A 258,045-nucleotide genomic window follows, 5' to 3' on the forward strand; every position below is an offset into this window, starting at 1 on the left:
GAAACTGAAGGGTTTATATACCAGGTGTGTGACGGTGCCTATTTACGAGAGGTGTTCAGCTTTAAGGCAAATCCTGTTCATTAACTCCTGTTTTACGCTACATTAGGTTATCCGAACACCCTGTCGACCCCTTGACATATCATCTGCTTAAACATTCTTTCCCCCTGGTATGTGAGCAGCTCGGATCACTATGTTCCTGGGTCCAATGAAATATCTCCAAAGCTAGGCAACATTGTCAAAAGGACTTCGTCACCTTTCTCTGATAAAATGACACCACTGTCGAGTTGTCGCATAGCAACAGAACTCTCTGCGCTAACTGAATAGCCCTATTTCCAACCAGTTTATTTGATAACTGCTCTCCTGGAAACTCTAGCTGCCTGAAATCTGAAAATCGTTCAGATTGGCTCTCCAGTCATGTGAAGAAGCATCTGTCCAAAAGGTCACAATGCGTGACTGGTTCTCGAGTAAGGACATACCCCGAAAATCGTTTCCGGTCGTTTCCATCATTCCAAGTGTTGAAGTAATGTTTTTCTCACCAATAAAGATTCCGTTAAACTCTCTTTGTGTTTGCGCCACAATGACAACAGGTAAAACTGTATTGGGCGCATATGTAATCTGGCCAAAAGGGTCAAATCGACTGAAGCCATCAACCCAAGAGTAGTAAACTTTTCTGAGCTACATACTACTTGTTTCTGATATTATAGAAGTCTCTTCTACATTTTCTTGTCCCTCTCCTCTGAAAGAAAATCATGGCATCTTCCCGAGTTGAACACTAACCCCAAATAAAGTACTATTAGTTTTGAGTTCATGTTCGACTTCTAAACGTTGACAATTGGACCTGAATTCTTAAACATTTGATGAACTTCGTCCAACTGTCTCATCTGTTATGTCCTATCTTAACTCTTGATCATCCAAATACATGAATACTTGAATCTCCTTCTTTTTGAGGCAACGTCCGATAATTGCCATCAGTTAGATAAAAATTCTTGACTAACCCAAATTGCATTTCTTTGAATTGGAAATGCTGACCCTGCCAGAGAAATCTCAGTAACCTTTGGCGTGCAGAACACATAGCGTAGTGAATGTAATTATCCTTTAGATGTAGAGACACTGACTAGTCTCTAGAATATATGGATTGCATTATACTTAATGTCTCTTTTGTGAAATGTGGCACATCAAGGTAAGTATTCAGTACTCTGAGGTTCATTTTAAAATTTATTCGAAATCCTTTATCGTTCTTGTGAACTAGAAAGAAAGTGCCGTAAATTCCCTGACCTATTTTGGTCTGACGGGACTGGCTCTACAACGTAAGCTATAAAATAATAAGCTTTGAAACTTTTATGATATAAATGGTTCTTCATCGAAACCACTATAGTTGTAGTTCTTGTTCCGCTGTCTGCCGGCAAGCTTTTGAACTCCTTCCTGGATTATCTTGAGAGCCCAATTGTCGTTGGTAATTATTTTACAACTGTCTAAAAACTTCACTAATCTTACCCCTACCTGTGGAGATGCTGATGCCTTAACAAACCTGTCTTGTCTGCAAGGCGTTTGTGCCAAAGGTTCTACCACTAGCACTTGGGGGACGGAAACCATTACTGATTACTATCAGATTTCTCTAAAGACGCAGCGGTTTTTGCTGATAATTTTCTTCTCGAAGCTCCTGTTATCAGTTCCTTTAATTTACTATGAGGAACTCTAGATGCACTCGGTTCACTTCCTCTTCCATCACTTTGAGTAGACTGATAATACGTCCGTATCTTAGATCACTATCCTTATCCCTTAAATGTTAGGTATCTTTTGCATCTGTTATGTTTCTGCACTTGTGTACATTATAATTACCCTAAAGTACTTCCTGAGACACATATCGGAACTGTTTGTTGACAAAGTTTGTAACCTAGACTTAGTAGCCTTATTTTTAAAGACTAAGTCTTGCAAATGCAAACTTCGTCTTTCTGCTATAGCCGTTGCAATGACCCTAGACATTAGCAATTGAACAAAACAACTGCACAAGAGCTTGTAAAGCTTTAATTTTATCATCGTCCAAATGAACTGTATTCAAATAAGACGTGATCATAGACACATAGGAGTCTTGCACTTATATATATCTTATGAAATTCTGAGTTTCAAGCAGTATAGTTTTTGTAACTAATTCCAAAACAACCTTCTGTATTTCCAGCCGACCCTTTACTAGATGGACACTTGCAATTTGTAATGCTCTCTTCGATATTAAAGTCCAGACTATGCACTTTGAAAGCACGGAATTTGTCTCTTGATTGCCATTCTTTGTAAAGATTCATGAAGGTTTTAATGGACGATCACTCCAAAAATGCTTTAATCTTATTCGAGACTTTGTTACATTGAAAATGTTTAGAGAAAAACGAGGCATACTTTTGTTCTGGCTTATCAGCCTCTATGGAAATTTTCAATTCTAAAGCCAAATTAGTTATGAGATTCCTCCAAGAGCCTGTGCCTTCAGTAGATGCAGTAATAAACATTTCTCATTGTCCTATGAAGTAGAATCATCTATGGACTGATCATCATCCTCAACAAATTCATTGTCTCTGTTGCCTGTTTATTTGCACCTGCATAAACAGGCTCACCTGGGATCTTAGAGCTGAAATAGGTAACTGTGCTTGAACTATTTGGTTGAGCCATGAGCCTTAATCTTTTGTTAATGAAAGCATTGAAGGCTTGTTCCGATGAATTCATAACATTCGGTTGTCCACTCGGAGGTGCGTCCGAAAAAGGTGCATCTGCGTTTGAGCGCTCAGAGATGGCATTTGTGCAGAATTAATGGACACTTAAGCTGTTTGTTAGTTCCATTGTCCGCTTGGAGGTTAGTACTGGTCTTGTGATGCACATACTTAACCACTCGGAGGCTGTGAAGGACGAGTTTTGTCCCCTTTGCCGTTTTGAGACTGCGAGTACATCAAGGTTTAGATATAACTTATCTAATCTCGTATAAATTTTATCTTTAGTGTTGGTTGGCGATGAAGCTTCCACGGGCTTGGTAGTTTTTGTGTAGGGCTTGTCAACCATTATATTATGTGCGAACCATGTGGGCGATCCAGTCCAAGCTATACAGATATTGCTAGAAAAATCCTCAGCGCACAATCTATGACGAACAAAATCTGAAAACTAAACGTTCATACCCATCGTGTACATTTCTTATAGGTATCCATTTACACGATCGTAGGTCTACGTCAGAAAAAAACCTTAATTATAATCACCACGCTGCAAAAAAAAACCCCCAAAAACCAAAACGCCAAATATAGCGGTGCTCGAACAAAAAAGTGACCTTGGTATTGAGCGAAAGTATTGAAGAGTTACAAGTAGGGGAAGTTAACTCTTTTTTTAATGTTCGAGCATGATCGAAGGGCCCGGGAACATTGCAATTAGTTGATGCAGGTAGGTATAGGTAATGAAATAAACTGGATTTGTAGTTTTCGAGAAGGAATTAAGAATGTAAAATAGTAAACTCACGATGGCGCAAGGCGGCGGACTAAGGTGACATAAGATTTCTTATTAGGCAAATAATTAAGCACTTTCGAACGCCAATTTACGCCCCAGTTATACGACAGGAAAGAAAAAATAGCCAGGGACAAGTGCAATAAAGTTATTTCAGTTTGAAATATTGGAATCATGTCATCTGTTTGAAACCTTAGAATTGCGAGCTTGTGGATAACCTAAATATACGTCAGTTGTCAGATTTGAAATAGGTTGTTGAATGATTAATCTATGAAAACTATTTTTAATCATCTTGCATTGACGGAAGCAGCTGCTCTTCTTGAAAGATGAAATAAATGTTGTTTTTAAAAAAAAAAAATTACCAATGGAACAAGGTGGTCGGAAAGCTAATAAGAATTTCATTCATTTAGAGTCCTTTGAGCTCAAATAGCCTTTATAAATGAGAACGTTGAAATTCGTACGTTACGCAGAACTTTTTTCAATTTTTATGCAATATATGATTTTAAACTCCTTCTTTGGAATTATTACTACATTTTGTATTATGCCGTACGGTGATTGCGTTTGATTAACCATGTATCTTTCGTGATATGAGTTGTTACACGTATTTGCAAGTGCCACAACAATTCATATTATTTTGGCACTATTCCACGTTAGTTTGTTAGTTAACAAGTTATCTATTCTGCTTTTTAAATGAGTTAACAAATATCTGTTGTTGTTTTATTTGCATATATTCTACACAATATGCAAATACTATACATTATTAACACATTTTTTTTTTTTATCAAACAACCGATTTACAAGTATATTTTCATTACTTTTACAAATGCAGGTGTCCCTACAGATATCTAGTACCATTTTTGTGTGTATGTTAATTAATTAATGCTTGGCCAAAACTTGTAAATTGTAACTCAAATAAGAAGTAAATTGATGTGACTTAACTTCGAATTGGTTTTTTAGGAAACTTCCCCGAGTTGAGACGTTTCAACTTCATGCTCTGTTTGCAAGTGGTTATCTTTCAAATGAAAAAATACAACGCTTGACCCAATCTGGAACAAGCACACCTTGCTGTATGAAAATGTCTTCACATGGTGAACGTGGAATGATATGCAAACCATTGGACTCTTTGAAGCAAATACTGCACGTAGTTTTCCAACAGACATAACGGGAAGAGCGGTATTTGCATATGTAGAGGGATTTTACGTGAGGTTTCAAAATTATCATCATTCACCGAACGTTCAACTAAACACCTTTCAGTATTAACAGCTACATCTGTTGTATAAGGGTACGTACTTGATGCCGGGATGGCAAGGGGACGGAAACCCCGAACCCAATTTTTTCTATTCTTTTAAATTCTGTCGTGCATTTTTGACATATAATGTCGCCAATGTACATGTTCCTTTCGAAGAATTCACATCTATATTGCAATACTTCCGCACAATAGTAACATTGCTCATAGTTGTTTATAGAATGGCAAACGCAGCAGTTTTTGCCCGGCATTATTTTATTTTTCTACGTTACACCTGTCATGAGTTTCGCAAAGTGAATGACGAATGACTCTTGTCCTCAAACAAGAAGTTCTTACTTAGTTTCGCCGGTTAATTGCTCTTACATTTAATTAAGTATATACTTTTTACATTAATACCTTTAATCCAAAATGGAAATGTGCATATAAGGAAGAATATCGAAGTTAAATATACAAAATGTACAATTCGGCAAAAAAACCTCAACGGTATTTTTAAATTCCTTTTTAAAAAAAAAGAAAAAAGGATTAGTATGCCCACAGATTGAATCAAACCTGGAGCCGGTTGTATCAACGGTTCATTAAATTTAATGTGTTATTAAGCCTAATGAATCATTAAATTCTAAACAAATCATTACTTAATAAACACATTAAAGGTTGTTGTACAAAACCGTTATTAAAGGTTTGTTAGTTAATGCAGCAATAAAGTATTAATGAGTCATTAAAGCTTTCTTATTCTTTAAACATTACCCATAATGCTATGTTTGTCAACTTCCGGGGCGTCTGCTTTGTTTGTAAACATTCTGGCAAGATGACAGACGCCGACGTCCAAACAAAGGCATGTAGAAACAGGGGGGGGGGGGGGGTTGATACAAGTGAAATTCAACTACTTGCTGACTTGGTGGAATAAAATATCGGCATAATTAAAAGCATTTGTGTGTTTTTTTTTAATTGTTAAAAATATTTATTGCAGTTTGCATTCAATTATTTCATGTTTGGAATAAATATAGCCGTACATATATGTAGCATCTCGTTTCACGGTCCACTTACGATGTTGCTATTTATAAGTCTGGTATCCTTATGTTTAATTATTCTATCTTTTTTAATTTAAAAGATGAAAATTAATTAAATGGAAATCTTTCTAAATTCTAGGTACGATATCACTCAATAAATATATATCTATATAACAGTTATTTATAAAATTTTGGTTAACTATTAGAACTGCCTTACTGTAGTATTGTTATATTAAAACGGGGGAAAATTGACCAAAATCGTGACCTTACCCCTTCAATAAATTTCTATAAGTAGTAAAAGTAGTATTTAAAAAAAAAACGTAAAACTACATGCATTCAGAAATGACTATAAATAACAACAATATTGCATAAGTTAAAATTCTTATTATACCTAAGAAGCGGGAAAATATATCGCGATACAACACACGAAACAAGGATCAGTTTAATGTTCCTAAGTGCAGGTTAGATTTACTTAAAAAATCATTTGTACCCAATGCTGTCAATCAATGGAATTTACTAAATATAGAAGCCAGAACAGCCACCTCGATCAATTTGTTTTGCAAATATATGCCTAAAGTAACGAAACCCCTTATTTATTTTTCTTTTGGCAAACGCTGTATCAACATTATTCATACAAAGCTGAGACATAACTGTGTATTCAACTATGATCTTTGTAAACGTAATATTATAAATAATCCGTTGTGTTTATGTGGTAAAACAAAAGATATGTATCATTTCTTTTTTTCTTGTAAAAAATACTATAGAGCGAGAAACAACATGTTTGATCAATGGTTTATGTAAGATTTAGTCAATATTGAAACTAGTTACTTTTATATGGCAACAAAAACCTACCTTTACATATAAACAAAAGTATTTTTGCTTCTGTACAAAAGTTTATAGACGAATCTTTGAGATTTAAATAATATTTCTTTGTGTATATCTATATCATATTCTCTATTGTTCTATATTCATATGCATGACAACTATTGTTATATTTAAGGGGAGGAATTTGTAAGTTGTTAGAACTTGTTTCTCATCCTTTTGCAATAAAATATGTTCAAAACAAAACAAAATTCTTTCAAGTCTTCGGGCTTTATTGGATTTGATCGATCACGCTTCGACCAAAATTATCACCTCATAATACTCAAAGAATGCTTCCTTATTCCTTAATGAATTATATAACTGATAGGCTTAGTAAAAAACCGGCAAATCTTCGTTCTTAGCATCTGTCATTGTGATCATTTATACAAAGGTGGATAACTTTAAAAATTCGGCATCACTTTTTTTTTGTAAACAATATCAAAGTGTAAACAAAATCAAAGTGTAAATTGATAAAGACAAGTAGGAATATTTGAAAAAAGGCAGAGTTCCATTTTTTGTGTGATAAGTTAAACCAATATTCTTCAGTATCAGCAGTAGAAATTTCTATAGGATCCGCCACCAAAATGACGACAAATGTGACGTAATCAAGTTAAACAAAGGGTAGCTAGCCCTTGTTGTTGCTTGACAGAGGCTATTACAGTATACTTGTATGCAGAGGCTTAAGGCAAAGTTGAAGTAAGTTTATTTGTCAGTGATGTACCTGTAACTCTGTAGAGAGAGATTGGGATCTCTTGGTTTTGGGGCCGATGATTGGATCAATCATATCCACAATTTGCTTATGGATTCTTTACTGAACCGATATCTCCTCCGAATTCCCTCTTCACACATATTGTCGAGGGAAAAACGTTCCCGAAAAACTCTGTCGGCTCTTTTTCGTCCTAATTGATGAAACATCACGTTGACCGCCATTGTTACTTAGTGTCATTAAGCGTAATGAAGCCCCATTGGCATCATTAAAATGTGCGAATTTAATGAAGTTTTAAAATGAACCGATTCGTTCATTAAAACTTTGATACAACGGAAATTAATGACTCATTAAATATATGGAGTTTAATAATGCTTTAATAACCTATTAAATATTGATACAACCGGATCCAGGGCACTAAAGACATCCTGTGTGACACAGTCAGCTATTTAACCTGCTGATCTTTCCAGAACGTACACTTTTCGATATAAATATAGACCATTATGATAGAAATCATTTTCCAAAATGTTTGTAAGTTTTATGCAACATTCGAACCCAACAAAACCTATCAAAATATCTAGGATATTTGTAAGGGTAGGCTGGTCCTGAAGGATATCTAGGCCAAAACTCATGCAGAAATATACCACTTTACTGAGAAAATGCTGTTTAGCCAACTCTGAAAATTAATCGGAAAATGGCAAGAGCACTATGATAGGTTCAAAATCCAACCATGAAAGTAAGAAATATGTACGATAGAAAATAACACAAAAAAACTTTGATTTTCTAAAGTGATTTTTTCCGATAAAATTCATCTCCCCTAAGGGTCAATTCTTTTGCTATTCGTAATAGGTCCTTTAATCAAAAGTTAAGTTAGTGGTATCATATATTCTAGGACACTCTGTACCGGTGCCATATTTTGGGGATTATTTTTATAGTTCATTAAAACACATGTACATTATCCAAAGATATTGCTCTTTAGTCATAAGTCTGAATTTTAAAGCCTGTTTCAAATTTAATTCTAGGTCTAATTATTAAATAAAATTTTAAATATTCTTGCATCATTTTCAATCGCTTAAAAGTAGAAAACTACATGATGCCTCAAAAATTGAGGCTCATTTAGTCATTATACGTTTCTGAGAAGAAAAGCGGTTTTTGTTTAAAAAGCTTTAAGATAAGTTATTAAGGTAGCTGAACACAGTTTCGTATAAAATCCATGGGTTTTTCTCTGGGGAAAAGCATGATGGGTAAGGATTTTCCTGCTATTTTTATGCGGTATACATGAAAATTATTTCTTTAAATTCTCAGTTGCATAATATATAATATAGTGGATTATCTTTCGAATACATGAAAAAAGTATGTAGAAAATTTTTAAAAATTAATTTTGTGAGACTCTAAAATAAAGGGAGGTATCTCCAAAAACATCCGGATTTTACACATGCAGAATTTCATGATTTTGTTAGCGGGTAACGTAGCTCTTTAAAAAGCTGGCGAATGTACCCTGAAAATACTATGAAATGATGCCTAAGGACTTGTTCTTGAAAATGTACAGAAATTAAAATGGCTGATTTGGTTGTATTCTGCTTTTAGGGGGAGCCTAAATGCATGGGTGCACTGCATTTAGAGGCATCCTTTAGTCTATTTTCCGCATGTTTTGAGTGCCAAATAAATTCTAGCATTAAGTTACATGTGCATTATTTTTAAATACTTTAAAAATTCACGATTTTATCTTTCTATTGATATATAAATATATATGTAACATGTTTTTACAATTTATTTTTCAGGGGTCAGTTTTGCTTGCCCCTCATCTGAAAACGTCCTTATAACGTTACATATTTAAGAAATAAACAACGTTATTTAGTGAACATGACGTTATGAATAGCAATTGCTCTGTTGGCATATTTCATGATGCGCGCTTACCTTTATGACGTCATAGTATACCGACAGAGCAATTACGATTATAGAAAAATATTTGCAGTTCCTCCGTATGGACTAACAGTGGGAAAGCGCAATGGATATGCAAATATAAAACTGTGTTTTGCACCCTAAGGTGTAATACTTTCCTTTTTTAAATCTCACTGCAGTCTGAGGTACTCATCTTGATATCATTTTGGTTAAAGGCTGAACATTTTAATCATTAACGACCGGTTAAAATAAGGATCAGTGAAGGGAACAATATCATATTTGAGTGTCTAGTAAGTCAATAACTATATTCTACGATTTCAAAAATAATCAAGGTATCTGAAACACATACCATGAATGTGCTAGATTTTATATTTCATATTAAAACAACTTTTCATTCTTTCATACATTTACTGCTATCCTTGGTACTTCTAGCTCATCATGTTTCTAGATAATACAATTTTTTAAGTGAACCCGGAAGTTATTTTCACATCATAAATCAATCACTTTGATTTCACTTTTTTTTGACATTTTTTTCCAGGGACATTCAAAGTTTTTTTTAAAAAATGATTTACAAAGCCATACCTTGTCTTTTGTTTGTGTTTGATCTCGAAGTCCAACGAAAGGTTTAAAAAGACCACTAACTTTGTTTTTTATTAAGCATCCCCAATACATATTGCAGACATAGGACAAAGTTTTATGTAACGACTAGTCCACCTCCTCAAAACACACCTTATCTGTCAAAGGCTTTGGTTACATAATAAAGATCAGTCAAACTGGGTGAAAATTTATATGTTCTTGTGCCATCAGATCAACTCTCAGATCAACCTACTGATTAAATTTTTTTTTTAAATTATTGTTTATATGTATACAGGAAGTGCGACGATTTGATGATAATGGTCAAACCTATAATAGGAACAAGTATTCCTTTTTAAAGGGTACCTGCAGAGCCGGTCAATTTTTGATATAATGGAGATCTATGTGTAAAAACATTATCCTCAGAATTTTACAGCGATCGCATAAGTAGTTTTCGAGATATTTGGGGAAAACCCGATTTCACACCTGAACGAGTTTTGAATCAAGCCGATTTGGCGCGAGATGAACGTCACGGGGTCAACGCTGCTGTATAAGAAACAGGAATATCGTATAAAAACTGTTCGTTTTCTTGCATTGTTTTATCGATTTATAAACATTTTTTTCTGTTGTTTTATTTCCTTATCAACCCTGGATGACTGATTATTTTGTTGTTTGAGTTTGACCCGTATTTTATCGAACAAAAATGCCGAATTGTTTTGCTTCATGAATTTCGTCAAATGTGTAACACATTTTATATATAAATGCACACCATATGTAGCAAAATGACAATTAATCAAAGCATTATTGATATAAGAAACATATTTTGTTAATATTGTCATTCTTTCGAATGATTTCTTAGTGACATTATTAACTGATTAATGATATTGATAATACATAATGATATTTCGTAAAAGGTAACTCGGGGTCTATTCCTCGTATAAGGCATAAAATTACAAATGATGTCGCCCGATTATTCAATAATATTGATATCGGACCAATAACAATCAAAATAGTATGCATTTTTTAACAAACACGGGATTATAAACGGATCAAGGCGAAAGTCCAAGATGGGTGCATGATTAAGTCTGTCTCGTATTCTTTTAAAAATACGGTAATTGAATTTAATTTTACATTTACTTACATTCTTTGTCAAAATGTTCCAGTTTATTCAGATTTCATAATGATTCGTTGTAAGTATTACAATTTAAGCTATACGGAGTTATAATGCGTTCAATTGCTGGCCATATCGCTCGAAAGAAAGTTGCACTTTATTCAATAAGAAATTATAAAGAACAACGTAACTAATTCCGAAATAATTACTTGATCACATAAAAAGGTTTCAATTTCTGAATTGTAGCTAATTATACACAATTTAATTTACCCGTCTAGAGGTGTGAAACCCTCTCTTCGTTCACAAGACTCGTGTACCTTGTGTATACATACCCCAGATACACGTGTGTCTGGAGCAGTGGCTTCGTTAATTTACCTGTGTCATTGTTTCGGATCACTTGTGTGTGAAAAGATATTATGTAATCAAAAAATGAATAATGAACATAAATTTGCCCATGTAAGCGTTTTAAGATATCGTATTCATCGGTAAAAAGGCGACGAGAATAACAAATTTTAAAATCCTTTAAAAAGAAATCTGATTGTAATAAAATAATAACGGATACAAATTTCTAGATCTACAATACTTTAAATAACAAAATAAGTCAAAACATCAGACCTATATTAATCATTTTGGCTGAAAAATCGAATTTAATTTGTATAGCTTTGTAAGGAAATTTCCCTCCTGTTGACCTCGTGACGTCACTTCCGCTGAAACCTCGTTATCGCCTAATTCTGTTTTTCTCTTGATTAGATTTCCCAAAGCAGGTATAAATAGCCACTTTGAAGAGGCGTAACTCCGTTATTGTTGCACCGATTTCGATGCGGTTTTTTGCATTAAATTTTGGTAAATAAACTCTTTAACATGTTTCACATCGGGTGGGCTGCAGGTACCCTATAAGGAATGTTCGGCATGTAATATCATTGGTCAGCTCTGTTAATGTAACAGAAAAATATTACCCTATGTAAACATGCAATAAACTATATATATAACACCGTTTTGTTGATTTACGAAATTATGATACATGAAAAACATGATATGAATTATCATTTATTTTACTGCATAAACGTTTTATTCCCGAAGCAAATGGATAAGAGTAACGTTTTTAGTAATCTACATGTAATTTTTTATTCAAATGAGTTTGTCATTGGATGGTAAAAAAGTATTAGAAGGCGCAGTGCGTGCGCAAATAATATAAAATTGTCCGATTGCCTCATATGGACATAACTGTGATCGGCCGAAAGAAGAAACTGCATATTGCAAAATAAACAAAGTTTACCGTGCATGAACTGAATAATCATTTCCATCTTTATCTGTGAAGTTCTGTAATCACAAAATTTTGACTTTGTGAAGACCACTCAACTCCAAATGACCTTGTATTGCATTTTGAAATATAAGCACTTTGAAATTCTCATCTGGTTAGCAGTTTATCGATGAAAAATATTTTTCATGTAGTTAACAATTGGCACACGAACAACAGATGAAAAATTAAGTTTGTTTTTTGTAAAATATTAGAACTGGACATATACAACATTGCTTATCCAAGATTTTTTACTATACTTTTTGAAATATATTTTTCCTTTATGACCTTTACAATATTTCTAGTAGTATTAAGTTTGTGTTTTTTCTAATGCTTATAACATTTAAAATGGCCTTCGTTAATTAGGAGCTCCTCAAAATTATCAGTCTTTTCGACCGTCCGACATCACTTATCAGGAGCATATTTTAATTTTATCTCCCCCTTATTCTAGTTTTGCCCATACCCAGGGAGTGTCGTTAAGTAAAGGCTGTGCAGTTACTTTTAACCCAGTTTCTTAGTTGAAGATTTATTCTATATTAGATCTGTGTGTAATATTTTTGTAAGGACCATTTATTTTCTCCACTTGGTGCAATATGTTTCATACTCCCAAATGAGGAGCCAATGGATGTAGGGTGCACAGTAATCTAAAATCAGTTTCACAGCCAAAGGTCAAATCAACTGGATTATATCATTTCTGTTGCAGACTCTTTTTATACCCCCGCTCCGAAGGAGAGGGGGTATACTGTTTTACCCTTGTGTGTCTGTCTGTCTGTCCGTCCGTAACAAAAATTTCTGTCGCATTTATCTCAGCAACTATTTATTGCAGAAGCTTGAAATTTTAACACAGTGTTTGTTAAGGCATGCCATATCGTGGGATCTATTTTTGTACCAATCGAAAGTCAACTTCCTGTTAAATGACGACTTTGTTTATTTTTAGCAAACATTTTCAAACAAATTTTTGTCAAAGAATTCTCAGCATCTGTTTATCGCAGATGCTTGAAATTTTTACACAGTATTTGTATAGGCATGCTATATCGTGGGATGTATTTTTGTATCAATCGGACGTCAATTTCTTGTTAAATAATGACTTTGTTTATTTTTAGCCAAAATTTTCAAACAAATTTTCGTCAAAGATTTCTCAGCAGCTATTTATCGCAGGTGCTTGAAATTTTAAGACACTATTTGTTTAGGCATGCCATATTGTTGGATATATTTCTGTACCAATCGAATGCCAGCTTTCTGTTAAATGTCGACTTTGCTTATTTTGCATATTCACATCAGAGCGGGGGTATCACTAGTGAGCATTGGCTCACAGATATCTTGTTTAATGAGGCTGGATCGCCAAACTATTACCCATCGGATATACTTTAATTCTAGATAAAATATAATGATATGACCCACCCCATTTAAGCATTTGTCTGTCAAGAACATTATTTAGTAACTCGTTAGGCATTTGAACCTAAACTGTGTAATAGTATTATGTTAATTACTTGAACAGTTATTGTTATAAAATCATTAGATATGAATAACGGAGAATAAAATTTTGCTATCTTTCTAAATTGGAGGGAGTTCCATTCATAGATAAACTTGAGTGTGCGACAGATGCTTTGTTATCTACATTTTCTGTTTTATTTTAATGGCTTATGGCGTATGATAGGGTGTGCAACGGTTGTTGCCCATGCTATCGCTTCATCAGTAAAACAAATAAGATGACGCCATAACGAACCCTTCATTAACAATACATGCACAGCTATTTGCATAAAATGCTAATACCTCTTGGTTTCTATTACATAATCTTTAGAGCCCAAGTTAATATTGTAATCACGTGATAATGACGTCCGTAATTTTTTAAATATTTTTAGAAATGACATGTTCTTCTGGTGCACAATTACGACTGACAGGAACAGACAGACAGATATACTTTTTTACTCAAATAATTTATTTTAGGGACAACTGAATCACTCAGGCGACCTACTGCAATTGGGATTCATGTGTCGTCCGTTTTGAGTTACCAATTTTATATTTTTAACTTTAAGTTGAAAGTTAGAAGACCAATGATTACCATTTTTTGTATGGAGTATCTCCACGTAATGTTAGAAGAAGTAATCTAAGTTGTGAAATTTATGGCTCTACCTACCCGGGGGCGACATATGCGGGACTAAATATGCAAACAGCCCAATTCTAAAAATCTTCTTCAACTAAAGGCATGGTTATAATGTCCATGAAGCCCTCGACAAAAATTGCGAAAGAAAGTGGGCGCTCAAGATAGTAAGTTTGCTGGATTCATTGACACGAATCAACTGGGATTTAAATGTCTATAATCTCAAAGCCTACAGGCTTGTACAAAAATTGATTACTAAAATATTGGAAGGTATTACTTTCCTGGAATCACAAATATTTTAAAATATTGAAACTATTTTTGATAATTAGGGGTTAATCGATAAATAGTAAGTTATTAGTGTATATTACATTAATATACTAGTATAGGAACAGAATATAATATGTATTAAGCAGAAATCAAAACGACATGTTGAAATAACAATTTTATATCAACATAATATTTAAAACTCGTAAACATCAACATTTTACTGAGATTCCTCTCCAGAATCAGTCTCCAATACAATTTCGACCGCGTCGCATAGAGATGGCGTGTACATGTCAGTGGTTGCCGTGTAGTTTTGGTGTCGAGCAAAGGAAAGGTACCATATGACAGACCAGATATGGGCACAACAACCGACTGTTCTAGATCCTCCTTTACACTCACAGAACCATCCCGTCACATTCTCCCTGCTGAACTCAACCAATATATTATAACTTTTCTAGAAGTATGTCTAGACTGTTTTCTGACATGCAATAAACCAGCGTCCTCACAGCATACATCAATTTTATAGTCCCCGTCTCCAAGATGTTCGTCAGTATACTTTTACGCTTGTTTGAGCTGATAGACCCCAAATGGTAGAAGACGCAATCGGTCTTCAGTATAAATAGGAAAATCTGGTAAAGCATTTTTGGATTCAATAATTAGCTATTTTTTTATTTTTCTCAGAATTTTAACTTTGGATTTTTATTTATCCTATCCTGAAGGGAATTTATTTTGGGCAAAGCTCCGACTATCATTTATCGTGCAATGTCATCATCATCCTGATTATCTTTTTTTAAAGGAGGTCTATATTTGTTAATTATTGCACAAATAATTCGAACAAAGTCTCTGATATGTGGAATTTGACTGTTGCAAACAACATTGTCTAAAAACTTCCACTTTTTGATACGGCCATTGACAACCTCAACCACCCAACGCACTTTGGTGACAAAACGTGTCATATTTGCCTCGTTGGTACTATGCTGTTTAACAGACTTTTGAAGAAATGCAGGCATGTGTGTTTAAAAACCCAGTTCATTTAAGAAGGGAATAGCATCTCTGAAACCGCGATCTACTATCTAAACATCGTCATCTTTGAGGAATTCCATGAAGTTACCAGAAACTTTCGAAAACGGTATACCATAGCGAAAAAAGCCAATGAAGTATTTTCAAAAACCTAATTGTAAATTTAATTTAAATATAGAAGAAAAAATATTGGTAAAAGAAAATACCAGCAGGATTCGAACCCAAAACACCAATAGGCCGAGTTTCATAAAGCCGACACGAATCCAATGTGCCATGTGAGACTTCATAAATAAATGATATAAAGAATTATTTAACACGAAATTTTCATATCTCGTAACTTAGTTTATTTTCATCCTAAAAATATATAAAAAGTTCATATTTGGTCATTTCTGGGTCATCTCTCCATCTATTTTTAACAAGCAACACATTCTATGTTGAAATATATAATCTTTACACGTTTTAAATTTGTGGAGAGAATACCCAGAAACAATAAAATCATTTAAAAACAGCTGTAAAGAAGTAGGATTTTGCGTAAATCGCCTCGTGTTGCTATATTCAGACCCATGTTTTGATATAACTAACTGCATGTCAAACATTCTTTTTTATCAATTTCCTTACCGTAAAGGAACCAAATAACGATTATAGTTTAATAAATATGCACAAATAATCAATGAAATTTTACTCTTTCTATGTGCCCAGGTTCCTGCCGAATTTACATCTTATGCGGCCACTTTCTTTATGGTAAGGCCAATATGGCTATATTGTAACAAGAGGCCCATGGGCCACATCGCTCACCTGAGGAACAACAGGTATGATAAAGTCAGCTTAATGGAGTCATAATACAATCTGGACAATGTACATTAATACATGTAGATCCTGTATAAATAAAATCCATTTTTCCCCCTTGGAACTCGGATAGCCCTGATTGCTGCCAATATTTACAAGAGCAGACTTTAATCACCGCTCCTGCACATATATAGGGACTCAACGTTACGCAGGCAGGGATGACCGCACACCTACGCAACTCAACAGGTACCAACGTTAACGCAAGCAGAACAACAGCGCCAACAGCTCAACCTAACGCAGGCGCCGCAATCACCACCAATACAAGCAGGTATGACCGCACACTTGTATTAATGCGATACAGGGCAGAAATGACCACACATTCTGTATCGTTGGTTAGAAAAACACGAAGATTAGATAGACCAGGGATGTTAACACCCTCAATCTCTCCGTACCTGTTCAAGTTTACCCCAAACAGTCGCTCGGTACAAAGCAATAGACACTGTCCATATATATGTGCCACCTAAAATAATTCATAGTATCTAAAAATTGGAAATCAAAAATAAACAAACTAATCCAGCCTAACCCAAAACTACTTATGCAAAACAACTTATATACATTGAATATTTATTATTGTATAAAAATAATCATCACAATAATTGGTTAACAGTGGATGCATTAATTAAAATAATCAAGAATCAATAAATCAAGGGCAATAACCCAAAACAGTAATACAAAAAGATTCTAATGAAAAAATAGCTGCCTGCTTCAATTTTATAGTCATATCACATGTTGAGTATTGCAGTTCTCAAAAAGATCCTTTACAATTGTTTATATATGGGATATTTTGCTACATCAAACTCTGAACCTTCTTGTGAGGCCGAAGAATTGTCCTGGAGCCAAAGTCTTAACAATTATAAAGAATCATCTTGCTGATTAGTTTCTGAGAAGATTTTTAAAGATTTACTCTTTATTCCTATGTAAAACTTTAACACCCCCCCCCCCTATGTGGCCTCACCCTACCCCCAGGGGTCATGATTTTCACAACTTTGAATCTACACTACCTGAAGATACTTCCCACAAGTTTCAGCTTTCCTGGCTGATTAGTTTCTGAGAAGAAGATTTTTAAAGATTTACTCTATATATTCCTATGTAAAATTTTAACACCCCCCCCCCCCCCCCCCCCAATGTGGCCTCACCCTACCCCTAGGGATCATGATTTTCACAACTTTGAATCTACACTACCTGAAGATACTTCCCACAAGTTTCAGCTTTCCTGGCTGATTAGTTTCTGAGAAGAAGATTTTTAAAGATTTACTCTATATATTCCTATGTAAAATTTTAACACCCCCCCCCCAATGTGGCCTCACCCTACCCCTAGGGATCATGATTTTCACAACTTTGAATCTACACTACCTGAGGATGCTTCCACACAAGTTTCAGCTTTCCTGGCTGATTAGTTTCTGAGAAGAAGATTTTTAAAGATTTACTCTATATATTCCTATGTAAAACTTCAACACTCCATTGTGGCCCCAACCTAATCCCAGGGGTCATGATTTTCACAACTTTGAATCTACACTACCTGAGGATGCTTCCACACAAGTTTCAGCTTTCCTGGCTGTTTAGTTTCTGAGAAGAAGATTTTTAAAGATTTACTCTATATATTCCTATGTAACACTTCAACCCCCCATTGTGGCCCCAACCCTACCCCCGGGGGTCATGAATTTCACAACTTTGAATCTACACTACCTGAGGATGCTTCCACACAAGTTTCAGCTTTCCTGGCTTTCTGGTTCTTGAGAAGAAGATATTTGAAAATTTCTCGAAATTTTTCATTAATTTCTAATTATCTCCCCTTGAAAACGGGTGTGACCCTTAATGTTCACAACTTTGAATCCCCTTTGCCTAAGGATGATTTGTGCCAAGTTTGGTTGAAATTGGCCTAGTAGTTCTTGAGAAGATGTTGAAAATGTGAAAAGTTTACGGACAGACGGACGGACGGACAGACGGACGGACAGACGGACAGACGGACGACAGACAAAATGTGATCAGAATAGCTCACTTGAGCTTTCAGCTCAGGTGAGCTAAAAATGTATGAAATCTTGAAAAATCGTCTTCTCTACTCCCATATATATTTGAGAAAAAATTAAATGCATGGTAATAATGTCTAGGAAGCCCTCTACCTCAATTATGATATTCATGGTTCCTGGGTTAGAGGTTCAAGCCCTAGGGTTGGACCAATATGACCATATTGGGAACATGTACTGATTTAATATTGTATTGTACTATCACAGTCGTGGGATATAAAGTCATGCGTTGTGTTCTTATTGTCCTAGTGTTAAATTGTGAATTCTCTGTCCAGTCCATGGGACAGACGTTGAGCCATTTTATCGGGTGATATGGGAAGGGGGTAAACATAGTTGATCGTGATTATGATCAATAAAGAAGATGGGTGAATAAGGCGTGCAAACTGCCCATATGAGGATAGATAAGATAACTATAAAATCAAAATATGAACAAATCTCATAATTTCTTTCTCAATTATTAAAAACAATGTATATTTACCATAACATCAATTTATAACCTTTAAATATGTTAAATATTTAGAGTAGATTGATTTAAATTGGCGTATGCGTGTCAAAACCTACAAATAGTGTCATTTTGTAGAACTTCAATGCCTTTTCTTTTATACAGTGGGTCTGGGCTCCATATTTTTGTCATAGTCTATATGAGGTTTAAAGGATATCAAACCGATTTCAATCAACAAAAACGTGGAGATATGACCCACTATACTTTAAAAATGCCATTGTGTATCCCAACAATTGAACGTTTTAGAGAAATACTACAAGTCCGTAAATTCGTGTTTGAAGTTGCATTTTAGCATTTAACAATGAAGATTATTGTGACTGAAATGGCTCAGTGGTTAGAGCACCAGACATTAGGTAAGATTATAGACCTAGGGATTTTAGGTTGTGGGTTCGATACCACCTAAATTTTAGAATTCATTTTTTTCTTATCGTTTGTTCAAATGTTCAAAACTGAATATAGTTAGAAATCGTGCTTTTGTAAACTTGCAATATAACATAATAAAGTATATTTGGTTGGAAAAAAATTAATTTGAAATTGTTTTTTTTCGACAAAACCAAATGGGCATTTGCGCTATCTTGTTCCCCCATCTTCTTTATTGAAAACGTAAATTTTCTTAGGGTAATGATGTTAGACATCCACAACCATTAAAACTTCATCTTAAAAACAACAGGGCAAATTGTCACTCAGAAACATTGAATTAAATATTCATTTTATTTTAGGAATATACTTTAATATCATTGTATACTTAAAAAATAAAGCTGCATGTACGTTGAAAAGTGATGTAAATTTATACTCTAGTGGTTTATGTTTACGCTAATATATTAGTTTAACATTTCTCAAGTGTTTATTTACTTTATTTCCTTTTCACTTAAAGTGTATCTTCTTTCCGTATTTACTGCATAAATATAAATTTTTATGGGTAGTATGCAAGGGAAATAGACCCAGGGTAAATACTTGAATTTGAATGCGATAGCAAATCATGGTGCAAATTTGCCTACATTAATTGATGTCCATTTGTTCTCTTATCAGTTGCAACGAACAATTTAGCAAAACAGACATCAAATGAATGCACAATAAAACGACGCAGATCCACATTCATATTACAGAGCTTCTAATCAGTGTATGTGATCATCTTTCTGTGAACATTGGAATAGCAGAAAAGTGGTGTTAATCGACTAATTTGCTAATTTGCAATTATACTATGTCCATGGATTATGAGTGCACTAAAAGGTTTTGTGATAAACAGCGAGATAAAATCATTATTAATGAACGTTATTGCAATGAGTTTTTAAAAATTGGAATTTAGGGTCTTTCATTTATATGATAGGTCACTCTATTTTATTATTATTTAAAATCAAATCATTTACGTTTTCCATTCATCGGAACATCAAATCGTGATTATCTCAATAAATAATGGTCACTAATTCCAACGAAAAAACACCTTTAGGCTATTGATTTCCTTTTAAGGACCCCTTTTATCGAAAATCATTGATACCCACCCCTCCCCCCCCTCCCTCCCCCACATGCATGTACGATTTATTATAGGTATGTCATGAAAATTTGAATGATGAAAAATGGCTGACAAAAGGGTTTTAAAATTGAAGGATATATTCTTTTGCATGAACGTATATAATTAAATAAATATAGCACATTAGCAAATATATTACTCAATACCGACTAAGCTTTTACTTTTCGCTGTATTAAATAAATAGACATAAATAAAACCATATTAGAAGATATAAATTCTTCCCGAAAACAATAAAGCGTTGAGAACCATACAATAATCATTAACCTTCATAATCTGATGATCGATAAGGTAAGGGCACGTTACATTAATTAACTTATTTGTGTATTTGTGAATCTCTTTCAAAAATCTTAATAAGTCTTTCAACTACTTTCTTCACTTTTTTATTCTTTTGATGTATAATTGTCTTTGATTTTCCAAATCATTGTAATGGTTATAAATCCATTACTGATAATTCTGTCTTGGTAATTTCTAATGGGGGATTCTCACGAACGAAGCCGATATTTTCAAAATTTACTCTTTTTTAATTATCGAGACCTCTTATGATATATTTATTATTCCGCCAAAATATAAATTTCATTTATAAAGTAAGGGCGAGCTTTATTATGCAAAGAACTTTTTATACGTATTCAGTGTGTGAAGTTCACGCAAGTATCAAAATTGTTCCTCATAGGTTTACACACATCGACAAACTACATCTTACTTACTGACTTTATAACTTTGGAAAATATAATTCATGCCTTACCTTGAACTCAACGTGCTCGGGCAGTTCGAGGAATATTTTCAGTAACTCAGAAAGAGATTATTCATAAGTGTTCTGGGAATTCCCATATAATTATATACCAACATGTAGCACAGAAGAAATGATGTGAACGATTATCAGAGTTCATTAAGACCCACTTGTCAAGAGTCTGCCGGGTAATCGCTCCAATGCACAACCAAAGTTTACAAAAAAGCAAAACAGATCCAGTTCCGGTTGTGCAATAGAAACGTCACTTTAAGGTGCTTCACTACACCTTGAAATAGTTTCTCAAATCAGCAGAAAATTACTTAATTATGATAAAAAGCCTGATGGATAAGAAGTATAGATGTCAAATAGACGAAAAATGTGCAATTTTAGATAAAAAAAATGATATTTTTAAAATTTCATTCAGTAAACATGAATAAAAGCCCCAGGTGGATTCGCATTGTGACGTAGTGTCTTAGAAAGTATAAGTCTCGGTGTTGTGAAGTACCTTAAGAGAAAGAAATCAAAATAAAATAAATCAGATGTACAAACATTTCTCACAAAGTGTCATTTTTTTCATTTTATCAAAAAGGAATTCTTTGGGAAAACCTAACGAGATTTTTTTGCCTTATATTTTAGCCTTTAGCAATTTAAAACATAAAAAGGCACAACAAAATGGAGAATTATCTAGCGACATGAAATACTGTAGGGGGAAATACATTATTTTGAAATAAGCATGTAAATGAGGATAGTTCACAGTTAATATGACCTATTATACTGCAACTGTTTATATATATTTATATATATATATATATGGATTTTGTGGTGGTGATAGCGAAAACAGTAAAATAAACAAAACAAAATGATTTGAATTAACAAAACCAGAAATTAAGTTAATAGACTATGAAGGTACTCACACCAACAAACACACACCGTCATTCTCTCACTAAGAAAGAAAATATAACTCTAAATTATAAATCAATTATCACTGACAACAAAACAACATTGAATTAAATTTTAACGCATTCAATTGTCAGTATCTATGTGAAACGAATAAATGCTTTAAACCCTAGCTAAATATAACTATAACAGCATGTAAAGGAATAAACCAACAAATCAAAATTACCAATACTGTTATATGTAATTTCACAGGAGAGGTAAATTGAAATGTTATATGTAATTGAACAGTCGACTTTTACCACTACGTTATCTGATATATCATTTAATCCTCAAATAGAATTGAAAGTCACCATAAAATTGTCCATAGTACACAAAACACGTAAACAAAATGTCCCGTCTCCAGTCCCGAACTCGAAGGTCTCTCATTGGAAGACTATCCAGCCAGGGCCTCCTGACCATAGCGTTCATCAAACACGACCTCCCGTGCGTCCTACTTGCGTCACGCGCTGCTCCAATAATGCTTCTCAGTCCCAGTTCTGCCCCACATATGCTACGCTAAGCCTTGAACTTACGTTTCACCATTGACACAACTGGTTTAAGGATAAAAATAGCCCTAAAACCGAACACTCTCGATTGGAAATATGGAACACAACTTAGTCCAAAATTACAACTATTTACACAAACAAATAAAACAAACAGAAATTAACTGAATTCAACATTATATATATATATATATATATATATATATATATATATATATATATATATATATATATATATATATATATATATCTTCGTCGATTAACTTCGCGGGCGCACAGTCTAATTAAAATCAAACCTTCACAAGCTCCTCTTATTTTGATTGTTGCGTTAAGACAATTACAGCTTCTAGAATTTACCTAAATCTAAGATTTATCCTAAGACAAACTTATGCACACACCTTTAAAAGCTTCGTGAACATGCCTTCAGGTCATTAAGTATACGTCATATGTATATTATTTATTTTTACTCAGATTTTATGTTTTTCAACAGTTAATGATATCCTACAGTACTTATCTTTTTAGACTCTAATGTTGTAATAAACAAACCAAAATGTCATCTGCGCGATGGTTAATAATTAAAATTTTATTTTAAATCCTGTTCTAAGGATTTTCGTCCCTAGGAGAAGGTAATTGACTTTGAGGTAGGGCATATAATAGGGTTATTGCCTTTTGGTTAAGGCACTTGCTCATAATTATTTAAGGATAACTAAGGTCATTTTATGTTATGTTGTTGGGCTCTAGAAGAATGAAGCACTGTACGAATGAATATGTCATTTTGATGCAATGTTTATAAATATGATATTCATTTGGGATTGTTTGTTTATTACAGTTTTTATGTTCGTGTTAAATTATATATTCAAATTGCCAATCGGGACAGGACAATTTTTGTATGTAAAATAAACACAGGCAAATGTAGGCATATATTAGATACATGTAATAACATTAATCATAATAAAAATGTGCTTAAAATATTAATAAACATATAGGTCTGACAATTCTTTTCAATTTGTTCACAAAGAAATTACCGCTATATGATCTTTTCAGAATGTTACATGAGAGATAAGTTTATAATATACATGTAGGTCACGTAAAATTAAAAGTACTCTTTTGGTATTTCTTCACATTTATTAGACGTAAGCGTCGTAACAACAAAAACTACCGGTATTTCTACAAAGTATGGTTGAAATAAAATGTTTGAAAGTTAGATATTAAATGCGAATTTTTCTTACAAACAATCCTAGATTTGATTTGTAGAATTGAAGAGAATTAATGGAAATCTTGAACTGAGGTTTTGGTCAAATCACGACGAGTTAAAATTTGAATGACCTTAAAGTACAGAGACCAAATATCAAAAATTAGGTGGTTTTCTGTTCCGTTCATAGACACTTATATTTGATGGACCAAAATAAACTATAGTAGTTTTCCGTGTACATCGTGATATTTTATAAAAACAGATGTTATTTCTGAGGGAGCAACTAATAAACAAGTATAAGCCATTATATTGAACATGACTTTGGCTTAATGTTCTTCTCTCGTGTGTTTTTGCCGTAAGCAGTCTATTAGTAATATATTGTTGTCTCTCCTTGCACATTGGCTCTCTGAGTGACTCTTCAGTGCCGTTTTAATTTTCTTATCGCGCACTTGGATATTGATATCTGACCGTAAGATCGACACTGGGGATTTCTAGAAGCCTTGCTACTCTTTGCCTTGTGTCTTGACGTTTGCTATTAGTTTGATGAGAGAAATTTGATTAACCTCCCATGTTCGATTAGTCTGGATATACATGTAGTATGACAAAAAATTCACATCAATTGAAATTCTCTACAACGATAAGCATTATGTTTTTTCTAGTTCGGATGAGTAATTTTAATTTCAAGCTGTTTCGTGCAAGAGTTTCCTTCGATGGATTTATTCGAACACTGCTGCTTTTAGAGGTCAATTTCTGTGCCGTTATTTGTATGTTAATGCACACTCATCTCCAAGATGCAATACAACATATATCTACCACACTGTTAACAAAGATTTCACCTACATTTTAGCTTTTAGCGTTATCAAATAAAACATAATTAATCTCGCAATTGTATGATTTTACTTTATCGTGCGGATATCAATGTTTACGTCACAGATTTAATTTTTTTCGACGAATGCAAATATTGGATCTCTCGAATGTTCTGTGCAAAGGTAAAGACTTTAATTTCTCTTGCATTTACAGATGCTTCTATTACATGTACATGTCACATTTTTTTTAAGACATCCGTGGGCTGGCCAAACATATACTACATGATATATTTTAAGTTCATAAAGAATAAAACACATTTGTTCAATTAATGTTTCCTCTAGATGGCCAGCAAAAATTCGATTGCTGAAAGTCGTATTGACATTAAAACATACTGGAAAAATTTAGATTGAATCCTTTCAAAGTCGACTTAGCTAACTGACAACAAATTAAACTAACTGAAAAATGTTCAAAATGTTGAATATGTTTTATTCACACAAATTAGCACCGTCATATTTTTTTCTTTAATGGTATATACATTGTATGACTATGTACATATACAGATTCAGTAAATATATGCGTTCGATCAACGATAAATCTGTGGCGTTATATATGACAAGTTCACATACAATACATAGGCGTCGGGACCGGGGGGGGGGGGGGAGGCTTACTCCCCCCTCCCCCCCCCCCCCACACTTTTTTTTGCAAAGTTAGACAAACCATTAGGAATATTGCATCTGGGAGTGTTCAACCCCCCACTTTTTCTCGCAGGAAACAACTAATTTACCTTAAAAAGATTAAAATATAAATAGTGATATTGAAAATTTGAGTCATAGTTATCCCCAACGGATTAGGTTTTTCATGATTTTGAGAATAAGTTTTTTTTTCTTGTCAAGATTTTCTGATGATTAGTCTATTCCCCCTTTTCAATTTGCTTCCGATGCCACTGCAATATATCTTTTTACGGCCCTTTGATTTACTCCAAAATATTAAAAAAATCATTATCCATCTTTTACGTTTGCATTACCCAGTTGATTTGTTCGGATATATTCGAAAGTTTAATATAGCATATATCTATGCTACTACATGTATATTAAAAAAATAAAGACTCGAAATACCGATTAATTAGGAAGAGTACTGTCTTTTGTTTTACGTAAAAATTATTGGTACATGAAGATTACCAATTTGTTTTTATTTTTTCTCAATCAAGCTCCGCTTATTAATAATCAACGAAAATCCCTCAAAAAATTCCGGAAATCATCTGGATATTTTGGATTACATTGATTTCACCTTAATAACGGGATGCTATTTAGTTTATGTTTCCACAATATCACATTTGGATAAATACGATAAAACAAATTCGTGTAAATTTTCATTGAAAATCTGCTATATATTCTGCTCATCAAAGAAAATACGGGAGATAACGCTGAACAGTGCGTTTACTAGGAAAAATCTCAAGAGTTCCTAATGTCAACATGGTGTGTAAACTTGAAACGAGTAAAATACATTGGTGAAAAAGTGTTGAAACTCTTCAACAATATGAATTAAATTTTTAGATGAAAAGTATTAACAGCCTCAAAATGGTTTGTTTTAAGTCATGATATAACTGTTTTTTTTCAATGAAACTTCATTAATTTTCTCCAAAATCGTTTCGGAGCAGTTCTGCAATTTTTTGCTACATTACCTGTGTACATGAATGGGAGGCATTTTAACTGTGGTGAAGGCCTGTCCCGAAACACAGATTATTCTAAGCAGAGTTCAGTGAAATACTGTAGCATTATTGAATGCTTAAAGATTGGTTATGTAAATGTCGACAATACGGAGTGTCGATGTATCTATTTCGTAAATGTCCGATATCATATGCAATGTGAACCCGTGCACGCGCGGGTCAAAGTCTCGGCTGTAATGAATACTCTCATCTATAATACTCACGCACTTTACGTAATGTTTGAAAAGAAAAATATCTTCGATTGACTGTGCTGCTTCTCTTTTTTGTACCTTGTTTTTGATAACTTTCACTCACGATTGTGTAACAGCATGGATTGATCATTCATAGATATTGCAATCGAGATCCATGAAAAGAATTTCCTTGTAAAAATGTCATGCACAGTACTAGTGGTGTTACTCATCACTAAATTTTCATAATTATAATGCGTATTTTTTCCTAAAAGCGAACACAGGTTACACACATTTAAAGAACTCAGAGATCCTAAGTTTATATCAATTTCATAAATATTTCTAAACAGTAGAAGGTTTGAGGGGTTCATTCTACTCACTGCAGGTCCCGAAATGAAACTACACTTGTCGTCTTGCTGGCAATAAATTTAAAAAATGAAGTCTGAGTCTTGACAATACATTTTTCAATAGACATACAATTGATCATTAACAATCTTTTTTACTTCAGAGTTTTCAGGATAACAAAAGCAAGACTTATTCATGTCTTAATCAAATATTAATAACAACTGAACCAAAATGCCTGATATTGGAGTTTGATCCGGATTGTCCTTGAAATCTTCTTCCTTTCCTACTCCGTCACTTGAAGGAGTATCGCGTTATTAGGTTCATTTGTTTGATGGTTTTGATTAAGTAACTCGAAAATCATCCTTTTTTGTTTTTCATTGGACACTGTCATTAATTTCCACTCTTTATCGGGATTAAAAATATTTCATCAGTAATGTAGTGTCAATAATGATGCCCCATCTCTTTCACAAAAAATCGTGAAGTTTACGACTCTATTAACAGATGCTGAAACTTTTGGTACTCTTCAGTGTTGTCCTTGTGGCCTGCAGCGCCCAGGGGTGTAGAAAATGACAAATTAATGAAATGGCATACCAATGGAAACAGTGATTTCCATTTTGATAGAGGATGCTATATTTGTTTTCCCTGTCGTTGCAATTACGATGGATCTTTGAGCTGTACTACCATGAAGAGCACAAGACTTTGCTAACTTTTAATACTAAATAGTGAAAAACTATCTAAACAGAAATTTGAACAATAAATGGACATTTAGAATCAATACTATTTGTTATATATTAATTTAGCAACATCAGATATTTTAGATGTGTGAACGGATTGTAGAAATTGAAAATCTATTGATGATGAGAATCCTTCTATAGTTCAGGTTCTGCTGCAGCCCGACCCCAACCGCTGATATAGGACTTTATGTTAAAAATCTATCCGTCTGTCTCTTCGATTGTCCTCTATCTCACTGATAATTTTTTTGAATTTGCTTTATCTTCCTATTTCAAGAACTTAAGTTGTACACGAAGATTTTGTGTATTAGCATACTATTAAGTTTCACTAATGTCTTGATTTCTGTATAATCATTGATCGTGGTGACTCAATCAATGTTGTTGGATTTCCAAAAAAGATATTGCCCCAAGAATTTACTAATACATTGTACTGACTTTATATAGAAAAGTTTCTTTCTTAACAATGATGGCATTCACAAAATTTTGTCCCTAAAAACAAATAATACGCATGTACGAAGTTTTCCTACCAACGGGCACAGGACCCTAGTAGTAAAAAAAATCTGGATATCAGAAGATCTATCTTCATTGAAAATTTTAAAATCATTTAATTTTAAGACAAAGGTTGATAAAAATAAGAGGGGTATATATGTACAATACACTACTCACTGCCTATGCTTATCTTGCTGGAAATTGTGAGAATGAATTACTTGTAAAGTGATGAGGCTCGCTTGCGTTTTTGCTAACCTAATACAGCTGTAACAGGTTGCCCAAGAACTAAATGTGCTTTTATGACGTTATGATAAAATGAAGCTTTGTAGGAATACGTTATAGGACATAAGATAAAAGAAACAGTTACACAAAAGAATGTTATTTTCAACTTCAGGGGTATTTTTTAATTTTTCATTGAATTCATTGGATTTATAATAATTCCTAATACATAAGCAAAATGGTGTATTTTTGATATTTTGAGATGAACCCCAATCCCCACTAAAAATCAGACGGTAGAATTACGTACTCACTTAACACCCACTTTCCTCTTTCTTTCTGCTCGCTCTCACCCACATTCATTATCTCTCCTCTCTTTCATCGTATTTACTTTCATTGCACCCATCTCTCTCCTTTTTCTTTTTCTCACCATTCTCTTTTTTACTACATTCAAACTCTAATACTACTCTCTTCTTATACTGTAGCCTCACCTCTTACAGTATTCATGCTCTGAACTAACGCTTTCACAACAGTAACCCCTTCTCCCCTAACACTCTCACCCGACAATCCAACCCAGTCTATTCCCCCTCTTTCTTTATCTCATCCTCCATTTATACACCACTCTCTCTCTCCCTCTTTCTATCTCTCTCTCTCTCAGCCAAACCCAACCACTATATCAGCTTATTATCATACACTCATAGCCTTCTATTTCTCCCCGTCCTTCTCTCTAACACCCACTCTCTCTCTCTCCAAACCTCTCCTCCTCTGTCTCTCTCAACCCACTCTTTTTACCCCACTCTTCTACACTCATATCCCTCACGTCCACATTATCTCTCATCCTCACTCTAGCCCATCTCCCTCTCTCAACCGACTCACCTTTTTCGCATCCCACATTCTGACCTCACAGCCATTCTCTGCTCTCTTTCACCCACTTTTGTACCCCACTCACCCATCCCTCTACCCTCCCCTACTCACCTCTCTCTATCTCACCCCATTCTCTCCCTCTTATTACCCACACAGAACCCCTTCTTACCCCATTTTTTCACCCCTCTCTACCACTTTCATCTCACACACTATATATCCGCATTTTCTTTCGTTTTCTCACTAACTCTCTTTTAACACCCATCTCCCGTTTTCTTCTCTTAAATCTTTTTTCACCTTACTCTCCCACACTCACTTTTCTCACCACTTTTTCATCCCAGCTCTCACCTCCATCTCTTCCCAAACTCATCTTCTCTCACCGACTTTCTCGTAACTTAATCACCCCTTTCTCATCTCGAACTTTCATCCTGCTCTCTATGTCTCTCTCTAATTCAACTCTCTAGCCCCACTCACCCGCGCTCTTACCCCTCCCTCCCCACATCCCGAAAGCCCGTTCTTCTCTCATTCAACGCTCTATCCCACTTATTTTCATCCTTCTCTCTTATCCCAATTACCCATCTATCTCACCCCTCACTCCCAACACCCATCCTCCTCTCTCATCCACACACAGTCTCTCTCTTTCTCTCTCTTTTTCTCTAACCCCTCTATTCCCCACACCAATTCTTCTCTCATTCAACATTCTCACCCCGCTTTCTCTCTCTAACTCAATTCTCTCACCCTATATCCGTCCCCATCTCTCCCTCTCTCATCCACACTCTCTTTCACACACCTTTCTTCTTCAAACCCATTTTTCTCTCTTCCCACTCTCATCCTATACTCTCTCTTCCAACTTCTTCACTCCACTTCTTTCCCATACCCATCCCTTTCACATACCCTTACTTTCTCTCCGTACCCAACCTTCTCTACCCTCTCTAATCTACACCCCACAAAACTTCCACCCCCCTCTCTCTCACACCATTCTCTCTCTCCTAGACCCAATCCTCTCTCACCCCACACTCACCCCCTCTGTCCACTCTTCCCAACCTTGCTCTCTAACCCCACTGTGAAAGTGTGGTAAGAGAGTGAGTGAAAGAGGGAGAGTAGTAGTGGGGCAAAAAAAAAAGAAAGAGAGGTGAGAAAAGTGAGGATGAATGTTTCTAACGCACTATTTAATTCCCCTCCCTTTTCTTAACCCATTCCTCTCTCATAAAATAGCAACAAAACAGAGCACTTTATTTAAATAAATTCAGACGTGTTTTAAAAGATGTACTCACATGACTAGAGTACAGTCTTTTGAGTCAACCAAAGATTATTTTTAATCTTAATTGTCAGTCGTACAATAGAGCAAGATCGCCTATGCGCACATTTGGACCATGAAATTTTTTTAAGTTGCGCAAATTTAACTTATTGTCTCGAAGAATTTAAATACAAGCAGTTGCATTTTGAATGTCATGAACTATTTTCTAAATTAAGAATTCTTTGTACTGGTTATTTATAGGTAATGTTGTCCAGCATAGATTGTGATGCCCGTTTCAATTCTCTTTGATGGCTACGTTATGAATATAAATAATTAAATATTTATAATTTCTTTGTTGAATACTAATTCATTTAGGAAATCAAATTTAGTGGTCACTTTTGCAAATTAAAGTGTACTTGGCTGTTTTTTAATATGACTCAAGGAATTTACCTTTCGATAACACAGCGGGCAAGTAACTGGTAAATAAAATCGTCCGATTTGACAACACTATTATATAGATACCGAAATAAATATCACCATTAACTAATTGTGAAAAATATAAATTCAACTCATTATATAATTGTATTGCCATTGGTCTGTAAAATATTTAAAAAACCGGATTTATAAATTCAAAAGGATTAGATGGCCGTAGCGATTTCAAGACTATATTTATTTCATTGAAAAGAAGAGCTCAATCTGCCCGTGTATAAATATTTTGGCAACAATTCAATTTTCAAAATTAGAATCATTTTAAGACATTAATAAAGATATATTTCCCATATAAACCATCTTAAGTAGGGTGCATATTATCTTTTTATGAGTAAAAATATATATAACTCAGGTGCTTCAGACCCAGAAGATGACGATGTTCTTGAGGTCACAATATGATGTTTTCCGCTGACAGGGCTATACAAGATATGTAAGGAGAGGTACACCAAAATCGCTGGTCATTACATGGATCTAGTTCCAGAAAGACGACCACCAATAAATCTGAGCAATGAGATCTTAATGGGTATGTTAAAGGTCGCGGATCGAGTAAATACCGGCATGACCACACAATTTGACCAAGGTTATGGCTTGTTTGAAACCTTTCTCACTGAACTGCAGTTGAATATTATGTTGAAATGTTTATCTTACATGTATATGATTGACACGCCATTCTGATATGTGACATCATTTTCTTACAAGAAATTCATTTTTTTAAAAATCATTTTGTTAAAGAAGACTGTACAAAACCTTTGTGGATAAAACTATAAAAGGTGAGTATATTATTAAAAATTTAAACAAATAGCATTATTCTAACACAATGTAGGGTATATAGAAGCTGTAAATGTTTGCGATCCCTCCTCCCTCAATTGCGCGGATCCAAACTGTACCAATAAAATGTGGAAAAGGGGGGTAATTGTGGAACCCCACAAGTTCGTGTCATGTCACAAGTTTTTAGTAATCGAATTTAGATCAACATCCATTTATACTTTAGATAATGAAAAAGAAGGAAAAAAGTCTTGATTAAAAGTTTATGGATTTGATATAGACATTGAAATTTTGATTTCATAGTTGAATCACCGTTGCGTTAAGATTGACGCCATGTAAATGGTTTAGATATTTGTGCAAGGATTACAATAATGCAAATGAATTGAAATTCTACAAAATTAATGATATTGCATGCACAAATCCAGATTAGGGACTCCGAGGACTAATTTTGTTTGCCGGAAGAGATGATTCAGGGGCTATTTTTGATAATTTTACTATAATGCTGATTTTATAGACCGAGGGGAGTGGAGGAGGGGGCATCTAGATCCATAAATGCATTTTCTTGCTCTACAAAAAGATAACACTGAATGTTAATGTGTGCGCGGATCCAGAATTTTTTTTGGGGGGGGGGGGATTTTTTTTTTATCCAAGATTTCTAATCCTTCTTGGCTCTTCCCTGTGGATCCACACACGTAACGGATACATTGTTACTCTTGTGTAAATAATGGGGGCGTCCTGTACATTTCGAGACTTTACACGTCTGTTTTTGAAGAAAAACAAAAATATTTTCATACCCCTCTACTTGCATAAACGAACAATTCATCCATTGTTAGCAGAAATAGAATTCAACAATAGGTTGACAATTTTATGGATGTTTCCGTTTTAAATATACTTGGAGTCAAGTATCAGCTTCGTATATAAGTACAATTTATACATGTGTACAATATACCCAACTGTAACAACATATCCATTTCCACGTCTACAGTATTTTGTAGGGTCATCAGGCAGTAGCATCGTCTTTTAAGTGGAGGAACTATCCAAATTTGTGCAAACAAACAAAACCTAACTTCGCAAATCATCAAAATCCAATTGGGGGGGGGGGGGGTCTAATTCATTTTTCTACATAAACATTTAAGTGATGATTATAACTTCTCAGCTATGTTAAGGAAGGTCTAAGAATTCTACCACGTGTGAATTAGAAAAATTTGCATAAGCCCGCCCCTTATTCATGAGATTTTACGAGATATGGGTATTTCGGTATTTAACAAACATCTACCAAAATGAATATGATTAATTATTGGGTTTGAATGGTTCAAGAAAGGTGTACTGAAATAAAATCATAAACTATTCTTTACATCTCGCGAAATCATGAAATTCCCAAGTCGTCTGATGACGTGTCGAGGCTGACTACGTCACATCGGCGCTTGCAGCTGTGATCAGAATAAACAAGTGGAATTCAGTGATATATCTCGGAATTTAACTCGTTTACAACAGAAAAGAAATTGACATAGGATTCAACTGAATAAGGTAGGATTTATCTGTACTTCCCCTAGATATTGTTTTATATTATCTAATATTGTTGAATGGAACGGAAACGAAGTGAAATTCCTCGGCTTCGATTTTGTTTACTTGTTTACATTTGTTTTTCATGTAATATTGTGTTTAAACATCAGTTTGGTGACTCAGTCAGGCAAAGTAATTGTTCTGCGTTTCGCTAGTTTTGATCATAAAGAGCATTGAGGTTCATTGTAGCTTTTTACTGGTCTCATATCGCGATAATATTAGATCGCATTTCCTCCATGTTCAAAGTACACAATAAAAAGTCCATGGCCAAACACTGTATGTGCTAGCACTACAAAGATTAATGTGAGGATCTGGAATGATAATATGATTATAGACAAGATTGTAATGTTGTTTAAGTAAATCGAAATGTTTTATTTTATTCAGCCTTCTTTTATGAAGATGTATTTAATTTTGCTTATTAAATAGGACAAAATTAAAATGTGTTCAAACTGAATTCCCTTACCAAAATGAATTGTTTGCGGCAAATTTGCAGCAAACTTGCCAGAAATTTTCGGCAAACTGATTAGTTTACCAGAAAACTTTAGAACTTGTTTGCCGATCTTTGCCAGTAGTAGCAAACTTCTGGTAAACCTCTTTTATTATGCCAGAAGTTTACCAAACACCCAATTATGTTTGCAGCTTCTTCGCCAGTAGTGGCAAATTTTTGGCAAACTCCTCAAAATTTGCCAGAATCTTACCACAAACATTTCTTGTTTTTTCTCTGTTTTATTTTCTTCCTGAGCTTGCCAAAGCTTTACCAGAAATAATACTTATACAATTTTATATACACATTCAGCACAACTTTAAGACTATCAATTATAATGAATTGCTTTTATAATTTTGTATATTTGTAAAGAGAAAAAATAAATCTAATAAATATTTTCGGATTTAAGTTTTATTCTAAGATAGTCTCAATTAAAATTTCTATTATAACGAAAATAAGATCAACTTTAATCGCATGATGTTTCATTACATAAAAGGCAAAATGACCCCCCCCCCCCCCACTCCACTCATTCAGACCAGACCCCACGTATTACGTAAACACCAACCTGTCTGTTCTTTTGTTATCCTATATTCTTTTTTCTTACGTTCAAATATCAGTTAACTTAGATTTGAGTATCTAAACCGCTTGCTGTTGAATCATGAAGATTGAAGAATTTTCCGTATGCTGTTCAGTGTTTGTTTCTACTTTTACTTTTGTTTCAATAATAAGCTACGCGCGCGCTGATTGGTCGATCAATCGCTAGCCGCCAATTTTCACATTCGATGCTGCCATGTTGTATGCCTTCACCGAGATGGTAAAATGAATGAAAATAAGGGAATATGGCTGTGCACAAGGTGAAAGAAACATTGTCAATGGAGTGCTTACTTTTGGAAAATCCACGGCTAAACAGAGGACGAATTTAAGTGAATGAATCGAGTCTAAACACCCAAGGCAATGCCACTGCATGCACCATCCTGAGCACGTTTTTGAAAAAGTAAGTGAAGTAATGAAAATATATTCGTTGAATGGCAGTTTTAACAGTTATTGGAATATAAAACGAAAGACTGTGATCTTTTATAGTAAGTTAAACAGTTTAAGGCCGTCCCTATGACAATGCCGGGTGTCGAATCAAGCAAAACGCTCGTTATTGACATCGTTGTGATGCGCCATGAACAAATAATTTCAATTTAAAATTTATTTTAAAAATTATCATTACATAGTGTATAATTACATTTTATATGATTAACATTTTTATTACTTAAATAAAAGAATTCATGTTCTACTCACATAGTCAGAGTTAGTAGTGCAAATTTGTAGCTTTATATAGATTAATAGATTGAGTAAGTATATGATAGGTTAACTTGTTTTTCTTAGAAACTGCTTTAAATTTGAAAACAGTTGTGCTTATATGAAATCCATTTATCTTCCCAATAGGTGTCTGCCCTGGTGAACGGGTTACACAGACCTAAAGAAAACGATGCATGAACAACTATCTCACTGATTTTATGATCAAATGATGCAACCAAAAAAGAGTGAAGACAGAATTTGTGTAAGAATACGTAGAAAAGCATATAAACAACAGTGCTGAAGTCTGGCCATTCCATTGTGGACATTATTGTGATATTCGGCTATTTGTGTGATATTGTTTATGTGTGAAATTAAATCGGAGAGCACGTACAGGAGACTGTCATAAAAAAGACATCAAGAATGCCTTAAAGATTGCCGTGATTAATTGTAATATGACCAGTGACTGTGCAGGGCTTAATTGTGAACTATATGGTTTGAACTTCGCTCATCGTGAACTTTTGTCCGAGTTCATCTGTGCATGCATGTTGTGATCAAACTGCATTCAAGTTTATCGATCTGCAGCAACAAATCATCAGTCATCACCGAACGGTTGAGTACTATTTGTCAAATTTCATTATGGTTTGTTCATCATTTTTGTGGGGGTTTTTTAAAATTATAAAATGTGTAAAATTTAAAGTTAATAATTTTAAACTTGTGTCCTTTCTCTCTAATTTTTCTGCAACTGTTTAAGTTAAACATCTTTGTTAATCATCAGTAGAAGTTATTTGTAAATTGATTGAAAAGCATAGTACATGTATTAGTAACTCATTATTAAATGATTATAAGCGTTTATTAATTGTTTTTCTTATGTTGTAATATTTAAAAGTTGCTATGTTTATCTGTAAGCTTGCGGCAAATTTTCCGCAAACAGTTTGCCGGAAGCTTATTTGCATACGAATTCTGAACTTGCTGCAAATTCGCCGCAAACAGTTTGCCAGAAGATAATTTGCATACGAATTCTGTACTTGCGGGAAATTTGCGGCAAACAGTTTTCCAGAAGCTAATTTGCATACGAATTCTGAACTTGCCGCAACTTTGCTGCAAACAGTTTGCCAGAAGCTAATTTGCATACGAATTCTGAACTTGCCGCAAATTTGCAGCAACTGTTTGTCGCAAATTTGCAGCAAACTCTCCGCAAATCTGCAGCAACTGTTCGCCAGAGGCCTTATATTTTGGTAAGGGTTTCCACACATTTTTAAGAATAAACATTTGATTATGCCTGTTGTTATATCACTGAAATTGAAACCGCCATTAATATGCCCAATGATAAAGTAATGTTTCATTTTCATGTTATCTTTAACACAATAGCTTGCTAATTATGACACATTATTCATTTTCAGGGTTACTTAGGCAGTAGATGGTCCGCTGAAAACACTTGTTGGGATGTTGAGAAAAAGTAGGTACTATATAAATATTTCTTATACTCACTAACTTCAACTTCATGTAAAGTTTGTTGTTTTTTTTAACATCATATTGATAATGATACTAATGTAACCTATTATAATAATTTGCATTGATATCTATTGAAATGAAATTTGAAATTGATATATATTCATCATTTCAGGTATTGGTTTTCTTATCAACTGGTCTACCTCCTAATATCAAAAAGACAGAAGAGAAGAACATGTAGTGTGCAAGAAGAATTGTCAATTTCAATAAATTCCACATTATGACTGAAAATACTAAAAATCAGAAAACACTAGTCTTGTTGAACAGTTTGTAACAGAAAAGCAATCTTTATAGTATTTGTAAAGTTGATTATTAAAATAAATTCTTGATAATATTGATATATTGTTTCTTCTTGCTTTCTTTAATTAGTACTAAAATTTCAATTATAATTACAAGTTAACCTGATTATACATTAAAAGAATTTATTCACCAGCATAGTAACATAACATAGATTATTATGAAACATAAAAGTGTAAATTACAAACTCAACACTTACACCCCCCCCCCAATTTAAAGACAACTGATGAAATTATTTTTTTCCAATTTCAACAATTTTGTAATGATGATTGGTGTCAACAGAAACAACATTTGAACATTATTTTAGTGAAATTCACAGCGTTTATTTATTTTAAGAATGAAAATTAAAATCATGATCTTAGTCAGTGTTGCGTTTGAATTTCACGCAAATGACACTGAAAGTGACATGAGTCAGATAAAATGCAGTAGTGCAAGGGCATACACTTGATCAAATATTTTGAAAATTTCCATGTCTTACCATTGTATCCCCACTATATCAAAAAGTGCTGGGAGCTGTATGAAATCGCTACGCATTTCATATAAATAAGCGTTAATTGCGGGAAATCCCTGTAAATTGCTGTTCATACACTGTTTACATTGAATTTAATAATTGTTCTTACTTGAATATTTTAAGCTCCCAGCTCTTTTCGAAATTTTAAAGGTTCATTTTACAAGTTAGAAACAGAAATAACTATATTTGTTTATGTTATGCCCTTGCACTTTGCATTTTTTCGTATTATTCCTGGTTCATCTATTTTTAGCAGTATCACGTGACAAGGTATTCCTAAGAGATTCAAAAATTGCTCATGCGATAACAAATTATTTAATTTGTATAATCGATAAAAGATCACTTTGTTTAACAATTTTTTGGAGTAGAATACCAAGATTGTTCAAAGGCTAACATTTTATGTGATAAATATCGCTATTTTTTTTATGGACGCCCTTAACATAGCTGAGTTATGCTATGTTACTTACCACTGAAAACCTGACTTGCGTTGATAATGTCTTCCGTCGATGGACCATTCGTTTAATTGCTCAGATTTCCCAGCAATGATCCGTTTATTACGATGCATTTTAAAAAAATTACGCACTTTGAAAAAAAAATCAAAGTGCGTTAATTTTGAAAAAAAAAAATGTTTCTTAAAATCTCAAAGGATTATTTAGTTAGATAAATTACATATAAAGAACAACTCGGGATATTGGAATTATCAAAATATGACATAAACTTTATCGCTTAGCAACTGCCTTTTCCTATTGTTGTGTATTCAACAAAGGACTATGTGCGGTATGGTCAACTATCTGCCCCCGATTTCAACCAATTTTTAAATAGTATCGTATAAAAATAAAATCTTCACAAATCATTGTATAGAGGATGCCTATAACTTTAATAATGATTTCAGTCATCCTTGCTCATTCGCTGTGTATCTATGACGTCACCTAAATGGCCCAATTCCCGCAAATTTGCAAGCAAATGAAAATATTCTCATTTTTGCTCTATATTTTGCATTCGGAAGTATAGAGCGCAGGTCTGCTCAAGTGCGATTTTAACATATACTTTTCTTCAGATAGTTATACACATTATACTAAAATATGGTACTTGAGCAAGCCTGCGCTCGATGTTTCCCAGTCGAAAAACCATCGGAAAACACCCATATTTTGCTACAAAACATCAATTTATCAAAATAATGCAATATTCATGACGTCATTTCTACATTATGACGTCACTGTGGAGATAACCTTTTACACCTTTATTTCCAATATGATTTTAACTATCTTTCACCTTATTTTAAAGCTCTTTCTAAAACTTCGATTTTGGGGGGCAAAAATTGCATAAAACCGCACTTAGTCCTTTACTTCTTATCTGGTACATTGGGTTATGCAAGAAACAAAAATAATTTAAATATATTGATAATGGAGACAAATGTATGGCATATTTTAACCGACTTTAATTGTATGTGCTTATAAACAATCCTGATGTGAGAAAAGAATACGTTGGTTATGTTTATCAAAAAACAGGTTGCTGTCCTTTAAAAAAGGACTACAATACGTGGACCATTTGCATGTGTTTCCAACGAAAACGTGAAAGCCTTAAGATTATCAGAGATTCCACCGACTCTAGCCCTGCTTTTAACCACTAAATTTGTACTTTGTATTTCGTATACATGTATGTATAGCCCTGACTTTTTATCTCAGAATTTAAAGGATTCATACTTCTGAAATAATTATGATTTATCTATAAAATAATAGAATACAAATGGAAAATTATACAATACAAATAAAAAACTAGTGGGTATTGTTTTTTTAACAAAAAAACACATGTCTCCCCTTCTCCCCAAGGATTGTAATATGGGGCAAATTAAACAATTGAAAATGAATGATGTCAGCTATATGTTACCCAGACCCAGACAACATTTTATTATTTTTTTCTTAATTTGACCTTGAGTAAAACAAGGTCAAGGTCAAATATTATTCAATAGTACACCTTAGTGTATTATTATTGTTCTTTGTTTAAAGTTTGAAGTTCTTCTGTCAAAGTATATTCAGGAGTTGAACAATGAAGTTTTTTTCTAATTTGGCCTTGAAATACAATTCTAGGTCAAGGTCAAAAATTTTGGTAAGGTTCAACTAGGTTATATACCATCTATCCATGATACAAGTTAAAAGTCTGTATGTTAAAGGAGTCTTGTGTTATGGTCCGGACATTATTTTTTATGAAAAGCTTGACCTTGAAGAACAAAATAGGTCAAGGTCAAAACTTTTGGTGGCGAGCACTCCTTCTCAATACCATCTACCTATGTTCCAAGTTTGAAGTCTTAATGTCAAAGGGTATTAAAGTTATGACCCAGACAAAATTTTATTATTTTTTTCTTAATTTGACCTTGAGTAAAACAAGGTCAAGGTCAAATATTATTCAATAGTACACCTTAGTGTATTATTATTGTTCTTTGTTCAAAGTTTGAAGTTCTTCTGTCAAAGTATATTCAGGAGTTGAACAATGAAGTTTTTTCTAATTTGGCCTTGAAATACAATTTTAGGTCAAGGTCAAAAATTTTGGTAAGGTTCAACTAGGTTATATACCATCTATCCATGATACAAGTTAAAAGTCTGTATGTTAAAGGAGTCTTGTGTTATGGTCCGGACATTATTTTTTATGAAAAGCTTGACCTTGAAGAACAAAATAGGTCAAGGTCAAAACTTTTGGTGGCGAGCACTCCTTCTCAATACCATCTACCTATGTTCCAAGTTTGAAGTCTTAATGTCAAAGGGTATTAAAGTTATGACCCAGACAAAATTTTATTATTTTTTTCTTAATTTGACCTTGAGTAAAACAAGGTCAAGGTCAAATATTATTCAATAGTACACCTTAGTGTATTATTATTGTTCTTTGTTCAAAGTTTGAAGTCCTTCTGTCAAAGTATATTCAGGAGTTGAACAATGAAGTTTTTTCTAATATGACCTTGAAATAAAAATTCTAGGTCAAGGTCAAAAATTTTGGTAAGGTTCAACTAGGTTATATACCATCTATCCATGATACAAGTTAAAAGTCTGTATGTTAAAGGAGTCTTGTGTTATGGTCCGGACATTATTTTTTATGAAAAGCTTGACCTTGAAGAACAAAATAGGTCAAGGTCAAAACTTTTGGTGGCGAGCACTCCTTCTCAATACCATCTACCTATGTTCCAAGTTTGAAGTCTTAATGTCAAAGGGTATTTAAGTTACGGCCTCGACAAATTTGGATGAAGAAGAATAAGAAGAACTAGAGCAAAGCTCGTTGTAAAGCAACGAGTGGGTCTTCCGTTAATGTAGGAAGCAAAGCTTGAAGTTCCTGTAAGAAGCAGAGCACTTAAACCAATAACAAGAGTAAATTAAATAAAAAGATGAAAAAAATCGAATTATTCCTGGTACGACTTAACAAAACCCGAATTATTTTAAGTACGAATTAACAAAAACCTTTTCGATTTCAAGAACGACTTAACAAAAAAATCCGAATGTGTTCAAGTACGACTTAACAATTATTTTTGGTACGAGTTAATTTAACTTTTAACTTTATGCTATTTTTTAAACCAATAACGTGGAATCAAAATTTCCGGAAAAATCAATTTTTAAACCCCAATATCTCTGTAATGAATCATCCGATTTAAAAACGGTTTTCAGTGTTAGATTCAACCTAATAAGCTCTACAAAATACATATACGTTTTTTATTCGATCAAAAAATTCAAATTTTCGAAAAATTTGATTTACTTCCGGTTTCGACCGGAAGTTACGGATTTTCATTTCCAGCCTTATTACAGAGGCAAAACGATCAATATATTAGCTCAAAAAAATTCAACTTTCTATCTTGAATCGTTTTTGAAAAAAGCCGCGGACAAAATGACTTTTTGAAATTTTTAAAAATGACGTCACGTAAAAACAGAAGTGACGTTGCTATAGAAACTTTAATATCTTTGAGCCATTATAATTTCACATTATCTCTGAAAGTTTCATAAAAATCGGTCAAAAACTTTTTGAGTTATGAAGCCGAAAAGAAGTCAGAAAAAAAAAGAAAAAGTATAATAACTACAGCAAAGCTCGTTGCAAAGCAACGAGTGGGTCTTCCGTTATGTCAAGAGTAAAGCTTGATGTTCCTGCAAAAAGCAGAGTGTTTTAATCAATAACGAGCAACTTAAAGTAAACGATAAAAATAAATACGAATGATACTATGTACGAATTAACAAAAACCTTAACGATTCTAAGAACGACTTAACAAAAAAATAATTCCGAAGGTGTCAAAGTACTTAACAAAATTCGAATTATTTTTGGTACGAGTTTGAACTTCACGCTATTTTTGAAACCAAAAACGCAATAGTTTATATATGAGATATAAACCTACATCAAACTCTGAACCTTCTTGTGAGGCCAAAGAACTATCCTGGGGCCAAAATCTTAACAATTATAAAGAATCATCTGTCTGATTAGTTTCTGAGAAGAAGATTTTTAAATATTTACTCTATGTTAAACTTTGACCCCCCCCCAACCCATTGTGGCCCGAACCTATCCCCGGGGTCATGATTTTCACAACTTTGTATCTACACTACCTGAGAATGCTTCCACATAAGTTTTAGCTTTCCTGGCTTATTAGTTTCTGAGAAAAAGATTTTTAAAGATTTTCTCTATATATTCCTATGTAAAAATCCATTCCCCCATTGTGACCCCACCATACCACCTGGGACTATGATTTGAACAAACTTGAATCTACCCTACCTGAGGATGCTTCCACTTTAATTTGTGCTTTTCTGGCCTAATAATTTTTGAGAAGATTTTCAAAGATTTTCTCTATATATTCCTATGTAAAACTTGATCCCCCTCTTGTGGCCCCTCCCTACTCCCGGGGACCATGATTTGAACAAACTTGAATCTACACTACCTGAGGATGCCTCCACACAAGTTTAAGCTTTTCAGGCCGAATAGTTTTTGAGAAGAAGATTTCTGAAAAAATACCAACAAATTTTCAATAATTCTCAATTATCTCCCCTTTAAAGAGGGCGTGGCCCTTCATTTGAACAAACTTGAATCCCCTTCACCTAGTGGTGGTGCTTAGTGCCAAATTTGGTTGAAATCTGCCCAGTGGTTCTTGAGAAGAAGATGAAAATATGAAAAGTTTACAACAAAGACAAATTGTGATCAGAAAAGCTCACTTGAGCCTTTAGCTCAGGTGAGCTAAAAACAAAATAAAGGAAACATAATTGCATACTTTTATTGAAAAACAAATTTTCACAGCTAACAATTGTAAATTAATCTAAACAGCCATAATTTTGTTTGTTATAATTTCTTATCAAACACAAACCACAACAATTAAGGCATGATGCTTTCTTTAAGTTCCATTACAGTAACTGTTCATGAATTATCCGATTTAATTTTTACTGGTAAATAGTCTGTAGAACACATTAAGGAATATGCATGTGGGTAGAGGTGACAGGTTAACCTCAAGAGCTGAAAAGAATCAACGGGTAAATACCATGTGGCCACCAATAGCTGAAATTAAAAAAATCAATAAGCTGTGTTAATACATGTACCGGTATAAAGTTTACATTAACATATGCATAGTATTTCTGAAAAAAATACACTGACCATGCAGTGTAATTAGTATGACATATCCCAATACGTGACATTAGATGGCACAGGACATTTTTTTTGATAAATTTCATTGTAGCCTGGGGACGTGTGTCTCCGGAACCCTGTAACTAGAATTTCCTCAGTTCCCATTCAGCACAAATACCTTTAATTCACTCTTTATAAGGCCAATCACCAATTTCTCAAGAAAATTTCTAGTCAAAACCTGAAAAATTTTCTACATACTGGTTTTTATGAGATTTTGAACCTTCCATATTTTGCTAATTTTGCATGATTTTTCAGCTTTTTAGACCTCCCCCAGCCAATTCCCTGCAAAAGGTTGACCTTCTGTACCATGTGCATGTTGCACCATCATATGTCAGAAACTTACCGGTGTATAGTTTATAATGCCCCATCCACCTACTTTTCGTGTTATTTAATACCTTCCCGTCTGTAACTTGCATTTTCACTGTCTAAAGTCAACACAACAGTCAGAGCCGCAGGTTTCACATTTTACTTCTGAATCTCATGTACCTAACATATGGGGCCTACATATTGAATATCAATTTCAACAAAAGACATCCCTCTAAGTAATGATAATCATTAAAAATCGTTTCATGAATTTTAGCAACACTCATAAGCCTTTAAGTACAGCAACTCTCAATTTTACAAAAATATTGACGGGTACTTTATCCGAAACTGTCCCTTGCTACCTTTAACTTACACTAACATTCTCTGAAAATCATCTTGTCTTAAACTTACAAATCTTATGCTATTCTGAGAAAAAGTATACCTCATTTTGCCAATTCCATTAAGGATTAAGAAAAATATGGCCATTTCAGTGAACCCAGCATTTCCACTTTCCTCGATTTAACACAGATTCATAGGGCTCTCCATAAATAAAGCATCTTTACCTAATCTTATAGAGGTCAACTGTTGTTCAACCTCCCTAAATAAGAAACCTTTTTTAAAACTACATACATATACATTATATTATCACGACAAAAGCATCACATCACTTAGAAATACCCTTACATGTATACCCTCCCCCTAATTTTTGATTTTCCTAAGAAGCATGAGTTTGAACACTTTAACCTAATATTATGAAACTTGTGGCAATTCCCTTAAGTCATTTCTCACACATATTTAAAAACAACCATCACTGATATTGAAAATTGATATTTTCTTGGTAAATGGATGAAATGTAACATTTTTTTTCACAAAAAGACATGCCGCCATACATGTGATTTCTTGTTTTCATGAAACAGTAAGCTTATAATCATATTTAGTGAATATCTTATTTATTATGGTTTCTAGTCTCCTTTTAACTTTGCTAAAATAGTAAGACCTACCAGTGTGATGTCTGCTCTTAATTAAAATGAAATTCAAACACAACCGGGTACCAGGGACGGATGAGAATTCCATGATAAATGATCAAATTGTACATGTTTTTCCCACATTTTTTATGCATATATACAATAAAAGGGTAAACATTTGTTGTTTCTTGATCATTTTGAGAGTAATTATTATAGCAGATGTTATTTCAAGGTCAAATGTACATTTACATATCCAACATGTAATGGTAATGGAGACAATTGGAAAGAGGGGGTGGCTTTTTGAATTCTGTAAATATATCTAAAATATCACTTTTGGATAGGAAGGAGCAAAAACTTGCGTTTTTTGACATATTGTATACTTTAATAACTGCATTTAAAATTCAAATAATTCAATTGATCAAAACTCTTTTACTGTGCAGTATTAATTCTTATCTCGGTAATTAACTTAAGCCTATTAATTGTCATCAGGATAGGAAATACCTTTCTCAGCCAATTTACTCTAGTGGTGGTCATTCTACACATTTAAAAGGGATTTACTTCCCTTGTATATTATAGCTAATAAATCATGTAATGACATATATAACCGACAAAATCATCCATTTTCCCAAAATAGACTATACTTTTGGTACAAAATCCACTCAAAATTACAGTTAATGAAAATCTGAAAATACCATGTAGTCTTTAAACTTACACTAACATTCTCTGAAAAGTCATCTTGTCTTAAACTTACAAATCTTATGCTATTCTGAGAAAAAGTATACCTCATTTTGCTAATTGCATTAAGGATTAAGAAAAATATGGCCATTTAAGTGAACCCAGCATTTCCACTTTCTTCTATTTAACACAGATTTATAGGGCTCTCCATAAATAAAGCATCTTTACCTAATCTTTTAGAGGTCAACTGTTGTTCAACCTCCCTAAATAAGAAACCTTATTCAAAACTACATACATATACCTGATATTATCATGACAAAAGCATCACATCACTTAGAAATACCCTTACATGTATACCATCCCCCTATTTTTTGATTTTCCTAAGAAGCATTAGGTTGAACACTTTAACCTAATATTATGAAATTTAAATGCTTCTATTCTGATCAATTGAATTTTTAAGCAGCGTGAAATTAAAACCATCGCAATTGATTCATTAGTAAAAATCATGAAATTTTAACACTGTGGAATTAAAACGACTTACAGTATTTCATCCGAACAGCCTCAAAGTATAATTTTCTGCTATACCATTTTTTTAAAATGAATTCTACTGGGTTTTTTTTTGCAAATAAATTTAGCGAGGATTTTTTTCTCTTTTCTTATTAATGACAGGTTTAAAAAACAATATTATGTTTAGTATGTATAAAATTCCATAAACAATTTTACAAAGCTTTGGATTTTAGTTGCACAATGAAAAAATGAGGGATTGCACGATAATACATGCTCATTTGAAAATTTAAAGCATTGTTGATTTCTTTTCCTAGATAGAGATATGCACAAAATGATGTTGCTCTGTGATGCTTTGCCAAGATTAAAAGCATGAGAGAGAGAGAGAGAGAGAGAGAGAGAGAGAGAGAGAGAGAGACCTGAGGCACATGTAGTAAAAATTATTACATACATTTGTCTTACTGTAAAAATTGTTTACAATGTAGATGTGTTCTGCATGTAAAGTTTACCTAAAATAAATCAATAAAATTCAATATATATAAAAGATAAACTAATCTCAAAGAATTTACAATGTTCTGTGAAATAATCAAATCTTGAGAAGAATGTTTTATAGATATCAGGGAACATTAACCTAAAATCTGAACTTAAAGTTCTTTTCATCTTGCACTCTGTTTTACATGCTCTTTCACAGGCGATAATCATATATAACGGCGAGCCAGAAAAAAGTTCTAATTTTATTTAGACTGAATATTTAGCATGTCAAATATATTTATTTAATTAAGCACAAGCCTGTCTGAGTTCTTTAATTCATTAATTAAGTGGAGGTGATATGGTAAAGATCTGCTATTTTCAAATATTGAGGGTATAGTTATCATCATGCAAACATGCACTCTAATTACAACATTCTACTCTTGTGTGCCTTTGGACCCCCACCCCTTTTAATTGCACTGTTTTACAGTGTGTGGTGTGTTGTTCAATACAAAATAAGACATACATATACATAATAATAAATAGAAATTCAAAAGAGTAGTGTGCAAAACATACACGTGAAAATACATTGGACAGATAATATCCCGAGATTTCTCTGACTCAAATGCCCGCTTTTATATTGTTACGCACGTCAAAAGCGGACGTTAGAGTAAGAGGAATGTCGGATTAGATTGAAAAGAAAAAGTCAATACGACATATCCTGTATTGAAACATACCTTTATAATCTGTCATACGTTAGTTGAGCTGAAATTTCCACTATCGCCGTCTTGCAGGCCATTCTTCTGACACACCGCTATCAGCTGTTGTTCGCAGTCAAAACATGGCGAGTTGACATGGTGAATCGTACGATAATTATTTCGATTAAAACTAATAAGACTAATAAAAACTAACAACGTAATTATCGACCGAATTAACGAAATTGTTTCAATAAACACTCTGATTAACTATATAAAAAAGGAGTTCGGTTTTATGACCTGTACGAAATCTTTTCAGCAGGAGTTACTTTAAGTGTGAATTTTGCACTATTTTTTAAACCAATAACGAGGAATCAACATTTCCGGAAAAATCAATATTTAAACCCCGATATCTCTGCAATGCAGTATCCGATTTTAAAACGAATTGAAGTTTTGTATTTAGCTTTGCAAACTATACAATATGCATATAATTTTATGTTTTTTATAAAGTTTTATGATCAGTACGAATTGTTACAGTAGAAGTTACTTTCAGTGTGATTTTTGCACTATTTTTGAAACCAAGAACGCGGCATCAAAATTTCCGGGAAAATCAGTTTTTAAACCCCGATATCTCTGTAATTCATCCTCCGAATTTTAAACGGTTTTCAGCATTAGATTCAGCTTAAAAAGCTCTACAAAATACGTATACGTTTTTTGTTGGATCAAAAAATTCATTTTTTCAAAAAATTTGATTCGCTTCCAGTTTCGACCGGAAGTGACAGATTTTTATTATATAGCTTCATTACAGAGGTAAATTGACCAAATCATAAGCATTGAAAATTTCAAGCCTCTATCTTAAAGCATTTTTGTGAAAAGTCCCGGACAAAATGACTTTTTTAAAATTTTAAAAATGACGTCACGTCAAAACGGAAATGACGTTGTCTTTAAAACTTTAAAATCTGTGAGGGACGATAACTTGCTAATATATCTGCAAGTTTCATTGAAATCGATCGAAAACTTTTTGAGTTATGAAGCAAAAAAGGAGTCAGAAAAAAAAGAAAAAGTATAATAATAATAAAAAGAAACCGAAGAAAAACAAAAGGGTCTTCCGTTGGAAAACGGAAGACCCTAATAATAATAAAAAGAAACAATAGAATAACAAGAGGGTCTTCCGTTGGAAACGGAAGACCCTAATAATAACTACAGCAAAGCTCGTTGCAAAGCAACGAGTGGGTCTTCCGTTAATGTCAGAAGTAAAGCTGGAAGTTCCTGTAAGAAGCAGAGCTCTTAAACCAATAACAAGAGTAATAAAAAGAAAAAGATGAAAAAAATCGAATTATTGCTGGTACGACTTAACAAAATCCAAATGATTTTAAGTACGAATTAACAAAAACCTTTTTGATTTTAAGAACGACTTAACAAAAAAAATCCGAATGTGTTTAAGTACGACTTAACAATTATTTTAGGTACGAGTTAACTTTACGATTAACATTATGCTATTTTTTAAACCAAGGACGCGGAATCAAAATTTCCGGAAAAATCAATTTTTAAACCCCGATATCTCTGTAATGCATCGTCCGATTTTAAAACGGCTTTCAGTGTTAGATTCAGCTTAATAAGCTCTACAAAATACATATTCATTTTTGATTTGATCAGAAAATTCATTTTTTCGAAAAATTTGTTTCACTTCCGGTTTCGACCGGAAGTGACAGATTTTCATTTCGAGCCTTATTACAGAGGTAAATCGACCAAATCATAACCATTGAAAATTTCAAGCCTCTATCTTAAAGCGTTTTTGAGAAAAGTACGGGACAAAATGACTTTTTGAAATTTTTAAAAATGACGTCACGTCAAAACGGAGGTGACGTTCTCTTTAAAACTTTTACATTTTTGAGGGACGCCAACTTGCGAACATCTCTGAAAATTTCATCAAAATCGGTTAAAAACTTTTTGAGTTATGAAGCAAAAAAGGAGTCAGAAGAAAAGAAAAAGAATAATAACTAGAGCAAAGCTCGTTGCAAAGCAACGAGTGGGTCTTCCGTTAATGTCGGAAGTAAAGCTGGAAGTTCCTGTAAGAAGCAGAGCTCTTAAACCAATAACAAAAGTAACTAAAATAAAAAGATGAAAAAATCGAATTATTCCTGGTATGACTTAACAAAATACGAATGATTTTAAGTACGACTTAACAAAAACCTTTCCGATTTCAAGAACGACTTAACAAAAAAATCCGAATTTGTTCAAGTACGACTTAACAACTATTTTTGGTACGAGTTAATTTAACTTTTAACTTTATGCTATTTTTTAAACCAATAGCGTGGAATCAAAATTTCCGGAAAAATCAATTTTTAAACCCCAATATCTCTGTAATGAATCATCCGATTTAAAAACGGTTTTCAGTGTTAGATTCAGCTTATTTAGCTCTACAAAATACATATACGTTTTTTATTTGATCAAAAAATTCCAATTTTCGAAAAATTTGATTTACTTCCGGTTTCGACCGGAAGTGACGGATTTTCATTTCCAGTCTTATTACAGAGGTAAAACGATCAATATATAAGCTCTAAAAATTTCAACTTTCTATCTTGAATCGTTTTTGAAAAAAGCCGCGGACAAAATGACTTTTTGAAAATTTTAAAACTGACGTAACGTAAAAACGGAAGTGACGTTGCTATAGAAACCTTAACATCTTTGAGCCATTATAATTTCACATTATCTCTGAAAGTTTCAGAAAAATCGGTTAAAAACTTTTTGAGTTATGAAGCCAAAAAGGAGTCAGAAAAAAAAAGAAAAAGTATAATAATAGAAAGAAACCGAAGAATAACAAGAGGGTCTTCCGTTGAAAACGGAAGACCCTAATAATAATAAAAAGAAACAATAGAATAACAAGAGGGTCTTCCGTTGGAAACGGAAGACCCTAATAAGAAAGTCGACAAAAACAATATGTCTCCCCTTTGAAAGGGGAGACATAACTAGAGCAAAGCTCGTTGCAAAGCAACGAGTGGGTCTTCCGTCAATGTCGGAAGTAAAGCTGGAAGTTCCTGTAAGAAGCAGAGCTCTAAAACCAACAACAAGAGTAACTAAAAGAAAAAAATGAAAAAAAATCGAATTATTCCTGGTACGACTTAACAAAATACGAATGATTTTAAGTACGACTTAACAAAAACTTTTCCGATTTCAAGTACGACTTAACAAAAAATTCCGAATGTGTTACAGTGCGACTTAACAAATATTTTTGGTACGAGTTAATTTTACTTTGAACATTACGCTATTTTTTAAACCAAGGACGTGGAATAAAAATTTCCGGAAAAATCAATTTTTAAACCCCGATATCTCTGTAATGCATCGTCCGATTTTAAAACGACTTTCAGTGTTAGATTCAGCTTAATGAGCTCTACAAAACACATATTCATTTTTGATTTGATCAGGAAATTCATTTTTTCGAAAAATTTGTTTCACTTCCGGTTTTGACCGGAAGTGACAGATTTTCATTTCGAGCCTTATTACAGAGATAAATCGACCAAATCATAACCATTGAAAATTTCAAGCCTCTATCTTAAAGCGTTTTTGAGAAACGCCGCGGACAAAATGACTTTTTGAAAAATTTAAAAATGACGTAACATTAAAACGGAAGTGACGTTTTCAAAGAAACTTCATTAACTTCGAGGTTTTATAATTGCACATAATCTCTGAAAGTTTCATTAAAATCGGTTGTTAACTTTTTGAGTTATAAAGCCGAAAAGGAGTCAGAAAAAAAATTAAAAAGAATAATAATAATAATAGAAAGAAACTAGAGCAAAGCTCGTTGCAAAGCAACGAGTGGGTCTTCCGTTAATGTCGGAAGTAAAGCTGGAAGTTCCTGTAAGAAGCAGAGCTCTAAAACCAATAACAAGAGTAACTAAAATAAAAAGATGAAAAAATCGAATTATTCCTGGTACGACTTAACAAAATCCGAATGATTTTGAGTACGAATTAACAAAACCTTTCCGATTTCAAGAACGACTTAATTAAAAAAAATCCGAATGTTTTCAAGTACGACTTAACAATTATTTTTGGTACGAGTTAATTTTACTTTGAACATTACACTATTTCTTAAACCAAGGACGCGGAATCAAAATTTCCGGAAAAATCAATTTTTAAACCCCGATATCTCTGTAATGCGTCGTTCGATTTTCAAACGGATTTCAGATTTGAATTCACCATGGCAAGTTCTATAAGACTGTAGTATTGTCTTATTTTGTTCAAAAAAATGAAAATTTCCAAAAATTGGAACTGCTTCCGGTTTTGAGCAAAATTGATGAAGAAATTTTTAAACCCCCCAGTACATTATAGAATTGATACATCTATCATCAGTAAAAATTTCAAAGCGATATCTTTAAAGTTAACGGAGATTTCTTCCGGACAAAATCACTTTTTTTAAATTTAAAAATGGCCGCCAAATTTGAACGGAAGTGACGTAAATGCTGAAACTTTACCATCTTTGAGGCATGGTAACTTTACATAAGCTCTGAAAATTTCATTGAAATCGGATGAAAACTTTTTGAGATATAAAGCCGAGAAGGAGTCAGAAAAAAAATAAAAAATAAAATAATAATAAAAAGAAACCGAAGAAAAACAAGAGGGTCTTCCGTTGGAAACGGAAGACCCTAACAATAGAATAACAAGAGGGTCTTCCGTTGGAAACGGAAGACCCTAATTATACAATACAAATGACTATTTATATACTACAAATGGAAAAGATCGAATATTGCAACGTTTGACATGCCATAATCTATGAATAATTTAATATTTATTCGTTAGATGAGATATCGGAGCTTCTGATTGGTCGAAAAATTTCTTTGATACCTGCATCAATAAAAAAATTTCCGGATCTACTTTTCTCAACTGTTCTGATCTAACACTATTTATAGAATGGGAATTTCCAAAATAAACACTGTCAACAAAATGTAAAGTTGTGTCTGTTTTATTGTCAGCAAACAAAATACAACTTTATAAACATAAAAACTTGAAAGTCTAACCTTCAAAAATAAACAAAACACATTATTTGATTCACGAAATAGAAAATTAAGCGTCTTCTCACGATTTCGTCTGCTTGAGATCAATCAACATTACTGCAAGGCTGGCTGTTCCTTTTCAAGAACAATTATAACGAACATATAGGCCCATACACTTTCACGGTAACACTGCTGTTCAAATTTGGTAACGATGATTTTTTAATTTACACAGTACCCTACATGATCGGTCTTCAGAAATTCAGAATGAGCATAGTTATGAGTACAATGCATCAACTCCTTCGGCGCATTCCGAGCGGCAGATACTAGTATACCATTTAAATACATCACTGGCTATATAGTTACCACAACGTTTATAAAAGTCGCTTATACATACTATTCTTTGTCGACATATCAAATATTTTCGTCCACGATCGCCTCTCCTTGGATGGTTATGTCCAGTTGCATTTTCCACCGATCTCACATGAAAACTAGTTTTATTACGAATTTTTCTGCACAGTGAATAATATCACAAGCTATCGCATGTATTTTCCTTTCGTTTTCAATTCAACCGGTTCAGATTTAAACTCACTATTTGTGTTTAATCCATTAAGTTCAGTTCAATAGCTCTGCATCAGCTGAAGGCGCATCCATTTTGAATATTGTTGCTGTTGTTGTTTTGTATTCATACGCGCCGCTTCATTTACATTATTTACATTTTTGATCAATGACACTTCACATTTTTTGATTTGAAAATGTTGTATTAAATGATAAGAAATGAAGATAATAATTTTTCTATTCAAAGAAAAAATTGACCGGAAAACTTTTTCATCAATGCGCTACGCGCATTGATGAAGTTATAACCGTGCAAAATTCACTGTTCAATTATAACTTTATTTTGGACTTTAGTTTTAAAATTCAACATCTGTTTCGTAATATTTTTTCACAGTTTATTTCTTACAAAGTTACTTATTTATTTAGTAAATTGACACTTTTCGGACTCTAAATGTGATTTCAAAGAGACAGGGTGCCACGTCTCAAGGACTGTTAATCTCTTAAAACAACAATGTGCAATTATCAGTTTTACATGTCTTGGACATCAAAGACTCATTGAGTTTATTTAATTATTTTATATCTGTGAACCTTTCGCTCAGCTTACTTATGTCATCACCTGTCAATTTATACTTATTGTTCAGATTCTTATAAATAATTATGTACAATTGTTAATCGGCAGTCTGGAATACGGCGGCCAGCCTCGGCCACGTCCGACTCACCCAGAGTCTTGAGTCCGGAGGCCACTGCTGGCCATATCCGACTTGTTTGTAATATGTCTGCTTGTTAAATTGTTAAACTTTTGATATCGTTGATTCGCGTCCAATAAATTCGGAATCCTGCATCAATTGCCTGTTTATTTCTCTGGAACTGTATACTGGTGGACCTTCGGGAATACGGCAAAACTACCCTTCGTTTTTACCTTATGGCCCACAGCGCGCCTCAACCTTATACCTTATACCCTTTACGCCAACATTTCCTCACCCTGTCCGTACTGCACACGGCGGATATACAGCTCCAGACGAATTCCCTAGCACCGTAAACCCTACGCGGTCACAAAGTTTTCCGGTCAATTTTTTCTTTGATACGTCGATCAATAGAAAAAATATTATCTTCATTTCTTAAATGATATTTGCATGTATAGTATCAGGTATTCGGTGAATTCTACTATTTGCGCACACATTACGATTCGCACTACTTTGTTAACTATATGCAGGGATAGCTTTGTGTAAATTAAAAATTTCATATTTTGATGCATTTTTCTTGAGATTTAAACTTTATAGTGACACAATTATTCAATCATACTTAAATGCTTAAAAAATTTATTCGGGAAGTTTTCTAGCCTCGCCTACTATAAATGTAAAGTTAAGTTACATGTGTTTTCGGAAAACAAAAAAACATTGCAAATTATGCTATTTGATGCAGGTTGTAGTTTCGGCATTACATTATTTCAAAATGCTTATAGTTCATATCACATGCCATTTCTTTAAAAGGAATACTTTGTTTCTGTACTGTTTATCGACAACTTTACAATTACACAGCGCCTTTGAACTTGTGTGTGCATATGGCACGGAATCCTGATCCCGATTCAGATAAACGTGTGCTAGCCTGGTTCCCTGAGCTACCCATTACGAACAGGAACCAGGCTAGCTCATGCGCAGGCTGAATTTCCCCCATAGCATCCGGTTTAACCTCGCTTATATATTTTCTGCGTGGACCTCGGGGTCCACGCAACAATATGTTTTTTTAGAACATCAGTGCGCGAAAAAAAAAACCAAGCCAATTAATGCTTATTTTGAAGTTTATGATAATCTAATGTTTGTCAATGCACCTTCTTTTATAATGAAGTTAGTTATTTAATTCGAATTTGAAAAAAAAGGTTTATGTTGAAACACTGACAGATTCTTTAACATATCATTGTTTGGCCAGCTCGTTTTTACGATATCACTGTACTTAATTAACAGCAAAGTTTCTGAATATCATATGGCTTCGAAGGATAGATGACGGACAGGAGACCTTCTTTCAATAATCAGTTAAATGACCTGTATCATTATGGTGTGTTCTCGTTGGTTAATTCCCACTTAGCCAACATTCTGAAATTCTCAATTCCAACCAGGCCAACATTTTGATTTTCATATTTGTGTCTATTTTCCCATGTTAATGTAATTGTTATCGATTACCTGAGAATAATTTGTTGAGAACAAAAAATAGCGTTTAATTTTGCCTATATCATGATAAACAGAATAATTTAATAAAAATAACCAATAAGTATTTTTCTGCAAGCCAAATATATAAATCATTTTATATGTATAAACCAATACGGGTATTTGCATGATTAAAACGTGTATGTAAATAATTTTAAACTGTTTGAATTGGATGCATATAATTTATATACATAAATGAGTTCATAATTGTCTCATGGACTGTTAGTTAAAAGACATAAAAAATCAAAATGCCAAATCTTCAGGTGCATGTCAACTTTACAGAAAACGACAACGGAGGATTTTGTCTTCGTAACTAATGAAGTATCTATCATCATACAATGAATCTTTTTAAATGTGAAGAATACACCATTGAAAATATAAGCACTTTACTCTAGCGTTTTTGTGTTTTGCTAATTTCATATTCTGTAGATTGGAATTAATCAATATAATAATAGAAACCAAAGAAAATTGATTTTTTCTAAATATGACCCATATGATATATAGTTAAAATTTCAAACCTGATTCTTATAATTACAATATTTTTCCATGCCAAGTTTAAGTTAAGTCAGATTATAATAAATATCTCAGGTTATGATGAAATTAGACAAACCATGATATTTGTATCCTAATTAAGGGCATGAATTATAGGGGAATATGTACATGTAACAGTTCATTTTAAAAAATTACATTTTCATCCCAATTAATCATCAAATAAACTTATGGGACAGAAGTTCATATACTATGTATTATTCTGTAGGCTAACAAATATATATTATTTTTCTTACTTTCATCTGAAAACAGACTATAAATCTACCTGTATTTTACGTGTGTTTTTTCAAAATGTTGGCAAAGTGGGAAGACACCGTTGGGTGAAAAATGGGTATAGAACAATAGGTGTGACTTGTGTTGTGATAGCAATTATAGTCTGCTTTCAGTAAATTTATCAGCGCCTTAACGATGAAACAATAGAATATAGATTTTTTGGGGTTTTTTTTAGGTCTAATAACAGATAAATAATATATTTTTTTTTTCATTAGATAAAAAAAAGATGATAATATTTTAACTAATTTTATGATTTTTTTATCTTTTTAACAAATAAATATTACAATTTTTTCATTTGATAAAATAAAGATAGTGATATTTTAAGTCTTAAATGTCCACTCATTTATACGAAAAATAATGATTAGATGATTTGACTTTTACATTTTTGTCGATCTACCTTTAATCAAAACTAAATGAATAGATGAAAAATTGCTGTTCCCAAGCCAATCGGAAGCTGATTCAATGGATAATTATATGATGTAGGGGAAAACTACATGTCACATCAGGTACCAAATGTCTCTTTTTTGTAACTTGGTTGCAAAATATGTAAAACGCATGTTTATAATTTTTTTGGTATCAACAGAGAGAAAATTATGAAAGAAAACAGATCTTTATCATAAAGTATTTCTACTTTGAAGTAGTGACTTTGAAAAAGGTTCTTATTACATCACTGCTTTAGTATTTTACGGGTCACTTCCTGGTTTTCTAAAGAAGTAACAAAATACATGAAGCACAAAAATCCGATAAAAAATACTAATTTTAATATTGATTGATATACTTCAAACTGAGAAAGGTTTTGTGAAAATATCTTCACAGTTTTTGAAGCATATAAAATTGCCGATTAATCATCATACAGTTTGTGTGTTTTTTCTTCGATTTTTTAAGCCACAGCATAAATGAATGGTATCAAGCAGCGTTTTCACCAGACTCATTTCCTCCATTTATGTCAGCAAAAGCAATAATTGAATATTAAAATTTATTATGAAAATGTATTTTCTCTTCAAACGTGTAATATATGCATGTACTTTCTACATACATCAAGTTAAACACTACATATGCAATATTTATGCAATAATCTTTAGTTACTTCTTTAAATAAATTAATGAAATTGTTCATGAGCAAATTGATGTTTGAAATTAAATTCAAGAACATGGATGTCAATTATTATGTAAAGGTGCTTTTATGCAAGTTATATTGTAACATAAAATAAATGTAAATATCAATTGCGAGTAGATATATTTTATTTATTCTATTTTCAATTGCCCTCACAGGAACTGTGATATAGACTATAGCAATTAATCAATTATTTCACCCGGTTAAATTCCCGTTTTGCTGACATTTTTTCGATACTAATTTTCAAATGTGTGCAGAACGGGAACGAACAATCTTTAGTTGATCCAAACCCCCGTTTTTCAAAGACGATAACTTGGAATCACTAGTGTTAACAAATCATCATACTATCAACAAATAAAGAATTCAATTCCAATACTAAAATGTTGATGTACCTTTATAACCAACTTTAAAAAGATTTTCGTTGCCAAATCCTTCATTTTTTATCTAAGCAGAGGCGAGAGAAGAGAATAAGGTATTGCTTCTACATGTAATATAAAAAAGGCAATGTGAATAAGATATTTTTTTTATTAATAACGTTCAATTAATTTTGCAATTTATTTTAATCAAGAGAAAATTTGCTTTGAAAACATTTGAGAGGATTGACCTCTGCCCCCTCTACCCCTCCCTACCTGATGTTACGTGTCTCATTATAACTTCCCTCACAGATCATTGGTTGAATTAATCAGATTCCCCTACTACGTTTCGTTCTTTTTAGTTTCAGAACAGGCGGGGTAAGTTAGTTCTTCTTTTTCTTAAAAAAGAAAGAAAGATGTGATGAAATATTAAAGAAATAGAACGTCCATGGGCATTCGTTGCATTGATACCGTAAACTCCCATCTTCAATTATTTTGAAAACAATGAAACTCTGAGCTGAAACACACCTTGCTTGAGTTTCAATCATCCCAATATGCATACTATTTAAAATTAATCAATAATTTAGTATATGCGTCTTTACGACCGATTTATAAAAACAGCGTTTTTCTACTGACAATTATTCTAAAACAATTAAAGAAAGGGGAGGGGGTGTCCATGCCCCGAGTATCCGAGGCAGTGTGAATAAAAAAATGTTTTTATGAAAATATTGAAAAGCCCATTCATGTTCATTATACTATCTAGAAGCTGTATGCTCAAATCTTGAGGAGGGTGTCAGCAGGATCCGCCCCCGAGAAAAACACATTTTATTTACATAGTTAAGTAACTGAAAAGGCATTTGATCGTCCGTTCCCCGTCAAACACAATAATCTTTCGGACCCCCCCCCCCTTTTGCCACTGCTAGTAATTATGGAAATTTGAAAAAAAAGATTCGAAAATGGAAAAGATCACAGGATGAATCTCTGCCATTCAGTTAACTGAAATGTGACCAATCGGTAGCTAAAAGGTGACTGAATGGATATTTGTGCCATTCAGTCACTTTTCCAGATCTTTCAGTTAACATTCAGTTGACTAAATGGCAGAGGTTCATCCTGTGGATTTGATCAGCTCATGAGCTATTACATGTAAAATTTTGATGCATCATTTACTAATCTGTTTTATACATTCCAAGAAAAATACCAATTCCAAGAATATCTTTTTGAAAATTATTTGTAAATATGATTAATAAACATCTGCTGCCTCAAAGAATGCTCAGAACAATGCATGGTCCTTGATCTTGGTAATGCGGCTAGTGATGTCGAGCATGCAGTGAGCGATCATCATGGACACACTTTTTGGGCAGTTAACAATTGACCATAGAGTCGACAGAACATAAATTGTTAATGATAATTGAAATACAGTTGTTACTGATCTTCTATACAGCATGTTTATTATTTAAGTTAGATTATAAGAAATATACACGCCGTGTACATATTTCTGATTATCTAACGAAACAAATGGGTGTTGGGTGGGGGAGGGGGTTAGTGCGTAATGACAATTGAAATTTAAAACAAAAACGACAATTTTGCTCATTCGTGGACGCTGGAGATTGGGGATTTAAGTGTAGTAAAAAAAATTTCATAGTATTTTTATTTTCACAAGCCTTTTCTTTCATTTTCTTGTTTTAAAACGTTTATGTATTAGAGCATTAAGTGTGGAGTTGAAATTTCGTGACGTCAGCTGATGGCTATCGAGCTTTGTGACGAAATTCAAAGTGTGCATGAATTTTAGTTGATAACATTATCAATGCGTTGGATTTAAACTTTAGGACGAAATGTTTGGTGAGAAATATCACATTTGAACTCAATGTTACACGCAAACCGGTAGGCATATCAGATTTATGTGGCAAATTGAAGGCTGAATCGACGAGGGGGTCAAAATGGCGTTGCACACATACCTTATTTATATATAGTAAAGGTAGAATTTTTCGATATATGACTTATTAAGCGACTGATTGATAAAAATTCAGGTGCCTGTGGTCTATTAGATAAGGCAACCAGGAGCAAGGTATACACTCTCCGATTTTGTGACTTGTAACCATTCCATCCACCCACCTATACACTTTTGTATTGATTTTCTTATACGTTATCCAGATGTCCTTACGGGTAAATTAATCTTTTATGTAATCTTATTAATAAGTGAAAATATATCTTATTTCGAGTCAATTTTAATTTCAATTAATTTTAAGTCATTTAAAGTCTAGTAATATCCCGTCAATTCCTTAACAACAAGCCTTGCAGTACGGTGACCAGAGCTGTAGAAACTGCCAAATGATCATAAATTTAATGACATACAAGTACATGTATAGGAAACACAACAGCACGGAATTCCATTGTGATAAATGATGCCATCGTTTTTCCTACAATGCAACGGCCAATGACATTGTTTTGCCAAAAAGACCGTAATACGCGTTTAATAAACAATAGATACTGGAAAATAAGTTTGATCAGGGACCCATAAATCACTTATTTTATTTCAATCTTTAAATCAAATGTTTAACGTTTCCTCACTAATTTGAATTTTATGTAGTAGATAACGATTTTTTAAAGATCTAATGAATGTTGTGCTGAAAAAAAAATATATTTGCCAAATGTCAGGCCAACTTATTACTCACAATATACACTGATAGACATCTTATAATTATTTCCAGTAGCAGAATTACTCCTCAATTTGAGTAAAATTTCCATTTCATGAAAGATTTGTACGTTTGAGAAATGCTTAACGGTAGATCAGCATCAGACTGAGATCAAATAAAACACAAACTAGAATTTAATCATTAAAAATCGAATTGACATCAAACAAACTGAAAATAAACCTCAAGTTAAATAATGTTGTATAAGGCCGACTTTGAATTATATCAAAGGACTTTGACACATGTAACGGATGTTGAGATAGCAATAATTTATACTGATATGCCCTACCACAAAAAACTTCATTATACATATACATTCCATATTTTTATAATAAATTGAATACCAGACACTTTCCTAATTTACGGGGCACTTTACTACTTTAATAACCACACGAAATAAATACATGTAATTTAACTCAAAAATAGGTTTCCATCAATTTATTTTCATAAATAGACAGGCTTAAACACAAGCTATACAAATTAAAAGAAAAACGTACGCGGATATCAGTTGTTACATGTAGGCTGATGGTTGTACAGCCTATATTCATACTCTCCCTTACACAATTATATACTTATCCAATATACGGTAGTATATTTCAACACTTATAGTCAATGATAGATATACCGATCTTATACGTTTCTCTCATTGTATGTGAAAAAATAAAAAGTTAATCAAAAAATATATAATATGTTTCCTTTAAGACCACTTTGCTTATCTAAAACAATTAAACAGACACTTCAGGGGTATCAAAACGTCCATTTTTAACATCAGGTGTGCTTCGATATCCTGAATTGCATACTCGTATTTAATACCTCAGTTCACCAAATCATATATATATATATATATATATATATATATATATATATATATATATATATATATATATATATATATATATATATATATATATATATATATATATATATATATACATCCACAGGCCAGGCTAGAGTCTGCAGCGTTATTGCTTAAAATATTAACAGTTTCGTAATGTATATTCACAAAAGCATAAATATGAGGACTAATTCTGTCTTTCGTACATAGATTAATTTTTGCTCCATTACGCAGTAACAGTTGTACAGTGCAATCACGTCAATTAAAATAAGCTATTAAGAGGGAACCGGCTCCATTTTCCTCACATAAATTAATGTATGCTTCATTACTGAGTAAAAGTTGTACAGTGCTATCATGTCCGTTTTGACAAGCTTTATGGAGAGGATTGGCTCCGTCCTCGTCACATAAATTAATGTCTGCTCCATTACTCAGTAATAGTTGTACAGTGCTATCATGTCCGTTATGACAAGCTATAAAGAGAGGACTTGCTGCATTCTCCTTACATAAATTGATGTCTGCTCCATTACTCAGTAATAGTTGTACAGTTCTATCAAGTCCGTTTTGACAAGCTATATAAAGAGGACTGGTTCCATCCTCTATACATAAATTAATGTCTGCTCCATTACTCAGTAATAGTTGTACAGTGCTATCATGTCCGTTTTGACAAGCTATATAGAGAGGACTTGCTGCATTCTCCTTACATAAATTAATGTCTGCTCCATTACTCAGTAATAGTTGTACAGTGCTATCATGTCCGTTTTGACAAGCTATATAGAGAGGACTGGTTCCTTCCTCATCACATAACTTAATGTCTGCTCCATTACTCAGTAAAAGTTGTACAGTGCTATCATGTCCGTTTTGACAAGCTATATAGAGAGGACTGGCTCCGTCCTTTGTACTTAAATTAATGTCTGCTCCATTACTCAGTAAAAGTTGTACAGTGCTATCATGTCCGTTTTGACAAGCTATATAGAGAGGACTGGTTCTGTCCTTTGTACGTAAATTAATGTCTGCTCCATTACTCAGTAAAAGTTGTAGTGCTATCATGTCTGTTTCGACAAGCTATATAGAAAGGACTGGTTCCATCCTCTATACATATATTAATGTCTGCTCTATTACTCAGTAAAAGTTGTACAGTGCTATCACGTCCATTAAAACAAGCTATTAGGAGGGAACCGGCTCCATTTTCCTCACATAAATTAATGTCTGCTCCATTACTCATGGTGCTATCGTGTCCGTTTTGACAAGCCATATAAAGAGAACTGGCTCCGTTTTTGTTGCATAAATTAATGTCTGCTCCATTACTCAGTAATAGTTGTACAGTGCTATCATGTCCGTTTTGACAAGCTATATAGAGAGGACTGGTTCCTTCCTCATCACATAACTTAATGTCTGCTCCATTACTCAGTAAAAGTTGTACAGTGCTATCATGTCCGTTTTGACAAGCTATATAGAGAGGACTGGCTCCGTCCTTTGTACTTAAATTAATGTCTGCTCCATTACTCAGTAAAAGTTGTACAGTGCTATCATGTCCGTTTTGACAAGCTATATAGAGAGGACTGGTTCTGTCCTTTGTACGTAAATTAATGTCTGCTCCATTACTCAGTAAAAGTTGTAGTGCTATCATGTCTGTTTCGACAAGCTATATAGAAAGGACTGGTTCCATCCTCTATACATAAATTAATGTCTGCTCTATTACTCAGTAAAAGTTGTACAGTGCTATCACGTCCATTAAAACAAGCTATTAGGAGGGAACCGGCTCCATTTTCCTCACATAAATTAATGTCTGCTCCATTACTCATGGTGCTATCGTGTCCGTTTTGACAAGCCATATAAAGAGAACTGGCTCCGTTTTTGTTGCATAAATTAATGTCTGCTCCATTACTCAGTAAAAGTTATACAGTGCTATCATGTCCCTTTTGACAAGCTATAAAGAGAAGACCGGCTCCATTTTCCTCACATAAATAAATGTCTGCTTCATTACTGAGTAAAAGTTGTAAAGTGCTATCATGACCGTTTTGACAAGCTATATAGAGAGGATTGGTTCCGTCCTCCATACATCAATTAATGTCTGCTCAATTACTCAGTAAAAGTTGTACAGTGCTATCGTGTCCGTTTTCACAAGCTATATAGAGAGGATTGGTTCCGTCCTCCATACATAAATTAATGTCTGCTCCATTACTCAGTAAAAGTTGTACAGTGCTATCATGTCCGTTTTGACAAGCTATATAGAGAGGACTGGTTCCGTCCTGTATACATAAATTAATGTCTGCTCCATTACTCAGTAAAAGTTGTACAATGCTATAATGTCCGTTAAAACAAGCTATAAAAAGAGGACTGGCTCTGTTTTTGTTGCATAAATTAATGTCTGCTCCATTACTCAGTAAAAGTTGTACGGTGCTATCATGTCCGTTTTGACAAGCTATAGAGAAAGGACTGGTTCCGTCGTCGTCATATAAATTAATGTCTGCTCCATTACTCAGTAAAAGTTGTACAGTGCTTACATGTCCATCTAAACAAGCTATATGGAGAGGACTGGCTCCGTCCTTTGTTCTTAAATTAATGTCTGCTCCATTACTCAGTAAAAGTTGTACAGTGCTATCATGTCCGTTTTGACAAGCTATATAGAGAGGACTGGTTCTGTCCTTTGTACGTAAATTAATGTCTGCTCCATTACTCAGTAAAAGTTGTAGTGCTATCATGTCTGTTTCGACAAGCTATATAGAAAGGACTGGTTCCATCCTCTATACATAAATTAATGTCTGCTCTATTACTCAGTAAAAGTTGTACAGTGCTATCACGTCCATTAAAACAAGCTATTAGGAGGGAACCGGCTCCATTTTCCTCACATAAATTAATGTCTGCTCCATTACTCATGGTGCTATCGTGTCCGTTTTGACAAGCCATATAAAGAGAACTGGCTCCGTTTTTGTTGCATAAATTAATGTCTGCTCCATTACTCAGTAATAGTTGTACAGTGCTATCATGTCCGTTTTGACAAGCTATATAGAGAGGACTGGTTCCTTCCTCATCACATAACTTAATGTCTGCTCCATTACTCAGTAAAAGTTGTACAGTGCTATCATGTCCGTTTTGACAAGCTATATAGAGAGGACTGGCTCCGTCCTTTGTACTTAAATTAATGTCTGCTCCATTACTCAGTAAAAGTTGTACAGTGCTATCATGTCCGTTTTGACAAGCTATATAGAGAGGACTGGTTCTGTCCTTTGTACGTAAATTAATGTCTGCTCCATTACTCAGTAAAAGTTGTAGTGCTATCATGTCTGTTTCGACAAGCTATATAGAAAGGACTGGTTCCATTCTCTATACATAAATTAATGTCTGCTCTATTACTCAGTAAAAGTTGTACAGTGCTATCACGTCCATTAAAACAAGCTATTAGGAGGGAACCGGCTCCATTTTCCTCACATAAATTAATGTCTGCTCCATTACTCATGGTGCTATCGTGTCCGTTTTGACAAGCCATAAAAAGAGAACTGGCTCCGTTTTTGTTGCATAAATTAATGTCTGCTCCATTACTCAGTAAAAGTTATACAGTGCTATCATGTCCCTTTTGACAAGCTATAAAGAGAAGACCGGCTCCATTTTCCTCACATAAATAAATGTCTGCTTCATTACTGAGTAAAAGTTGTAAAGTGCTATCATGACCGTTTTGACAAGCTATATAGAGAGGATTGGTTCCGTCCTCCATACGTCAATTAATGTCTGCTCAATTACTCAGTAAAAGTTGTACAGTGCTATCGTGTCCGTTTTCACAAGCTATATAGAGAGGATTGGTTCCGTCCTCCATACATAAATTAATGTCTGCTCCATTACTCAGTAAAAGTTGTACAGTGCTATCATGTCCGTTTTGACAAGCTATATAGAGAGGACTGGTTCCGTCCTGTATACATAAATTAATGTCTGCTCCATTACTCAGTAAAAGATGTACAATGCTATAATGTCCGTTAAAACAAGCTATAAAAAGAGGACTGGCTCTGTTTTTGTTGCATAAATTAATGTCTGCTCCATTACTCAGTAAAAGTTGTACGGTGCTATCATGTCCGTTTTGACAAGCTATAGAGAAAGGACTGGTTCCGTCGTCGTCATATAAATTAATGTCTGCTCCATTACTCAGTAAAAGTTGTACAGTGCTTACATGTCCATCTAAACAAGCTATATGGAGAGGATTGGTTCCGTCCTCCATACATAAATTAATGTCTGCTCCATTACTTAGCAATAGTTGTACAGTGCTATCATGTCCGTTTTGACAAGCTATATAGAGAGGACTGGCTCCGTCCTTTGTACATAAATTAATGTCTGCTCCATTACTCAGTAAAAGTTGAACAGTGCTATCATGTCCGTTTTGACAAGCCATATGGAGAGGATTGGCTCCGCCCTCGTCACATAAATTAATGTCTGATCCATTACTCAGTAAAAGTTGAACAGTGCTATCATGTCCGTATCGACAAGCTATATAGAGAGGACTGGTTCCGTCCTCCGTACATAAATTAATGTCTGCTCCATTACTCAGTAATAGTTGTACAGTGCTTTCATGTCCATTTACACAAGCACAATGGAGAGGATTGGCTCCTTCCTCGTCACATACATTAATGTCTGCTCCATTACTCAGTAAAAGTTGTACAGTTTTATCTCTTCGTTCTGCACCTGTTTCCCTATGGTTATAGTGTTCGTTTTCTCGGATATCGTTACCAGCTGCCAACATAAGGGGCGTCCAACAAGGGTCATCGTCAGTCTTTTTATTGACATTTACTCCTTCCTTAATGATCTTATTGAGTAGGTCATAATTATGGAACAAGGATACAATGTGAATAGGACATAAATCTTCCAATGTCTTTTTAAAATATTCTTCAGCGTGGTCTATACAAACATAATTAAACAATTCTGTTGAACCACTGCAACACACTGCGGAAAAACAGCTGCTAAAGTCGAAATGCTTTTGCTCAAGAAACTTCAAGCAATATAGCGAAAGTTGTGTATGACAAAATACAATCAAAGCAAACAATGGCGATACCTCATTTTCTAATTCCAAAAATTCAAGTTTATTCATTAGTACTGTTTTAGAAGTCCAATCAAGTTTTTGTTTATCAATTGTAAGTTTCTTTGTTTCTAGTAACAAATAGTGATTTTCGGGATGACCTTCTATCTCTTTTTTCAGTACTTCAATTACTTTTTCATTCCTTAGACAAGGGTTGAGTACGACATCTACCAGGCGTTCTCCACACAGTTCAGTATAAAGCCTTTCTCCAAGTTCTTCAATGTATCTGTCACTTAAATAGATAGTGAAAGAATCGCCGTGTTCGTCACAATTTCCTAATTTTACTCTTTTTCTGAGGAAGCCGATATCAGCGTGTTTTATTGTTTCAGTGGGATAATCTGTTCCAAACACATAAGTGGTAACTTCCATCACAAAGTCATGATAAAAATGATACGTATCGCCATTTTTTTTTTACAAAACAATCTTTTATGGAGGAAAAATAGTCCCCAATAGCTGAAGGTGGTGTTCTGTTTTGTAATCCACAAAGTTTTAACATTTGTTTAAATTTGTTTTCGTTGTCTTCATTTTTTAAGAGGTCATTTACGCAAAGATCATCGTTAAAAAGAACAAGGAGAGCCAACGCGCAATATTTACTCTTGTCTTTTTTTCTGAACTCTAGTATTTCCTCTTTTAGCACTGTTACGGGTTCTGTGAAAAATTCTATACCCTTATGTTTGTATTCCTCTTTGCTAGAATACAATTTACACAATAACGGGAAGTACCTTTCTACTTCAACAAGCTTATCACGATCTTTGACGGATAGATTCATATCGGACGTGTATTTGCTTAAAATCTGCCGTTTTTCCTCAACAGATAATTTATATTTGTTATCATCGATGTTTAAAACATATGATTGATTCACGATATAACGTGTCACTCTGGTATCAGAAATAATGTGATTTCTACAAGACATCACGAGTTTTGCTGTTTTTAGGTACAACTTTATTTCTTCCTCATATGTTTGCAATGAATTATTCAAAATTTCATCAAAATATTCTTTTCCCAATGGATCATTAAAAACACAAATGGTTTTATTTTTTTGGAATCGACGTGAAGAATATTCATCCACGATGTCTTCTACCTTTTTTATTCGTCTTACGGTCCAGCCCTGTTCTCTGTATTGGAGCGAAATATGTTGAATGATGGCTGACTTTCCGGATCCTGAGTGACCAGCAACAATAACCAGGTTCCTGCTTTTTATATTTTTTTCTACTTCTTTGCACGCCTTTGTTGAAATGAAATCAATGTCGTCCTGTTTCCATTGGTCAAATATGGCCTTTTCAATTCGTGATTCTACAATAAAAAAAATAATAAAAAACCGTTTACGTTTATAATAGACACAATTCTTGAGTGAAGACTTAAACGAAAATAGATCCAAAATAAAAATAATGTATACATGTAATTTAACATACATGTATTTTTCACGCTCATGTTCTGAAGTTTATCGAGTAAGGTGAAAAGACGTTAATAAAGCTATTGCCGAAACCATGATTTTTGTACCACCCTTTATCTTCAAAACACTTCTCCAATAGAAATTATATCTGGAGATCAGAGCAAGAGAGCTCCACTGTCTTTGGTTAAGTAATTTTCATAAAACATGATGTTATTATTTTGTTAGGTGTTTTAAATGAATATTTCACTATTTCGCTGTGATTAAAAAAATGTAGTTTCGTGTATTGACCCCGACGTGCAAATCTAAAGCTTATGCGCGTTTATAAAGACAACTATCAAAATTCGCCTTTAAAATTATATGTAGCGATTCTTGAGCACTTTATTCGGGATTTTCATAACCTGGAGTTATCGTTCGTAACACGAGTTATCTCTGCATTAGAGCAGGTATAGCGCTATGTAACCAGTATAAACAAATGGTTGAAACAAACGTTTTTTGTCTTGTCTAATCGGTTATTGTGTAAATTGTCAATATAGAAAGACGAATGTGCAATTAAAAGATGCTGTTATACTTAATACTTAAAAAAAAAAAGTAGAGAGATTTGACGAGTGCACCTAATCGTACCATATCCAGGCACATACCATTTTATTGAACGTGGATTGGGAGGCGGGGGGGGGGGGCTCATAAAAAAAAAACTACTTAACAAACCAGAAAATTTAAATAAAAGAAAAAGAAAATTACAACCTTTCAAATCGTGAAGGGGGTAATGTACTTTACTGTACAGCAGACCTAGCTTAAATCATGAGTCATTTCATTCTTTTCACAGATTCACTATTTATATATTTGCTACGAAAAAGGTAAGGGGGGGGGGGTCAACCTTTTTTATTCACTTTTTTATATGTAAATTAAATTTATGAAAAATATCTGTTGCAAGAAGAGGGGAGGGTAGTCCCCCCCCCTCCATTGATGCCACGCGCCTGCCATATGCATTTACCAATAAATACTGCAGTTGCTGGTGAAGTGCGTGGTTTTAGGAGAGCGCTGCTGATACACTTACAGAGAAGTGGACACGCAAAGCATTCCTAAAGTGTGAAAAAAAACCATGACAAATTTTGAAAAGACTTGGATTGATAAATTCAGAATTGTTCTGGCTTTTCTGGCATCATATTTAAATATTTTTCCCACCTTCAGTTCTTGAGATTTGATGTTTACAATCCAAAGTAAGATTTTTCAGCTCTAAAGCCTCTAATATTGCAAAGGATATATAGTAGAGCCCTTAAAAAATATCTTCGTGTTGTGTTTGAAATATGAAATTCTGCATATGAGTCAAAAAAACTATTTCAATGTCAAAATGTGCAAATTGAATCTACTTTAATCAATAAAAATTTCTTCAAAATCTGACAAAAAATAACAACAAAAACCCTTTTAAATATATGTCTTGTTTTCAATAAAATATATAGAGAAAAAAGAAAAGTTGACATACTTTTGGCATGTTAGTGTATACTCACTCTTGATGGATTTCATTTAGATAAATGAATGACTAATTCCAATTTCATCATCATAAGAATTTAAGATATAATGGATAAAAACATCTGCAACCTAGCTTTTGCGCAATTTTTTGCATACACCGCTTGCAATCATGTTTTCATTTAAAGTTGCGTTCCGATTTTGATTGACAACATTCACGTTTATATTTTTATATATAGTTCATTCAATCCTTAAAGCTATACACGCTATAATTTACGTCAATTTTGAATGACAGTGAAAACGCATGTGTCTGTCTACTTATAAAAGTTATCCTTAATCTGTAAATTAAAAAATGGTGAATTCCATCTCAATACAAAGATATAGATTTTTATTGTTTATTTTCCTGCCAGGAAAATATACCTTTTCATGAATATTGATGAAGGAAGAGCGAAACCAACCTCATTGCGCATGTCCGCGGAGAACTAGGTGGTCGTTATTGTTTGCCTAATTAAATATCCAACTTGATTTTTAATATGCTTAACAGTTGTTAATTTGAAATACATACATGTATAATGAGTAAAATACGCTTGCCATTCACGATACCCTTACTTCTGCATTAACACTTATAGGATCTATAAATAGCACATAGGGGAAACACACAGGTCTACGTCATTTTTTTAAAGGAGGTATTCATATCTACTCACAGGCTTGTATTTTTTTTCTTTTGTTTGTACTCGTATATCGGACAAATTTATGCTTTACTGAATATATCCTTTCCTTTGTGAAACTATCACAATTATGAAGATGTTTACCCTTCACCAGTTTTGGTATGATAGACTAAAGTTAGCTGTCGATATCTCGTGATAGATTGATATTCACGAGGAGGCATTACTTTCCTGGCAGGAAAATAAATATTTTTTATTGTTTAATATTTGATATATTTGTTACGTGATCGAATTGAGCATTATAATTAACAGCATAAAGGTAACTTTTATTAGTAATCAAACACATACATTTTCCCCTTTATTCAAAATTGACGCAAATTATAGCGTGTATAGCTTTAATTTTTCATGAATAGTTTATTCCTAAAATAGTGTTTGCTATAGATGATACGTGAATAAAGAGCAGTTCAATTATATAAAGGGCATTGAGATAAATGATAAAAGTAATAAATGTACTAATAGTAAAACTAACAAACTACAAAAATTTGTTCAAGCTATCTCCTCAAAGACTTCAAAGAAAAGGGATTTCTTATTTTAAACCAAAGAAAAATTCAAATTTCGAATAAATCTCTATTTAAAAGCAGTGAGCTCCATTTTCAATGCTGTCATTCCTCTTAACTCTATAATACCGGTGTTGAATAGCAGTTTTTCCCCCATAGTAGCTTCTCCCCCCGGAAAACCTACTATATAGTAGCCTTTCCCCCTGGGGGGAAAAGCTACTATATAGTAGCTTTTCCCCCATAGTAGGGTTTCTCCCTCACGTTTTTGGTTCAGATTTTATAAAAAATATTGATGGAAATCCAGTAAGGATTAAAATTAATGTTTCTACACTCCCAGGTTGCATACATGTACAACTGCATTCATCTATAAAGGCTAAGTTTCGTTTTGCCGATTTATTATTATTATAGACTATGCTGAAAATTGAACTTGTGTGTAATGGAATTACACATAAAACTTAATTTAGGTAATTAATTGAAAAAAAATACTTGGTTTTACAAGCTATACACTTATATGCATAATTCTGTGTTCTGAAATTGTACTAAGCGAGAATGTTTTAAGAATATTTTGATAAATCTATCAGACTGTATGTCTGTTTTTGAAAATTTCATCCATACTAAACCTCTGTTTTAGAGAAATTTTGTTTCCAATGTTTCAGAGCCCGATTTCTAAAATCCTATTATAATGATTATAGTGCATATTCTTAAGGGTCCAATGTCTCATAAACTGGAGATGACCATATCACCATATTTTCATAATGGCAGTGGTTTACCACTTGTAGATGACTCTGAAAATTTCAGCCCTCATGGTAGGGGCCATTGATGTTTCAGGGCCCGATGTTTAAAACCCCATTATAATGATTGAATAGTGTTCTATTAGTGGGAATCCGAATCTCATATTCTAGAGATGACCACTTAACCATATTTTCACAGTGATAGTGTTATACCACTAGTAGATGACACTGAAAATTTTAGCCCCCATGGAGGGTAGGTGCCTTTGTTTCCGGGGGGAAAGATGGCTAGGGGGAAAAGGCACTATATAACACCGGTATCTATTTTATACAACAAATCTGTTTTGTTGAGAAATTCAAATGATTGTCATCTATTAAACATCCTGCATGACATGTACACTACAGCTGCCCGAATTGATGACCGTCGGTGCCTGGTAAGATACCAATACCCACTGCGTATACATACATATTTTTTTTTCATGAGAGCATGGCATTTCGAACGAATGCATCTCAACAGGCTAGCGCAAACATCAAATGTTTTTGCAGAAGAAAAGTCGTTATTAATTGACGTCGTATATGTAAACTCCCGTACTCATCTTCGAATAACCGGAAGTAGTGCATACCTGCTATGAGGGGAAGATAACTCTTTCAGTAACGATAACTCTAGTTTATGGGAAGACCGAATATACGGTAGTATAACAGCTAGCTTTGAAACACATGTTAAGGAGAAAATTTTGTCATCGATGAAAATGTTAAACTTATCAGAACAACGCTCACGTGTTTATTATTATATACATATCAGACACAGTCAGGGGATGTTGAGAATACATGTTCGTGCATGTACATGTATCACTCATCTTGAAAGCCATGCCCATTCCACTAAAATGTAGATATTGAAAAACAAATGTTGGTACATTGATTTTATTAGCTCATAATAATATTAACTTGTGCACCACCCCCGAATTTTGTAATTTAATAAAATTCTTTTCAATCTAATTACAAAATAAGCTAGCTGTTTTCATGAACACTGTTTATTCAAAAATGAAAACAAAAATATGAGACCCTCGAAACCATGAAAAGTACCCCAGTAACTGAGGTTGACAATTTTGCCAAGTGCGGTGCTTCTACAAGAAAGTGGGCAGTGATCCCGGAGTGTGCCTCAGCAGATCATAATCTCAGTGTTTAGAATTTTTAGACCAATCGGGTAAGGTACGTGAATATTATTATTAACAAGACGACGTTGAATATGTCGAAGGTCGTAAAATATTTAAAGCAATGCATGAGAGCAAGGTGGAGAATGCGGCCGTCGTCTTAACCAGATCTAGAGTATTCGCAAAGTACATTGGCTTAAGACGAGTCCCTATCATGGAAGAAGCTACAATCGATGTACCTCGTAGTTTAAGCGTTAATCAATTATTTTCAATTTGAAATTCGGTGTATAGTGGTACGAGTTACCTATTAATTTGTTATGATACAGAGATATGAAAAAGTTTGCAGCAAATGTGAATGAGCACATTTCATGTCTTTAGAGTCAGTCAGGCACCTTGATGTAAGTGTATTATGTTTTACATTGTCAAGGTAACTAATATATATTAAATTTTATATACAAATGCTAACTTGAGCTGTTTTTTTAAAGATCTAGTTTCTTAATCATTCCGATTTTTGCATGTTTTGTGTAGTTTGTATTAAACTGTACTTCGCAATTTTGAGTATGTATGTTGATGAACGAGTGTCTGTTAGTGTTATTTGTTCATTTTAGCGATCTACCGGCCATCTAATCCTAATAAAGATCGTAAATCGACTGCCTGTATTTGACTGATCAACACGGGAGAAAGAACACGGTGTATGTACCAATGAAATTTACAAACCAGGTATCATTCCGACTATGTGACTGATACTCTTCATCGCCTCACACCATTGTCTAACTCGCAATTCGGAGAAAAGACTGTTGTGTAAACAACTAGAACACACGACTCTTTAGGTTGCGGAACATTACATCATTTATATCGTTATTGTTATAAATTTTGAAACATGTTCGCTTAATTTTCAAAAAAGACACTTTCTAACCCCTACTTCAAGATAATTTTTTTCTAAAAAAGCTACGCTTTATTAGGGCTTTTTGACTTTCGGTCGAAAAAACCTATTGTTATTCTGATGTTTTCTATTATTCTTATTCTCGGCAAAGTTTTGTCAGCGATTTTTTGAAAATAGAAAGACATATTGAAACAATTATGCAACGATCTTTAAGCACTTTTAAATGACACGCGTATGAAAGGTTTTGGACTTCCGGTTCTAGCATTTCCGGTATTGACAAGGAAAGTACTAAAAATTTATTGAAGCACAATATCTTTATCATTTTCTAGTTAGAGCATTCAAATTTAAAAATTAAATGTCTAGTTTTACAAAATCAGAAGCCTAGGCATTTCTCTAAATCTTACGGTTTTTGAGATGTTAGGGCTTAATCTTGAGAAAAGGGGGATGAAAAGCAAAAACATTTCAAAAAACTTTAGTAATTTTATAAGACGCCTAAACATTGTTCAGTTAGGAGTATTTAACATATGATCAAAGTTTGATTTAAAAATATTGAGTACTTCCGGTTTTATGAGACTATGAAAAATTGTCTGTTGGAGTTTCTCAAAATGTTTCCAAGTTAACATTACAATATTTCAGTTGTATAATGATACACTAAAGGCACAGACCGGAAAAGGTTTTGGGTAGACAATTCGAAAAAAAATTAGGGATCTGCAGGGGCCAACGTGCAAAACAGCCATTTAACTGTAACTTTTTTACTTCTCATCCGGTATTAAAATTCTTTTCAGTTTATTGTTAGGAATAAAGAGTACAATATTAAAATTATGGTCCAAGGGGCCACTTCTTGACTCCTGATAGGGGTTTGAAAGGCCTAAAAATCACAACTTGTTTAGATTTTAAAATTTTATTTAAAAAGAGTTATCTCACTTTGCACTAAGAATGTAGATCATACTTACTTTAAAATGATTTTTTTAAATTGTCCTCTGGAAATTAGAAGTGTAGCTACTTGTAAAGTTTTGGAGTTATCTTTCTTTTGACATTGCACTACTCAGAAGTTCCTGTTTAACCAACTGGTTATACAAAGGCGTTCAAAATTTTTTGAAATTTTTGAAAACGGAACGAAATAATGAAACAATTATGCAATAGTCTAATAACAATTCTAAATGGCTCTCGTATGTAAGGTTTTGGACTTCCGGTTCCGGTTCTTCCGGTTCTTACATGGAAAATACTGAAAATGTATTGAAGCGCAATATAATTCCTACTTTTTGAGTGAAAGCATTAAAATTTTAGAGTTAGATTGGTCATGTCTAGATGTAGAAAATCCTAAGCGTAAGTATTTTGCTATCTCTTACCGTTTTTGAGATACAAGGGCTCAAACTTCAAAAAAGGGTGGATGAAAAACAAACAAATTCAGAAAAGCGCAGGAATTTCATAAGAGGCCTAGACATTGTTTAAATAGAAGTATCTAAAGGGGCATGGTCACGATTTTGGCCAAAATCATGTTTTCGATTTCAATGTTTACAATGCTCCAGTAAGGCATTTTTAATAGGTAACCAAAATTTGAGTGTCATTTGATGAGTTGTTGACATTATGAATGTTGGAGTGAAAATTCCAGTTTTAGACCTAAAATGAATGTGTTAATCGTTAGGAACTGTTTATTTATGCTTAAAATGAATAATAAGATAGACAAATCAGCTTTAAACGATTTTTTGATGGTATATTGAACCTATGTAAACCAAAACAGGGCACGAGCCCTGTTTACATGATGAAGAATTGTAAGCCCTGTGTCTTGCTTAAAACTCAACGACTGGCACCCAAATTTCATTTGATCATAAGAAATCATAAGAAATGCATTCTTAAAGCATTGCAAATAATAAAAACAGAAAAAAAAATTTGACCAAAATCATTACCATGCCCCTTTAACATATAGTCAGGGTTTCATTTCATTCCGGTTTGATGAGTCGATAAAATTCGTCTATGGGAGTTTCAATGTTAAATTGAAATCACGCGTCGTTCGTTTTCTCAAAAAGTTTTCATGTAAATGTTACAATATTTAACTTCTATAATGACACACCCAATGCACAGACAGGAAAAGCTTTTCGGTAGACAATTCGAAAAAAAATAAGGGGTCTGCAGGGGCCAACGTTCAAAACATCCATTTAGCTGTAACTTTTTAAATTTTCTTTCGATTTTCAAAATCTTTTAGGTTTATCGTTAAGAGTAGAGGGATCAATCTTAAAAATATGGTCTGGGGGGATTTATGGCCCCCTATAGGGGTTTTAGAGGCGTAAATGTCACAATCTTTTTTTAATTTAAAATTTTATTTAGAAAGAGTTATCTCGCTTTGCTCAAAGAACGTAAGTTATAACTTTTCTGTGAATATCAAGTTTTGTGTCTCAAAAATGAATACTTACTTTTATATGATTTTTAGAAAATATTTTCAGAGAAATAAATGTACAGCTACTTTAAACGTTCTTGAATTATCTTTCTTTTGACATTGCATTGTCTATAAGCAATTGGTAATGCCAAAGCGTTGAAGAATTTGAAAAAAAATGAAGATAATATTTTTTTGACATTTTAAATCAAAATGGGACACGGGCTGTCGAAAAGTCCTCACTTTTTGTTGAAGATCAAAAAAATTATAGTTAGTTTTGTTTTTCTCATTGCAAATACGTTTTAGTGCTTCCGGTACTGGTATGATCCTGGACGGCTTAAAACAACATGAATACGGTGAGCTCAAATAAACAGTTAACGCGATGGGCGTAAGTAAAGCAAACAGAATAATTTAAGCATTGAATCTTGACTTTTAAAAATATGTGGTCTTATAACTGCAACGGTGTGTGCATACAACTTGAAAAACGTGCACTAGCGTTTTTAAACATTCCATCTCCGCATTAATTTTATTGTTATTAATTTTTTTTCAAAATCTCTGCTTTATTCAACGAGTATTGCGCAATTAACTGAAGAGTCATTAGAACAGCTGAACTATGCTGACAAAAATAGTTCAAATCGGTTTAATTTCAAATAAAATATTTTTTTTAATTCTGTTATTTAAAGAATAAAAGTTTTTGTATACGAAGAAATTAATAAACTGAATTTATTTAACTGTTAAAAAATATTTACATCAATGAAATATTTATCAGCGTAAAAATAATATCGAGTCGAGATCCGGTTTTGAAGTCGCGAGGAGATTTAAACATGTTCTTCTAGAAATACTGAAGGAAAATTTAATGTATTCATGCGCATCAGATTTAATAATTGGGTCTTGTGTGTTATGCGTAAATATCACTCAAATCAATCAATGAAATTTAGTAGGGGAAAGAAAGTGAATGTAAATATATATTGATGTTTGATTTATTCATGATTGTATGCATGTCTAAGTGTACACTGATAAATAGCGATTTCATTCACCAACAATTGAAATAAATTACCCATGAAGAAACGTCTAAACAGTTTTGCGCGTGCTTAATATGATTGGTATTTTTTGTGATTAATATAATCTTTGACGATAGTTTAAATAGAACAAAAAACACTTAACATGGACAAAATGGCCATTAAGAGAAGAGCCAAAGCCGTTGAAGTATTGATGTCTGCATTGTTTGTACAAAAGATTGTACCCATTTTTTGCTGTTTATTTTGTCTTCGAGAATGTTTTAAATATCAAGCAATCCGAAAAATTAAGTTATTTTGATGATCTTTTTTGAAATTTAAGTGGAAATTAGTCACCGTGACGGCAGAAAAAAAAATAAATGCGTTTATTTCATTTAGTAAATTCATTATACTGGGTGAACAGTTATATCCTCAATTTTTCACACTTCTCTTCTCACCTGCACTTTTTGTTTGTTTTGTTTATGGTGAGTCATTGTGCTTTTATGTTTATTTTTTAATTCAACCTCTCAAAATAAAACCCTTAGTAATTACTATTCCAAGCAGAATCTTAATTTCTCACTGCTTCAATACTTAAAATGTTAACGATCTTTGAGACCGCAGCAAATTCAATTAGAACCGAGCTTGTGGCAAAGCAACGAGGAGGTCTTCCGTTGCAGCTTCGTGTCGAAAAGGATTGTCAATATGATTATAGTCATAATGTTATATACTAGAGCTTATAAATGTGTAAATGGATAGCATGCATCAGCCCTTTATTAAAGAGGGCAGCAATTCAAATCCAGTAATAAGTCTGTCACGGCAAAACACATAATAGTTTTTTTTAGTACATTTGACAGCGTATTAATGATTGAGAATGTGTGCAAAATACTTATATTAAGATCGAATTTATCAAAAACTGCTAAACAGCAAATGCCATATTTATGATAACATTTTTTTTTGCCGCAGAGAAAGTGACCGATCAAAAGATTTTAGATTCAATTTCTGATTAATCAATTATTTGTATTTCACAACTATATACATGTAATACATCATTGGGATTTGGAACTTCTAAATAGCCTGATATTGAAAGGCACTATTCGTAACTATTCACTATAAAAAGTTGTTCAAGGTCACAGCGCACCCCTTACCTCTTTTAGTGAAACTAAAACTGAATTTGACACAAGAAGGAGACAACAAAGAATATACATCTGCTTCGTTGATGTATACTTTGATTTTGACCTTTAAATTATAAACTAAATTTTACGATCACATAAACCACAAGCACTGTTTCTGTGAAGCATGAGCTAGATTTTTGCCATGAGAGAAAACATTCGGTCCAGACTACAGTATATTAAGTTGTATGCTATGACATTGGCTCTCTACATAGACATTTAAGGTCCCTTATGCAAAAACAATCTGAGTTTTACTGCAATGTACCTGACATTATTTAAATGGTGTCCCTCTCAAAGGACCCAGCCGCTTAAATAATAGGCATTAGAATTAAAGCTTTGCATGCGATTTTGTTTTAATCTCAAATTTTGACTAAGAATTTATTGAAAATTGACACAGTGGTCTGTGATGTGACCATGTCATTTAAAAAGTAAATGTATTTTGATTCAAGGTCACTGTACATCTTTTTACTTACAAACACCTTACTTTTTATAGTAATGTATGAGCCAGACATAATCATTAGAAGAAAATACAATTATGGTTAGATAAGGATTTTTCAAACAGGTCTCATATGACCCTGATATTTGACCCAGAAACTTTGTTTAAGGATGACGTTTACTCAGAATGAAAAAAAAATCCGCTGATGATAATGAAAAACCATCTATTGCGTGTTATAGACCTTTGCTTGTATTGTTATTTTTCACTTTCAGAAAAGTAGGTCAATGACCTACTTTTTGAGTTAATGGCCATTGAATATTTATTGAAAAATCAAGAAAAATCCCATAAAATTTTACACTACGGTTGAGATTTTCTTAATTATAAAAATATTACAAATAATAAAACACTTTAAAAAATAACATACAGTTTATGAATGGTAGTGGCACTAAATAAGTACACAGCATTAAGATTTCAGCAACAATTAAAAAAAAATAATCCAGTCCGAATTTCCTCTATCAGTTTTCAAATCCCTACCCATTTTTGATCCAATTTTAAAAAAAATTGAATGATGATAATACAAAAACATGTATGGTATTGAACTATTCATATTGACCTTATTCTGTTGGCATAACATTTATATGAGGTCAATGATCAAAATTTTGAGATATGGTGTCTTCTATCGTTTTTAAGCATTTTTCAATAATTTTTTAATTCGTGCCATAAGTTTAATTTAATGAATAAGTGAGGTCAAACCAAGGGAAAATATGCAAAATTACATAGACTTAAATATAAAATCGTAACTTTTAATATTAGACTACTGCCAAAAAACTTTGAGCAGAAAACAAAATTTGCAAAATTTAGTCCGAATTTCCTCTGTTTGGCTAAAAGTCAATTTTTGTTTGAGCATAATTCCATAATAAAGTAAAAATTTTGAATGTTTTGTCAATAATAATTCATTTCATAAATACTTTTTGTGTTTAGAACAAATTTTACTCATTACATTGAACTTTATAGCAATCGGAATTTGAGAACTCAAACCCTGAGTAAACAACACCCTTAAGATCACTTGACACCGTACCATATAGCTTAAGGCGCTCTCGAGCTGAGGTATTAGAGGTACAAGTAAGAGGTATGTCACATTAAAATTCGTCATTGTATATATTTACTTTGTCTTTTAATTTAACCACATATCCCGTGTTGAGCTCCTTGGTGTTTTAGTTTTACGTATTTTTGAATACCCTTATTGAACCTCAGTTCACTGGGACTTAAACAGGTCGGGTACACTACCTTATATGGATAGCATTATTTAACACGTGACAGAATTTTCGTCAAACAGATTCTCCAATCCAGTGAATGAGTTGCAATGCATGACGGTCTACAACGTGTTTACGAATCAACAGACGCACGTGGTTTTTGTCTGTTTTATTCACAATATTTAATTGCTTACCGGAATGTTTGTACATCTTGATTTTTACTTTAGAAGGTAAAAAAGGAAAGATTACGTACCATTAACTTTGTTCCATGCTCACATTGAAAAATACTGTTGTTTTAGTTAATCAATTGTTGTTCAAAAATGATCAGTATCAAACGACTGACAAACATACGCATACAAGTACAAACAGGTTTTGATAAGAAAAAACTGCACAGTTGTGTATTTGTGACTTTATCATTGTGAAATAAATACAGGTAACTGTACATTTTAAACATACGTGAATAGCCACGGTAGTAGAAATGCACAAATATACAAACGCAGAAGCGCAAGCTGTGCAGCATATAGTATTTTGTCCGTTAAGCATTCTGATGAGTGTCCCTGAAGAAAATATCAACGCGCATTCTTATAATGTTGTCTTAAATATGGGATATCACGTGAAAAAGCGGTACTCGCTGCTTCTAATTCTATAGGACGTACCTCTCTTTTGAACATTGACAATGGGGTATTTAAATAGGTTGATATAAGTCCTCATATGCAATATTTTTTAAATGTGAGCATAGAATTTGAAGTTCAGACATAATTGTCCATATTAATTTCATAAATTCTGAAAAATCTTTCAAAATGAGTTTCCAAAGGACAACTCAAAATGGTATATATTTTCAATACGCTTTGTATACACTGAAACTTGTAGTAGCCCACAACGCCTTGCAACTCATTCACCTGATTGGTTTGTCGATAAAAGTAAACAGATGGCTAATTTAGTATGCAAATTTATGCCGACGTCATAAAATATAGTGGTCTCGACCTGTTAAACCCGCCAGTCCGTGCAGTGTCAGTTTGGACGCGGCAGTTCAGAGGGAAGGACGTATACTGTATGTAAAAAGAAACCAATGTAATAATATATACACAAGAACCCAGGTACATGTTGATTTGAAATGCCGGCAGTTTACTAACCGATCTCCTCCGCGGATATATACATAAAAAACCAGATACACGTTGATTTGAAATGCCTGCAGTTTACTGATTAAAATGCATTACGTGGGTATTTTTTTTAGACTTTGGATACCCACAATTGATATATTTGTATTAACGGCTAAAGAAACCCACAAGTAAGATGCAGATATTGTGTATTAAATAACCGCTGACTGCTGACCGCTAGGTAATTATAAACCGGCCGCGACCGGTGTGTTCCCGTTTTGCACACATTTAATAATTGGGTATAGAACAATAGTGTGATAGCAATTATAGTCTGCTTTCAATCTAAGATTTTACTTGGATTTCTAATTGTGATTTATCAGGGCATTAACGATGAAACAAAAAGAATATAGCTAGTTTGTTTGTTTAGGATTAAAAACTAATAACTATCAGCAATTTTTCATTTTATAAAAAAAAGAAAATTTTTATTTTTAAATGTCCGCTCATTGATGAAAAAATGATAGATGATTTAACCTTAACATTTTTGTCCATTTACGTTATATATAAAGATGAATGAATTGTGGAAAAAATTGTCGGTCCCAAGCAAATTTAAAACTGATTCAAAGAATAATTATAGAATGAAGGGGAAAACAACAGTCATTTGGGGTAGTACGAATCGCCATAAACAACTTAATTGCAAACAATATGAAAAACGCCTGTTTATAATTGGTTGTGTGGTATCAATAAAATGAGATGAGGTAGGGAAACAGGTCGTTGTCACAAAGGATTTTAATCTTTGATGAAGCGATTTTAACAGTAGTTCTTATGACATCGCTGCTCAAGTGTATTTCGGGTCACTTTCTGGTATTTCTGGTATAACTGGCACAAGATATTCCGACAAAAATGAATATTTTTGATATTAATTCGATACACTACAAACTAAGGAGGGTTGAAAATGCACAAATTATATTTGTGTATATTTGATAAGTTTTGATCTCCTTGGCCGCGGTCAAGGGATGCGTTGCGACATGTAACGACACACACAACTAAGAGTCCACGTAGATTTGAAATGCTTGCAGTAAAATAAAAGATATTTCATAGAAGCTATTTTTTAAAACCCCATTTTTTGTGTTTCGCCAGAAAAGAAAACGATTGTTTATATTTTCTCGCTCTCGTTTTTCTAAAGGATTCTCCACTAGAACACCTGTTTAAGAATGACTAAAAAATACTAAGAAAAACATGTATTCTTAAAAAAAAGTTCTCTAATGAATTAAAGCATACATAAACCAAACACACCACAATGGGGATTTACAATTTCTTCGAAATAGCTTCAAAACTTCGTCCAATTGAGAGTAAAAATTAACATTGAACTAATATACTTTTAAAAGAAAATTATAATTAATCCATTCTAAAATTTATCAAAGTCTGCGATCTTTTTTTACTGTTATTATGAGCTTGATATCTATACTACTATAATAAAATAATTTAATCGGATTTTTGGTCTTTAATACCGAGGAATCGGAAGAATTATGTCTTTTGTTTTATATATTTTAAACATCATTGGTACTTGAAGATTACCAATTTGTTTTTAATTTTTCTCAGTTAAGCTTCGCTAATTAATGATCAACGAAAATTCCTCAAAAAATCCCGGAAATCACCTGTATTTTTTGGATTTTACAATCTTGCGCTTGCGCAATATCTTCACGCTAACGAGATCTTTATTTAGTTTATGTTTCCACAATATCACATTTGCATGAATAAACTTAGAAATGATAAAACAAATACGGGTAAATTTTCATTGGACTTTTGCTATATATTCCGTTCATTATAGTAATGATTTCTTATGAGAGAAAGTATAAAATAACAAATATACATTTCAACTACATGTAAGTACTTACTTTTGTATTCGTGATGACAACACATATTTGATTACATGCAAAACAGTTACATTATATTTGTTAGGAGAGTGAAGATAGAATATGTTTTATCGTAAAAATGAATAATGTCCTACGCACCCATTTTTGCAAAGAAAATACATGTACGTTATTGAAAAGGTGTTGAATTCTTCCATTCTGTGGATTAAAATTTGTAGTTGAAATGTATTTGCAGTCTCAAAAAGGTTCGTCGTGATGAATTTGACTGTTATTTTCAAGGCAACTTCATTAACTTTCTCCAAAATCGTTCCGCTGCTACATTATGGGTATAAGGGAGGCATTCTAACTGTGGTGAGGGCCTTTACAAAGACACAGTTAGATTATTCAAACTAAGGAAAGTGTAGTGAAATTAATAGCATTATTATAGGCTTATAGCTTTGTAATGTAAATGTCAATAATAAGGTGCGTCGATGTACCTATTTCGTAAATTGTCCGATATGCAATGTCAACCCGTGCACGCACGGGTCAAAGTCTAGTCATCATAAAAATAATTATTTGAAAATGTTTTCATTGTCATAAGAGATGCTAGTTTAGTTTTTATTAAATGGAGAAAATACTCTGTTTACTCACGAAAATTGATAGTGGCGTTCTTATTTGAGTTTTATTAAAATATGTGTTCCCAGTCCTGCAACAGTTTCCTCGAGGAGGATGTGTTGAAGTATTGTGTAGAAGCTTTTTGTTAACAATTGTTAAAAGCGTAAATAAAATTTATCTTCTCCTGACTCCTCTGTATCCGTTGAAATTGTATCACAGGATGAATGACCATCTTTAAGTTCTCCTTAAAGATAGCTTAAAGGTAGCTTAAAGACGATCTTTAAGCCACCTTTAAGCTATATGTGTTGCTTAAATTGGCTTAAAGAAAGCGTAAAGCTGGCTTAAAGGCAGCTTAAAAACTATCTTTAAGCCACATTTAAGCCACCTTTAAGGACAACTTATAGGTCCCTAATGTCTAAACTCTTTAAGCCACATTTAAGCTACCTTTAAGCCATTTTTAAGCAACCTTTAGGCCCCAGTCACACATTCACGGATTAAATGCCGGATTAGCTACGGAAGCGATCCAGAGTCATTCGTGGCGATTTGTATTGACCAGTGGCGTTTCCGTCTGTTATCGTATCCACACGTAGCAATACTTGTGTTACATTAAAAGTTTAAAATTTATCAATTTAAACTTCACTATAAGGCAAAGGGGGAAAACTGTTATAGTTAATTTAAAATTGATAAATTTTAAACTTTTAATGTAACAGTTATGATTAACATGAATTTATAATTCATGATATTTTTGATTTTATATTTTGGATTAATTTTAATATTCAATTAGGATTTTCCTCATGTATGAGTAAATTTTATTTTATTTTATTTTAATAATATCTACTGTTTCGCAGAATTTCCTTTAAATATTTTTCGGAAACACAATTTTTTTTTCATCTCTTTGTTAGCTAATTTATTCGCACATCTTTTGTAAACTTAGGATGACATTCTCAATCAGAAGAGATTTTGACAAGCTGTTAGATACTAAGAAAAACATTCTTATTTGGTTTCTTTGGAGGTAAATTCCTTTGTGCTTTTGGCTTGACACTTCGAAATTCCAAATCGATAAACTTATTTATTTCATTTCGGCCTCAAATAAAAACGTATTTACTTTGTTTTGGCATCGAGTTAATCTTGTCTTTGTTACAGGCCCTCTCCGCGGAAATACGAGTAATTGTTGTAAAACCTTCTTTGGCTTAGCTAATAGTGTCAAGCATCAAAGAAATTTTGCAGAAATTGGGCGTAACCCTTTTTAAAACAAGTTACCTGATTGGTCAAAACTAAAGTCTGTGGATTGACCGCAATGGTAAGTGACTTTTACAAAGTCACTTTCCATCTTGCGGCAATCATATGAAGACAGTTTTTATTTTCATTTACGGGTTTTATTTTGATTCAATCAGGTGCTGTGGAAGCAAGATTATTGCAATTAGACATAGGTTAATCCTTGAGCTAATTTCCCTAAACAACTAGTAACGACGGTAGAAACCAGAGTGTGACACTTGTATAGCTGCGACAATTTTTGAACATGTTCAAAATTCCACTACGGATGGAACCACCGTAGTATTTCCTTAGAAAAACTTACTAAACCGTTTTAAAACGTAGAAGTCCGTTTTAACTCCGTATAAATCCGTAGTAATTCGTATGTATCAATTTGTATCAATTCCGTAGTGCATCCGTACTAACTCCGTATCATTAGAGTTTACGGTGTCAACCGTGGAAAAAAATCCGTACTAGAACCTAGGAGTTGATCTGTGAATGTGTGACTGGGGCATTAACAATAATTTGATTTTCCGGTGTCAACCGTGGAAAATATTCCGTAGTATAACCGTGTAGTTGATCCGTGAATGTGTGACTGGGGCATAAAGCTTTTAAAAAATCTTTTAATTCAATATTGTGCTTAATTTACCAACAAAATGTATTAACTTTATGATAGAAAAGTTATTATAAACGGTTTATGTTCTCTTTTCTTCCGGGACCCTTCGTTTACCAGCATCACCTCATTCCCTCTGCCCAACGGCAACTTACGCATTTAAGTTTTTTATATCCTATAAGGAACAAGATACGGTATTGGCATTATTTGACTGCAAAATTTACGATACTTTTAACGTCTTTGTCTGCGTCATTGAAGTTGTGCATTGTACTAAACTCTGTCCCCAGTTTTTGCTTCCACCACTTTTTGCTTGATATTTCAATAATAGTCAATACCTTTGTACTCAAACTACGTTCATCCACTAATATGAAAAATGTCCAGATTATTTGTTTTGAAACGCCCCCTCTACCGCATCTGGTTTCAATACATATCCCGAAATTGATAGTCTACGGAGATTTTGCATTGCAACAGCCATTAATAAGCCCGGATGATGAGGATTCAAGAACAATACTTTTTTGTTTTTATTTAGTTATTCTAAACAAATTAAACTATGTATTAATTTACTAAGGAGAATTTAAAGGAAAAAAATAGAAAACAACAACAACAAATTACATTCAAGACAAACACCGCTTAGACTTATACGATTGCTCCGGTGGATATCGCCAACATATTGAAAGGCTTAATCAAAACACTAATAATTTCATTTTTTCTTTAAATCATGTTTAAGTCACTTTGTAACTATAATATAAGATCGTATACGCAGTAGTCTGATCAATTTAAATAGCGCGTAGAATCATAACGGTAGAACATATATTGTCTCCCGTAATATTTTCTCACGAACTCTATTCACCGAAATCAAATCTAAGGGCTGATGAAAACAATTGTACTTTCTCAAAAAGAATAATATAGTTTTATATTTTGTGTTATTTTAATTTTTTTTTCTATAATGCATGTTTATGATGTACATGCACATGTCACATTGTAGGAACGTAAGTGTTCAGTTTTAGGTAGTGATGTTTGTCGAAGCGAGAGCACCAATAGCGCTGCGAACAGTATTTTGATCGTACAATGTACATTATAGACGGAAAATACGTAAATAACTAATATCTGGAGGGACAGTATAGCGATTTTTATACGGTAGTGACCTAGAATTAGTTAATTTTTATGCTCGTCATTTCAATCTTAAAATCTTAAAATATCTCTTCAGAAAAAATTTTTATTGGATCAAAACAGTGCAAACATTCAAGAAGAAATCGAATCAAAATTTCTAGGAAAGTGTTTCTCATTTTTTTCACAAAACATGTTGTTTCTTGTTTTGAAAATATTTCCCCAATACGATATATTTCAGATAAAAAAAACTACATAAATGAAGGAAGCAATGCATTCTTTGAATTTGAAGGTTTTGGGGTTTTGTTTGTTTGTTTTTTTTTTACCATGCCTCGATATTGCTCACTGTATGCGTAGCTCTTATAAGTTGTACGGTAGGTCTGATTTGCAGATGAACATCTGTATGCGTAGCTTCGAACATTACAATGAGCTAAAATATTTCTGTTGACTGAAATTACGTTTTGTAAGACTCGTTTTTTTAAAGGTTAAAAAAAAAACAATTAAAAAAAAATCGGACACAAATGTGTAAAAAAAAACCAAAGCCCATTTGTAAAATGTTATTTCCTGCGCTTGCACGGGATATCATTTAGTTATCTATACTACTATATTAAAATAATAGACTCGAGTTTTGGGGCTTTAATACCGATAATTCGGAAAGAACTGTCTTTTGTTTAATTTATATATTTTAAACATCATTGGTACTTGAAAAATACCAATTTGTTTTTATATCTTCAAAATCAAGCTTCGCTAATTAATAATCAACGAAATTCCTCTTAAAAATCCGGAATTATCTGGATTTTTTGGATTATACAATCTTGCGCATGCGCATTACATTCACGCTAAATCATGAGAGGCTCTTTACTTTATGTTTCCACAATATCACATTTGCATGGATAAACTCAAAGGATATTACAAATACGTGTAAATTTTCATTGAAAATTTATCATATATTCTGTTCATCAAAGGAAATACGGGAGATAACTCAGTGCATTTAATATGAAAAATCCCGAGAGTTCCGAATGTCCACATGTTGTGTAGATTCGAAGCGAGTAAAAACGTTGATGAAAAAGTGCTGAATTCTTCATTACTATAAATCAAAGTATTGATTGTCAAAAAGTTAATTCAAAATCATGTTGCAAAAGAAATATAACTGTTTATACGTGTGCCAGTTTATTACCATAACGTATTAAATTGTTACGGAAGTTTTTTGTAAATCCATTTATCAATTCGTTTGATTAAAATCTTCGACTGTTCGCAGAGCTACCTCTTCTATGTATTTTTTTTTTTGCTTCGACAAACAGCGCTGCGCATAACTGTACACTTCCGTTCCTACACTGTGCAAGTCGTATATTGGTTTTTACAGAAGGAAACGTAGAATCAGTAGATTGATATCGGTATATAAAGTTCCTTCCGTGATTTTGTCTTAAAGTTTTTGACTCCATCTTTATCAGACATTTTAAACACTTAGACAGAGTCCCTTCCATGATCTTGTCTTAAAATTTTCGACTTCATCTGTATAAGATAATTTAAACATTTAGATAAAGTTTCTTCCGTGATCTTGTCTTAAAATTAGATTTCATTTGTAATTCACTAATATGTATCGTTTAAAGTAATGCACATAATAGAATTCAACAAAGCAGTTTCAGTCCACATACTACACCTGCCAATCAAATCAGCCCGCGAGCCGCACCACGTGCTATTTCCGTGGTAAAGTTTTTTAAGTCCGAAGAAAATAAAAATATGTTTGACAATAAAGTATTTTATAGTGTTTTAATGTATAATACGATTCTTACACACTCTATGTGTGAAAGTTGATTTGATTATACATACTACGTTGTTTAAGCAGAAAACTACACGTGTAAAACCCGTCTCTCTCTCTCTCTCTCTCTCTCTCTCTCTCTCTCTGAGTGTAGATTTGGGTGCGAACAATATTGTGAAACATGTACAGATCGAATTTTTTTTAACATCTTTCAAGTCCAGTCTAATCATTCCCATTTCTTTTTCATCCAATGATATTTTTTAATTGAGATTGCTTATCAAACTTCCAGAGAGTCGAAGACCCCTGCCCCCCTTTTCCCCTACGTATACCTACCCATATGTTTTTCTGAAACGCATGCGAATTTAAACTTGTTATCTGCGGTTTACAAGCTCAAAACTCATGCACAGATACCGGTATCTTTTTACAACACGGGTAGACTTACTTCTCCCGTAAATATGCATGGCATCGCGTTTAAAATATCGACGTCTTGCTAAAAATGGAACAGTTTTCAGCATAAATTTCATGATATATATGTTTAAGCTAAATATATGTTATATACCATTGGATTTGATAAATTCAAGGCTGTTAAGATGTTTGGTGCTGTGCATATTTGAAACATGGTAAAGTTCGGTCAATAACGTCCCTTGTTTGTAGTGGCATTTGAATCAATGTATTGAGTGTATTTTTTACTTGAAAAGATTTTGACTTTAATTCAGTTTGTAACAATCATTTATAACTGATTTATAAATTACATGCATGCATGTATTTAGAATGAAATACGGAACTTGGTCTTCAGTGGAAAAAAATATAATATTTAAATTGAAACCGTTAAGCTTACTAGTACTTAATTAATAAATTTAAACGAGTAGATATACGTTCATCTACACTGTAATTCAAAGCTTAATGAAATGCAAGAAAGGTATTGAAACTATTTCTTTTATCAAATGCATTGAAACTCTTAGCTTAGGGTATTAGTTCTACGCAATTTCCCGGTTTTCATGATCACGGCGACGTTTCAGTATGTATACTTTTAATAATATTGATTATTATACATTTACAACAGATCTAGAATAACAAATGGAATGATATATGTTTAAATATTTAATTGTATACATGATTTTTAAACTATCCATTCTATAACAAACAATATTACCGATTACCGGTGACGTATTTACTGCATGTGGCAATTGCAAATGATGTAACTATACATATACTTGTACATACAATTGTATGATGTACCAGGCCGGGTATGTGACATATTTACCCTTATACATATATTTAAATAATTATCCCCCATTTATGATCACCGGTACAGTAATTAATTAGCCTCTAGATTTTACTCTTACATACATGTGTCTTTAATTTGTAGACGTAACATTTTTAAAACCCAGAGCTAAGAAATAATACTTTGAAAATGAATTACAAATGTAAATAAACTTTCATTCACTAGACATATCGTATACACGTGCATACTAGGATTTTAACACCTGAAACCCTGACGTGCACCTGGACACACGACACATCTTGTATATTCTGTGTTAGTTCCAGGTGTTTTCTTCAGTTGGACAAACAATAGACTCTAATTAGATATACACAAACGAAAAAAACTTTGTCTAGACAAACAAAGCAGTATTATCCTGCCAGATATAACAAAGACCGTTGAGAGTCTTTTCATCTTTAACATGTATCTAGCAGATCTAAAATTAGACCTAGAAATAATCAAAATTGAAAAAACCTACATAATTATCTTAAACCGATTATTAAATTAGGTCATGCATTTTTGGTTCATTTGTTTTGTTTGGTTTAATAACCGGATAAACTGAGAGAGAGAGAGAGAGAGAGAGAGAGAGAGAGAGAGAGAGAGAGAGAGAGAGAGAGATTTCAGCGATTAATTCATAATAGGAAACAAACATACTTTGATATAATTTCATGCGCAGATTTAGATACAGAGATTGCGCTCACACCTACAATAATTTTGAATCCAAAAAAAGATTTTTAAAAAATTATAAAGAAGTTTATAACGGCAATCTGTGTCCATTTGAGCGCTGTTGATAATAGCAATATGTGTTTAATGGAGCGACAATTAATACCACCTGGAACACCCCCTTCCTTGGTAATTATATCATCACTCGGATAACTCCCTCCCATCCGTATAAAAGAGCTTTTGCATTTAATATATGTTTTCAAGCTAAATCTGTTCAGCTTGATCAAACTTGACTTAAAGGGAACTTAAAGATGGAGGACAACTTAAAGGGAGCGTAAATGCCACTTAAAGATGCTTAAACGTGGCTTAATGATGGCTTAAAGGTGACTTAAAGAAGTTTGGACATTAAGGACCTATAAGCTCAGCTTAAAGGCGACTTAAAAAATGTGGCTTAAAGATTGTATATCCTTTAAGCCACCTTTACGCCACCTTCAAGTCACCTTTAAGGACTTGCTTAAAGATTGTTTTCGCCCTGTGTGTGCCAAAAAACTACAAAATGTCTACACCAGAGTAGCTCCTTACACCTTTATGATATTAACACGTGTAAGCTGATGTCCGTAAGCTATAATTGAATTTAGCTGATAAGTTATTATCGTAAAAATAATTGAAAACCTTCTTTCATTTTCGATAAACATACCCGAAAAGCAAAAATGAGAGTAGAGTGTTGGACACGCTTTGGAGAATCCAAGTCAGAGAAAGTTTGCATCAATATATATACTTGCGATGAAATGAAATTGAATTATTACGTAGCGAGTGAATACATTTACTGGAAACGTATTTAGAGTATACATAGAAGTTGAGATTTAACAAATGTTGAATAAATAAAATCAGCCATTCTCTAAAATGCAGGATTTTTTTATGGATAGATATTTCAAGAACGAGGTAACCAAGAACGCGGGTTGACTAATTCATGTAATGGTGGACAGTGTAGGACAAGTTTTTCATGCATCTCGGACAGATTTCTTTGTTTAATGCAAAAAAAAAAAGTTAAAAAATCAAATGTATTGAGCCAACTTCCCCCTTCCCCCAAAAAAGTTATTTGTGATAGATATTTTAGTGAAATTTGACCCAAAGAACAAAATCAGAAACTTAAAATAAAATATCTAAAAAATTAATACATTTAAATTTTTTCAGTCAGCTGTAACAAAAACAATTTCAGTTAAGATTTTCATCCCTGTCCGCTCGTTTTGAACCCACGATGCTGTTGCATTTTAATTTCAATTTTAAAGTTTAGGTGAAGAAGATAACGAAGAAAAAATTCGGACACAGTTTATACAAAACATATTAAGCAGCGTATTATATTAATGTGTAAAGTGTTAATTCCCGCGCTTGCGCGGGATTTCATCTTGTGACAGTTTAATGTTCTTAACACACAGGTTTTTGAGATCCACGATTTGATTGGTTTACCTAGATTTGAAATCTCGGATTTTGATTATTGAAAATCGTATTTTGAATCTCGTATCTCAAATTTCGAATCTCGAATGAGCCTTCTGGGCTTTAGTAAAACTGTCACAGCGAAGAGGATGTAGTTGACACAAATTGGCTCGTTTTACTTGTTTTGTTTTGACATTAGAATCATGCGAGACTCAATATTCTAAAGGAGAGGAATGTGAAGCGGGGGAAGGAGTTATATTACCTTGCGTGTTCTTACTTAATGAATAATTATTGTGAATAATATTATTAAGTAAAATGATTAAAGGATTTAAACGGGTATTTTAATAAATAAGATAAAAAAAAGATCGTTTTTGAAGTTTATAAATAGTCAGATGGACTTAAATATAAATTGTAAAAGTATAAATAAGTGGCCTAAAACGCTGATTTGAGGCTAATGCAATTAATATAAAAGCAAAATGTTAACAAAGGCTTGCGGTTGGGTATCGTAAAGAAAAGACGGACGTTTATACAAAGTATTGGATTTCCCTAGTGCAAATACAGTCTTAAAGAAGCATAAGCTAATATAATTTCACAACAATGAATTGTGTGGGTTTTGCTGTTTATTAGAATTGTTGTTCGAACAAAGTGGCAAAGCCGGATTAAATAACCAAAAGCTAGGATACACGTTGCCTTGTCACGCAGTGGGTAAACATTTAAAGGAGCACGATTTTGGACGAATTTTCTTGTTCTATTTTTATTGTTTACGGTGCTTTAGTAATGCGTTTCTAATGATCAACTAGAATGTTTGTATCATTCGTTGAGTTATAAGCAAAATACAGAGCTCATATTTCTTTGTTATGTTAGCAAGGCTCGTACCATGTTTTGTTTGCATTGGTTCAATAATCCGGTAAAAGTTCTCTTTTAAGCTGATTTTTCTATCAGCTTATTCGTTTAGATTATAAATAATCAGTTCCTATGTCTAAACTTGAAGGTTTTTTGTTCAAGATTCAAAATGTAAACAAAAACACGAAATATGCTTTGTTAACACAACATAGAGTTGTGAGCTCTATATCTCGCTTGTTACTGTATGACTGACACTCAAAGTTTGGTTGACTATTAAAATCGCCCTACTGAAGCAATGTAGACATAAAAAACGGGGGGGGGGGGCATGATCAAATTATAAATTCAGAAACACACAACAAAAAAACACTTGTTAAGGAGGCTCGGTAAATAACACATTTTCCATTAGATATTCCTAAAAAGTTAAGATAGAAATTGTTCAGTTATAAACTATAATGAAGTAAAGAAAAAATCCATATGTGTAACCTTTTAAATTTTGATATTTCCCTATTTATCCATATGAAGCCCTTCCTTTACATTCCTTTACAAGAAATCAATGCGATTTTAAAATGGCCACGGCCAACGAGTCCCTTTAGATAACCCCCAGGTAGTGGTTTATATAACAGTGTATTTTTGCATTAAGTTTTTGTTTCTTTTATCCAAGGGGCACTTGGCAAGTGCCATCCCCCCTTTGTTGCATTCCCTGTAAATCTCGAGTAAACCAAATACGGGCGAGACGCCTAGTTCAGGCCTGACACATTACAAAAAAATTTTAAACATATTATTACAAATCATGATTAACTGAACCATATAAACTTAAGCTAATTAATCACAAAGCCACATAGGAGAAACATGTATAGTTACAATCGTTTGTATTAAATAAATAATTAAAAATTTAATATAATTAGTGTATTTTTAGTGGATCATCTACTAGCCTTTCCAATTAGAGATGGTTTCATCACCATTTTTTTCACTTTGGCAGTGGATTACAACTAGTTTAATACCATGAAATTACAGGTCTTATGTTAGGGAACTTTGATGCTTACATCCCGAGTACATAATCCCATTATCTAAATAGTGTATTTTTAGCAGATCACATAGAGATGGAACAACACCTATGATTTACATTAATAGAGGTAAGAATAAATCCCTGACAATTTCAAAGTCAAAATTAAAAATGCAATTCAATTTTAAATAGCTATTTGCTAACTGTGTTCCAAAAAGCGATTGTTAAATATCATTGCATATGATCATCTTAATGTGTCCCTTTTAAAATATTGATATTCAAAACGTTATCAAATATACATAATATTAATAAAAACATAAAAATGCTTTTTTATATAACTATACCTTGAGTACTAGATTTTTCGTTTGTCTTTTTCATCTCTTCTACATCCTCTACAAGAATAAAAATTAAATATATTAACGTATGGATTTATTTTGGATCCGTTAATATATTTGCGTATTTAAAACTGTGCTTGCCAGTCATATGAATACGTAACATTTGTTAATTTAATTTCTTGATCATCAAAGACCCATATATCTTTTGAAAAAACGTGAGTCATGGTTCATTTTGTTGTTAATATACCAAAAACATGCAATGTTTCTATTACACATTTACATGTATTAAATCTTATTATCAATTATCAACAAATTATAATTTGTTAAACAAACTTTTTGTTACCCTTCATATTTGTTAATTCACTCTGCAACTCTCCAAACCCCTTTGTAAGAATGAATATGAAATCTTTAAATAACTAAATTTATTTGGATCTTTTTGATACATTTACGTTATAAAAACAGTGCTTGTTATTTACATGAATATGCAGCTTCCTTTTATTCACTTTTTAATTGTCAAATACCGACATCTTTTGAAGCAAGAGGTCCATGGGCCACGTTCCTCATCTGATCATCAGTTCATTTTATCATATGAATTTAGTTGTTAAATAGTTTCCCAATATATTTCAAAGTTAAACATTGAACCCCTCTTGGGGCCCAGAGATTAGTCAAAGGTCACATTTTTGCCAGTTTACAATCTGTCCTTTTGAAGAAAGCTTGCATTCTCGTAACAGATCATTGAACTTCTTGAGAATCAGATTTTTAAACATTTTGGTGTATATTTCAATGTAATATTCTGAACCCCTTTGGGCCTGAAGCATTAGTTTAGGGTTCACAATTTTTACAATTTAGAATCATAATTATATCAGGTTGCTTGCATTATTATTGTATTATCATAAATTGTGCCATTGTAGTTCTTGAGAAGAAGATGTTTAAATATTTACCTACACATTTTTATGTTAAACTTTGAGCCCTCTTGGGGTTCCAGTATTAGTCTGGGGGTCACAATTTTAGAAATTCTAAATCTTCGTTATATGCATGCATAGTTATCTCACAAATTGTAGCACTGTAGTGACATGTATTTAGAAAAAGGGTTTTAAACATTTCCTCATATATTTATATTTAAACTTTACAATGAAACATCTTCTTAAGACCCCAGTTTTAATTTTGAAATCACAATTTTAACTATTTAGGATTTGCACTATATATACAAGCTTTGGTATAAATATTGTTATTTCCTGTGCAGTGGTTCTTGAGAAGAAGATTTGTAAAGACATGCATTCTAAATTCACTGATTCGCAATTATCTTTTGTTTTAAACATGTTCTGTCGTTTATTTTAATATTTAAGAATCTCCTTCATATAAGGATGCTGTGTACCAAGATTGTTTAATATTGACCTAATGGTTTAGAGTAAAAGTCAAGAATAATACAAGCTATGATGTAAATTTTGGCATTGCCGGTGGATTGGTTTTTGAGAAGAAGATTTTTTAGACACCTACCTTAGTTTTACTGTATCATAATTATTCCCCTTTAAAATAGGATTAGACCTTTAACTTTAATAGTTTGGAATCCGGTATTCATAAGAATACTTTGTACTAAGTTTGGTTAGATTTGGCACAGTGGTTAAAGAGAAGCCAAAAATGTGGAAAGTTTACAACCGGTCGGACGACGGACAGCAGGCGATCAGAAAAGCTCAGTTGAACCTTCAATTACGGTGAGTTAGAAAGGTGAATCATTTTTCATCGTGAAGCTAATTAATCAAAAGAATCAATGTTTCTACTTTATATTAATCTTATGATCCATTTGTTCAACAAACTTGTTTGTTACCTTTCAGATTTGTAACATCAGTCTGTAACTCTCCAAAACCCTCTGTAAGAAAATATGTTAAAATGTATCAAATTATTTTTGGATCCGTTTTTGTTACATCTGCTTTATAAAAACTGTTTGTCATTTACAAGAATATACAGCTTCACAGACCACATACTTTTTTTGAAAAAAGGTGAGTCATGCTTTATTGAGATGTTAGTTAACCAAAACAGTTAATGTTTCTATCATTTATCAAGTCAATTTTATTATCCATTATTAAACCAACTTTTCTGTTACCTTTCAGATTTTTAACATCAGTCTGCAACCCTTCCACAGCCAACAGTTTGTTTATGTAGGGCTGTATCGAGTCAGGGTCCATACAACAACTTTTTAATTCAATCAGAGTGTCCTGATACTTGGTTGCCGTCCCAAGATAACCTTCCAGCTCTTTCACAATTTGAGAAATATGATTCCATCTTTGTTCAAAATCTGAGTCCGAGAGAGAAAAATCCGTAGCATGTCCATACCATTCGTTTCGTAAAATACGAATCCGTTCTATGTTTGCCGACACACTTTTATCAGTAAGCTCTGGATCATTTCCCCAGTTATTTTTATGTTGAGGAATTGAAGACATGTTACGTAAGAGAAAATAGAGCAACGTAACGTCAAAGACAGAGTAGTTTTTGCCATAAACGAGCCGTTTTTGTTGTTTACTGATAGAAGGTTTTTTGTTTTGATGTATGTAAGTCTTAACTTTCCTTTCCAAGTCAGGCGGAGATATCTCTTTTGCGAGAACCTCGCGCAGTACATCAATGCAGGGACCCAATAACGCCCGGGCAATCCGAGCAAGATGTGTAGTCCCCCGGGTTGATTCATATTTTGATAAGAACATCCTTCTCGTATGTGGCATTAACAAGATTTCCTACAAAAATATATATGATAAGGATGTGGTAAATTTTTCTATTATTCCCAATTATATCAATAGGGGATATAGTCGTTAAAATAAATAGCTAGCGTGACTATCCTTTATCAAGAAAATAGCTGACCTGCTGACCCAATATTTAAATCTTACACTTCAATAAAGGGCTGTTGACTTGTGTTTTAATTGCTATTGAACAAGCTTTGGTTAGAACGAAGAGTCAGAACTATATCTTGCCTCCTTTACGCTTCAATTTTTCAGAAGCATAAACAAAGCAAAATATATGATTTATAAATGAAATGTATAATATAATATAAACAAAGCAAAATATATGATTTATAAATGAAATTTATAATATACTTTTACTTATTAGGTTAGTTACTGACTCACTATGGAAATATATTGGGCTGATCAATCTCATAGATGGAGAGGCGAAGCCGAGCCGTCTATGAGATTGATCAACCAAATATATTTCCGTAGTGAGTCAGTTACTAACCTAATAAGTGTTTTGTTTTTCCCAAGGACTATCAAGCGACATATTTATTCACAAATAGCGATGACCTACGCAAAGCCATGTACAAGATGCTTAACATCTCGTTCAATTTAAGTTAAAAACTCATACAAACTCTTCAAAATTTTCAATCTCACCTTTCAAATACTCTTTAAAAATCTTTGCTTCACCCATGTTTACTTACAATGTTTTGTTGCTTTCAATTTTATATGTTTTTCCCTTTTTCTACTCGAGACAAAACAATGTGACGTCAATATTTTGAGGGAAACTACTCTAATTTTAAAGAATTTCAAAGGGCAACTACTCCAAATACTTTAAGAACTTACGGCATGCTGTTTATGTATAAAATACTATGAAATGCGAAATGAGTGAGCGAAACGTCGACCAATGACGGCCATATTGCCTAATATTATTTTTCACCGAACAAATATAGAGATATATGAGGCAATCACGTGCTATGTTTAAACCAATGAAAGTGTGACATTTCAGTCTGAAGGAAAACAAAATGCGATAGTGTCATCGTGATTCATCGCGATTTTAATTACGTTCGCTATGATTCGATTAAAGATAACATAACTTCTTTAAAATATTAGGCCGCCATACTATTTTCAATCGTTCCTCAACTGCTACCGAGGTATATAAAGCGGTCTTGGAAATTAAGGTTGTTTGCTTTCCAATTAAGGAAAAAGACTTCTCGTTATGATACATCCTTCTTATTTTAAGAAATTCATAGAATTTGACACAGTCATAAAGATCACATAACTAGATGATCTATAGTTTAATCAAATTTGACCTTCTTGTTTTCGCATCAAGGTGAGGTTAATATCCCAACATTTTTCCTCAACATATCAGATGATAAAAATAAATGTAGCTATCTGAAGTTATGTAGACATCTGTTTGATATATGAAGTTTCTATTAATTAATGATATGATAGTATATTAAAATGTCCAAAGTAATTTTGATTTTTATGTGACCTTAAAGGTAGGTCAAACATAAATATTTCTATACTGAATAGCAGGTTTAAATCGCGGTCGGAAAAGACCACACTTATTTCATTTGGCAGCAAATCACGGTAGATTGAATTCTAAAGAAACTTAAAAATTTGTCAGATATAAAATTCAAATCCATTGGAATTTTATAAAACACAGACCATGTTTTTTTCTGTAAAGGGTACATGTGAATTAACTCAATAAAAATAGACTTAGTTTTATCTGGGTTTTATTTTCAAAATATATTTTGTTGAAAAACAATTATATTACTATCTAATGAAATGATTTTCGATAAAAACACTGCTTTGTGGAAAACCCGTTCATAATCAATGCCCGGTTAATATTATAAAAGTTTCATTAAAGTGTACCCCACTTTTATAATGGAAATATTGCCTCTGACAATTGAGTTCACACCTTTTTACGTGCTAAACACTCATAAGTAGCTTATATAAACACTCTGAGCCCTCAACTCACTTTGTAATTTACCGATAACACTGGACAGACAGAATTAGTCAAACATCACAGCACGTGGCTCGAATACCTGTCAAGTGTCATGTTTCAGGGTTTTTTTCAAAGTCTATGTAATAGAAAAATTGCGCATAATAATAGTAATAGTTCATTGAAGCAATTTTAGCAATAGCCATGGTCGATTATTATGATAGACCGCTTAATATCATTCTTTTTCCTAATAAAATATTTTAATATGAGCGGGGTTATTCTATACTGTTATGTCATAAAAACGGAAACATATTGTGTGTTGTGTGTTTAATGATAAGATAAATGAATTAGTAAATCTGATTTCTTCATCATTATTATATTATAGTAATTATTCGTTGGATGTTAAACTCGTGGATTTTTTTCCGTCAATATAGCGAAAATTTAATCCTAGAGTTGATTCCCTGCTCTACAGTACGTTTGTGCTAAACAGTATCCGTTGTCACTCCATTCCACTTCTGCTCTAATATACTCTCGTTTGTCTTATAAGGATTGTGTACATATCTTGAAGGTCATTCTTATTGATGTAGAAATAGTATTTTTTCTAAGTCTTTGAGGAAAAACTTCTTGACTTGAAATCATGAAATTGTGCTGTCTTTGAAAGTTCATCTTGATTAAGTCTTGCTCGGTTTTGACTTGTACGGTTTAAGGTTGTAACATGGCATGAGGATGCATAGTATTTGTTCTTAAATAAATGATTACACTTATTAGGGTTTGATTGGTAGGAGCTGTAATAACATAAACAGTTGCACTGTCCTGAAATGTATTCACTCTGCCAAACTTCAAGTAGTACTTGAAATGGCGGAACAAATATTTTGCTTCATGTTATATAATTTATGAAATGTCTGTCATAAAGTAACACTGTTCTGAGATATATTAACACTTGTCAAAACTTAAATAGTAGACAAAATAGAAGAGCGAATATTTTGTTTCATGTAATACTTCCTATATATCCTAAGGAAATGGCTCAGTCGACCGTAGTTAAATACACATTAGATGGTACAATGATTAATCATTTAACACTTCACCTTCAAAAAGACCCGTGTTGACATCAGTGATATTCCACGGGCGATTAAGTAAAAAAAAGTTTGGTCATTAGACCTTGCAACAATTAGATAAGATTTAAAAGCTTTTCATTTTGTTAAGGTTCCAAAGGGATTAAAAAAAACTGAGACCAACTCCCAAGTAACCTTTTTTCTTGAAAACAGACAAATTATAAATTTAAATGTCTGGATTATTCTTTAGATGTGAAAATAAAATTTCATAGCGTTATCTTCTAATGTTATCCTAAAAAAAATAGGATTTAACATCAAAATTAATAAGGAATAGACTTGAAATTTAAGCGATACAATTCGGCTCTAAAAACAGATTTAAAAAACGAATATTTGTTCTGCTATTCTTTAAATAATTCTTTTATCCTTGATAGTCTTTTCAATTAAAATTTGAAACAAAATAATGAAACGTTACCATTATTTCCTTTTACAAAAAAGGTATACTTCTCTTCAAATATGGGATACAGAGAAGTCAAAATATTTTAATTTCAAGAACTGCCATTAAAACTATTCTGTAAACATCTAGATCTAGAAAGTTTTTAACATTACATGAAAATGGATTAATAATCTCAAATCATATAATCAAAGAGCACACGATGGGTGTAACCGGTAAGCAGAGGATGCTCACTCCTGCTTGGCACCTGAACCAACCTCAATTTTTAAGAGGTCCGTGTTTGCTCTGCTCCTGTTTTGTAATATTCCTTTGAAACTTTGAATTTGAACACTGTTCGTTTCATTTTTATCTCCACATGTCATACTTATGTATGGTAGTAACTATTCTGTTTGCAAACCCATGATCAACTTTTTATGAAATGAAAAAGTGAATTATGAGCATCTAAACCAAATTTAGAGAAGAATATTGCAATTATTGTTAAGCATCACGGAACAAACTTTTTAAATACTCTTTAAAATTTACACTGGAATCATAACTGCATTGGTTACAGTTTCATTTTTATATAAGTGTGTCAACTTTTTTTCTTCAAAATAAATAGAAGTTGTCTCTCCTTGTTTAATCATCCTTGAATAGAATTCTCTGTAAAAAGTATCCAACTCGGGTCATATAAAGAAACGAATAAAGAATAAACATGTATTACATCTTTATGTCGGCTACTTTTTTTTTTTAGATAAAAGACACTAACATCACAAATATATCAAATATTCTTTTTTTTAATGGCATACCAACTACTACTATATTATTTCATATTTTTGCTATTGTTTCCTCCAGTGAAGAAAAAAGAGAAGCATAGTTTTCAAAAAGTTTGAACAATTGATAATTGGATGGTGTTTAAAATTCAATTCAAAGTCATTGAACCAAACAACCATGCACTCATTCGTACATGTATGTATGGGATTGAATGAAACAATTTTGTTATGTACCCAAACATTTTACAATTGCGCTCACATACAATTATTACCACCATGAAAACAATTCGTCCAACTTAAAAATATTCCAGTAAAAATTAAAGGATTATCTAAGGCATCTGGTTATCAATCTGTCGCCAATAGCCACATTCACTCTATAAAGAATCCAATGCTCACGTGATGTCTTCATCTCAGGAAAAACTGTGCAATCGAGAAAAAAGTCCTAAATTTAAAAAAAAAATGTTTTTATTCTTACTGATTCAGGTTTGGGCAGGAAAAAAGAGATGATGATAGAGAGTAAGTTCATAGTACGTTCATTGTTAAGATAAAAATCTGTAGTTAGTGACCGTGGATTCAAATGCAATCGCATACAAATTCCAATTATCTAAAGGGAAAATATCAAAATTTGTTTTGTTTTTTGTTTGATTGTTTCTTATTTATTTATTTATTTGTTTTCTCTTTGTGTTTTCCCCCTTTTTTCCAGAATGTAGCATATATATTCCAAACATGAATGATATTTTGTTTATTTTACAAAAGGTACATGTATAGCCAGCATACCAATAGTTCGATTGCCGATATACTTAGATTATACATTATGATAATTAGAAGTCGTTTGTTCACTTGTCAAATTAATTTTTTTTACCAATTAATTGCTGAAACTTGAAGTGGAAAAAACAAAAACTTCACAGGTCTTGTTTCACGTTTATTACAGGTGCAGTTAACTAAGGTTTTAAATATATTAAACAGATTGATGTCCCAGCCTTCAACCCCTCCAATCAAAATGACCCACCTAATGTGTTTCCATTTTTGTTTGAAAATATGATCACCGTATTAAATACTACTTCTGCAGTTAATATATGGACATTTTTTTTCTTCAAATAAACTTTCCCCGTTCCAAACATTTCTGAAAAATTATAGAATAAAAACAAATAATCATATTTGGTTTTTAAGTTTTACAAGGGATCAAAAAGTATGCATTTGGGTGCATTTATATGCTTAAAAGTAGTTTATGCAAACACACTATGATGTTTCCGTGACGGTGCTGTAGAGCAGATTTTCACCATAGTAGCTTTCCCCCCCGAAAACCTGCTATAATGTAGTAGGGGGGCTACTGTTTCGTAGTATTTTCCCCCATAGTAAGGTCTCTTCATCAAATGTTGAAAATTGAACATACGTATCAATAGAATACATTAAACTTAATTAAGGTAAATATTTGATTAATATTTAAATAAATATAAATATTGATATAATATTAAATATTGATACATATTTAAATAGGTTTGACAAGATATAAACTCATATGCATAACTATTCGTTCTGAATTTGTAAGTAAAATTTCAAGATTTCCGTACAATATTAATATAACTTAACTTAAATAGATATGTGCATGCTGTAAAAAACGTGTCAGTGGATTCAATGATATGCCAAATTACATTGTATAGTAAATAGTGAATGTTATATTATGTATAGTAAATATTACATGTACATGTGTACATAGTTAATATTATACAATTATAGCCGTTTTGATAAGGTCAATACATGGTTTTACAGAGCTGATGAAAGTGTATCGACTGAGGAGGATATTATTTTAACTTGCTCTAAAACTGCGTAATGACCGATAGCAAAAGGCTATACTTTTTTATTATAATAAATCAAAAACTAAGTCTCTTCAGTCTCCTTAAGAGAATAACAGTCAGATGTTTTGTTCATAATGTATAGACATTGATTTCGAAATTGTGACGCTACAATATCGCACAGCAAAAACCGGAGGCGTGTTCAGCAGAGCAAGCGCTCGCGAACGCTTGCCATAATTTGTGTTGCAGGTATAGGAAATTTGGCGAACGCTCGCGAGCGCCTGCTCTGTTGAAAACGCAGCAGGGTTTTTTTTTGCCTTTAAAATCTATTATTAATTTTGTGGGGTTATAAATATTCTATTTTTTAGTGTAGAAAGGTTTATAAGAGAATTTATAGCACGATCATGTGGCATCAATTGACCAATATGCTTGGGATAAAAACGATATTTTCATGTCATAGCAAAAAACAAAATCATAATAATGTGTAATATATAGTAAATAGTACATGTGTATTTAGTAATCTTATAAAGTGGATATGATATTATTTAGAGTAAATAATAATTATTTTTACATGTATCCTAGCATAGTGCTAAGATATATGTTCCTCAAAACAAAAGTGCATTTCCTTTTCTTCTCTATGCAATCGTCTGTGTAGGAAGTGAATTGAAAGGAAGTAAAACCTGTGTTCCCATTAGAGAAATGAATCCGCGACATAAAAAAGTTTAATAATGAGATAAGGTTTTGCTTACCATTATTTATTTTAAAAACATGATTAGAGAAGTTTAAACTATGATCAAAACAAGAATGTTACCTGAAATGAAAGAAATTGAAATGTTCAAAACAAGGCTGATAAGCGCAAGTAAGATACAATAAGAGGCCACCTGACCATGACAGTCACGTACGTGTCATAGTGTTTAATGTTTGGAGAGAAAAAGTTTATAAAAGCGGGTGAGGGAGGGTAGGCAAAAATATGGGGAATCCCCTAGCTGTAGGGGCCAAAACTTGGTCTTTTGGTACAAAGAGACCCGCAGGCCTTTTGGGTGATCATCAATCTTTTATAATATTCTCAGTTTCATATATAATGCACACAACATGCATAGAGGTTATTACTTCACGTATACAATAAATAGGCAATGAAAATGTTTTTTCTTAAAAAGAACACATAATTTAAATTGACAAAATTACAATTTATCTTGTACTTTTCAAGATGAAGTTAAAATAGTAAATTTGTTAACAGACAACGTAAAACAAATGCAAAACAAACTTAAGGGTTACACGTCACAGCTGTCTAAATGACTTAGTTTGTATTCCTATAGAGAGCAAAATAGTTGAAATTCTGTGCTTTTAGTTAGGCGTTTTTGATACTGAAATCTTATCAAAGATGTTCATAGTTAAAAAAAAATAGTGGTGTATGTTGTTATGGCAACGAAAAAGTCTTTCGTTCTTAAACACATGTATTAATTTGTGCTTTTTCATGTAGAAATGAAAACAAAATCAATTTGGAGTACTTAATGTGACAACCGGCAATTACTGTACACCGAGTCAAACGAAAAAGTTTTGAAATATCTACATAGCTAGGTAGGTTTATATTTCCTCATAATTTAGTTGTTCAAATCTCTGTCAAATCTGAAATCTTGTTGAGGCAAGATTTTGTCTGGGGACCAGAAACGGACAAACGGAATTGCTTAGTGAAAAAAGTTGTAATTCTTGTACATTTACCTAATGTATATTAAGATTTATTAAGGTAACTAAAAACAATAAAAAAAAGGTCAAATTAATTTAGAATTTGATTTGTTTTATGATTTCTGTGATAACCGGAAGTGACGGTTGACACAATGACACCTGTTAAACACGTCTTTACACAATTGCCTATCATCCATACAAGTTTTCTGATTACTTATACATGTAGTTTCTTAGATCTCATGAAATTGTTTTGAGATATTTCATCGGAATTAGATTTTTTTAAAATTTATTTAAAAAGACAGTATTGCTGAAAAAAAAACATGTGTGAATAAGTTCAGATTTACCATTGTATCGTTAGGAAATAAGAAATAACGTTCATTGTAATAGTTGAAATACATAAAAATCCCTTTCACATACCTAGTTAACTGAATTTTGAGCGTCCGGATATTTAAGGGTCGTACAAACCTCAATAATGTTATATCGTTTATTTGTACCACATGGACTTTGATTGACAGTAATTGACACGTGCTGAAAACTACATGATCTTCCTCCGACTACGGTCATCATGGTATACGAGGTTAAAGAAACTCTCTAAACAGAACATATTATCACTTTCTCGATAAGGGATTGATGGTTTACCAATTTCGGTTCATTTTAAAATGAACAGACCGAAATATGTCAAATAACCCCTCAAGGGGTCTCATTTACTAAAATGAATTTAGGTTATGATAAACACGCAAAATACATTCTTACAAAATAATAATTGTGGGTATTTTAAAAACTTTCAGCAAAAATTTCCTGGGAGAAGTAGAAATGACATATTTTTGTCAACAAACAGGTCCAGGAGAATCTTCGCGAGCCCTGCATGTGTTTGTTTAAGTAAATACGCATGCGTATTAGTATAGAAGGTTGATTCCCCTAACACTTTGCGATGTAATTATGAATAGGTTATACGTAATTATTATTTTTAATGAAATAATTAGATTTATTTAATGGAGAACATTGTAATTTTCTGAGAGTTTATACATTCATGAGTAGTACAAAAATACTGAACCCGATCGGAAAAATTTTTCAAGTCGCTATTTTGATAAGATGCGCCGTACTGTCTCTTTAACGTTACATATATGACATATGTAAGGGTTTACTGAAACATTCGTTCCATGTAAAATATTGAAAAAAAAATTAAAAAATCAATTATTAAAGTACTTTCTGTTATGTCTGGAAGCTAGGACTAATAAAACAAAATAGTTTAAACATATTTACGTACAAAGGTCTATTATCCCACAAAGTTTTCATTTTCAAATGTTTACCGTTTCTGAGATCTCGTCGAGGCAAATTTTATTGTCACGGGACCGGAAAAAGACAAACGGAAATGTTGATTGAAAATCTTGTATATTTACCATATGTACTTCTTCGTTTTATATAAAATATATAAAATACATGATTGTTTTAATTGGTGAAAACCGGAGGGGACGGTTGACAAAATAACACTGTTGAGCATATCGTCACACAAATGTCGTTGTTTCATAAACGTTTTGTTTCTTGATTATTACAGTTTCTGTGATCTCGCGAGAACTTCTGCGTTTGAAAAGAACTGGCAATCCAATTTTTGTATATTTACCATATGTACTTCTTCGTTTTTTAGGCGAAGTAAAAAAGAAACACATATCAATATATAAAATAAATGATTGTTTTAATCGGTGAAAACCGGAGGGGACGGTTGACAAAATAACACTGTTGAGCATATCGTCACACAAATGTCGTTGTTTCATAAACGTTTTGTTTCTTGATTATTACAGTTTCTGTGATCTCGCGAGAACTTCTGCGTTTGAAAAGAACTGGCAATCCAATTTTTGTACGTATAAACTTTGACATTTACTTACATTACTGGTGAACTGAGATAAAAACTAACGTTTCTACAGACGGTACTGATAAGCTTAAAAAAGTACTGATACATTTACTGAAAAACGTTGACATTTACTGACACGTTTTACTGATGGTACTGAAAAGCTTTGAGAAGTACTGACAAGTACTAAAAGTACTGATACAATTTATTTTTTCACTATAACTGATCCATACAAGGTGTAAACTAGTATTCTTTTGTTCAACTCTCAATAAAGCACACCAAAATACTTTATTAGAGTTCTTAGATTATTTAAATTTTGAATATGTTTAGAATGTTTTCCGATCAAATTTACACGACATTCAATTTTCAGTCATGCCGTCATCAATGTGTAAATCAGCGTAATCCTATCTAATTTGTGAAAAAAAATTGTCTCTAGTATTTTTCATTTCCTTTGGGTCTACGATTTGTTGGTTAAATATTTGAAGATGTACATAATAACTAAGATTTGTGATTGCACAAAATTACATTTAACTCAGATTCCATGTTTTCATAACACCCCTGCGAAGTCTTCGAGGTATTATAATGCTCTGTCATCCCTTAAAATTTCAGAAAGATGCATTCAGTCGTCTCTGGAAAACTTGCCGACCACAAAAAAAAAAAAACAAGAAAAAAAACCCCACTACAATCACTATAAGGAAAGGGAAGACCTTAATAAAATCAATCCTTTACCTGACAAAAAATGACATTCAGAGTCAGATAAAGCGGCATTAGCATCAACGTTTTAATGAGTCAAAACACTTGAAGAACTTGGTTGGCACGCTGGCTCTTTCTTAAATAATGAAATTAAACCTGTGACCTTCAAAATTATTCAACATATGCATCATAAATAACGGTTTCTACTAACAAATATTCTTATCTTAAAAAGTTCGCACCGTTTTTCAAAATCTACGATATAACATCAAGTTATTTTATAATTCAGTTGTTAATTTTGACATGATTATGCCCTTGCAATATTGAATTTTTCAAATGAACTCAAAACCACAAATACATCTGCTTGTACCATGCGACTGCCATATCTCGTGACCACTATAAACATGAAGTATTGTACTGTTATATATATATTGTAGAAATATATTGCATTTGAGTGACTGTGATTGATTTTAAAAAGGACATGACAGTTGAACTAAAGTATACGTGTTTTCATCACAAAAATTTGCCGATATTTTTACTGAGCACCTAAACTGTACTGCGTTTTCTATGCAATTCGCGGCTGCAGAAATGACGTGGACCTGTGTACCCATTAGATCACTAACTCCAGAGCTTAAATTAATTATTTAAAGAATAAAACAATGTCATCTGGTTTTAATAGAGATAGAAAAACTTGCATATGAACTAATTTTTGTCCTAATATTGAATATGGGTAGTGTATGATATTACGATCATAGGAGATACTTTCATTTCTGCAGATTGAATATTAAATAATCTGAATGGCTCTGGTATTTTCAATGCAGACACCTTTCAAAATATAGGTCAAGTCACCACCTCGTGTAGTGGAACCTTGTGGTCAGTGATCATCAAAAAACCACATTTCAAAAGCTTATCAGACAGGGCAATTACTGGTGGTTTCATTGATATTCGTGGGTATCAATTTTTGTGGATCAAGTGAAAATCACAGTTTCAAGGGTATGTAAATTCTTGGCCAATGACCTTATCAATACAAAATGTAAATAGAAAGCACATTTCAATCAACTTTTAATATTGTGGATTATATGAACAATGAAATCCACAAAAATTGGTATTCAATGATGGATGAAATCACAGTAAAAGTTGTTTTAACGGATTACATAGTTAGCACCCACCCATATTCTTTTACATTGTCTCTACTTTACACGTCATGTAAATTGCTCTGATTTTAATGTCTCGCAAATTTAATTGTAATGAAATTTGTTAAAATATACAGTATATGTAATATATACTGATTTTTTTAACCAGCTACAATCGTTCTACCCGAAAGTGTCATCCCTTGTCATTACATATATAAACGTTATACATACTTTTCGTTTTCTTTATATCAATCAATATTCATTTGTGGATCTGATAAACAGGGATGAATACTCTTCATATACTTATACCGGTAAGTCATTGCAAAAGTTTGATTTTGTTGGTTTTTTTTTTTAATTGGATAATGATAGTCTTCATTAATTTCAACCGTTAATTACACTATTATATAATTTTTTAATTTCAGATACTTACATTGGTTTTGATGTAACTTTTTTCTTCACGGAAAGAACCAAGCTCCCCTTACGTAGCCATTTTGTGATTTAATTGTTACGAAGAGCTACAGTCACTCTGTATCAACACAATAATCACGTGTTCACTTCATGCCGGGAAAACCGAGTTTACGGCCTTCATTCCACCGATAAAACTTTAAAATACTGCTTCATCTGTTCACTATATTTCTGAATAGAAAATCTAAAAAAAAAAATCAAGATTCAAATTAAAATCCTTTGATTTTGCTTAGAAAACACTAAAGTGTCATTATGTCATTATAGACACCACGAACAAATGTTTAGTAATATATGGTGAATAATAGCAATCTGAGTTAATTTTTGTTTTACAAAAGTCAGCATCAGTAGGTCGAAAAACAAGCATTCCTTGATTTCATTCATAAACCAATAACCATTGTTTAAGTAAATATAATGTTAATTGTTTTGAAGTCAAAGAGAGAAGATATAAATTGTAAAATAGATTACTAACAATGTAATTGCAATCATTTCATAGTGTTTATGCGACCTTTTTTGTGACGTACTCATGTAAAATATCATTTCAGTTTCTGTGAAAATCAAGGTAACATATTTAGATATGTGCACCTTCTATGAGTATACATAAATGAATCACACTCATAATGTTAATGAATGGCACTCAAATTTTGGTTGCATATTAAAAATACATTACTTAGGCATTGTAGACATTTATATCGAACAAATTATTTTTTACCAGAATCGTAACCATGCCCATTTAATAGAGATATAATAATTTGTGTAAGAACTCGTCATTTTTTATGATATTAAGGAGGCCGACTTTAGTTTGCATTTCGCATGTTTTTGTGCATTCTAAAATAATACAGTTGATTTATACTTCTTATGAATTTTTTTCGATATCATTTATCAAATTGAACACAATAAACAAAATACAGATAAAGATATCTAGATCTTTAAAGGAAATTTTTATTTTTAACACGATTTTTATGATGTGTGGTAGGGGAGCATTGCCATTGCGCTTTTATGACGTTATGATAAAATGAAGCTTTGTAGGAGTACATTATAAGAAATAACATAAAAGAATAAGTAAAAATTGTACGCTGTTGAAATTTTATATACTGAATGATGCTATCCTTGAGGACATTTTCCTTATCTTGGAATGAATCCATTATACCAATCATCATTCGTGATGATCCAAATATATAGCAAAATTTGGTGCATTTTAATATTTTGAGATGCCCCCACTAAAACCAGATTGTAGAATTTTGTGGTTTTTACATATAAGGTAGGAAATGATATTACTAATCATATAAATCAATTTGAGAAAAAAGCTATTGTAGTATTTTTTTAAAACTGCTTTGATGTGCGGAAAATGACAGTTTCCTATATATTCCTATAGTAAATCTACCTCTATTTTGAGATGGTCCCTAAAAAGAACCAGACGGTTCATTTTCATGAACCTTTGCAAATAAACTAGAGTTGGGTTAAATTACATATGGTTAAAAAATAAAGAGTTATGCTATTGTAGTTTTTCCGCAAAAAAACCCAAATCGGCATCCTTAAATATGGGCAGTGTATGCTAATCCGATCATTGGCACGACTTTCATTTATGCGGATTATTTATACAATAATCTGATTAGTTCTGGTATTTTAAAGGCAGACACGTTTTTAAGTATAGGATCCGTGATTTTTTCGAGTCGTGAAAATCCACGCTTAGTTACCATTCTGTTAAAAAGCGTTTCATTTGTGTCAGTTGGTGCCTTGATGTGCGGTTATATTTACACTGTAAAAAAAAAATGAATATCTATACTTAGATCTTAGCCTAATGCGCATATATATAATCTTCCTAACGAGGAATGCATTGAATCAACCCCTCTATGCCAAAGGCTACTGCAGAAGTGATATGGACCTTTGTACTCAAAAGACTAATGATTCCACAGCTTCAAAACATTATGTGAAGAAAAGGTACAATGTTCACAAATATCAATTGAAAACATGATTAAAGATAGAAAAACTTGCAATGGTACTAATTTTTTCACATATTGAAAATATGGGTAGAGTATGTTTTTCTGACTGTAGGTGAAACCTTCATTTCGGCAAATAGATTATCCAATCATCCCAAAATACTTAATGACTCTGGTATTTTGAATGCACAAACTCTTAATAATATAGATCACGTGAAGACTTTATGTCGGAAAAGTCGTTCACAGTGATTCTTGAAAAATGATTCTGATAAAAAAAACGGTGCTATTGACGACCGTTCGAGATTGAAATGGAATAATTTTATTTAACCCCCCCCCCCTCCCCCGATATACTGATGTTGATAACCACACCCAAAACAACCTAGACAAGTATTCCTTTTAAAGGAATGATCGGCAATGATGATATGATGATATGTTGATAGCTAGAAGCAATCAGCATGATCAGTTTGATGTTAAATAATTAAAAAAGTACTGTATTTTTACAAAATATAGAATATTTCGAATCTGTACACATAATGTCATCATTATAAACCGTCAACAAATTTAATGTTGAAATAAATTTGGCGAAAGCCGTTCGTAAACTCCTTGTCTAGTTTTATATTTTTAACGTAATTATTAAATGATAATGTATATTCTTTTTCAGCAGAATACTGAGTAGGGCTCTTCAAAGAGCATTAACACGTTTACAAAGAAAAAGTTGTATTAAAATAATTTAATGCGACTGAAAAACATTGAATGCCATCATAACTTGCTATTGTAGTCGCATTATAATGTAACCTTGTTTAGAAATCAAGCCGTCTTCCTAGCTATGATTATGCAACATCAATAGATCGATGTCAGTTCATTGAGCATCTTCTTATGATTGAGGTCAGTTCATCGAGGTCAACTGCATTACTGAATGAATCTTTCGATCGAAATTCTTACGCGTGAGACAAAATGTGCATTCTTGAATTAACAGGTCGAACTGTATTTTATGTATGTTTGCATCTCTTAAGGCAAATGAATTGAAATAAAACCGAGTAAAATGTTATATAAATACTAAACCAAAATTCAAGTTTTTATAAGAACTACCTATGCAAGCGGAATGTGTGCGCACGTGGAAGCATTTGCCGGATGCCTCATATGGACACAACAGTGATCGGCCGAAGCCGATCAGAAAAAAAAATCATTGAATCTTTAATAATTATAGAGCTCTTTAGTGTTGATGTTACTGTTGAGACGCTTCTTTTACAAAAGTTTACAATGCACACAATTTTGTAAAAAAAAAAAAAAAAAAAAGTAGATATATACGCACAATAGTTGTCACGTTTTATCAAAGTGTTGAATTTCCTTATTCCGATTTCACTTGCACACAGTACAGGACTTCGTGTTTTAGACGAATTTAGAACGGAAAAAAGTACTTCAGACACTCGTTTCCTTTTTCTCTCTCTCAATTATTTTCCCCTATTGGTCATGGTAAATATGTTCTTTGTCCGGTTTGAATTATTGTAGGCTAGGTCTATTGATCTCTTTTAAGAAATGTAAATCATAAACTTATTAACTGGCTATGAGGACAATAACAAGTTTATTGTCCCCCGAAGCAGCAACTGCCGAGGGAAATAAGTACCGTCGAGTATGACAAACCTACTATCGACCAATAGTCAGTAAATGGATATTTTATTATACCGAAAAACACTTTATTTGTCAACGATGCAGATTTTTTCGATGGTAAACAAATAAGAGTTATCGGACTTTGAGTTTAATGTAAAGACAAGGATTACAACGGAAACAATTTCATTGTTAGATAGAGTAACATGTTTATTCGTTGTAATTTACATAAAAAATATCCACAGGGGTACAAGAAACAAAGTAATTAACATATGGAAATCACTTCATTTAAAAGAAAAAAAAAATCATTATATAGATACATATCAGAATTCATAATTGATGGTAGAATAGTGTTGAAAGTCAATGCAGGTTTTGAATAGTTTCTGTTTGTTTTATTTATGACATTGTACCTTTATTAAGCTCTTCTCGCCGTGTAGTAGACAGTACATTTACCAAGCTGTGATGATGAAAGGATATGATTGTTTTAAAGGTACACTATGTTAAATGTATGGGTTTTATACTTTGGAGTATTTTTGTTAACTTACATTGTTTGAACAAAAAAGCGTGGCAACTTGTCATCTTATCTGCCATTATTTGGTTGATAGGTCATAACAATTTAATAAATGACCAATAGTAGTTTTGAGGGATGGATCGAAAGGAGAACATTAAAACTACTCATTCTGATATAGGATGTTAAACTAGTTTGTTATTGAAAAGTTGCTCATGGTCTGAGGCTTGAGTAGGAACCTGACATGTATTCATTTAATGCAGCAATATATGTCCGACTGTATTCAGGACTGTACATTTCTGTTGAAACGCCGTCAATTTCAAAAAGAGCAAAATTCTAAAACAAAAAATTCAAATTTAGACAGTCAATGAATATTGGCGAGCTTCTAATAGCAAGTCAGAAAAGTACTCAAACTAGATATCTACATCCCACTGAGAGTCCAAGGTCTATTTTTTTTTTCATTAATTTTTCATAACATTATATAAAGAGGCATCTGATTCAGGAAAGGGTTTATGCGGTAATGGCCGTCTGGACAAGAATGAAGAATGTGATGCTGGCTACACAGGCGACAAATGCTGTAATGAAAAGTGCGAGTTCAGGGTCAAAGTTCGAGATAAAATTCAGTGCAGGTAAGATTAATTTTACTTCACTCTGATGGGTAAAAACCATTTATTTAATGGATTTTACTTTGTTTTGCAATTATCTTTGTTGAATGTTTGATTATCGCATGTTTATAAGAGTCATAATTTTAACGAGATGTTCTACTGACTTTTCAGTCCCATGAACTATGCTAGCTGTGTTAATGGTACTGTTGCACCGCGTGTTTATCGGTGCTTAAACCAGTTTGACGACAACTGTGCTTGCAAGGGGAAATCCCATTGCAAGTATCTTTAGCAACCAAAGTCGCTCGTTTTCTTGTTTTTTTTAAAGTAAACTTTCTTTAAGAGGCTTACATATACTTGTATTTTATTGTGAGGAGTTAAGAAGTTTAAGAGTTTTTGACAAAATTCCCTTTATAATGAAACTTTTGTAACAAGCGCTTGTAACATAATATGCCAAAGTTATTTTCAATAATCATTACATTGTCCTTGACCCTTATCAGTGGAGGCCTTGCCATAAAAAAATGTTCCTTTCACATGTCATTCATTCTTACATTCAATCTACATCATGTCATTGATTTCTATCTTCATTTTGCGTGCCACTGATTGCTGGTTTAGTCTTACACGTCATTGCTACCTTCATTTTACATGTCATTGATTCCCACCTTCATTTTACAGTCATTGAGTCCTTCATTACAACTTTCATTTTACATGCCATTGATTTCTAGCTTCATCTTCATGTCATTAATTGCTACCTTCATTTACATGTCCTTGATTCCACTTTCATCTTCATGTCATTTATTGCTACCTTCAAATACATGTCGTTGAATGCTGCCTTCTTGTTACATGTCATTGATTGCAACCTTCTTGTCACATGTTATTGATTGCTACCTTCATTTACATGTCGTTAATTGCCACCTTTATTTTATTTGTAATTTGTTGCTATTATCGCTAGATATGCCATCGTTTGCTACCTTCTTATATATATGACATTGATTGCTATCCGTTTTTTTATGTCATGGAGAGCGTTTTTAGTTTTACAATTGGTTCCTACATTTGTTTAACCTGGCATTGTAATTATTTTTACCTTTATTACGCATATCATTGAAAGCTAGTTCGTTTATTGCAAATCTCGCTTGTAGGTATACACTTATAGCCGATATAGCATTGCGGTGAGTAAGGAAACTTTCTAATCAGTGTATATTTCAATTCTGATTTGCAACAAAGGTTCTGATTGGCGCATTTTTATAGACTCGTCCATTTATCAAATTCATAAGGACTAAAACGTGAGAAAAACGTAGGAGAAAGAAAACTAATAATAAAATTGTGCTTGCAATTCAAGTTAAAATTACAGAGTTATTTGAGAACAAACGGGTCGATGTCATTGTACATGTATAAACGATGTTTGTAAAAAAAAAAAAACCCAAAAAACTTTTTTTAACAGCAGAGAAAGGCGCATATGATTTAAAGCTGCACAGATTGCTCTTCGCGCATCGAATAACGTTATCAGTTTTTGTGTAGAAATTCGTCAGAAACTGTTTAGTGAACAAATATATTTTACGTTACCATTCACAATGTACCATATGTGGAATGTCGCATGAATTAATCAAACATTTTGTTTTAAAGAGTTAAATATAAACATAAGGCATTCATCAAAAATATAGTTTTTCAGATTCAAACATTATCAGAAGCACTCCTAAACTTATTTCTATATTTAAGCATATACTTGTACCTTTTTTAAATTTTCATTCGTGATATTATTTTAATTAGAAAATTGGTCCCAAGATATTTGTGACCAAGTAAATTCAAGAAAGACAACTCTTAAACAGGATTTTTCAAACCAAGATTTTTGCAATAATTCAGTATTTTTTTTTTTTTATTTTTCCATTTTATTCAATTTCTTTTTTATTTATCTCATTAACCAACGAATATTGTTTTTATTTTCAGATTTTTGTAGGATTTCATCCGGCAATTTGCCTTTAAAGAATTTTTGAATATTATAGTTACATATTTATGTGGATTCCAATAAAAATCATACAAACATCATTAGTGATTTTTTTGTTTTTCATTTTCAAACTTTATAAAATTTCACTTTCATAAGAATTTTAAAACAGAAATGTTTAAAAATTTGACATATAAGGGGACTATCTGTAAGCAAACTAATATTTAAAAATTCTATAAAAAATAGAGTATTATACTTTGAGGTTTATTATTGTTCAAAACTGTGCCTATTATTTGTAACAAAAATATGCAACAAAAATCGCCTACACTTATTTGGTGTAGATATCACCCTTAACGAGTGAATGTATAGAGAATGAGACTGTTTTAGTAATATTATAATTGTATATGATTATAGATCACCTAGCTGTACTTGTGGAAACCATTTATTCGATATTCAAATACAACAATAAATTCAGTGTCATTACCATAAAAAGGCCTTGGAGTTCTTGATCCCAAATGTAGCTCAGAATATGATATATAAGCTACCCCTTGATACATGTTTTACATTCAACATGATATTTGATATTGTTTGACTCTAATTTTAAAGCTTTAATTCCTCATGTATACTCAAAGGAATATCATTGAACAAAATGACAAAAACCCAATTACAGCAGATGTTTATAAGAAGTGAAGACTTTTAGAAAGTATTTGGCTCTTTGTATAAAACTTAATATTTTTCAAATGTACACAAATGAATATAATTAAACAAAACAGAAACCCCTAATAGCGGCAGATGTTTACATAGTATGTACGCAGAGAAAACAAATAGATATGGTTTGACTCTACATGTAAAACTAGCACTTCTCAAATGCACTCAAATTAAATTAACGAAGTAAAAATAAAAATCAAAATGCAGCAGATGTTTATATAGAGTGAAGAAGAAACTGATTTTTAAAAGTTATTTTAACTCGATTTAAAACTAGTTTTAGGACTCTCCGTTCTTCACAGCTTTAAAAATAAATGGCAAAAACGATACGGGACAGTAAATAGAGATGATCCACACCCAGTATAAAGGTTACTAAGCAGTTTCGCACATATTTTTAATTTAAAATGGAGATTTCCAAACAAAGTTTTCTTGTGTTTGCTTAGTAGTTAAAGGAGGCTCAAACAGTGAAGTTATTATTTTGGAAGAAAAAATACCATACAGTCTAGGTCTAAGATTTGGATATTTTCCCATTTTTTTTCTACAAAGGCCTTTTTTAAGGAGATCATTATATATTATTTTATAAACTTGTTAATAACGGTTTATAACAAGAACAAACTGGTGAGAACACTTCAGAGTGGATATGTGTTTTAGTTGTGTTAAATACGATAAGAAAATAATATGCCACTGAATTCACAGAGAGGTATCTAATGGCAATTGATGGTATGGACCCAATTATCAATATTGAGGTCTAAGTAACTATAAAGCTAGATTATCACTTGAGAACTAGGAAATTCTGACATCTATGCGAGGTCTCTAAGATCGTTGAGACAGTTGTTATTGGTATTATGTAAATCATTAAGGTCTGACAATTCTTTTCAATTTGTTCACAAAGAAATTGATCTTTTCAGAATGTTACGTGAGAGATAAGTTTATAATAATATTCATGTAGGTCACGTAAAATTGAATGTACTTCTTTTGGTATTTCTTGCCCTTAATAGACGTCGGCGTCGTAACAATAAAAACTACCGGTATTTCTGCACAGTATGGTTGAAATAAACTGTTTGAGAGTTAGAAATTAAATGGGAAATTTTTTTTTAACAACCCTAGATTTAATTTGTAAAATTGAAGAGATTGGATGGGAATCTTGAACTGAGTTTTTGATCAAATCATGACGAGTTAAAATTTAAATGACTTAAAAGTTCAGAGACCAAATATCAAAAATTAGGTTTTCTGTTCCGTTCATAGACACTAAAGTCTTATATTTGATGCACCAAAATAACTATAGTAGTTTTCCATGTACATCGTGATATTTTATAAAAACAGATGTTATTTCTGAGGGAGCAACTAATAAACAAGTATAAGCCATTATATTGAACATGACTTTGGCTTAATGTTCTTCTCTCGTGTGTTTTTGCCGTAAGCAGTCTATTAGTTATATATTGTTGTCTCTCTTTGCACGTTGACTCTCTGAGTGACTGTTCAGTGCCGTTTTAATTTTCTTATCGCGCACTTGGATATTGATATCTGACCGTAAGATCGACACTGGGGATTTCTAGAAGCCTTGCTACTCTTTGCCTTGTGTCTTGACCTTTGCTATTAGTTTGATGAGAGAAATTTGATTAAGCTCCCATGTTTGATTAGTCTGGATATAGTATGACATAAAAAAATTACATCAATTGAATTCCTCTACAATGATAAGCATTATATTTTTTCTAGTTCAGATGAGCATTTTTCAAGCTGTTTCGTGCAAGAGTGTCCTTCGATGGATTTATTCGAACACTGCTGCTTTAAGAGGTCAAAATCTGTGCCGTTGTGTGTATGTTAATGCATAATCATCACTAAGATGCAATACAACATATATCTACCACACTGTTAACAAAGATTTCACCGACATTTTAGCTTTTAGCGTTATCAAATAAAACATAATTAATCTCGCATTTGTAACAATTGTCAAATATTTGTTTTTTCAATAAATCTGATCTAGTATAGTCTTGAATAAAAGCATACTGTTTGATACATGTAGCATGTTATAAAACATATACAAAGATAAATCTGTTGATTGATCATTAACAAAAATTCTTAATTTTTTTTCACAGCTTAGGTATACTTTACTTTTACATTTGTCAATCACTTCTCACTAGTGCAAAGTGAGCAAATGCTCCATTAATCGCCAAATGCTAGATATTTGCACAGAGATTCCTGGGTCTAACGATTGTCTTTTTGTTTTTCAGCCATTTAATTAAGGTGGATCGTTAGTTAGTGGCAATGCACCGATGAAATATAGGCACGGGATAGACGGTCGTGTGTACTAAATGATAAGTCGTACAGTTTATATGAGATTCTGTAAAAAAAAAAAAAAAAGCATTTCAAATAGACTATAACTCAAAAGCCGATATTGACAGGAATTTGGCTTCCTCATCAAAATCTCAAATTTTGACAAAGACAAATATTTTCAAAGAAAAAAACCCACACCAAATCTATGGATTTTGTTATTAAATAAAAAAAAACAATTATGAGAATCTGTAATTTTGTTTATTTCCTATTTAAATGGAAACATGAATGAATATAAAAACAACGAAATGTTATCACAATATACACCCTAATTCAACACATTTAATGGACTTTTTTTTGTTTTTTTTTTTTTGGGGGGGGGGGGATGGCCAGATATTAGGGGGTGTTGATTGAGTAGAGCATAGGTTCTTTCATACAATTTGAGGTGTCCCCTGCAATCTGACACGTTAAGTTTAATCCATCAAATTATTCATCTGTCTCTTCTCAATGTCATTATTTCTATTTCAATCGTGTTTGAAACTTCATATTGCCACATGAAATGAAATTTAAAATTAAACTAAATTTGAATATTTTTTTGAGTTGTCTAATAACACTTTGTTTTTTCAACGATCTGTTTACCCTTATACAGAAAGGGGCACTTGCAATTGTATCATTCTACTTTATCATGTGAATTTCAATGTTAACGTCAAAGGTTTAAAATTCTTTGACGAATGCAGACAATGGATCTCTAGAATGTTCTGTGCAAAGGTAAAGATTTGAATTTTTCTCTTGTATTTACAGATGTTCCTATTACATGTCACTTTTTTATTTTTTATTACAGCCGTGTGCTGGACAAACACCTATTACAATTGATGTTTCCTCCAGATTGCCAGCAAACATTCGATTGCTAAAAGTCGTATTGACATTAAAACATACTGGAAAAATTTAGATTGAATCCTTTCAAAGTCGACTTAACTAACTGACAACAAATTAAACTAACTGAAAAATATGAAAAATGTTCATATTGTTAAATATGTTTTATTCACACAAATTAGCACCTTGATATTTTTTCTTTCAAGGTATATACATTGTATGACAATGTACATATATAGATTCAGTAAATATATGCGTTCCATCAACAATAAATCTGTCGCGTTATATATGACAAGGCCACATACAATGTATCTTTTTAAGTCTTTTGATATACTCCAAAATGTTAAAAAATCATTATCCATCTATTACGTATGCATTACCCAGTTGATTTGTTCGGATATATTCGAATGTTCAATATAGCATATATCTATGCTACTACATGTATATTAAAAAAATAGACTCGAAATACCGATTAATGAGGAAGAGTACTGTCTGTTGTTTTACGTAAAAATCATTGGTACATGAAGATTACCAATTTGTTTTTATTTTTTTCTCAATCAAGCTCCGCTTATTAATAATCAACGAAAATTCCTCAAAAAATTCCGGAAATCATCTTAATATTTTGGATTACATTGATGTCACGCTTAATTACAGGATGCTCTTTAGTTTATGTTTCCACAATATCACATTTGGATAAATACGATAAAACAAATTCGTGTAAATTTTCATTGAAAATCTTCTATATATTCTGCTCATCAAAGAAAATACGGGAGATAACGCTGAACAGTGCATTTACTACGAAAAATCCCAAGAGTTCCTAATGTCAACATGGTGTGTAAACTTGAAACGAGTAAAATACATTGGTGAAAAAGTGTTGAAAATCTTCAACAATATGAATTAAATTTTTAGATGAAAGGTATTAACAGCCTCAAAATGGTTTGTTTTGAATCATGATATTCCTGTTATTTTCAATGAAACTTCATTAATTTTCTCCAATATCGTTTCGCAGCGGTACTGCAATTTTCTGCTACATTACCGGTATACATGAATGGGAGGCATTTTAACTGTGGTGAAGGCTTGTCCCGAAATAGATTATTCTAAGCAGAGTGAAATTAATAGCATTATTGAATGCCTAAAGCTTGGTTATGTAAATGTTAACAACATGGAGTGTCGATGTATCTATTTCGTAAATGTCCGATATCATATGTGCACGCACAGGTCAAAGTCTAGTCTGTATAAAAATACTCTCATCTATAATACTCACGCATCATCACGTAATGTTTGAAAAGAAAAATGTCTTCGATTGACTGTGCTGCTTCTTTTTTTTGTACCTTTTTTTTTTGATAACTTTCACTCACGATTGTGTAACAGCATGGATTGATCATTCATAGATATTGCAATTGAGATCCCTGGAAGAATTTTCTTTTAAACATGTCGTGCACAGTGTTAGTGATGTTAATCATCCCTAAATCTTCATCATACCGTATAACGGGTATTTTCTGCGGTTGTTTATTTTCTGCGGTATTTTGTGGATAAGTAAAATCCGCAAAAATTCAAAACGCAAAATATTCTTTTAAAAAAATCACTAATTTTGACATTATTTAAAATACAAGCTATAATTTTAAACGTGATCAGTCCGTTATTAGGGGGCTCTGCGTCGTATTTAACACCTAATTATCTCATATTACCTGTGCGATATCAATTATAGCTGAACAGATAAAAGGACTGTGTGTTTAGTCGAGTATGAAATAAAAATGATCTGAGAAAAGTTCACAAGCAGTATTTAGTAGACTTGTAAAACATTTGAGAGTTAGTTCTTATTCACCGTGAACACGATAAGAATGTCGATTTTAAGATATGTAAGTTTAGTTCTCTAGTTTACGTTCCCTAAGGCAAATCCGGTAAACATATGTATTTTTTTTTGCGGTCTAATATAACCGCAGAAATTGAAAACGCAGAATATAATTTGATACGTTTTAGGGGTTAAACCGCAAAAATTTCAAGCCGCAGAAAATACCTGTTATACGGTAATTATACGTATTTTCCTAAAAGCAAACACAGGTTACACACATTTAAAGAACTTCAGGGTCCGCCGCCATAAAACTTTGAGAATTCTCAAAAAAATTCTCAACTCAAGTCTAGAGAATTACTCAGCTAAGAATATTCTCAAAACCACCGCCATAAAGCTACTTGAGAATATTCTTAGCTGAGTAATTCTCAAGACTTGAGTTGAGAATTTTCTCAAATTCATGTTCTCGCGAGACGGTTTTCGCGGATTTTTTTCAACGCATTAGGCGGCCCCATGGAACTCTCTAGTGTTGAAAGAGCAATAAAACGCATTGGACAACGTGTAAACAAAACGTAAGTATACCCTCTTATCGTCTGCTTTTTCATTTAAAAAAACAAAAATGGACGACAAAGCAATTACGGGTAAACGCCGATCTCAGAATTGGCAAGATGACGAGGAAGTGATGTTAATTAAGGAAGTTAAAACAAGATCGGGGGCCTTGTTCGGCTTGATGAAAGGGAGCGGGGCCAAAGGAAAGCTTAAAGTAACGCGAGAAAGGGAATGGCAACTGATTGCCGATAAATTGAATTCGTTAGTATGAAATTTTGCCGGAAAACTATACTCGTTTGTATAAAATTTAGAATATATAGTTGACAAATTCGTAAAGGTTTAACAGTTTAAGAACATCGTCGAAGTGATTCTTCTTTGCCCGTTTACACACAATTAACTGAATAAATTTATACAAGAAACGTTTTACGATATATACACTGAGGTGCTTAAAAGAAAGACAAACTAATTATGAGAAAAAAGGATAAATGCATTGGTTATCAGAAGAAAAAAACCCATCGCAACTGACTGATCTATATATTTTTATCTCTGCTTTGTGGACACTAATAAACGGGTGGATCATGTATTTCTTGAATATTGTAGACTATACGACACCAAAAGGAGGACCTGGGAGGAGGTTAAGAAAAAATATTATACTGTCAAATCAAGAAGTAAGTATGAATTCATTCTAATTTAAAAGAGTAGGATCTGTATGAATTTGGATTCATAACAAATAATTAAATGATTATATGAAATATTGCCAAATTTTACTTGATATGATCTAATTTATTGAGAGCATATTAACTATTTTTTTTCAAACATTTGTTGTCACCAGGAACAGGAAATTCTTAACAATTAAGTGCATCACTTAATAAAACATTTTTTAAATGGTTGATGATTTGAAGAAAAAATAGTTAATATGTTCTAATTCGACACAAATTTGACACTTCATTTTTCTTTTTCTTTTTGGAGTGGGGTGTATTTTTTTAGCATAAGTTTTAAATGCATATAAATCATATACAAGTATCATGGTCAGAATACAATTTAACTGAAGCTAGACCTTTGTTTATATATAAGCAGGCATGGACACGATTACTTAAAAAAGTAATTGATTAATAATCGATCACTTCGGGGAATTTTGTGTAATCGATTATTTATCGATTACACTGAGACTCATTTTTGGCCAGTAATCGATTACTTTATAACATGTAATCGATTATTAATAGAATACTTTAGAAAAAATTTCATTAAAATGCGCATGGTACCTGTTCTGAACATATCATATAAAAACTCTTCAAGTTAATTTGGTTTTAGAGTTAAAGGGGTATTTTCATTATGAATGATTTGAAAATTTGAGACTTCATATTTCAATCTTCATAAAATAACATTTTATAATTTCTACTGCTTATTCAAATGTCAAATTATAAGCAATTATATATATATATTATAGAGCTCTGTCATGTAAACAAGTTTTTTTTCCTGGACGTTAACGAGTTAAGATGAAATCTTGACCTTGCACCTTTAGCCATATTTGGTTGTTATTGGTAATACGAGAATTGAATTTGATTGAAATTTTATAATTTTTAAAAATATCATCAGAAATATGCAAAGAACTTTTAGGCAGCCTTGCTTCATGATTTGAATGAATTGTGTTTGGAGCTTGTAATTGTTTTGATTTTTAAAATAGATCCTTGTTGGGGCTATTTTAATTGTTATCTAAACGTGATTAGGGGGGTCACACCTCATTAACTGCTTTGTGGATTCTTTACATGACAAGGACAAACACACTTACTGACAATTACACACCCTTTCGGGTTTGTTTCTTTCTCTGGCAAAATAGACACAAAATATAACTCTCTCTCTCTCTCTCTCTCTCTCTAATATTTGTCAGTAGCTTAGTGGTTTTTCGGAGCCACACTATGTTAAATAATAAAAAAAAAATCTGCAAAGAAGTGTGAAACATGGAGTAAACTGATTATCTGATTATGTACTCAATGACATGTGAACCAATATTTATATTTTATGTGAAAGTGGAAAATCATAAAAATGAATATAAACAATTTTATTCAATGAATTGTATTATAAACAACACTTGATGAGTATTTTTTCATACAATAAGTGCTTCACAATATGTTTATGTAAAGAGTAATCGTAAGAAAACAAAAAAGTAATTATAATTACACTAAACTTTTTAGCTGTAATCGATTAAATTACGATTACAAGTAATCGAAAATCTCTTCGATTACAGATTACTGTCGATTACTTGAAAAAGAGTAATCATTACAATCGAATATGATTACTCGATTACCCCATGCCTGTATATAAGGCAACACATAAATTACATATTATATATGAAGAGCAAGATGAAGGTCTAAATTTATAATTAAAATGCATGGAAAAGATAAATGAGTTACAAATTGTTTTAAAAGAGGCATTTATGATTGGTATCAGATTGTTGGTTTATACTGATTATAGACAAATTTTATTACATTCATATTTTTTAGTAGTTTTTACTTTATACTATATATTGTCATAGGCAAAGAAAAGCTGGATGGAGTTAAACGCCCAAAAACTGGTGGTGGTCCCCCTCTCCCCCCTCTCACACAAGGAGAGGAGACATTTCTGCGTCTTGCAGATGGAGAGCCACATCTCTCTGGTCTACAGGGGGGTATTGATACAGATGGTGATTTGCAATTTGATTATTATTTGAATTTTTTTAATTCTTCAAAAAAGAAGAAGTGGAAAACCAATCAACCTTGATTGTTATATCAGATGGAATCATTTTAAATGTTAAAAATTTATGACTTGTTAACTTGCTATGAAAGTTTCCATTGACTACTGTACATTCTCTTATTGGAAGCATTTAATTATTTCTTAGCTCCAAGCATGTCTTCAGTTTCTCAGACAGTTGACCCTGCAGGTGACCACCTCGAACAAGGTACAATTTAATACCTTTAGTTAACTTTCTCAATTATAAAATTAACATCAAACCATTTAAAGTTTTTTATAAATGGTCAACAATGAGATAGATTTCATTTGAAAAAAAAAAAACTTTTAAAAGATTACACTAGTCTTAGTTTGCATATACATGTGTATCGATTATAGCTGCAGAACTGTATGCTAGCTCTGAGGAAAATTCGGTTTGATGGTGAGTCAACCCAAATTTTCTGTGGAGCTACAGTTCTGCAGCTAGTTATGTGCTCAATCATGTCAATATTAAGGAAAAAAGGATGTAAGTTACAACTTTTTAGCTCTTTCATTTTTTTAACTCACCTGAGCTGAAAGCTCAAGAGAGCTTTTCTGATCACTTTTTGTCCATCTGTCTGTGTGTCTGTCTGTTAACTTTTTTAATTTTCGACTTCTTCTCCAGAACCACTGGGCAAATTTTCAAAAAACTTGACACAAAGCATCATTGGGTGAATGAGATTCAAGTTCGTTAAAATGAAGGGCCAGACCCTCTTTTAAGGGGAGATAATTAAAATTATTAAAAATTTGTTAGTATTTTTCAAAAAAATAAATCTTCTTCTACGAAACCATTTGGCCAAGAAAACTGAAATTTGTATGGAAGCTTTCTCAGGTAGGGTAGATTCAAGTTTGTTCAAATCATGATCTCGGGGGCAGGGTGGGGCCACAATGTGGGTCAAATTATTACAAAGGAATATTTAGAGTAAATCTTTTAAAATCCTCTTCTCAGAAACTTGTACTTCTCAAATGGTATGTACATGTAGGTCATCCGCCCCAGGGGAGGTCCTGATCCCCCTCGAACAGGAAGTGCCCAAATATCTTGAAAATGGTCAAGATCCCCACCCCACCATATATATTCTTAATATGAACCTATAGAATAGCGAAAACGTTCAATTCTGTATGAACTATTTGTGACGTCACAATGATCATATCATGCGCTTATCGCTTATTCGGTTATTCAAAACGTTCTTGGTGATTTGTTTTTTTTCAAGCGTAAATATAAGTAATAAACAGCAATATTAAAAAGTTCACCAGGATATGAATTTGGTTGGTACGTGATCAAATCTACTGAGAAGCCCTTCGGGCTTCACAGTATTTGATCACGTGACCCGCCAACTTCATATCCCGGTGAACTTTTTAATATTGCTGTTTATTTCATAATTGAATCATTATTTTTTTAAAGATACAGTACTTCTCATAACTGCACCAGTGTGTGCATACAAATTGGGTAATGTTTTCTGTAACGTTTAGCCCATGTGGGTCATCCCTACCACCAGTGATGGCCTCATTCGTTTGGGAGACTGTATAATCGCCCTGATTATAATTACATCTTGTTTGTATGTGGCTCCATAAAGCTGATTTTATCATACATATTGTTGCTCAGGTGAGCGATGTGGCCCATGGGCCTCTTATTAAATAAAGTATTTCTTGTCTTCAAGCTACCACTGGTTTAATGAACATATCTTTGTCTGTAGTTGGAGAATGAAAAACTGATGGATTTTGTTATTTCAGGTTCAGAAGAACAGAGTTTGACAGATACGCCTACCATTAGTACGGTTACCTCAGTTGAGAAAGGTACATGATGTTTATTTAATTCTTAATTACATTCAAATCAAATATCAGAGCTACATGCACATGTAGTTCATTAAATTCATATTAAATAATCTGCCTTATGTTACGTTTGAATTTTGTACATGTTGATTTCATTTTAAACATCAAATGACCGTTTTTTATCTACAATTAATAGCAAAAAATTAAATTATAAGCAATGAAATGAATATTTATTAGTTTTATATGATATAAAATGGTTTGGAACACATAAAGGTTTTATAAACCGCTTCGTGGTTTATTACCGGTAAGTGTAAACCGCCCCAAACCATTTTATATCGCATAAAACTAATAAATATTAAATTTATTCCTTAAATAGATTTTGATCATTTTAAATTTTTTTTACTTAAAGTTCTAACAGTTCAAGTGAATCATGGAGTGAAACGAAAAGGAAAGACAGATGCAGGTTTGTAATAAACTTACATGTATTTATTACTAATCAGTGTCTTTTTCTTTTTGAATGAAACTACACTTGTCGTCTTGCTGGCAATAAATTAAAAAAATGAAGTCTGAGTCTTGACCAGCTTGTTAAGGATGTAAGAGATAAATAAGTACAGACTATACTCGATGAAATTCTCTCAAGATCGTTAAGGGCCTAACTTCATTTTAGAAAAGTCGAGTCTTGTAAAGAAACGTCTTTATTTTTCTTTACAATCTACATGCAATATAATATACATGTTTTAATTTAATGGACATACAATTGATCATAAACAATCTTTTTTACTTCAGAGTTTTCAGGATAACAAAATCAAGACTAATTCATGTCTTAATCAAATATTAAAAGCAACTGAACCAAAATGCCTGATATTGGTGTTTGATCACGGATTGTCCTTCAAATCTCCTTCCTTTCCTACTCTGTCACTTGAAGGAGTATCGCGTTATTAGGTCCATTTGTTTGATGGTTTTGATTAAGTAACTCGAAAATCATCCTTTTTTGTTTTTCATTGGACACTGTCATTAATTTCCACTTTTTATCGGGATTAAAAATATTTCATCAATAATGTAGTGTCAAGAATGATGCCCCATCTCTTTTACAAAAAGCGTGAAGTTTACGACTCTATCAACAAATGCTGAAACTTTTGGTACTCTTCAGTGTTGTCCTTGTGGCCTGCAGTGCCCAGGGCTGTAGAAAATGCCAAATGAAAGAAATGGCATACAATGGAAACAGTGATTTCCATTTTTATAGAGAATGCTACCGTTTTTCCTGTCGTTGCTATTGCGATGGATCTTTGAGCTGTCCTGCCAAGAAGATCACGAGACTTTGCTAACTTTTAATACTAAATTGTGAAAAACTATCTAAACATAAATTTGAACAATAAATGGACATTTAGAATCCATACTCTTTGTTATATATTAATTTAGCAACATCCAATATTTAAGATGTGTAGAAATTGGAAATCTATTGACGATGAGAATCCTACTATATTTTAAACAAATAGCATTACTTTAACACAATGTATGGTATATAGAAGCTGTAAATGTTTGCAATCACCCCCCCCCCCCCCCCGATTGCGCGGATCCAAACTGTACCAATAAAATGTGGAAAAGGGGATAACCGTAGAACCCCACAAGTTCGTGTCATGTTACAAGTTTTTAGTGATCGAATTTAGATCAACATCCATTTATACTTCAGATATTGAAAAAGAAGGAAAAAGGTCTGGATGAAAAGTTAATGGACATTGAGATATTGAAATTTTGATTTCATAGTTAAATCGCCTTTACGTTTAGATTGACACCATGCAGATGGTTTAGATATATGTGTAAGGAATACAGTATATCAAATAAATTGAAATCCTACAAAATTGATGATATTGCATGCACAAATTTATATTAGTGGGTACGAGGACCAAATTTATTTTGTTTGTTTTCAGTGGCTATTTTATATAATGTTGATTAAATAAACCCAGGGGAGTACAGGAGGGGGCATCTAGATCCGTGTATGCATTTGCTTTCTCTACATAAAGATAATTTTAGTACATTGAATATTAATGTATGCACGAATCAAGAATTTTTTATTTTTTATTTTTTTTTTGGGGGGGGGGGGGTAATTTTGTTTTCCAAGGTTTCTAATCCCTCTGGGCTCTTCCCTCTGGATCCGCACACGTAACGGATTCATTGTTACTCTTGATTAAATAATGGGAGCTCCCTGTACATTTCGAGATTGTCTGTTTTTAAAGAAAAACAAAAAAATATTTGCATACCCCTCTACTTTCATAAAAGAACAATACAACCATTGAAGGCAGAAATAAAATTCAACACTAGGTTGACAATTTTTATCGTTTAAAATATACTTTGGACTTGGGTATCAGCTGCGTATATAAGTAGAATTTCTACATGTGTACAATATATCCAACTGAAACAACATATACATGTCTACGTCCACAGTATTTTATAGGTTCATCAGGCAGTGGCATCGTTTTTTAAGAGGGGGAACTATCCAAATTTGTACAAACAAACAAAATCTAACTTCGCCAATTATCAATAAAGATTTAACTGATGATTATAACTTAAGCTATACTACTAATTAGCATTAAAAATCTGAGTTGCGTTGATATTGTCTTTTCTCGATGGATCATTCGTTGATCACGAATTGCTCAGATTTCTCAGCAATGATCCGTCTGTTACGATGCATTTTTAAAAGAAATTATGCACTTTAAAAAAAAAAAAACAAAGTGCGTTAATTTTGGGACCAAGTCAACGTACTTTGAAAAAAATGTTTCTTGATATCTTATAAGCTTATGTATTTAGACAATTTACACATAAAGAACAACTCAGGAGATTCGAATTATCCAAATATGATATAAACTGCTTCGCTTAGCAACTGCCTTTTCCTAGGTGCATTGGGCTATGCCAGAAACAAAAATGATTTATATATATTAATAATAGAGACAAATATATGACACATTTTAATCGATTTTAATTGCATGTGCTTATACATATAAACAAACATGATGTGAAAAAAGAATACGTTATGTTTATCAAAAAATAATATGATCTTTTAGAACAGTGAACGAAAACAAAACCAAACACCTTAATGCTTATTTTGAAGTTAATGATAATGTAATGTTTGTCAATGTAACTTTTTTATAATGAAGTTAATATTTTTTTGATAAGATTTTGAAAAGAGGATTTATGTTGAAACACTTACACATTCTTTAACATACCAATGGAGAATTTTTTGTTTTGCCAGCTCGTTTTTACGATATCACTGTACTCAATTTAGAACGAAGTTGCTGAATATCATATTGTTTGGCGGGAACGATGAGGGACAGGGGATCTTCTTTCTGTAATCAGTTAAATGATCTGTATCTTTAGTTAATCCAAACCCCGTTTTCAAAGACGATAAATTGGAATCACTAGTGTTAATAAATCATCATGCTATCAACAGATAAGAAATTTCTTATTTGTATATACTTTTTTCAAAGAGCGTTAAGTGTCTCGATAAAAAAAAATTATGTACCTTTATAACCAACTTTATAAAGATTTTCGTTGCCAAATCCGACATTGTCTGTTTCAGCACAGGGGAGGGAAGAATACAAGGTATTTCTTCTACATGTAATATAAAAAAGACAATGTGAATGAAACAAGTTTTTTTTTGAAAATAATAACGTTCAATTCATTTTCCAATTTATAAATTTAATCAAGAGAAAGTTTGCTTCCAAAACATTTGAGAGGATTGACCTCTGCCCCCTCTACCCCTCCCTACCTGATGTTTCGTGTCTCATTATAACTTCCCTCACAGATCATTGGTTGAATTAATCAGATTTCCCTGCTACGATTCGTTCTTTTTAGTTTCAGAACAGGCAGTGTAAGTGAGTTCTTTTTCTTAAAAAAGAAAGATGTAAATATTAAAGAAATAGAATGTGCACGGGCACTCGTTGCACTGACACCAAAAACTCCCATCTTCAATTACTTGGAAAATAATGAAAATCTGAGCTGAAACACACCTTTCTTCAGGTTCTACTATCCTAATATGCATACAATTGAAATTAATCAATAATGTTTATGTAGCATATGCGTCTCCACGACCGATTGATAAAAATAGCGTTATTCTACTGCCAATAATTTTAAAACAATTAAAGAAAGATTAGGGGTTGTCCATGCCCCGAGTATCCGAGGCAATGTGAATAAAAAAATGCTTTTAAATTTAAAATTCTTGAAAAGTGCATTCATGGTCATCATACTATCTAGAAGCTGTATGCGCGGATCAAGAGGAGGGTGTCAGCATGATCCGCCCCGGTAAAAACACATTTTATTTACATAGTAAAGTAACCGAAAAGGCCTTTGATCGCCCATCCCCCGTCAAGCACAATAATTTTTCGGACCCCATCCCCTCCCTTTACCACTGCTACTTATTATGGAAATTTGATGAAAGAAGATTCGAAAATGGAAAAGATTTAATCAGCTCATGAGCTATTGCATGTAAAATTTTGATGCGTCACTTACTAATCTGTTTTTTAAATTCCAAGAAAAATACCAATTCCAAGAATATCTTTTTGAAAATTATTTGTAAATATTTACAAAATGCGTTTGATTGTTAACAAAACAGTTAAACGCAACAAAAATTCACCAAACGATACACTAAGTGAGCATATATACCATAGTCTAAACGTATCTGAATGTTTACGCACCTTTTAAGTTTTACCAGTATTTTAATGACAATTTTTTAGGCAGGAGCCTGTTCTTGTGTTCCGTGCATGATTAATTAACATCTGCTGCCCTCAAAGAATGCTCAGAACAATGCATGGTCCTTGATCTTGGTCATGCGGCTAGTGAGGTCGAGCGTGCAGTGAGCGATCATCATGGACACACTTTTTGGGCAGTTAACAATTGACCATAAAGTCGACAGAACATAAATTGTTAATGATAATTGAAATACAGTTGTTAGTGGTCTTATATACAGCATGTTCATTATATGATATAACTTAGATAATAAGAAATATACACGCCGTGTATATATTCCAGACTAACTAACGAAACAAATGGGTGGTGGGGGTGAGGGAGGAGGGTTGGTGCGTAGTGACATTTGAAATTTAAAACAAAAATGACAATCTTGCTAAATCGTGGACGCTGCAGATTGGGGATTAAAGTGTAATAAAAAAGATAATCTCATAGTTTTTTTATTTTCACAAGCCTTTTCTTTCATTTTCTCTACTTACATGTACAATATGGAATTCTGATTCATTTGAACTGGTGATTTATATGTTAGACCTACATGTTTGATCCTGATTTCTTAAACGGTGTTTAATCACATATGATTAATGTTGTTAGCCACTTGAATTAGATATCCATAAAAAAGAAACAATTCTAAACAACAACAGACATGCATTAAGATTGTCTAACCTAAAACGAAATCTTGAATATAAGCTTGAACTTTAGCTTGAATTCCTTATCAGTCCTGTGTTTACAATACCTAATACCTCCTCAAGAATTCTTATTAGCTTTCCAAAATTATAATTGAATTACCTGCAAAGATAGCGAAAATTTATGGTGGAATGTACGAACAATGAACGAGGGTCCGAATTTGGGTACACCTTTAATTCCCCCCAAAATTGAATAGGCTACATTAAGAAGGCTCGAAGGTCGTGGCCATTTTTTTTTATAGCGAGCGCAGCGAGGCGGCGCGAAGCGCCGCTCGCGTAGCGAGCTCCATAGACAACGTGTACAAACGGAGGAAATTCGAGTTAAAATCTGCACATTGTTCAAAGAAAATTTTGTGGACCCGCGTGAAAACGTTCTACTATCCCAGTGATCCTTTGCGGTGCATAGCAACATGGCAGAACAGGAAGCGTTTCTAAGGAAAATTCTTACCTGTAAATCGCATACATCATTTTCATTTAACAATAAAAAAAATCCTTTTAAAAACATTAAAGTAAACAACACATATGCTTACGTAAAAAACTGTACCTATGACGTCATTTCCTTCCCCGAATTTGTCCGACAATTTACGAAAACTGTCGAGCGCAAAAAGTTAAGTATGACGTCACAGTGATCTCGCGTTTTATATTCCCGCGATACATTTAGAGGTGGATCAAGCATTTGTACTGAATGTAACGTGTAGGAAGTATGTACATAGTAGGGAGTCACCGTTAATACTGATACTGCGCTCGCTATTAACGGTGACTCTTTGGCTGATTAGTTTTGTTTTGATGATTTTTTTTGCTCAGTAAATACACATGCAAGTTCCATGCTAAATTTATTGTCAAATTGATCCAATCATTGTATACGTTAGGTAGGTGACAAAAAATTAAATAAAAAAGAAAAGTCTAATCGTTATTAGATCTACGTGTAGCCACGTCATTTTGTAATATATCGCATAGCTCCCTAACTCCGTCACTACCCTAACTCCGTCACTTTCGGGAAACTCCTCGCCGTTTGAAATCAAGTACGATTATGACGTCATTTTTTACATGTCAAAAATCTCTAATTAGATGTCAACAATTTGCAACGGTTAAATTTAAGAATATGTCAAAAAATAACAGAATTAAACCTTGTTCATTTCATGCACCATTAATTGTGTGAAATCAGCTAAAACTTTTTCACGGGTGCACTAAAATATCGATATTTCTGACATGCGGGCCCATTCGATCATTTACGGTGGTGAGCCATTTTTAGAGAGGTCAAGATGAAACATTTCACATGTAATACATTTTTGATTAAGGTAATTAATACATTTTTTTCAGACCGCAATAGCCTTTATGCACTACTCTTGATGATAACGTCAAATCGCTCATGCCGATACTTTTGCCTTATACAGGGTATAGATATATCCGGTATATCGGTATTTAGAATATGCTACATTTCTAAAAATGTAATAAATAAATAATATAATAAGTAATATATTAATTAATGATATAAAATATTTGAAATATATAAGGACATAAATCAAACGGCATCCATACCTTCTGAAAAGGCCATTGTGATTGTTGTTACATGGACCCATTTTTTATTCAGGCGATCGTTTCATTTCGATGAAATTAAATACAATTTAAATTGTATGCACCATTTTTACTTATTATAACTTGACCTAGATACAAATTGAGTTTTAACTAAATTGTTAATGTGTCTTCATTCCCTGCCATATCATAGAGCATGTGGGTGACGGAGTTCGGTTCATAAGATATAATAAGCACGCGTGATAAACGTCATATTCAGAGGGCTTATTTGAGTAAAAATAAAACTATTTTTGTTAATAATTTTTTAAATTATATTGTTTAAGATTATATTTAGTGATTGCAAATGATAAAAACCAGAAAACATAATTTACAGAGAAACGCGGGAGGTTTTCTGCTTATGGTGACGGAGTTTGGGTACTCGGGGATATACATTCCACGTATATTTTGCATGTAAAGATACTGCAGATATAGCACCATAACACAGACATGGTACTAAAAGGTTTAATGACGAGTTTTAATTGTGACGCCACAAACGTTGAACGCTGATAAATACAACGTCACAAGCGAAAATCAAAGATCACGCTCGTGGCTGTTACAGTGGCTCTTCCATTAATTTAAAGTTACCCATAGGATAGTACAGTAATTTTGAGGTATAATTCGCATTTGCGTACAAGACAAGAAGGTAAAAAAATGTAAATATAAGCATTTAATCCTTATTTTTTGAAAGATACATGTATAGTCTCATAACTGCAACGGTGTGTGCAAACAAATTTTAATAACGCGCTAACGCGCGTTATTCAATTGGTATGCACACACCGTTGCAGTTATGAGACTATATCTTTCAAAAAATAAGGATTCAATACTTAAATGAATAAATAAAAGAAATAAATTAAACTGTTAACATATCTACATGTATTTGTTATAGTTGCATATGTGGTCAAACCTTTCAATAATATTGGATATCACACACTAAAGAGAGGGGGAGGGCACATATGTCTACAACGCTTATATAGCGTACAAAAATTAAAAAGATTAAAAACAAAATTGATGTCACAGAGGAAAATAATTAAAACACCAGTAACAACAAGGAACAAAATGAGAAATAACACAGACACACAATTTATTGATTTTAATGATCATTATTAAAAGTATCTAAATCACATATTATATGATAAACATAGGAAAGCCTTAAGTAGACTTAGATTATCTTCACATCGTCTACGAATCGAATCTGGTAGATATGATAAAAAATGTCCTATTAATGAAAGGAAATGTATATATTGTAAATCAAACGATGTCGAAGATGAATACCATTTTGTTTTGGTGTGTGATTTTTACACGGAGTTAAGGAAATTATATATTAAGAAATACTTCTATGTACGACCAAGTATGGCAAAATTTATTGATTTACTCAATTCTGATTCTATATTTATGTTAAAAAAAACTGGGTAAATATGTGTACGAATCTTTTAATAAGAGGGACAACTTTACCATCAGACGTGAATAAACGTAAATCAAGTTTATATATAACTACTGCTTTGTTGATCTGGTTGATATTTTTTCATCCACTTTATACCTTTTATATATATTTATATAACCTGCCTTCCACCTGTACCCACAATTATTGTAAAGTACTGTTAAATTGTATGCTATGGCAATGTATGTAATGTATACGCCAATAAACTACTACTACTATTAAAAGGTAAAGAAGAGATAAAAAAAAAACGACTTTGTGTTTATCAAAATATTTTAATAAGTCTGTTTAACATTTTATCAATGCTCAGTGGTAGTTTTTTGTTTAAGTGTATAAGCCTAGGAAGGGACCATTAAGCCTAGAATAAAAGTTTGATATCTTCCGGTTCCTTGCGGTGGTAAAAGTTTTCGAGACAAAGCCAAAGTTTTTTGGTTTGGTTAAGTCCACGGGTTGCATTTAACAATGATGACAGATGTGTGGCTCCTTCTGCGCTCGCCCCAACGGTCACACCGTAAAACATATTACTTTATTGATTTCCTTTAGAAGAAGAGCTCTATTTAGAAATGAAAGAAAATACAATGTACAATGTACCCAAATATAAATGGTAAAATCTAGAATCTTTATCTACTAAATAATAGTTTATAGCTAAGCAAATTATAGCGAGCGCAGCTCGCCGGCGCAGCGAGCTCTACCGGCAAGGCGTGTGTGAATAGAAAATTCGGACTAATTCATTCAACGGATTTTTTTGGTGTCAGTAAATCGGATCAGTAATGCCTTGTTTTAATCGTCCCAGTAGTTCCCTGTAATTATGGTTTCCCATTTCACACTCTCACGAGAACAAGATAAAAGACTATGTACATGCATTGTAAATATACTGCCGACACAACGCAAATTCCATTACATAAGACTAACAGAGTTATCGTCCTTTCGAGTGACGTCACAATGGATTTCTTACACATTGATCCGACAAAATTTTTCGGAGTCAGTAAATTTCGACCCACAATGCAATTCCTCAATGTCGGACGATCTCACTAGACTGGATACCATCTCGCGAGAATCAAAGTAAAACTATTGAGAAACAGATAAATTATGTAATTTCAAGGACATAATGCTTTTAAGTAAACAAAACAGTATATTTCGCGGAGTTATTTTTTTTAGGATGTTTTCAAAGAGACAGACGACACTTGACCGACGTGAACTTTGACGTCACAATAAGGGGAAATTACTCTAAGTAGTTATTGTAAAACTGCTAAAATATAAATACCAAAATCTTCTCAAAATCTTGCAGAGCTAACGAATAGGGACATTTCTTCAAAGATAGGAAACAGCTATAACTTGCTCTCATTTGGATGAATGCTCACATTTATTTTATTCACTATATTTACGGTTATTTCCAGGAATGTTTTTTTAAAAGGGGGCGTGGCAACATCATTCAAAAATTCTTCGCAAGCAAAAAGAAAAAAATTCTCAAAATCAGGAAAACTCTAATCCGGGTGAAGGATTGGGAGTGCGTAGTATGCCTTTAGCTCTTTAGCTGCTCAATACTCAGACAATAGTATCTTTATTTTCACTTCCATTTATTACATGCTCCCGGGGGATTCATTTTCATTATATGATCAGCAAGTTTTTTATACGTAAATTTGATTTTTTTTTTTAAATGGGGAAGGGGGGGGGGGCTCTGTGATAAGTCATTTTTTCATGTAAGTTTAAGAAAAATGTCTGCTGCAAGAAAAGAGGAAATAAACTGTAATGTACATTATGTTAAAATCTACGAAAGCCGAGAAGGATCATTCGAAATTCGAGATTCAAAATACGAGATTCGAAATACGAGATTCAAGATTCGAAATTCGAGATTCAATATCTAAATTAACCAATCAAATTAAGGATCTGAAAATATGTATCCTAGCGACATCAAACTGTTCTAAATAAAAATCATCCGTACATGCTCTTATATACAAATAAATGCTATGTTCACTTCTCCCTACCTAACTATATAATTATTTGTATTTACTTTTACACAGAATATCTAAGAAGACTAGTAATAATGCAGTGCAATAATTCGCGGATCTAAGTGATTTTGTTTGGCCTGGTGCATTTCCTCCTGATGCGTTAGAACCCTGGGGTATTTCACCACCAGTAATAGTTTAAAAACCGGGTTTATTCACCCCTTTTGTGTAAAAATGCGGTTATGGTAGAGAACTTCATTAGCGTAGCTTATTTTTTCTGTAGGGGGGTCCTAGGCCAATTTTAGATAATTTTACTATGTAAATTTAATAAGCTCCAATTTTTCCGAGGAGGGGGTCCAGATTCCCTGACCCCCTCCTTTCTAGATCCGCGCATGAAGATTAGTACATGTATATAAATAATCTAATTATAAATAATCAGTCCGGCTTCACCAATAAATATGAGCATTACTTATCGCGTTTTATGTATGCATTCAGTCATACACTAGTACTATGATTATAAACAAATCATTGAGATATAATCACATCATACGGAACTATTAATTAATACATTTTTTTTCCTTTTCCTCAGTAAACCACTTATTATGAGTCTTACTTTTGGAATTCAATATAAAAGGATACCTACTATCTACAATTAAAGGTAGGGATGATCGGGTGCCAATTTGTTCACATTGTCGATTTCTTGTGCAGAGAACAGTAAAACTTTTTAAAAATTTGATTGTGCATGAATATTTCAAAATTAATTGTTGAACATGTATTTTGTTATAATTCATTCATTGATATATCAACAAGAAAGAATAAAAGGTGTAGACAAGCATATGTATCACAGCCAAGTTAAGTTTCTCTGTAGTTTCCTACCCCCCCCCCCCCCCGCCGCACAAAAATTGACAATAATTACATATAAATCATACAAATGTTTACTTTGTATGTACATGTAAGTAAATCTCTAAAGATGTAAATAAGCACTGCAAACAAAGATGTGTGTATTTAATATACTACTACATTACACTTAGCCAGATAAAAAGTAATCAGGGTGAAGCTACAAGGGGCGAGTGGTGCAAATTTACCAATTTGTCGCCATTCACACAGAACACCAAATAAAGAAATTGTGAGTGGTGTGTGGAATGCATAAAAGATGGCGGCAAATTATCTCAAATAATCAGTGCAAAAACCAACAAATAGGCTGTTATTTGTTACCTATCCTGCAAAAACATTGATAAAAAATGTTATCGTCACATAATATAGCCGATTAAGTTAATGTGTACATATGTTCAACGTACGTGTAATTCTAATATACAAGAAGGCGGACGTATCAGGCGGGGATCCAGAAAATTAAATTTCAAAAATGATCGTTTGAATTACATTAAATGCTTTGATAATTGTTTTAAACTATCGCACGGGTCTAAATGCATGATAGAAACTATGTACAGTGTAAATGGAAACTTTCATTTTATATCAATATGTAGTATTACCTATTATAACAAATGAGAGTATAGCACAACTGCCACAAGCAATACATGTCCTTTACCTACACCACCTCCCTCCCCATAAAATAGTGAAACAATTGTCGTTTTATTTGCTAAAATGTGTGTGGTTCAATATTTTTCTAAAGGACATACCCGATTAGAATTGAAAAAAGAGTCGTACTTTTAAAACTAATTTTGTCAAAATTTTTAGATTCATTTGGTTGTATTTTTGTCCATTTGGGTAAATAGATGCACCAGCGCAGCTCTAATTTATATAAAATCAGGCCATAAATTCAAAATATTTTCAAAAATTAAGTGGATCAAAAAAAGGAAAGCAAGTCGAACTCGATGAGTGCTAAGACCTGTGTTGAATGAATGGTACAGTAGGATTTGCGCAAAAAAGGTCCCGTCTACTCTTTCCTATCCTATATTTATTGGAATATTAAATTCGATTATAAGATTCAAATTAAAAATCAAGTACGGATATGTACCTGTTTATCGAAAGTAAAACTACTCATAATTTATCTACGGTGCATCGTTATGGAGCTACACAGAAAGTTTTATATTGATTTGCCGAGCCAAATAAAAAAAACCTGGAAAACGAAGAGAAAAAAAAAGTGGGGACAGAATAACTGACAAATTAATTAGGACTATATAGCCCCCCCACCCCCCACCCCCCTTGAAATGTATATACTGAAAAAAGATTATTGAGTACAACATCCGCACACAATTTAAAGAAAATTTCATGGTTTTTTTTTTTTTTTTACCATTTTCGCTAGCTAATGTAAGACATCACAAATACCCCTAACCCCCTCACGGAAAAGGAAATGCTAGGTGATGTTCTCTCTCTCTCTCTCTCTCTCTCATATTCGACAATGGCATTGCCATACCCTACAATACACTATTCTTATCTGGATTGTTGTCGTTGAGGTTGTAAATCAATATATCTTTTATGGTTTAAAACTTTATCATAACCTATTTTTTTGACATGTCGATTATTTCATTGAGCTTCGTTTCATAGCGAAAACCACACTCAGTTTTAATTATTTAGATTAAACTAATCTTTCTTCGCGAGCCGATTTTTACACAGTTGGGGCGAATACACTTCGGGTTAAAATTGTTCGGGGGGAAATACATACAGGGCAAACAAAACCACTTAGATTCGCAAAGCCAACAGCGTCATCACTAATTTAATTGTTTATACTGTGTGGGGTTAATTCATCAATGTTAATTTAACCACTTTTATAACTACTATATAAGAGCTATAAAGACATTTATTTGTATATAAGAGCATGTACGGATGATTTTTATTTAGAACAGTTTGATGTCGCTAGGATACATATTTTCAGATCCTTAATTTGATTAGTTAATTTAGATATTGAATCTCGAATTTCGAATCTTGAATCTCGTATTTTGAATCTCGTATTTTGAATCTCGAATCTCGAATGATCTTTCTCGGCTTTCGTAAAAATCTTTATTATTCAACAACATTTAAATTTATCCAAGATAAATTCTATATATAAATAAATAACAAAATCTTATGAATTATGAAAATTTACTGGAAAAAATAGGGATGCTTATTTTATTCTGCATTCAAATTCATTTACTTTACGTCGCTACTTTTATTTTTATTGTTTTATCATAATTGATTATTTTATCAAATGCTGCGCCCGCCCCAACGGTCGCACCGTAATAAATATTATCTTAAAATTTAAAGTTTACCTGACGATTATACGTAATATGTTTACCATCCATCCTCCTTAATGCAGTTTTCATAATTCATGTCTATTAGATAAGGCAACCTAGAGCAAGGTATATACTATCCAATTGTGTGACTTGTAACCATTCCATTCATCCACCTGTACACTTTTGTATTGGTTTTCTTATACGTTATTCAGATGTCATTACGGCTAAATTAATCTTTTATATAATCTAATTAATAATAAAAAAATATATCTTTATTTCCAGTCAATTTTAATTTCAATTAATTTTAAGTTATTTAAAGTCTAGCAATATCCCATCAATTTCTTAACAACATACCTGCAGTACGGTGACCAGAGCTGTAGAAACTGCCAAATGATCATAAATGGTATGACATACTAGTACATGTATAGGAAACACAACAGCGCGGAATTCCATTGTGATAAAGGATGCCATCGTTTTTCCTACACTGCAACGGCCAATGACTATGTCTTGCCGAATAGACCGTAATGCGCGTTTAATAAACTATAGATACTGGAAAATAACTTTGATCAGGGACCCATAAATCACAAATTTTATTTCAATCTTTAAATTAAATGTTCAACGTTTCCTCACTAATTTGAATTTTACGTAGTAGATAACGATTTTTTAAAGAGATAATGAATGTTGTGCTGAAAAAAAATATGTTTGCCAAATCCCAGGTCCCCTTTATTTCTCACAATATACACTGATATACATCTTATTTTTAGTAACAGAATTACTGCTCAATTTGAGTAAAATTTCCATTTCATGAAAGATTTGTACGTTCGAGAGAAACTAAACTTTAATCACTTAAAATAGAATTGACATCAAACTGGAATTAACCTCAGACTAAATTTGTATTAGCCGACTTTGAATTATATCAAAGGATTTTGACACATGTGACAGATGTTGAGATTGCAATATTTGATCAAAAACGTTAATACCGATATGCCCTACTAACCTTTACAAAAATTTAGATGATTGAAAATCAAAATTTGTACATGACAACAATAATCCTTTTTCCCGGAATTTCCGTAAGGATTTCTTTTCGGGATCGTCCAGTCCTGCAAGGTTTGGGGCGATTACCGACTAAAAAATTAGCATCACTAATGAGGACTACTGTACAACTCGATCGACATTCGACTGTACTATAATCCGATCGACACTCGGGTGGTAGCCTTCAGTTTGGTAAAAGTAACCAAGTAATGTCCAATCAGTGTTTCAACATTTATTAAGGATCTGACAGTAATTTTGATACAGATTGGTGATATCGGGACGGCTGTCCGATTCCGACTAATGTACAAAAGAATTTCAACTGTATATAAAACAAAAATTATGTAACATGTGTAAAACGGTAAATGAATAATAGCTCAGACCATGACACCTGAGTTAATCCCTACGTAAACTACCTTGCCAATTAATTCCCTTTGAAGTGTATAATGCCTGGAAATGCTTTTAGCAAAATAAAGATGACAGGTGGGGAAATTCAATTATCTAAAAGTCTAAGACATTTGGCGTTTTTACTATTATGAATTTAGATAAAGGAGTAAATGAGATTACCCAACATTTGAACTAAACAAAAGCTTTTTCCGAACAATAGCCATATTCAAACTCTGAGAAAGTATTTTAATAAGAATCGCGCTAAAATTTAGAAGAAAATCAAAATAAACAGAAGTAAAATTTTTGACACGATAACCTGTCCTTTACAAAAATTTAGATTATTGAGAATCAAAATTTGTACATGACACTACCCCTAGGTTAAATGCACTAGATTGATTATACTTTCCATATTTTTTGTAATTACTACATGTAGTATACCAGACACTTTCCAAATTTACGGGGCACTGTACTCCTTCAATAAACACGTGTAATAAATACATATGGTTTAAAGAATCCAATCCTATTAGGACCTAATATTTCTAACCTTGAATATCCATCATGTATTAAATACTCTTTTATTAATTCAAAGCATTTTAGAGAAGAAAAAGATTTACCATAAGAAATTTCAAATACATGTAGAATATTAACTAAGAAGTGTTTAATTAATGAAGATTGCAGGTCTATAGGGACAAGCACATTTTTTAAAATATCAATAAATGCATTCGTGGAAAGGTGTATTTTTATCATTAGAAAAACAAAAACTTTTGAAAATAAATTTTATACCTTATAGAATTTTTTTGAAATCATTTTTTATAGATTAAAAGCAAAGGGGGGGGGGGGCTCTTCAGTAAAAGGTTATTAATTAGGACACATTACTCTTAGATATGGATACTTAAGAATGAAAATTAAGTCTTAGTATACTGAGTATTAAGCCCATACATATTTGTCATGTATCCAGATTCATTGAATCTTGGACTATTAAGGATTGGATACCTTAATCAACAAAAATAGGGTTATTTCCATCAATTTATTTCATAAATTCACAGGCTTAAACCCTTGGCATATAAGTGAAAAATATAATTCTACTAAACGTAAGTTGATATCATTTATTACATGTAGGATGTTTGTTGTACCTGTATTTATAATCTTCCTAAGAATGGTAAATACTTATGCAATATATGGTAGTAGATGTGAATACTTACTGCCAATGATAGATATACTAATCTTATATTTTTTTTTACTTATTCTAGTGAGAAAAAAAACAGTCAATCAAAATATAAATAATCTCCCTTTTTTAATGATCACTTCACTTATCTAAAACAATTAAACACACAGTTCAAAGCCATCCAAACGTTTGTTTTTAACATGAAGTATGCTTTGATATTCTGAATTGCATAGACATATTTAATATATCAGTTCATCAAATGATATATATGTTAAATGATCGTGAAAATGTTTAGACTTGTTCTAAAAATATTGATTTTGTCACTTTTTCTACCTGACATGATACAAACAGAGAAAAATACGAATCCGGGTCATACAAGTTATTTGAAATGTTGTCTTTTTGTAGTAAAAATAGCACTGTGCAGTCTTGTTTATCAAAGCAATTAACCAAGGCGGGATTGACTTCCCATCCACAAGCCAGGCTAGAGTCTGCAGCGTTGTTGAGTAAAATATGAACAGTTTTGTAATGTCTGTTCACAAAAGCATAAAAAAGAGGGCTAACTCTGTCTTTCGTACATAGATTAATGTCTGCTCCATTACTCAGTAAAAGTTGTACAGTGCTATCAAGTCCTTTTTTACAAGCTATTAAGAGAGGACTGACTCCATTTTCCTCACATAAGTTAATATCTGCTCCATTACTCAGTAAAAGTTGTACAGTGCTATCACGTCCGTTAAAACAAGCTATTAAGAGAGGACTGGTTCCGTATTTGTTGCATAAATTAATGCCTGCTCCATTACTCAGTAAAAGTTGTACAGTGCTATCATGTCCGTTTTGACAAGCTATATAGAGAGGACCGGCTCTGTTTTTCTTGCATAAATGAATGTCTGCTCCATTACTCAGTAAAAGTTGTACAGTGCTATCATGTCCGTTTTGACAAGCTATATAGAGAGGACTGAGTCCGTCCTCGTCGCATAAATTAATGTCTGCTCCATTACTCAGTAAAAGTTGTACAGTGCTATCATGTCCGTTTTGACAAGCTATATAGAGAGGGCCGGCTCCGTTTTTCTTGCATAAATTAATGTCTGCTCCATTACTCAGTAAAATTTGTACAATGCTATCATGTCCGTTTTGACAAGCTATATAGAAAGGACCGGCTCCGTTTTTCTTGCATAAATTAATGTCTGCTCCATTACTCAGTAAAAGTTGTACAGTGCTATCATGTCCGTTTTGACAAGCTATATAGAGAGGACTGACTCCATTTTTCTCACATAAATTAATATCTGCTCCATTACTCAGTAAAAGTTGTACAGTGCTATCATATCCGTTTTGACAAGCTATATAGAAAGGACCGGCTCCATTTTTCTTGCATAAATTAATGTCTGCTCCATTACTCAGTAAAAGTTGTACAGTGCTATCATGTCCGTTTTGACAAGCTATATAGAGAGGACTGAGTCCGTCCTCGTCGCATAAATGAATGTCTGCTCCATTACTCAGTAAAAGTTGTACAGTGCTATCACGTCCATTAAAACAAGCTATTAAGAGAGGACTGGTTCCGTATTTGTTGCATAAATTTATGTCTGCTCCGTTACTCAGTAAAAGTTGTACAGTGCTATCATGTCCGTTTTGACAAGCTGTATATAGAGGACTGGTTCCGTTTTTCTTGCATAAATTAATGCCTGCTCCATTACTCAGTAAAAGTTGTACAGTGCTATCATGTCCGTTTTGACAAGCTATATAGAGAGGACCGGCTCCGTTTTCATTGCATAAATTAATGTCTGCTCCATTACTCAGTAAAAGTTGTACAGTGCTATCATGTCCGTTTTGACAAGCTATATAAAGAGGGCCGGCTCCGTTTTTATTGCATAAATTAATGTCTGCTCCATTACTCAGTAAAAGTTGTACAGTGCTATCATGTCCGTTTTGACAAGCTATATAGAAAGGACCGGCTCTGTTTTTCTTGCATAAATGAATGTCTGCTCCATTACTCAGTAAAAGTTGTACAGTGCTATCATGTCCGTTTTGACAAGCTATATAGAGAGGACTGAGTCCGTCCTCGTCGCATAAATTAATGTCTGCTCCATTACTCAGTAAAAGTTGTACAGTGCTATCATGTCCGTTTTGACAAGCTTTATAGAGAGGGCCGGCTCCGTTTTTATTGCATAAATTAATGTCTGCTCCATTACTCAGTAAAAGTTGTACAGTGCTATCATGTCCGTTTTGACAAGATAAATAGAAAGGACCGGCTCCGTTTTTCTTGCATAAATTAATGTCTGCTCCATTACTCAGTAAAAGTTGTACAGTGCTATTATGTCCGTTTTGACAAGCTATATAGAGAGGACTGAGTCCGTCCTCATCGCATAAATTAATGTCTGCTCCATTACTCAGTAAAAGTTGTACAGTGCTATCATGTCCGTTTTGACAAGCTGTATATAGAGGACTGGTTCCATTTTTCTTGCATAAATTAATGCCTGCTCCATTACTCCCTAAAAGTTGTACAGTGCTATCATGTCCGTTTTGACAAGCTATATAGAGAGGACCGGCTCCGTTTTCATTGCATAAATTAATGTCTGCTCCATTACTCAGTAAAAGTTGTACAGTGCTATCATGTCCGTTTTGACAAGCTATATAGAGAGGGCCGGCTCCGTTTTTATTGCATAAATTAATGTCTGCTCCATTACCCAGTAAAAGTTGTACAGTGCTATCATGTCCGTTTTGACAAGCTATATAGAGAGGACCAGCTCCGTTTTTATTGCATAAATTAATGTCTGCTCCATCACTCAGTAAAAGTTGTACAGTGCTATCATGTCCGTTTTGACAAGCTATATAGAAAGGACCGACTCCGTTTTTCTTGCATAAATTAATGTCTGCTCCATTACTCAGTAAAAGTTGTACAGTTTTATCATGTCCGTTTTGACAAGCTATATAAAGAGGACTGAGTCCGTCCTCGTCACATAAATTAATGTCTGCTCCATTACTCAGTAAAAGTTGTACAGTGCTATCATGTCCGTTTTGACAAGCTGTATATAGAGGACTCGTTCCGTTTTTCTTGCATAAATTAATGTCTCCTCCATTACTCAGTAAAAGTTGTACAGTGCTATCATGTCCGTTTTGACAAGCTATATAGAGAGGACCGGCTCCGTTTTCATTGCATAAATTAATGTCTGCTCCATTACTCAGTAAAAGTTGTACAGTGCTATCATGTCCGTTTTGACAAGCTATATAGAGAGGGCCGGCTCCGTTTTCATTGCATAAATGAATGTCTGCTCCATTACTCAGTAAAAGTTGTACAGTGCTATCATGTCCGTTTTGACAAGCTGTATATAGAGGACTGGTTCCGTTTTTCTTGCATAAATTAATGCCTGCTCCATTACTCAGTAAAAGTTGTACAGTGCTATCATGTCCGTTTTGACAAGCTATATAGAGAGGACCGGCTCCGTTTTCATTGCATATATTGATGTCTGCTCCATTACTCAGTAAAAGTTGTACAGTGCTATCATGTCCGTTTTGACAAGCTATATAGAGAGGGCCGACTCCGTTTTTATTGCATAAATTATTGTCTGCTCCATTACTCAGTAAAAGTTGTACAGTGCTATCATGTCCGTTTTGACAAGCTATATAGAGAGGACCGGCTCCGTTTTTATTGCATAAATTAATGTCTGCTCCATGACTCAGTAAAAGTTGTACAGTGCTATCATGTCCGTTTTGACAAGCTATATAGAGAGGACTGGCTCCGTCTTCGTCGCATAAATTAATGTCTGCTCCATTACTCAGTAAAAGTTGTACAGTGCTATCATGTCCGTTTTGACAAGCTATAAAGAGAGAACTGTCTCCGCCCTTATCACATAAATTAATGTCTGCTCCATTACTCAGTAAAAGTTGTACAGTGCTATCATGTCCGTTTTGACAAGCTATATGGAGAAGACTGGTTTCGTCCTTGTCACATAAATTAATGTCTGCTCCATTACTCATTAAAAGTTGTACAGTGCTATCATGTCCGTTTTCACAAGCTATATAGAGAGGACTGAGTTCATCCTCGTCGCATAAATTAATGTCTGCTCCATTACTCAGTAAAAGTTGTACAGTGCTATCATGTCCGTTTTGACAAGCTATAAAGAGAGGAATGTCTCCGTCCTCTGTACATAAATTAATGTCTACTCCATTACTCAGTAAAAGTTGTACAATGCTATCATGTCCGTTTTCACAAGCTATATAGAGAGGACTGATTCCGTCCTCGTCGCATAAATTAATGCCTGCTCCATTACTCAGTAAAAGTTTAACAGTGCTATCATGTCCGTTTTGACAAGCTATATAGAAAGGACTGGCTCCGTCCTCGTCGCATAAATTAATGTCTGCTCCATTACTCAGTAAATGTTGTACAGTGCTATCATGTCCGTTTTGACAAGCTATATAGAAAGGACCGGCTCCGTTTTTATTGCATAAATTAATGTCTGCTCCATTACTCAGTAAAAGTTGTACAGTGCTATCATGTCCGTTTTGACAAGCTATAAAGGGAGGACTGTCTCCGTCCTCCGTACATAAATTAATGTCTGCTCCATTACTCAGTAAAAGTTGTACAGTGCTATCATGTCCGTTTTCACAAGCTATATAGAGAGGACTGGTTCCGTCCTCGTCACATAAATTAATGTCTGCTCCATTACTCAATAAAAGTTGTACAGTGCTATCATGTCCATTTTGACAAGCTATATAGAGAGGACTGGCTCCGTCCTCGTCGCATAAATTAATGTCTGCTCCATTACTCAGTAAATGTTGTACAGTGCTATCATGTCCGTTTTGACAAGCTATATAGAAAGGACCGGCTCCGCTTTTTTTGCATAAAATAATGCCTGCTCTATTACTCAGTAAAAGTTGTACAGTGCTATCATATCCGTTTTCACAAGCTATATAGAGAGGACTGAGTCCGTCCTCGTCGCATAAATTAATGTCTGCTCCATTACTCAGTAAAAGTTGTACAGTGCTATCATGTCCGTTTTGACAAGCTATATAGAGAGGACTTGCTCCGTCCTCGGTACATAAATTAATGTCTGCTCCATTACTCAATAAAAGTTGTACAGTGCTATCATGTCCGTTTTGACAAGCTATATAGAGAGAACTGGTTCCCTCCTCATCACATAACTTAATGTCTGCTCCATTACTTAGTAAAAGTTGTACAGTGCTATCATGTCCCTTTTGACAAGCTATATAGAGAGGACTGGTTCCCTCCTCTTCACATAAATTAATGTCTGATCCATTACTCAGTAAAAGTTGTACAGTGCTATCATGTCCATTTTGACAAGCTATATAGAGAGGACTGGTTCCCTCCTCATCACATAAATTAATGTCTGCTCCATTACTCAGTAAAAGTTGTACAGTGCTATCATGTCCATTTTGACAAGCTATAGAGAGAGGACTGGCTCCGTTTTTGTTGCATAAATTAATGTCTGCTCCATTACTCAGTAAAAGTTGTACAGTTTTATCTCTTCGTTCTGCACCTGTTTCCCTATGGTTATAGTGTTCGTTTTCTCGGATATCGTTACCAGCTGCCAACATAAGGGGTGTCCAACATCCGTAATTGTCAGTCTTTTTATTCTTCAGCGTGGTCTATACAAACATAATTAAACAATTCTGTTGAACCACTGCAACACACTGCAGAAAAAAAGCTGTTAAAGTCGAAATGCTTTTGCTCAAGAAACTTCAAGCAATATAGCGAAAGTTGTGTATGACAAAATACAATCAAAGCAAACAATGACGATACCTCATTTTCTAATTCCAAAAATTCAAGTTTATTCATTAGTACTGTTTTAGAAGTCCAATCAAGTTTTTGTTTATCAATTGTAAGTTTCTTTGTTTCTAGTAACAAATAGTGATTTTCGGGATGATCTTCTATCTTTTTTTTTCAGTACTTCAATTACTTTTTCATTCCTTAGACAAGGGTTGAGTATGACATCTACCAGGCGTTCTCCAAACAGTTCAGTAAAAAGCCTTTCTCCAAGTTCTTCTATGTATCTGTCACTTAAATAGATAGTGAAAGAATCGCCGTGTTCGTCACAATTTCGTAATTTTACTCTTTTTCTGAGGAAGCCAATATCAGCATGTTTTATTGTTTCAGTGGGATAATCTGTTCCAAACACATAAGTGGTAACTTCCATCACAAAGTCATGATAAAAATGATACGTATCGCCATTTTTTTTTACAAAACAATCTTTTATGGAGGAAAAATAGTCCCCAATAGCTGAAGGTGGTGTTGTGTTTTGTAATCCACAAAGTTTTAATATTTGTTTAAATTTGTTTTCGTTGTCTTTATTTGTTAAGAGGTCACTTACGCAAAGATCATCGTTAAAAAGAACAAGGAGAGCCAACGCGCAATATTTACCCTTGTCTTTTTTTCTGAACTCTAGTATTTCCTCTTTTAGCACTGTTACGGGTTCTGTGAAAAATTCTATACCCTTATTTTTGTATTCCTCTTTGCTAGAATACAATTTACACAATAACGGGAAGTACCTTTCTACTTCAACAAGCTTATCACGATCTTTGTCGGATAGATTCATATCGGACGTGTATTTGTTTAAAATCTGCCGTTTTTCCTCAACAGATAATTTATATTTGTTATCATCGATGTTTAAAACATATGATTGATTCACGATATAACGTGTCACTCTGGTATCAGAAATAATGTGATTTCTACATGACATTAGGAGTTTTGCTGTTTTTAGGTACAACTTTATTTCATCCTCATATGTTTGCAATGAATTATTCAAAATTTCATCGAAATATTCTTTTCCCAATGGATCATTAAAAACACAAATGGTTTTATTTTTTTGAAATCGATGTGAAGAATATTCATCCACGATGTCTTCTACCTTTTTTATTCGTCTTACGGTCCAGCCCTGTTCTCTGTATTGGAGTGCAATATGTTGAACGATGAATGACTTTCCGGATCCTGAGTGACCAGCAACAATAACCAGGTTCCTGCTTTTTATATTTTTTTCTACTCCCTTGCACGCCTTTGTTGAAATGAAATCAATGTCGTCCTGTTTCCATTGGTCAAATATGGCCTTTTCAATTGGTGATTCTACAGTAAAAACAAAATTAAAAACCGTATACGTTTAAAATAGACACAATTCTCAAGTAAAGACGTTAACGAAAATAGATTAAAAAAATAATAAAAATAATGTATAACTTAACATACATGTATTTTCACGCTCAGGTTCTGAGGTTTATTGAGTAAGGGAAAAGACGTTAATAAAACTATTGCCGAAACCATGATTGAGTACCACCCTTTATCTTCAAAACACTTCTCCAATAGAAATTATAATTGGAGATCAGAGCAAGAGAGCTCCACTGTCTTTGGTTTAGTAATTTTCATTAAACATAATGTTATTATTTTATTCGGTGTTTTTTAAAAATGAATATTTCACTATTTTGCTGTGAATAAAAAAAATGCAGTTTCGTGTAGTGACCCCGACGTGCAAATCTAAAGCTTATGCGCGTTTATAAAGACAACTTCATTTTTATTTTTCGTGTGTGTTATCAAAATTCGCCTTTAAACATCAAAATTCTTTGTATCAATTTGAAACCATCTAATGTGGATCAGTTCTATTTACAAAAGTTCACATGAAGCAGAAACTCAGGTATTGGCAATTTTATGTAGTGATTCTTGAGCACTTTATATAGTATAACAGCTACATGTAGCTTTAAAACACACGTTGAGGGGAACATTTTGTCATCAATGAAAAAAATAAATTTATAAGAACAACGGTCACGTGCTTATTATAATATACATCTCAGACACAGTCAGGGGATGTTGAGAATACATGTACGTGCATGTAAAAGTATCACTCATCTTGAAAGTCATGCCCATTCCACTGACATGTAGATATTGAAAAACAAATGTTGGTACATTGATTTTATTAGCTCATAATAATATTAACTTGTGCACCAACCCCGAATTTTGTATACGTAATTCAATAAAATTCATTTCAGTCTAATTACAAAGTAAGCTAGCTGTTCTTATGAACACTGTTAATTCAAAAATGAAAAAAAAAAAAATATGAGACCCTCGAAACCATGAAAAGTAACCCAGTGACTGAAGTTGACACTTTTGCCAAGTGCAGTGCTTCTACAAGAAAGTGGGCAGTGATCCCGGAGTGTGCCTGAGCAGATCATAATCTCGGTGTTTAAAATTTTTAGACCAATCAGGTAAGGTACGTGAAGATTAACTAGACGACGTTGAATATGTCGACGGTCGTAAAATATTGAAAGCAATGCATGAAAACAATGTAGAGAATGCGGCCGTCTTCGTGACCAGATCTAGAGTATTCGCAAAGTACATTGGTTCTATCACGGAAGAAGCTACAATCAATGTACTTCGTAGTTTAAGCGTTAATCAGTTATTTTCAATTTGAAATTCGGTGTAAAGTGGTACGAGTTACCTATTAATTTGTTATGATACAGAGAAATCGTCCTTGTGTGAAAGCGTGCACATGACAAAGTTTGCAGCAAATGAAAATAAACACATTTTATGTCTTTAGAGTCAGTCAGGCACCTTGATGTAAGTGTATTATGATTTACATTGTCAAACTTATATATTTTATTCATACAAATGCTAAGTTGAACTGTTTTTTTTAAGGATCTAATTTCTTAATCAATTCGATTTTTGCATGTTTTGGTATGTTTTGTGTAGTTTGTATTAAACTGCACTTCGCAATTTTGAGTATGTATGTTGATGAATGAGTGTGTGTTAGTATTATTTGTTCCTTTTAGCTTTTACAGCGATCTACCGGCCATCACAGGTGCTTGTGGACTGGACCGTGCGCTACCCCCCCCCCCCCCACCCTCTTTCGATTTAATCGTTTGAATTTCCAAGGTGGTACCTCAATGTAAACAAACGGAAGTTGCTAACCTTCTCTCTTTTTATATATCGGGGAAACGAGTGTGAATATAAAATGCCAAAGAGTGGTGATATTTCTGTTATTTTTCGACTGGAGACATATATAAGGGGTTGTTAACGATAATTAATAAAAGAAATTAAAAAAAAAATGAAAAAAAAATAGAAAAGGGAGGGGGTAGTGCACGGTCCAGTCCATATTCACCTGTGTCGGCCATCTAATGCTAATAAAGTCCGTAAATTAATTGCCTGTGTTTGACTGGTCAACACGGGAGAAAGAACACGGTGTATTTACCAATGAAATTTACAAACCAGGTATCACACCGTACCCGGTCACTACATGACTATGTGACTTATAATCTTCAACCCCTCACAGCATTGTCTAACTCGCAATTCGGAGAAAAGACTGTTGTGTAAACAACTAGAACACACGACTCTTTAGGTTGCATGACATTACATCATTTATATCGTTATTGTTATAAGTTTTGAAACATTTTCGCTTAATTTTGAAAACGATACTTTTTCACCCCTACTTCAAGAAAAGCTACGACTTTCGGTCGAGAACCCCTAAAATTCTGATGTTTCTCATTATTCTTATTCTCGACAAAGTTTCGTCAGCGATTTTTTGAAAACAGAGTGACATATAAAAACAATTATGCAACAGTCTTAAAGAACTTTTAAGTAACACGCGTATGAAAGGTTTTGGACTTCCGGTTCTAGCATTTCCGGTATTGACAAGGGAAATACTAAAAAATCATTGAAGCACAATGTCTTTATTATTTTTTAGTTTTATTTAAAAAATTTTAATTTAAAAATTAGATGTATCATGTCTAGTTTTACAAAATCAGAAGCGTAGGCATTTCTCGAAATCTGACCGTTTTTGAGATATTAGGGCTTAAACTTGAGAAAAGTGGGGATGGAAAACAAAAACACCTTAGAAATTTTATTAGACGCCTAAACATTGTTTAGATAGAAGTATTTAACATATGTTTTAAGTTTAAATAAAAAATATTAAGTTCTTCCGGTTTTATGAGACTATAAAAATTGTCTATGGGAGTTTCAGTGTTAAACTAAAATCACGCGTCGATCGTTTTATCAAAAAGTTAACATTACAATATTTCAGTTGTATAATGATACTCAAAAAGCGCAGACAGGAAAAGGTTTGGGGTAGACAATTCGAAAAAAAATTAGGGATATCCATGGGCCAACGTGCAAAACAGCCCTTTAGCTGTAACTTTTTTACTTTTCATCTGATATTAAAAATCTTTTCAGTTTATTGTTAAGAGTAAAGAGTACAATATTAATATTATGGTCCAAGGGGCCACTTTTTGACTCCTTATAGGGAAAGGCCTTCAGATCATAACTTGTTTAAATTTTAAAATTTTATTCAGAAAGAGTTATCTCGATTTGCTCTAAGAATGTAGAGCATAAATACTGTAGGCATACCAAATTTTGTGTCCCAGAAATAAATACTTACTTCAAAATTATTTTTTGAAAATATTCCTCTGGAAATTAGAAGTGTAGCTACATGTACTTGTAAAGTTCTGAAGTTAACTTTCTATTGACATTGCACTACTCATAAGTTCCTCTTTAACCAACTAGTTATACAGAGGCGTTAAACAATTTTGGAAATTTTTAAAAACGGAAAGAAATAATGAAACAATTATACAATAGTCTAATAATAATTCTAACTGACACTCGAGTGTAAGGTTTTGAATTTCCGGTTCCGGTACTTCCGGTTCTTACAAGATACTGAAAATATATTGAAGCGCAATATCATACCTACTTTTTGAGTGAAAGCATTCACATTTAAGAGTTAGATATATCTTGTCTTGATGTACAAAATTCTAAGTGTTTGCATTTTGCTATCTCTTAACGTTTTTGAGATACATGGGCTCATACTAAAAAAAAGGGTGGATGACAAACAAAAAAAAAATCAGAAAAGCTCAGGAATTTCATAAGAGGCATAGACATTGTTTAAATAGAAGTATATAACATATAGTCTAGTAAGTTTCATTTCAAATTATTGAGTCATCCCGGTTTTATGAGTCAATAAAATTCGTCTATGGGAGTTTCAATGTTAAATTTCACTTCTATAATGACACACACAATGCATACACAGGAAAAGCTTTTGGGTAGACAATTCAAAAAATAAGGGGTCTGCAGGGGCCTACGTTCAAAACAACCATTTAGCTGTAATCTTTTAAAATCTTCTTTCGATTTTCTAAATTTTGTATCGTTTAGAGTAGAGGGATCAATCTAAAAATTATGGTCTGAGGGGGAAATTTATGACCCACTATAGGGATTTTAGAGGCGGAAATATAACAATCTTTTTTTTAATTTAAAAGTCTATTTAGAAAGATTTATCTCGTTTTGCTCAAAGAACGTAAGTAATAACTTTTCTGGGAATCTTTCAGATAAAAAAATACATGTATGAAGGAAGCAATGCATTCTTTGAGTTTGAAGGTTTTCGGGTTTTTTTGTTACGTTTTGTAAGACTCGTTATTTAAAAAAAAAAGTTAAAAAACAATTAAGAAAAAAATCGGACACAAATGTATAGAAAAAAAACCCAAAGCCCATTAATTTGTAAAATGTTATTTCCCGAGCTTGCTAGTTATCTATACTACTATATTAAAATAATAGACTCGAGTTCTTGGGCTTTAATACCGAGAAACCGGAAGAGAACTGTCTTTTGTTTTATATATTTTAAACATCATTCTGGTACTTGAAGATTACCAATTTGTTTTTATATCTTCCCAATCAAGCTTCGCTAATTGATAATCAACGAAAATTCCTTTTAAAAATCCGGAAATCATCTGGATTTTTTGGATTTTAAAAATCTTGCACATGCTCATTACATTCACTCAAAATCATGGGAGAATCTTTACTTTATGTTTCCACAATATCACATTTGCATGGATAAACTCAAAGGATATTACAAAAACGTGTAAATTTTCATTGAAAATTTATCATATATTCTGTTCATCAAAGGAAATACTCAGTGCATTTAATATGAAAAAATCCCGAGAGTTCCGAATGTCAACATGGTGTGTGGATTCGAAGCGAGTAAAAAACGTTTGTGAAAAAGTGTTGAATTCTTCATTACTATAAATTAAAGTTTTAGATGAAAGGTATTTACAGCCTGAAAATAGTTTGTTATGAATAATTTGACTGTTATTTTCAATTCAGCTTCATTAATTTTCCTAAAAAATCGTTTAGGAGCGATTCTGCAATTTTTTGTAACATTACAGCTATATGGGAAGCGTTTTAACTATGGTGAAGGCCTGTCCCGAGACACATTTAGATTATTCTTACTAAGCAAAGTGTAGTGAAAATTAATAGTATTATTGTAGGCTTAAAGCTTAGTTATGTAAATGTCAACAATACGTCCGATATCATATGTCCGATATCATATGCAATGTAAACCCGTGCATGCACGGGTCAAAGTCTAGTTTTTATATTAAATGTTTTATATCAATTGCGTATACTGTAAGTATATTATATATAAAGAAGATGCATATTTGAAACATGGGAAATTTTGGCCAATAACGTCCCTTGTTCGTAGTGGCAGTTGGATCAATGTATTGAGTGTATTTTTTACTTGAACAGATTTTGATTTTAATTCAGTTTGTAACAATCAATATTCATATCTGATTTATAAATTACATGCATGAATGTATTTAGAATGAGATACGGAACTTAGTCTTCAGTGAAACAAATATAATACCTAAATGAAAACCGTTAGACCTAGTAGTACTTAGTTAATAAATTTAAACCGAGTATATAAACGTTCATCTAATTCAAAGCTTAATGAAATGCAAGAAAGAAGATGAAACTATTTCTTTTATTAAATGCATTGACACTCTTAGGGTATTAGTTCTACGCAAAAGTTGTGGACACGCTTTGGAGGATCAAAGACAGGGAAAGTTTGCATCAAAATATATAAATGTACTTGCGATGAAATGATATTGAATGATTACATAGCGAGTGAATACATTTACTGGAAACGTTTTTAGAGTATACATAAAAGTTGAGATTTGACAAATGTTGAATAAATAAAATCAGCCATTCTCTAAAATGCAGGATTATTTTATGGATAGAATTTTCCAGAACGAGGTAACCAAGAACGCGGGTTGACTAATTCATGTAAGGGTGGAAAGTATACGACGACGTTATCATGCATCGCGGGCAGATAACTTTGTTTATTGCAAAAGCAAAAAAGTTAATACATGAAAAGAGCCAACTTGACCCCCTTACCCCATAATTTTCCCCAAAAGGTTATTTGTGAAATTTGACCTAAAGAACAAAATCAGAAACTTCCTGGTTGAAATAAAATAAGAAAATGAATACATTTTAATTTTTTCAGTCAGCTGTAACATAAAAATTTTAAGTTAAGATTTTTTAATCCCTGTCCGCTCGTTTAAACCCACGATGCTTTTGCATTTTAATTTCAAATTTAAAGATAAGGTGAAGAAGATAACGAAGAAAAAAATCGGACACAGTTTATACAAAACATATTAAGCAGCGTATTATATTATTGTGTAAAGCGCGGGATTGCATCTGGTGACAGTTAAACGTTGCTAACATACACGTCAGGTTTTTCAGATCCGTGATTTGATTGGTTAACCTAGATATTAAATCTTGGATTACGAATCTTGAAAATCGTATTTTGAACCTCGTATCTCAAATTTCGAATTAGCCTTGTAGGCTTTAGTAAAACTGTCACAGTTTTGAGATAAGAATCATGCGGGGCTCAATATTCTGAAGGAGAGGAACGTGAAGCGGTGGAAGGAGTTATCTTACCTTGCGTGTTCTTACTTACTTAATGAGTAATTAAAGTGAATTGTGTTATTAAGAAGTAAAATGATTAAGGGATTTAAACAAGTACTTTAATAAATAAAACTCTTATCTCATTTATTTATTTCTCTTCCCTCACCAAAATGTGAAAAAATAACTTTACTCTGTAAAGATTTACATGTATTTGAATTTATATGAAAATCGAAATATGATTAAGTAAAAAGAGTTGTTGTATCTCAAGATTACTTATCTGGGGGCTTGAAAATGGTTAATGTAAACTTTTTCATCAAGTCATTCAAATGCTCTTGGATTAAGAAATTAACCAAAAACAAAAAGCCATGGTTGGATATATTCTTAACAAATAATTGTAGAGACATTGTAAATGAAATATTTGGTTTTGGTGATGCATTTATCTAAGATATTTTGATACCTAAAAATAATGATTTTTAGAATGATGTTTTTACCTCATGGCTATATGTCATGAAGAATACTGAAAATGAAATATATGCAAAAAAAACCAATTTTTTAAATGTTCCAGTATGGTTTAATTCCAATATAATGATTAATAACAACAGTGTTTTCTACCAAAAAAATGGTATTAAAATGGTGTTCAAAAGTTGGTGATTTTTTATCAAACGAAGGTAATTTTTTAACAAAAAAACCTGTTTCAGCAAATGTTCAATATCTCAAGAATATGTATCATGCAATACAATAGTATTATTACTGCAATTTCCAGTTTTCTGAAATGCATGCCATTGAACAAAAATTTTGTTGAAAGTAGATGTGGTCCATATCTACCTTTTTATTTTGAAAATATTTTACTAAATGAGAAATGTACAAAAGTGATTTATAATTGTATAAACAAGAACAATATTGTTCCCACTTTAGTATACAAATGGAATGAAGAGTTGTCTCCACATGGACTTGATAATATATGTATACAAGATTTGTTTTAAATTTGTTTTAAATCCTCATTACAATGGTTACAATACATAATCCTTCATAGGATTCTTCTTATATGTTACTACCATAACAAATCAAAATTTAAACCGATGACTGTTGTAGATTTTGTGGCAATGAAATATAAACAATACAGCATATGTTTGTTATGTGTGAAAAAATATTACCTTTGTGGAGAAATTTTAGCTTGCATATCTACACAACAACCTCTAATAGAGTCCGTTTTTAGCTCACCTGAGCTGAAAGCTCAAGTGAGCTATCCTGATCACATTTTGTCCGTCGTCCGTCTGTCCGTCTGTCTGTCCGTCCGTCCGTCCGTCTGTAAACTTTTTACATTTTGAACTTCTTGTCTAAAACTGCTTATCCAATTTCAACCAAATTTGGCACAAAGCATCCTTATGGGAGGGCGAATATAAATTGCAGAAATAAAAGTCCGATCTGTATTCAAAGCGGAGAAAACCATGAAACTGTAGAAAAAGGGGGGTGCATTTTTAAAAAGCTTCTTCTCAAGAACTACCGAGGCAAATTCAACGTAGTTTAGCATAAATTATCCTTATGGGAAGGAAAATATAAATTGCAAAAATTAAGTGCTAATTCTGTTTCAAGTCTGAGTTATTACGAAAATAATAATAAAGGAAAGGCGTGTTTCAGCTTCGCGTTCGGCATCCGGTAAAATGGGTGGGCAAGACTTGGTCTGGGCAAAACAAAAGATTGGCAGTTATTAATCTGCCAATCTCATTTAAATTTCAGGATATTTGATGGACCAGTATATTTGTATTCTCTGTAAATATTGTGCAAAATAATGCGTATTTGGAATTGACGATTGTCGATCTGCCCCGGCTTTTATTTTGCCACGGCCCGTGTTTGCATACTCATTTTACCAAGACTCGTATTCCATACTTCGAAAACGAGGTTCTTTGTTTAAAGCAGCCATGACATTATACGAAAAAGGGTCGATCTGACTGATGAATTTGCTTGTTGTGCAACAGTTTGCGTATGAAATAGGGAAATTTTTGAAACATGCAAAATATATTGATGCCGATTTTGTGAAGTAAATTGAGGCTAAATATTTCAATGCGTTGACAGTTTTCACACATGACGTTGGTGTTAGCTTGTTCTGATTTTCGTATCGTTTTTATTATTTATGCTTTGTAACCTGGGAACTATCGTCTGTGTTTCGTGATTTTTATGTATCAAATCAAACAGAGACTTCGGTAAATCAAACAGTTAAATGTTTACCTGCGCAAATTAAGAAAAATCTGATGTATAAAAAAAGTACTGAAATACAATTTATTCTATCGGTAATTCGGCAGTATCTTTTGCGTAATGGTAGATTAATGCAATAGGTTTTGTTGAGATGCTCGGCATTTTCTCGAGTTTATTCAGTTTAAATAGAGTTTGATATCGCTGACGGAAATATGTAGGTATATACATGTATACATGTATATATAATTCATTTCGAAAAAATAAATTGTGTTCCTTATTTATTAAAGTGCATGTTTCTTGTGTTTAATTGTTTACAATTTCTATTTACTAACCATATTTGAGTGTTAAGCTTCGAATTATAAGCAAGATACAGAGATTTGCTCACAATTCTATGTTTGTACACAGATCTTAAAAACTAAAGATTAAAAAAGTAAAAAGTTTGTCAATATTTATTAAGAACATTTTCATACTCTGTTCTACCAGAAACCAACTTTAACAACTAATTGTATTGTAAACTTAACCTTTTATCGTCATTATTACTCCTACTGTACATGTGATCCTGGACTGTGTTTATGTACATTTGTATAAACTGATTTTGAACCTCAAATACCAGTAAACCGGTCTTGAGTGAATAAAAAAAATTGAAAATCTTAGACAATTCTTTTTTTCCATTTTAAATGCTGAATAGAAAATACCAAGTTAAAAATCTTAAGCTGAATGTAATGAACTCATGTGAACAAAATATGACTCAAACTTAGGCGAACTGTGAGCTCTGTATCTTGCTTATAATTCTACGATTGACGCTGAAAGTTTGGTTGAACATTAGAAATTCTATATGAATTAGAGTATGTTAAATACTTGTAAAAACAAAATAAAAAAATGATATTCTATATATACCTACTCTCTGGAGCCCCCTCTTTATACAACAAGAGGCCCATGGGGCCACATCGCTCACCTGAGCAACAATTGGCGTTCAAAAGATATTGTGCCATATGGTCCCTCGGTAGAATAACAAAAAATAAATATTGTCAAGTATTCGAATTTTACAATTATTTTTGCATACACGTAATCTTTGACATTGTACCTTCATGAAATACTATTTTTTACCAGAATAAGAAAATCCTACGCAAGATATAAAACTAAACATTTGGTAGGGGTACACTGTTAAGTTGTTAACTTCAAATTCCCTATATATTTTCGTTCTGCCCCCCCCCCCCCCCACACACACTTTGTAAAGCGATCAAAATATATGAGAGCATAAAGGTACATTTGTTTCATCAACTACTTACTTGTTATTGTATTTAAAAAAATATATAATAGTTATTGTACTTTATTTAAAAAATCCTTCATGTATAGATGTGAAGAAGAAAATTGTACCTCAATGTGCTCAATTCCTCAAATTAAAACATTCAAAAATTTAATTTGTTTTCCATTATAATTAAATGACTGTTATTTACCTCGCGTACAAACCAGGATAATTTTCCGCTGTGATATTTTCTTAAGAATAGCGATAATTATTTTATCCCCATAACAGAAATGTGTCAAAACTATGGAAACTGTTTTAAAGATGTCGTTTATATTTACTCGTGTCTGACAAACTATCAAAATTGATGTAGATTTCACATTATTTATTGTATAATGAGGGGACCCCAGAGAGTAGGTATATACAGAATATCATTCTTTTATTTTTTTTGTACAAGTATATAACATACTCTAATTCATATAGAATTTCTAATGTTCAACCAAAATTTCAGCGTCAATCGTAGAATTATAAGCAAGATACAGAGCTCACAGTTTCCCTAGGTTTGAGTCATATTTTGTTGACATGACTTTATTACATTCAGCTTAAGATTTTTAACTTGGTATTTCCTATTCAGCATTTAAAATGGAAAAAAAGAATGGCCTAAGATTTTCAATTCTTTTATTCACTCAAGACCAGTTCATTGGTATTTAAGGTTCAAAATCAGTTTATACAAATGTACACAAACACAGTCAAGGATCACATGTACAGTAGGAGTAATAATGACAAAAAAAGGTTAAGTTTACAATACAATAAGTTGTTAAAATTGGTTTCTGGAAGAACAGATAGACTTTGAAAATTTTTCTTAATAAATATTGACAAATTTTTTACTTTTTTAATCTTTCGTTTTTAAGATCTGTGTACAAACATAGAATTGTGAGCAAATCTCTGTATCTTAATTGCTTATAATTCGAAGCTTAACACTCAAATATGGTTAGTAAATAGAAATTGTAAACAATTAAACACAAGAAACATGCATGCACTACAACAAATAAAGAACACAATTTATTTTTTCGAAATGAATCATATATACATGTATATATACCTACATATTTCCTTCAGCGATATCAAACTCTATTTAAACTGAATAAACTCGAGAAAATGCCGAGCATCGATCTCAACAAAACCTATTGCATTAATCTACCATTACGCAAAAGATAATGCCGAATTACCGATAGAATGAATTGTATTTCAGTACTTTTTTTATACATCAGATTTTGCTTAATTTGCGCAGGTAAAGAGTTAACTGTTTGATCTACCGAAGTGTCTTTGAATTGATACGTAAAAATCACGAAATACGAGAGTTCCCAGGTTAAATTACAAAGCATAAATAATGAATACGAAACGAAAATCAGTACAAGCTAACACCAACGTCATGTGTGAAATCTGTCAACGCATTGAAATATTTAGCCTCAATTTACTTCACAAAATCGGCACCAATATATTTTGCATGTTTCAAAAATTTCCCTTCATACACGAACTGTTGCATAAACAAGCAAATTCATCATAGTCAGATCGACCCTATTTCGTATAATGTCATGGCTGCTTTAAACAAAGAACCTCGTTTTAGAAGTATGGAATACGAGTCTTGGTAAAATGGGTATGCAAACCCGGGCCGTGGCAAAATAAAAGCCGGGGTAGATCGGCAATCGTCAATTCCAAATACGCATTATTTTGCGGCAATATTTACAGCGAATACAAATATAAGTGGTCCATCAAATATCCTGAAATTTTAATGAGATTGGCAGATTAATAACTGCCAATCTTTTGTTTTGACCAGGCCAAGTCTTGCCTACCCATTTTACCGGATGCCGAACCGAACCGAAGCTGAAACACGCCTTTCCTTTATCATTATTTTCGTAATATCTCAGATTTGAAACTGAATTAGACCTTAATTTTTGCAATTTATATTTTCCTTCCCATAAGGATAATTTATGCTAAACTACGTTGAATTTGCCTCGGTAGTTCTTGAGAAGAAGATTTTTAAAAATGCACCCCCCTTTTTCTACAGTTTCAAGGTTTTCTCCGCTTTGAATACAGATCGTACTTTTATTTCTGCAATTTATATTCGCCATCCCATAAGGATGCTTTGTGCCAAATTTGGTTGAAATTGGATAAGCGGTTTTAGAGAAGAAGTTCAAAATGTAAAAAGTTTACAGACGGACGGACGGACGGACGGACAGACAGACGGACATACGGACGACGGACAAAATGTGATCAGAATAGCTCACTTGAGCTTTCAGCTCAGGTGAGCTAATAAATAATGTGAAATTTACATCAATTTTGATAGTTTTTCAAACACGAGTAAATAAAAAACGACATCTTTAAAACAGTTTCCATAGTTCTGACACATTTCTGTTGCGGGGATAAGTAATCATCGCTATTCCTAAGAAAATATCACAGCGGAAAATTATCCTGGTTTGTACGCGAGGTAAATAACAGTCATTTTATTATAATGGAGAAGACAAATTAAATTTTTGAATGTTTTAAATTTGAGGAATTGAGCACATTGAAGTACAATTTTCTTCTTTACATCTATACATGTAGTATTTTTTAAATAAAATACAATAACTATTATATTTTTTTAAAAAATACAATAACTAGTAATTAGTTGATGAAAAAAATGTACCTATATGCTCTCATTTATTTTGATCGCTTTACAAGGGGGGGGGGGGGGGGCAGAACGAATATATATAGGGAATTGGAAGTTAACAACTTAACAGTGTACACCTACCAAATGTTTAGTTTTATATCTTGCGTAGGATTTTCTTATTCTGGTAAAAAATAGTATCTCATGAAGGTGCAATGTCAAAGATTACGTGTATGCTAAAGTGTAAAATTCGAATACTTGACAATATTTATTTTTTGTTATTCTACCGAGGGACCATATGGCACAATATCTTTTGAACGCCCATTGTTGCTCAGGTGAGCGATGTGGCCCCATGGGCCTCTTGTTTAATGTTACTAATATTATTTTAGGCGAGACTCCATTAAATGTAAATAACAAGGTAATAAATTTTATTATTTTTTGTTGCAAACAGTACATTTTTTCATGCTTGTTGCAAAGTAAAATTCCAAATTTGTGTGGCCTTCTTATTCGCATTTAAGAATGAAATATTACATTGAAATGTTTGAAGCAATACACAATTCAAAACTGTTAATTTTTTATAACCAGTGGTCGCTCTAGAAAAATATTTTTGAACAAAACTAGTAGTGCTATATGTATATGTGTGTGTGTGTGTGTGTGTGTGTGTGTGTGTGTGTGTGTGTGTGTGTGTGTGTGTGTGTGTGTGTGTGTGTGTGTGTGTGTGTGTGTGTGTGTGTGTGTGTGTGTGTGTGTGTGTGTAAATTTTAAAGAATATTCCTTTACTAATGTGAATGTGTGTACATGTATGAAAGGGTGGTGAAAGGAAAAGAATCAATGTAAAACCTGTATATATCTTAAAATTGTTTATGAAAATACAATGAATAAATGTTAATTAAAAAAAAATAAATAAATAAAACAAAAACAAGATAGTTTTTGAAGTTTATAAATAGTCAGATGGACTTATAAATTGTAAAAGTATAAATATGTGACCTAAAACGCTGATGTGAGGCTAATGCAATTAATATAAAAGCCAAATGATGTCAAAAGCTTGTGGTTGTGTATCGTAAAGAAAAGACGGACGTTTATACAAGGTATTTCCAAGTGCAAATACAGTCTGAAAGAAACATAAGCTTATAGAATTTCACAGCAATAAATTGTGTAGATTTTGCTGTTTATTAGAATTTTAAGTCTGTACAAGTCGAGCATTGTAGAGCAATACTGTGTGAAACAAGTTGTTCGAACAAAGAGGCAAAGCCGGATTGAATAATCAAAAGCTAGAATACACGTTGCCTTGTCAGGCAGGGGGTAAACATTTAAATGAGAATGGTAACGATTTTGGTCGAATTTTATCGGTTTTTTTTTATTGTTTACGGTGCTTTAGTTATGCATTTCTAATGATCAACTAGAATGTGTGTATCATTCATTAAGTTATAAGCAAAATAAAGAGCTCATATTTCTTTGTTATGTTAACAAGGCTCGTGCCATGTTTTTGTTTGCATTGGTTCAATAATCCGGCAAAAAGTTCTCTTTTAAGCTGATTTTTCTATCAGCTTATTCGTTTAAATTATAAATAACCAGTTCCTAGCGTTTGTCATTTTCATTTTGTCTTAACTTGAAGGTTTTTTTTTTCAACATTCACAATGTAAACAAAAACATGAAATATGCTTTGTTTTTCAAAACATAGAGTTGTGAGCTCTATATCTCGCTTGTTACTCTACAACTGACATTCAAATGTTGGTTGACAATTAAAATTGCCTTACTGAAGCAATGTAGACAAAAAGTTCGGGGGAAAATGATCAAATTATAAATACAGAAACACACAGCATGAAAAAAAAAACTTGTTAAGGAGGCTCAATGAATAACATATTGTCCATCAGATATTTCTAAAAATTAAAAAAAAAATTGTTTAGTTATAATCTATAATAAAGTAAAGAAAATATCCATATGTGTTAGCTTTAAAATGTTGATATTTCCCTATTTATCCACATGAAGCCCTTCTTTCACATTCCTTTACATGAAATCAATACGATCTTAAAGGGGCATGGTCACGATTTTGGTCAAAAAACATTTTTTCGATTTTAATGTTTATAATGCTTCAGTAAGGCATTTTTAACAGGCAACCACAATTTGGGTGTCATTTGTTGAGATAAAAGCGAGTTACAGAGCTTATAATTCCTCTCCATGTAAACAAAGCTTTTGTTTACATTTTGAATGTTGAAGTGAAAATTCCAGTTTTAAACCTAAAATAAATGTGTTAATCGTTAGGAACTTTTTATTTATGCTAAAAATGAATAAAAATACATACAAATCATATTGAAAAAGATTTTTTATTGGTATATTGAACCTATGTAAACAAAAACAGGGCACGAGCCTTGTTTACATGACGAAGAATTGTGAGCCCTGTATCTTGCTTAAAACTCATCGACAGGCACCCAAATTTTATTTGATCATTAGAAATGCATTCATATAGCATTGTCAATAATAAAAACAGAAAAATAAAATTTGACCAAAATCGTGACCATGCCCCTTTAAAATGGACACGACCAACGAGTCCATTTAGATAACCCCCAGGTAGTGGTTTATATAACAATACATTTTGCATTAAGTTTTTGCTTCTTTTATCTAAGGAGCACTTGGTAAGTGCCATCCCCCTCTTTTTGCATTCGCTGTAATTCTCGAGTGAACTAAATACGGACGAGACGCCTGCCTTTTATAAGCAAGTGAATTAATTTCAAAGTTGCAAGTCGTTCAGTGCGCCGTATACGAACATTTATCGAACAAGAATTTAAAAAAAAACCTATCCAGCATTCTATCATGATACTTATTTCTTAATTTTTTAGATCAAAATTAAATAATATTACATGTAAATCATATCTGTAAGCATTGAAAATAAAAATAAATAATGTAAACTATCGAAGTTCTTAGGAACAAGGTAACATTTACCTGTATATCGAATATATTATTTTTTTTTATAAATTGCACGCGGAGTGTATACCTGCGTAAACATTAACTTTTAAGCAAAATATTTTGTTTTTTATGCATCATGTTTTACAGAAACAAAAGTATTTAAGACACAATTTATATTCAATTAAAACCAGAATTGTATTTGTGATATTTGATTTCGGGCTGAAATGTTTTCGGCAATCGGCTAGAATGTGTGGTAATGAAAACAATGTTCACAAATCGTAAGCAGAATTTCTATCTGAGTAAATATTTATTTAACTTGTATGTAATATAATTCATTTTTAATGCATCATTTTCTTATACAGAAAGAAATGTAATCATGATATATTTTTTTAATTATTTAATTTAAACAAGAGTTGAATCTTTATAATTTAACCCGCTATTTTCCGTGTTATTTGATCAGATAAGGTGCATGTTCGGTAATGAAAACAATGTTCAGAATACAACAAAATGTATTTATCATTTAAGTTCATAGCTTTACATGTAGTTTAAAAAATAAATCGTCATTTCTATTCATTCTATAAATGAGGCAGCGATGATTAGCAATTCTCAGCTATGTTAAGGAAGGTCTAAGAATTCTACCACGTGTGAATTAGAAAAATTTGCATAAGCCCCGCCCTTTATTCATGAGATTTTACGAGATATGGGTATTTCGGTATTTAACAAACATCTACCAAAATGAATATGATTAATTATTGGGTTTGAATGGTTCAAGAAAGGTGTACTGAAATAAAATCATAAACTATTCTTTACATCTCGCGAAATCATGAAATTCCTAAGTCGTCTGATGACGTGTCGAGGCTGACTACGTCACATCGGCGCTTGCAGCTGTGATCAGAATAAACATGTGGAATTCAGTGATATATCTCGGAATTTAACTCGTTTACAACCAGCGTGGACAGAAAAGAAATTGACATAGGATTCAACTGAATAAGGTAGGATTTATCTGTACTTCCCCTAGATATTGTTTTATATTATCTAATATTGTTGAATGGAACGGAAACGAAGTGAAATTCCTCGGCTTCGATTTTGTTTACTTGTTTACATTTGTTTTTCATGTAATATTGTGTTTAAACATCAGTTTGGTGACTCAGTCAGGCAAAGTAATTGTTCTGCGTTTCGCTAGTTTTGATCATAAAGAGCATTGAGGTTCATTGTAGCTTTTTACTGGTCTCATATCGCGATAATATTAGATCGCATTTCCTCCATGTTCAAAGTACACAATAAAAAGTCCATGGCCAAATACTGTATGTGCTAGCACTACAAAGATTACTGTGAGGATCTGGAATGATAATATGATTATAGACAAGATTGTAATGTTGTTTAAGTAAATCGAAATGTTTTATTTTATTCAGCCTTCTTTTATGAAGATGTATTTAATTTTGTTTATGAAATAGGACAAAATTAAAATGTGTTCAAATTGAATTTCCACACATTTTAAGAATAAACATTTGATTATGCCTGTTGTAATATCACTGAAATTGAAACCGCCATTAATATGCCCAATGATAAAGTAATGTTTCATTTTCATGTTATCTTTAACACAATAGCTTGCTAATTATGACACATTATTCATTTTCAGGGTTACTTAGGCAGTAGATGGTCCGCTGAAAACACTTGTTGGGATGTTGATAAAAAGTAGGTACTATATAAATATTTCTTATACTCACTAACGTCAACTTCATGTATAGTTTGTTGTTTTTTTTAATATCATATTGATAATGATACTAATGTAACCTATTATAATAATTTGCATTGATATCTATTGAAATGAAATTTGAAATTGATATATATTCATCATTTCAGGTATTGGTTTTCTTATCAACTGGTCTACCTCCTAATATCAAAAAGACAGAGAACATGTAGTGTGCAAGAAGAATTGTCAATTTCAATAAATTCCACATTATGACTGAAAATAATATGTTTTACGGTGCGACCGTTGGGGCGAGCGCAGCAGGTGATCAAAAATGAATTATGATAAATCAATAAAAATACAAGTAGTGACGTAAAGTACACGTAAATGAAGAATGCAAAATAAAATAAATATACCAATTTCCAGTAAATTTTCATTATTCATAATTCATAAGATTTTTTATTTATTTATATACCAATCTGATTAAAATCAGATCTTAATAACGCCCCGAAATTCTGATAGTCGCTGAACAAAGTGTAGCGACATCAGAATTTGTCGGAGCGGATCAAAAATCTGATTTTGATCAGATTGTTTATATACTGGTCGCACGCCAGTATAGAATTTATCTCAGATAAAATGTTGTTGAATAATAAAGATTTTAACATAATGTTTTAACATAATATTTCCTCTTTTCTTGCAGCAGACATTTTTCTTAAACAAATAAAAATTGACTTATCACAGAATCCCCCCTCCCCCGTTTAAAAAGAAATCACAATTTACGTATAAAAAAATTTGTTGATCACATAAGGAAAATGGATCCCCCGGGAGCATGTAATACCGTAAATAGTAGTGAAAATAAAGACACTTTTGAGCAGCTAAAGAGCTAAAGGCATACCACGCACTCCCCATTCCTCACCCCGATTAGAATTTTCCTGATTTTGAGAATTTTATTTTTCTTTTTGCTTGTGAAGATTTTTTGAATGATGTTGCCACGCCCCATTTAAAAAAACGTTCCTGGAAATTACCGTAAATACAGTGAATAAAATAAATGTGAGCATTCATCCAAATGAGAGCAAGTTACAGCTGTTTCCTATCTCTGAAGAAATGTCTCGATTCGTTAGCTCTGCAAGATTTTGAGAAGATTTTGGTATTTATATTTCAGCAGATTTACAATAACTACTTAGAGTTGTTTCCCCTTATTGTGACGTCAAAGTTCACGTCGGTCAAGTGTAGTCTGTCTCTTTGAAAACACACTAGAAAATATTGATTGTTTACTTAAAAAGCATGATGTTCTGGAAATTACACAATTTATCTGTTTCTCAAAAGTTTTACTTTGATTCTCGCGAGATGGTATCCAGTCTAGTGAGATCAGCCGACATTGAGGAATTGCATTGTGGGTCGAAATTTACTGACTCCGAAAAATTCTGTCGGATCAATGTGCAAGAAATCCATTGTGACGTCACTCGAGAGGACGATAACTCCGTTAGTCTTAAAAGTACATGTAATGGAAATTGGCGTTGTGTTATTTACAATGCATGTACATAGTCTTTTATCTTGTTCTCGTGAGAGTGTGAAATTGGAAACCATAATTACAGGGAACTACTGGGACGATTAAAACAAGGCATTACTGGTCCGATTTACTGACGCCAAAAAAATCCGTTGAATGAATGTGCAAATAGTCCGAATTTTCTATTCACACACGCCTTGCCGGTAGAGCTCGCTTCGCGCCGGCGAGCTGCGCTCGCTACTAAAAATCAGAAAACACTAGTCTTGTTGAACAGTTTGTAACAGAAAAGCAATCTCTATAGTATTTGTAAAGTTGATTATTAAAATAAATTCTTGATAATATTGATATATTGTTTCTTCTTGCTTTCTTTAATTAGTACTAAAATGTCAATTATAATTACAAGTTAACCTGATTATACATTAAAAGAATTTATTCACCAGCATAGTAACATAACATAGATTATTATGAAACATAAAAGTGTAAATTACAAACTCAACACTTCCACCCCCCCCCCCCCAAATTTAAAGACAACTGATGAAATTATTTTTTCCAATTTCAACAATTTTGTAATGATGATTGGTGTGAACAGAAACAACATTTGAACATTATTTTAGTGAAATTCACAGCGTTTATTTATTTTAAGAATGAAAATTAAAATCATGATCTTAGTCAGTGTTGCGTTTGAATTTCACGCAAATGACACTGAAAGTGAAATGAGTCAGATAAAATGCAGTAGTGCGAGGGCATACACTTGATCAAATATATATTGAAAATTTCCATGTCTTACCATCGTATCCCCACTATATCAAAAAGTGCTGAGAGCTGTATGAAATCGCTACGCATTTCTTTTAAATAAGCGTTAATTGCGGGAAATCCCTGTAAATTGCTGTTCATACACTGTTTACATTGAATTTAATAATTGTTCTTACTTGAATATTTTAAGCTCCCAGCTCTTTTCGAAATTTTAAAGGTTCATTTTACAAGTTAGAAACAGAAATAACTATATTTGTTTATGTTATGCCCTTGCACTTTGCATTTTTTCGTATTATTCCTGGTTCATCTATTTTTAGCAGTATCACGTGACAAGGTATTCCCAAGAGATTCAAAAATTGCTCATGCGATAACAAATTATTTAATTTGTATAATCGATAAAAGATCACTTTGTTTAACAATTTTTTGGAGTAGAATACCAAGATTGTTCAAAGGCTAACATTTTATGTGATAAATATCGCTATTTTTTATGGACGCCCTTAACATAGCTGAGAAATCGGCAATTGTTTCTAAAAAGATATTCCACGTAAAGCTTTATTCGAATGTGTTATCAGTTTATTCGCGAATATCGTTTAAAGCAATTACACGTTTATAATGAACATCGTTTATCCTTTCATATCGTGTATCAATCCTATCATTTCGTGCGTGCATACTGTTTTATCGTGCGTCAATCCTATCCAAAGTGCGTGTATACTGTTCTATCGTGCGTTAATCCTAAACTATCGTTTATCTTGATAACGTTGCGGGTACTGTACTAGCCTTTCCAGTTAGATATGGTTTATTATACCTGCACTTTCTAAAGAAAATTCGGGTATATTGTTGTTACTCTGTTCTGTCCGTCCGTCCGTCTGTCACGTTTTACTTTCTCAAACTGCTCTTACATCTTATAAACCAGCAAACTGAACTCTTGGAGTTTTATTTGGGGTATCATGTTGTTTTGTAAAAAGGTTTCAAACATTCTCTGTTAGTCCATGGGGTCAAATAATTGGTAAAAAATGATGTTTTTTCACAAAAAAAATTCTTCCTCGAACTCCTCCTACATTTTCAACAGTAGACAAATCATCTTTTGGAATATGTTTTAGGGTATCCTATAGATGCGCAATAAGGTTTCAGAATTTTCAATTTTGTCCTGGGGGTCATTTAATGGTTGAAAAATGACGTGTTTTTTTTTTTTTTTTTACAAAAAATCTGGTTTCAAAAACGTCATTTTTTTTTGGGCAGTAGACAAATGATCTTCTAGAATATAAATGTGGGTGTCATATTGAGGTGTGGTCAGGTTCCAGAATTTTTTTTTATTAAGGGGATCAGTGGGCAACAAAAAATGACTTTTTTTTTTGGCAAAAAAAGTATGGTTCCCAGAACTCCTCTTACAACTTTTGGATTAGCTACGTCATCTCTTGGGATATAATTGGAGCTGTCCTATAGATGTGCAATAAGGTTTTAAAACTTTAAATTTCATCCAGGGAGTCAAATAGTAGCAGAAAATTGACGTATATCACTAAAAAAAAACATAGATCCACGAGCTCCTCTTATGATTTAATGGATAGACACATCAGACATGTATCTTGGGATATTATAGGGACTGTTCTATAGATGTGCAGTAAGGTTTTAAAAATTTAAATTTCATCCAGGGAGTCAAAAGTAGCAGAAAATTGACGTTTATCACTTAAAAAAAACATAGATCCTAAAACTCCGTTTATGATTTAATGGACACATCATATCTTGGGATATGATAGGAACTGTTCCATAGATGTGCATTACGGTTTTGAAAAAGTAAATTTAACCCTGAGGCCCATTACCTACATACCTTTTGATGCCCTTTAAGGATCAAGAATATATATGGTTAAGGGGTGGGGATCTCAACTGTTTTCGAGATATTCTTGCACTTCCTGTTCGAGGGGGGGGGGGGGTCAGGACCACCCACAGGGCCCATGACCTACATAACATTTAATGCCTTTTGACATCAGAAAAATGAATATATATGGTTTAGGGGTCATGATAACAGTTTCTGAGATATATGGCAATTTCAAATTCCTTGGGGATGGGGATGACCCCCAGGGGTCAGATCTAATAAGCCCTATATATTGCCAGTAACAGTCAATATATGATTATGAAAACCCTATATTATTATCTTTGTCCGTTTTCAAGTTACCATTTACAATAGAGTCTACGATTCTTCCTATAAGGTTCAATGTTAGACCCCACACCCTTTTGAGACCCCCCCCCCCCCGAAAAGGGGTCGTCTAACCCAAAATGATAAAAATCAAACCAGGGTGCACAACTAGATATGCAGGCCTATCATACCCTAGAGTTTTGTACAATTCTGTTCAGCCATCTCTGAGAAACAAGTTCAGAGCGGGAAAGAAGAAAAAGAAGAAGACGAAGAATAATAATACATGTATTAAGAACCGTACAAAAACAGTCTCCAAATTTCATTCGGGAGACTTAATAATAAAGATTAAATAGAGATAGGATCATCAAACATCAATAATTTAAAGATAATTGACAATTTCTGATTCTAAGGGTGTCAGGATGATCCCTTAGGGTCATGACTTACATGCCATAATGATCTGATGCGCCATGACCTAAGGAGGAATAATATCTTTGGATTAAGGTGGGGATCTCAATGGTTTTTATGATATTTGATAATTTCAGAAAGATCACTTGGGATCATGACCCACATACCATCTGAAATGCCTTGAACAAAGAAACAATAATTTAATATGTACATCATATATGATTCAATTTAAGAACCCAGATATAGATCAATCATCTATGTTTTGTAATACTTCCCATGTATATATACATGTATTAGTTTGTGTTTTGTTCTATACCATTCATGTTCATGACTGAAGTATGGCTTAGTCTTATTTTAAATAACATTAAAAAAATGTCAAATATATGACTTGGAACACCCACCCCCAAACAATCTCAAATATAAACTGCCCCCCCCCCCCCCAGTTGTCGAATGATCTATTAATATCAAAATATAATTTGGGTGTCTAAAAACTTTTATAAACTGGTAAAAAATGTTATTTTTAAAAAAAATTACATTACACCTTGCATATTTGATCTATTGAAATATGATTAGAGGTCATATTTCTACCTTGGGATCAATATAACTAGTATTCATTGACAAGTTAAAATTAATAACAATAAATGATTCAAATTATAAATGTTTATACTCCACATTCACCCCCCCCCCCCCCCAATCTAACCGGTTCTAAAGATTCAGTCTTCTTAATACATTCTTACATGTGTACAAGAGCATCATTCCTTGATTGCTTTTTCTATCCTGATGCACATTGACATTTTGAAAATTGCTGAATTCAATTTTTAAGATTTATAAACAAAAGTTATATGTATGTGTATTCGCCTATTTGGGGAAATTGTAAAGTCTCCTAAACAACGAAGTGACATCATTAGGCTAGGAATTACCCACATGGATCAAACACTACTGTAACATATGAATAAGATAAACTACTTTATCATTTCTAGTTCTAGAATGTCAGGGTGTCTCCAAGGGGGCATAATCTATATACAATTTTATGCGCAATGACACAAAGAGCAAAAATAAATTATATGGTTTAGGGATCGGGATCTCAGATCTCAGAAGTTAACAAAATTACAGTGTATCATCATTTCATATTTCATAAAGGCGGGGGGGGGGGGGGGGGGGTTAAAGACAACACCTGGGGGTGATAAGTGTACTTTACACCATTTGATGCATCATAATGACATTAAAAGATATTTTGTATTTTCCTGTTTCGTGGGGTCAGAACAGTCCCATAAGGGCATGACCTACATTGTATTTGATGCATTGTAATACATTAAGAAAGAAATACTCCTTCCTTCCTCATATAACTAATATAAAAATGATAAGTGTCTACACTTACTTACATGTAATACACAAATTTAATAAGAAATTGTTTATACAGTGTCAATACGGTGTCAACTCAATAGTGCAAGTCTGACAAATGAAAATAATAACTTTTGCAACTAAAATGACGGAAACTTTACAAATGCGATAGGATAAGTAACGATGATAAGCTTATTTAAATATTAAAAGATGATGATACAGTATGCTAGCTGTCAAAGGGAGATCACATTTAGAAAGTGAAAGTAGAACTTATGTATGCTAGCATATCATTATATTGATCTACTGCTACTATACATGTATTATGCTTACCTATATTGGTCAACATCATAATGATAATCCAATTAAAACACAATAATGAATTCCTTTAGCTGATCTTAACTAATCCTTTTCTGCATATGGAAAACACCGACACGTATGTCTACACGTGAACCGGGCGATCTTATCGAAGAGCTGGGTAAAACTAGTACCCGCTAATGAGACCTGCAGATCGACCTGTGTTGTGTACGCAACTTCAGACAAAGATCAGTTATTTGTAACATGCATGTATTTTTATGACATATTCTTCAAATCCACTTACACTATTTTGTTAGGTAAATAACAGCTAGCTTTAATATAAGGTGGTGCAGGACACCTGCATATTGTGATGTATACTTCCTATTGAGATAAACAATAAAGTATATTAAATATTAATTAAATAGTTACCCCCTAAATAATGTTACCTAACATTGAAGCGCAATGGGTTAGAGCGTTTACATGTCCAAGGTGTATTTTTGGTAATTTTACAATTGATATAAATGAATTTTCATGAGGAGGGGGGTCTGGACCCCTCACCCCCACCCCTTCTCTAAATCTGTGCACACGATGATGTACATGTAGGCACACAGAAGCAAATCTCAAACCGGCATCCGCCACGGTGAGGGGGCATAATTTAATTTTTAATTTTGTTTGTAATAATTATATAGACCATTACACTTTCTATGACATGAAATGTTAAGATTATTGATTAACTGAAAATTCACTGCAAACAATTCAACCCCAAATTGCACATAAAGTGCTGCTAATGTGTATTATCATATGGAAAGGGATCTCATCCTTCATGCAGTTATGAAAATTATAATTTTTAAATGTATTACCGGAGCTTGTATGTGGCCTTCATTTTTAATTAAACTGGTACAAAACAGTGTTATTTAGGGGCAAACACTTGGTGCGGGTATTACTGTCTAATGACAGCATCTAGTTCAATTTTAATTCTTTATTTCTTTAAGCTTTACAGCTTATCAGTATAACATATGTACATGTATAACATGAGGTGGTAGTGTACCTGTGCAGGTACAAATAATAACATATACTATACTATATATACACAGGTTGAGAAAACAAAACAAAAGACGTCTAACAGTTGTCTCTTAATAGCATATTTTTAGAGATGAATTCGCCAAGATTACAGAGATCTTTAACAATTCCAGTATTAAAAAGTTGAATTAATTTAAACATAGAAGGTTTTTTATAATAATGCTCTTTCATGTATAATATGTGCAATGTTCTGTATAAAGTACAAAGAAATAAAAAATAATATAATATTCTTTGTTTTACAAGTTGTAAAATATCATTGTTTATTTTATTTGGTTAGTCGATATATAATAGAAACCGAGGTCAATAAGAATTTTCTTCACATCGAAAACCCAGTTTTTATAACTGTGTTCTTCACAATTAATACACATAACTTCGTAGCAATGTCTTATTATACAATTGTCAATAATTAAGACATTTTTCCAAAAGTTAATAATGTTGAACATTCTATAATGTACAAGGGGTACACAGCCTAATTCAGCATATAAATAAGCAGCATTTGTACTTTTCTTAACTCCGAGAATATGTTTACAGACGTCTGTATGAAGTTTCGCAATATTGCAACCTATATTATTTCCCCATATTTCTGAAAAATAATTAACAATTTCGCCAATAAATCAATCAAAAAGCAACAATAAAGTTTCATTACTAAATGACATTACCCGTATAATTTTTCTAAGCGTAAACAATGCTTTTCTACCTTATCCGGATAATTGTTTTTCAGCTTTGGTAAATTTGTTTTTAAAGTTGAAAAGCATTCCTATGCAAGTGTATTGATTTACAATTTCCACAACATCATTACCAATGGGCCAACACTCACTTTCTTTTACAGTGCCAATGTTTCTGAAAGTCACAATTTCTTACTTATCCGCATTAAAATGCATTTTCCAAGTATTACAATAGCTATGTAGGTCATTCAAAAGACATTGTAAACCTTCCACAAATTCAGAGAACAGGACCATGTCATCAACATACATGAATAGAAACAGATTAAGGGAAGATAACTCGTAAGACAAACAACCAGCATTTAAAAAGCTATCAACAGAATCAAACGCTTTTTTGAAATCTTTGAAATTTTGAAATTGAATGCACAATATAACCTATTCTTTTTACATAGACTTTTACTAATAATAGAATGTAAAGCAACAAGCATTTTGAGAGTATTCCATAAGCAATATACGTCCCCTACCGATTTGTTGAAATTGTGAAAACAATGCACTGTTATGCAGAATATCGAACCCAAGCATTAAAAAATTGGAATATAAAAAATAAATTTTCTCGAAAATATGTCAACCAGACCCTACAAAAGTGTTAACTTGATCTGTAGTTTGACATGTTGAAGCTGTTCAGCAAATTTCATATTATTCCTCAAACGCAAAAAGAAAAAAAGTGTGGAAAACTGAAGTGGGACAGACAGACGGACGAACAGACAGACAGACGGACGGACGGACAGACGGACAGACGGACAAACGGACAGACGAACGGACTGACGGACGCAGAGTAAAGCTATAGTCCCCTCCGGTGAAAAAAGGTAGGAGACTAAAAATAGCATCACGCGTTCCATAGCTTGGTTTAAAACAAATTTGTACATCAGTTATAACATCATTATATTTTGACCATTCGAATAACCTTTTATTTAATATTAAAGTAAATAACTTACACATATTACTAACAAGACGTATACCTCTGTAGTTTTTAGGGTCTATAGAATCACCTTTTTGAAACACTGGAATAATAATTGATGAAGAACACGTACTGGGAAAAAACCAGTATTTAATATACAATTAAAACGATAATGTAATATAGGTAAAAAATAGTCTTGAAATTCAACAAAATATTCGTTCAAAATTCCATCCTCGCCGTGGGATTTTCAGGCTTTAGATTACCGATAGCCTCTTTAATTTCATCAATACTTATATTTTCATCTAACTCTTCAAAAATACAATTAATATCTAAACTTTCATTTCCGCTTTCCATGTCACCATCAATCTGCGTGGTAGCAATTGATTTAAAATGCTCATAAAAATTTTCCAAAGACATTTTTGAATTAGTTTTAGACCTTTTCTTAAATTTGGCGAAAATTGTTTTGGGTTGTTTCGTTTTAACATGGGTCTAAGGTTAGGGAACTTTGATGCTTCCATCCAGAGTATATAATCCCATTATCTAAATAGTGTATTTTTAGTAGATCACATAGAGATGGAACAACACCTATTATTCATATTAATAGAGGTAAGCATAAATCCCTGACAATTTAAAAGTCCAAATGAAAAATGCAATTCAATTTTGAATAAATATTTGCAAACTGTGTTCGAAAATCCCATTGTTAAATATCATTGCATATGATCATGTGTCCCTTTTAAAATATTGATATTCAAAATGTTATCAAAAATACATAATAATAATAAAAACATAAAAATGCTTTTTTATATAACTATACCTTGAGAACTAGATTTTTCGTTTGCCTTTTTCATCTCTTCTACATTCTCTGCAAGAATAAAGATTAATTCTATTAATGTATGGATTTATTTAGGATCCGTTAATATATTTGCGTATTTAAAACTATGTTTGCCAGTCATATGAATACGTAACATTTATTAATTAATTTCTTGATCCTCAAACACCCAAATACCTTTTGAACAAGGGCACCACAAAGCGGAGAATCCCCTCCCGAAATGAAAATATTGTGTGGGGAAATGCATTATTCAGAAATAAACATGTAATTGAAGAGACCAAATATAAAACTTGTTAAAAACTATTTGAATTAAAATATTTCATTTATTCCTATCCCCATGCACGCTCTGTGTGCATCCATGGTGGATGGATGCATTTACGTGGTTGTACAATTGCTCCCATTACTAGGGAAAACACACCACAAACGTGTTAAATTTTAGTAATATAGTTTAATAAATTATCTTTATCCAAAGACATACATTACGCATGTAGACAATTAGTGTAGGCAAATTAAAGTTTCATATTGAAATGGAAACGTAGCTAAGATCTAGGCTGCGTTCAGGATCGTAGCGGCTAGGTAGGGCTACATAGCGGCTACGTTGTTGAATGGTATGCTAGCCTGGCCGCTAGGTAGATATTCATAGCCTATATATTTTATGCTAAGTATCGAATTCAAGATGACCACGTTAGTTACCACTTTGTAACAAACACATAATCTATTTACATAGTGATATTTTATTTATCCTTTAAGTTATAATGAATCTTAACATATATATTTCCGCTGGTAATTAACAAATAATTTCAATGTAATAAGTCTTTAGTTGAATATTTCTAACTTCAAATCTGAAACCTAGCGGCTAACCTAGCGGTCAGTTCAATACACCTAGATATCTATGATCTAGCGGCTAAGCTAGCAGCTACGATCTTGAACGCAGCCCAGGCGATTTAAAGTCTGCTCTATGAGAAAATTCGAGTTAACATGTCGTAATTTTAATTTTAATATTTTAAAAAGAGTAACATACATACATATGTATGTATCTTCACCGATTAACATGAAAATAATTACCGGTTAATCATGTTGACGATATTTGTTAAAGTCTCTTCTGATTTTTGAATTATGAAACTGTTCTTTTCTAAGTAATTCGTGAAATATAGCCCGAAATTCGGCTCAGACGGCTGCTTGTTTCGATTAAATAAGGGTGAAATTAATCTATTCTCGCTTCAGTTTTTCACTTTAGAAATCCTTTCAACTCTCCATTTCTCAAAAATGTTTTTCTTCGTATCTTTACAGGGCTTATATCAAACAAAATATCAAGTTGTTGATTTGAAAGGTTACTTTCACGAACCAGAAGTCGTACATAAAATTTCTTAGTGTTGTAATTTAAACGATATCATAAAAAAAAAAATTAACGGAATTCCTTGAAAATAAATAGGGTTTGTCCTTTATACATGCTTATGAAGTAAACGAAGTTTGATATACATGCATGCGAGGATTTTCTTTAAATTTTGCTAAAAGGCTGAAATGGACACACACACACACACAGAGCAGCGATGCTATATCCCCCTCGCAACAAGTTGCGCGAGGGAGAAAAACATGAGTCATGGTTCATTGTGATGTTAACATACCAAAACATGCAATGTTTCTATTACACATTTACATGTATTAAATCTTATTATCAATTTGTTAAACCAACGTGTTTGTTACCCTTTATATTTGTAAAACAACTCTGCAACTCCCCAAACCCCTTTGTAAGAATGAAGATAAAATCTTTAAATATCTAAAATTATTTTGATCTTTTTCGATACATTTGCGTACCAAAAACAGGTCTTGTCATTTACATGAATATGTAGCTTCACTTTATTCACATTTAAATTATCAAATACACACATATCTTTTGAAACAAGAGGTCCATGGGCCACGTCACACATATCTTTTGAAACAAGAGGTCCATGGGCCACGTTGCTCATCTGATCATCAGTTCATTTTATCATTTGAATTTAGTTGTTAAATAGTTTCCCAATATATTTCAAAGTTAAACATTGAACCCCTCTTTGGGCCCAGATATTAGTCTAAGGTCAGATTTTAGCCAGTTTACCATTTGTCCTTTTGAAGAACACTTGCATTCTGGTAACTGATCATTGCACTTCTTGAGAATCAGATTTTTAAACATTTTGTGTATATTTCGATGTTAAATTTTGAACCCCGTTGGGCATTAAGCATTAGTTTAGGGTTCACAATTTTAACAATTTAGAATCATAATTATATCAGGTTGCTTGCATTATTATTGTATTATCATAAATTGTGCTATTGTAGTTCTTGAGAAGAAGATATTTAAATATTTACATACACATTTTTATGTTAAACTTTGAGCCCTCTTGGGGTTCCAGTATTAGTCTGGGGGTCACAATTTTAGAAATTCTAAATTTTCGTTATATGCCTGCATAGTAATCTCACAAATTGTAGCACTGTAGTTACATCTATTTAGAAAAAGGGTTTTAAAAATTTCCTCATATATTCATACGTAAACTTTACAATGAAACCTCTTCATAAGGCCCCAGTTTTAGTTTTGAAATGACAATTTTAACTATTTAGGATTTGCACTATATATACAAGCTTTGGTATAAATAGTGTTATTTCTGGTGCAGTGGTTCTTGAGAAGAAGATTTGTAAAGACATGCATTCTAAATTCACTGATTCGCAATTTTCTTTTGTTTTAAACATGCTCTGTCGTTTATTTTAATAATTAAGAATCTCCTTCATATAAGGATGTTGTGTACCAAGATTGTTTAATATTGACCTAATGGTTTAGAGTAAAAGTCAAGAATAATACAAGCTATGATGTAAATGTTGCTGGTGGATTGGTTCTTGAGAAGAAGATTTTTTAGACACCTACCTTAGTTTTATTGTATCATAATTATCCCCCTTTAAAATAGGATTAGGCCTTTAACTTGAATGTTTGGAATCCGGTATTCATAAGAATACTTTGTACTAAGTTTGGTTAGATTTGGCACAGTGGTTAAAGAGAAGCCAAAAATGTGGAAAGCTTACAGACAACCGGTCGGACGACGGACAGCAAGCGATCAGAAAAGCTCAGTTGAACCTTCAATTAAGGTGAGCTAGAAAGATGAATCATTTTTCATCGTGAAGCTAATTAATCAAAAGAATTAATGTTTCTACTTTATATTAATTTTATGATCCATTTGTTCAACAAACTTGTTTGTTACCTTTCAGATTTGTAACATCAGTCTGTAACTCTCCAAAACCCTCTGTAAGAAAATATGTTAAAATTTATTAAATTATTTTTGGATCCGTTTTGGTTACATTTGCTTTATAAAAACTGTTTGTCATTTACAAGAATATACAACTTCACAGACCAACATACTTTTTTGAAAAAAGGTGAGTCATGCTTTATTGAGGTGTTAGTTAACCAAAACAGTTAATGCTTCTATTAAATATCAATTCAATTTTATTATCCATTTATTAAACCAACTCTTCTGTTACCTTTCAGATTTGTAACATCAGTCTGCAACCCTTCCACAGCCAACAGTTTGTCTATGTAGGGCTGTATCGAGTCAGGGTCCATACAACAACTTTTTAATTCGATCAGAGTGTCCTGGTACTTGGTTGCAGTCCCAAGATAACCTTCCAGCTCTTTCACAATTTGAGAAATATGATTCCATCTTTGTTCAAAACTAAGTCCGAGAGAGAAAAATCCGTAGAATGTCCATACCATTCGTTTCGTAAGATACGAACCCGTTCTATGTTTGCCGACACACTTTTATCAGTAAGCTCTGGAGTTTTTCCCCAGTTATTTTTATGTTGAGGAATTGAACATATGCTACGTAAGAGAAAATAGAGCAACGTAATGTCAAAGACAGAGTAGTTTTTGCCATACACGAGCCGTTTTTGTTGTTCACTGATAGAAGGTTTTTTGTTTTGATGTATGTAAGTTTTAACTTTCCTTTCCAAGTCAGGCGGAGATATCTCTTTTGTGAGAACTTCGCGCAGTACATCAATGCAAGGACCCAATAAAGCGCGGGCAATTCGAGCAACATGTGTAGTCCCCCGAGTTGACTCATATTTTGATAAGGACATCCTTCTCGTATGTTGCATTAACAAGATTTCCTACAAAAATATATATGAAAAGGATGTGGAAAAGTTTTCATTTATTTCAAGTAATATCAATAGGGTATATAGCCGTTAAAAATATTAATAGGGAGCGTGATCATCCTATATCAAGAAAATAGCTGACCTAATATTTAGAACTTACAATTCAATTAAAGGCTTTTGACTTGTGTTTTAATTGCTATTAAACAAGATTTGGTTAGAACCAAGAGTCAGAACTACATCACGCCTCCTTTACTCTGCATTTTTTCAGAAACGTAAAGAAAGCAAAATATATGATTTATGAATGAAATTTATAATATAAAATGCGATAGTGTCATCGTTATTCATTACAATTTTCATTACGAGACTCGGGTGTTTAATTTGGCTCTTCTGCGCAGGGTGTTGCACATTTGATTAAAGATGTCGTAAAACGCAAATGCGGTGTAAAAGGTTCAAAACGTTACATAAATAACTATAATTTTTTTTTTAATTCTAAACAAAATTACTTTTCATATATAAATATCTTTATTGAAATAAATCCTTTATGTAATGTTCGGAAGTCATTTCATCATTATCATGGTAGAAATTGTCCCATTGGTTCTATAAAAGAAGACGAAAATGTGAAAAACTTTATTAAGCCGATGACAACAACGAAAACCACGACAGACAGACTTACATGAGCCTTTGCCTAAGGTTAGCCAACAAAACTTTTATTCAACTTAAAATATCCCTTAAATTAATGAAACGAAAAAACGAGCTTATTTATTGATATCTATACTACTATATTAAATTGATTGACTCCAATTTTAGGGCTTTAATACCGAGAATTCGGAAGAGTACTGTCTTTTGTTTTATACATTTTAAAGATCATTGGTACTTGAAGATTACCAATTTGTTTTTATTTTTTCTAAGTCAATCTTCGCTTATTAATAATTAACGAAAACTCGTTTAAAAATTCTGAAATCATCTTAATTTTTTGGATTCTACAATCTTGCGCATGCACATTACATTCACGCTAAATCACGGGAGGCTCTTAAGTTTATGTTTCCATAATATCACATTTGCGTGGATAAACTTAGAAACGATATTACAAATACATGTAAATTTTCATTGAAAATTTGTCATATATTCTGTTAATCAAGGGAAATGCGGGATATAACACTCAGTGCATTTAATATGAAAAATCCCGAGAGTTTCGAATGTCAACATGGTGTGTAAATTCGAAGCAAGTAAAAAACGTTGGTGAAAAATTGTTGAATTCTTCATTAATATGAATTAAATTTTTAGATGAAAGATAATTACAGCCTCCCCAAAATCGTTTCGGAGCGATTCTACGTTTACGATCTAAGATACGTTAGTGAAACGGTCGTCAGCAATGTTTTGCTACATTGCGGGTATATGGGAGGCATTTCAACTGTGGCGATTACCTGACCCGAGACACAGTTAGAATATTCTATTACGCAGAGTGTATTGAAATTAAAATCATTATGTGAAGGAGAAAATCCGAAAACTGTCCATTCTGCGAGAGAAAGAACTGATCGAGGCCCGAAGGACCGATAACAGTTTTTTTCTCTCACAGAATGGACAGTTTGAGGATTTTATCCTAATTAAAACATTTTCTTTATTGTTAACTTAAAGCTGACATGAATTCTTTAATACGCATTATTTCCGTTTTATCTCCGACTACCGCCATATTAGGTCTGGATTTCTATTGTCCTGCTCATCGCTACACACCCCCTATATAAGGCCGAGAGCGTTATTCATGCTTCACCGCATTTAGGAATTTCATACACCCGAAAACGTTACCTTGGACGAAATTAAAAGACGTGAAGAAATGCGTTTCGAACAAAAATAATATGACAACCACTGCACGGTAAGATGTATCCAATCAACGACGAAATAAGACAGACTGAAATCCAGGCACAGATACTTCAAATATTCCTCGATAATTGTAGACCGTTTTACTGTGTATGTTACAACATCACACATGCGTAAACCACACACTGTGGCAGATCGAGCAATGTCAATTATCGCATGGATTTTAGAAACAGAGCGTTTTTGTAGGAAGGGATGGAAACGTTCTTACTTTCTTGGATTTGCTATCATTTAGCAACTGTGTTGGATGTAGTGCCGCCAGGGTTTTCAAGAAGGTGCAGACGTTATGCACTCTGTATGAACGACACACGTCACGTGTTCGATGTGGATGCGAAGTAAGGCACCACGGTCTGTGCAAAATAATACGGGTACATTGGACATCTTTTCAAAGAATAAATATATATTTTGTATTTCATTGATTGTTGTTTTCTTTATTCTCTATTACTACATTTTACTACAATGTGTAGTTCATGCATTCAGAAGTCCGTGCAACGTGAATGCCTCGATCGGAAAGAAACCATAACTTTCGCAACAGGTATATATACCCCAGTGGCAGTAGAGGAGGGATCAATACTAATACGGCGACCAAATGCTTTTATGAATTCATGTCAGCTTTAATAAACTGTCTCCGGTGATGGCTTGAATGATTTCTAAGATTACGTAACACTCTTGATTGTCCATTTAAAAACAACAACAAAAGTTGCGAAAATAATGGTGTATTGTTGAACTTAATGGGCAGTGCCAGGTATAAGTTTATATTTAAATGATACCTAGGGTGACTTCTGACTACTTTCTGGTTAAAACTCAATGAGAAAAGATGTCTTCATTAGATGGAGAAAGTATATTTTTGATGCAATAAAAATTTAGGGATTTAGAAGAAAGTGTAATTACGGATGGCATTTTGAGGGACATTTTTGACATGGAAAAACAAAACAGCAAACCACCGACACGGTTTGATTTATAATTAAAACTGGATTTGTTCTTAGATATATCGGAAGAATAATTATTAGAAGCTAATGAGTGAAATAAATCATGGAAAAGGGGAAAAATTAAGTGACGGATAAGGGCGAAAGTTCAAGTGATGGAAAAGGGGGAATTCAAGTGATGGAAAAGGGGGAAATTTAAGTGATAGAAAATTAAAAGAGGGAATTCAAGTGATAGAAAAGGGGGGATTTCAAGTGATGGAAAAGGGGAGAATTCAAGTGATGGAAAAAAGGGAAATTCAAGTGATGGAAAAGGTGAAAATGTGCGATACCTGTGATTCCAATAGCAGTGCACCTAGTGAAATAGATATAACTTCTGGAAATATGTCTTTCTCATTTAAATTCTGATATGTTTCTTGAGTCACATTGAAATGGTCAGCGTATTTGTTGTGTATGTATGCCTGTTTTCGGAGATGATAAATTCATATTGTTGTAAAATAATATTTTAAATACTAATGTTGGCATTTATGTTTATATTTGAATTTAAGTAAATTTTCCTAACTGTTGAGGACCATGTGTGAGCATTGTATCAACATTTAAAACCTGTACATTAAGCTACCTGTAGCTGTACATTAAGTTGGAAAAGCTGTCGATTAAGTTAAGAATCGACAGTTTTTCAACTTAATATACAGCTACAGGTAACTTAATGTACAGGTTTTAAAAATCCAAATATATTACGGTATATAATGAACCAAAAACAAAGGATTACATATTAACAAAAATGTTTTGATGTAGGCTTAAAGCTTGGTTATTCTGCCCAAATTAAATCATCTGGTCTTCTCTTTACCTAACCCAGACTCTGATTTTACAAAAATTTTAAATAAGGAAATTTACCAATTTTTATGGGGAGGCAATATTCACAAAGTAAAAAGAAACACTATTATACAGGAATATGGATATGGTGGTTTAAAAATGATAGATTTTACAGATTTTGGCTCTGCTCTAAAGTCTAGTTGGATAAGAAGAATGATTTTCTCAGGCACAAAATGGATAAATCTCTTAGAGGCAGAATTACAAACAAAAATTAAAAACCTATGGGTTAAAGGTATGGACTTTACATCTAATTTATGTAAAAATACAGCAAATATTTTTTGGAAAGAAGTTTTTAACAGCTGGATTTTAATCGCAAAAGCAACTAGACAAGAAGTTATGAATGTTCCATTTGAAAACATCTGGCTCAACCCAAAAATAAAAGTTTAATAACCGTTCTTTTTTCCTAAAACACTAGTTTAATGCTGAATTTTACACATATACAAGATCTTTTTGATAATGTGGGTGTTTTTCTCAGTCTAGAAACAATAGACAACCAAAATATAAAAACAAATTTTATTGAATATGCAAGCCTAAAGAGAGCAATATTTGAAAGATTAGATAAGACAATATCAATGAAATCAAATACAAGTCTGGCCCAAGAATACCCAGTCACATAAATATCTTCTTCACCAATAAAAAAGGTTGCAAAGACACGTATAACAAACTTATTAAGAAGAAAAGAGATCCAAGTACATCTGTAAATAAATGGCTAGAAAGGGGCTTTATTTTTAACAACAAAGACTGGAACAAAATATTTGAAATTCCGATTAAAATTACTTAAGAGACAAAACTACAATGGCTACAATTTCAAATTTTACCCAGAATAATACCAACTAATGATTATCTTCACAAGATTAAGGTTAAAGAATCCCCAGTCTGCTCCTTTTGTGAAAGAGTTAATGAGAATATTGAACACTTATTTGTAGATTGCTATTGTGTAAAAGAATTAGGGAACTATGTGAGGAGTGGTTGTTAAGGAAATTGGAAATGCAAGTAACATTTGACAAAAACTCAATTTTATTTGGAAAATATAAAGAGAGAAATTTGTATAAAGTACATAATCTTTTAATTCTAATAATAAAACAATACATATTTGTAAGTAGATATAAAGAAGTTCCAAAGCTGAATTTTGGTGCACTCGAAAATATTAGCATTTATTTTCTTCCATAGAAAATAGGTGCCTTTATTTTACGAGAAAATATTTGAATTACTGTATATTGTATGCAAAACATAAATTAAGTCGGGATCGGTTGCCCCCCCCCCCCTTTACAACTTATTGGAATCGGGTTCGTCCTCTCGGTTTCAAATCATCACTCTGGGCTGAAAACATCTAAAAAAGGTGGGCAATGTATTTTCCAAAATATTAAGCTCATTTTATGCATCTGTAAAAATATAATAGTGTAATATCTTAAATTAACCTTATTTCTATACATATTTCATGAAAGTTTTATACGTAAAACAAATTGTTGATGAGGATGGTTCGGATTGTACAAATGTAGATAACAGTTCGTCTGCATGCTCAAGACGGCACACAAAAAATGACAAAATATTAAAATTTTAGAAAATTATCAAATATTTTATAACTATAAAATATTTTAAAATCTGTTCATGAGCGAGAGATGCCACCTAAGAAAAAGAGGAACCAAGTGGGGCCGATAGGGTCACGGAGAACCGGAACCACGCGGCCCAAAAGGAAAAGGATGGAAGCGCAGCACGGACCATCCCAGGCTGCTGGGAACCGTGTACAACAACCTAGTCCCTCTCGCCAGGCGAGGCCATCCCAAAGTCACAATGTACCAGGGCCATCTCAAAGTTGCAACGTACCGGGGCCATCCCAAAGTCACAATGTACCTGGGCCATCCCAAAGTTACAACGTACCGGGGCCATCCCAAAGTTACAACGTACCGGGGCCATCCCAAAGTTACAATGTACCGGGGCCATCCCAAAGTCACAATGAACCAGGGACGCCGGCAGGACAAGAAACATGTACATGTATGAATGCACGTGCTCTAAATGTTACTTTACAAAATTGTCCCTTGCCAATAGAGAGTTTTAATTCCAATCTATCTAGCAATGTTTCTCAAAATCTCAAAGCTTAGATTATCAGTTCTGCCTATATTGACCTGGCCCAGCTTCTCGACAATACATCCCTCCATGAGGATGCTGAAAAACAAATATGTTTTAATGAAAAAGGGGAATTGATTACAAAAGGGTATTCCAAGGCTAATGCTAAGATCAACTCAATTAGCAAGTGGACAGATGCTTTTATTGTATACAGCTGTATATACACTACTGCCCACCCAAATTCATTTCAAGGGCTACTTAAATACATGCACGATGTCAGATTAGGGGCCTCGCGATGTAATGAGGGGGACAATGGTTGGAAAAAGTAGGATGAGCAGTTTAGGCTAAGGCGAAGTGTTGATACATCAATCTCATGGTCAAAAATAAATTATGAATTATGGTTGATGTTTATGCAACACAGTACTCAACCCCGTACAATCACTAGTCTTACAACTGCCACTTACAATAAATGCTACAATTTTAATTTCAAAGGTAGCTGCGATAGGCTAGGCTGTCAATACATGCATCAGATGTGGGGAGGGTCATCCTCAATACTCTTGCCCCCTGTCAAGTTCTAGCTTTCACAGTTTAGACCTCCAGGACAGAGTCGACCCCGTTTCCAGCCTCCCCTCCCCATCTCTACCTCATTTCGGCAAACTTTTCGACCCCAAAGATTTATGGGCCCTAGGAAGAACCTTTCAAAGTACTTGGATGAGTACCCAGATGTTAGGGCAGCATGTTTTTTCCGGAATGGTTTTGCAAAAGGGTTTCAGTTAAATTACACTGGACCTCGGTTACATGTCACATCCAAAATTTTAAAGTCGGCTTTACAACATCATGATGAATTACTAGATAAGGTTTGTAAATAAATAGAACATGGTTGTATAATGGGTCCATTTGATAAATTACCTTTAGCCAATTTACACTTGTCACCAGTAGGAGTGGTTCCAAAATCAGATGTGGGTGGCGCATGATTCCTCATTTATCATACCCAGAGTCAAGTGGAATAAACTTTTTTATAGACCCTGAATTATGTACGGTCCAATATGCTTCATTTGATGGGGTTGTTGATATGATATCAAAATTGGGAAGTGGGGCCTAATTAGGAAAACTAGACGTCAAGAGAGCATTTCGTCTCATTCCTGTTGATCCAGCAGACTTTGATCTATTAGGTTTTTCAATTGATGGGCTTTATTATGTGGATAAATGTCTTTCTATGGGCTGCTCTATAAGTTGTAAAATATGGTAGACATTTGCAACTTTTCTGCATTGGCTAACACAGTATAAGACAGGATTAGATACTTTAGATCATTATTTAGATGATTTTATTTTTGCTGGTAAGGGGGGAAGTCAGGACTGTGCAATTCTAATGACACAGTTTACATCACTGACCAAAGAAATTGGAGTACCATTAGCTGAAGACAAAACTGCAGGCCCCACTACACAACTTACATTCTTAAGTTTTGAAATTGACACAGTGGATATGATTGTTAGAACCCCTGAAACAAAATTACACATTTTGATGGAGTTGGTTGAAATTTGTTTAGTTAGGAGTAAAGTTACTCTGCAAGAAATGCAATCATTAGTAGGTACTTTGAATTTTTTCTGTAAGGCAATTAGGTCAAGTAGGGCTTTCATTAGAAGGATGTATGATTCTATGTGTGGTTGTTTAAAACCGCATCACCATATAAGGCTCTCAGCCAGAATCAAAAGTGACATCAAGATGTGGCTGAAGTTTTTAAATAGTTTTAATGGCATAACATATTTTCCAGGGCTACATTTTACAAAAGAACTTACGACAAAGTCGTAAATATTTACTGTCTTGTAAGATGGTCTTTAGAGAACAAAATTGACATAAAACCATTTGTTTACAAAAATTTCAATTCCCATAATTATATTTGTCAGCCATAAGAATAATTCATTGATTAGTTGGTGACTAATTAGCATTCAATAATTTGGTCGTAAGTCGTAAGTTCTTTTGTAAATCGCAGCCCTGAGTCAGATTGGTGTGATTTAAACATTTTAGAATTTTTACTGACAGTGCTGGATCAGTTGACATGGGATGTGGGGCATATTTCCAGGGTAGATGGTTTTTCTCCCTTGGCCTAACCATTGGAAAGATCAGGATATTATGAGGTACCTGACATTTTTAGAGCTTATCCCAGTGGTAATAGCAATAGAGTTATGGGGCCATGAAATAAAAAAAATTCATTCATGGTAGATAACCTTTCATTGGTTAGTGTTATTAATAAGCAGTCTTAAAAAAATAAGTGGGTGATGGAATTGGTTAGACATTTCGTGTATAGACTAATGTTTCACAATGTCCTATTTAAAGCTAAACACATAGCTAGTATTGACAATAACATTGCAGACTCTCTCTCTCTCGCAAGCAGTGGCAGCAATTCAGGAAGTTAGCACCAATGGCAAACACTTTTCCGGAGCCAATACCAAGACCATTAGTCAGCATGATCTACAACTTCAAATAAACAATTTATTGGCGGCATCTATTTCAAAAAACACAAAGAAGTCATATGAAACTGGATTGAGAACTTTTGAAAATTTCCGCCTTGACATTGGTTACCAGCAAATCTGGCCTCCACCCCTTGATCATGTGGTGCAGTTTATTGCATATTTATCCTGTAACGATTACACTTATTCTACAGCCAGGGCCTATGTATTGGCTATTAGTTTTCAGAGTAAAATTCACAATATGGCAGACATTACAAAAAACTTTATAGTGAGTAAGCTTCTCGAGGGTATGAAAAGAATTAAGAAAAGCGTTCATTCACGGCTACCAATTACACTGTCTTTGCTTACAAAAATTGTTCAGATTTTGCCAGCAATTTGTTATAATTCCTATGAAATAAGGTTATTTAGAGCTGCTTATGTATTAGCCTTCCATGGGTTTTTAAGGGTTGGAGAATTTTCTTTGTCAGTAGACAACAGCGTGCATTCAATTCTTCAAGTATCCGATGTACAGTTTGAGTTAAATTTCTCTAGCGTCTGTATCATAATAAGAAGTTCAAAGTCTGATCAACATAGCAGAGGTGTAACAGTGGCAATAAATAAGATAGGTGGTATTTTATGTCCAGTTGGGTGTTTAAATGATTTCTTGTTAGTTAGAGGCAAAAGTGATGGCCCACTGTTCATCCATTTAGCATGTTCAGGAGGCAGGGCTTTAACTAGGTATCAGTTTTCTTCTGTGTTGGAAAAGGCGTTGAACACCCTTGGGATACAAGGGAGGTTTAAGGCTCACTCCTATAGAATTGGGGCAGCTACAGCTGCATTTGAGGCTGGTTGTTCTCTAGAAGCTATAATGGAAGCAGGTCGCTGGAAATCTAAGGTGTACAAATCATATATTCGTTGTTCAGTCTTAGGTTCATGTCAATAGCTGCTAAGTAGCATTGAGAGGGAATAGGATATCGCATTAGTAAGATTTCATGTTTTCATTGCTGAAATATTTTTTTCCATATTAATTTTCTCAAAGTATTGCAGAAGTTGATGTTAAGGTCTGGTGTGTTGGCTCGTCAATCATCAAACATGCATTTACTGAAGCACTATGCAGAGCTGGTGGAACCAATTTGCGACTTGAGAGACTGGGCATAAGTATATGGTGGCAGGGTTATTCTGGATTAAAATTTCTACATCTTAAGAGCAAGCTGCATTTACTCAGAGAAATTGAAGCTGCTCCAGACTTCCTTTTAATGCATGCTGGGGATAACGATATTGGTCTTAAACGTATTCCATTAAACGAGTTGATTGAGATTGTTTGTGATCACTTAGAAATTATTAAGCAACGATTTCCTAATTCAGTATTGGTTTGGTCTCAGATACTTCCGTGTAAAACTTGGAGGTATTCGCAGGATGTTGTTTGCGCGCACCAAATCAACTGATGCCTATGTATTGTTGTGCTGACTTATTGCAAAACATTGTGACAATTGATTTGTGCATGTGAAGTTGCTGAACTGTTGAACCAGTGAATTGTGTAAAGTTGTACTTGTCTTATTATATAATTTTCATTTAACAATAATTCAACATATTATTAAATAAGTTTAAAGTACTTAAATATGTGACCATCCGCGGTAAACCCGGGGTGGTCAATTTCAAACTATAATATTGATGATGTGTTGATTGTTGATGAATATTTGTTGTGACTTTTGTTTCAGTTTTTGCCCAGATGTTGTCAATGGCATTCCACATTTCATTTATGCCACGGCCAATACTCGCCAAATAAATCTTTAAACATAATATGTTTTGGGGGTATTTTTTCTCTGTGTAAATAAAATGAAAAAAACAGAATATCCGTGGAGAAATATATTTTGCTTAAGAATTGTAGATTCTCAGAGTTTGATCATCTTCGCTAGCCAAGGGTGACGATCCACTCTGCTACTCTTTTCAGAGAAAAGAAAAGAGTAGCAGAGTGGATCGTCACCCTTGGCTAGCGAAGATGGAGTTCGATAGGCACTGGCAAAAAATATGTGACTTATTATTATGATATACTAGCTATATTTATTAGATTCAATAGGTTATATAATGTACTACCCCCCCCCCCCCCCCTCCCACACACACACACACACAAACACTTTTCTTTCATCTTATTCTCACTAACTTCCTTTTTCAAGTAGTATACAGGTACATTTGTAAAGAGATATATGCATAATATATAGACCTACATTATGTTCTTTCTCTTTAAGAGACAAGCTATTACATTGTGAGACATGTGTACTTGTATCCTTTGTATCTTTTTCTGCTGTCTTTGTCTTTGTCAAATAAATCTTTAAAATAAATAAATAAATAAAGCTTGGTTATGTAAATGTCAACAATACGGTGTGTTGATGTATCTATTTCGTAAAAATTAAAGTATTCTTATTTTCGATATTCCTCCAAGTAGTATAATTAGAATGTGAAAACAAATTGATACACAACTTTTTTTAGCTTGCCAATTACAATATATATATACATATATATATATATATATACATATATATATATATATATATATATTTATATATATATATATATATATATTATATTATTATATTATATTATATTATATATTATATTCACTATATATATATATATATATATATATATATATATATATATATATATATATATATATAAGAAGCACTAGCAAACCAACAACACTCGTTATCTAAAGTGTCGGATCAATATATATATATATATATATATATATATATATATATATATATATATATATATATATATATATATATATATATATATTGTACAAGTTTGTACCTTTTATCACGATATTCATTAGGGTTATGTATGACTGGATGAAGGGAGATTATCTTTGTAATAAATTGTTATCGTGTGCATATACAGAATAGGGCTGCTGGAGGGAAGGCTTTGGACGTCTAAGCAAAACACCTCATATGCGATTCTTCATTCGGAGAATGATGGAAATTTTTGTGATAAAATTTAAAGATGTAAGAAAATAGGAAAATACACATTTGGTCAAAATAAGCAAAAAAAAAAATATTTATATTAACTAATAATACAATATGATAATAAAAAAAAAATTGAAATATTTACGTAACAAACATTATTAGTATTTCATATCTGACGTAACGTGTAAATTATAACGACTGTGTATGGGCAAAAAAAAAATCTCACGTGATTTTTCGAGACTGAAAAAAATAATTGACATCTCCTCCGAGTCTCTTACCAGTGCCACACAACATTATTCAGAAAACTTTGCTTTCATTTGGACCGATTGTTACATTAGAAATAGGTTGAACTGAATCAACTCCGTATATACCCGCTTCAACTTTACATATAGTATGGACATTCTTTTAACTACCTCTGAACTTAAAACGTTAGTTTCCGACAGTTAAAAGGTAAGATCCCCTTTAAATACCAAATTAATTATTTACAAATCATTTTTATGTTCATTTAAATCTCCAGTGCTGAAGAGTAAGAGTTCCAGGAAAGGTCACATATATTTCACATAAAAGGGAGGGAGATCTCAGATAATCTAAAATCTAGCTCCAGTGGCCAGTGAAAGAAAAACACCCTGCAGGCCGTTCACGGTCATTTTTTTTTAAATATTCGGTTTCATTTACAATGCACATAACAGGCATACATTTTATTTCTACAAACAATCACGCATACAATGCAGGTCACAAATTAATTGAATATGACCAAGTGCCAAATAAACTAGTGATTTTGAAGATGTAGTTAAAAATTTAAAATTGTTAACAGACAACAATCGGCAATAGGTTAACTGAGTGACTGAAGGGACTTAAATAAGAAAAATGTTCATTGTACGGTCATACCCCCTTAGAAATAAAAAAAAGCCTCCATCCCTTTCTAGTGGGCAGTATTCTCTCAAGACCGCGAAATTACAAAAGAAAATGTTATAAACTCCAATACATTTTTACTGCGTTGCCATATTGGCTCTATTCATGGGTCATGAATTTCAAATTTAAGTAGAGGTATGGGACTTACGATTCCGTATCTACCGCGCAACTCCGAATGACGTAAACCAATTCGCATTCATTAAATCTGTTGGTTCAATTCTAAGGTATTAAACAATAAAATTTATAGTGGAAAGGATTTTATAGGTTTTTAAAAAATAAATAAATCGTGAGTATAAATGATAATCTTATAAGAGTTAATTTAACCCAGAATTCATTTTTTACGACATAAATATCAATTCAGTTTTCGGCAAAGCAGAGGAAACGTGGATATGATTTTGAACGCTGAGAATACCAATCGCCACATAAAGGTTGCTAAAGCTCAGAAAAAGGATGGTCTAGTGCGAACGTGGACGCTCTCTTGGGCAGATCAATCACATATTTTGATATTACAGCTGAAAAATTCTCATCAGAGATGGAGGAAGATGACTCGACGCCAGCAAAAGCGATCTGTCCAGGTTTGACCTACATTCATTGATAGAGTAAAAGTATTTGGTAATCTCAGCAGGATTAAGTTCGTCGAGACTGCAAGTTTTTGACAGACGTTTCCTCAGATTTTCAGTTTCGGCTAATCTTGCTGAGACTAGAGTAAAAGTAAAATTGGTATGGACATAATTGAATATTTCTTATATAAATGCTATTGCTATGGCGTTGTAATGCACAAGCATTGGTATGTAAGTTAAAGATACCTATGACTATCAAAGTAGGCATCGTACATATTCGTTAGTAAAGCCCCAAGCACTTGAGATGTAATTTCATAATAAAAAAATAATTATAATCATTTATACAAGTTTTTGACAGTATGCCACTATGGTTCAATACACATATCAGAACACAGTAGCATTCTTTATGTCTCTCATTATTAATAGTTAAACTTAATTCTAACATATATCAGAATTTGTATCCTGTCGTCACATGTTTCAGATAATCAGATGTTTCCAGTAGTCGATTTTCAACGCATGATTCAAAATGATGTCATACCACACATACGAAATCTCATGTCGTCTCTATGCATATTCATTAGTCAAATTATGTGGCATTCAATTTATATTTATACTCTGTCCCAAGTTTTTGCTTCCACTACTTTTCGCTCGATACTTCGATAATCATAAATATCTTTGAGTTCAAACTACGTTCATCCACTATAATGAAAAATGTCCACATTATATGTTTTGAAACGCCCCCTATACCGCTTTGGGTTTCAATACACATTCCCAAATAAAACATCTACTGAGATATTGCGTTGCATCAGCTATTAATAATCCCGGATGATAACGTGGAAAAATTGTGGGAGATGTCCGGAGTACTACAAAATGAAAAGATGTAAACATTTCCGTAAGAAATTTGTTTTCGTTCCTGTGAACTTTTATGAGTGAAAAATGATTATTTGTCAATTAAGATATCTTGGATATTTTCCTTTTTATCGACTTCAACAGCATTTCTTTCACAGGTATGTGGGGTTTTTTTATTAAAAACAAGAGATGTTTGTAAAACACTGGAAAGATCCACAAACAAAAGAACATAAACTGCAAATATTTGGAATGTTTGTCTAAGTCCAAGGGGCATAACTCTGTCGAAAATTGCTCTCTCACACCAAAATCAAACTAGACCTAAATATTATTTAGATAAACCTGTATACCAAATTTCAAATCAATATGTGCACCCTCTGCGAAGAAAATGAGCGGAAACTGCAAATAACTGGAATTCTCCTACGTCCAAGACCCATAACTCTGTCGAAAATTGCTCGATCGTACCCAGTATCAAACCTGACCTAGATACATGTATCATCATGATAAACCTGTACACCAAATTTCATTTCAATATGTTCATCCACTGCAAATAAAATGAACGGAAACTGTTGGTGGACCGACAGACCGAACGACCGACCGACAGACAGCAGCAAAGCAATATGCCCTCCCGTCTTCGAAGGGTGGCATAATAATCAAAGTACTGAAGTACTGACGGGAGTTGATTTTATCAATTACCGTGGAATCATCAGATTTCGTGGGGGCCAATTTTCGTGGATTGCTGAAATTGTATAGGTTCGTGGGGACGTACACTGTAATTTCGTGTATTTTCGTATACCTACAAAACGAAATATGACTTTATAACCCTAATATATAATTCGTGGAGGATGTTAATTCGTGGATGAGAGGTACCCACGAATTCCACGAAATTTGAGCCACCACGAAATCTAATGATTCCACGGTATTATTTATCACAAAATCAAGGATACGTTATTTTGCTTGGCAAGTAGTTTATAATCTCTCTTTTAATTACGCACATATTTTTATGATATGGATTATCGGACTTTTTCTACAAGAATTTCGAGAAAACCTCTTATGAATCATGTTGTGTTATATCAAAAAATAGAATTGATTTCATCTAACTATGTAGCGGTATTCGAAATATTTCAAAAAGTGTATGGATCCAACCAATAATGAATTCTAGGCTCGTTTAACCAGATGCTCGACTGTCTCCGTTAATCTCCGATAAGTAAGAGATCAATCGCAACTTCTCGTGCCTTTCCGGCAGCCTCGGAAAAACACCTCGAATGTATTAGCATCATCGGATGTTACAAAATGGAGTCACTTTCCATTAACATAAGAATCGGCTAGACAGTCTTGTATGTCGCCTCTGTGTTATATTTTAGTGTATATCGTTTACTTTAATGAAGTATAGCTCACATCTCAACAGATCATGCAATGTGTTGTATTTATATCAAGTTCTATAAAAAGGGGGGTTGTCATGGACGCCTAGGTAATACATTCGAGGTGTTTTTCCGAGCCTGCCGGAAATGTCCGAGAAGTTGCGATTGGTAAGAGATACCAGGTCACCTGATAGCTTGATGATGTGACCTGTAAATATAGACTGACTCTCTGCTAGTCAAAGATGTACGGAGTCAGCCGATGGTTGAACGAGACTATATTGAAATCTGGCGTAGGAATACATGTATACGACTGCAAAAAACTTCTAAATTGTTCGTGCTATTTAAAATCTGACTATTTCTTAGGTATTTATAAATAAGTTTCCTTTTTAAAAAAATGCTTCAGCGTATATTACATCGAATTTATCGATTATTTTAAAGAACTAACTCTTGTCAGCGGTGATGATTTGTGCTAAGGTCCAAACACTGTTTCAGTTTCGGTTTGCCAGAGTAACTGCAAAGGAGAGTTGATTAAAATCAACTCCCAAAAGGTGATGGAAGCAATAACTCGGGACAGACTATAAGTTACAAGTAGAAACTGCAAATGATGATGACTTTGATTTTGTATCAGTAATTTCTGATGCTATATATGAGTGAGGTTAAAAATGATTTGGTTTAGATAGAAATTGTAAACTGACAGCCATTATGTGTGGCGTTAAGAGTTAGGCTATTGGAAATCCATGACGTCAGGAGATGTATTGCGTGGACCCTGAGGTCCACACAGAAAATATATAAGCGAGGTTAAACCGGATGCTATGGGGAAAATTCAGTCTGCGCATGAGCTAGCCTGGTTCCTGTGCGTAATGGGTAGCTCAGGGAACCAAGCTAGCACACGTTTATCTGAATCGGGATCGGGATTCCGTGCCATATGTACACATAAGTTCGAAGGCGCTGTAATTGTAAAGTTGTCGGTAAACAGTACAGAAACAAAGTATTCCTTTTAAAAAATGATTGGCATGTAATATGAACTATCAGTATTATGAAATAAGTTAATGTTATGCCGAAACTACAACTTGCATCAACAAGCATAATTTGCAATGTTTTGTTGTTTTCCGAATACACAAGTAACTTAACTTTACTTTTATAGTAGGCGAGGCTAGAGAACTTCCCGATTAAATTTTTTTAAGCATTTAAGTATGATTGAATAATTATGTCACTGTATAAAAGTTTAAATCTGAAGAAAAATGCATCATATGAATATGAAATTTTTAATTTACACAAAGCTGTCACTGCATAGTTAACAAAGTAGTGCGAATCGTAATGTGTGCGCAAATAGTAGAATTATCCGAATGCCTGAAACTGTACATGCAAACTTCATTCATATATAGATCATAATTATTTTAGAAGTATGAATCCTCTAAATTCTGAGATAAAAAGTTAGGGCTATACATACATGTATACGTAATACAACGTACAAATTTAGTGGTTAAAAGCAGAGGGCTAGAGCCGGTGGAATTTCTGATAATCTTAAAGCTTTCACTTTTTGGAAACACATACAAATGGTCCACGTATTGTAGTCCTTTTTTAAAGGACAGCAACTTGTTTTAAAATAGAAACACAGATTGAACACTTTATGTAATGATTTAAACTATGGTATACACGTTAACTCATAATTGACATATTGACAGCAAAATAAATTTCAAATAGGTGTGAAATAGATGTGAAGTACAATGTCAACCTCAGATGGTGTCTTTTTTCCCGTTAAAACAGTGTCTGGAGTTTTTGTGTGACTTTCAGTCTTTCACAATTATGCCCCCCCCCCCCCCCCCAAAAAAAAAATTACTTTTCACAGCCCCATGCCCTTCTCCATGTTGAAATATTTGCATTTATCTGATTGGAGAACATCTATTTAAAAAGTAAAGATTTCAGAAGTCATTGTCTAATATTAACTGTCCCTCTCTTAGTAAATAGTATTATGTTTGTTAAATCTGAGTTAACCTCAGAGTCTGTTTATGCCTTTATAATATCAAGTACATATGCATTTATTTTTTTTACTGATCAACTTTGCCACCAACTGGTGCTCGATTTAATATTCTCTCGTGGTGCAAAAATTCCTGATTATGTACCTTAATATTACAGATGGTGACCATGAAGAAGTTGTCCAAATGTCTGATTGTGGTTGGAGACAGTGGAGGTGTTTGGTGGAATTAGAGATGGAAGCAGATACGCATTTAAGAGAGCTCGATGGTCGTGGCCATTTGTAGACTGTGTTGATCTCCTAATGAAGAAGAGCTATATATAGAAATATGCTGGTTGGCAGAATAAATAGAGAGAGTGAAGTCATGACGGTTTATCAGGTATTTGATAAATTACTAGTACATAAACTACTAGGTAATTTCATTTGGTACAGTGTATCACTGTGATTGGTTTAATTTTCATGGAGTTCAAGGGTATACTCTTTCATATCAACAAATTAAAACCCCCGTACAGTAAGGTAAAAGTTAATGTATTATTCCATATATATTTTTACTGAATCCTTAGTTCCAGCGATTATCACTGTGCAATTTATTTGTTGTCATTTATTTTATTCTGTTTATATAAGCATGAGTGTGCCAATTGAAAGTCTTTCATTTTTTTTTAAAGTTTGTTTATTATATCAGTAAATTCTAAATTATATAATTTTGAATGCCATGGAAATCGAGCTACATGTAGTTGAATAAACCCTGAATTGTCCCAGCCCTAGTCTTTGTGAACCATAAATTGTACATCCTAAGAAAGCCTTGTGTTTGAATGTCACAACAGTTTTTAGATATTTCTCTATGTATAAGTATTTAAGTTGATGCTATTTCCCATGTTTCAGGTCATTCATCTATGATCGGGGCATTTTCTGGAAAAAATAAAAAAAAAATTTCAACAAGATCGAAATCCTGTTGCACATGTACTTTGTCTTTCAATTCCAAATCAACACCTCCTCCACATGATTGCAGTATCAACTGGAAGGGAAAGTTCTATGAAGGCCAAGGAGAGCGACATGATAGAAGAGATGGTCAAGGATGTGAATTATGGGTCTGTTTATATAAAGACAATAGTTGGTGATGAAGATAACACAATGATTTCCAAACTTCGGACAAACATTGACACAAATATTGGTAAAACATTGGATGCTCATCATGTGAAGGAAATCTAAAGGAACCATCTATACATGTACTTTGTGAAAAAATAACACACAGCTTTAACTTTCTACAGTATCTCAAAAGATGTTTATACTACATCTTTGCCCCAAAAAAGGCGGATGTTGCAAGGATAAACCAAGTATGTGCTCTTGTCCGCTTCAATATTTATGTTAGATATACATGTATAATAAAATTGTTGATAGCGTTCGTTCTGGAGCGGTAATTGCCAGCTTCATTATTTATGCTAGATTGGTAATACATGTAATAATGTTGAGAGGGCTTTTGATTTGGGTGCATTATTTGTATAAGTTTGTTGATTTATTACGTTATATACATGTGAGGAGTTAAATGTCCAGTATAAACTTGATTAGTTTTTAAAAAAAAATTATACTATAATATATGGTTGTAACATTAATGGATGTTGTTCTGCCAAATGGCTTAAAATTATATTCGGCATTTGTACTGTGCATTTTGTACATGATGTAATGCTGATTTTAATCTTTTTTTTTTTGTTTCAGAGTTGAAAAAAATAATTATGAGATACATATAGCAAATCATAAATTAAATATTTATTTGTTTATGCCTACTAGAATTATTTTGTTCCTACCTGGTTTATTGTTATAAGGTGCAAATGGTTTAAAAATTTGTATTTTAACAGAGGAATTTCAAGTTAAGCAGAGGAAATTTGGGATTTAAATGAATTTTTTTATTTTTTTTTTGGTGAATTTTATAAAGTACTAGCATTGCAATAGATATTTTTTATTGACTCAATGTTTATTGACCAAAAGGTTCGTATTGATTATTTTATCTACACTAGAACAGTGATCAAGTGAAAATGGCGCGAAGTTGTAAAAACAGACCAGAGTAAATTCAGACTGCAATATCTTTTTATCTAAGTCATTGACATATGAGTTTCTCCTTTTTTCAGTGAAAGCAAAACATTTGTATATTTCGTTCAAGTTCATAAATAAAACTTCTAATTATATCAAAACAGATTTTTTTACCATTTTGCATTGAAGGTCAACACAAAAAGCAACAAATTTGAACCATGCAGAGGAAATGCGGTCGCACATTGTATGATACTGAGGAGGTTTTCAGAATTTGTGTAATTAATTGTTCTTCTGTCAATGTATTATAAATAGCATGTAAGAAAAATGAAATAAAATGATTTTAAACTATGTAAGTAGCATTGTTTCATTTCTTTTGCAAGTGGTGTATTTTGAACGGAAGTATTTCCAACAAGGGTATGTTTGGATACCGTTACCATGGAAACAAATATATTAACCTATCAAAAAATTGTTAAATTCTGTTAGAAAAAATGCAATGCTATATGTTGAACAAATTTTTAAAACAAATTAATTACTTTGGTGTCAGTCCCATACTCCCTTAATACATATCAAAATCATGCATACAGTTTATTTTGAACTGTTGGGATATGGAGAAAAAATTGTTGAAGATAAAATACATTGTCACTCTTTGGCCATTCGCCCTGCCCAAAGACTCAACCCCTGATTCAGATCCATTCATCTCACAATTTATGTAGACGGCTTCAGGAACATCATAACTATTAAGATTAATTCAAATCATAATAGGAGTAAAGAAAATCTTTAAGATTTAATACAATTTTACCGTATTATAGCCCCGATCGTTTAAAAACTCATTAATTAGATAGCAGGTCACGTGGTACAGTGACGTCACATGCGACCTTCTTCGAACAGCTGATTGTAAACAAATTGTAGGATTAGCATTATCTTCTTTAAATTTTGACATGTATTCACCATGTACGTTGTTTTGTTTTTAAATGCTGACTAAATCAAAAGACTCTTATTATTCAGTCGTACATGTTTGAGCCACCAGTACAGATAAAAAACGATATTACCGAAGACGCGACGTTGAAGTCGGCAATAACGATCAAATTGTTCGACGTGTAAACATTGTAAATACAACTTAATAAGTATTATAGCTCAAATAAATCAGTTTAAGGTGTTTATTTATCAAAATCTATAACAGCCTTGTTTTTTGGCGTTCCTTACGACTCAGAATGTTCATTATTGTACAACTGTGGTGCACAAGAAGTTTGTTTCTTCGGCCGTTACTGGGCACAAATTTCTAAAGTTGTTCACTCCATTTTACACTGGATTACAAAAGCAGGCAAGAACGTTTTCCGTAATCATTGTTTTTTTCTGTAAAATTGCATATCCGCATTTTTTTTATCCATTTACGTATAAATGTATATCTACAAACTTTGTCTATTTCTCGCGTAAACATTCAATATCGTCAACTTGATCCTTGACTTCTCCCATAAAAAAATAAAACTCACAGAAATCTCACCTATACCGTACTTAGATTATGATTTCTGCAGAGGTGAGCTATGAATGAAGATTTTTGCAGAGGTGAGCTATGAATGAAGAAATCCTTTATACAAATACGACGCATGCATGAACGTATAGTTTAACAATAACAATAAGAAAACGGCTAATGAAGCAAGGTGGTATCCAAATGGCGTCCCTTTTTGTTATTTTTCTCCGATGAAATTGCGTTATGTATACATTAATAAATCCTCTCGTCGACAGATAAATTCTTATTTGTCGCAAGATTTCCGCATACTTTTGTATGCTTAAAAACTTAAAAAACTTTAAAAAAAAAAAAAACAAGTCCAAATCCCCATTTTTGACGGCTAGACCACCCGCTGGAGGCACAAAACACCATCATGTCCCGTTATCGGCAATTGAATAGGTGATAATTAGTTTAATTGTCGTTTAAATCCAATCCAATTACAAAGATGATTAACAACACCTTCTCGCTCGGGGTCGCATATGATGTCACACATCATGGCGGGTAGATCGAGAGAGAAAATATGCATATCGCGACATTTGAATTTCATCGCTTTCAAACTCATGAATTAGGCAGAATATTTTATGAAAACAATAATAAACTTCATTTATGATGAGTATAGAATGATTTAATTTAAAAACTTCCGAAAATTGAAATAACATGCGATATGTCCTTTAAGTAATAGTAATTTATTGCCCTAATTCATGAAGTAATGGTAATGTAATGCATTATTTTACAATGTAATTCACCCCAAGCCTGATTTCAACTAAGCCGGAAAACATGAACATTAACAATTAACTTGATTCTTCAATCGATAAGATTGTATATAATTATTAAATGATGTATAAGATTTCCAAAATGTATAATGTATTGTAAATTTTGCTTACAATGCATTGTTTAAAATTTGAATTCAGTTTAATCAACTAAAGGGCCAACGAACGACAAGGCAAATTCAGACTTGTTTTTGTTTTCTTTGAAGAAAGTTCCTTTCGAGACAAACAGCAGTCATACCGCAAGTAGACTGGAAGCCAATGAAACACCTATTTAATTTGTAAAACATCTGTGTATAACCCGTCCCGATTTTAACTTTGGCTTGCGCATGAAGTTTGGTTATATTAAGGTGAAAGATTGTCAAAATAAAATTCACAACTTTTCAAAAATAGCACATTACGTTTGGGAAGTTTAATTTCGATTCCACCATCAACCTTTTCAATTGATTAATGATCTCGTACACCAACTGAATCGTCAACGGCGCTGTGCATTCAGTTACGTAACTCATTCCACATTTGAACCCGAGCAAGCATATTTTGATCAATAAAACGATTTGTTTATTTTCTAAATAGAATTTTGTTGATACACAGATGACTTTTAAAAAAGATTTAATGCGCGTTTTTATAATACATATTTACTGAAATGCATGAAACTTTCTGCACTATTTTCTTCCGCGTAGACTCAATTCGTGTGTACTACGCGTGCCTTCCGGTTTGAGACTTTGGCTGACAGTAAACCAATGGACGGGGTCACGTGACCCCGTCTTAAAATGAATATATTTTCTGCTTTTCTTTAAATAATTTTTTCACCCTCGATAGTCTTTTCAATGAAATTTTGAAACAAAATAATTAAAACTTACCATAAATTTCCTTTTACAAAAAAGGTATACTTCTCTACATATATGGGATACAGAGAAGTCAAAATATTTTAATTTTAAGAACTGACATTAAAACTGTACTGTAGACATAAGATCTAGAAAGTTTTTAACATAACATGAATATGGACTAATTATCCCAAATCATATAATCAAAGAGCACACGACGGGTGTAACCGGTCAGCAGAGGATGCTCACTCCTCCATGGCACCTGATCCAACCTCAATTTTTTAAGAGGTCCGTGTTCGCTCGTTCGCTCTGCTCCTGTTTTGTAATATTCCCTTGGACCCTTGAATTTGAACACTGTTCGTTTCATTTTGAACTCCACATGTCATATTAATGTATGGTAGTAACTATTCTGTTTGCAAACTTATGTTCAATTTCTTATGAAATGAAAAAGTGAATTATGAGCATCTAAACCAAATTCAGAGAAGAATTTTGCAATTATTGTTAAGCATCACAGAACAAACTTTTTAAATACTCCTTAAAATCTACACAGGAATCATAACTGCATTGGTTACAATTTCATTTTTATATAGGTGCGTCGACTTTTTTATTTTCAAAATAAATAGAAGTTGTCTCTCGTTGTTTAATCATTACTGAATAGAAATCGCTGTAAAAGTATCCAACTCGGTAGATCATATAAAGAAAGGCATGAAAAATAAACATTTATTCCATCTTAATGTGTGCTACTTTTTTTTTTTTAGATAAGAGACATAAAAATCACAAACTATCAAGGATTCTCTTTTTTTGGAATAGCATACCAACTACTACTATATTATTTGATATTTTTGCTATAGTTTATTCCAGTGAAGAAAAAAGAGAAACATAGTTTTTCAAAAAGTTTGAACAATTCCTAATTGGATGGTGTTTAAAATTCAATCCAAAGTCATTGAACCAAACAATCATGCACTCTTTCGAATGTATGGGATTGAATGAAACAATTTTGTTATGTACCCAAACATTCTGCAATTGCGCTCAAATACAATTATTACCACTATGAAAACAATTCGTCCAACTTGAAAATATTCCAGTAAACATTAAAGGAATATCTAAGGTATCTGGTTATCAATCTGTCGCCAAGAGCCACATTCACTCTATATAAAGAATCAAACGCTCACGTGATCACTTCATCTCAGAAAATAGTCCTAAATTTTAAAAAGGTGTCTCTATTCTTACTGATTCAGGTTTGCGCAGGAAAAAAGAGATGATGATAGATAGTTCGTAGTGCGTTCATTTTTAGGATGAAACATTTGTAGTTAGTGACTGTGGATTCAAATGCCATCGCATACAAATTCCAATTATCTAAAGGGGAAAAATCAAACTTTTTTTTTTCGTTTGGTTGTTTCTTTTTTTCTATTATTTGGCGTTTGTTTTCTCTTTGTGCCTTTTTCTTTTTTTCCAGAATGTAGCATATATATGCCAAACATGAATGATAATTTGTTTGTTTTACAAAAGGTATAACCAGCAGAACAATAGTGCGATTGCCGATATACTTCGCTTATACATTATGATAATGAGAAGTCGTTTGTTCATATGTCAAATTAATTTTTTTTTACCAATTAATTGCTGAAACTTGAAATTTCCGTAAAATATTAATATAATTTAACTTATAATAAATAGATATGTGCATGCTGTATGAAACAGTTCAGTTGATTTAATGATATACCGCAGGTATTACGCAAATTACATTGTATAGTAAATAGAGAATGTTATATTATGTATAGTAAACTATTACATTTATATAGTTAATATTAAACAATTATAGCCGTTTTGATGAGGTCAATACCTGGTTTTACAGAGCTGATGAAAGTGTATCGACTCAGGAGCATATACTTTTAACATGTCTCTAAAACTACGTAAAGACCGATATCAAAAGGCTATGATTTTTTATTATAATAAATCGAAAACTAATTCTCTTCAGTCTTCTTAAAGAGGTTCGATCCTCTGATTTTGGGTAGCCATTTTGTGTCACCTCTAGTCTAAAAATTCTGTGTCATATATGAATTCTACCTGTAAATTCCTTTTTTACAATGCCAAATAATTTCAACATATTTCAACAATAATTCAATATTTCTATCGACATATATTGGCATGTTTAAGTGATATTTCATAAAAGTAAAGAAAACATTTTGTTTTGAATTTTGGTTAAGATAAGTGTGTAGATATTAAAAAATACTTTAGAAAAAAACTGAGACTTTTGATCGCATGATCCAACGTCCCTAAGAGAACAACAGTCAGATGTTTTGTTCATAAGTATAGACATTTATTTCGAAATTGTGACGGTACAATATCGCACAGCAAAAACCAGAGGCGTGTTCAGCAGAGCGAGAGCTCGCGCACGCTTGCCATAATTTGTGTTGCAGGTATAGGGATTATTGGCAAACGCTCGCGAACGCCTGTTCTGTTAAAAACGCATCCGTTTTTTGGTCTTTAAAACCTATTATTACTTTTGTGGGGAATAAATTTTTTTTTATTTTTTGGTATAGCAAGGTTTATAAGAGAATGTATAGCACGATCATGTGACATCAATTGACCAATATGCTTAGGATAAAAACGATATTTTCGTGTGACAGCAATTGACTAATCATATTCTTGCGATTAAAACAATATTGTAATAATGTATCATATATAGTAAATAGTACATGTGTATTTATTAATATTATATAAAGAATAAAGTAAAAATGATATCATATAGAGTAAATAATAATTATCTTTACTTTTATCCTAGCATAGTGCTAAGATATATGTTCTTCAAAACAAAAGTGCATTTCCTTTTTTTTTCTCTATGCAATCGTCTGTGTAGAAAGTGAATAGGACCTGTGTTCCCATTAGATAAATGAATCCGCAACATAAAAAGGTTTAGTAATGAGATAAGGTTTTGCTTACCATAATTTATTTTGAAAACATGATTAGAGAAGTTTAAACTATGATCAAATCAAGAATGTTACCTGAAATGAAAGAAATTGAAATGTTCAAACCAAGGCTAATAAGCGCAAGTAAGATACAACAAGAGGCCAACTGACCATGACAGTCACGTATGTGTCATAGCCTGAGTTTAATGTTTGGAAAAAAAGTTTATAAAAGCGGGTGAGGAAGGGTGGGCAAAAATATGAGGAATCCCCTAGTTTTAGGGGCCAAAACTTGGTCTTTTAGTAACAAGAGACCCGCAGGCCTTTGAGGTGATCATCAATGAATAAAACTTGAAAAATTACAAATGAGAGTTTCAATTTAGAAACTAGAGAGATATATTATTTTGAAAATAAACACTTTGATAAAGTTTACTTCTGAGATTGTAATCTAAGTTCATTTCAGTAGAAATTGGAATTCGTCTTCTACATGTATTTCGTCCTTTAGTAACAGAGTTTTCATGTGCACTCAGTTTAGACAAGTTAACCCTGACATTGTGCAGTCTCTATTTTCAGGGGTAGTACCCCACACGGAAACTGTGTCATTGTTGATCTAGCTAACATGTTTAGGAATGTTCATTGAGATGTAATTTTCTAGGCAAAAATATTCCTTTGCTAGTACTGTTTGCATGTTCTTAATTTAGGAGCATTTAATCTGGATATCCATTTGCCATTTTCGTTCATGTTTTAACTGCTGTTTGCTGAAAAAATGAGTTATATTACACGGGAGCAAATTTTCGTATAAGACTGTCAGTATATCTACATCATCTAGAATAGACATCATGCATTTATGCATAGTCCTTGTCACACTGCCACATGTACATATTAATATGTGTATTATCAAACAACAATAATCATGCACATGATTTACCGTGTGACTGCCCAGAAAGACAACTGCAGTAAAAAATGAATAACATAAATACAAGGCTTTCAGTTACTAAAACATATTGTCAACGAATAGAAAAAAGCAGATTTAATCAAGTACAAGGTTGCTGCAAAATCAGAATTAATCCTTTAGAGAATTAATCTTTTCAGAGACAGAGAGAAAGAGAGAGAGACGGGAGAGAAGAAAGAGAGAGCATACCCTGTGTATATGATCATGTTCATAATTAACTTTGTAATAAACTTAAAAGTGTTTATAGTATAATTTTACAATATTCATAAACGTACCACTGAGACCAACATACTACAACTGCATAATAAATAAATCTTATTTAAGAAATCAATGAGTTCTAGCTTCTGATGCGCCATTCAGTAAATATTTTAAAACAATCTTGACTATTAAATGTCAATCATATAATTATGATTCGAATATAAGTCAGACGAGCATATCTAATATTTTGAAGCTGTATGAGCTATAATTTTTGAGAACCTTAGATTTTTAGGTACTCTGCACAATTTATCACAATGATGGGACCTGGTTCATTTAACAGGCATGGGACAATGACTTTTTCCATAGGGAAAAGCATGGAATAAAAATCTCCTTACTATCAAGTACCCATGGGATGGAGACTTTTGTAAAAATGAGCTACAATTTTCAACTCAAGAGAAACAATTCTTTAAACATATTTTATTTTTAAACAAAGAAATAATCATTTAGGAGGGAGCTACTCCTCTTGTTATCCAGAACTGTCTCTTGCTCTTTTTAACTTAATCATGCACTAACATTGTATGAAAAGATGAAATAAGAAATAAGATGAAATAAGAAAGCTTATGCAATTCTGAGAAATAAATATGCGTCATATTGCCAATTCCATTGAGGTTTAAGAAAAATATAGCCGTTTAAGTGAACCTACCATTTCCACTTCCCCCTATTTAACACAGATTCATAGGGCTCTCTTTCAGTAATACATATTAACTTAATCTTTTAGACATCAATTGTTATTCAACCTCCTTGAATAAGAAACCTTATTCAGTACTACATACATCTACATAATATTACCATGATAAAAGCATCAAATCACTGTTACGAAATTTATTTCTCACATCCCAATACACATTCCCTATTGCAACAAAAGTCAACATACACCATATCAAGAGGTGAATTTCCGTTTAATACATCGCATGATGATCATTCGCTGTGTACTAAGATATTTTATTCATATGTTCTTTGTTTACAATTACCAATCAATGTCGAAATTATCGGCGAGAAATTATCCCGAGTTTCCTCGACGATTCATTTGGTCTTGTTTATACTTCCATGCACCATTTAAACCCTTTCGTTTCATTAATTCCTCAATCACAACTCCCTCTATTGCCTTTCGATAATACATATCGTCAAAACGCCGTTATTCGCGTGTTTCAGTTCTCACATCTTGTTTACTGCTTTCCCCATAACGGCGGGTTTGTATAGCATGCGGTATGACGTCATAACGGCCGAGCCCGATGCCTTAAATAACGAGCTCAGCTGTTTGCACGGCAGACGGTCGAGTCCACATCTGGACAACATCCACACACTGGAAATGACCATGGAAATTTCCCGTTGGGTAAATGCTCGATAATTTAGCAGTGGGAGCTGATGCAATAACCTTCTTTTATTAATCAATTTATTATATTTAAGTATATAGGCTACAGGGGAAAGATTGTATAGGAACGGGACTCCCGCACGGTTAAGTGGGATATTTAGAGCTATATTAAGGGTTTTGGCTATTTGTAATATTTGTATTTTAATCCCATCAAGTTGGGAATTAATTTATGTTATATTTACACTCCCAGAGTCTTGGGACTATCCTCGTTTAATAAACTGAAATATCTATATTTTATTTGAATCCTGACTTTGAGTTTTCTTTGGTACCAATATACAGATTTGGGAGACCCACAAGTTGCGTTTCACAACATCCCGGGTTATATATAAAACCCAAGTTCATTAAAATATAATTTATAAGCGGGACAGTTTTAAAAAACGCAACATTGGTGTCAGAAGTGGGATAGTTTTAAAAACGCAACATCACTTAGAAATACCCTTACATTTATTGTAATCCTCTCCGTATTATGATTATCATAAAAAGGATTAGTTTGAAATATTTTACCTAATACTATAAAACTTGTAGCAATTATCTTGAGTCATTTCTCACACATATTTGAAATAATCATCACTTATGCTAAGAAATTGCTCTTTTTTGGTTAATTGGATGATTTGTAGCATTTGTATTCACAATAAACATGCCGTCCTGCATGTGTTTTTCTTTTTAATTTCCATGAAAGAGGAAGTTAACATTCATTTTTAGTGAATATCTTATCTATTCTGGTTTCTAGTCTCGTTTTGAGTATGATGCCTGCCATTAGTTAAAATAGAATTCAAACACACAAGGGTAGCTGGAGATGGATAAGAATTTCATGAAATTTTTAAATGTGTTTCTACATTTTTGAAGCATTTATACAATAAAAAGGGTAAACATATGTTGATTATTGTTCTTTTCAATAGTAGTAATTAACACAGGATGAATCTCTGCCATTCATTCAGTTAACTGAAATGTGACTGATCGGTAACTGAAAGGTGACTGAATGGCATAGATATGCCATTCAGTCACCTTTCCAGACCATTCAGTTAACATTCAGTTCACTGAATGGCAGACGTTTATCCTGTGTAAAGCAGATGTTATTTTAAGGTCAAGTGTACCTTTACATATCATACGTATACATGTATACGTAATAAAAGAAGGGGGGTGATTTTTCAACTAATATAAAGATATCTTAAATATCACTTTTGGACAGGAAGGAGCGTATGCGTGAGTTTTTAAGATTGTGTATACTATGATAACTGCATTTGTTTACATGTAATTACTACATTTGAAAGAAAAATATATAAAAAAAATTGGGTTTATAATTAGACAGGTTTCTCAATGTTATTTCATAAAACCAGACAACAAATTCACTGCAGGTTTATAAATTTAATGATAAAATTGAAAACAAAACTGTTTTGAATTATTTATTCTTATCTAAGTAATTAACTTAAGCCAGAATAAGACATTCCTACTTTCTGGAGAGGCCAAATTTTACTCAAGTGGTGGCCATTCTTCACATTTAAGAGGGAGTATTTATAAACTCTCCTTCTGTATGTATATAAAAACAATTGTTAACATTGTACTTTTTGTAATTAAGTCTCCCAAAAGAAGTTTGGAGACATTCTTTTTGTAAGCGGTTTCTTCTTCTTCTTTTTGGTCTCTGAACTTGTCCATTGCGTTTCCCAGAGACTGTACACAACTCTAGGATATGATAAGCCTGCATACTCTGTTTTGAATTTTGAAATTATTGTTTTCAATTTGTGGCTGGGCAACCATAGGGGTTTTTTTTGGGGGGGGGGGGTCAAATAGGGGTGGGGTCATTGAATCCTTTGGGGAAAATTATACACTATATTGTAAATGGTTATAACTTGGAAACTGTTAAAGATATTGACATGGGTTTTTCAAATGCTAAATATGCTTAATGTTATGGTTAATATAAATGGTACATTATAGATATGATCTCTGGGGACAATTCCCCAACCCCCAGGTTTGGAAAATTACTTCATATTTTAAAAACCGTGACATCCTTACCCCTAAACCATAAATATTCTTGTTCCTTGTGTAATGGGGGATTATATGGTATATAGATTATGGCCATACGAAGGTGGTTGCGTCTACCCCGAAACAGGAAGTGCCTTAATATCTCAAATTCCTATGAGATCCCAAACCAAAAACTATTTATATTATTCTTGTTCCTTTGTTAAAGGACATCAAATGGTATGTAGGTTATGGAGCCTGGAGTTGCCCTGTTCCCCATTGAACAGGAAGTACCCAAATATCTTGAAAACGGTTGAGATCCCCACTCCTTAACCATAATTAGGGTCTTCCGTTTCCAACGGAAGACCCTTTTGTTTTTCTACGGTTTCTTTTTTTTCTTATTCTTATTATTATTATTCTTTTTATTTTTTTTCCAACTCAAATATTTCAAAAACGCTTGCATCGATTGTTTTGAAATTTACAGGTTTAATGTGTATCTAAAAGATCTCTATGATATGAAAACATTATTTGATGACGTCATCAAATTCGTCAGATATTGACGTTTTTCACGTTTTAAAAAGTGATTTTGTCCGGAGCTTTTCTCATTTTTGATTTAAGATAAAGCTATGAGATTGACAGAGTAGGTAGAACTACCGTTTTACTTATGACATAAGGCTGGAAACTCAATTTGGACACTTCCGGTCGAAACCGGATCAAAAAAATTTTTTTTGAATTTTCATGTTTTTCAATTTTTAAATTTTTACGTACGTATCTTACAGAAATGTTCATGCTGAGTTCAAAACTGAAATCTGTTTTAAAATCGGACGATGCATTACAGAGATATCGGGGTTTAAAAATTGATTTTTCCGGAAATTTTGATTCCGCGTCCTTGGTTTGTAAAATAGCGTAATGTTCAAAGTGAAATTAACTCGTACCAAAAATAATTGTTAAGTCGTACTTGAACACATTCGGATTTCTTTTTGCTTAGTCGTTCTTGAAATCGAATAGGTTTTAGTTAATTCGTACTTAAAATCATTCGGATTTTGTTAAGTCGTTCCAGGAATAATTCGATTTTTTTCATCTTTATATTTATTGGTTTTAGAGCTCTGCTTCTTACAGGAACTTCCAGCTTTACTTCCGACATTAACGGAAGACCCACTCGTTGCTTTGCAACGAGCTTTGCTCTAGTTATATATTCTTATTCCTTGTGTCAATGACCATCAAATGGTATATAGGTCATGGGCCCCAGGGTGGTCATGACCCCTTTTAAACAGGAAGTGCCCCAAATATTTTTAAAACAGTTGAGACTCCCACCCATAAATCATAAATATTCTTGTTCCTTGGGTCATGCCAGTTCCCATGATGTACAGTAAATGACCCCTCTTGTACATTATCTTAGTATATTTAAAACCTCAATTTCACTCCTAATTTCATGATTTTCAAACCAAAATAGTGGGGGGGGCAACTCCATGATAATTCAATTTTTTATATGTAAATTTTAAAAAATTAATTTTTGCGAGAAAAAAAAGGGGGGGGGGGCTGTCTCCCCCCTCCCCCCGATTCTACGTACCTGAATTTTTCTGATATGAAGTCAAGCATTTATTTTCTTATTATCATAGACATACAGAAATATTTTATCAAGCAGTTATTATGCGCAGATCATGCATTCCTCTATGGTTTTCACAGTTACATGTATCTTTACTACACGTACTTACTAAGGAGAAATACATTTCCAAAGAGATGATATCCATTCGATAACTTATAGTTCATTTAACAGTTAAGTTTCAGCTTGTCTTCTGCCACATTCAAGCACGTGTGTAATCCTAATTTAGAAATAGGTATCATGACCGGGGGCGGTTGTCATCGCAACAAGATTGTGTACTAGCGTACATTGTTAATCTAAAATCGATGTTGAATTATTATAAACAAACAAAATCATTAATTTATTATAACATTCAGTCTGGAAAGTTAACTGGAAAAACTAAAATACCAGGGGGTTTTGTTTTCTCTATCTGCTGGGCGATTGTATTTGTCTTAAATTTATAGGGTGTAAGGATACCCGCCTACTAAATACACAACCATGCCCACACGTCAACCGATTACAAATGACTGTATTATGGATTTATAAATCGTTCTAAAACATTTGATCTGATATATCCTTGTTAACAATTCAAAACTTTGAACGATTAAATTGGTTTTTATACCTACCCGACCCTCATGAAAGAATCAATTCTGACCAATGGACATTTTATATACAATACTCCACGCCAGAATGTCTCATTCATTAATTTTTCGCAGTTATAGTAGACGATCGAGTCCAAAAAAGGAAGTTTTGAGACATCATACAATGCGACCATGTACCGTGAATGCAGTTTACTTTGCGTCTATTTTCTTATTTTGAGAGTCCTTCTTATCATTGCTTGAAGATCTGGGAAGACCTTGAATATTGTTAATCTTTATGTATGTTCATTACATAACACGTGAAACTGTTTTCATTCAACCCACTTGAAGCGTGAAATAATGAAATAATTTAAATGAAAACAATATAACTAGACCTCATAAATCCCATATCAAACGGCATATTACTCGAATCTGCTTGTCTTTTCAATGAATTTTTAACAGCGGCAAATTTTAAAATATATTTTCAAAGGTAATGGTAGCTGCAAGTCTGTAGTCCTTGTGTGAAAAATTTCGGATGGTAGTCAATTTTACCTGGATCCAGACCGAGGACTACATATATGCAGCTAAGTGTCTAATAATGCTTCCAATGAAATACTTCGTTTAGTAATGCAAGCCTTTAAGATAGCAATACTTATATTTGTTTAAAAAATAACACCCCAATACTTCGTCTTACATTCGCTATTTGTGGAACAAGCATATTAGTATCAGTCCGACCCTCACCATATACATTGTTCGATTGCACTAGAATTGCATTGTTTTGCATGTACACAATTTCTTTTAAAAAATTAAACATTTAAAGTGTTTATCTTTATGGCTATAAATTTATATGTACACATAGCGTACACACGTGATTCAAAATAACCCAGACGGAAAACGGTAAAGAATTAAGTCATTGAGTCTAAATTTTATAGAATTTGTAAAAAAAAAACCCAAAACATTGCGGGTCTGAATGTTTGGTAATGTGTCAATCTATCAATATACAGTTTGTTAATTATTTTCGATTGCTATGGCTGCAGCATATTTGATGAACATTGAACAACATTCTTTCCATGCCACTTTTTTCCATGGAAGATAGCGGGTACAATTACAAGGAATTTATAAAATTTATGAAATTACCTCTTTAGAATTGTGTATGTAATAAATAATTTATAAATTGTTGCTGAAGGTTGTTTGGTATTTTCGTTTGTAGATGTTTTGCAAATGTTAATCGCGAAACGCGGGGCAAGTCATAATTATTATCCCTAATAAACGTAACTAAAAAATAAGCGACTTTGGATTCAGGCAAATATTATCGTAAACGTTTACAAAGTTCACTTGTTAAAATCATTTCCACGATGATAATATTATCTTCATCGTAAATCAGTACTTTGTTTTGCTTTAAAAGAAATGTTCAATCGGAAGCAATCCCGAGTTCGTTTAAAGGGGCATGGTCACGATTTTGGTCAAAAATTATTTTTCTGATTTTAATGTGTATGTTGCTTCAGTAAGGCATTCTCAATCGGCAACCAAAATTCGAGTGTCATTTGTTGAGTTATAAGCGAGTTACAGAGCTTACAATTCTTCGCTATAATACCAAAGCTTTTGTTTACATTTTGAATGTTGATGTAAAAATTCACGTTTTAGACCTAGAGTGAATGTGTTAATCGTTAGGGACTGTTTATTCATGCTTAAAATGAATAGAAAAATAATAGATAAATCAGCTTGAAAAAGAATTTTTACTGGTATATTGAACCTATGTAAACAAAAACAGGGCACGAGCCTTGTTTAGATGACGAAGAATTGTGAGCCCTGTATCTTGCTTAAAACTCATCGACTGGCACCCAAATTCCATTTGATCATTAGCAATGCATTTTAAAAGCATTGTAAGTAATAAAAACAGAAAAATAAAATTTGACCAAAATCGTGACCATGTCCCTTTAAATTGCCAGCGTACATTTGTCATGTCAGTAATTCACATTGTGCTTTATATGACGGCCGTGTATGGTGGAAAAGTTGAATTTAACTAAACACGATCTCGTTGCGAGCAACGAGTGGGTCTTCCGTCCAATTTTTGAATAGATTAGATTAAACTTATCACTTCAAAGATAAAATCGTAGATCTAAGCGAAAAATAGTAAAAAAAAAAATTGCGGCAATGGGGGCTTGAACCCGGGTCACCTGGGCCATGTCCACGACTCTATCGACTCTCGCTTCAGAACTTTGATGCTTAATTTCTCGAGAATGCCTGAATTACCTGAAGGCACCTTGTTGCGAGCAACAAGTGGGTCTTTCGTTTGATTTTGAATTGATAGGGTTCAATTAAACTGTTGACATTTGGTACAATATACTATCATATTAACTTCCTTTTAAACTAATTTTTCAACCTACACTGCGAAATACAGATTTTCGGAAAACGTCATTTTTAAACTTCAATATCTCTGCAATGCGTTGACCGATTTTAAAACGATTTTTAGTTATGTATTCAGTACAAAAATGTCAACAAAAGGCATATGCTTTAAAATTCCAAAAATCGAAATATTAGAATCACTTCCGGTGACGACCAGAAGTGACGGACGACCTGCTCATATTAAAATTTGATAAGTTTAAAACAAATTCTGAAAAAAAATTGTAGATTATTTGATTTAAAAAAAAATTTAAAACACAATTTTCCAAAAATGCTGTTTGAGCGGACCGGAAGTGACGGACGATCGTAGTTTTACCTGATCGGCCCTAGAAATTCAAAAATCTATCATTCCTGAAACTTTCGATTTTCTGTCTCTAATCGTTTTTGCGTAAAAGGAAGGACAAGATCACTTTTTACAAAAAGAAAAACGAATATAACGGCCGACTGAAAGTGACGTCATCAACAAAAATGTACATGATAAAAGACCTTGATATTTTGTATTATTCGTGAAATTTTCATAAAAATCCATCCTAGTGTAACGTGTCGAGGGGTCCGTACCTAGTAAATTCTAGGGTCTGGGGGTTGAATATAAAAAAATATCGAACAATAATAATTTTCCTCTCTAAAATGATTAGTGATTACAATTGGCCTACAAATATTTACAAAATGGCCTTCCCTTACTTAGGGTAAAATCACAAATGAATCTGGTCGGCCGGGATTGTAACTTTATTAATACCACGAGGTAAACACTATTATATGCCTTATTCAGGCGGTAGTGAATACCCGCGGCACGCCCTAGCTGGGTAACCTACTGAAGAGGTAAACCCTTAGTAGAGGCAGTCACTGTGTTAATGCCTTATGCAGGACGGACAGTGTACAACCTCTAACTAAAGGCGTACCCCTTCCCTAATACTACTAGAGTATCAGCGACGACTAAGCCAGGCTAACCTCCGAGAGGACAGCCTCTATAATAACCAACTAGTGGCAAACACGGTTGGTCCTATTAACTATGAAAATGTGGTAAGCCTATCTCTCAAGGCAACCCACCTACCAAAACCGTACCTTAGTCTCGCAATTTCTCTCTCTCTTCTCTATGAAGACTGCTAGGGAAAAGAACGCTGCGGCTGCAACGCGCTCGTCTTTATACCCTCTGTGGGTCACGTGACAATCTCCGCTGGTTGCTAGGCGACAATACAAACACAGCAATCATGTGCCGTACGCATGATTCAACATTACATAACTTAAAATCGTTACACTACCCACGCCTTCGATGACATGCGACCCGCATGTAAATAAAATGTGAAAACTACCAAGTTATATTTATTTAACATCAGTACTCAAACTACAAAGTTTCTTAACTTTGCAGAAATAAACAATTTTCCTTTAAAAAGTGCATTTCAAATGATTTACATATCAAACACAACTTTTTCTTCATCACTCTGTGTAGACCTTGCATAGGTTGGACCGTCTTGCATTCGATGGTCTGCCGCCTGAAAAGCATCCAACCCAACAGCATGTCTCACGGCATCATTGAGATCAATGGGCCTTGCTTGTCGAACCCTTAGACGCATGTCTCTATCTCTCAGGGCGTCTATAAACTGCTCTTTGGAAAGCGTCTCTTTTACCTCAACTGGTGCTGTTGGGTAGGCAAGATTGGTAAGCCTCCTTATATCCTGACCTAATTCAGGCAATGAATCTGAGGCTTTCTGTCGTCTCTCACGCAGTTGAGCTCTATAGAGTTCTGTCTGATTTGTCGGGGAGAACCTCTCTTCAAGCGCCTTGCACAATAGTCTGTAGTTGCACTTGTCACCCTCTGGTAGGTTTCCTAAAACACCCTGGGCTTGACCCCTCAATGATACCGCCAAATGCATCCCCATGTCTGAAACAGACCATTTGTTAAGGGCGGCACAAATTTCAAAATGTGATTTGAAATCAACCCAGGATGAACTGCAATCAAACTTGTCTGCCTTAACACCTGAACGGACGGGCTCATTGTCATCCTTTTTCTGACGCCTGCGTGTTACATTGTCCTTGTAAGGCCTTGAGTCATCAGGGTCATCAATGGCTGCAGAGTCGATATATGGTGTACTTGATACACGTTGCTTGCGGTTTGTCAGCTCATTGAAGTTTTCCACAAAACTATGCTCGTCATCTCCAAGAAAACTGGTGGTCTTCTTTAATTGCTTAGGTTTCGCACCATAACTCTTATATGACTTTTCACCCAGTAATGTGGTGTGCCTGCTGTCAGGTATGCCTGAATCTCTGGCGTGCGATTTCTCAGCTGTCTTAGGCAACCCGTCATGCAACTGCCGCAATTCTTTTTCTAATGCGCTCATCATAATTAAATATTTAAACACAATACAATCAAAAGAATTTATTCCGACCAAAATTCACATAAAGTAATCAGCTAATAATTAAACAGTTACCCAGATCCCACCGCGCTGCCACCATTTATTTTTGTAACGTGTCGAGGGGTCCGTACCTAGTAAATTCTAGGGTCTGGGGGTTGAATATAAAAAAAATATCGAACAATAATAATTTTCCTCTCTAAAATGATAAGTGATTACAATTGGCCTACAAATATTTACAAAATGGCCTTCCCTTACTTAGGGTAAAATCACAAATGAATCTGGTCGGCCGGGATTGTAACTTTATTAATACCACGAGGTAAACACTATTATATGCCTTATTCAGGCGGTAGTGAATACCCGCGGCACGCCCTAGCTGGGTAACCTACTGAAGAGGTAAACCCTTAGTAGAGGCAGTCACTGTGTTAATGCCTTATGCAGGACGGACAGTGTACAACCTCTAACTAAAGGCGTACCCCTTCCCTAATACTACTAGAGTATCAGCGACGACTAAGCCAGGCTAACCTCCGAGAGGACAGCCTCTATAATAACCAACTAGTGGCAAACACGGTTGGTCCTATTAACTATGAAAATGTGGTAAGCCTATCTCTCAAGGCAACCCACCTACCAAAACCGTACCTTAGTCTCGCAATTTCTCTCTCTCTTCTCTATGAAGACTGCTAGGGAAAAGAACGCTGCGGCTGCGACGCGCTCGTCTTTATACCCTCTGTGGGTCACGTGACAATCTCCGCTGGTTGCTAGGCGACAATACAAACACAGCTATCATGTGCCGTACGCATGATTCAACATTACATAACTTAAAATCGTTACACTAGCATATTTGAGATATTTGAGTTTTAAGAAAAATGTTAAGAAAAAAAGAATAATAATAGTGAAAAATAGAGAAAAAGAAACCTAACAAAAACAATAGAGTCTTCCGTTGGAAACGGAAGACACTAATGACCATGCATTGACCATTTTTTTAACACATCTTCCAGTACTGAAACAATTAAAAATGTCTCAGTAAATCAGTGGAGCGTTAAACATGTGTACGTCCATCTCTACAAGCACATACACTGTCGTCTGGGCGACGTCCTGAATACAGCTAGCGACCCTACTATCGATCGGTTACCTGAGTCTCATAATGTATCTAAATATAGAAAGGGGCACCGTTATGAAACAAACAACAAAAATAAGAGGTTTATCTTTATGAAATGAAAATGTACATATGAATAAAAACATTTGGGAAGTTTATGTGGAATCATCTTTACGCGCTGCATGTATTAATTAGTGCATTACAAGAAGCCCTTTCATAACCTCCTAAACGTGCACACCCCCACAAAAATGGACCAATCTAACAACCAATTGTTTCTGCAAATACTGACTATAAATTACGAAAAAATCAAATTGAATACTACGGAAGGATACATAATTAATTTTTTTTACATGTTTTCTTAAAAAATGATTAGAAATTTTTATTCATTTACTAGTAATTGACAAAAAACTTTTGACGCCTCTAACTCACTAATTATAGGGACCAGCCACTTTTTCTATATATCGAATGAAAGGTCTCGGTAAGACCAAAACTTTTAAATACTTTTTATAACAAATTATTATTAGGTAGAAAACTAAAATGGAAAATGCCCGAATTTTTTTGCATTTTTTCTAACCTTTGTTTCAACATCTATACCACTCCTTTTATTTGCATTTAAATAACAAATAAAATACGTCTTGCACAAATTCAATGTATCAGCTTCCAAACCGTACCATCCTTGAGGCTCTGCCAATCAGCGTTAAAGCTAAACCCATCAGACAAAAGAAGTCGTTAAATTTTTCTAAAAGGGGAATAACTCAAAATCGGATTAGGATTTTCATTAATTAAAATATGCAACGACAACATCATGTGGCATGTTATCTCATCTGAAAATTTCAAAACAATCGGTGAACAAACGAGCGAGATATTAAGGATCAAAGTTGGCGTCTAGAAGAAAAAAAAATTGAATTTTTTTTTAGAATAATAGTAAGGTCTTCCGCTCCCAGAGGAAGACCTTAATTAGTGCAAATTAGCCATGGCCCGAGACCATCTGATGCTTACGGAAATTACTTTAAGTAGAAAAGTAGCCTTATTTTGGAATTATAAAACCATGAGAAGATCATATATTTATAACTAAACCCCACGCAAAAGTTGTGAGGGGTTATAATATGTTTTTGACTTGTCTGTAAGTCGATTTGTCCGTTAGGTTTTTTTTATGTAAAGCAACTCCTCTTAAACCGTCGCACAGAATTTCACTAAAGTTTGAAGGGAAGTAAATCTTAACATGTACATGTGCGTATAACCAGAATATTCCTGTTCTATTATTTTTCTAAGAATTTTGGCTCTTTTGAAATTATAGTCTCCTGGTCATTCATTGAATGTTCTCTAATGAACACTTTGAAACACAATTCCACTTGAACCACTGCGTAAAATTTGTTGACACTTTGAAGGGAATTAGTACATAATGTGAATTTAGAGTTTTGTTGTAAAGATGAAAGTATATACCAGGGCGGTATGTGAATATTTGCTGGAACTTGCAGCTTTGATATGTAATGATTTTATGGGATGCCCATTTATAAAATTATTTTGTGCTTTTAAAATGCATACTCAGCCATTTATTGTGTGTATCCCTGCAAGATGTTCATGAACAGTTCATGAGGATCACATGAACTCATTTATGATAAGTGTTGTTAAGTAATTGGGGAGTGTTGAATATGTTCCTTTGAACTACTTATTTTTTCCTTTAAATTGAACACTGTCTAAGGCCTATAATTAAGACAAAACACTTTTTCAGCTAATGCATGCATCTTTTAAAGAACATGTCAATGACATATTATACTAGTATGTTGAAAAGTACACTCTTGCTGTGGCCTTCTTAATGACATTTGTGAATATAAACATGTACCTGTGTTAATGTTATAGCACCAATGTAGATTTTACAAACAATTAGGTACAAATAATTTAAGATTCTAAATATGTATTTTTAGTCATCAAAATTTAAAACAAAAATGAGTCTCCTTGCAACAGTGAAAAGTAAGAAGGGAAATGTTTTATGGGTTAACATAAACAGAAATATTTTATTACTATTCAATAGAATTGGTTATTGTTGGTATTTATTTTCTCAAAATTTGTTCAACCTTATTGTTATAAGCTCTATTAAGTCATTCCAAAAAGAATATGTTATTGATGGTACATATAATAATAATATTTGACAAATTACCTAAAGATATACATGTTATTAGAATTGCTGTTTAAGGGGAAATTGTTTGAATGTGATCGATTGTTAGTACATGTAATTGATCATTAGATCGATATATTGACATCTAATAATTAATACATTGGTTGTTTCAACATTGCTTTTACTAGACTATATGATCGGACAATTGAATCATAAGTGTTTAGTTAACCCAAACATACAATCAGTTAAGATGATATATTTACAGAACTTTTTATCATCTGGGATAAAATATCCCAACATGGTGATTTATAGGATTATATTTACACAACGTATTATTCCCTCTATTTCTTACGAAAACTAATTGTTAATTCATAGTCTATAGAAACAGCCAGACTGAAATCTATATGCCCCGTTCATCGGTTGGTCAAAATCTACAGCGGCTGAAACTTGAGTAGAAATTGACAGGTCTGAAATTGACACACCCTGTTTATCGATTGGTCTAACCCTACAGCGACCTACAAAATATCACGGACTGCACGAAATAATCATGATGATGCCAGACTCTCAGTCTCACAGGAAACGATTAGGTTGTTCCTTTTAGCTAACCTACTTACGTACATTAACAGTAATTAAGCGAATTTTACTTACTTTTCATAATCAAATTATTGATTTATTAAAGAGAGATGTTAATATAAGCAATAAAATGCTTTCTTTGATGATCCATGCGGGTTATGAAGGTAACCATCATTGCAGAAAGAATTTACATAACCCGCTAAGTGGGTAATGTATTTTTTTCTGCAATGTCGCTACCTTCATATCCCGAATGAATCACCATAAAAAGCATTTTATTGTTTAACTAAATCCTATGAAAGCCTTTTAGAGGATTATTTATCCTATCAACACCAATGATGGAAGAAAAAATCCCACGGGAGTTTATATCCCACAAAGGTTTTTTTCTCCCATGGGATTTGTGTGGGGTTTGAGATGGGATGAAAAATCCCACCAATCTCCCATTGGATTTTGATATTTGAGAGACAATTATGAGAAAACTTGAGCAATGTGTACATTCATGCTGACATGATAGGATCAGAGTAAAATGTCCCACCAAAATATATAAACAAAAGTAAGTTATGTATAACGGAAAGGGTAGCTAAAAGTCCGGACTGTGTCGTGTCCGGACTTAGATGTCGCACAGTTAAGTTTAAATCTTTAAATATAAGATGCTAATTTTGTTAAAATCTTTTCTCTCAAATCAACTGTCCAAATTTTTGTAGTTGTAACTTTTCAGTGAGACAGTCAAATCCGATTTTTTTCACCGGTTTTTTTTAATATGAATTAAGTGTTGATAAAGTTTAAAAGAGAACAGAAATCAGGAAAATAATTTAACACCATATAACTTCCGAGTTTCAAAAACAGCTATTGATTTTAAAATTGCATCAGAACTATAAAGATACTTAAAAAGTAATGTCAGTAAACACGCGATAAAATGTCCGTGCAAAAGATTGACCAAAAAGAAAAAATAATTATCCTTTTGAAAATAAACTTGTGTATGTCATTTTAATAATGCCCTAAAATTAAAGAAACATAGGAATCTTTATTAATGCTTGTTATATGTTTGCTTATCTACCTCCCGGCAGTTTAAAAAGCGTTGATGTATTTAAAAGTTGTGGAGAGGTTTTATTTTTTCTTTAAACACCTTTATCTGTCTATCATATGTTCGGGGAGGGGGTTATTGCATGAAGATTCATCGGAAGTGGATCTGAATTAGCTGCAGAACTTTAACTAAATCTAGATATCTAAAACGTGTTGTTCTCTTTTGTTAAAATTGTAAGAAATCTAGAATTGTAGAAAATTATTAATTCTACTTCAAACAATAAAAGATAATAAAAGGAAGTATAGAAGAAAAAAAATGATGCACTTAGAAAATTTGATGTTCGTAACGTCGTGACGTTTTCGACCAGCAACGTCAAAGTCGTGTTAATATCTTTTATTAAAATTGTCATAAAATGCTTAAAACACACCAGATCATGGATATCTTAGTATATTTGTATTCAGAAAGAGTTGACTAACTGGAATTGACAAACAAGTGAGTTTGAGAATATTTTGACTTTAAGGGCCCTGTTCTCGTGACGGCAGTCATATTATGTTTTGTTTTTTTTTACTCATTCATATGTTTGGATTGTTTCTATTGAAATTCGTTTCAGTACATTTCTTTTTTTTTTTATTTTGGATCTACCATTACCGAAACTGAATGTGTGTATAAATGTTTTTATGTAAGTAGTTTACACGCAATAATACATGGTCAAGTACCTTTGCAATGTGTTTTTTGTGTTATGATTTTAAATGCATATGTTAACACAACTTTAAAGTAAATTGACTCAAAACGTAGTAGTTTTTTTTTTTAATTGGGTATGATGACATCAAGGAGTTATTTTTTGTAGAAAAACATGACACCATGCTCTTCAGTGAAATCAAAAAGTAATCATAATTACAATTCTTTTCCCAAACATATGGATTTCTCGTATACAAAATAAGAGTGATTTTCTGATTACTCTCCACTACGTATACTCAACAACCTGTAATCGATTTTAAAAAAGATAATAGTTTGTATAATGCCTTTTAGAATTTACACAGTAGCCAAAGCAAATTTTGAAATATGTTTTGGGTAGATACGCGATAAGGTTCAAGAAATTTTTATTATCATCGTTAGGATTAACAAGGTGGTAAAAATGTCTAAATAAAATTCCGAAGTTTAATTTTTTTCTGGAAATAAATAATTTTCTTAAGTTCATTACGTGTAATTAATAACCTATTAAAAGTAAGTAGGACGTTTCTTATTGATAAAAAGGGGACTGGTACCAATCTTTGTTGTATGATCTATGTATAAATATATATGATGCACCATGACACAGGGAACAAAAATATGAATGATTTAAAGTTGGTATTTCGAAGGTTTTCAAAATATGTGAACATTTCTTGTTTCAGAGGATCGGGACCACTCCTATGGGTCGTGTCCTATATGTCATTTAATGCGCCGTAACACAACAAACAATATGGTATGGGCTTGAATCTAAAAAATATCTCAACATATTTAGACTTTCCCGTCTCAGAGGGGTCAGAAAAACCCCCATACAGTCAAGACCTGTATACCATTTGATAGCAAAGGAACAAGGACATAAGGTTTAATGTTAAAAATATCAATGGTTTTCAAATAAGTTTGTAATCCTCAGTTCCAAGGGGTTAGGATGACCTGGGTTCTGGTTAATGTATCTTGCCATATGCAGGAAGTATATCTATGGTTAAGGGGTAGAGATTTTCACTAGATATTTCACAACTTAAGGACGTTGGATCCTGCGATCAAAAGTCTTTAAGTTCATTATAAAGTATTTTTTAAACATCTACACACATATTTAAACCAAAATTCAAAACTAAATTTTGGGGTCTATATGCTCCTTTCGGTGCTACGGTGTATTTAATATGACCTTTCTGCACTGAAAGTGCAAATTGCACATAGATCGCTTTTCCCTCTATAATTTTTTTTATCGAAATGAACCATGGTATAAAATAGAAATTTACATTATTAGAATTAATAAAATTAAAATTATCGTAATGAAAAAGTTAGCAATTTCTTCACCTTATGGATATTTTGACCTTTTGGCACTAAAAAAAATACTATTTTTATTCATAAACGATTCAACATGCAATTAAATAATTTAAAAGTCTTAAACTTTTTCTCAAATTCTGACAGACTTGTCAAAAGAAACTTAAATATTCAGAAAATAAAGCCAAAATTATGGGTCTATAGTGTAAATTTTGAGATATGTTGTGTAATAAGCTAGTTTAGGGGAAAATTGGAGTTTATTTTTTCTTTACTTTTATGAAATATCACTTAAACATGTCAATATATGTCGATAGAAACATTGAAATATTGTTGAAATATGTTTTTTGAAACAACACTAAGATATCCCAATGCATAAACTATCTGAAAATTTGGTCTGCACGGAAAAAAAGAAAGCCCAAATGACGGTACTCTAAAACAACTGAGTTATGAAAAATGTTCATTTTCTTCTTAAAAACCTTCCGCCACAAAATATAGTCCCCTACTACACTCTCTAAATATGGAATTTTTCCTTCACTATTTCATTCAATATAGTTTATTTAGCATTGTAAAAAAGGAATTTACAAGTAGAATTCATATATGACACAGAATTTTCAGACTGGAGGTGACACAAAATGGCTACCCAAAATCAGAGGATCGAACCTCTTTAAAACGTGTTAGAAAATTGTGTCGAGGGGAATGATTCCAGAGCACTTGCCCATTTAATTTTGTTACACTATATGTAAATGTAGTAATGTTAAATCCGGTCAACAAGATACGGGAAACTGCAAATGGCAATCGTTTATAAAAACAAAAAAGTGAGTTTTTTTTAGAGATGGATACAACTTTATTTCATTATCGAAAAATTTTAATGAAAACATATTACTTAACTTGGCTCATTCTGTGATATACGATTAGTCATATAGACCAGTAAGTTCATCATTGGAATAATCGATCTCCAAAACGAGATTGTAAGTACATCAGATATGTTGATATTTTTGATATTAAAGCTTTTTTGCGTAGTTTGCTTTTAGAACCAAAAAAAAATTAATGTAAATATCTATGTGTGGTTTTTAACCTATTTTCTTATATATTTGTTTTTAAGTTATTGCTTCCACCACTTTTTAATGATTTTAAATAATAAAAAAAATACACATACCTGTAAAAAAATACAATTAAAATCGATCAAAGGCAGAAAATCTTAGATATCATCATTTACACATTATCAATTTTTCTCGGAAAACTTCATCGGTTCAAACACGGATTTTTTATGGAGATTTTTAATGGGAAATGTTACATACTGTGGAATCATTAGATTTCGTGGTGGCTCAATTTTCATGGTTTTCTTCGGTACCTCTCATCCACGAAAAAACATCCTCCACGAATTGATAAATTAGGGTAATAAAGTCATATCCTTTTGTAGATTTGTAGATATATAAGAATACACGATATGACGTCCCCACGAACCTGTAAAATTTAAGCCATTCACGAAAATTGGCCCTCACGAAATTTAATGATTCCACAGTATTAGGTTGTGGTTTATGTGAAATGTGTTTATGTAAGTACCATGGGCGATTTGTTTCTCGGTTTATTTTTTCTCGTTCATTGAATCTATTTAAAAATAAGATAAGACACTTGTGGAGATCAAGGTATTATTAAACACTTTCCATTTTGTTTAAATTGTGTGAGAATTGCTTTTCTGGTGATTTAGTTAATATTTCTAATTTTTAGTTTTTGTTTTTGTTTTGCTTCCATACCTTGCTTTATCTTATTCTTTTCTTTTTCAATCGATGAGGTACATTATTCCTTTTCATGACTACAGTCTGTGTTATTATTAGAATGTTTTTTATCACCAAGTATTGGTCAAATATCCCCTTCTTCGTGCAATTCTACATCATCTTTTCTTCGACGGACTGTAATTAAAGAAAATAAAAGTATGTATTATTTTCATAGAACGGTATGGGTGTCATTTGATGTAAACTATGTATCACCTCAAAATTAGGTCAAAAATATTGTATTGTGTAGTTTTGAAAATGATACCCACACTTAAAAGAAATATCAAAAATATTGTTTTATCCTGTTTCGTTCGTCCGAACGTTTGTAGATCGGTATTTTATGTTTTTCATTCCAATACTGCTCTTGTATTTTATGCATTAGACTTATCATCTGCTAGAATATGATTTTAATTGTTATGTTGATTTGTAACTAGATTTTTATAATGCCAAAATAAGTTTACAATGTGACAGCAAACCGAGTTTCATTTTGTATTAACGGAGCTCATAATCCTTTCTTTGATATTTAAAAATACATCAAAGTACGATGCTTACATGTGCTAATGAAATGCCAAAAAACCTTCTCGAAAACTATTTGAGTAATTATATTCACAAATGATGCATTATGATAAAGATATATAGCAGAAAAGATAAAATTCATTCGCTTGTTATGTAAATCTTAGTTTAATGAATAAAATGAATTTAAATGATGAAATTCATTCGCATGTTTATGTAAAATCTTAATAATGAATCAAATGGATCTAAATATTTAAAGAAATACTTAAAGAGGAAACTTGTATTTTAATCAATAGTTTAATTTTTGGAACAATACATAAAATAAATTTTAAAAGTGTATTTAACATATAAATTACAATGCCAGCCTCTACATGTACCAAAACATGTCTATTTATGACGTTGCGTAACTACTGTCAGTTCAAGCATCTTTTACAACATACACCATAACATAGCATTGAATTCTCAAAACATAACATTGGAATCGGACACCATAGCATTGAAATCTCATATCATAGCAAACAATCTCATAGATTCTCATTCGTCATATCATACCATAGCGTACCATATTACATTATTTTAAATCGGTTTAAAATGCTTTTATTTTAAAAACAAATAAATGTTCAGATTGCAGATTAGTGGTAAATTTTGGCTTCTTGTCATTTTTCTCAAAATGTTTGGAACTCTTCTGTGTATGCATATGGGGGCGTTTTTGTTCAAATTTCATACCATACCATACCACAGCATAGCATAGCATACATGTACCATATCATTAAGCTCTTCATTTCAAATTCTCATAGCATATCCTACAAATCCCATAGCATATCATTAAAATCGCATATCATGGCATATTATAAAATTAAAGAAGATTTGCACGAAATGACTAGATTTATATTTATGTCAGACTCTGCATATTTTAGAGGAAAGCAACATGTTTGACATAAACGTTGCCTACCTAAGCAACAATAACTATAACTCTGATCAAATCAGCATTACAGAATCAAAATATCTTGACAATTAGGTATAGTAAACATGCATGGTGAATCTTCAACAAAATGTTGAAAAATAATCTACCGATTGTTATCCACGTATTCAAACCCCCCTCTATTGATTGAGTATTTGTGAAAGAGTTTGATCTATTCCTGTTTTTAAAACCCCTCTGTGGCCCCATTTTTTCTAGGTAATCATGGTTTGATCAAACTTTAATCTGTACAACCTGTGCTGTCAGACAAGTTTCAGATGTTTTGGCTGGATGCTTTTTCAGAAGATTTTGATTTTTTTTCTCTATTATCTTTATGTGTTCCTACATAAAAATTGGACTACCTCCTCCCTTTTTTATGTCCTACCCATACCCAAGGGATCATGATATAAACAAAATGTAGCTGTTTACATTATCAATATTACTGTACATGCCCAATATGTTTAAATCTGCGATTGAATATATATCAGGACAGCAGACGATTCAAGTACCATTTAAATGCTTTTGACGACGGTTTTGAACGATAGACCTTACAGCAATGAGTTAAATTCCAAAGCCTTTTAACTCTATCGTTGGCCAACGATGAATATTTAGGATAGTTACAAAAGAATTAGCTTTGTTCTCCATACAGAAAACCGTACATATTTAGACTGAAGTATGTGTACGATGTGCTAACTGTATTCAAAAACTTTAAATCTATATCTCTGAACTGGGAATTTCAGAAGAAAAAAGCCTTTTTTCATTAGTCATTTATGTTTGAATTTCAATAGAAATTTCATATGATATCGATGATAACATTCAGGGCGTAAGTCATATTATATTACTGAAAAACAAATTGTTAAAAATAGAAAGGTAAAATAAATGATGACCATTGTTTTGTTCTTCTTTGAATCAATACTACTTCAGGTATATTTCTAATAAGAATAAGTAAATCTTCCGCTTCATATTCCTATATTCTATCCATTTCTTAATTGTTTATTATTAATAAAACGTTATTAGTGGAGTATGCTATAGATAAAAGAAAATGATGTGCTTACACTTTCGTTTTGAGCAAGCATTGAGGCAATGAAAGTTCCCACTACCACAAAACATACTTTGGTATGCATACTCATTTTTTTGTCTCCTTAAGAAGAGTTTGCAAGGACTCTAAAAAATGTTGTACAATGTTTCAAGTTTCTTTTCTAAGGGATATGAATTTAAAAAAAAATCTCCTTTGTTTTACATTTCTTCTGAGTACTTGTTTAGAATGCCACCTGCTGGGGCACAGACAGATTATAAAAGATAATATTTAAAAGTTAAATATTAATAAATATTCTCAAAGTTACCTGTTCCTGGTCCTATATGAAATACATTTACATTTCCTTACACGGTTCTCTGTCTCTAAGGTGCGTATATCACTCGGGCATATCACACAAACAGTCGGGTATGATACCGTCACGTGATCTCTCAGAGCAAATAAAATGTTGTACTTTAACGCCACTGTTTACGGATTCTATAGACATTGATTGCGTGGACCCTCAGGTCTACGCAGAAATATATAAGCAAGGTAAAACCGAAAGCGATGTGGAAGATTAAAGCTGCTTGGTCCGAGTTTTTGGTTTTTACGATATCAAATACTTTTCCAAAGAAACGAATCATCTAAGAAAGTTATGAACTTTCTCCTATTTACACCAGCAGCATCGGTCTCCTTTCATAGATAGAAATATTTAAACTAAATAAAATAATTTCTCTTTGGGCAAAAAAAAAACAAAAAAAAAAAAAACAAATCAAAATGCATCACGGGACTGTTTAGAAAATGGAACCATTTTGTTTCGTCCCCGAGCAAAAAACACCTTAAGAAATCTTAGCGAACAAAATGTACACGTTTTTTAAATTACCTTAATATTATGACCTTTATTTATAGCGATATCGAAGTTGTAAAACAACCATGCCGGTCTCTTCGTTAGGGGCGAATTTTAACATGAGGCGAAATGACGTAATTCCTTTTTTGTCGCTTGTTTTGTTAACAAATTTTGTCCATGATAATTTTTCATTGAAAGTCGGCTGAATTGAACGTGAAAATTACTGCAATGTCTATCATTATGCACATTCTTAGCATAACCGTCGTTTAAAAGCGTATGCGAACTTTATATAAAATCGGACCAAGCTGTTTTAAACTTTAGCATGAGCTAGCCTATTTCCTGTGCGGGGAACCCGGGTAGGCTAGAGAACCAGGCTAAAACACTTTTTATCTGAATTGGGAATTTATGCCATGAGCACGTATTAGACTTAATTGTAAAGTTGTCGGTAAATAGTACAGAAACAGAGTGTTCCTTTTAAGGTATTCGATGTATAACGACCACATTTTTTACCTTATAAAGGAATGGTCCGATATGATATCATTTTGAAGGTGTTATCAAATAAAATACTCCACAATTTTCAAAATTTTGATTATGGTCCAACTAATTTCACATGAATTTTGCATTGAAGTCCATGGTCAACGTATGTTTTTTTTAAGATATTGTAAAAAGTAACTTCGTAAAGCATTTCGTTGGTTAAAACATGCATAAACTTTACTAAAATATGAAATGAAATTAATCATTTACCGCAGATATTTTGACGAAATTGAAATTTTCTTTTTTTTCATCAAGGGGAGATAACTCTTTAAAATTGTTTTAGGTGCAAAATGACCGGCTTTTTATATGTTATCAGTCATGTGAATTTGTTTCATGTCCCTTTCAATGTTACCAGCAATAAATATTGAACTAGTTTAAAATGTCATTGAATATCCCTTCCTTATACATTGAATACCTTAAAGAAATGATAGACATGTGATATCAATTGTCAGAAATTACAACATGCTTCAAATAGCATGAATTGCGATGTTTTGTTTGTTGTTACTATTCAGTATCAAATGAATCAAAGAGAAGATTTAAAAACATTAAATGCATCTAACACTATATGACGATTTTGTTCCCACCCCTACTTCGGGAGACATAAAATTTGTAATTTTGGCAGAGGACTTTATATGCAATCCGTTTTTTCTCAGTATCAGCAGAAGTAAATAAGAAAAGTTAGAAACGTTATATGCATTAACACTGTATGTCCATTTCGGCCCCGCCCTAGAGTCAAAAAATTTGCAATTTATGTTTCCTTTACGTCAAAGATGGATCATATTAAATTTGAAAAGAATTGGTCATGTTGTTTTTAAAAGGTAGTTAACAATGTTTCATTGTTAACACAAGATACACAACGCACGACAAATGATGACGGACATAACCAATTGGTGACTTAGTTTACCTATTAATATTGAACCCTTTAGCTTTCTATAGAAATTGTTCCTGGTATAACAATTACATCGCTAAACGCCATGCATAAATTTATATTTATAAGAAGAGGGGTGTCCAGAAATAAGCTAATTCAAACCCATGCTAAATTGTTTAACAACCACTTTTCGACAAATATTCTACACGCCAAATGTAATACGTTTTAAGTATTTTTAGCAGGAATTTTTATAAAATAAAGTCTAATTATATGCCATTATTTGCCAAAAACACAATGCATGTAACACTGTTCACATATGCTGAAACCTCTGATACTCTTCACTTTTCGTGGCCTGCAGTGCTTTGCTAGAGTGCTATTGTTATATCTGCAGTTGTAATTGCGATGGAACTTGGATTTGCCCAGCCTCTAAAGCGGTAAAGATATGCATAAGAGCCAGGAACCAAAGAGCAGGCGCTGCTGATCTAGATCCTGGGTCGTCAATGGCAAAACTTACTACTGACCCGTTTCTTTCATGTCGATGATGGTTGCTTCCGGTTAATCTGTAACTGCTTCTGTGACGGCTCTTATACATGCACGTGTCCTAGCGCTAGGTTCGTGAGAACTAACTTATTAAAGATTTGAGATGTCAAGGATCATTGCGATCTGTGTTATTATGCAATTTCTCTTTTTTCTCTTTTTCGCTCTCAGTAACTTAATTAAGGATGCTACATGTAAGTGGTCAATAAAGAACCTTAATTTTTTTAGATATACTTTCAGAATAACAAATTGCATGTTTTATGAAAGACAAATTATCAATATAGTTTTCACACGTTCTGTATACCTTAACCTTAGACAGTTTGTATTCAATATTATTAATGAAAAGTGTCTATATACCTAAAGTAAATATTTGGGTGATATGATTATTCTAAACCCGTTTAAGTGTTACTGTTATTAATACAATAAAGCCACAACCATCCCAATAGTCTTATTTGGATTCCGTCGTTGAACAGTATTTTCGCCAGGCAGTGTCCTTTCCCCCCTTCCTCTACGTGTTTTCCAAAGGATCCGCTTTCTAAGTTAGAAGCGCACAATTATAGCCTTTGGTGCAAAGGGCTTAACCGGTACATTACCTGTGTTACGCGGTATCCTGTGGGCATTCTGAATAGGGATAGAATCCAATGTACTGGAGAAATTTTCAGTATATCACAAAGAAACTCTTTAATCACTGCATTGGGGTTTTCATGGTCTTTTCTATCAATACCATAGAACAACAAATAATTAATTGTACTTTCTTGACCTTTACTCATAATAAGCAAGCTGATTTTCTACCACTTCTAGTTTGTGTCCTAACTCATTAATTTTTTTTTTGTTTTACAGTATAGTTTCCCTTGCCCTTTGTTCGACTCAAGTTCTGTGATGCTGTCATCGTAATTAAGCAACGTTTTTCATATCTCAATAAATACGCTCTATTTGTCGCTCAGAGAATTTTCAATAGATGTTTCTACCGTTGACATTTTCTGGTTGATAGTACTCTCAAATTTCTCGAACCAAGACGCCATTAATTTTTTCAAATCCGAATTTGTTACCTCGACATCGGACGGGCTGTTTTTTTTTCAGGGTTTTTCCTAGCGAAGCATCCCCTTCACTGCTGCTTTGCTTTCCTTCCCCTTAGGCGGCATGTTGTAATAGCTTTCGTATTTTTATACAGGGTTTTTAGTTGAAAAGGAGCAAAGACGGGTCTCCTTTTTAAATCCGCGTGCCATGATGTACGTCACCAACGGGGAGTGCATTTTGTCTGGGTTGTTCAAATACCAAGCTGAATCATCCTGCAGGGGGTGATCTTTGGGCTTGTCAGTGTGAATCAGCGACTAAACACATGATCACTGAGCCATCTTTTTACCCAGCTTAGATAAGCAAGCTTAGACCTTTCTCTCAACAAATGGTTGTAGAAAGGACAACAATGAATCCCCTTCACATAATTTCAGATTTTTAAATTTAAAATAAATCTGTATGTTCGCAGCTCGACAGCTGTTTAAAGTTTTTAAAAAGGCATTGTCCTGTCTGTTCTTGTATGCATGGTTTGGGGGGGGAGGGGGTTCTGTAGTGTGTTTTTATGACGTTCCCTTAGATTCAAAATTTGTCTTTATCGTTGGCCCATCACACTTAATGTTCATAAATGCTCTAATTTATAGTGCGGATATCTCCATCTTTATAGTATACATGTACATTCTACCATTCTGGAATAATCTTAAGTAGCTTTTTTTCAAGAATTGATAAACAAAATCGATCCATACTTAAGTATGCATGATAACGAATTTACCCTTGTATTTGCCGTTAACTCACAGATGCTCAATGACCGATCCCACCCTATCCCAACCAACCCATACCCCCAAGTACAATGTACAAGGGTATAATGCGCTTATTTCACTGTTTATACCTTCATTTCTGTGTTTGTGCGTGCGTGGAATTTATGTGGCCATATTGACCCACCCTAATATCTGAGCCCCTGACCCGGGAGCCATGAATTTTACAATAGACATGTAGGTAGAGGAGTTTGTGGACGTCATAACCATGCATTCAATTTTATCCCGAAATGAATGGGAGTAAAGAAGAACATTTTCTAAAAAAAAAATTGGAATTTATTCATTTCATTATTAACAATCAAAAAATATTCTATGTTTCTGTTTATATTATTTACAATGCGTTAGGGATGCATTTTTAATGATCAAAAGAAATTTGAGTCAGTAGTTAAGTTAGAAGCAATATACAGAGCTCACAATTCTTTGTCATGTAAACATGGCTCGTGTCCTGTTTTTGTTTACTTGGGTTCAATATACCATTAAAAATCTTTTTAAAGCTGGTTTTTCTATCTTCTTAGTCATTTTAAGCATACACAAAGAGTTCTTAACGTTTACTACATTCATTTTAGGTCTAAAGTATGGATTTTCACTTCAAATTCAAAAGGTAAACAAAAGCTTTGTTTACATAGCAAAGAATCATAAATTCTGAAACTCGCTTATAACTCAACAAATGATACTCAAATTTTAGTTGCCTATTAAAACTGTCTTATTGAATCATCGTAAACATTTAAATCGGAAAAATATTTTTTTTTTACCAAAATCGTGACCATGCCCCTTTAAAGATCGGGGCATGTTAACAATCAGTGTGAATGATTATAGAACCAGCATTTAATGACAACAAAATCTCATCTAACATAACATTCAATAATTTCTATACCTTCAAATCAACATGACATTAAATCGGTGTTGATCAAAGGAACTAACCAACCCACATTTACTTTAATTTCGTAATTTTATGTTTCTACATCATATCAATAACAAAAACATCATACAAGTAATAACAGGAAGATTGAAGGCGTATTTAATTGTGTTTTGGCACCAAATTATACGATATGCTCGTCAGTTTTCGCTCAATCATTATTATTAATTGTAAACATGCGGAAACGCACGACTAATTAGCTGAATGTTTCTCGTTTCAACAATATTAAATTTTACATCTCTCAATCCATCACATCATAGGTAGGAATGGAAAAGTTAAAAAATAAAACACTTCAATTTGGATTGAGATGAAGCATTATTGCGATTGTTTAGATTTTCTTCAGAAAAGTGCAAAAGAGGAAATAAAAATATAGAATTAAATTAAGCTATAATTATTAATGATAACGAAAAACATGTCAGCGCTTTTGCCTAGCAAGATCATTTGTGGGCTGCCGACATTGATGTCTCATGTATCCCAATCTTTAAAAAAATCAGTCGTCGCTCCTTTTCAGTCAACCATAAATTCTGGTTTCTGTTTAAGAAGACTACACAACATAAATTTCTGTTGCTATCCATACATTGAATTGATTAAAGGTGTGTGGCTATCCATACGTTGAACGGATTCAAGGTGTGTGGCTATCCATAAATTGAACTGATTAAAGGTGTGTGGCTATCCATAAATAGAACTGATTAAAGGTGTGTGGCTATCGATACATTGAACTGATTAAAGGTGTGTGGCTATCCATACGTTGACCGGATTGAAGGTGTGTGACTTTTTGAAAGTGTTTAGCTCTTAAGTTTGTATAACACTTCACATTTTTCAAATGAGTTTAATTAAACAAAACAAAAAACCCTAAGAGCGGCAGATGTATGTATGCAGAAAACAACAAATTGCTATGGTTTGACCCTACATGTAAAACTTAACATTTCTCAAGTGTACTGAAATAAATTTCAATGAACGAAGTAAAAGGAAATCAAAATGCTGCAGATGTTTATATAGAGTGAAGACAAAACTGATTTTTAAAAATTATTTTAATTCGATTTAAAACAAGTTAAGGACTCTCAGTACTTCACAGCTTTAAAAATAAATGGCAAAAACAGATACGGGACAGTAAATAGAGATGATCCACATCCAGTATAAAGGTTACTAAGCAGTCTCGCACATATTTTTAATTTTCCAAATTTCCAAACCAAATTTTCTTGTGTTTGCTTAATAGTTAAAGGAGGCTCAAACAATGAAATTATTATTTAGGAAGAAAACATTCCATAGAGTCTAGCTCTAAGATTTTAATATTTTCCAATTTCCTTCTACATTGGTGTTTTTCTTAAGGAGATCAATACATATTATTTTATAAACTTGTTAATAACGGTTTATAACAAGAACAAACTGGTGATTACACTTCAGAGTGGATATGTATTTTAGTTGTGTTGAAGACGATAAAAAAATAATATGCCACTGAATTCACAGAGAGGTATCCAATTGCAATTGATGGAATGGACCCAATTATCAATATTGAGGTCTAAGTAACTATAAAGCTGGATAATCGCTTGAGAACTAGGAAATTCTGACATCTATGCGAGGTCTCTAAGATCGTTGAGACAGTTGTTATTGGTATTAGGTAAATCATTAAGCTCTGACAATTCTTTTTAATTTGTTCACAAAGAAATATGATCTTTTCAGAATGTTACCTGAGAGATAAGTTTATAATATACATGTAGGTCACGTAAAATTAAATGTACTTCTTTTGGTATTTTTTGCTCTTAATAGACGTCGGCGTCGTAACAATAAAAACTACCGGTATTTTTGCACAGTATGGTTGAAATAAAATGTTTGAGAGTTAGAAATCAAATGGGAATTTTTTTTTAATCAATCCTAGATTTAATTGGTAGAATTGAAGAGAACGGATGGGAATCTTAAACTGAGATTTTGATCAGATCATGACAAGTTAAAATTTGAATGACTTAAAAGTACAGAGACCAAATATCAAAAATTAGGTTTTCTGTTCCGTTCATAGACAGTTATATTTGATAAACAGTGTAAGCCATTATATTGAACATGACTTTGGCTTAATGTTCTTGTCTCGTGTGTTTTTGCCGTAAGCAGTCTATTAGTTATATATTGTTGTCTCTCTTTGCACGTTGGCTCTCTGAGTGACTCTTTAGTGCCGTTTTAATTTTCTTATATCGCGCACTTGGATATTGATATCTGACTGTAAGATCGACACTGGGGATTTCTAGAAGCCTTGCTACTCTTTGCTAGTTGTCTTGACGTTTGCTATTAATTTGATGAGAGAAATTTGATTAAGCTCCCATGTTCGATTAGTCTGGATATACATGTTGTATGACATTAAAAAATACTAGCACACATCAACTGAATATCTCTACAATGATATTAGGCATTAAATTCTTTCTTATTCGGATGTGTAAATATCGAGCTGTTTCGTGCAAGAGTTTCCTTCGATTGATTTAATCGAATACTTTTAGAGGTCAATCTAACTGACAGCAAATTAAACTAACTGAAAAATATGACAAATGTTTAAATTATTTCAATATATTTCATTCACACAAGTTAGCACCTTCATATTTTTTTTTTCTTTCAAGGTATATACATTGTATGACTATGTACATATACAGATTCAGTAAATATATCGATCAACGACAATCTGTCGCGTTATATATGACAAGGCCACATATAATGTATTTTTAATGGCCTTTACTGTCTTTTGTTTTACATATTTTAAAAATTATTGGTGCATGAGATTACCAGTTTGTTTTTATTTTTTTCTCAATCACGCTCCTCTTATTAATAATCAACGAAAATTCTTTAAATAAATCCAAAAAATAATCTGGATTTTTTTGTCATATTTTTTAGTTAGTTTAATTTGCTGTCAGACGCTACAAAAGTGTAAACTTGATCTGTAGTTTGACATTTTGAAGCTGCACAGCCAATTTCATATTATTCCGCAAACGCTTAAAGAAAAAAAAAGTGTGGACAACTGAAGAGGGACAGACAGACGGACTGATGGACGCAGAGGAAACCGGTAGGGGACTAATAATAACTGAACCAAAATGCCTGATACATGGATTAGTGTTTGATCACGGATTGTCCTTCAAATATCCTTCCTTTCCCACTCTTTCACTTGAAGGATTCGATTGTCCTTCCATGAAGGAGTATCGCGTTATTAGGCCTATTTGTTTGATGGTTTTGATTAAGTAACTCGAAAATCAACCTTTTTAGTTTTTCATTGGACACTGTAAATAATTTAATTTTTACACTTTATCGGAATAAAAAATGTTTTATTAGTAAATAAATGTAAAGTTAATAATGATGCCTCATCTCTTTCACAAAAAAGATGAAGTTTTCGACTCTATTAACAGATGCTGAAACTGATGGTACTCTTCAGTGTTGTCCTTGTGACCTGCAGTGCCCAGGGCTGTAGATAATGCCAGATGAATGAAATGGCATACAATGGAAAAAGTGATTTCCATTTTGATAGAGGATGCTATTGTTTTCCCTGTCGTTGCAATTCCGATGGATCTTTGAGCTGTACTGCCATGAAGAGCACAAGACTTTGCTAACTTTTAATACTAAATAGTGAGAAACTATCTATACATAAATTTGAACAATAAATAAACATATAAAATCCATACTCTTTGTTATATATTAATTTAGCAACATCAGATATTTTAGATGTATGAACGGATTGTAGAAATTGAAAATCTATTGATGATGAGAATCCTTCTATAGTTCAGGTTCTGCTGCAGCCTGACCCCAACTGCTGATATAGGACTTTATGGTAAAAATTTATCCGCCTGTCTCTTCGATTGTCCTCTATCTCACTGATTATTTTTTCGAATTTGCTTTATCTTCATATTTCAAGAACTTAAGTTGTACACGAAGATTTTGTGTATTAGCATACTATTAAGTTCCACTAATGTCTTGTTTTCTGTATAATCATTGATCGTGGTGACTCAATCAATGTTGTTGGATTTCCAAAAAAGATATTGCCCCAAGAATTTACTAATACATTGTACTGACTTTATATAGAAAAGTTTCTTTCTTAACGATGATGGCATTCACAAAATTTTGTCCCTAAGAACAAATAATATACCTGTACGAAAGTTTCCTACCAACGGGCACAGGACTCTAGTAGTAGAAAAAATCTGGATATCAAAAGATCTATCTTCATTGAAAATTTAAAAATCATTTAATTTTAAGACAAAGGCTGATAAAAATAAGAGGGGTATATTATGTACAATACACTACTCACCGCCTACGCTTATCTTGCTGGAAATTGTGAGAATGAATTACTTGTAAAGTGAGGAGGCTCGCTTGCGTTTTTGCCAACCTAATACAGCTGTAACAGGTTGCCCAAGAACTAAATGTGCTTTTATGACGTTATGATAAAATGAACCTTTGTAGGAATACGTTATAGGACATAAGATAAAAGAAACAGTTACACAAAAGAATGTTATCTTCAACTTCAGGGGTATTTTTTAATTTTTCAATGAATTCATTGGATTTGTAATAATTCCTAATACATAAGCAAAATGGTGTATTTTTTGATATTTTGAGATGAACCCCAATACCCACTAAAAATCAGACGGTAGAATTACGCACTCACTTAACACCCACTTCCCTCTTTCTCTCTGCTCTCTCTCGCCCACATTCATTATCTCTCCTCTCTTTTATCACATTTACTTTCATTGCACCCATCTCTCTCCTTTTTCTTTTTTCATCCATCTTTTTCTTACTACATTCAAACTCTCATACTACTCTCTTCTCATACTGTACCCCCACCCTTTACAATATTCATGCTCTGAACTAACGCTTTCACAACAATTAACTCTTCTCCCCTAATATTCTCACCCGACAATCCCACCCAGTCTAATCCCCCTCTTTCTTTATCACTCATCCTCCATTTATACTCTCTCTCTATCTCTCTCTCAGCCAAACCCAACTACTATATCACCTTATTATCATACACTCATAGCTTATTTCTCCCCGCCCTTCTCTCTAACACCCACTCTCTCTCTCTCTCTCTCTCTCTCTCTCTCTCTCTCTCTCTCTCTCTCTCTCTCTCTCTCTCTCTCTAAACCTCTCCTCTCTCGTCTGTCTCTCTCAACACACTCTTTTTACCCCATTCTTCTACATTCATATCCCTCATTATCTCTCATCTTCACTCTAGCTCATCTCCCTCTCTCAACCCACTCACCCTTTTCGCATCACACACTCTGACCCCACAACCATTCTCTGCTATCTTTCAAACACTTTTTTACCCCACTCACCCCCCCCCCCCCCCACCTTCCCCTACTCACCTCTCTCTATCTCGCCCAATTTTTTCTCTTTCTCCCCACACAGAACCCTTTCTCACTCCATTTTCTCACCCCTCTCTTCCAATTTCATCTCACACACTATATCTCCCCATTATCTTATCGCTTTATCACTAATCTCTCTTTTAACACCTATCTCCCTCTCTCCTCTCTTAAATCTTATTTCACCTTACTCTCCCACACCCACTTTCCTCACCACTTTTTCATCCAAGTTCTCACCCCCATCTCTTCCTAAACCCATCTTCTCTCACCGACTTTTAACTTACTCACCCCTCTCTCTTCCCATACTTTCAGTCCGCTCTCTATTTGTCTCTCCAATCCAACTAGCCCCACTCCCCTGTGTCTCTTTCCCCTCCCTCCCCACACCCCTCTCTCCGAAAGCCCACTCTTCTCTCATTCAACACTATCTCCCACTCTATCTCATCCTACTCTTTTATCCCAATCACCCATTTCTCCCACCCCTTCCTCCACACACCCATCCCTCTCTCTCTCTCATCCACACAGTCTTCTCTCTCTCTCTTTCTCTCACCCCTCTTTCCTCCACACAAATTATTCTCTCATTCAACATTCTCACCCTGCTTTCTCTCTCTAACGCAATTCTCTCACCCTATATCCGTCAACATCTCTCCCTCTCTGATCCACACTCTCTTTCACACAACTTTCTTCTTCAATCCCATTTTTCTCTCTTCCCACTCTCATCCTACACTCTCTCTTCCAACTTCTTCACTCTACTTTCCGTCACCCATCCCTTCCATACACCCTTACTTTCTCTCCGTACCCATCCTTCTCTCCCCACTGTAATCTTCACTGCCCCACAATTTCCTCACCCCCCCCCCCCTCTCTCTCTCTCTGTTACCACTCTCTCCCCCACACCGAAACCCTCTCACTCCACACTCACCCCCTCCGTCAACTCTTACCGACCTTGCTCTCTAACCCCACTGTGAAAGTGTAGTAAGAGAGTGAGTGGAAGAGAGAGAGTTGATGTGGGGTGAAAAAAAAGAAAGAGGTTAGAAAAGTGAGGATGAAGGTTTCTAACGCACTATTCAATTCCCCTCCTTTTTTTAAATTCACTTCCTCTATCAAAATATAACAACAAAACACAGCACATTTATATAAATTCAAACTTGTTAATATCTACTCACATCACTAGAGTACAGTCTTTTGATTCAATCAAAGATTATTTTAATCTTTATTGTAAGTCTTACAATAGAGCGAGATCGCCTATACGCACAAATTGACCATGAAAATTACTTTTTTTATAAGTAGCGCGAATTTTACTTATTGTCTCGAAGAAGTTCAATACAAGCAGTTGCGCTTTGAATGTCTTGAACTGTCTTCTTAATTAAGAATTCTTTGTACTGGTTATTTTTGTTGCTCCACCATAGGTTCTGTTTTCCAGCATAGATTGTGATGTCCGTCTTTGAAGGTTACGTTATGAATATACAAAATCTAATATTTATAATTTCTTTGTTAAATACTAATTCATTTAGGAAATCAAATTCAGTGGTCACTTTTGCAAATTAAAGCGTACTTGGGTGTAATTTATATGACTCAAGCAATTTACCTTTCACATAATACATTTTGTTGATTTTAAAAATTTAGTCTATGGTTGTTGTTCTAGTATTTTCAACGAGTACTTTGTTAACAAGTTAACTGTAGAGCGATGCTATTATCGGAAAGTAAAACTATCATTTGGTCACTCAGATTGAATTACATTTTACGCGGAAAATTTGTAGATAATATTTATGAAAGGCCAAAAATGCATACAAACACATCTTCCTTATTTTTCTTTACCGTTAGATTTGGTTTCATGGTAAATAGCAAGATGCCCCCGCAGACAATATATTATTATATTATTTTAAAAGAACGTGTTTAATACTGAAATATAATTCAGACACCATGCAGGAATTTACTAGTCATACCGTCAAAACAGCTAGCAATTAATTTATAATGGATTGGGCAATTCCTCTCAATTGCAACATATATCGGGTAATGAAAATGAGTGTAACTGTATATGTAAATAAATATCATAAAAAGAGTATAAATGATATATTTCTACTAATAAGAAAAGGAGATGGGATAAATGATAGATATGAAAACTGTTACGAAAAACCATCCGAGTAAACGAGAACTCAATCGAAAAAGCAGTCGAGTATTCGGTTATTAAAATCGTCCGATTTGACAACATCATTATATAAATACCTGCATGTAAATAAATATTACCATTAACTAATTGTGAAAATAATAAATTTGACCTATCGTACAATTGTGTTCTAATGGGTCTGTAAGAAATGAAAAAACGAAATCTATAAATTTTAAATGACTAGATGGCCGTAGCCATTTCAGAACTTTATTTATTCAATTTAGAAAAAAGGCTCAATTTGCCCGTATACAAATATTCTAGAAACAATGCTATTTTCAAAATTCACTTGATAATTATTAAGGCTTTAAAATAATACCGAAACTTTAAGGTATATCTGATAGGTAGATATGGGGGGGGGGGGCAACAAAAACATTCAACATATTTAGCCGTTCAAAAAATAAATGTCAAAGACAGCTTGACTAGCATCATATATCCCAAGACACATCGCTTATGATTTGAAATAAATTCTACGCGATTGAAAATTCAACATTTAAATTCTGTTTTATTCTCTGAAACTCTATATGCATCATTCATACATGATGTATAGGGCATTGCAGTTCAGGCAAGTAGCATCGTTTTTGAAAATGGGAGAGGTTGGCAACCCCACAGAATGTACTTTGACAAGCCAAAAGAGAGGGGAAACAATTGCCGATATTTTAAAAGCCTTACTCGTCGGGGTCGGGGGAAAGTGGCATCTTTACATGTTTTTAAAATCCTCATTTTTGCTGTGATTTTTAACATTTTATCACTTTTCTAAATTTAACGCTGTAAAATTAGAGTATTAACTTTAATAAATGGAACAGTTATATCATCAATTTAAATAAACTATGTGTAAATTTACACATAAAGGTAGCAAATGCTGAACAGAAAAAATTCTACTTTTTTTTTGGCAAGAGTTAGTTTTGAATTCGTAAAAATAAGTCGGTAAACAATTTTGATTTTGGCCAGGTGCAAAAGAAAATGTATATAACCCAGCCTGTGTATGAAACTCTAGATCTGGATTTAAATTTAAAAAAAATATGCCTCAGACACCCTGTCAAACATTGTAATCACACTGAACACCCCGCGTTAGCGCGTTATAAAAATTTGTATGCAAGCATCGCTGCGATTATGAGACTGTATACTTAAAAAAATCATGATTTAATACTTATATTTATATTTTTTATTTCGTAAAAAATTGTTATTGGTAAGTTTCAAGTATGCAAATAATTAGTTTTAATAAATCTAAGATGGCGGCGATGTGTTTCTTATGTATTATCTGGTAGGGGTATATTTCATCATTTTGAGAAAAATATATTATGACTTCAAGTGTTTCAGACCCAGAAAATGACGACGTTGTAAAGGTCACGATATGAGGTTTTTCTCTGTCATGATACGGCTATACAAGATACAATGTACAGTTTGTATGAAAAAAGAAGAATAAGAAGAAGCTTGCAATTGGGATGCACCGAAAAAGCTCTATGACCTGGTTTTCGATCCAGAAAAACGACCGCCAATAAATCTGGGCAAAGGGATCTTGATGGGTATATTAAAAGGTCCAGTATATGATGATTCAAATTAACAACACGATTTTACCAAGGTTATGGCTTATTAAAAACTATTTTCACTGAAGTGTAAAATGTTGAAAAATTATTATTGAAGACTTATTCAATATGATTTGTCGGACAGTTTGATATGTGGGTTTGTTCCCGTTTTGCACACATTTGAAAACTAGGTATCGAAAAAATGTGTGCGAAACGGGAATTTTATCAGGTGAGGTAATTGCTTAATTGCCATAGTCTATATCACAATTCCTGTGAGGGCTATTGACAATAAAATAAATAAAACATATCTGCTCGCAATTTATATTTACATTTATTACATGTTACAATATAACTTGCATAAAAACACATTTACATATAATTGACATCCATATTCTTGAATTTATTTTCAATGACAATGAGAATATCTTTATTCTCTGAACTGCATAAATTACAGTGTTGAGAAAAATCACAAAAAATTTGAACAATAATACATATAATACATACATTGCATGCATTGGAGTGACAATACAAAAGTGGAAAAAAAGGAAACAAGAGGCCCATGGGCCACATCGCTCACCTGAGGAACAATAGGTATAATAAAATCAGCTTAATGGAGTCATAATTAATACAAACTATCTGGACAATATACAATAATACATGTAGATCCTGTATAAATAAAATCCATTTTTCCCCTGGATATTCTTATGTTTATAAACATTAGTCCATTTTCTAACAGAATGATTTTATAGTCATATCCAGGGATGGGGTAATCATAATCAGTAATCGTAATCAGCTGTAATTGATTACAGGTTGCTGAGTAATCATGAGTAATCAGTAATCATCCATTTCTCTGATTACAAGTAATCGTAATTTAATCGATTACTCTGTGAAAAAGTCCTGTAATCATGATTAATTTTGGATTACTTTTATGATTACAATGGCAAAATTCAATAGATTGAAATCATTATTCATTGGATCTTATATTTAGTGAATAAGGTTCAGTCTTACAGTTGGCCAGTATTCCTTAGTTTATTGTCCTTGGGCATGTTTAAATTCATGTCCAGTCACTATACAATGAGTTTGCTATTCAACAGTCCTTGTTTTTAGGCGCATTAGAAAACAATTCACATGCTGTGCTTATTTAATTTGGAAAATTATTTAAAGGGTCACTTTTAGTTGGACTTTGTTTAGAGAAAGATGTTTGCTGTACAACATTTTGAGTTATCTGATGATCAACCATCATCGGGTTTTGTGAAAGCCAAATGTAGATGCTGTTCTGCATACATATCGGGGAATGTAAAAACTACTTCAAATACTAAATAATGCAACAAATAACATGATACCAGAATAAAGAGTCCTGTCAAAAAAAAGTCCTGTTTTAAAATAAAACATTTAAACTATGAAAAAACTGAAAAACAAATAATGTAATCTAAAGTAATCACAAGTAATCATGATTACAATCAGGAAAAGTAATCTAATGTAATCGATTACTTTTAAAAATGGATGTAATTAGCCTGTAATCGATTACTTTTAAAACCCAAAGTAATTGTAATTTAATCGATTACTTTTGAAAGTAATCGACCCCATCCCTGGTCATATCATATGTTGAGTATTGCAGTTCTCAAAAAGATCCTTAACAATAGTTTATATATGGGATATAAACCTACATCAAACTCTGAACCTTCTTGTAAAGCCAAAGAATTGTCCTGGGGCCAAAGTCTTAACAATTATAAAGAATCATCTGGCTGATTAGTTTCTGAGAAGAAGATTTTTAAAGATTTACTTTATATATTCCTATGTTTAATTTCAACCCCCTATTGTGGCCCCACCCTACCCCCGGGGGTCATGATTTTCACAACTTTGAATCTACACTACCTGAGGATGCTTTCCTGGCTGATTAGTTACTGAGAAGAAGATTTTTAAAAATTTACTCTATATACATGTATTCATGTGTTAAACTTCGACCCCCCATTGTGGCCCCAACCTACCACCAGGGGTCATGATTTTCACAACTCTGTATCTACACTACCTTCCACACAAGTTTCAGCTTTCCTGGCTGATTAGTGTCTGAGAAGAGGATTTTTATAGATTAACTCTATATATTCCTTTGTTAAACTTCAACCCCCCATTGTGGCCCCACCCTATCCCCGGTGGACATAATTTTCACAACTTTGTATCTACACTACCTGAAGATGCTTCCACACAAGTTTCAGCTTTCCTGGCTGATTAGTTTCTGAGAAGAAGATTTTTAAAGATTTACTCTATATTTTCCTATGTTAAACTTCAACCTACCATTGTGGCCCCACCCTACCCCCGGGGGTCATTCTCGAAAATTTTCATAAATTCCTAATTATCTCCCTTTGCAAAAGGGTGTGGTCCCTAATTTTCACAACTTTGAATCCCCTTAGGCTAAGGATGCTTTGTGCCAAGTTTGGTTAAAATTGGCCCAGTGGTTCTTGAGAAGATGTTGAAAATGTGAAAAGTTTACAGACAGACGGACAGACGGACGACAGACAAAATGTGATCAGAATAGCTCACTTGAGCTTTCAGCTCGGTGAGCTAAAAAGTATGACTATCAATTAACCTAAAGAGCTAACTCTCTCAATTATAACTTTAATTAATTTACACAGATTAATCAACAATTTGTTATTATTAGTATTAAAGAGTTGTTGAAATTTGTAAACATTTGGTTGTGTGTAGAAGTATGAAGGTATGTATTAAACTCTCGTATCTTTAATTGTTATATCTGTACAATAAAATAAATAATGAAATTCATCTCCTATCTCAATACAGTTACATATGGTACATATACGGTTTTTACGAGGTATATGATACCATCTACCTACCTTCAGACGTCAATTTGGTCACGAACAATTTCATTTATTAATTTAAACAAGAAAGATTACTGCAAAACTATTGTGTATGTAGTGCTTTTGATTAACTTGCTGTCTATATGAAGTACATGTAAATGTAACAAGTTTGAAGAGAAAATATATTTTAATATTCAATTATTGCTTTTGCTGACATAAATGGAGGAAATGTGTTTAGTGAAAACGCTGCTAAATATTTTTCAGTTATGCTATGGCTTGAATAGTCGAAGGAAATAGACAAATTGTTTGATGATAAATCGGTAATTTTTTATGCTTCAAAAACTGTAAAGATATTTTCACAAAATCTATCAAATGTAGACCTACTTGTAATTCATGCATGGTCAACCTTCTTCAGTTTGAAGTTTATCAAATCCATATCAAAATTATTATTTTAGTCGGAATTTTTTGTGCTTCATGTATTTAGCTACTGATTTGAAGAAAAAAAAAAACAGAAAGTGGCCTGCGATTTACTAAAGCGGTGATGTCATAAGAACTTACCGAATCAATATTAAAATTATTATTTTTGTCGAAATTTTTTTGTGCTTCATGTATATAGCTACTGATTTGAAAAACCAGAAAGTGACCCGCAATATATACTAAAGCGGTGGTGTCATAAGAACTACTGTCAAGTTGTAAAAAGAGACACGGAGTACCCCATGACTGTACGTGTAGTTTTCCTCTTCATCATTAAATTATACATCATATATATAATTATCCATCTAATCGTATTGTATTGTTTATTGGCCAACAACTGTACAGCTCATAGACATATACAATTAATATACACATGTTATAATACATATACTGGTCACTTGAAAAAGGCAAGTTTATACATGAAGTTTTCTGATTACAAAATTGAATCAGCTTCCAGTTGGCTTGGAACCAGAATTTCCCTCAATATTCATTTAATTTTATATTTAAAATAAATAGACAAAAATGTAAAAGTCAAATCATCTAATCATTATTTTTCTTATCAGTGAGTGGAAATTTAAGACTAAAAATATCATTATCTTTATTTCATCAAATGAAAAAAATGGTGAGTTATTAGTAATCAGACATAAAACACAACAACATATCTATATTCTTTTTGCTAATTCATTGTAAGGCGCTGATAAAACACAGATAAAAATCCAGGTAAAATCTTTGATTGAAAGCAGACTATAATTGCTATCACAACACAAATCACACCTATTGTTCTACAACCAATTATAAAATGTGTGCATAACGGGAACACACCGATATGTGACATCATTTTCTTGCAAGAAACTCATTTTTAAAAAAATCAATTTTTAAAGGACAAAATACAAAATATAGATAAAATCTTAAACTTTTGCTATCTTGATTTTATACGTCTGAGGGAGTGGGGAGGAGGGGGCATGACCCATCTTTATTCGGGTATGTATTTGGTATACCAATATAGATCTAAATGTGGCCTTATGAATCTTGTATGCACATTTAATTAATCGTAGATACATGAAACACTTTGATCTCTTTTAAAACGCTGAATGTTAATGTATTCGAGGATCCAGAAATTTTAAAGGGGGGAGGATCATTTTGTTTTTCCAAGGTTTTCAATCCCTCTGAGCTGTTTCCTTTTGATCCACACATGTAGTGGATACATTATAACTCTTGCTTAAGGTCCTTCGATTGTCGCATGACGTCATCGTGAGCATTCCGGAATATTTTTCCGTTATCGGTTATTATAATATAAGTGTTATGTGATGCACGGTTTTGCCAATATTTTTTGGTTTATACTTGTTTTTAACACTGTGACATTTTAAGCATGTAAAGTGAAATGATGCCAATGTTTAACAAAAAGTACACGGATTAAACCATAAAAACATCAAGGGTGGAGAAACCTTACATACATGTTAAGTAAGCTCATTAACATCTATAGATTTTACATGCTTTTAAAGGTGGTATTGGACATATGTCGATATAAATGTAGATAAAAGAATACAATTATCAAAATACATGTACTTTCACCGTTTTAAAATTTTCAAATTTCACAATATTTGATGAAAAAATAAGTTTTGTAAAATCTTGGAAATGTAAAAAATGTAAAAGCCCCAGTTGGATTCGAACTCATGATTTGCAGATTAGTGGTTAACGCTCTAACCAACTGTTACTTACTGTTGATTACCCGATTTGCGTTAATATTGTCTTTCTTCAACGTTGATCTACCCGGAAGTCCAAGCTACGTCTCGTCATTATTAGTTTAAGCGCAGTCATGGCAAGAATAATGACATTTTTCAAACTGTATTAATATAAAAGAAAGGCAATGTAAATAAGGGATTTTTAAAAAAGAAAATACGTTAAATTTTTTTTCCAATTTACAAATTTAATCAAAAGAAAATTAGCTTCGAAAAGAAATTTAGGGGATTGCCCTCTTATCATCACTCGATGCTATTTGTCTATTTATAACTTAATTAAAAATGTTACTTACATGTTCCATTGAAGACCCATGTTGCCTTGATATTTTCTTCCCTCAACGGAGCATTGGTTGAATTGCTCAGATCTCCAAGCTTTGTTCCGTCACTGTCAGTTTCAGCCCAGGCGGGGGAAAGAATAAAGGATTTCTTCTACATGTAACACGGAAAGAAAGCGATGTAAATAAAAAGCGCATTTATTATATATTAAGATAGCTCTGAGTTGCATGGATCTGTTGATATTGTCTTCTCTCAACGGAGCATTGGTTGAATAGCTCAGATTTCCTAGCTTAGTTCCGGTCTTTTCATTTTCAGCACAGGCGGGGTAAGAATAAGGGATTTCTTCTATATGTAATAATTTAAACATATTCTATTGAATAGATTCAATGCGATTGGACAACAGGCATAGCCTATGCATATCATCTCTTTCTGCATGTAATATAGGAAAGCATGAAATAAATGCAATGGGCTTGGCTATACACTCACGGTCTTGACACCCCCCCCCCCCTTTTTTTCAGTTGTTAAGAAAATAAAAAAAAATATTGGCTGAATCACACCTTATTTACTTTAACCATCCGATATGTGTAATAGTTTATCAAAAAGTATTTGTAAATAATGACAATACGTGTTTGATAGTTACACAGTCTGTCTGTTTTGATTTTTACCAGGATCTTTATGATAAAATTTTAGGCGGGGAAAACTGTTCTGGTAGACCGTGCATGGTTAAAAAATGTCTTGACCAATGGAGTCGATGAATTTTAGACGAACAAGATCTATTATAATCTTTATATTTGATAGAAGGCTCTTATGATAGGATACATTTACATAGGTTGTGATTTTAACAATAAAAATAATTGGAATACAAAAATATATTAGTTAGATAGTCGAAAATATACACGCCGTGGATATTTCTGACTTAATAACAAAGCAAATCGGGGGCGGGGGGGGGGGGTAGTTCGTTGTGACACTTGAAATTTAAAACAAAAATCTTTTTAATCCTCGGGTGGTGGTGATTGGTGATTTGAGCGTATTAGATAAAAAATATCGATATTTTATTCAGAAGCTTTTTATTTCCTTTTCTTTACTTAATAGAATTCTGCAATGATTCATATGTTAGATGTGCATGTTTAAGCCCGATTTCTTTAACAATGCTTAAATGTGTGCTAAATTTTGAAAGACAAATGAATAAGTTATTCATACAAAAAAGAAACATTCAAAAGAGTAGACACAATGCATGCTATGGCTTGCTAACAAAAGCTTGCATTTTGGATTCTCTTGTCAAGTTTAAAAGGGCTGGATGGCCGTACGTGGTCATTTTTAGGAAAAATATATTTATCACCATTTGAAGAAGAGCTCAATGAAACGATGTAACAAAATGTTCGAATTTTAAAGCTAAATCATTTTGGGTTTTTTTTTTTACTAAATAATTATAGTTTATGACAAAAAAAATACCATGTCTAAAATGTTAAGCTTAACGTCCAGTCCTTTTTTTATTTTGTAATTATACTAACTCTTCCAGACAAGGAACTTGGAGCAGGTATACACTATCCAATTTTATATGATTGATAATTATCCTATCCACCTTTGTTATTCGTAGTACACTGTTTGACTTCATTTTCCTATTCATTATCCGGATGTCCTTGCGGCTTAATTAATTTTTTATGTAATCTTATTAATAATTATAAGTCATGTAAATTCAAGTGAAATCACATCAATTGAAAAATCGCTTATGACGCAATATCACACTTTTAACTATGTCCCAAGATATCATTGATTCACATTTTGCTTAATCAATCGATACTGTAGATTGGCAAATAATCACGATGGTATTAATTTCACTATGTTCGCGATTCATCATTTTCTCCGCAAAATTAAACCTATCGTGAATACTACCATTAGTTTCGAAAAACAGTTTTAAATTAATGATTCTATTCTGATCAGTTGATTTTCTAGCAGTGTGAAATTAAAATCATCGCGATTGGTTCTGAATTATAAATCGTGAAATTTTAACACCCTAGAATTAAACAACCTACAGTATCAATAAATACACCAGGATTCAAACCATGTTCGTTGCAAAGTATAAAAAAATTCCCAAGATTTCTTCTTTGAAACGCCCTTCTAGCTTATCAGATTTCAATACACGGCTGAAAAATAGGATTTTATATTGCAGCAGACCCGGATAATAACGTTGAAAAAATGCGCGAGGTATTCCGAGTATCTGATACTTCAACATTACATGCTGATACTTCAACATTACATGCTGATACTTTAACATTACATGCTGATACTTCAACATTACATGCTGATACTTTGACATAACATGCTGGTACAGTGTACTTCAACATTACATGCTGGACCTACACTATGCGGTGGTTCTATATAAGGGAAGCGTCGCCCCGGGATCGAAATACGCTAAAACCCAGGATACGTGGATGCGTGTAAAGTTTTTCAGACTGGGCTGTTTCTCTGATCAGTTACGACTAGTCTAGTTTCGATCAGTATATTCAACAAAACTACTATTTGATTACGTGTTGTGTTTTGAAAATGGTCATTTTAAATTTTAACTTTAATTGCTTGGTGAGACAATTGGCGCTTAACGCATAAGAATGATGGAGTACCGAAAGTCCCCCAGATGAATTTGGTCCAAAAATGTGCATTCTGAACCAAATCAATTGGCTTGGTCAGAGTAGACCGCAAAAAATATTAAAAGCGAGCGCCGGTGTACTGAAAAATAATGACCCCCGTAGAATAATGACCGGAGGTCATTTTTCGACGTAGAATAATGACCCCCCCTAGCTGAAGAATAATTGGATTTTTCTGAAGAAAAAAGATCCAGGGGTTATTTATTCTTTATGTTAAACATGAAGAAAAATGCCCCCCATAGAAAAATGACCCCCCCCCCCCTCCGCCTCCGTAAACATGAATAGAAATTAGTTACCCGCTTATCAAAGATATGACTGTGAAATTGCTTAATTTTTCACTCTGTTCAACTGATTTTGAATTTATAAACACCGAACTTGTAAATAAATCGCTGTATATAGTTTTTCATATCCGTAGCAAGCACACACAAAACACTCTTACATTGCGACAAATTGATTGTTAACAGTTACGTCACTTCTCTCGTCGATATACAACGGGAAATGACGCAAATAAAGAAAGATTCATACACAATGAGGATATTGTGTCATAATTAACGAACAATAATCATGAAAGAATAATTGTTGTAATAATATAAGCAATATTTATTGGTGAATGAATTGTCAATCGAAGAATGATACATGCATATATCTTTATGGAAAAAGGACTACGGGGCAGGTAACGTAGGAATATGAATACTTCTTATTTACATTTCTTGAGGAAATCATTTTGAATTAGTTTTGTTTTCTTCTACATAATATATGGACATCAATGTTCTTAACATTTGTTGTAAAGTTGTATTTGTGATCATGAATAAACTTTATTCTTTTAGAGCAAATGTGTGAAGAGTACCTGACTATAGTAAATCTTGATAGATAATAAACACTTATCGATTATAATAAGAAAAGATTGTTTCTAAAAACGTAGATAAGGGGTTCGGGCCCGTGTTAGGGGTTTATATCCCCCTTGATTTTGATCACACGATCTTTATTGTATCCAAAGTTACCAATGCTCATACAAACTATTAATGCATTAATCATCTTGTTATTTACTAAACTTACGTATGCCGACAAGGTAAAATGTATTTTCTGTACGAGTACTCTCAGTACTTTGACGATTTTCCTTATTGGCCGTTAACCTCTAATGGCGAAATGGCTGCTGTCAGTGCTTACTAAATTCAGCTTGATTATAATGCCTAACAGTGAAGTAAACTTTTCATAATTTTGGTTTCATCATTAATTCTGAGTGATGCACTTGCATACCCAGCAGTTTGTAATAGTGGAAATCCTCAATGCAAGTATAATTCATGAACAATATGAAGAATATAGAAGATGCGACGGCGAAGCGCGAAGATGCAAAGACGAAAGTGCTGAGTTGCGAAGTCGAAGAAGTGATACTACTATCGCTTCTTCGCCTTTGCAACTTCGCACTCTCGCCTTCAAATCTTTGCGCTTTCGCCTTTTTAGCTCACCGGGAAGCTCATGCTATACCCCCGGAGTCGGCGTCCGGAGCTGCATGGTTTAAGTTTTTGTTGCAAGTCCTGTATCTAAGCTATTACTTGTCCTATTTTAACCAAACTTGCTAACTTCACCTATTATTAATTAATTATTTAATCACATGATGCTATTACATATGATATTGCGATATATATTGCATCCAATGATATAATATTGTATATTCTATGATATTGTATCATACAGTATTGTATAAGATGTTCATGTTTTAACATAAATCCAAGTAGGATATGATATGAAAAACGACCAGCACTTACGTATTTTGAGAATATTATCCGAACACTTATACTTCCGCTCGAAATTTAACAGGAACTGAACAAATCTCGGTTAAGTCTCGTGAACTTTCATTCGAGAACCTCTGGATTTATTACATACTTAGCAACGATGAAGAAAACATTCCAAACACATTCGCAGGGGTGAAACAGATGGCTGGTAAGTGACATATGTACACATTATGGCGGACATTAAATTTTGTGTGGAGTAGATAATGATCAGGCATAGCCAGGACCGGTAAACATATATGTCACATGTACACATTAAAATATTTATAAACATTCATAGTAAGCGCGATGGCCTAGCGCACGCGTACCAATAATAGCCTGGATTAATCGGAAAACCTTGGCGAGTACGGTGCCTGTTAAAATTTTATGTAATCGACCGAGACTTGCTGAATGCGATCAAAAAAGGCGAAGGCGAAAGTGCGAAGATGCGAAGGCCAGAGTGCGAAGTTGGGAAGGAGCGATAGTAGTATCGCTCCTTCGCCTTCGCACTTTAGCACTTTAGGCATCACATCTTCGCGCTTCGTCGTCGCATCTTCGCACTTTTGCTTCTTCGCCTTCGCACTATCGCCTTTGCAACTTCGCATATTCGCCCTAAGGTCGAAGTGGCCCTATCAGAACACCATAGATATATATATATATAGGTAAATGTAATTGTTAAAGGCGAATGGTCACGATTTTGGTCAAATTTTATTTTTCTGTTTTCATTATTTACAATGCTTTAGGAAAGCATTTCTACTGAACAAATGAAATTTGAGGGTCAGTTGTAAAGTTATAAGCAAGATACAGGGCTCACAATTCTTTGTCCTGTAAATAAGACTCGTGCCCTGTTGTCGTTTACATATGTTCAATTCACCAGTAAAAATCTTTCTCAAGCTGATTTGTCTATCTTCTTATTCACTTTAAGCATAAAAACAGTTCCTTACGTTTAACGCATTCATTAGGTCTAAAATTGGAATTTTCACTTCAACATTCAAAATGTAAACAAAAGCTTTGATTACATAGCAAAGAATTGCAAGCTCCTTAAATTGCTTATAACTCAACGAATGACACTCAAATTTTGATTGTCTATTAAAAATGCCTTACTGAAGCATTGTGAACATTAAAATCGGAAAAATTATTTTTGACTAAACTCGTGACCATGCCCGTTTTAGATGACAACCATACCCCGATGCAATACGTCAATATCTTGTTATAACGGAATGATTTTTATTTTCTAAGATTTACCCCTTCTTTTACTTTAAGTTTATTTGAATATGAATTATAATTTCTGTTACTATCTGTAAACTGCAGCAATAAAAATTACAATAGTGTAAAGTATTTCACAAATAATAGAAAAAATATACTGAAAAATTTTAATCTATAAGGGGGTCATTATTCTACAGGGGTCACTTTTCTTCATGTGGAGTGTGCTCATTTTTATGAAAAAGACACTTATTCATCAGGCAAAAGGGTCATTTTTCTACGTAGAATAATGACCGGGGGGGGGGGGTCATTTTTCTGCGTAGAATAATGACCGGGGGGTCATTATTCTACGTCGAAAAATGACCCCCGGTCATTATTCTACGGGGGTCATTTTTCTTCATTACATCGGTGCGAATCGGCATGGCGTGTGTGAATAGAAAATTCGGACTAGTTACACATTGAGTCAGCGGATTTTTATGGCGTTAGTTTAACTTACTTAAACCATGCAGTAATGCCATGTTTTTAACGGACCAGCAGTTCTGTGTAAGTATGCTTTCTTATTTCACACTCTCACGAGAACAAGATGAAAATAATTAAATACTATGTGCATGCATTGTAAATATACTGCTGACACAACGTAATTCCATTACATAACACTAACGGAGTTATCGTCCTTTTGAGTGGGGTCCCAATTAATTTCTTACACATTGATCCTACGGAATTTTTCAGCGTCAGTAGATTTCGACCCACAGTGCAATTCCAAAAAATGCTTGGCGTTCTCATCTTCTCGCGAGAATCAAAGTAAAACTTTTGAGAAACAGCTTAAATGACATCGTGATTTTTAAGTAAATAAAACAGTATATTTCGCGTCGGTTGACAATGGGTTTCTCGGGGTGCCAATTTCAACAGTTACCCTTCCGAACAGACACTCAATGGGTTTCTCGGGGTGCCAATTTCAACAGTTACCCTTCCGAACAGACACTCAATGGGTTTCTCGGGGTGCCAATTTCAACAGTTACCCTTCCAAACAGACACTCTTTATATAATGTTATTTTTTAGAACAGTTGATATAAAATATATTTTTCACCTGTTTTTTTGAGTTATTTGCACTCACTGGAGTGACGTTATTTCTATAGTTCATTCAAAATTAGTCAGAAATTGACAATTTTCCTATCTTTTTACGAATGGGAAATATAGAGCGCATGCCTGAACAAGGTAAAATTTTTGTCACTTATTAGTCTTGGCTAGGCACATCTCTGATTAAAATATTTGGTTTGTTCAAGCATGCGCTCTGTTTTTCTTAAAGAAAATTTGCTTGAAAACAAGCTGTTTTGTGCTAAAAATGCAAATATGGCGGGAAAAGGTTATTTTTACGATGTCATATTTCTAAAATGTGGGCACTTGAATCAAAATAAACATCATGTAAAACATCACATATATATATCTGTACAAAGAAAAAAAAGAATTACAGTTAAATGATGATGTTCATTTAAGGGGTCCATTTTAGGCCCATATCATATAGAGTCCTTTGCTAAAATATCTTCTCCAAATTTTACAGAGCTAACGAATGGGGACATTTCTTCAGAGATAGGAAAAAGTTGTAACTGATGTTACTTGCTCTCATTTGGATAAATGCTCCCATATATTGTATTCACTATATTTACGGTAATTTCTAGGAATGATTTTTAAAAGGGGGCGTGGCACCCTCATTAAAAAAAATCTTCACAAACAAAAAGAAAAAAAAAATTGTCAAAATCAGGAAAATCCTAATCCGGTGTGAGGAATGGGGAGTGCATATTATGCATTTAGCTCTTTAGCTGCTCAATGGTATCTTTATTTTCATTTCCATTTATCATATGCTCCAAAGGGGGAGAGGGGCTATATCAATTTTTTTTTAACATAAATTAATTTTTTTTTAAAAGGGGGGGGGGGGGGCACCTAAATAATAAGTCAATTTTTATATGTAAGTTTAAGAAAAATGTCTTCTGCAGAAAGAGGAAATAAACTGTACCGAACATAATGTTAAAATCTTTATAATTCAGCAACATTGTGTCTGAGACAAATTCAACTTATAAATAAATAAAAAATCTTATAAATTATGAATAATGAAAATTTCCTTTAAAAAAGGGGTATGTTTCATTTTATTTTGCTTTCAAATTCATTAACGTTACCTTGCTATCTTTATTATACCCCCTGCAAACGAAGGATTGGGTCCGGGGATATGTATTGATCACATTGTCCGTCGGTTTGTCTGTCTGTCCGTCTGTCTGTGCAAAATTTGTGTCCGGTCCATATCTTTTTTATGGAGAAACATTAGAAGTTTTTACTTAATTGATTGAAAGATTGTTTATGACCTAAGGTATTTTATGACCTTGAACCAAAGTCATTTGGGCAAGGTTAAGGTAAATGGCAGAATAAGTGCAAAATTCGTGTCCGGTCAGTATCTTTCTTATGGGAAAACACTGGAAAGTCTTACTTCACACAAAGATGCTTATGACCTTAGGGTGTGTCATGACCTTGAACCAAGTTCATTTGGGCAATGTCAAGGTCACTGGCAGAAAAAGTGCAAAATGCGTGTCTGATCCATATCTTTCTTATAGAGAAACATTGGAAGTCAAGGTCACTGGCAGAAAAAGTGCAAAATTCGTGTCCACTCCATATCTCTCTTATGGAGAAGCATTGAATGTTCTTAATTCACACAAAGATTGCTTTTGACCTAAGGGTGTGTCATGACCTCCTTCACCTAAGTTCATTTGGGCAAGGTCAAGGTCACTGGTAGAAAAGTGCAAAATTCATGTCCGTCCTGTCCATATCTTTCTCAGGACAAATATTGGAACTTCTTAATTCACATTAGGATTGCTTATAACCTGCGGCTGTGTCGAGACCTTGACCCAAGGTCAATTAAGGAAGTTCAAGGTCATTGGTTTTTTTTTTAAAAATGTTCAATCCTGTCTGTGTCGTGTTTTGTTTTAATGGAAATATTAGAAGCTAAAATTTGACACAGAGCTTGCTTGTCTCAGGCCACATAAAATTATTGTTTAGATTCTCATCCCCGTCTCCCTGAAAATGGCCTGCCCCGATGTATTTTTTTAAGGGGGAGAATGTGTCGGGGAAAAAAATCGGAAAAAAATCGGTCTCAGTATACCAATAATTCAAAATGTTAATATTAAATATCTACTCGATATGTAATTTTTTATTGCTTCGAGTCATGTTTGTTAACATAAGAATGCAAATGTCCTCATGCATTAATAGTTAACATGAAATAAAAATGGAATTTAAAGAATAGAAATTGGTATGTATACTCATATTAGTATTAACAGTTTAAAAAAAATTAAGCATGCAAGTTGTTATTCATAGAAAATGGAAGGTGATATAGATTCATCCAACATTTTCTCTAATAGAAAAAATACATAATCTCAATAGAAAAATCAATTTACTTTTCGAATTTGAGTGGTAGATCGCCCCATCCCCCAATAAAAGATGCTACGGGCGTGCAATGGGATCTACTCGATGGATTCGATGAATGCCCGTACTCTGATTACGTTAAAAGTCCCTTGAACAGTAAATTTAAGTAAAATAAGCGCCATTTGAAGGCGCCCGTTTGCAGGATAAAAAACCCCAATCAACCAACGAAATAAAACGTACTTATAAAATTGACATCGAATTTGAAGCGCCTAAACAAGGACGAGTAATAATCAGGAGTCACTCAATTGACTTAGAGATTTCTGCGCAAGTTCCAACAAATATACTAAAGGTGACCGTGCCCCCGTTCCCTCCGATCGAGAATCAACCGCCGAGTGACACCAGCTCTAATTTTGGCATTATAAATTTTAATAATAACCAATTGTGTTCAAAGAGTGTCCATTTTTATATAAGAAAATACTGTAAACGTAAATTAAGCTTGTTTGAATTGTTGTGTAGCTTGACTTTACTCCTATGATTTCTTCGTAATATCCCCGAGTTTTACTGAAACCTGATGCCAGTGCTTATAGCTAATTAAGAACCACAGCATACTGAAATACCACCATTTTACGAAATCTCTGCATGTTGAAGTATCAGCACGTAATGTTGAAGTATCAACATGTAATGTTTAAGTATCAACATGTAATGCTGACGTATCAACATGTAATGTTGAAGAATCAGCAAATTATGAAGATTATCCATATAAGACATTTGAGGCATTCCATAGTTTGAGCCAGTGAACAAATCATTTACAATCCGATTCGCTCCAATACTCATGTCAAATATAGAGATAATACGTTCCTGTGCTAATGAGTTGAAGTATTTTATCACAGAAAAACATTTAGCACACTCTAACCCGTTTAATTTGGTTTTTTCATGAATCAACCTCGAAATGATGTACATTACCTTTCACTTAGAGTTTGTGAGCAGTGCTTTTCGTGAAAAATTGAAGAATAATGACGGCTTACTGCACCTTGGCATGTGCCCCCATAAAAACGAAGTTAATTATGTGTTCATTTAATAAATCATATTAATTCAAAATCATTACATAAGTATTTTATTTCAATTTCGATAGAATATTGCAGATTTTTTTAAAATATTTTTTTTCTCACACAAGAACGCTTTTCCCCATTATGTTCAATTTATAAAGAGAAGTAATATGAACAATATTTGAAATGGTTCCTACTAAAATAATAATTTGATTTCTATTTTTTTTTTTATTATTTCGAATACCTTTAATAATTCTAACTATTGTAGAAGTTAATTTACTCCTTAGTCCTTAAATGTTCAATGTTTCGATCAGGCACGTAGTATAAAGTGGGATGGGGGTGGGGTGAGGAGGGCTGTCCCCTTTTATCTCACAGGAAACATTTTTCTTAAATGTATATATAGAAAAGTGAATGAACTGGAGTACCCCCTCACCCACCTTATTTTGGAGCACGTAACAACTTGAAGGAAAAGGAAGGAAATTAACAGTGAAAATTGAAGTAAAAAGAAGTAAATTAACGGTGAAACTGAAGTTATAAGTACACTACGGCTTCCCCGAATCCCCGTCCCTCGGACAAGGATTTTTATGATTTTGGGATTTTTCCCTTTTTTGTCAATTGCGAGTCAAAACTTTATCGATGTGTCTGCCCATCCCCCCCCCCTCCCGCACTTTCAAAAACGATGCTACGTGCCTGTCGATCCCTTACTTTTTGAAATTTGTGAAGTAGATAGTCGTCCTTTAGGGGTTTTGTAGAGAAAAAAAAAGTAACGTTGAGCTGAAACAAATTATGTTTACCAAATGTCCCGATTATTACTGGCAATATAGATGTACACTGATAGCCATTTTATCTCCATTAACGGAATCAATGCTCAGTTCGAGTAAAATTTCCATTTCATGAAAGAATTGCATGTTCGAAAAATGCTTTTTTTCAGCATAAAGCTGTGGGCTAATTAAACGCAAACAAAATTTTAATCATTGAAAATCGAATTGACATCAAAACAAACTGGTAATAAACCTCAGATTAAAATTGTATTTGACCGACTTTGAATTATATCAAAGGACTTTGACACATGGAACGGATGTTGAGATTGCAAGTTTTGATCAAAGAAAATTAATACCGATATGCCCCACCCCTAAATAAAAACATTAGACTTCATTATACATTCCATTTTTTTTTTGGTTACTACTAGAATACCAGACATTTTCCTAATATACGGGACAATTTACTACTTAAATAACCACGTGTTATAAATACATGTAATTTAAAGTCAATAAAATAGGATTATATCAATAAATTTATTTCATAAATACACATGCATGTACAGGCTTAAACACAAGACATGCAAGTTGAAGGAAATATAATTCTGCGAAATATAATTTGATATCATTTGTTACATGTAGGTTGATAGTTGTACTTGTATTCATACTCTCCCTTAGACAATTATTTACTTATACAATATATGGTAGTAGATGTCAACACTTATCACCTACCATAGAAATACCGATGTTATACTCCTTCACTTATGTGAAAAATAAACATTCAGTTAAAAAAGCAATTTTCCCCCTATAGATCACTTTACTTATCTAAAACAATTAAGCGCAGAGTTCAAGGCCATCTAAACGTTTGTTTTCAACGTAAGGTCTGCTTTGATAACCTGAATTGCATAAACGTATTTAATTTCTCAGTTCACCAAATAATATAAATTTTATATGATCGTGAAACCATTTAGACTTGTTCTAAAAATATCATTCTTTCCGCTCTTTCTACCTGATATGATACAAACAGAGAAAAATACGAATCCAGGTCATACATGTTATTTGGAATGTTGTCTTTTTGTAGTAAAAATACCACTGTGCAGTCTAATTTATCAAAGCATTCATCCAAGGCGCGATTTACTTCTCATCCACAAGCCAGGCTAGTGTCTGCAGCGTTGATGAGTCAAATATTAAAAGTTTCATAATGTCTATTCACAAAGCTCAAATAAGAGGGCTGACTCTGTCTTTCGTACATAGATTAATGTTGTCCTCCATTCCTCAGTAAAAGTTGTACAGTGCTATCACATCCATTAAAACAAGCTATATAGAGAGAACTGGCTCCGTTTTTGTTGCATAAATTAATGTCTGCTCCCTTTCTTAGTAAAAGTTGTACAGTGCTATCATGTCCGTTTTGACAAACTATATAGAGAGGACTGACTCAGTTTTTCTTACATAAATTAATGTCTGCTCCATTACTCAGTAAAAGTTGTACAATGCTATCATGTCCGTTTTGACAAGCAATATAGATAGGACTGGTTCCGTTCTCGTCACATAAATTAATGTCTGCTCCGTTACTCAGTAAAAGTTGTACGATGTTATCATGTCCGTTTTGACAAGCTATTAAGAGAGGATTGGCTCCGTTCTCGTCACATAAATTAATGTCTGCTCC

At 33.1% G+C, this 258,045-nt stretch overlaps 4 protein-coding genes and 2 pseudogenes across 4 annotated transcripts in view; 2 read left to right on the forward strand and 4 right to left on the reverse strand.

Moving 5' to 3' along the window:
• Window positions 1-60,183: 60,183 nt before the first annotated feature.
• LOC128182120 (ankyrin repeat domain-containing protein 29-like) lies at window positions 60,184-61,140 on the reverse strand. The gene has a single exon (XM_052850735.1). The coding sequence runs from the start codon at window positions 61,138-61,140 to the stop codon at window positions 60,352-60,354; it is 789 nt and encodes a 262-aa protein (XP_052706695.1). The 3' UTR covers window positions 60,184-60,351.
• Window positions 61,141-61,210: 70 nt separating this feature from the next.
• Window positions 61,211-63,354, reverse strand: LOC128179687 (ankyrin repeat domain-containing protein 29-like). The gene is given in 1 exon segment (XM_052847198.1): window positions 61,211-63,354. A coding segment is annotated over 1 exon segment (807 nt). The 5' UTR covers window positions 62,796-63,354; the 3' UTR covers window positions 61,211-61,988.
• A 2,202-nt stretch (window positions 63,355-65,556) lies between these two features.
• Window positions 65,557-226,189, reverse strand: LOC128179686 (uncharacterized; annotated as a pseudogene).
• On the forward strand, window positions 119,421-124,326 carry LOC128179688 (myb-related transcription factor, partner of profilin-like). Its single transcript, XM_052847199.1, is given in 7 exon segments — window positions 119,421-119,611; window positions 119,951-120,018; window positions 121,884-122,011; window positions 122,013-122,030; window positions 122,226-122,285; window positions 123,824-123,886; window positions 124,272-124,326. Coding segments are annotated over 6 exon segments (486 nt in total). The 3' UTR covers window positions 123,845-123,886; window positions 124,272-124,326.
• Window positions 189,986-196,932, forward strand: LOC128182122 (uncharacterized; annotated as a pseudogene).
• A 30,759-nt stretch (window positions 226,190-256,948) lies between the features above and the next one.
• The window catches only part of LOC128182123 (uncharacterized), a 36,055-nt gene continuing 34,958 nt past the window's right edge, over window positions 256,949-258,045 (reverse strand). The window contains exon 4 of the mRNA XM_052850736.1: window positions 256,949-258,045. This exon is cut by the window's right edge and continues 4,895 nt beyond it. Coding sequence (XP_052706696.1) covers window positions 257,815-258,045 — 231 coding nt within the window. The 3' untranslated portion in view covers window positions 256,949-257,814.

Source organism: Crassostrea angulata, chromosome 4 (genome assembly GCF_025612915.1).
Source record: "Crassostrea angulata isolate pt1a10 chromosome 4, ASM2561291v2, whole genome shotgun sequence".
NCBI classification, from domain to species: Eukaryota; Metazoa; Mollusca; class Bivalvia; order Ostreida; family Ostreidae; genus Magallana; species Magallana angulata.

Bases quoted from the DNA above. Each gene is read 5' to 3' on its own strand.
- LOC128182120 (XM_052850735.1), bottom strand. From the start codon at position 61,140: ATGATAGCACTACAACTTTTACTGAGTAATGGAGCAGACATTAATTTA.